Here is a 283,101-nt window from a genome sequence, read left to right on the forward strand (position 1 = left end):
CCTGCCCTGTCCCCGGTGAGAAGCGATGGGCAGCTGCAGGGAGCACATCGCACAGCCTGGCTGCTGGGTTTGTGCATGAATATTGAGGATGACGCTGGATGTCGAGGTTACAACGTCTGCGGTGGAGGCTGCAGCGGCTCTCGGGGCATTGATGCTCATCCCCGGGGGGAGCGGTGGGACGTGCAGGGTAAGAGGCTCTTTGCGTTGCTGTATGGACTGAAGCAGGGCTGGAAAATACGCCTGGGTTTTATATTGCTCACACTCAGGTCTCCACGTGTGGGTTTGTTGTTTTTTTTTTAAACTAAAATCGCAGCAGCTGCTGGCCACTGTGATTTTAGTTCAAAAAAAAGCAACCCCAGACCTGGGCACTGTCACCTAAAATGATAGAAGCTGGTTCCCTGCCAGCGCTGCTCAGAAAAATCCCACATCTTTCGCATCCCCACAGCTTGAAGGACAGGTTTTGCCTGGGGAGTACGCTCTTGTTTGAGGGATTCAGGATCCCTTTTTCCCACAGAGCCCTGGGTCCATTCTTCCCGGCACAATCAGCCCTCTCGCTGCTTTCCTTGCCTTTTCTTCCGCCGCTTTCCCACATTCTGTTCACACCTTCATGAATATTCAGAGGCCATTGGCCATATGAAGCTATTGAGAGCTCTTGTTAACACTCCTCCTAATGACATGCACCTTCAATAGAAAACAAAAACACAGATAAGAGCTTGTTAGCAGAGACCCTTGTTCCCCACCTAACAAGGTTTCCATTGACTCGGACACTTGTGGTGACACATTGCTTGCTCTCACTGTTGCCTCTTTTGATTTGCGACTGGCTTTTACGGAGGGTTTTTTTCTTTTTTCTTTTTTTCTTTCTCCTCACCCCCCCCCCTTTTTTTTTTTTTATTGTGCAGTTTTAAGCTAATTAAGAAAAAGGTCAGGTCTCCCTGAACAATGAGTTATGGTGCTACAATGAGCCCGGGGAGCAGCGCGCGCTGCAGCCCCGAATCGGTGGGCGACGGGCTCCGCCGCTGCGCGTGGGAAAGTTGTCCGGCGAGTGGCATCGCTCTGCCCGCGCCCCGCAGAAAGAGCCCTAGTTGGGTCAAGAGGTGATTAAAGCCCGACGAGAGGCTCTGAAAAGGGGCTGAGACCACCCGCCACGGTTCCCAAGGGCTCCCTGGGTCCCAGCCTGGCTGGACATCCCCATTGGCCAAAGCACCGGCCCCAAGGCCACGCTATGGGGTGACTCTTCCAAAACACAGAATCACAGAATCACAGAAACTTCAGAGTTGGAAGGGACCTCCAGAGATCATCTAGTCCAACTCCCCTACTAAAACAGGATTACCTAAACCACATCACTCAGGACTGCATCCAGGCAAGTCTTGAAAATCTCCAGAGAAGGGGACTCCACACCCTCCCTGGGCAGCCTGTTCCAGTGCTCTGTCACCCTCACTGTAAAGAAGTTTTTCCATGTATTTGAACGGAACTTCCTATGTTCTAGCTTGTGCCCATTGCCCCTCGTCCTGTCACTGGGAACCAATGAAAAGAGTCTGGCACCATCCTCCTTCAACCCACCCTTTAGATACTTGTATGCCATAATAAGGTCTCCCCTCAGCCTTCTCTTCTCCAGGCTAAAGAGTCCCAGCTCTCTCAGCCTTTCCTCATAAGGGAGGTGCTCCAGTCCCATAATCATCTTAGTTGCCCTACGCTGGACTCGCTCCAGTAGTTCCCTGTCCCTCTTGAACTGGGGAGCCCAAAACTGGACACAGTACTCCAGTTGTGGCCTCACCAGTGCAGAGTAGAGGGGAAGAATGACCTCCCTCGACCTACTGGCCACACTCTTCCTTATGCAGACCAGGCTCTTGTGCCAGCGTTGCCGCACTCCTGAGATGCTCCCGGTGATGTTGCTCCCGATTTATGGCTGTATGCAGAGAGCAGAGCCCCGTAGCCGCCACCTCAATAGCACCATCTGAGGTGGGGCTTTTCCCCAGGACAGAAAATCCCATCCAACTTCGGTGACTCTTTTTTTTTCTGTCATCTGGTTGTGCTTCACCTTCCTCCAGCCGTCACCGTTATCTGCTTTCATTAGGCTGGGCTCACCCACTCGATGCCGCGAGATGCCTCGCTTGTTGTTGTTGGGATTTTTGGCCACACCTCGTTATTTCTGCTGTTATTAGGCTCTCACAGCGTTGTTTGTCATCTTGTCAAGGCCCCTGAGTTTCTATGGATACTGCTCCCCTAAGTGGCCACGCTATCAATTAAGACAGCTTGGTGTCTGAACTCTTCCAGAGGACTTTGCGAAGATCCGGAGATAATTTCCCTGCAATGCTCCCTTCGTTACTGAGCTACCTTTTCCGTAACGGCTGCTCGGTCAGAGCTCAGGGTATTTGGGTTTTCTAAGTGTTACCAGCCTCAAAGGCAGGATCACCTGCTTGGCAAATAGGATTCGATAGCGGGTGATAGAGGTTAATAATAAAACATATATATAGTGGGCTGTAATATATAAGCAATGAGATAACCATCATAGTGATGGAAGTAAAAGGCGCCAGCAAAAACACCTGCCATGGAATAAAAGGACATTGGCTTTATTGTGCTCTTTTGTGACTCTCTGGGAGGAGGGAAAACGTCTTTTTGTCCTTTCTGTCCAGCTTGAGGACAGACTCACGTACAAAGCCAAGAGGATGATGAGTATTTCTTCTGAAAATGAGACTGCTTGAAAGTTTCCAAATGTAAAACTTGTTTTCCTTATGGAAAGCAGCACAAACAAGCACAATGAAAGGCGTATCGTCTTCAGTGGGAAAAGCAGGCAGGGGAAGGGTTTATTGGGACTTTGCTGGGAACAGGCCGAGCGCAAGGAGCGGTTTTGCCCATCGCCCGGCAGTTTCTCACTCTCTTCTCAACAATTCTTGCACACCCAATATGTTTCCACGGACAGATTTACTTCACCTACTGAATTTCTTTTGCAGCCGATTTGGCATCTAACGGTCCTGCGAGGGCCGGCGTCGTCCCAATGCCTGCACCAGTTAATTCTTGCCCTCCCTGCAGGGAGGAGCAGGACGGGGACACGGAGGGATGCCGGAGGGATGCGAACTGCTGCCCAGAGAGCACCCCGTCCTGCTCCCCAGCTCTCTGACAGCCGCTTCATTTTTCTGTGTGCTTCTGCAACCGTAAAATGTTGATATTTAATGATTTCTCGGAACTCTCAGGAGGCTTACAGCCTTCTGGCCGGACAGAGAGCCTGAGCGGTGTTTGCATTTACTCTCTGGTGAGAATCAGTATCTGGGGGCAGGAGACAGCAGAGAAAAAGGCTTTGATTGGGATTTGAGTTTTGCCTGATGATTACAATTCTTCATATGCTTTAAACCAGTTTATCTATCCCTAGGTGGATGTGTGCTGCCAGCAGTGCTATAACATCCATTGAGGGCCGCCCAGAGGTACAAGGAATAAACTCACATGTTATTAGCTAATACAGGAAAGTGATTCGATATGGGTCTCAGAAGCTGCAGCAGATAAATAGGATGATAAATGTTGGCATTAGCAGACGTGATTGACTCCTCTGTCTCTGTGATTTGGTAGTGCCCAGTAATTAAATAGTTGGGAGTCTAATGTATTTTAAACTAGAGCCGCAGCCTGTAAATCACGGAGATTATGCTCTTCCCCGCTGTGCGCTCTCCGGGTCAGGAGGAATTTCCACTCCCGTGCCGCAGCTGTCCGCGGGCCCGGCTGGGTATTGCATCAGTCAGGACTGGGAAAGGCAGCAGCGGCCCCACTGCTGGTCCCGGGCTGTAAACCCATTCCCGGAGTCTTGTCATCCCAGCAGGGCATCGTCTCCAGCCCCGGAAGGGTTCCAGCTCCGTGTCCTTTGCGTCTTGGGTTGTCTCCTCTCTTCTGGCTGGAGCGGCTTCGTGCCCACGTGCAAATGCACCTCGGATTGCTGCAGCCCCTAAACCTCAGGCTGCAAAGCATCCCCGGGGCGGGTTTGCTCCCCAAACCTGTGCTGTGTCGCCGTGAGAGCATCGGCCCCTCGGGCTGCCTTTGCTTCAGACATGATTTGAATGATTATGGTTTTTGATGATCCCAATTTCATCATTGTATTTGCACCGAGGTTTAGTTTTCTTTGCAGCCAGACTACTGCCTCGCACTAAATAAAAATGTTTTCTCTTTTGTTTTTTAATGTAAGTCTAAGAAGGAAACCCAGCCATTTCCAATGCAGCTTGAAGCTGCACTGACCTAAAAGTTACTTTTTCTCTTTGTACGAAACTAGTTTTCATTTCTAATCCTTTTATTGGCCAGACCTGATTCTTCTGCCGGAGGTTGGTTCTATTACGCAGAGTTTCTCCATTAACATTTAGCAAAGGACAGATTTAGACATTTCCGTGCCATGCAGCCATTTTACACCTTTTAACACTGTTCCTGGATTAGCTCAGGCTTTCATTTGAAAATTTCTCTGCGATAACTCGCCACACATTCAGCAGACGTCGCTTTACAAGAGACCTGCCATAATGACCCTGCCCACATGCAGAAATGCTGCCTGGAACCACAGCTGTGATAAAACCTATCCCCGCTCTTCCTGGATATAATTATTTTTAATAAAATCTATTTGTGCCTCAAATTCTTTCCTCTTCCAGCTCATGCATGTTTAAATAAAAGAAGTAATTCTGCCATACTGTTGCAAATGATGGTCGCTGAGGCTTGCCTGCTGTTCTGCACACAGCGTCCACGAGAAACTTTCCTCCGGTGGGAAGGATAAAGATGAGTTCTCCTGTTTTAGCTGAAAGAAATGTTCCTTCTACTCATTTTATTGGCAGAAGCTGGTGATCTTCAACCCACAGCCTGAAGCAACAACTAATATTGCTCGCAGCAAGATTAGCAGCAGATTAACGACTGGTGAGCAGGAATTATTGGAGAGGAGTTTGCGTTTTGGAAAGCGTAAGGTATAACCCTCCCCGCCGGGCTTTGCGGGGAGTTTGCTCATCTGTAAATCATCCTCTGGCTTATTTTTTCCAAACCCTGTTGCTGTTTTGCCTTCCAACTTATTTTTAGCCTGTTCCAGGTACCGCTGTGATATACAACCCGCACAAACCCGAGGGACTTCGCCCTGAGCACGGTCGTGCTGGGCTGCCCTTGGCCAACGGGAAGCCGATGGGCAGGGGGACCTTCGGACTTGCCTGGCTCCGTGGTGGGCTGTGGTAGAGTTAAGGATCAACCCCTTTTCCCAAGTCCCACAGTAGCCCCCTGCTTTCCACGCCGTCGTGCTGCTCTGTGCCCTGTCCTTTGAACGGAGGCTGCTCCGGGGCCGTGTGGGCGGGATACGCCGCAGGGTTGTGCACGGACCAAAGGGTTAAAGTTGTACAAGTCGCTGCTGAGGGTTTGAAGGAAGGAAGACGTGAGCTCAGAGCTACCTCTGGAGACACGCCGTTGGACCAGAGAGGTTTCAGTACAAGCAGGGGGCTGCTAAAAAAGACGTTGGTAAGTGGTGGTACGGAGCTGGCAGAGCTGTCGAACAGCAGTTGTACAAAGAAACCAGGGGAAGTTTTTCCCGTGATGAAGCATCTCTGGAAGGAATGAATTCCCAGCCCTGGATGACCTACAGTCCTGAGCTTTGAAGAGGAATGAAAATGCTCAAATCCTGTCCCCCTTGGAGCTGGAAGTTTGGGTTTCCTCCTCTCTGGTTCTCTCCTAACCAGAGTCCCCCCCTCCTTCAGCTAACGGTGCCTTTGATTCCTAAATGCTTTTCTTTTTTGGCATAAATATAAATAACTCAAATGAGAGTGGTATGTGGAAAGTGGTAGAAGCCACCTGATCTGATACAAAAGGGATCAGGCTGTTTTAGCCGAATGAGCTGGTAAATGGAAAACGCAGCTGAATGTAGATGAACGCAAAACGATAACTGGGGGCAGTGAAGGGAAAGAGGGTGTGTAATAGCGGGGGCACGTAGGAAGAGTAACAGCCACGGAAGGGAGGCAGGGGTTACTGCAAAAAATCCTTGGAGTGATCCACCTAACGCTGGGTGGAATGGAATAAAGCACCCCCAGACCCTGCTGTACACCAGCAAAGGGGGCGGTGGGGCTTGCAGGAGTTTCCCAGGGAAGCGTCCAGCCCACGGCTTCGCAGCGGGAATAGCAAATGAGGCCGTGGCCGATAAACTGCTCCTTCCAGCACCTTTCCTCTGGCACCGCCTTTAAAACAGCGAAGATGGGTCATTTCTCCAGGCATGTTACAAACGTCGCCGAGTTAATTCATTGGCTTTTGTGTGTGTGCAGTGGTGAATGGGAAAGCAAAGGGGTTCAGGTTTGCCTGCAGCCGCCTTTTATGGTCCAATCAGCCAATTTTTTGTGTAACTGTAATAAATCATGGCGACAGACACACAGGATGGCATTGTCTTTATGTAATTATTCCATAAATTGCCCCATTTTCTCCTCCAGAAAGCCCTCCCAGTTCCTTCCCTTTTCTTTGCCAGAGAAGGTTGTTATCCTGAACACAATAGGAGAAACGCGTTTGAAGAACTTATTTTGTAAGCAAAGGGTGAAGAGATGGAGCCTGCTCCTTTTTCCAACGCGCGGCTCTCGCGTGGCTGTTTGCTGCGAGGGGGGATTTGCAAAGCAAGGGAAACAATCTTACAGCTCGGGAAATCGAGCGTGAAGTCCAGGACTGAAGCAAAAGCATCTCGCTGAAAAGCCCGTCAACACAGAGCTGAGCTGCCAAGGGCGATGGTGGGGAGAGCAGCCGGAGGGCTGGGGGACGGGGAACGGTCGGGGCAAGCATGGCTCTCCCTCCTCCTTTCCATTCGCTCCGCATTTCCTTTCACCTGGGCTGTGGATTAGAGGCGTCTCCTGTACTCTGTAATTAGCTTCATCGTGGCATTTGGCTTCTCTGCAGAAACCCACTTTTTTTTAATATTTATTTTTTCTTTTCCCCCCTCTCCAATAAATTTTGAAACCCCACACCGCGGTGGCAAAGGGTAGCTTCTGCATCTTTAAGTTGTCCCCGTGCAAGCGACATTTTCGGGCGCTTGGGCTTTTCCAGCCGCTGCAGATGGCACCCATCGCTCAGCCCGACAAAGTCACCTTGCCGAGCAGCACGAAGCGCTTTCCAAACCCGCCCAGCCCCTTCCTGCAAACGGCACGCTCCGCTGCAGATTCACTTCTGAGAAGCTTTTAATTCTCTTATTCCTTTTCCATTCCCATCCCTTGGCTAACTGCTCTTTCAGACTGCTTAACAGTAGGCATGCAGACCAGGGCAGGTTCCGCCTGCAAGAAGCCAGATAAACTGTTCTCCTGTGGGCACTTGCAGTTATAAAACCCACACAATTTGTGTGCAGCAAGGCTTTGGGGACCTCTTGGCTTGGCTAGTGTTTTGATAACTGAGCTTGTGTTGTTTCTCCTTCCCCTGGCCTTGGAGAAGATACTTTTTAAAAATACAGCAAGTGGGAAGGGAAAAAAAAAAAACAACCAAAAAAGACCTTTTCCCAACAAGGATATAAAACTTCCATCAAATCGGCCACATCACTAGAGACCCAAAGCTAATAAGTTGATCTTACATCTGTATAATAAACTCATTTATTAGGTTTTTATTTTAAGAGTTGGTGATATTAATTAGATTGATATGGCCCATAAATCACTTGATTTGGCTGAGCCCTCAGATACTTGTAATTTAAATTAACACAAGTGCAGCTTAATTAATCTGATTAAAGCCTGGGACAAGCAATGTGCTGTTTGCAGCACCCAGGAGGGCATTACAGGGGAAAGGAGTATTTTAAGGTAACGCAGCTTCTTCCTCGGAGGGTCAGATCTGTTCAGGTGGTGAATCAAGCTGCAAGAGTGGAGCTGCAGCCCAAAAACCGGTACAATGCACAGGGTGAGAAGCTGGATGCGCAAAGCCAGGTGTCTCTCAAATATCATAAATACCGGCCACTTGCTGGGGCTCAGTGCCAGACGCAGCTTCTCTCCGGTTCTGCCCTGAGACCCGGCAGCCAGGCAAACTCATTGCAGCTTCAGGGCCAGGCAAGGGGCTGAACTTCACAAACTCCCAGCAACTGCTCTGGTTTTGAGGACTCCTGATCTTCTTTCATCCTTTGGCACCAACAAATGAATACTTCAGAAGGTGAGTTTAAGTCATTAGTGAGCATAAGCCACGGCCTGATCTCCTTTGCTGTCACTATCTTGATTTTTTTTTTTCTCCCTTCGGTGCTGCTGAGAGGAGATAACGTTTCTTTCCAGGAGTGAATAATCAGTTAATCGCTTCTTCCCTGCCCACGGGATTAGGTCCCTGCCAGGCACGAGCTGCCTTGTTCCCCAGGACGAGCAAACAGAGCGGGCTGATGCGGAGCTAGGTTGATGTGCCCCATTCGAGACATACCCGCTCCACGATTCCCTTCCCAGCAAGAGTATTTCTCCTCTGATGATGTTGCTGGATACTGGATGTGTTAGTGGGGATTTTACTGCGCTTGCCTGTGTAGAGGGCCGAATACACCCTCCTGTGGGATATACACTGCAGTGTTCTTGCAGGGATGCACCCTCCGCTTCTCGGAGTTGGAGGTTACTAAACCTTTACCAGACGAATAACACCAGATACTTGCCTGGTGTTTCCATCTAGTTTTTTCCAGAATGCTCTGAGCTGACAGCTCTCAAGATTGATGTTCCCTGTCTGTACAGCCCAGACAGCTGCCATGCAGCCTTCTCCCTGTGCTCCTGCTAATTTGCCTTAATCCCGAGTTTAAGCGAGCTCCCCCACGGAGAAGAGTGGAAGTCAGACCCCGTGGTCCACCCCAGCCTTGCTTTCTCTATTGTCCATGTGGGATGGTGGCACAAGTCTGGTATCTACACCAATTCCCCAGAATTCTCCAGATGAAAACCACTTCCAAGGAGACTGCAGCACGTTAGCAGCAGAGCACCAGCCCAGGGCTTGTGCAGCCACAGGTTGTTTCTGTTAGAGTACGGACGCCATAAAATATATTTTCTTTAAAAGCAGGATATAATGCTATTATAGCAGTTGGATTAATCTAATATCCTCCTTCATCGTCAAAAGCGAATTGCGTAAATAGCCAGAGAGAGACACGTTTTATGAGTCCTTCTTAAGGGCTATCAATCAAACCTTCCAAGAAAGGCATTGATGCCCTTTTTGCTCACGAGAGGGAAATCAGATTCCCCACGGCTTTGCTTTCAGCCTGCTGTAGCCTTGCAGTGTAATAGCTGCATCGCAAATGGTCTGCACAACCTTTTCTTCCACTGGTCCGGAGAAAAAAACCCACACGGAGGAAAGCTGTAAGAAAAGAGGGAAAACAGCCCAATTAGAGGCAATGATCTCTTAGCTCTCTGCCCTCTCTCCCCCCCCCCGGATAAAGCAGATGTAAAACAATAGCTTTATTTGTGAAAAATTTAATTGGGTAGTTCAAAGGAAGCAGCGGAGGCTCTTTTGATCTCTTGGCGTGTTTGAATGCCACGTTGCAACGGTGCCTGCTGGCCACGGCGCTGACCTCTTGTGTTAATTAGTGTTTATCTGAAATCGAATTAGCTCACAACTGGGAGAAAGCAGAGTGAAAATCAGAGGATAATCATAGATTTGTGTGATTCTCAATTAGAGGTAAAAGCAGGTCTTTGGCTGCAGAAGTTGACGTTAAAATAACTCTGAGAACATTACATTTTTGCTTTGTTTTTCTAATACTCTTCATCAGATGGTACTATTTCTCTTACTAATACCCCGTGCTGCCTTCATCTTTGCTGAGTCTGCTGGTCCGCGATGCTCATTGGAACTTAAACCATAAACCAACACCGAACAATGATGCATTATTTATAGCAGACCGAATGCTGTAAGGTTGACAATAGTGCAAAGCTTCTCTTTCTTGTGGTCAGTAATCCATAAATAAATACATCATCTATTTAGGTTTGCAGAACTGTCTGACGGATGGGAATAGCCTGCATTATACAACCAGGGCGCTGAGGACGCTGTGAAAGCCAGCACCTGCTTTTGGGGCAAACTGGCCATTTCTGAGTAGCAGCATTAAAACTCTTTATGTAGATGGGGGTGCGAGAGCTGCCCAGCCACCTTCCCAGTGCCCATCTGTGGGGCTGTCTGGAAGGTAAAGGACAACAAGGGCTCCTGATGCAGGAATAGACATGCATAAAAGCATCAGGTTCTCTGTCTCTGTGTGAAACATTAGCAAAGGACAGAATTTTATAGCTAAAACTATCTCAAGAGGCACGTATATGGTCACAGTTTCCGAGTAGAGACTAGCCAGGGACGTAGATGTCAAACATCTGTCCACCATGAACATCTGCAGACCTTCAGTGTGTTGGACTGGAACGGAAACCCATTTTTCAGATCAGCTCCAGATCTCAAAGTTTCCAAAGTGCAGGAATGGTTTTATTCCAGCCTTGCTTTTTGCTCCTAAGCCGGCTTCAACTTACACCAAGCTAAAAGGTGGACCTTGCTACTTGGACGCGCGCTGTGCTCATCAGTGTGGAACAAGGCACTCCGAAAATAAGCCGGTGGCATTTATGCCGTGTCCTTGGGCACACGCCACTATATTTTCTGGGGTTAGCCACAAGAGGGTGGCATGATGATGTGCACCAGGCAGCCTCCCTGCTTCAGCTGCTTCACTTCTAGCATGGCATTTTATAGCCAGCTCTAGAGATCTAATAAAACTTCGGAACAGATCCTTATTTTTGGCACATGAACACATTTCCCACTACAAAGGAGCTTGACGGGTGTTTCTGAAGGCAGCCCCAACTGTGCAGTGTTCCTTGATGTTACACGTGTTCTTTATGCCTAAAACCATCCTTAGTTAGTAGGTACCATAGCAGCATATAAAATTTAGACTATTTAGGGATCAAAACTTTTATTGGTACTCGGTAACTGCTGTAGGGAAAAGTCCACAGATGTTGTTTATGAGCAAATATTATTTTTCATAGTCAGGCATGTTTACAAGACAGTGATGTTCCATGCCACTGCTTATAACACATTGGGATGTTTCTAGCAGGTCTTTATTTGATTATAGCTGACAATGAGCAAGCTGGTTAACAAATATGCACAAAAAAGACTCGCATGACAGCAAGGGAGACTAACTTAAATGAAACAGGTTCGTTTCACCTAAAATCTACCGAATTTCAGGTTTTTCTAAAGCAGGCCATTAGTAACCCGAGGCACCCGTTGATGCCTTGCGCAGCCCATGTGTCTCTGTGTAAGGCAAGTTAGCGTTTGATTCTGTAAAGCCTCACGTGGGTGACAAGATCCAGTAAGAGAAAGGAACAGGGCACAGGGTGTGTCCAGGGAGCGATACAAATTGAAGAGCAAAAAAACCCCGAAACGCTCCAAGTTTTATGTGCTTTATAAATGCTAGAATTTTTTTACCCTACTTTAACATGATTGCTTCCCATGCGTAGACAGCCAGATGATGTTGATACCCAGAATACACCTTAGCCTCACTGCTGCTTCATCGCCTGGCACTCATCTAAATCGAAATTCCCCCATCCCGGGTCTGTGCAGGTTTCCGCAGGCTGCGGGAGTCTCCGCTCACTCGTGGCTCTGGCTGTAGGGCCAGGGCCCTTGTTTGCAGAAATCCCTTTTGCCGTGAACATATTTTAAATACAAGCTTCCGAACCTCATTTCTTGCTGTCTTTTCATCTTCCATTCATTTTTCTCCTAACAATGCACCTGCCAATATCTGCCCCTGAGCCCCGCTTTAAGTAGCATTTTCCATGGTTAATGTCACACTCTTGCTCCCTATCTATCTTTGGCAACTGCCGACCGCCTGCAGCAGGACCAGAGGAAGAGGGAAAGCCCTCCTTGGGTATAACAATAACACAACACCCATTCCTGGAAGAATGATGAGATAGGCTGTGTAATAAATATTTATAAGAGCAAGCGTAATGAAATGAATGCGTAGTATACCGAGGCTCCCTTAGGGTTTGGTCATCACATGTTTTTTTCCTCTTTTCTTTCTTCTCTGTTACACAGAATTGTCCTGATGTCCCTGGGTTGTCGAGCAAATTGCTTATTGTGTTGCTCACTTACACAATGCATGTTATTATGTGCAACCAGCTGCTCCTGTTTGGCATTGCTCGCACATACGGAACAGGAGGCTACCGTCACTTTTCTCATCTGGAAGTCAACGTTCCCTCTAGTGCCAAAGTTCCTGCCAGACCAGAAGAAGTCTGGCAACGACGCGAGTCCTGGTGGTAAAGGTCCCTGAGAGACTCCGCTTCTGGGAAGAGCGAGGTTGTGGTTTTGCAATGAGTTTGAGCTGATCCAGCTTTATGCTGCCATTGAAAGCTTCCTCGTTCCTCAGCCTGTATATTCCCATCGCTTTCCTTGTGCTGGCACTAACACTCGGCTGATTGCACAGCGATCTGGAGCGGGGGACTGATTTTGTTGTTATTGTTGTTGCCAATTAAGTTTTCAGCACCATCCTTTCCTCTGTCCAGCTCCGGGCCCATTCAAGCACTAATGCCGGCACAAAGGAAAGAGCGGCCAACTCGTCTGGTAATTAGAGCAGTTTACATCCACCAAAAACTGTCAGCCTCAGTGTCGCAGACCTGTCTGGAGTCAGAGGTGGTCAGAAACCAGAGCAAGGCTGTATTTGAGGCTGGGAGGTTTAATCCTGCTTGGGAGAGAAAGAACCTAAGGATGGTCCCAAACACGTCTCAGGCACTGACCCCTGCGAGATGGGGGCTGAGTAGCTGTGGGCAGCACTTCATACCTGCCAAACTGGAGGGCACTAACCCCGGGGGGGGTGCTTTCACTGAGAAGGAAAGCGCTTTTGAACCAGTGCACCACAATGGCTCAACGTGCTCTAAGTTCAGAGCTCTAGGGTTCGGCAACGTGGGGATTTGTGCCTGATCAGTGGTCGGGCTGGGGGGGCACGCTCAGTCTGCAAAGAAAGTGCCTGCTCCAAATTTAAACAGTCCATTTGGTGTGCAGTGGATTAAACTAAAAGAATATAAAGCAGCCTTCACCTGGAATAAGAACATCCTTATCGTGATTTTTAAAATAATAATAATACTGTGCTGCCTATTTAACACAAACATGCAGCGTGCTGTGAATCTTCCTGATGCTCAGTGCTTCCTCTGTGAAATGGATTTTCCCTGTTCTTTGGGTTTCTTTTGTTGATTTTTTTTTTTTGGGGGGGGGGGGAGCAGGAGTTGTTCTTTACCTGCACTTGTTTAGTATCTTGCACAGCTGGATCCTGGTAGTCTGAATCCTACAGCTGCCAGCTGGAAGTGGACATAGGCTGCTGAGCGTGGGTTTGGATTTGGAGCCTGGAGAAATTCTGATTCCGATACCTCTGGAACACGTGCTGCTGTGCTTCGAGGCCTCTTGCATCTCTACCAACCTTTCAGAAGCGTGGATCCTCTCTCAGCTACAGGCTGGCTGTATGGGAATAGCTCCTGTGAGCTAGATAAATTCATAGCAGCTTCTGCTGGATTTCCCTAACGAGCTCGTCTTTGCTGGGATCTTAAACAAACCAAGAGATGTGTATGATATACTGCCCATATATCCGACTCACTAAAGATTTTTCTCAGAGCACAGAAATAACGTCTCCTGAAGGGGGAACAAAAGGCTGAACTACAAACACTTGCCCCTTGCTGCTGCTCCTCTTTGCCATTCACACTTTCTCAGCTCAAAGTACCTGAGGTTTGTAGCTATTGAAGGGTATAAAGAAACTCCCCGATGACAGGGACGGGAACACTGGGGAGTCTGTAGCACATAAATGGGGGCTTTTGCTTGCCATAAGTATCGGGGCAGAAATGCCATTATTTAGGGAAGGAATGTCCCTTCTGTTGGCACAGGCCTGTCACTTTGTTCTTTATCGACTTACAGCCAGGGAGTTAACCGGTCCTTTCCCAACGTACAAAGTGGCGCTTTCTCCAGGTTCTCCTTCCTCTGTAAGCGCTGCAAGAAGTCGGTTCGGGCAGCGCAGGGCATCCCTGTGGGCGGCTGAAGCAGCTGATGCCCACCCGGGCGGTGTGACAGCAGGAAGGCCTCCCTGCAGCCACAGGACCAGCTCCTGCGAATGCGCGCGTCAACCAGCATTAGCTGAAGTTGTGAAGGAGTCACCCTGCAGAAACGCTGTTGTCACCAGTTTGGTTTGTCTGTGCCGATGCGGGCGAGAGAGGTGGGCAGCGGGAACTTGGTGTTGCTCTCGCAGAGTACGTGTGTTGTCAGTGTGAAAGGAGCTGGTGCTCTGGGTCACGTTACTGGTGCTTTCACAGTTCAGGGGCTGTTTGTTAAGTATTTTCTTTTTTCCTTTTCTTTTTTTTTTTTTTTTTTTCCCAGGGACAGATATTCAGGGAATATATGTGTTGAAAGCTTGGGTTTGTCAAAATGCTGGTTTAATTCCTGTTCCCGCTGACATGTAGGAAGACAGAGAGGTGCCACGGAGGAATCAAGTAACACTGTAAGGTCAGGCGGGGAGCAAAGACAAGACTTAGACCTGCGTCTTTTGGTTTCTAGGCCAGTGCCTGGTTCCAACCCTGACCTGTTGGCAGGGACCTGGGTCAGTGCCTTAACACAGGCAGGTGCCATTAGCCCGAGTGTGCAGTATTTTGCAGACCACTAGCAGTTTTCATTATTTATATTATGCCAGACTTTCCTGACTTTTAGGTAAAGGTTTCCTTGCTTCAAGGGAGGGAGAAATGTCTGGGATTTGAGGAAAAAAGGGCAGGAGGTGTGTCTAAAAGCAAACCACTGGCAGACACAATGAAGAGATGTTCTTCTCCAGCCTGGTTAAAGCAATTTGACAGCACCTTTAAAACCACCTGACGCAGAAAGGAGCAGGTGGGAAAGGCCCAGAGAGAAAGGAGAGTTTGCAGAGGTTGTTAATTTTTAGCTCCGTGCTGGAAAAAGGAGCGTGGCTGTTACCATCCCCTTTTCTTCCTGCAGAGAGGTAAGTGTATGGATGGTGCAGGAATAGGGTCGGTGGATTTGCTGTGGCCTTATTGCCCCCTCCCTGCCCGTCCCCACCCAGGGCAGGGGGCTGATGGATCCCAGGGCTTGTCTGTGCTAACAGTGTCAAGCGCTGACTTAAGATCGCACATCTCATACACATGGGAAACCTGTTTCCCACCACACTGCCCTTCTGGTATCATTTAAGCTTTTATAGTTCATTAAACAAGCTAATAAATAGGAGGGTCTGGATTAAAAAGGTTTCTTTCTTTTTTTTTTTTTTTTTTTTTTTTCCATATTCTGCATATTCTGGAGCCCTCTCTGCGTTCCACACTGCTGCGATAAAACATCCCGGTGTGCCGGGTAGCCTCTTCCCCTTTGGGAGGCCAGAGCAGACCCCTGCTCGGGATGGGCTTGCCTTCTGCTCGGTACCAGCCGCCACTGCCCAGAGAAGGGCTTGGTGTCATTTGTCCTTAGGACCAAACCTGCACCTGTGGCTTTATTGGCAGCTTTGTGACTTTGTGCCTGGGACCCAGCCAAGCCAGGGAGGCAGTGGCCTGGGTCTCCCATCGTTCAGCACCTTCATTGCCCTCCCTCATTCCCACCGCACGGCTTGGCCGGCCGATGGCTCCTGTGTCTCTCTGCAGTGACGGGGTGTGGACGGGCTGCGCCATGTATGTTATGTGCTTTATTTTTAAAGGCAGATGAGAACCATAGGCTGGACTCTGACGCCCGGAAAGCCCAATGAACGATATACACCTGAAGGAGTTGTGCTTCGAAACGGGCCCCGTGGCAGGCCGACGGCACCGTGGTCGCTGGCGCCGCTTTGTCGCCACAGCCCGGGTGGGCCGTGTGGGGCGGCAGCCTCACCTCCTCCCCACAGACACGGGCCTGAGGGAGGCTGGCCATCAGCCCTCGGGCGGTCGCCAGCCCTGGGAGGGCTATGGCTGTTGGACAGCCTTGTGGCTGTCCGCCGACAGCGGCCACGGGTGGACGCCGCAGCGGGCTCCCGCCGCCCTGAGGGGACCGCGGGGGCTGGCAGAGGGGTCCCCTCCCGGCAGCGCCGTGAGGGGGAAGCCGACGGCTGGTGGCAGCGCGGTGTCCTCCGCGCTCACCTGCGGCAATGTAAAAATTAAAAAAGCGCATTGAATGTTTCTACCCCCCCCGTTTGCCGGCCTGGGGAGCTGCCGTCCCGCCGGAGGAGCCCCGCACCTGCCGCGGCTGCCCGTCCCCGCTTCCCCCCCCTCAGGAAACGGGGCCGCTCCCCCCGCGGCGGGCTGGCGGCAACCTGTTGGTCCCGCCGCTGTGGAGGAGGGCGGGAGGAGCCCCCCTCGGCTCGGCGGCGAACCCGCTGACAAAGGCGGAGCAGCGGCAGGCCAGGGCCGCCCCCGGCAGCGGGGCCCGGCGGCGCCGGCGGGCAGCGGCGGGGCTGGGGCTGGGGCGCTCGCACAAGATGGCGGTGGGGCGGCGGGAGAGCGCGCTCCCCTCTTAGATGCCGCCGCGGCGGCCCCTGCTCCCGGCGCCCGGCGGGGCTTACATGGCGCTGGAGGACCTGCTTTGTCTCTGCTTCTCCGCCCTCGCCGTCCTCGCCGTGCAAGGTGGGTGAGGAAAGAAGGGGGGGTGGTGGTGGTGTCGGTGCCCCCCAGCCCACGGACGGTCGCGGTCACTCGTGGGGCCGCGGTGCCACCTGCCCTTACACCGCTCGGCCACGGGCAGCGACCGGCTCCCCACCCGGGACCCTCTCCCCCGCCGTTTCTCGCCCACCCGTAGCCACCTTTTTTCCCCCTTAGTGGTCGTTCCCCTCCTAGTCACTCTCTCCCTGCCTCAGTAGCCACCACCAGCCCCGTGGCCATTTTTCACACCCCTCTCTCCATCCCCTTCTCTCCCCCGGACACTTTGTCCATCTGAGTTAGGCGATGGCACACTCGTGGTCTTGCCCCCTGTCTGGACAGTGCCTCCTTTGGGGTCAACTTTTGGGGGTGACACAGGGCGTCCCCTGCAGGGAGCCCCCCTCAGGGGCCGGGCTGGGGGGGAGTGGGCCAGCAGCAGCGACTCTGGGGCCTGTGGCAAGTTTCCTGTGGAGGGATGGCCTCTGTGCCAGGCTGGCTGGCGGCCAAAGTGTTTGTCCAGCACAGGGCTGGCCTGGAGCAGGCCCAGGTGTCTGTCGGGGGGGGGACCCTCACCTCGCCCTGCTGGTGCAGGACGCTGGGGTGGGCAGACGTCCCGTTGGTCAAGGAGGCGACCCAGGAGTAGCCACGCTCCTCGTGCCCTCTGTTTTGCAACGGTTACGCAAACGGCTCTGTGCGCGGCTACACGTACGCCTGTCGCGCTGGCCGACAGGCTGCGTTTGCCGTCGAAGTTTGCACCAAGGGTCGTTGGAGCTGCGGACCGTGGGGCTGCCTGGTTCGTTCCCTGTGCGTGCACGGACCCGCAAAAGCTTTTGTCTGCATCCCCGAGAAGGGGTTGGAAAGGTGGAGGCTGGCAGAGCTGCACCGAAAAATGTGAGCTGTGTGTTTGCCCTGGAGTTGCCGTCGTTTAAAAGAGCCTCCTTAAACAGGGGATTGCGGTGGCAGAGCCATCCCTTTATCATTGTATGTTTTTATTCCTTTTTGTGATGCATTCAGGTTCGTCAGAACATAATAACAGCACAAAGGATATTTAGTCTTTATGGCTTCGAAAATAGCCTTTTTGGGGAGAAAACAGTGTGCTGGGTGGCTGCGGGGTTGTTTTTCATCTTTTTGTCAGAATGTTGTGAGCTCCCGTAAGGGGTGGTTAACATTTGCTATAGGTGCAGTGTGTAGAAATAAATAACGGTCCATGTAAATGGCCCATTGTCACCAGTGAGTGTGGGTTTTTCTAGATGGATGTCAGTCTGTGACCCCACCAGCAGATGAACGGGTGGGAGCTGCGTCTTCTGTGTGTTTGAGCAAACAACTAAGTGGGTCCCGAGGCTCGTAATGGAGAGCAATGATTTAAAAAAAGGAGAAGAAAAAAGGGGGATGGTGGAGTAGATGCTGTTTTTCAAACCCACTTCAACAAGAAAACTTCAAATGCTTTGCGGGAATTTGCAGATGTAGCTTCACTACTTTTTTTGCAAGCAATTAGGCAACTAGTGAAAATTGTTTGTTTTCTAACAATGGGCTGCGTATCGCGTAGAGGTAATGAGTGTGTCTGTGCAGTCTGTGGATGTGCCGCTCGGTACATGCAGATGTGCTTTCCGACAGGTGGGTTTGATTCTGAAAAGAAAAACATGGACTTGTTTCAATCTGAAATTAATTTGGCAGAGGGTTGAAATGGTTTTGGGAAAGTCTGCATTTGATCCTGAAGCCCATGTGTTTTGATCCAAAGTTCGAGCCTCGCTGGGTATGAAATACTTAGGAGAGAAGTAGGCTGGAAAACCTTCCCCCCTCTGTGGACTTGATGGAAGCCGTGCCAGTTTACACTAGCTGGGGATGTGATCCAGTGTTTTGAAAGCCTTCTGCCTGTCCTACTTTGAGACTATTTTCCCTGCAGTAGCAGTAAAGGGCTTAAGAAAAAAATAAAATCCAAAACAACCCCTCTTCAGTTGACTCTGGCAGGGGGGGTTGTGCTGGTTGCTTTCCTTGGGGCTCTCTATGGGGGATGTGTTGGTGGGAAGTGGGCTGAGCTTTCCATCCGAGGGACCGGCTGAAATCCATCTGGGTTTATGTCATTTGGATTTGTGGTCAAGTCCTCTTGCTGCAGAACAGATTTCCTTTTTCGACATCACCCAGCTTTGGTTCTGATTTGTTTTATCCTTCCTGTTGCATTCGTCTTGGCGGCGTAACCCTGCAGGCTGCTGTGTGCAGTTAGTGCCTTTGCCTGGGGAAGTCAGTGTTGCTATTGTTCGTGGCTCGCGTATCGCTGCTGCTGTGGTTGCCTGCGCTTCGCAGGACGTCACCTGCATGCGGATCCGCTTGCCCTGCTGGCTGTGGTGTTGCAGTGTTGCCCATCCCTGGACTGGGTTGTGAGGAGGCAGGGTGAGCGGCGCAGGGAAGGGGTATTTCTTACAGTCCCCAAGAAACGGGGGGTACCTACGGTGCCAAACACTCGTGCGCACCACGTCAGCGAGGTTTTGCCTGTATCATGTTTCCAGGGGCAGGTTTCTCGCATGGGAGCTTACTGCTGTTTTGCTCTGGCCGTCATGACAGCCAGTCTCCCAGCCCTGAGGCTGCTCGAGAGTGGGGAATGTTTCTTCTGGTGTTTCCCAGTTTCTCCGCTGCTGCGTGAGGCTGAAGGAGATACCGCTCAGGCTTGGTTGTGTTTTTGTTTTCCCTAGCTTTTTCCTTTTCTTTTTCTTTCTTTGTGCCCTCTCCCTTCACTACCTTGAAGTCCCAAGTGAAGCAGAACCCACTAATTTTCTGATGTCTCCCCGCTTTCTGCAGCGGACTTTCTCCTGGCAGCTGCAGCAAGTTTGATCTGCTGCAGGGGGCCCCACGCGGGGTGGGTGTATGGCTGATGGGACACAAGCCGTTTCAGAGTGGTGCGAGTCATAATTTAAAAAGAAAATGTTTGGCAATCTGCCGTTCCCTGAGGAAGAAGGGAGACGATCCTCCCCGCGTGTGTGCTCACAGCCTGGTTTGGAGCTGGGAGTAGCTTCTGTGGTACAGCACAGGTCTCTGTGCACCAGGGGCACCAGAGCCACCTGCGTTTGGGAGCTGCTGGGGTGGGCTGGGTGTTGCTGTGGCATATGGGACATCTCGCTTGAGTGCCTGCTGTGATCCTGGGCCAGTTGCGTCATCTGCTTTGGTATCCTCAGGGCCCATCTTTAGACAAAAGTAGAGATGCTGCATGCTTCTGTTGAACGCGTTGAGAGGATAAAATCCATCGATGAAGATGAAATCCATCAGTAAGCATTCAGCATGTATATGATTTTCGTCACTATAGTGTACACCTATCCCGAGGGCAGGGTGCTGCATTGTCACATGTTGGCTCATGAATTCCTGACTCCTGATACCGTATTGCTTGCTGGGTGATTTGAACTCTACCTCCCTTGGAGCTGGCTGTTCTCCCAGGCAAAAATCCAGGTGCTTGTGAACCAGTTTGGGCATTTGCAGCGTAAGAGATGCTGCCTGCAGGATTTACACGCTCCTCTCCTGTTTAAATGGCTGCCTGGCCATTAAACCTAGTCATGGTTATATAATTAAGATGGGAATTAATATTTAATCTGATTGTAATTTGTTGCTGGAATGCATCCCAAACTCTGTCTCTGCATGAGGTGAGTGAGTACCTGAGGGAAAATTGAGGCCAGTGTTACGCATAGGAGGTTTTCTGCTTGGACATTGAAAATTGTAGTCCTGCCTTGGGTGATGGCAGAAACCCTAACCTTTACAAACCTGGAGCGATCATACTCATTTTGTTATCTGTAGGAAGCAAACGTTTGCTTTATAGCCAGCTGTAATACTAGAGGGGATATGGTAAATCCTTGTTATCAGTATTTGCCAAGTGCATGTTGGGCCAAAATCGGCTCTGGTGCAATTTTGTTACTTTCTGGAGGAGAACTGGACCTGCTTGTCTACAGTATTTTTAGCCTGGTTTTCTAAGGAAAAGATACTTATATAGTCTTGTTGTCTCTCCATCTCCCTTTCCTTTTCCAAATAATTCATGGACCTGCTGGTCAGTCATAGCTAGGGTGGATATGGAGAATTCAGAGTTTTTGAAAATAAGCAATGAAGTAGAGAAGAGAGATGCAGTTTCTGCAAGGGCTGAAGGAGAGGCACTGGAAAACCCACCTGGGGAGGAACCTGAAGTGCCTGAATTGCAGGAAGAGCTTTGAACAGAGCTCGCACCTTGTTTGGGTAGGACAGGGGAATCAGTCACAATACACAAAGCTGCAGGAAATCACAATCTCAAGTCCTTGTATCCACTTGTTTTGGATTTTTATTTTTGAAGTCTTTTATGCTTTAAAGCATGCTGTTGTTTTATGGTTACGGCAGCATTCATGTCACAGGGCTTAGTAGCTGTTTTGCATCCCTCTGTTATTGAGAAGGCATTTTCTGGACACAGGACTTGGAGCTGCTGTGACATTAGCTCTTTCTGTTGTCTTTGTCTTGGTCACTTGCTGTCTCTGCCTCAGTTTCTCTGTTTGCTCCAGCTGGGCAGAAGATGCTGTTGCACACTGTAAACATATGAAGAACACCGTCACTCTAAGTATTCTTCTTGGATTTATTAAAATCCCATGACTAAGTGATCTCCAAGTGCTGCTTATGCTTTTCAGACTTAACAGCTTTTTGGTGAGAGGATCCAATGAATCTGCCGTCTTAATAAAAAATAGAATTGAGCAGAATTTTCATGAGCCCTTCTAAAGATGCTAAGCCCCACCCCAGTCGTGGAGGGAAGGACACAAGACCTTCTTCTAGTTTGTCTGACTTTCACTGATGTGTTGAAGTCATCCTTGAAACACCTCTGAATTTCCTAATTCTGAAGAGTAACAGAGCCTTCATAGGGAGGGGAAGAGCTGGTTAGTGTTTACTTCCAGGCAGGTAGATACCTGCTGGAGTTGACGCTGCTGAGAAGAGAAGTGCCCTGGGAGAACCTAAACACTTGTCATCAGCCTTGTTTGAGCATATCTAACACTTTTCTGCTTGCAGGTATCAAGACACTTTTCTCGTGTGTAGGTCATGGTGCTTCTCCCTTGGACGTGTTTTCTTTCATGTCGCTGATGCCTTTTGGTGTCTCTGTTTGAGTCAGATCCTGCTCTGCTCTTAATCCATGGAATCCTGCTGTTATGGTATGGGCCTGCTTTATCTGAGACATCCAGCAGGTGCAGTGTGTTATCTCTGTAGGCAATAAACATACTTTGTGGTGGTTATGATAAGCAATTACTGTATTCCACTGAAACTTTCATATCAGATGTTCTGAAATTATTTTAAAATCAGTATTTGCATTTTGAAGGCAATTGCCTATTACTGCTATCTTAAATTCAGCTAAGCTATTGAATATTATTATTATTATTTATTATTATTATGCTTTCTTGCTTTTTATTATGCTTTCTTGTTTTCTAAGTTTTTTTTTTTTTTCAAGATCTCTTGTGTGGATTTCTTGGGGACAGGTCGTTAATATTAAAGGTGTGTTAATGAAATGTGAGCATCCCCAGGGGTTGCTCTCAGCCCAAGCTGGTGGGAGAATTAAAATCTAGTGTGTGAAGCTATTGCACCTGTGCTCAATCTGCCCTTTCCCTTATTCTGACTGACTTCCCTGCTCTCATTTCCTGCTTGGGTCTTTGAACCGCATTCCCCTTGGCGTTGGGATGGCTTAGCACCTTGTTAAATGTAAGAAATTAAACGGTGAAAATGGAACTCCCAGGAAAGGTGCTAGCAGAACCTGGAGCAGAGGTGGAGCAAACCTGGGATGCAGAAGCAATGCTAGACTGGCAGTGGGTTGGGGGGATTTGATAAGGTCCTGCTTTATGTTTTACTGTCTGTACTGGGAAATGTGCATCCTTGATAATTTCTAAATTGACTGTCAATAGATGATCAAGTTAATTGGTGTGACCAAAAAGGTCATTATTTTATGGGATGGATTTCCTGTGCTGTGTTGTGTGAATACACTGAGGGTTTTGACAAAACCTGGCTGTTTGTGCACTCAGGGCTTTGATAAATCTTCTTTTTCAAAAGCATCAGCAGTGCTTACAGGTTCTAAAATTACTTGCAGTTTTGCACTTAATGCAAGACTGTCATCTCTGTGTCTCTTGGCTGGCTAGTTTGATCCCGTTTGCAGAACGGGTATTTTCTGTACAGAAGTGGAACTGTGCCTGATAGTAAAAGAAAACTAGTCTTTCAGGTGTTCAGTGATGGCTTTTTTTTCTGTTTGTTTGTTTGTTATTAGAACTGAGAAGGCTTTTGTGTTCTTTGGAAATCTTTGTCCCTTTATTGCCTCTTTCTTTGGAGATGGTCTAGTGAAAAACTCCAGTGTGCTCCTTGTAGTGCTGATGTGATGTGCTCTTGCCTTTCTGGAAATATCAGTGCTGCTTTAAAAGATGCATAGTCCTCTTAATCATGTCGACCCAGAGGACTGGTCCAGTTGCAGCCCATTTCTGTGCCATCCCAGTCCCGTTTGCCCGTTTCACTCCTGACGAAGCCTTGAGAGAGCTTGTAAGAAGGAGATGTGGGGATTTTTGTGACCAAACAAAAAAAGACAATGGCTGGGGAGGGCAGAGAATCAGCAGATGTTCAGGCTGATGTTCAGGGGGTTTAGCCCATGGTGTTGGGATGGGACCTGTCACTGTGTGGGAGATAAGGCTTGCGTAGAGATGCTGGGGCTTGTTATCTTCAGCAGTGGCTTAAGAAGTATGGCTGGGGGTGGAGGATCTGGGGCTGCCAGCTCGACTCCATTGTTTCCTGCTTGACAGGTATTTTCCCCTGCCATAGAGGCTCAAGCAGCCCTGCTGTTAGAGAATTCAGGTTGTCATAGGAGAGTGATCGTGTGCTCCACAGGTTGGTGTGTGCTTGCGAAGGCAAGTGTTTCTGCATAGCAAGGCATCTTGGCAAAATGCACGTAGAAGTTAAAAGGGGAAAAGAAACCCAGCATCTGATCCATTACCAGCTCCTTTGCTGGCTTGGCAAAAATTGTTTAGATCCTCCTTCCCAAGAATGATTTTGTGAACATAATACTGCCTATTAGCCATGTAAATTACTGTCATTGGTGGCAATTGTTGTGATGGAAAGACAAGTGTCTTGAAACTCTGGTTTGATTTACCCCTCCTGCCCCCCCAGGCTTGCTAACCAGTTGTTTATGTCAGCGCTGATTGCGTCTTTTGTCGGAGAAATCAAAATATTGATCAAAATTATTTAGCTCTGTTTTTCCTAGGTCACAGTAAATGCAACTTTTCTTTCTTTTCCTTTGTGCTCTTTTCTCTGCACTGAAAACAAAGCGGACCTTTCCTCGAGCAGATGAGCTGCCGTACGTTCCCAAAGTCAAATGTCATCCGCTTGAAGAGGGTCCTTGGGAGCAGACTTCATATCTGGAGGCTTTCCTCAAGAGTCTGTCAGTTGAAAATCTGGCTAGCAGCATTACCTCAAGTACTGTTGTGGGGTTTTCTTTACGTGCAAAGTGGGGAGAAAAGGAAGTTTCTCCCAGCTACTAGCAGACAATAGCTTCCCATTTACTTCACGCTTGTGGCTGCTGCCAGGATTTTCTGTTTAGCAGCAGAGGGAGTTAAGTGTGGGTGAAAGGCTTTATTAACATTTCAGCATCCGGGCACGAGGCTGAGCCATCAAATAATTCTTCTCGCTCTTTGTTTTTTATACTAGCCAAGGTGCTTGAGTAGTTTTGTAGGTTTAAGGCTAGCAAGGTTGTGCTGCCTTCACGTGTACTGTGGGAAGCTGAGAACATTTCTTGTTTCAGGTTTAATGGTTGTGCTTGAACAAGAGCATCTTTTAAAGAGCAACACCCACTTCTGACTTAAAAATGTCCTGTGGGTGCTTGTCTATCCCAGCCCCTAAGAGAGCTGGTTTGAAGTCCTTGCTCACTGACCTCATTGCCCTCTACAACTACCTGAAAGTAGGTTGTAGAGAGGTGGGTGTTGGCCTCTTCTCCCAAGTGAATAATGACAGGACCAGAGGAAATGGTCTGAAGTTGCGGCAGGGGAGGTTTAGATTAGATATTAGGAAGAATTACTTTACGAAAGAGTGGTCAGGCACTGGAGCAGCCTGCCCAGGGAGGGGCTTGAGTCACCATCCCTAGAGGTATTTAAGAAACGCCTGGATTTGGCACTTCAGGGTATGCTCTAGTGGCAGAGATCGTAGGTTGTTTGGTTGGACTCGATGATCTCAAAGGTCCTTTCCAACTATGAAGATTCTATGATTCTATGTGCACTTTCATTTAGTCTGAATTTACCTAGCTGTGGTTTGTAGGTGTACGTGAAGACAGGTACTTGTATGTGAAGCCTTCCTGTGAGTATGTGTACACTGATCGAATTTCCTGGTAACCCGCTCTTTACTAAGCTGAATATGTGCAAGTCCTTGAGTCTTTCACCTGTTTTCCATCCCTTAATCTCAACCTTCTGTAGCTAACAGTAGTGTAAGTGAAAGCTCTGCTTTTCTCATAGTTAGGTGTTTGCTCAGCTGTGGAAATTTCTTAGCTACTTTGACTCAGAGCCCAACTTTTTGGATCTGGAGCCTGCGAGTCCCTCGGGGCACCTGTTCCCCTGCAGCTCAGTGCAGAGCCGCCGTTCAGCTCGGACAGCCAGCACTGGATGCGGCTTTCCAGATGTGATGGGATCGGAGCCAAGCAGAGGGAAATGTAAAGAAACCTTCACCTCTGAGAGCACCTCTTCGGTGAGCAGCCGAGCTGTTGCCGAGGCAGATTTTGGGTTTTGCAGCGGGACACTCACACACAGGAAGGCAGAGGAAGAATCGGTATGGGGCACATATGTGCAGCTTCCATATAGCTTTTAAAGAGAAAGGCTGCTGTCTAAGCTGGAATCCCACCACATGGTTACACTTGGCATGGAAATACACTATCTTAGTCTTAGGCAGCTCTCACCAAGTAACACCTCTGCCACATCCTCCGTCAGCATTTCAGGTACAGGTGGAATGTATGGAGCTTTGCCTTCTCCCACTCATAAAGATGCCTCTACCCTTTTCCACGTCACCTACACAACACACTCTGTTTTCTTGTGTAAATGTCTCCAGCCTCTGCCCAGCTGTGTCCATGAAGCAGCAGTGAGCCTCTGGAAGTAGGAAACCAATACTAGGACTTCTCAGGCTTTAGCAAGGAGACATTTGGTTCCCTGCTGCGTGACACGCTTATGAATGGCTTCAGGCAAGCCTCTGTCAGCATCATAGTTTTTAATTTGTAAAATGAGGTATTAAAATTTTTCTCGGAGGGCCTGAGCATGAATATGTTCGGGGTGGAGGTGTCCAGATGCTGCAGGGCAGTGTGCTGCAGGCATGTGTTTCAGATGCGGAGGCGAGGGAATAGGTACTGTACAAAATATATCTGTGTATGTGGCTGAGCAGACGTGGTTGTGCCTACCTGTCTGTGGTGCGTCAACACCACGTGTGTGCAGGTGCGGTGTGATGGTAGAGATGTGTATGTGGTATGCGCCGGCTTGTAAATGAAAATTCCTGATGACTTGTTTATATATTTTAAAGTTTGTGGGTTTAAAAAAATGCTGCCCTTGTAGGGAATATTTTCTTCTCACCAGAAACTTGTTAGACTGGAAATTTCACAGTATTAATTTTTATGGCATTTCCTAAGCTGAACTAATTGGGTATTTTGGAAGGGGGAAGGCAAGGGTGTGGATGTGGGTTTTTATGTAGATTTCTTTAAAAATGTGACTTGGATTATCCTGCTAGCTATCTGAGCGATGTGAAGGTCTGTACTGGAAAATGCAAGTGATTATAGGCTGGTGACTAACAAATAATCCTTGGCTAATACAGGGTGGGCTCAATTAATGTTAATCCCTGCTCAGTAGTAGTAAAAGTTGGATAAAGTCAAGGAGATTTTGCAAGGCTGTTACTGACCTGAACATGAGAATGATCACACAGCATTTCCTAAAATAAAATGGTTCTTTGAAGAGGCATCATTCTCATAATTTCCTTCTTACAGTAGAGAAGGAGCTATTCAAAGTGGCCCAAAATTGCCTGGTTGTGAAGATGAGGATTTCTCCTGTGCTGATGTTATGTGAGGAGGCACACAGGACCTCATTAAAAGAGGAGCAACAGTAATTAATCTAGATTAATGGAAATAAATCTGTTTTTACTAACAAATGAGGTTGTGTTCCTCGGTCCAGAGCAGCCACCATCTCTAGTGCTCATCTAACAGTCTGATGCACAGAGGCAAAATCTCTCCTCACCGTGGAAAAAAATGTGTGATTTGGGTTTTTTTGCTGAAATTTCAGTATAACTCCAGGTGTTGTTTTTAGATGTGTTCTGGTGAAATAAGCAGAAGCCCAGAGACAGCAGGGAGAAGCATGACATCCGAGCCTGGACCCCATTGGTACAGGAGGGCCCAGAGTGGTATGATGGCCCCAAAGGCATTCTTCTCCTTGGATACTGTAGCGTTGAAAGCGTGTCCGTCACCATTTGGAAGCAGACCCAGTCCTTTTACTACTTTGTCCTCAAACTGTCAGGTTTCAGCTGGCTGGAGCTTTGGAAAAAGGAAAGATTTATGTGCTCTGAAGAGAAACTTGTGCTGACAGTGGGTAAATGCACTGTAGATGTTCGAAAGTTAAACAGCCAAGTAGGTGTGAGGGATTTTGGAACACAGGTTATGAAATATATTTTCCTCCTGTTGCTATGATAGAGATAAGTTTAAATTTGGAAATGGGAGAGCAATTTCCCACCCCTTCTGTCCTTTGGTTCTTACCGTCTTCAAAAGGTGGTACTGCTCCTTGTTTTCCATGGATGTGAGTATTATCTTGCTGTTTCTCCCAACGCAATCCCTGAGCTGTAAGGGCTCACTTTGCATTTTCAATGATCACTCAGTTTCCAGATCACAATCAAATCCAGTCTTTTAAAACTGGTCTAGGTGAGAAGTTATGCCAGGAGAACACAAAGTCCTGAGATGGTCTAATCCTTGGTAAGAACATTGCATTGTCCACCTGTGGGCAATCCTTTGACCTAACAGTTTAGTATCTCCTGTTTTGTTATTTTCAGTGTTTCATTCTCAAACCTACCATCTTACCTGCTATAGTCCAAGTAAGGCTGGTTGGCTAGCTGTACTGATAACATACCTTTGTGGGTTAAGTGATAACAAAAAGGAGCAGAGGGTGGCTAGATAAAGCCAAGGGTAGTCTACACCCATGGAGGGAGCCAGTGTCAGACACCGCACCGTATAGCGAGGCAGTGAAGCACAGAGGGGTTTTGTGACTTCTGGGGGCTGTGCGGTGGATGGTGACAAAGCTACGCCTGGACAGAGTCTGCCCATGCTCTCTGTTCTCTGCAGAATTAACTCCTGGTTGAAGCCCCTGTCACCTTTATCTTGTATTCCCCGTGCTGTGTGGGTGGTGGGTGCGCTCTGGAGTCCTTGTGTCCTCCCAGAGAAGTGAAACCTCTCAGGGAGCTATGCAGGCTTGCAGTGGCAGTTGTCTGCAGTCAGCTATTGAAACATACTTTCCCATTAGTTTTCTTTGTTGCTGTTCTGAATTGTCTTCTCTTCCCCTGTGTGCTGGCTCATTATTTCTCATTAATTCATGGTTTGTGCAATTACCTGGGAAATGCAGGAGAGCTGGCAGGAGTTTGATGAGCCTGACTTCTCCTCTCGGGGGTAGGTTCTTGGCTTCTTGGAGGGGCAGGTTGGGGCTTTATGGGACAAGTTCGCTGTTTTGGAGAGAGCTATAAAGCACAAGGAGCAGAGAGAGGGGCTACATATGCAGATTTCTTGGGTACTGGGTAGGACTGGAGGCAGAGCCATTCTTGACGTTTTGTATCTGCTGTGTATTACACCACTTTACACCCTGTCCAGAAGACACAGTCCAGATTTAAACTCCAGCCTATCAAGAAGATGTGAGCAAACAAGGGAGGCTCTTTGCTTAACTTTAAAAACCAAAAACATGCAATAAAAAGTTTGAAGTATATGCCAGAGGATTTTATTTGTTTGTTGTGAAAGCTTTCAGCTCAGTCTGAGGAGTGAACGTGTCTTGGGAGTTGTGTCAGACCAGTGTCACCCCTGCAAAAGGGTTCTTTGCCCTTTTTCTTTGCAGGCAGCATTTCAGGTAGGAATAGAGAAGTGATCTGGTCCCTTTTTGTGTGGAGAAAGCCGGCACACAGGAAGATAAAAGGACTGTCACTGATTAAAACATCACAGTTTCTCTTCTTGTAGCGTGTGTTTTACTGGCAAATGTCATGCCACTGGTTTCCCTGTATGGATGCTTCTCTTTTTTAAGGGTTGTATTCATACGTGGACTTGCCAGCTGCTAGGAAAGACCTCTTGGTGGAAGCTGGGCTAAGCCATTTGACAGATGGTTTCACAGTTAGAGTTCAGGCTGTTGGTGGAGAAGGGGCTTTACCTGCTCTCCTCCTTCCGTTTTTATTTTCAGGTGAACTGCAGAATCTCATTACCAACAGCAGTGGCAGGGCTTTGAAGATTTCTGCCTTAATTATCTCATTTGTGCTGTGAGTAGCAGTGAAATCCGTGTGCTGTCAGGGAGACTTAGCTATTGTGCCAGCTGTACAGGGGTGTGAGAAAAAGGCCTCATGGAAGGGCTTGTGCAGGCTGGCTTGGGCTGCTGGCACGTTCCCAGCTGTGCAGGTGCTGTGGGATTTCCTGCAAGACCTGGATGAGGTGAGCGAGGTGCAAGTGAGATGGTACCATGTTCTGGACTCCATCCGTGGCCCTGCAAATGCCTCTTTTGGGTAATGCTCACAAAGGTCCAGCTTGCAAGGTTGAGTTCTTTCTTTGTCAGGACTGTAAAAGCAGATGAACATCATGTAGAATCTGCCATTTGGCTAAACATCATCTACTGTCCCTGGGGAAGGTTCAGGCCCATTTTCTGTGTATGTGACTTCCTAATGGCTTCCTCTACAGGAAGTTTTAGGTACCTTCAGGTAACTACTGACAGTCCTATGTATGAAGGGTTTTGGCAAACTGGATTTTTCCCTCTTTTCTATTCAGCTCACTTCTAACAGGAGAGACATGCAGATCAAGACTGTAAACTTGAGGAAAAGTAGTGGCAGAAGGAGCTGTGTTGGCAGCAATGGTCTGTGGCAGCACATCAAGGGCTTACGAACTCTCTTAACCTAGCCAGAGGCTGTCTCTGGAAGTAACAACTGGACAGGGTACAGCTGATGGGTTGTGACAGGAGATGGCCAAAGATACCTGGGAAGAGGTAGCGTTTGCTGAGGCCGCATGAAGCAGTTTCACAAGCTAACATAAGGAGCCAAACCAAGATGGATGTTCCCAAAAGAATGCAGCTGTAACCCTCTTTTGGGGAGCTGAGGCAGGATCCTGGAGCCACGGAGGTGGGCAGCTCCGACCTTGCTTCAGAGGTAGATGTGTCTCTTCTGTGTCAAGGTGGGCCAAAGTGAGGTGGCAGCAGGGACTGAGCTGTGTCTTGCCTGGGGGCTTTCCCTCTGACTTGGGTAGAAAATACTGTGTGCTTCACTGGGGTCTTCCATGAACACGGGTGCCTAGCTGCTGCTATGGAGATGTGTCGCATTATCCCTCTCTCTATGGAGGGGCTGTTTTGTTGTCGCACAGTTTTGCGTGCTGTGACATATAATTAAAAAGGTGGTGGGTCAAATGTAGCAAGTTTGTGGTGTGTGTGTAAGGGCTGTGATAGAGTACATCATTTCCAAAATGCTGATAGAGCCACATCTCTGTATTTGTGCTTGGATACAAGGAATCTTCTGCTATTTCAGTGAAACAGGTCAATGTATTGTTAACGCTAGCTATTCCCATGCTGAAGTTTTAGCAAAGTGTTGCCACATCTCTTGTGTAGGCAAGGAACTTCTGAGGGAGATATGGTAAGCTCAATGTAGCAAGAAGGTAAGGAAAAGGAGTGCAGGAATATTTGATGCCTTGATCATCAGTTGAAGGCAGAGGGATGAGAAAGATCTTTGATGGTTAAGATCTTTGATCATTAACACGATGAAAAATTCAGAAACATTAGAATGTACTCCATCTTGGCATAATTTCTTGGATCTTCTTTGGGGTCAGTATCTCTGTGAAAGGGACGACCGTGGCCAAAAAGAATTGAGGGCAGCAGTTTCTTTTCAGATGCTACCAGTGACTTCTGGTCTGACTGACCAGTGTTTTCTCTGACCTTCTATCTTAGCTGTTGTGCAGGTTCAGGGTCATCGTCCAAATATACGTACAATTGTGGATGGGTGGAAGGCAATGGATCGGGTCCTGTGGCAAGCTGACTTGTCATAAAAGCTCGGCAAAATGCTTGTCCCACTTACATGGCTTAAGGGGTCCGAGTGAACCCTCCCCGTGCTGCTTTGTAGGTGAAGCCAACCAGTCTCTACAAGGCTCTTACTCCTAATAATGCTCCCTGTGGCTTTCATATCCAGAACACTGATTGCTGAGTAAAATAAGTGTGCAAAGTCAAGTAATCCTTGCACATCTTGACTATTGCTTTCCCTTTCTGTGGTTCCAGATAGCATCTGGGAGAAAGTTGGTTTGGAAAACAAAGCTGTTAGGAACTGTTTGTTTAGGCACAAGGCAAAATGAAAGTGGAAAACATAATCTGTCTGTTCCCCTCAGCCTCCCACCTTCTTTTTGTTTAAAATGTCCACATGCCATTTACTTTCAATAAACAAAAGATGTTTCTTATAAGCTGGTGTTTACTAGTAGGGGAATGTGATTTATTAGAGAACAGAAATGCCTGCTCGTGCCTATGTTTTCAAACTGGAGCAAGAGTTCATAATTTTATAGACCTTTCAAGAACGGATTTCCTAAAGCAAACAGTGAGGAACTGTTAAATTATAGCCATGTAAAACAACAGTGTAATAGCGTGATTGCTCAGTACTAATGGCTTTATTATTCGGTAACAAATAGGAGTGGTTTGGACTGTGGGAGATAACATGCCTTTCCTGAGATAGCTTTGGAGCTGATTCCGAGGAAAAGCAAATTTTAGATTCTTGGGCAACTTTTTTTCCTCGTAATGAGGGCGGTAAGGATTGTATGGGTGTTCTCTTACTCCAGCTTTCTTCCAGAATCACGGTCGAGGGAGGGAGCAGCTTCCAGAAAAGCAATGTACAGTTTGTCTCAACAGTGTGAGAGCCACCGAAGTCTCAGCTGCCTCTCTGAGTTAGACATGGTCTCAGCTTCCCCAGCGTTTGCTTGGGGTGTCTCTGTGACCTGTTTGCCCTTTAGAGGGAATAGGAGAGCGATGCAGGTCCCCCCAGAATGATGGGTGGTGGGGGCTGCGTCGGTGCCTCTCCTCAGCCCTGCAGGACTCCCAGGCAGTAGGAGCGCAGTGTTCAAGCCAGCGGCTTTGGGGCTGAGCTGCTCTGGGGCTTGCTGAATTCTTCAAATCCCTGGGCATGAGCAGAAATGACCTCGGAGTGCCTGGCACTGACATCTCTGGATCCCGTTGAGACCCAGGTTTGTACTCCCTGGGCTTTTCTTTCCACAGCTGCTCACATGGAGGTTAAGCAAGTTGAGGTGCCAGATGCCTGGTCTTGCCTCTGTCTCCCATGTGTCTGTCACCTCCAGGTGTTGGTGGCTCAGTGTTGTCCCGACCTGACTGTGAATGAAGCTCTGAAAATAGCGTCAGTTTGAGGAGGGTCTGTGCTCCCTTGTGCACCTCTGCCAGCTGTTACCTCCTTGGCTGTGCCAGGCAGTTTGTGGATGCAGGTAGAGAGCAGCCCAAGAGTATGGGTGGTCTCAGCTTGAGCTCCTGCTTCCTCTGGTCTTGCAGTTAGCATGTGTCTGAGGATGCCTGCCTGGAGCCTGGGTGGGATCTCTAACAGATGCGTGCATGGTGCCCTGGCCCTCCTCCAGCTCGAAGTCATTGCAGTGACCTCTGCTGAGACATGTGTGTTGAAGGGGACCGGTCTCCTGTGTTTCTTGGTTTCTTTCTCCTGGTTCTCAACTTTTACATGATATATTCGTCTCGCTTCCGGCTGCCCTACACATATGCATGCTGGAAAACCTTGTACCAGCTTAGTTGGGCTCTTGGAAGAAACTGTCGTTGCAAAGGGAGCTGTGGCTTGCAATGAAATAGCTTTGCAGTGACATCGTTTCTGTGCTGCAGTATCTCTGTGCTGGCTTTCAGGTGTTCCTAGGCTGAAAATATGGCCTATTAAGACTTCTGGAACAGGGTGTAACAATATTTTAAAGATACTTTATTCCTGATGCGTTATTGCTAAGTGATTTAACTGATACCGCATTTGAAGACCTACTTTGCAAGATCGCTTTGTCTGAAGTGGAAGCTGAGAAAGGAATCAAGTGTGTGTGTGTTTCTGGTGGTGAGGATGTGGTGCTGCCTTGGAGGGCAGGGAGCTGGGAGCCACACTGGTGCCTGGCGCTGACTGATCAGGGCCACTGGACCAGCTATTTCCATTTCTGATCTTCCCTGCCCCCAGATGACAAGAGATTCAGAATTGCATGGAAAAGATTAGCATTAGGAGTTTTACCACCTACTTCATTTGAAACTGGATGCGCTTGAGATATGTTGAACAAATGGACAGTGGCCTTTCTTCTCCCTGGGGACAGCTTTTACATGGATGGGAAGCTACAGATGGGGCCCAAGGCAGAAATGCAAATAGGCAGGGCTGTGATACGAAGCATTTGGCAGCATCACAGGCTTAAAAGCTCCCTCCCCATGGCTGCTTGATCCTGCTTTCTCGGTTGTGCTGACACAGCTGGTTGTGGGCTGCACTGTGAACTGTGCGAATGGAGCTTTGGCCTCAAAACTGTGGGATCAGGGTCTGTGCTGCTGGCACCGTCAAGCTGGCCAAGCCCAGTCCATCCCGGTGCTACTTGTAAGAAGCTCTCAGAGGTGTACTCACTTCAAAATGACCGCTGTGATTACAGCTTTGCAGAGAAGCGCGTTGGTGAGCACGAAGAGCTAATTAGTTTTTATAACCCTCTTTTGTTTGCTTTTGAAGACACGGGTCCCTTGCTTGCTTGCCTGGCTCCTGTTCGGTGTCGTGACAATGTCAGTGCGAGTGTGTGGAGCTCGTGTTACGCAGGGAGAGTTCAGACAGGTTTGGTTTCAGGTTTGGTTTCCCAGAGCTGTTCCAGCACTTTCCTGACAGGAGGCAGTCGGTGTCAGAACAGGTTTGGCCCCGAGACCGAGCAAAACAGTTCTGAGGGACAGATCTTCCACAGTAATGAGTTTAGTTGCGGGTTATACTGTTGGTTGGGTTTTTGGTTTGTTTTTTTTTTTTTTTTTTTTTTTTTTTTTTTTTTTTTTTAGATGAAAAGGTCATATCTGTTGCCTGGGTTATGTAGAAAGGTTTTGTTCTGGAACAGTCTGCTCCTGATCAGCTCCTGTCTCTGCTGAGCTAACAGGCAGTAGTCTAAACAGTGTTTTTCTTACATTTTCCTCATCAGTGAGTGTTGGAGAGTTTGCTTTTTAGGTATGTTCATTTAGGGCTGGGAAGTTTTGAGTTCAGATCAGCAACTTGAGCAGATTTAAAATGCCTGTGGTTTTGAGCCTGCCCTACTTGGAGTTTGATTTTAATCACAAGTTTTAACAAATTGAGTCTATTGAAAACATTCTCAGTGAAACACCCTCTTTTTTTTCCCTAGAAGCCGTTAGCTGTCTTCAAGAAACAATATTTTAATTGAAGCCATGATAAAAGAAGAGTGGCAGTGGTTGTTGTAAAGCTTAATTTATTAAACAGCCTTGTTTTTAATGCAAAAAAAAATCTGTAAAGAAAAAGAAAGCTATGTGCTTTAAAACTGTCAAAATAAAACCTACAACTTTGAAGTCTTAAAATACTTTGGGAAATGCTGAATGTTTTTGACTGGTTATATGGAACAGCTGAACTGACTTAACTGGAACAAAATTAGAGGGACAAAGAGGTTTTGTTTTCAGAGTGTATTCCTTGCCCTTTGACAGCGCTGTCTGGCTCACACTCCAAGTTAGATACCCGGAGCAGGTCACTGTCAGCTTCCCCCCTTTGGTTAGACTTTCCACATAACCAGTCCTCTGGAACAACAATAAGATGCTTACAAATGAGTAAAAATCACAGGAAGATTCAGGGGCAAGCGCAGAACTCGAACCCCTTGTAACTGTTGTGTTGTTTTTTTGAAGGAGTCCGAGTCTCATATTGATGGTTCCTCTTCCCCAGTGCCACATGTTAGTGCTGAGTTTGAGGATACCGCAGGGCTTTTCCTGGCTGGTGGTTGATATTGCATCCTGCACAGTTGGACCTTCTCAACATGGTCTTAAAGTAAGAGACTTGCCTCCCGTGGAAGGAACTCTGAAAGTCTCGCAGTGAACACTTACCATGTAGACAGCAGCTTCCATCAGGAAAATGGTGAGATGGTTTCTGTGCGCATGGGGTATCCTTAGCATGGTGGCTGGCACATGGGCTCTGGGAGGTGCTCACCTGGTCTCTTCTTCTGGAGCTGTCATTCAGGGCTATTTGCATAAAAACAGGCTCTCTGTAAAGTCTGTCTTCTGTTGGGGAAGGATAGACAGCAGGAGGAGATGAGCAGCTGAGAAACGGAGCTCTTGTTTCCATGCAAATATCCTATAAAGAACAAAAGAGGATGAGAAGCATGCCCAGGGATGGGATCTGCAAGGAGAAAGGCTTTGGAGTTGTTTTCCGTGAAGCAGCATCAGGTCCGTGTGAATGTAATTTTTACACTGTTGTCCGCTGTGGGTCTCATGGGTGAGTCACAGATGCTGCTTTTGTTTTGGGCTTCTCTAGGGCTAAATCCTCCGCTCCATCTGTGGGAATTTTGCTGCTGACTTCACTACACTAGAATTAGGGCTTTTAGGGTCTGCCACTGAAATGATGCAAGTTATCTGTTCTTCCCAAGTCCCAGCTTGTAGAGGAGGTAGGATGCAAAATAACACAAAAGTTGCCTCATCTGCCTCAGTGTGGCTGTCTCTGAGGATCCTGGGGCATATTTCACTGTCTTTAGGGACTGCCCTGTGATTTCTTTCCCAGTGCATTGGAAAGAATTTATTTCTCTTTCCTTATCACCTGATGGGAAGGTGTCAGAGGAGGGGAAGACCACTAGCAAAACAGTGTTGTGAACGGCAGCCTCACTGGAGTTGCCTTGGGCTTGCAGCACTGCCAAGCTTGAAGGTCTTTGAGAGGAGGGGGGACCGGAGATAGGGACAGCCTCACAGTGCACTTGAATTGATGTGGCAAAGAGCTCTTGGGGACTGATTGGCATTTACTGCAGCAGACAGCTGGGGTGGTTTGAGACTTGGCTGCTCAGAGCTGGCTGTCCCTGTGGTAGAGGGTACCAGCTTGATAATGCAGGTAGCAGGAGCAAATGCGTGTGTCTCTCTTCCATCACTGCCTCAAGCAAGGCACAAACCTCTGTTCATCAGCATTCACGTCCTTTTGACCTACAGGTATTGAGATAGTTGCAAGCCAGTGCACTGCCTGAGCACATGGATGCTGAATTTTGCAGCTTGCTTAGAAGTACGTATCAGCAAGATGTCAGAGAGGTTAGGCTCATTACTAGGTCTCATTAATTCTGTGGAATACCCTGTAGAGAATATATTAGTATTCTTATTCTGTTGACATATATTAACATATGTAATAGTTGTATAATTGTGACTAATAATTATGATAATAATAAGCTGCTTCTCATAGACAATAGTCAAAATGGATATTCAGAAGTCCCCGTAGGTACTCTTAAATCACAGCTGATGGACAGGAAGGTGCTGGTGTGCGTATACAACGTGTTGAGAAGTGCCAGTTTTCTGCCTGCTTCTGCCTGGGAGTAGTGTGAGCCTGGAGGCCAGATTTCACAGGTACAGCTGAGCGTGTTTATCTGTGCTACTTGGTTGGGTCAGGCGGTTTGGGTCAGGCAGTTCCTGTGCTTTTAGCTGGAAATTACTGTTCCCTACCCTGGCATTTGCTGCCATTCAGCAGAAGCACAGTAAATTGATGTGTGCATGCTCCTATTCTGTTGCAGTGATGCAAAAGTAAAAGACATTGCTTAAGTCACCTTCAGCCTAAAATGTCAGTTTGGAGAAATCCATTCTGCTTTGCCTTGCAAAAAGACCACTGTCAGTGATAGTCTTCTCTTAAAGCACTCTAACTCCAGGTTTTACAGGTCACTACCCTAGATGAGATAAAGCTCTTGGTTGTGTATGTTATGTTTGCCTAGATAATTACTACCCTACTAGGCCAAATCTTGCCATTAGATATAACAGAAAACCAGAGGGTGCCCTGATTTTTGGATCATCTAAAGAACTCTAAGACATGTGGAGCTTGAAAGGTTCTGGAATAAAATATGTTCTTTGGCTTTCTTAAATATAAACACGGCTAACGATCATGCGGAGACCCACAGCAATTCCAATACAAGGCTTGGCTCAAAGGGTTACAGCTCTTCTTGGATTATTGGAAAATAATAACCTGTGGTGTATCTGAAAGCCAGATACAGGGTGACAAACCAGCATGATGACGGCAAAGTAGTAATATTCAGGATTGCCCAAAGAAAGATTAACTTTTCAAGCCAGCTTTTACTGATGCAAATTGTCAACTGCTGTGTTGCAATAAAGAGTAGAATTAACTAAATATGAAATGCTGACTCGTAAAGGGGAGTCAGCTGAAGTGCTTTGTGTTGCAAGATTTCATGAAAATGGTTTTGAAATGTTCTGCTGCATTTACCTTACAGAGAGGCCGGTTCTGCCAGCTGGCAGGTGCTCTTGCAAGTGCATCATCCTGGAGATGTTTGGGGTGGAGCGTGTGCGCTAGAACATCCCGTCTGCCTCATAGGGGTCAAAACAGGGTTGTTCCCAGTGGTGCTTTAAATAAATAAATTTTAAAAAGGCTTTGTCCAGTGCAGGTGTAAAGGTCTCCAGCTTGGTTTTCAGGCTCTTTTTTCTGGGCAGCAGTTCCAAATCATTACCTTCCCTGGCAGGGGGATGGCTCTCAAAATATATCCTACGGTTCGTGGTCTGTAAGATCAATGTAAGTTGCATTCAGTGAATGTCTAAGTTCTTATTATACAATATAAAGGACATTTTTCTTCCTTCCTAGAGTGACCCCATATCTCTGGTTGTAGTTCCCTTGCACCTGGTGTCCAGTGTTACAGCTCCTGTTTCTTTTATGAATTGCTCTTTCTGCTGCTGCCATTATTATCCTTACCTGGTTTGGGTTTTTGTTGGTTTTTTTGTTTGGTTGGTTTTTTTGTTGTTGGTTTGGTTTTTTTTTTTAATAGCCTACATTAAAGTTGCACACTCTTTGCAGCAAGCATTTTGGGCTTCATTTTTATTTTGTGTTTGTGAAGCATCTAGTTTTCCCTTGATCTTTGAGCAAGACCACCCCAAGCAAAATAATGCAGCCTGCAGTCCTTATCCTGCTGAAGCTCAGAGGTTCTGATTTCCCTGGTTTTTGCCAAGACCCTGCTGGGCCAGGTCCAAAAGGTGAATTCAGACACCACCCAGCTTTTCCAGAACTTTGTTCCCAGCTTCAATCCTTGCATCCTTTTCCCTTAGTCTAATTAAAACCCGCTGTAACAAATGCTGCGAAGCCAGCTGCCGTGCTTTGGCAGGTAGCAAACGCAGGGTAGTGAAACCTTCAGCTAATCCATCCCTGCTATGAAGTCATAAGAATCTTGTTAATTTTTAAAAAGCCCTTGATGCCCACTAATCCAAATCAATTTTCATTTCTTTCGTAAAGTCGTGCTTCCATTTAGGCTTCAGCTAAGAATTACGGCTAATTTGTTCGATTTTATAACAGTGTAATTGAAAAAGTGATTTTAATGTCCTGGCAACCATATTCCCTTTCTTTGGTTGTTAATGAAAGAATCTATTAAAGTTAAATGATTTGGGCACAGATTCAAGTTGAATCGCCTGAATATTCTAGGGGAGTGTTTCTGACCATCTGCTGCTCTGTCATTGGCATTTGTGTTGTAAACGGGACCGAGAGAAGGACTTCACAGGTCTTGTTCGAACCATTAAGCGTAAAATATCATTTTAATTTTCTGATCTCAGTGTAAATAGTGGAAATACTCAGGAGAGTTGGGACCGTTCTGGTCTGCGGTATCCTGCGCTCATAAATATCACTGCTGAGCTGTACTTCCACATCCTTTTCAGGGGCTCTCATGGCTATTTGTATTGATTACAGTACATCATTCAGCGGCGTGTTGTAAGTTCCTTTTAATGACAGGCAAGACAACTGGAAGCGGAGCCTGTGAAGGGGAAAGTACACATGACGGAGAAGTTTCTCCCGCTGCCTCTGGTCACACTCGTCGTTTCTGTCTGGTTGCAAATGGAGCAGTGCGTCCTAGTGCAGGCTTGGTGAGCGCGAACAGAGATAACTAATAAATTAGAGCAGCTGCTGTCATCGCCTTCCTTCTTTGCATATTGCCAGGGTGGGTGATTTAGGGCTGTTGGGCCAAGCTGACACTTGGAAGCACAGGCTTTGTACGCCCAAGCAAGGGCAGAGTCAAAGGGCTCGTATCCTCCTTTCCCTGTTAACGTGGTCTTCCTCTTTCCTTTGCCAAGCTTTCTCCCTGTCCTTGGTGACACACGACATCGCTGACCTGCTGGGAAGCAGAATGGACAACAAACCAGGCCATGAAATCCCCTGGGGATAGCTGTGGCTCTCACTGGGATTGAGCCCCCTGCCTCGGAGGTGGAGGAGTCTTTGGGTCCTCCCTTAAAGCTGGAAGGCTGTCCTTCTTGTTAAGGACAGCTCAAGCAGCCGTCCCCGCCGTTCAGCCTCAGCCTGCTTATCACAGGGTTAATATTTACCCACTTGTTCAGGGTGGCTCTCCATCCCTATTTCAACGGCCTTGCAATGTAAAAAAAATAAGATAAAATTACGGGTGGTGTCTGTCTGTGGAAATGACAAAGTGTAGCCCATGTTTCTGGAGGCCTCTGAAATGAGAGGGATGTGCTCCGTCAGTTTGCTCCAGCGCTTTACGCTGTATTTTGTATGAAAAGTTTGAGTGGCAGAGAGTAAAGAATTGTCTGGTAGAGAGGATGGGATTGAATTGCTGGGAAGTTTGGCTGCCAGCTTCAGACCTGCAGTGGGGACACTGTTTGGTTCCTCTGTGCATTGACTTTTCCCAAGGTTTGAAATTGGGTATGATGCTTTTTTTGTTTTGTTTCTTTCTCTGTAAGGTGGTAAGAAATTGACAGATGAAATAGTCACTGTTGGAACTCAACATTTTTCAATGTAATGTGTTTATATTTGTATCTTTGGAATATACAGAGCCACTAACCAAGGGGAAAAGAGCTACAAAATAGAGTTTTTACTGTAGCCTAGAGGTGAAGGTTCTTTGTGTGTTTTATTTGGTAATATTAGTTTCTGGTTAAGTGACTATTCTCAAGAGGCACAATACTGAAGCTTGTATCATATTGCATACTTTTAGCTTTCTCAGGCATGGAGAGATGAAAGTATATCCTAAAAATATGCTAAACTTAAATAGTTCAAGTGCAAAAATAGGTAACATTGTAACAGGACATCTTGTTTCAGACTCCCCTGTGTTGTTTGCAGATCAAACATGTGTATATGATGCATGAAATAAAATCAGAAACTTCTGCATCTAACAAAAGCAAAATGGCTGGGTTTCCTTTTCAACAGCAGGGAAAAATGCAGGAAGTAGTTATGTGTTTAAATGTTGTCTGTGAAATCATGCAAATCTAAGCCAGTCATTTTAGCATGATGTGGTCCTGTGAAATGGCAAATATCAGGCTTATTCAGCTTGGACCGCTGCTCAGCAGCAAAATTATAGTCACCGCGGCAAATGGGCCTTCTAATGTTAACACCAGCAGATAACAAAAATAGCATTTAATAACTTTCATTAGAGTTACTGTTTCTAGGGCTTTGGGGCTTTGCTCTTTCAAATCATTTACATAATTTGCAGGTACAAGCTGCTGTGCCAGACTGTCCATCTGATTCTCTGTCTGATCAGAGCATATTAATGCACTTGTTTGATGGTCTGTTACCAATAATTACCTTGGATTGCATTAGGAGCATTTCCAACATTGCAGCTGGTCTGTATTTTTCACTAAGTGTATTTCAGGGCCCAATTACAGGACTCTGATGTGTTATTGTTCCAGTGCGCTTGTTGAGGCTTGTAATTTTAATATGCCTCTACACTGTAAATTTATGAATGCAAACCCAAGGCTCTGTCCTCAGTTCCCCATGCATCCCACTTCTGCAGAGATCGTCTCCGCTGTTCCTCATCTGCTTTTTAAGAAGGGAAAGATGACAGCTAGGAGGTGGAGGCTTCCTCAGAGACGTTTATAGAGCAGAGCCTGAAGTCCGGTGCGCTGTGTGTTTGGTGTGGAGCGGTGGGAAAGCGACAGAAAGAGCTCAGCCTTCCCTGGGTTGGGCAGCGTGGGGGATTGTGAAGGGGTTTTCAGCAATGTTTAGTATTCAACTCACTTTGGCACTGTAAATAAGCATCCTTCAATGCAAGGGGGGCTAGTGCTGATATTGCTGTACCCAGGGACAGCTCTCCCTGTTCTGCTGTCAGTAGTGTGAGACGCGCTGGGGAGAGGAGCTGAAAAAGGCAGAGTTTAACGAGCCTGGGTTTTGGCCTGCTCCAGACTTCAGCTGCTGTTTCAGAAGCCTTTCTGAGGTCAGAGAGGAGAAAATACAAAGGCTTAACCTTCGTGAAAGAGTCAAGCACTTTACCGTTATGATTGCCGTTGACAATTCAACACAATGAATAAATTATTACTGCTATTGATTTGTCTCATCGTTCTGGCCTATTTGTTTGCAGGGGGTACATCAGAATAACACACATCTCAATGAAACTGAACTCAATCTTGAGAGCTGGTTTTGTGTTTATCCCTATCTGCTCGGCATCCTCTGGAGATGCAGATAAGATGTTTGGGCAAACCTGATGCTGCTACAGAAGCATGAGAGCATTTAGTCCTTACTGGAAGTCAGTTGATACTTTACTGGGTTGGGGTCTCCAGGGTTACAGGAGCCTTGGGTTGGTGGCTCTGATGGTCTTGGGTGGCTGAAATGAACAGTTTCAGTTGGCTTCAGCATTAGGAGCAGCAGAAGTATCTCTAAAAATACTTAAAGGAGACCTTTTTGGCTGTTTTATTTCCTTGATGCCTGGTATGTTGTATTTATACACAAAGATATTAATTTACCTAGGGCTTTGGCAGCCTTTGCTTTTATCTAAGTGAGTCTAGTCATTAACCTATTTACTTTAATTACAGCTTTAGATAATATCAAGCTTTTCAGGTATGGCCTATAAACAGTGATGTGGCACTGCAAGTGCTTTAAATAACGTTTCTTTCATGCCATCCCTGCTGCTCTCTTGTTTTTAACTGAGGGTTTGAACAGAACAAAGGCAAGAGGCTCTTGCCCAGCATCATTCTTCAGGGAGAGCTGAACTTGGAGCATGCTACAACAAATCGATAAATTATGATTAATTTAACTCTTAAATGGAAGGGCTTTGTGTACATGTGAAAATATAATAATGGACCGCTATGAAGTGAATGGTTTGGATCGATGTCCCAAAGCCACAAAGCCTCGTAAAGATTTGTTAGATGCAAAGATCTTTATATAATTAAGTGAAGTAGAGCTGTAGGAAGAGGGTATTTTTGTGTTGGCAGCATACTCCTCCACTGGTTTTGTTGCAATAACTGGGCTCCCTTTTAACCTTTCCAGGGACGCCCAGCTCACCTGCTTGCACAGATGCAGTTGGGAGGGCTCAACTGTATTTGCTCCCGTGTGATGCTTTGCTCAAAGGGTGTTTGGAGTGTGACCCTCCTAAAGCTTTAGAGCAATGCGCATCATCCTGAGAGCAAAGTATTTCTGTCTAAAATGCAGTTCTAGAGCTGTCTGTAGCTGTAGAGACAGGCCTAGGTTATGGGATGGCCAAGCCTGTGCTCAGCAGCCAGCTCCGGGGCATTTCCAGTGGTCTATATGTGGCAAGAGCTGAGCTTGCCCTGCCAGTGCTCATCTTGTTGCCAATGCGTACTGGGACATGAGGGACACTACTGCGCTCCTGAGCCCAAGCTGGGTGACCATGACACTGCACACTCCTCCCCTCTATGCAGGGTGTGAGGGGATCGCCCCTGGCATGGCCTCGTACCCTACCCCTTGATGTGGGGATGGTGTGACAGTCTCTGAGTGCAGTCCTTTGCCACATGCGGTGCCGGTCTGGCACCCAGCTGCTCATGAAAGGCTGTGATCTGCTTAGTGACAGGGGATGATCTGAGAGTCCCTTGCTGCCAGCTGGATAAATATTCCTGCAGCAGTGGGAGATGCTGCATTATTAAATAAACCATCTAGCTTGCTTATATGCAGAATTAGGATAAGGCCTGCTTCCCACTGGCGAGCACTGCTCAGTACTGAAACAGCTCTGCTGTGCGTGGATATCAAGTGTTAATAAAATAGTCTTTCTGGCAGCCCCAGAGATAGTTTTAGGAGCCTTCTGTTCCAGAGAGGCTTAATGGAAGCTGAAGGTGTAACTTCCTTATTCTTAGCTTGTATGTATTACTGTTACAAGGTGGAAATTTCCAGTAACATCTGGTAAGTGGACGGGAATGTAGGGATATTGACCCCTCCATCTCACAGGCCTCATTACGGTTGAGTGGAAGAATGTCTTCTGTTTTATTGTCCTGTGGGGAGGCTCAAGACCTGATGCACAAGGGGGTTTAGGTGCCCAGCTCCTCTTTCAGCCTCCTGTTCTGTAGAGATCATGGGAGTCGAGTGCTCCAACCTCCAGTTCTGCTTTCAGTGCTGATGTTGCTGAGCACCCAGAATGCAGACCTCGTCAGAGACCTCCATCCAGATTTCTTTCTGGGTCACCACTTGCCAAGTGCAGTTGCCCTAAAAACAAGCTGAGACCAAGCTATTGACTTTTAATTGTCAACGCATAAAGTTTCCAAGAAGAAAGAGGGCTTTGTGTTGTTTTAATGGGGACACAGAAGTATAGTCGCTCTTTGAATTAGACAATGAGAATGTAAGGATTTTCTACAGCACTAAGAGTGTCTGAAGAGCATCGGCAGAAGGTTACATTGAGCAGAACAATGGCACAGTAGTTGGCTTGCTGAGAGGTAGGAAAACCCTTTGGAAGAACTAACTCCACTTTTCTTCAGTGCTGTTCACTCCCGATTAAATGAGATTAATTGTGCTGTTGAGTTCCACGAGTTCAGCATCCAAAATAAATACATAAATTAAGACAGGCGACAGTGCAGAGGCTCAACTGCAGTTTGAATTCCTGCCACCTCCTGTGGGATGTGGAGGGGAGAGAGGAGCCCTTTCCTCTTACCGTCTGATATCCCGCAGAACACACACGACGACCGAGCGCTCTGCGCTCCTCGCCTGAGCCGCTTTCCTTGCTCCCGGGAAGGTTTTCTTTGGCAGGAGTTCTGCAAGGTGCACAAGCCAGTTCCAAAGTGCCAGATGTGTGTGGAATAGGAAACGCGCTGGCCGGGCTCCAGGCTGTGGGACCTGCAGCACAACAGCGGCTCCCCAGGAAAATCTCCGGCTGCCAAGAACTAGAAGTGATGTCAGCTCTGGAAGTGTGTCAGATTAGAAACCCTTGTACTTTGCTCTCTGTGAAGTATTAATCTCCCAAGGCCTGTGCTGTAATGGGTCCTGTCTAGCTCGGCGCAACTTTATTTGTTTTGGGCTGGAAGTGTTAGAGGGTTTTTGCGTGAAGGCACTGGAAGCTGTCAGTGGTTTAGCGGCTTTGGGTTGGGTCCCGTCCTTGAGCTGATCCTGGGGCCTCACTCAGTTGTGCTAAAGATGGGCCTCCCCTGCCTTGAAGTGAAGGTCTAAGCCTTGTAATTGCTGGGCTGGGTGTTTGTAGGAATCATTGTGCCTTGGGATCTCGTATGTGCATAAATCTCTTTGACTTCCCCCAGCTGAATCAGTTTGTCGAAGAGAAAATAGTACATCTCCCCCAAATACTGCTTTTCTGTCTGTCTTTGGGACAGCCCCTTTGGGTGACGGCTTGCTTGGTGACAAGGTTGTGGCCATGATGGGGTGCTGTTGGTGTTGTCCTCACGCTAGCCACAGCGTGCTGGGCTGTACTGTGTAGCTGGGGTGGGTTTATCTGCTGAGTTTATGGCAGTGCTGCATTTGGAGCTGGGGCATAGGCTGGCTGGCTGAACCAGCATGACAGTACTGTGTGTCCTTGTGGTGACGTGCCATTCGGGAGCTGGCACTGAGCTTACTCATGGACCTCACTCAGGGGCTGTGGATCAGCTGATTCCAGCTGTGCTAGGTGCTGCGCAAAAAAAAGCAGCATAGGTACGCCAGTGCACAGAAATGCATGCCTTTTGGTTTATGCCTGTATGTTTTGTTTTTAAAGTAATTACTAAACCACAGCTCATCCTCCTCTGAACAAAGCCATTTGTCTCCTGTTGAACAGTAACCTTTTATTTGCTCGTGCTGTGTAACAGAGCTCAAGGACGTGTTTACTGTTGATAGCCAAAATTTCACCAACAACCATCTCTCTTGTCTAGGTCTTTCCTCCTCGATTTAGGTAGTTAAATCCCAGGGAAGGGAAATAACCCTATGTACAAGGAGACAAGTGGGGTTTTGTGGTGTTCTCAGCCATGGAGTGCAAGCTCCCAACAGATCTATGGGCTTGGAGTATTGCGTGGCTTGGATGTGAAAACACTGCTCTGAGGGTCTTGCCTCTGACCAAGTAATTGCGTTGTCAGCAATCTGCCAAACCTCGCTGTGTTGCTAGCTCACACTTCACCCGGTTATTTATAGTTTTGAAATTAGAAAAACTAGAGAATTGAGGCGTTTTCCCCTTTGCTCAGTGGTAAGTTGTGCTGTTCCTGCCTCCATTTGATGTAGGGGAGTGGAGATCATAGGAGTGGGTTTTGGCTGTATGTGGACATGTGCCATTTGGGAAGGGAGACGTTGGCTGGTTTAAAGTGGATTTTCAGATGCCTGCTTTGGATCTGGAATCAAGCCTGATGCCGGCAGGGGCTGTGCTCCTGTGGAGGGCAGAGGACAGCTCTGTGCCTTGAAGATTTTACAGTCTTTGTTCACCCTAAATGCCTTGGGTTTTATGCCACTCAACAGGAGACTTTTTCATTTACTTCACCGGGCCTGGACACTGGAGGTGGATAGCTGGCTGATGGAAGTGAGGAAATAGATGGGAGAAAAAGAACATTTTTCTCCTGGGCTGCTTTTGTGCGTTACATAGCCTAGCGGTTAGCAACACGGGAGAGAGTAAAGATCACCTGCAGAGCCTGGGTCAGAAAATGTAATTTTCATGGAAACAAAGTGCTTTTAACTTGCTGCATCAAAGACCTTCCATTTCGGGCCATGCTGTATGTTTCAATACCTCTGTGTTTCACCATATCGCTGTGTGTGCATGTACATATATGTGGTATGTATCTATATGTAAGGATGTATTTGCACATACATTTATAATCTTGAATCTACCATCTGTCTTGGGATAGCGCAGCAGTTTGCTGGGCTTAGTGGAGTTTAGTATGAAGCCTGCTGGTTACCTGGGACTGGGTGGGCACAGACTGCTCTGTTCTTTCCTCACAACCCACCGCTCTGCTTTTGGACCCTTTTCCCTCAGAGAAGTATTTTGAGATGTTCTCAGTTGCGTTGGGTTGTTTCTGGGTAATTGGTAGACAAGCAGGTTTGTGTGCTGTGATGTAAAAGACTGCATTGCATATACATGTGATGTTGCCCGCCATAGGGCAATGTTGTACAGTGTTCCCTGGCCTCAATTCGGAGATCCATGAGCTGAAAACCTCCAGTTCCACCAGGCTTTGACGCTTGAAGCTATATCCAGGAGGAGCCAAAGGCAAAAAGCTCTCCAGGTCCCAAGCACAGATCTATAGCTGCAACACCTGCCTTGAACTGCTATGTGGAAAGACCTTCTGGCTTCTGACTTGGAAGCTCATCTCTGTGTTATTATCGATATCCGTGGGAGTAGCTGTATTTGCTGTGTGAGGCAAGTGGCTGTTCTGGGTAGGCTTCACTGCATTCACTACAGCTTTACCTCCAGCAGGTAAGAGGGTGAAGGTGAGCAGAAGGCTGCGCGAATGTGTGCCTCTATGTTTAAACAGGATCGTATCCATTTCTGTCACTATATGATGAAGAATGGAGGTTGGAAAGAGTCAGCAGCTTCTGTAAGCACTTAACATTCCTGATTTCATTTGTCTTTGATCTCACTTGGAGTAATTTTACTCTCTTCTGATCCTTTCCCTTGAAGGGGCTTTTATCTCATTGTCAGGCTTGCTAATTTAGTGCGGTGTTTTGAACCAGACCTCCTCCTACGTTTCCAGAGCCTGGAAGGTATTTTTTCCTTATTCAGGGAGTCTTTATACAGTTCTTTGAACATCTTAGGACGAGAGTCAATTGTGGGGCTTTTTGCAATGCTAATAGGTCCTGGTCCCTGCTGCCCCAACCTCTGTATGTGCAAAGGGCCTGTCCCCCAGAATTTGCAATATTTTGGGGCCAAAGGGGCAGGAAAGAGGGCTGAGTGATTCGGGGTAGGTCTGTGCTTACCTACGAGAGCAGCTTGGTATCAGTCGAGGGGTGTGTATGCCCAGCTGGAAGCCTCCCCGGGCTGCTTTAAGTGACAGACAGCGAAGGGTTGTCACATGTATTTGACCTTGTCACGGTCTTCTACCAGGTGCTTAGTTTGAGCCCTGAGGATTGTGAGTACCTCTGGGTTTTTATTTGGCTTTTTGGTCTAGAAATATTTTTGGAGCTCCTGGAATAAAGGGCAGCGGTTGGAGTATGGTCACGAGCTCTCAGCATCGCGTGGAGCCTGCATTGCTTGATGACGCAGTAGATGCTTGCAAGTAGAAACATATTGATACCCTGGAGGTCGGTTGCGTATAAATGGTTTCTGCTGTTACTGGGTGGATTATGTGGTAGGAACAGGTTTCTGGGAAAGAAGCGACTATTGCTTTTTAAAGGTATTGTGCAATCATGTGTTTATTGGTGTGAAGGCATGAAAGAAAGCACTTCCTCCTGTCAATAGCCAGTGAGGTGGTATTGTCATGACCAGCACAGCAAGTGCACAGAATATTAATGACAGAAACAGACCACTCTGAGTGCTTGTGAAGGATCCTCTGCTCCTGGTGTTAGTATGTTCCATGGTGACTGTGCTCCTGGGCTGTGGCAGAACAGTCACCTCTGAAGTTCAGTTTCAAATGCATTTTCCTCCAGTGGTCATTTCTCCTCTCTTGGTATGGCAGAGAGAGATCTGAACCGGGCCATCAGGCTTGGCATGGGTGAGCTCTGCAGTCTGGCGCTGAGTTTTGTAACTGGCCCTTTTTTCTGTAACATACCAACCAGAAGCTTGGATCCAGGTAGTCTTTGACTTTGGGAAGAAGAGCTGGGCGATATTTCAGAATATAGAAACATCATCGTATGTTTTTAAAAAGCAAATAAATCTTCTACTGTGGGTGCAAAGTATGGAGCTGTCTGTTCATACTCTGCTGCAGACAGGTTTGATTTTTAAGAAATTGAAGGTTGAGAGGCAGATAATTGCTTCTTACCGACCTGTGCTGGCGTGGGAAGCTGCACTGCAGATCTCTGCTCTATTCCTGGCTGCCTGAGCCAGCCAGCTGTCCCCTCGCGCTTCACCTTTCGAAGAGGAGGAGTATTTTCAGCAAAGTACCATTTTAATTGCTGTCAGAAGAAAATAGAAAATAGGACAGATATACGGGCTGTTTCCCCAAATGATGAACAAGAGCGTCTGGCATGGAGCAGGAGCCCGAGGAGAATCTGGAGGCAGGAGGACAGCCCATGTGTGCGGTGGCAGGGGCCATGTGGGGTGCCCGGCACACAGAGCCAGCTGATTCCAAGTGGCTATGCCCACCCAGGCCCTGCTGCGTTACAGGAGGGTCGGTGTTGAAGGAAGGTAAGAGTAGGCACGGGCAGTGATGGTGCCCATAATGCTGATGCTGCACAAGAACTGTCCGAGATGCGTTGATGTGTTGTTGCTGGCAGTGATGTGTAAAGGAGGAGTCAAGGGGAAAGATGTGAAGAGAAAGCTGGAGACATCGGTTAAGGGGACTGACTTGTGACCTGAGTTAATTCCTTGTTTCCTCAGTCTCTACTTGTGCTTCTAAAGACAACAAATTTAAGGAAAGGCGGAGGATTAAGACTTTAGCCAACAAAGTTTCAATATCTTTTGAAATAAGCTCCACATCACATGCCTCAGCCTTTGCCTTAGGAGCCCTACCTCCGTGGAGGTGGTGTATACAGGCTGACTAAGCCCCATGTGACATGGTGCCAGGAGCAGCTGCTATGGAGAGATCCCTTCAGAGAAGTGTGGGATGCTGCTCCTCCATGGATGGGGGTTCTCACAGCAGCGACACTGATGTGGCTCCAAGTGTGCCTCCTGTCCTTAGCTCAGCTGAGTTTTCCCCAGTCTCAGACTGTTAAGTCTCTCCTGTGTTTGGTCATGTCACCTTCTGCATATGTGTTTGCTGGTAACTTGCTCTGTGCTTTATTTCTCCCAGTTTCATACAGTTTGGGGTTTTTTTTTGTACTGGCTGTCTTGGATGGAAGGTTTCCAGTGGCAGTGTCTTTCCAGAGCATTTGGGGCAGCTTTTCAGCTTCATGTTTCCCTACTTTTAGTCTCTTGTGGAGCCAGTGAGTGAGTTTTGTAGCTTGCTGTGATCCTCAAAGAACTAGTCTTTCCTAGGAGACACAAATGGGCAGAATTGCTCTTACAGGAGGGCATTTGGTGACAGAGTGGCATTTCTCAGCTTTCTCCCCGGCCTGAGGGGGCCAGGCAGCAAGGAACCTACCAAGGCTGTGCTGGCTGACAAATCCATCAATTACATTGCGGTGGGTTCACATTGGGAGCAAAATGGCATCTGCTGCTCCTCGCTGTGTCCCTTCCTGTAGACTGTGAGTTTGCAGCACAGTGGAAGCATCTGTGCAGGGAAACTTCAAATCCAGGGACTTGCAGGTGGCTCTGCGTCGGCTGTAGCTGCCCCTTTGTCATGGCTGTGTAGCATGGTGTGAAATGGGCATCTCTGTGTCCTGCTGGGGTTTGGCTTTGGGGACTGGGAGATGTCCTCTGGATGTCCTAGTGAAGATGAAGGTGCTCAGGGCAGGATTTGTTTGGTCCTGTAACGATGGCAATCAACAGGCAGCAGATGGGTAGGATTCTCGTGTAGCCTCCTCGTTACTGAAGGGACATAGGTGGCCAAAATCAAGTTCCTGGCGGTCGTTCTGCAAACCAGCAATGAGGGCAAACCTGACAAGTTCCCATTGCCATGGGCTTGGTGGGCACCGAATCACCTCCGCGCAGGGGCAGGGTTAGGCCCTTCCTTTCAGGGGCACCTGCGGTTTCCGGCACACGCCTTGAAATAATTCCATTTCCCTGCGTGTGTAATTTTGTGTGTCATTGCCCCTAATTGCATACTTAACACACACTCTTAAAATGCAGCCCTTTTATCAGCAGTAGGTAGTAGCAGGTTTAATAGAGTGTTTGAATTCCTATAAAATTAATCTGTAGCCTTCTGCGATAGGAGATGGGCAGGGAGCCATGTGGTTCATATCCAGTGTTGATAAACTTGTTATAGAGGCAGGAAACATTTCTGATTGGAGCAGTGACAAAATAATTTGGAGCGGAGCCATAAAAAGAGTGGATGGTGATGGTTTGAGCGCAGCAGAGATTGAAATTGCTGGTGTGTGGAAGCAGCGCTGCCAGCTAACATTGACTTAGTGTCTCTGGAGAACTCTAACGGCAAATGCATTTTATTAATGGCAATATTCTTTTAGGAAATGCTGAGCCTTGTTTCAGAGGTGGAGCTCTCCTACAAGTACGTGGGTTTGGAAATCAGCCAGACCAAGACCTGTTCAGCTTAGCTTGCTGCTGGTCACTGCTCTGGCCTCCGGCTGCAGCAGGCAGGTTGCCTTACGGGCATATTCTGGGTACTGTCCACTTGCAGCTGGAATATCCTTTTTTAGTGGGGAGAATGCATCCATGCATTCTCATTCTGGATTCACCTATATGGGATGAAATGCTCGGAGACAGCAGGTCACACTTTTGGCCTTTTTTTTGTTGTCTTTCCTTTGAAATGAGTTTCCCACTATATGAACATCAGTGGGAGACGCTGTCTTTCTAGATTCCCGGCTGGGTTTGAGCTTTTACTGCCAGATCCCCCTGAGGGGGAACTGCTCCAACTAAGTTGCGGTCATTGGCATTGGGGTACCAAGCTGGGCTTGAATACCTGTGCTCGCACTTAGTTGTCTTGTGGGGGTTGATCAGCCTTGGAGGAGGCTCCGGAATGCAGGCAGGGGAGGGGGAGCCCTCCCCTGTCACGGGCAGCAGTTGCAGGTTGGGGCCCTTGCTGGATCTTCTGTGTTTGCTCTTGCTGTTGCCATCACTTCATCTTCTTCCAGTTGTTCTCTGCTTGAATTCATCATGGAAAAAGCAAGTGTGGGCAGAAGGGGTGGCTGCTGGGCGCAGCGTGGGGTGGCAGAAATGATGCAGGTGGTGTGGCCCTAGGGATGTGTGGTGGAGAATGCAGTGCACAAGTGTCATGGGAGGTGCTGGTCATCTAACAGGGCTTAATTTCACCCATTATCTCCAACCACACTCATGGATAACCGTGCTTCCATTGCTGTGTAAAACTGGGTTGTGATTAAGCAAGGAAAGCAACTCCCACTGCAACGCTGTCTTTTCTTTGCAGGGAGGCTGCTGGAAGGGGATTCTCTGGAGCTGAGCTGTAGTGCTGGTCCTGCGAAGGTGATATTGGAGCCAAACCAAGGTGTGGTTTTGGACTGTAACCTGGCCCCTGCTGAGCAGGTGATCAATATCACGTGGAAGAAGAATGGATTTCCATTAGTGGAGCAGGAACATCTCCACATGCTTCCAAATGGATCGCTCTTCATCTCATCCCAGGCTGTGGTAAAGGACAGTAAATATCCTGAGAAGGCTGGCGCTGAGGGTAATTACTCCTGCGTGTCTCACAGCTCCCTAGGGGCTGTCACCAGTCAAACGGCTGCAGTCAGATTTTCAAGTAAGTGTTGAGAGTCTTTTGTTAACTTTCTTTTTTTCCCCTCCTGGTGTTTATACAGACCATCTGCCTCCCAGAGAGTTTGAGATAATGTGTATATGAAGTGAAATTCTATTAATGATGTGTAGGTGGGATCTGGGATTTAGTCCACAAATAAGCACGGGTCTCTTCCTGTTATCCCACTGTTAACATCCTGTTTAACTCTCCCAGGTAAGTGCCATCAGCCATGAATTAAAAACAGGACTCTCCTAGCTATCCAAAAGACAGTGCTTGTTTTTGCAGAGAGCTCGACGCTTCACAGCCCTGTGCCTGGGGAGGTGGCTGTGGGGGTCTGGCTATGACAGCACTGGCTCTCCTAGCCAAGCTTATGATGGGCTTGTTGTCCCAGTGACATAGATAAGGAGCACTGCGCTAAATCTGTGAGCCTCGGCTCAAGCTGAAGGGCTGGGTGATGGGGAAGTGGTTGGGAGAAAGCACACACTTCCTTTCTACTGCGTGAGTCACCTCTGGATGGCACGTGCAAGAATGCACCTGCATTACTTGCGTGGGGACAGCTGGAAGAACTGGCTGTGTTTGGGACAGGGCTGCTTGGATTGGTGTGCTGTGTGCTCCCAGCTCAACTGTGCTGAGCTCTTTATCCCATCCACACTCCAGAGGTGGCAGTGGGTGGCCTGCAGTTCCGTCCAGATCAGGATCTGCCCTGAGTGAAGAGTTACACTGATAAAAAGAGTCAATTACTGAGAGACCGCCAGGTGGATGTGGGTGACCACTGGAGGGGCAAAAAGCACTGGAAACAAGCCAGGCTGTTCTGAGGTGGTCCAAGTTCCCTTTTGTCCCTGCTCTCAGTAGCTGGCTTAGATCATAACAGGCTTCTAGGGGCACCTACTGTTCTCCTCATTTGGAATGTCTGGTGACTTTGACGGCTTCAGTGTATCTGAATATGGCCTTATGAAAATGATACAGGCTGTGAATATAGCTGGGAACTGGTGCATCAAGGGATGTCTTGGGATCTTTCATCTTCTGTGCTGTGAGGTCCTGAGGGACAGGATGTTGGACATCTCCCCTTCTGATGGCTTTTGTTTGTGAAGGCTTGGCTCTGCCTTTAGCGCAGTGAGTAGCGGAAGAGCAGGAGCCTAATCTTTGGCAAAGCCAAGCTCTCTGATGGCAGCCCAGGCTGGTGACTGTAGTGAGCAGGAGTGTTAAGGCTCTGTGTGTGTCTGGTGAAGCCGAGGGGAGTATCAGGGTCCCAGTGGGGACAGATGCCCTGAATTTCAGTTCCCAAACATGCTCTCTTAAAGCACAGTGTTGCTAATTTCAGGTATGGGAGGAAAGCAGGTAAGCCGAAACAGTTTTACAATGCTTTGGTGCTAGTGAGCATGTCCCAGCATGGAAGGATGTGTCCAGCACCCTGCTCTTCAACTGCATTGTGCTGTGGGAGAAAGCAGTGTGCTCGGGGCTTCCGGATAAGGAAATCTTTGTGCATCAGCATGGTCTGAAATGCCTGTAATGAGATCCTCCCCTCCCACAGAGACCAAACTGTACTGTGGTGTTGAACTTGTGCTTCCAGGCAGCCTTCTACCATCATCTCTCTCTGTTCCTGACAAATCTTGCCAGACGCCATGGCTGGGCAAGACCCAGAGCTCCTGACCCCATGGCTGCCTCTCCTCTCCTCTCTGACGCAGGTTACTGGGCTCTTCTTGTCCTTGAGTTTCTAATGGTGTGTTTGAGTGGTGTTGGCAATGCCAGAACTGCAAAAGGAGGAGCTTGAACTGAAATGGGCAGGCAGGGCAGGGTAACCTTTTCTGACACCTTTATACTAATCTGAATGTTCCCCTCCTGCAGTCCCAGTTCTTGGTGCTGGGCGCAATGCAAATGAGGAGGTCAGCAAATACTTTCCAGCCTGTCCTGCTGTGACAGGGTGGTCTGGTCCTGTAAGGACTTGGAAAAGCTCTTCTGTAAGGAACTGTGAGCAAGTTCAACTGGAGAGCTGCAGGGAGGAGGTCATAGCCCTGAGCAGGGAGGATGTCAGCACTGGGAATATGCTCTGGGTTTCACACACTGGATTTGGCTATGCACGTTGGCTCAGCTGCCTCCAGGTCACTGTTGGTCTCTTCTGGGTTCCCTGGTGAACAGTCAACACAGTTTTGGGAGGAGCGTGGATGGGGCTTGTGGAGTTTGATGCTGAGCAAGGAATGTTGACGCCAGGGCAGAGCCAGGCAGCTGTAGCTCCCTCAGGAGCTGGAGAATGCAGCAGTAGGTGCCACTGGTTTTGCTCAGATGTTCCCAACAGGCAGAATTTACCCCATCTCAGCATGGTGCAAATCTCAACTCCAGGGGAAACTTCAGACAATGAAGAGCAGTGTGGAGGTGGTCTACATGACAAAGTCTGTGGCTCCGCTTGGTGTCGGGACTGTTTTGTGGGGTGAATATCTCTTTATAATGGAAAAGATGAAAGAAAGGGCTCTGCAGGCTGTTTTTCATTTCGACCTCTGAGAACAACATTCCAAGATCTGAACCACTGAATCTTTGTGCAGCATTCAAGAATAAAATTCTTTTGTATTCAGAAATGGCTCCTGGAAATATTTTAAGTGTGAGAGTTCCAATAAACGATGCCTTGACCTCCAAACAGGTGAGGTTAGAAATTAATGCAAATACAGTAACACTTCTGTCTTGGAAGACACAGAGAAGGCAGAGTTACTGAATGCCTTCTTTTCCTCGGTCTTCACTGATAAAGCCGTCCCTCACACATCCCATACCCTGGAGGCAAGGGGGAAGGTCTGGAGAGAGGAAGATTTTCCCTTAGTTGAGTAGGACCGGGTCAGAGACCACTTGGCCAAGCTGGACATTCATAAATCCATGGGCCCTGATGGGATGCACCCGCGAGTGCTGAGAGAGCTGGCAGATGTTATCGCTAGACCACTCTCCATCGTCTTTGAGAAGTCATGGGGAACAGGAGAGGTGCCTGAGGACTGGAGGAAGGCTAACGTCACTCCAATCTTCAAAAAAGGCAAGAAGGAGGACCCAGGGAACTACAGGCCGGTTAGTCTCACCTCTGTCCCTGGGAAGGTAATGGAGCGACTCATTCTGGATGTCGTCTCCAAACACATAGAGGAACAGGAAGTTATTGGAAGTGGTCAGCATGGATTTACCAAGGGCAAATCATGCCTGACCAATCTGATAGCTTTCTATGATGTTATAACGGGTTGGCTGGATGAGGGGAGAGCCGTAGATGTCATCTACCTTGACCTTAGCAAGGCTTTTGACACTGTCTCCCATAACATCCTCATTAGGAAGCTGAGGAAGTATGGGCTAGACGAGGTGACAGTGAGGTGGATCGAGAGCTGGCTGAGTGACAGAACCCAGAGGGTTGTGATCAGCGGCACAGAGTCCAGTTGGAGGCCTGTAACGAGTGGTGTCCCTCAGGGGTCAATACTTGGACCAATTTTGTTCAATATATTCATTAATGACCTAGGTGAGGGGACAGAGTGTATCCTCAGCAAGTTTGCTGATGATACCAAGCTGGGAGGGGTGGCCGACACTCCAGAGGGCCGTGCTGCCATCCAGCGTGACCTGGACAGGCTGGAGAGCTGGGCAGAGAAGAACCTAATGAGGTTCAACAAAAGCAAGTGTAGGGTCCTGCACCTGGGAAGGAAGAATGCCAAACACCAGTATATGTTAGGGGCGGACATGCTGGGAAGCAGCTCTGAGGAGAAGGACCTGGGGTTCCTGGTAGACAGCAAATTATCCATGAGCCAGCAGTGTGCCCTTGTCGCCAAGAAGGCCAATGGCATCCTGGGCTGCGTAGGGAAGACTGTGGCCAGTAGGTCGAGGGAGGTCATTCTCCCCCTCTACTCTGCACTGGTGAGGCCACAACTGGAGTACTGTGTCCAGTTTTGGGCTCCCCAGTTCAAGAGGGACAGGGAACTACTGGAGCGAGTCCAGCGAAGGGCAACCAAGATGATTATGGGACTGGAGCACCTCCCTTATGAGGAAAGGCTGAAAGAGCTGGGACTCTTTAGCCTGGAGAAGAGAAGGTTGAGGGGGGACCTGATTAATGTTTACAAGTATCTAAAGGGTGGGTTGAAGGAGGACGGAGCCAGGCTCTTTTCAATGGTTCCCAGCGACAGGACAAGGGGCAATGGGCACAAGCTAGAACATAGGAAGTTCCGTTCAAATACACGGAAAAACTTCTTTACAGTGAGGGTGACAGAGCACTGGAACAGGCTGCCCAGGGAGGTTGTGGAGTCCCCTTCTCTGGAGATTTTCAAGACTCGCCTGGATGCGGCCCTGAGGGATGTGGTTTAGGCAATCCTGTTTTAGTAGGGGAGTTGGACTAGATGATCTCTAGAGGTCCCTTCCAACTCTGAAGATTCCATGATTCCATGATTCCATGATTCTCTCTAATACAGTGACTTATGTAAATATGGATGAATGAGCTGCATAGCGCACCACCGGGGCCGAGGTGCTTTGGCACTTGCTCAGAGCTGTGGTAGATGAAGATGCAGAGTGGATGTCCTAACACCCACTTTACACTGGGATGTATTTAGCCTCTGGTACCCCAGGCAGGGCGGTCCAGGTTTTGCCAAGTGTGTGTTTCAATCTGTGAGCGTTGTGCTGTGGAAACCAGCACTCCTGATGGCTTTTGTCAGATCAGGGGAAAATCTTTGACCTTTGCAACATGTCCTTTTCTGCTCAGAAAACGTTTAGCATGCAGCACCCACAGATTGCTGGTCACCCATCCCTCCTCGTCGCTCCTTTCAGTGATTTGTAGTGCCAGACAAATAGCTGGTTCCGGTATTTCATTAAGTGAAGGAATCCCTGAAGGCTGTGAAGATGGAGTCGGGGATCCCGCACGCAGATGCTGTCTGGGGAGATGGGAGACCTGGAGCAGAAGAGGTGTCATTAATCCAGGAGGATTTATTCAACTGCTCCTGCCCCCATCCCAGCCACCCTGAATTAGGATATATTCCGTTTTAGAGGTGACTCATGTTGAAGTTTGCACCACGCCTCTTGCCCAGTAGCAATGGCTTGTGCCTCTGTTACGGACCTGGGTTTATTGTTTGGTGTCTCATGAGCGAAAATAGCGGAGATATCTCAAAACCAGGAGACTGACTTAAACTGCCCTTCGTTCCCCCCGGGTTTTTCCAGAGGAGCAACATAGGTGACACATCTCTCCATCCCATTCTGGGTTTCTCCAAGAAAAAGGGAATTTCAGGTGAACTCTCTCCTTGTGTGTACTCATATGTCTCCTTTTATTACCATCTGCATGGACATTCATAAATCCTCCTGTGGCACACACACGCACCTAACATAACGTATTCATTTCTGAATGGAGAGCAGTGAGGGAATTGATTAATGAAATGCATCTCTCCCTTCCATTTGTTTTGTGGGTTGGGCAGAAGCGCTTGCTACATTAGCATTCAGCTGGTGCAAAGGAGGATTGTAAAGGCCTTTTTTTGTAATCCCTGCTGCTGAATACAGTAGTCTATCTAAGGCTGTTTACGTGTAGATGGAGTTACTCTTTGTGCCGATTGCCCTGGGCACTGCTCGTCAGTATGGGGCAGTAGAAGAAAACCTGTTCAGCAGGCGGGATGTATTAACTCTGCCATCAGCCTGGGCTTCTAACCAGCAGTTTCCTTCCCTGAGCTGGGGATGAGTCTGCAGTCAGTCCCCCATGCTCACCTCGTGGTGGTGGTGGCTGTGGCAAATGAGAAGGAGCGAGTCTGTGACAGCTCTTGGTGTGAGGGTTTCTGTGAATCGAACAGCTTCTCAGGCTGATGAATTATGTTTGCAGGGTTCTCCAAGCCCTGTGTGCTCCCACATGGAAATACCGGGGGCGTTATTTTAGTTGTGGGAAGGTGTAGCTTTCTACCTGTTAATAACTACATTTGTGAAGATTTGTTAAAGCTGTTAATTTAGCTTAAACATTTTGTGCGAGGGAGGTTCTAGAAAATTACAGTAATTGTGACTGTCAGATGAAGACGTTTGCTGTGCCCGGAGGGAATGGCCCTGCGTTGCGTGGCTGCTGACAGCGAGTGCAGGAGAGGTTTGGTGCACCTGGAGGGACAGGCCACAGCAGGAATCAGCGCACACAGGCTCCCGTGATCCGCTCTCTACAAGGGCGGCGTCTCTTCTCTGTGATGCATGGTGCGTCTGGGATTTGAGGAATGGCAGACTGAGATTTACTCTTATTTTAAGGATATATTTTACGCTATTTATTTTGTGCATTCGGTGCCTAGGTGAGTGAAGGCCAGTGGCTGTAGGCAGAGCCAGGCTGGGCAGGGAAACCTCTAGCAGATGAATGCCCAGGCTCTGGATGATCCGCAAATGTGACTTTCAGATGCAGTTTCGAGTAGGTGGGGAACTGGCATCTGTGAAGACGCAGGAGCCAGCCCCGTACGCGTTAGCTGGGCAGCACAGGTCCTGTGCCGCCATATGGCCCTGCAGACCCAGCGCTCTTCTGGCTCTGCTTCCACCGCCCTGTGGGGCCGTGGCAAATTGCTCTCATGACTTTCTCTGCGTGTTTCCCTTCCACCCCCCCAGCCCGTTCAGAGGTGAACTGTTCAGAGATGGGTCGTCTGGGCGGTGTACGTGATCTCAGTGGGGGCCGTAGTTGCCCCCATCTTAGAAAAACCTACTAATAATTGTAAAAGATACAAAGGGGACGAGCATGTGGAGAGTCTGGGGGCAAAGCGCTGTGGGAGAGAGCAGCAAGCCCGTTTCAGAAGGCTGAATTCCTCGCATAGACTGCATTTTCTGCCTGGGGTGTAGTGTTGCTGGCTGGCAATCTTTCCAAGCTCGCAGCCTCCTGCACCGACCAGGCTGCTGGGAGAGGGGGAGGGTGCTGGGTTTCACCATACTGCCATCACCCCTGGGCTTGGGGCTAAAAGCCTTGGCACACACGGCTTTTCTCCAGCTGGGTTTAACATGTCAGCGGGGAGGGAGCTGCTTGCTCCATTCCTGAAGGCGCAGAGCCTGGTGCTTTGGCATGTCGCTGAGGGCAATTTGCTGTAATGTTCTTCACCTTCTCACCTGCAGTGGGTAATTTTTACTGAGTGGGCTATTAAAGCGTTCAGTGTAATCAGTGCAATGGGTCTGGGAGGTGTTTTGTGGCTCGGGATGGCTTTGCAAAGCTAAACCCTAGCTGAGGAGTTGAAAATAATGTCAAGTATGTACCTGTCGTCTTTGTTTCCCTTTTGCCCTCAAGCATCTTCTTTCCCTGCCTCCCTATGTGAAAACCTCTCACTTTGCAGTAGTCCCTTCCATCAGAACGTGCTTCTTGGAAGAAGAACAGCCCCCCCTAAGGATTCCTAGGGCGAGCAGTGTGTTAGAGCCTGTCTTGCGCTCACTGTGACCAGCACGCACATCTGTTCAGTGCATCAGAGTGTCAGGACCTGCTTTCTAGTCCTCTCCTTCCACAGTAGGCTTGCCTTGCTCTGTCTGATTCTCTTCTTTCCTCCCAGCACCAGCTGCTTGCAGCACAGCTCTGAGCCCAGGTTGGGTTGTGCTGTAGGTGCTGAACAAGTTGTTCTTCCTCTGTTCCACCCTGATACCCCTTGGGATGAGAGGGGAGGAACACAAGGGATGGCAGTATGCTGTGGTCTTGACCCCAAGTTTGTGCAGAGGATGCTTCTGGAGCAGGGATGAGCCTGGCCAGCAAGTCTGTCTTGGAGCCTTGCCCGTGCTGAGATCCAGGGTTCTTGTTTGGTCCTGCATCAAAGAAACCTTTTGACCGTTCTTGTCTCATTTTGGTGTTGCTTTCTGTGCGCAAAAGATCCCTGTTCGTGTTCCCTGTCCTCTCCTTGACTGCTGAGGCTGCAGGCTGCTTTCAGAGCTTGCGGAGGTGACTGTCCTCAGCGATTCCCACTATTCCTATCCTGATCCTCTAAAAGGAAGATGACTGAGCTGCTCAGCCTCTGAATCCCACCCCAAGAGTTATCATGAGAAAGCATGAACAGACAAAACAAGGTTTGGTCTGCATTGCCAGAGTTGAACCTTCGGCACCCAGTGAGCCTCTGCTCAGCTGTGACTGAGTCCCAGGGAGCTGTGACTCTGCTTTGGAAGCCTGGCTGTTCCTGCATGCCACTCGGAGCAGGAGGGACGCTGAGCTTCCTAATCAGGGTCGCTGTTTAGTCACGCTTCTCCACATCCTAATGAGAAATCTGTCACGGGTGCATTTCTTAGCTCTTTGCTTTTGAAGAGCCGTTCTGGAGCCCGGCGCAGCAGGTAGATGGGTCTGGGTGGAGGTGAAGGGCAGGATCCAGTTCTCAGCAGGGAATTCCAAGCTTGCAGATGCAGGTGTGTCAGGCGATGGGGAGGAATAGCTGGCAGCCCCTTGCTTTGGAACAGGTTATTGTCTGGTTAACCCTGGGGAGCCCAGGAGGCACTGTCACCTTTTGTACTGCTTTGAGTTTCATGTGAAAATGTGCAGAGGTAAGCCTGCCTCACTAAACGTCCTGCATCTCTTGCCAAACTGTACAAAATATACAGGCATGCAGCCGTAAGGGAAAGCAAAGAGAGTGGGGAGCTGCCTGCTGGGGTTTATGGAGCCTTTTCACCACTATTGGTGACAGTGGCAGTGCTGTTCACGTACACCATGTGGTACTTAAGTTCTCCAGTCTCTGCAGACTGGTCTAAAGCTGCTGTAAACTTCGGGACCTCATCGTATCAGCTTAGATGATGCCACTTCATAATGAACAGAAGAGAGACAGGTGACCTGACGTGAAGCAGAGATACCCATGGACTTTTGTCTTTTTAGAAGGATTCCTGCCTCCTATCATGGCCTTTCCGGGTACATGGCCCTTCGGAGCCTGCCAAAGTATTCTCATTTACACTTATAGGATGAAAAGGGAATAACGCGAAAAAGCATTAAGGATATCTGCTGCCAGGAGAAGGTTGTTTTGATGGTGCCATCCTGAACGTGCGCTGGCATATGATAGATTTTCTTTTAAACTCTTGGGTTCAGCAAGTTTTACTAACATGAGCTTAAAAGATCTTGTATTCCATAGAAATTGTGTTAAAGTGGTCTGCAGTGTATATTTGAAAATACTAAAGCAGTTGACTGAATTGGGGTCTTACATATTAATGTCTTTGTCAAATTTTTCCAGGAAAACATTTTTCATTGCCATTTGTATTGAATTGAAAAACCAGACTTGGCGGACAGCTGGTGGGAGAATTCAGTCTGTAGCTGCTGTGGTGAGCAATGAGTTGCTTTAAACATGTGATAACTATTTAAATTAAAGAAAAACACTAATGACAGCTGAGAATACGCTGAGGTTGAAATGGGTCATGTAAAAGCATTTGGTTTTTCAAAACTGCACATACTTTCTCAAGCTAACAGTGCAATAAGGTATGTTTGTGTGTGCGATGCGATGCAAAGAAAACTTCAGTTTTGGAATCCTATAAAATTGAAAGCATTGATGGATGTTCTTGGGAAGAGGTGGTGGGACAAGCATGTGATTGTGTTGGAGGACCAGGAGGTCACTTGGGGTCCTTATAAGCACAGCGCTGTGCTTGGCCCAGCAGTCAAGCCTGTTTTCTGGCTTAAATTTATGTTTATTGTGCCATGTTCAGGATTTCTGGCACTTGTGTTGTAGCATTGCTGGATGAATTTGTACAGCAGGGTGGGTTTAACAGCAAAGGCGGTTTAACAGAGACTTATTGAAAACAGGAGCCAGTTCTTCTGGTAGAGAAGAATACAAGCTTTCTGCCCCCATCCAGGAGGCTGCATGCATATTCAAAACTCCACTGTGTGACTGAGATGCCTTCGGGTTATGGTGTTGATAGGGCAGATGCTGACAGCCCCAGGGGGAGGGTTTCTGCTCCGCTGAAGTCAGCGGGGTTTTGCTGCTTGCGTGGAAGGGGAGGAAGATCAGGCAGCTGTGTATGAATGATGGGAAGGGTGCGGTCCAAGAGTAATCACAAAAGTTAGTGCTTTGTCTCCGAAGCGAGTTCAGCTTCTCTAGTATAGAAAGAAGCATATAGACAGGGGTGAGCCTTGGAGAGCAAACAAGTGTCCTGGCATGGATGAAATCTGCCCTCCTCCTCTTAGCAAGGCTGTGTCTGTATCCCCTTGGTTGCATCTCACCTGTTTCAGTAGGATGAAGTTGGTTTCTGCAGGCAAAGCTGGTCACTATGGAGAAGGAGGATCATAACTCTTACAGTCTCTCGCCCTAGTCTCCAGCATTGCCAGCCTGCGGGCAGCTGTTTTGTGTAAGTAACTTGACATCTGGCTTTGTTCTTCCTCTTGCCTTGTTTTAATTTCCTGTGGCTGCGGGAATGCCACAAGGCAAGGGGAAACTCTCGTTTCTCAGGGTTGTGGCATTTCCCCTCTCTTTCTCATTCTACATGTCCTTCCCAAATGGAGCAAGTGAATTTAGGAGGGCAGCTGCTGAAACCAGCTAATTGCCTCTCTTTTCTCTTGCACTGTTGCCTTAAAGGAGAAAATGAGGCAAGAAGCTAATTTGCACACTGAAACCTTTCACTTCCTGTTGTTAGGACTGCTGAGGATCTGTAGGCATGGGAAAGTGAGAAATTACATTTCTGACTAAGTTTAGGAGAGGAAAGCCTTCCTCTTAACTCATGCATCATAACAGGTTTGCATTTCTTGGCAGAAACACAGAGTTATTAACTTCCCTTACCTTCTTCTTTCCCCAGCCTTGTCACGCTTTTTCCAACAGCCAGAGTCACAGACAGTGGAAGAAAATGGTATGGCCCGGTTCGAGTGTCGGATTGAAGGACTGCCCTCCCCTGTCATCACGTGGGAGAAGGACCATGAAGCTGTTCCAGCAGAACCCAGGTGATTCCCTGATTGCTTTCCTGGCTTAGCTTGACAAAAACCAAAACAAACCCTGAACATTTATGATGTGGAAATGCTCCATAAAAAGGTAGAATGAAGAGAGAGATCATAGAAACAGCTAAATAAAATTATCCTTTCCCCAAACATCATTCAACCCACCAAAAAAAAAAAAAAAAAGACAAACCGAGCTCTTTTTAGTACTGTTCTCTTGTTATGGAATCTTTGCCGCGATGGACCAATGGCTCAGGACTAATGATTCTTCTGGGGTGCTGTGTGTGCTCAGTGACCTGGGTGGTCTTTCCATTTGTTTTATTCCTGTGTTTAGAGATCACCTAGTAGAAGACCCTGGATTTTCTTTTTTTTTTTTTTTTTGGAAAAGATGGGAATCTTGCAGCATGATACCTTTTCCTTAATGAAAGTCAGTTGCAGGCATGAGAAGAGGATAAACCCTTAGTTGGCTCTTAGTTGGTCTGTAGATGTCACTGATCCCCTGCAGGAGTGACTGCATTGTCCTTTAGTTCTTAAAAACTAATTTTGTGTTCTGCAGAAGGAGCCGTTTCCTCGCAGGGAAGTTAAGCTAAGAGGCAGGAGGAGAGGAAGGAAGAAGGTGTGGGGTAAGGTTTAGGTATAATTTTGCAGCAATGACTGTTTCTGTAAGAATAACCTCTTATATTGTTGAGTCTGAAGTGTGGCATCTACAGGTTTATAGGAGGCTGTTGCTTTGTAATGTGAAGAAAATTAATTAATAAAAAAAGAAAGAAAAAAAAAAACCAAAACAAAAAAGAAGGGATTGCAGAGGAAAGCGTGCCATAGATAAGGCAATAGCTTTTTAATGAGACAGCTCGATGGATGTTGTGAAATTACTTGCTCGGAGATTGCTTTCAACATGGGCAGCCTGAAAATTGTCTCCCTTGTAAAAGGCAGACCATAATCTCTAGCTGCAGATCTTGCTTTTTAAATCATGTTTTAGCTAATATGCTTTTTCAGAAGGATTTGCTTTTTCGTTCTTGTCTAGTTGTTGTTGTTGGACTTAATATAACCAACTTTCGAAGGAATTAAGTGAATTCCAGGAAACATTGGCTGCCAACCAGAGCTCTGTTATCCTTACCCCATCATCCTTAAGGACCAGATCTCAGGCCAGCCTCTGATTGCTGTGGACTCCCTCCTGTGCACACATCTGATGAGCCTGTGAAAATGCAATCATTTGGATAGGTAGGCGTCAGGATGATGATTTCATATTCCAGAATAGCATGATTAGGTGTATGTACAAAATCAGACTCTGGGGCTGTAGATACAGCAGTTGAGGTACCGCTACTACATCAGTATTTATGATTTCTTTTAAGAGGGATAGAGTAATCATGGCGAATTGATGTTGCTTTTTTTTTGCTTTTTTTTTTTTGCTTTTTTGTGTTGATCTTGCCTTTGGGCACTCTCTTTGGCTTTTGCCCTTGGGTGCAGGTTCTAGCGTGGTGCCACCTCAAAGGTGTTGAAGTTTGAGCTTAAAAAATACGTAGGCAACCCAAAGGGTAGACAATGGCTTAATGATGTTTTCAGAATACCTTTCGGGCCTTGCTGAAGGTCAGGACAAAATCTAACTTTCATATGTGACTAAGGCACAGAAGTATTTTGCAGTTCTGGCTCTGAAGTACTTAAAAAAAAAAAAAAAAACCATGGTCTTAAATCTGTAGCAGCTGCTGAGAGGTGGCTTGCAGGATTTCTCTAGATTGCAGTTTCTTTGGGGTGTGTGCAACATCTCTTGGTGTAATTTCTTCTGTGTTTCAGGTGCTGGCTGGGTTTCACACCAGGCTCCAAACTGCTGTTTATTTTCTCTAGAGCCAAGATGAGAACTTCTTAAGAACTGCAGGTCTTTGGAGGTCTGCACACAAATGCATACCCTGCAGATCATGTGGTCTGCAATCACAATATCTTTTTCCACGTTTTGGCTAAGTGAGGGTTTTATCTGTGCGGAAAGTTTACTTCTGTCATGTGTCAGGAGTGCCTTGATATGGCTCAGGCTCATGTACAGGGCTCTTGAGCTGTGAGGGCTTGCAGACTTTGAGTCCACAGCAAAGCTGTGGGTTCCTAACTTGTCCTGAGGACTGGTGCTTCAGTCTGTTTTGTATACCTTCAAAGGCTGCCAGGAAGGATGTGCCAGCAGTTTGTCAGAGAGAATGTAAGAAAGGGAATAAGACTGTTAAAGCTGGAATGTTCTCCGCTATGCACACAGTGTAGCACACTGAGCTGTAGAGTTGCAGGGTTTGGGCACAAGGCAGCGGTGCTTGATTTCAGTTCTTGAGTTCTTGATGATTACTGTCTTTGTAATCGTCACTGAAGAGGTGAGCAGCCGTCGGCCCCCCAGTGCTCTCTTCTCTGCCCCTGCTCCCCTGTACAAGTCTGCGCGGGGAGGAACAGAGAGGGGAACAGCTATGCGTTTGTGCCCTGTTGCTCTTGCAGTTTGCTGCCTTCTGTGCCCGTGGGAGCTGGGCCCTGGTCCGAGTGCGCTGTTCTTTAACCAGCGACCTGCTGCAAGGGTGGGGGCCTTGTATTTTGCCCCCATTCAAACAGCCTCCTGTAAGATCCTGGCACTGTAGCTGTCAACGGCAAAACTCCTGAGACTGCTGAGGTGCCCGTATTTCTGTTTCTCCCAGGGCCTTTGTCTGTCTCTTTGTCTTTTGTTTTCTGCTTAATCCATAGGGAAGGTGAGCAGACAAAAAGACCTTCCCTTTGTGTGGAAGAAAAGCTGGTGCCAACTGTCTGCTCTGAGTTACCAGGCAAACTCAGCTTCCTCACAGAGAGCCTGGGGATGGAGCAAAATGCTCTTGCAGGCTGCTTGGAGTCTTCCAGTTCAGGGCAGCCAGGAGCCTGAAGAGCTGGAGGCTTTGTGAACAGCTGGGAGAAATTGTGGATAGAGAAAGAAATCCTGCCTTTCTTCCCTCCTTGCTTCCCTGGGAGAGCAATACTCACCTCTCTGCTTTCCCAACAGTACATACTGCATTTAGTAGAGCTCTCTGCTGCTGGCCTCACCAGAGGGGACCATCTGAGCTATATGTTGATTGAGTCTCCCCACTCACTCCCCCTTGCCTCCAGCTCCTGCTCTCTTTAGAAGCACAGTGGCTTGTTTTCTACCCTCAAGAGAAACTGGGCGTGTTGGATGAACGCGACACGATCCTGAACAACCTGGTGTAGCTGACCCTGCTCTGAGAGGGGAAAAATCATAGAGAATTTTCAGAGATCCTTCCCAGACTCAAGGAATCCATGATACATAATTGGAGTGTTCTTTTTGTGGCTGGGAGATGCCTTGCCTGGTGTTTGAAATATGTTGATATTAATTACAGACTCAAATAGCAGATGCACGACAAAAATAAATATTATCGCAGTGGGAGGCTTTCCCTCCGCAGAGCTGAGAGGATGCAAATATTTGTCGTCTTTCTCCTGAGTCCTGACGAGGCATCCTGATGAGAGCTTTCTGGGTACCACCACTTCTGAGGTCTCTGGAGCTTGATCTGAGGAAAGTGTCTTTGTAAGTAGTGGGAGCATGGCTTTAGGGATGCGGGGCAGTTGCCCTTGTGTACATGGGAAGCTTCAGTAAGTCTCTGTCCGTGAATCAGGCTGTAGGATTGTGCCACTAGAGACAGTATGGTCACTGGAGGAGCTCTCTTAGCTCTTCTGTTTCTTCATCAGCTGTGAAGAGGACAAGAAGTGATGAGCTCAGATTGCAGCAACTGAGGTCCAGGATAGATGCTAGACTTGCAGCAGGGATATTTGTCTCTGAAACAGACTGCTTAGGGCAACGGAGGTGTTTCCATGGCGGGAGATTTAGGATAAATGTTTGCTACAGCAGGTGTGCTGTTGGTGCCCATGGCTTGAACACAGGATGGGTATCTCTTAAGGTCCTCCTGGTTCCATGGCACTTAACTCATGGCACTCTATCTGTCTCAGCACCTGGAAAACCACAGTTTTACTTACCAGATTTACTTACTGGGATCTTTGTGGATGGAAGGACTGGCACTCATGTTTATAACTTGTCTTTGTGCTGTTCCTGTGGAATAGCAGCTATCCCTCCCCTTAGCAATTGCCTTTGAATGTGTCCTCTTCATAATGAAGACTGATAACCCAGAGCTGCCTGTCAAAGCTCAGCAGCTCTGTTTATAGAGGCTTGCAATTAAAAATGGATCTCATATATAATTAAAAAGGATCACGTAGGCTTTGCGCCTTGCATTCAAGAATAAAGAGGCTGCCATCTAGGAATCCAGGCAGAAAATGGAGATGCTGACAGCCAGCTCCCACTTTTATGCTAATTGCTAATCATCTGCTTTGTTCAGTATAATGCAGCAAGGATTGTGTTCATGTTGTGAGCCGTGTAGCCATTTCACTCCACAGAAGTGTTGCCCAGTAGCACCCCACGGGCAAATGGGGGGATGCTGAATTGCCCGACTGTAAGTTTGTCAGCTTATGAAAGCCAGAAACTCTTGGAAGAACAAGAGCAATCAACACAACCCCGGAATGGTGCAGCTTCAGGTGACCATGTCCCGGCTGCTTTGGACCATGAAGGTGCATCTGTGTGTCAGTTGGTCCCTTCATGTACTTGAGATGCAGCAGGAAAAAGATGATGTTCAGACTTGCTTGTGATGTTTTTTTTTCCTCTGACTACCAAACCTTTGTGAAAAGCAAGTGGGGAAACTGGCCATAGTGTGTGCAAAGGCACTTGTATGCTTGGAGACGTCTACAAATCTGTATGTAGAAATGTGCATGTGTGCGTGTGCAGGGCGATGGATAGGCCTGTACCTGCTGCATTTTAAGAACCACCAGTTGGGTTGCTCTAAGGTTTCTCGGTCCCATTCTGCTGTCATTACCAGGACCTGCATGTGATACATTTGCAGGAGAAAAGGAAGGGATAAAAGGGCTTGGAGTTGGTGAATAGCTCAGGTAAGGCGTAGCCTGTCTCACACTCTTCCTTTTGGTCACTCAGGTTTATAACTCTTCCAAATGGTGTCCTCCAAATTGTGGATGTGCAGGAGAGTGATGCTGGGGCTTACCACTGCGTGGCAACCAACGCCGCCCGAAAACGCTACAGCAATGATGCCATCCTCAGTGTCTTAAAAGGTAAGGTGCAGGCAGGAGTGTGTTGGCCTGGGCACGTCTGCCTCATAGCCGTTGCGTGTGTTGGCAAGCTGGGCTGCAATGTTGGTGATGATCTCTCCTGCTGGTATGGCTCTGCACGTGGCAGGGTTTGGCCCAAACTTGTAGAGAAAGCATTTTAATAAAAATTTCTCTTAATTTTATAAGCAGGATAAGCAAGCTGGGTTGGGAGGTATTGCCACCTGGGGGTCACAGCTGGCTGCTCTGCCAAGCCCTAGGACTAGGCAGCCAACAATAATAATGGGGTTGTTTCTCTCTGCACCAAGGGATTTTCTTTTGCAGGTGGATTGTAACAGCAGGTGGATTTTAGTAGCCCTAGACTGCTTTATGGTGTGGGGCTCTTAGAAGGGGTCTGGGACCCTGCTTGCACCTTGGGGAAGTGCAGTGTTGTTGTGATCTTATCTCCAGTGGCCTTAGATGGCAAGATGAACGAAGGCTGGCATGGACAGAGGAAGATGCTTGCCTAAGCTAGCAAGAGAAATAGTTGGAGGCTGGAGCAGTTGGCAGGGCTGTGTCTCCCCCGGGTTGCCTAGCAGAGTCTAGAGGAGGTTAAGCACAGTGACATCTGACTTGTATTCTGCGTCCATATTGCTGGCCCTTTGCTGAGCTGTTGGGTGGGCTTCAGAGATCTTTTTTGTGGTATTTGGGAACAGCCTCAGCTGGGATTTCTTCTGGTGACACAGAGTGTTGGAGCAAGGCTTTGGGTGTGAGCTGTCCTTCGCCTCCCGATCTGGGCCTCAGTCTCCGAGTGCATTTTTCTCTGTAAACCAAGAGTGCAGTGGGCAAGTCTGAACATGAGAAGGTAGCCGAGAGCACGAGTGCCACGGGGGTCTCCAGACTCCAGCATCTTCCCAGCATGCCTGGCTGCCTCCCCAGTATTGTATAATCCCCATCCTGCAAGTGGGCAAATTCACCAGGGCTGGGAGTCTGGCTGAGCTGTCCCTTCTCTCAGGACAGTGCCCCCTGCCATGTCTGTCTCCTGTTCTTGCTGACCCCAGTGTATTTTATAGGCAGCTTTAACCTTGAAAGCTCTGAAATCCTTCCCAGCCCCTTTTGTCTTTGTTTAGGATTGCGTTGCTTGGCATTCTGCTACCAGTGTATTTTCACAGAGATGGCTTTGCTGTTCATCCATCAGCAGGGAGTGTAATTAACTGTGGAGCCTGAGAATACACCTCTGATCAATGGATTGTGTCGTGGAGGTAATCTGTGTGGAATCTGCAGAGAATTTGTGAGGGGTTTTGAATGCTTTGTATCTAATTGCCAGCTCCTGCCAGATCCTCTGTGTGCTTAATGAAGCATGGAGGCGAGGGTAGCACTTGCTATGGGCAGTTCCACGCTCCAGAGACAGCTCCCGTGTTGGGTCTGGTTCGCTATTGATAAGTAATATTGATCAAGCTACAAAGGTGAATATGCTGTCCTTGGCATCATAACTCGTTCTGCATAACTGTATCTTGTAACTCTGCAATGTTTAATCTGCTTTGCAAATGGAGGCAATGGAAGAGGTTAAATGGGAAGCGTTCCTTCTGGAGCACCAGCCGGCCTGAGCAGATTTCTGCCTGGAGTTCTCACCCAAGTCTCGCTTCTGCAGCACCACACCACCCGCTGGCTGCAAAAACAAATATGTGAGGTTGAGTTTTTCACCAGATTGAGCTGATAGTGATGAAAAACATGCCTGTTTAAATCTCTGGGATTTTTATAATTGGGGAGAAGTATCTCTGAGACAGATGGGAAACTGCAGTGACCTGTGCAGGCTGCAGACTCCTCCATGAGTGACTGGCATGGTGTTGATCCTTTTTTTTGTTTCAGCACTTCACCATCAGAAGCACATTTTTGGATGCCTGGGCTGACTTGAGGAGTTTTGCCTCCCTGTTCAGAAGCAGCTGACGGTAGTTGGAGTGACCTGATCAGGCAGAAATCCTTCGCTAGTTGTAAAAAAATGAAACTAAAACAAAAGAAAGAAAAAATCTCAGGAAAAAACAAAACAGCAACAAAAGAACAATAGCCTGAAATACAGCTATTGAGTTGCTTGTTTGGAAATTTTAGGGACCAAACTCTTATGTGTCTGCAGGCAGGAGCAACTAAACTAAGTCTTCCCTCCCTGCTGATGGCTAGTGAGTCGTTTGTGGTGGGGTAAGATGGGAATCCAGCCTTTGAGTCCCACTGCTCTGCCAAGGCCCCTGGGAACGGTTTGTGCAGTGGTACCTAGTTCTCATTTACCAGCTGTGCCTGCAGCTTTGGTGTCCCAGTGACAGCACTGGGCAGTGCCAGGTGATGATGACCGAGTCTGTGTGCTTGTCATGGATTTTTGGGGCCATGCTGGTTATAATGCAAACACTTTCATTTGCACTGGGTTGCTGGCCCTCAGGCCTGGGATTGTCTGCTGTTCATGCCTCTGGCCCTGCCAGACAGCGCTGGATGTGAACTAGCTGTGCATAGCAAAAGAATCTGTTTCCCTGTAGCCCTTCTGCCCAGTTGTCCGTTTCCTCCTCCCTCTCCCCCTTGTTCCCAAAATGATGGCTGGGAATTGTTCCATCTCCCTTATTAAAGGCCTTTTCCCAGTAGAGGCAGCAATTAGCACGACCCCCTTCTGTCATATTTGCATGGCCTAAAAACCCTAAAAGTGTCGCTTCTCTTGACAGTGTGACTTCCCCATCACACAGGGAAGGCTGTATTGTGTGTCAGTGGCTAAACACATGCTGGCCTTGCAGAGGCAGGGCAGAGAGCGACGGTGCATGGTGGTGCTGTAAGTGCTGCAGATGTTTCAGCTGTGCAGACTTCATGGTGCAAATTTCCAGACGTTCCCTGGGGAAGCAGTGTTTTGAGCTGGAAGGGAAGAGAGCAGACAGAGAGCGGGATACAGTCATGCATCCCTGAAACAGAGCCTGCTGTCCAAATAGAGATAACGTGGATTTTCCCCTTGGATCTCCACTGCTCCCCAGCGGACGGAGCGCCAAACACATGTGGCAGCTCTGTCCCTTCACCCCTCACCTGGACAGATGATGAATGAACACTGCAGCCCTGCTGCGCTCTCTGCCAAAAAGAGCATTAGGAGCTGGCTGCTGGATGCTTTTCCCAGGCGCTTCATCTGTGCGTGCTGGCTCTGCTTGGGGTCAGGTCTCCCCGGGGCTGTGTCTTCTTTCTTGTAGCTCCTTTTTCTGGAAGCAGGCTCTGGAGCTCCACTCTGAGCTTGTACATAAAGCGTTAATTCTCAGTGTGTCCTGGTTGTGTTCCCAGGTCCTTGGCATACACAAGAAAGTGCTGCCATGCTTCGTAAAGCAGCTCTCAAAGAAGAGTAGCGGAAGGGCTTGAGGAACATGATGTTGTGTGGTCTCAGCAGGTCACTTTGCACATCACTTCACTTTTCCCCTCCATGTCATGCACATGCTTGCTCTTATGTATTTTCTTGGGGATAGGGACTATCTCTTGCTCTGTGTTTGCCCCACATCTGGTACTTGGTGACTTGCATTCCCAAGTAACCATCAGAGTCAACAAAGCGTGGTCCTGGGAGCTAGGACTCTTGGGTTTTCCTTTCCTCTCTGTTATCCAGGCTACAGAGGAAAATTACTTCTTCAACGCATAATTTCTGCCTCTGTAAGTGGGGATAATGTAATAGGCTTGGAGTTGCCCTCTTAGAAGCGATGGGTCAGTCTGCAGAGTGGTTATGGGCATTTCATGCTGGAGGTCTGTCTGGTCAGGTGAGCTGGGCATCAAGGTGCACTTGCAGAGGAAAAGGGGTTTTTCTTCCTTGTGTCCTCTGCACCTGACTCCTGGTCTGTGCGTGCAGAGTAGCTGTGATTACTGTGACACGTCACTCTGGTATATGGGTAAAAAGCTTTGCCTCAGACCAGGATGGAAAGAATCAGAATGTGCAACAGCCTTCCCCCAGCACCAACAAAGCACCTATGCAGCGATGTTCGCACAGTGGTCTCAGCAGTCGTGTTCCACGTGATCCTGTGCTGCAATAAATGCAGGAGTGGGAAGAACAGACCGGGGCGATGGGCGTAGGTACAGCAGGGCTGAGGTCTGGGCCGAGCACGCCACTGAAGAGTCTTCCAGCAGATGAGCGCATCCCCTGTGAGTTGGGATTTAGTAGCGTGTTATTAGAGATGACACTGTGAGATTGCCGTTGGCAGAACATCATTTACGTTGACAGTTGTAGCAGCTTGCTGCAGCAGTGTCCCAGGAAATGTATTTTTCAGCCAAATATTTGTATGAAATATGATAACAGGGACAGAGCTTGGAGGCAGCCGAAACACCTTCACGGTTTTTGTTCTTTTGGGGTTTGTATTGCAGTGACTTGCAGGTACCAAGGAAGAGCCTGGCTCTGGGTGCTGGGACCTGGGTGGTTCCTTCTCCAAAGGGCTGTAGGAGAATACAGCTATTGAATGGGATGAGCTTTGGGGATAGAAGGGAAGGTGGTGATGAAGTGAGCAGCACTCGCAGTTGGCCACCACCTCACAGAAACAGACGTGCTGTTACCACAAGTGGATTTTCAGTCCCTGCATGTGCGAATGACGTGCTGGATGCTGGGTTGGCTCTCAGCCTGAGCCCTGACGACACGTACTGTGCTCCCTTTGCAGCTTTGAACATGGGTACCATGCAATCTAGGGACAGGGAAGTTGGGATTCGGGTTAGTGGTGCTCTGGTGTGACCTCCCTGACCGCAGCCTGGTGTTGATCCCATTGTGGCTGCTGCCATTGGTGGCAAAGAGCAGCATTAACTAAAGTGGGGTGATGGTCCCACCTGGTCAGGGGTGGTCTACCTCCAGTAGGAACCCATGTGGCAGAGGCAGCAGGGCCCTGCTGTGTTGTGGGGGAGAGTTTCCACAGCTGTGTTTGTGGACAGAAGAGGCTGCTAAAGGCTGTGCTTCCAGGAGGCGAGAGAGTCACGGAAATGCATAGAGAGAGAAAACATGGGGTGGGTAAAGGCAGCTGTATTTTTCCTGTGAGTTGTTGATTTAACCAGCAAATGATGCTTCACCTCTGGAGAAGGGGACATCCCAGTTCCAGCCTGCAACTGCTGTGTACCTCTTCTGCTGGGCACGGACCTCTGTTGCTTTTCCCTTTCTTCTTTTAGCATCGTGTTTTTCTTTGTCCTCTACTCTCTTGCTTTACTAGCAGTTAGGCAGGGAACTGCTCTCCACTTGACATCGCAAAAGCTCAGCCATGAGGACTCTGTTTATGTGTTTTGAAGCTCTGGTTTCCTGGGCGGCAGGTATCTGAACCTGTTTGCATAATGCATCTGCTGGATTCTGTAAAATGCTCTTGATCCTTATTTATGGCAGAGGGTGCTAAGTGTGAATTCAGAGGATGGCAAGATCAAGGAGGAGATACACAGCATTTCTAGCTTAATAAATAGATCTTTAAAGCTAGAAGTGACCTTCTGCGTAACACGAGCTGTAAACTTTCACTCTGTCTCCCTTTTACTGAGCCTAGCAATGCTAGTGATTTCAAGCACGCATGGAACAGGACTGAGACCACAGATATTGGCTGAAACTTGTGAAGGGTTGGTGCAGACATGCATCAGGCACCCACCCAAATACACAGCTCTCTCCTTGGCTGGAGTTCGTACGGGGCCAGCATGCATCACACCACTCGTATCACCAAGGGAAAGCTTCTCGTAGCTCAAGTGTCAGCAGCCTGTTCCCAGGAGCCGGAGGGGGAGTTTCAGCTCAGCTGCCTGTGAAGTTCGGTGGGGCTATGATATGCCATGCTCCTGACAGCTCTAGCAGCCTGTGGTGACAGAGGGTTTGATACAAAATTCAGAGCCCTCACTTCCCATTAAGCAGAACAGCTAAGCCCGGGATTGGCACCGAAGTGAGAGGCAGCAGAGGTGTCAAGGATAATAGAGCAGAACAAGGGATGTACAGCTGGGAATAGGTGAGCTGTTTCCAGGTCCTGAGGGGGAACTGGTCTCTTCCACACGCAGCGTTGGCTATGCATGATGTTTGGAGCTGTCAGATACGGCCAGGCTTGCGTGTTACAGGCAGCTCTGTCTCTGACTCCTGAAGACTAGGGATGGCGGGATTCAGGGATGGTTTGCAATCCTCCAGTGTTCTCCATGCGCATCTCTTATTAATCCAGATCTGCTGTGCTTTTGAGCCTTCCTGAAATAAAAGCTTGTGTTTGGTAAGGCTCGGACTGAAGCAGGGTTTAAGCAGTAGGATCCATTCAGCCCTTCCCTAAGAGTCTTTTGGTGGTGGTGTAACCCTGTGGTGCATCAGCACATCTGCACTGCAGGGATCACACCTGGCCTCTCCTGGAGGCTATAGAAGAGGCTGTGCCTGCACTGTGAGCCTGGAAGGGAGCTAAGAATAGAGATCCTAATTAGGTCAGCAGCTTGCAGTGGGCTGTGGGACGGGAAGGTTGATGTTGTTGGGTTCCTGATGGCACTTGTTAATTATTAATCGTCCGTGTTACAGCAGAGCCTCAGTAGCTCTCTGAGGTCGAGGGCTAGCCATGCCCTATGGCAACTTACAGCATCCTAACAGCTGGAGTGAAGATGTTGCAAGTGTCCAGAGACATAGCAAAGCTCACGGTCCTGTTGCTTTAGCTGGGAGACAGACATATGGAGAAGGCTTTTCCTGGTCCCTGAGACCCACTATGTCAAGAGGCCCGGTGGTGCTAAGGGAAAAAAAAATGGGGTGAGTCGGCCCAGATCACAAGGGAGGCTGAATCAGGAGCTGAGCCGTGCTGCTCTGAGCCCACGCTTGGATATCTCGGATGCCAGGGATTGCTCAGGACACAGCTGGGAGTTTGCCTTCAGTAACTGAGAGATGCTCTTGCCCAGCTCTGTTCCCAGTGCAGCCGAGGGGCAATGCCACATGGATTGTGGATGAGAGCGAGAAGCAGGAAAAGAGAAGGGGGATGGGATAAGGAAGGGCGGGTGGTGTTACCAAACACCATGTCTTCAGGCACAGTCTTAGACAGATCAGGGCTCTCTGCAGCACTCAGCAAGCATCCAACCAAAGGGCTTTGACAGAATCTGTGGATATCACTAATGATCCTTCCCTGTGGAAAGCCAGCTTTCCTTCCAGACTTTTCCTAGAAAAACAGATTTGCATTGTCCTCAGTTAATGCAGATGCATCCATCTGCTTTTAGTTCTTCCTTCCAAGTTGGCAGTCTTTGTTTGCTGCCAGACTGTGTTACTGTAGGCGCTCAGCATGTTGTGTGTTTGAAGTGTAGCTTGGAGGAAGCGTTCTGCATACCTGGCATCAGGGAGGCCACGCTACGAGGTGGCTTCCCATAATGTTTCACTTTTCAAAGCTGTGCATGACAGTGCTGTGACCGGCCATTGCTGGCAGATGGAATGGGGCAGAGCACGAGCCCAGGTCTAAAAGAAGGGTTGTATCCTTCTGCACAGCCCAGGGCCTCCAGCCTGTTCCCTCTCTGCTGTCGTGAATTGCAAATAGGTCTGATGTTGCAAATAAATCTGAATTGCAAATAAATGTGATGAAATAGGTGTCAGCCCCTGGGAAATGAAACATCAGCTTCTGAGCACTAGGAGGAAGTCACTGGAGTGGAATGGCTCCAGTCACTAAGACGAGGTGAGGTGACTGAGTAGGGAGGGGTTTCAGGGCTTGTCACCTGTGAGCCAGAAAGGTCTTCTGTTGACCATATCGCTGTCGCAAGAGGTAAAGACTATCTCTGCTTGTCTTGCAGCTTTTTTTCTTGGTGACTTCTCCTGCCTCATCCTGGGAGGTGATGCACTATCCTAGGAAAATGACAAAGAGAGCTGGTATAATGGTGGTTAAAGAAGTGTGGGAATGCTTCCTCTGAATCCGGAGACTGGCAAGCTCAGGTCTGCAGGGCCATTTGGTGTTTACTGATTTGGAGGGATGTCTATATTTAAATCTCTGATACGGTGACTCTTGTTAAGGGTCTTCTGATGCTTTCTGGCTATTACTTTTGCACCTTCGCTTCTGTGAATTAGCAATGTTGTGAACTGTGAGCCGATGGAGTCACAGAGATGCTGAGAGATGTGCCCACAGCAGCACAGTAAGTTAGTGACAGAGACCAGGGGAGACTCTTTCTCTTGAACCACTGGACCAGAGCCTGGCCCTGCTGGGAAGCTGAGAGATCGTCTGGGCTGGTCAGAGCTGAGGCACTGTGCTGGCGCTGTGTGGAGGATTGGTGCCCACAGCAGCCAGGCAGGTTGAGGGACTGGACTGGAGCAGCACAGGCCACATCAAGGATGGGGTCTGGCTCTGCCCTCTGTGCTGCTGAGAATGGCGTGTTGCAGCAGCATCAGTGTTGTCAGCCATGGGACTTGCCTGGTGTAGCATGGTGGTTCCTGTTGTGGTGATAACTTTGCAAAGCATCCTCTTGCAGCCTCCGTCACTCTTGTCTGTGTTCCTGGCAGCTGCTGGGGAATGGCTGGGGCTTGCAGTGCTTTAAGGGCTCAGCGCGAGTAACGTAAGCTCTCTGGGTCTTAGGGTTAGGGCAGGGAGACTGCTCTGCCATTCCCCACACTGCTTCAGAGACACCAAGGTACCTCTGCTTCTTTCTTCACTTCTTTTTTTTGTTGGCTTCTCATCTGATCTAGAGGCTTAAATCCCACTGTACACTGAGCGACTTTCCTTCAAGGAGTTTGTTTGCGCTAAGATCTGTGAAAATGTGCTAAGAATGGTGAAAAGCTTATTAATGAATAGTTATTATCTAAAATGGTGACATTATCAATGATGCTCTAACATGGTGGTTCTGATAGGTCTCACCGTCCACTATTTGGGTTTCCTATTGCCTCTGCCAGATTCCAGCTTGTGGTCTGTTGCTTTTGCCTCCCAAAAACTCTGTGACGTGTCTTCAGGCTTCTTGAGGATTCAGCTGCAGGGCTTGAGGTCTCCAACCCTTTGGCTAGCTTGAGCCTGTGGCAGAAAACCAGAAGACCCCTAATTCTCATAAGAAGCAGCAGCTCTGTCTGTAGTGGGGCTACAGGGCTGCCTGGCTGCGGCTGTCGGCACGGCACCTCCTGTTTATTTTGCCTAGTTCCCGCTCGGAGCGGTACAAATGTAGGCGCTTCCAAGCGCTTGTTGGGGAAGCGAGCAGGAATTCCTCGTGCAGTCTGGCTGGCTCCCGTCCCTTTTGGCGTGATGAAGAGCAGTTCCAAATGCGTGTACACAAACAGAGAGCCAATGTTGACAGCTTTACAGGAGGTGGAGTGGTGGGCAAAGCATGCTCTGACTGCTTTGCAGCAGAACTAAACGTTCCCTGGACATGTAAAACTCCGTACCCTGAAGGATCAAGGGTTTGGGGTGGGGGAAGAGACCCCTAAAAATCCAAGGCAGTTCCTGGAAACCTGCCACTGCTCAGCCTCTTTCTGGGCTTCTAGTTACATATAGTTCAGGGTGTCAGCTTGTGGCTGAGCTCGTACATTAAAGGATTTCATTTCTGAGCTGAAATCTGTCAGCTGTATAAAGAAGTGAAGGGAAATGAAAGAGGACTGCCTGATGGCCCCCTCTGCCTGTCTGGACTGGGATCCGTGTGCTCTCCAGGCTTCCAGACACAGGATACAGAGCTGGGGAAAGTTTAACAGGCTGTTTCTTAAGCCAAGTGAAAAGCAGTTCCTAGAGCAGCTCCTCCTGCCACGCTCGACGTGTGACGTGCTCCGTGGAGAGACCCCAGAAGCTGTGGCAGATGTTGGTCTGAGGACTGTGTCCAGGTAGTAAATGAACACTCCTCATCCAAAGTCATTAATCTCTCTCCTTTTTTTAAAAAATTATTTTTATTTTTAAAATCACAGAAGTGCATTTCATCTATTAAATTCTCCATTTTGCACGTACGTACGTGCAGACATTAAAGGAGCTAGTTTTGTGCCTGCTAGTAGAAGTGTAAGTTGCACTGTGTATCTTGGCATCTGTTTGCCGACTTCTTTGTTGGGGATTTTGCTATAGTAGTTTGAGATACAAGTGGTGTATGTGGAGGTCTCTTAATAGCGCTAAGAAAGTGATCGAAATTCTGTGTTTTCATTGTTTATACATGTTTGTTTGTATGCTGCTTTAAAGATGACAAAGGATGTGTAGCTGCTTTGCTGCAGCACTAATTTACTAAGTGGGAAGAGAGACTCTGTCCCCATTCCAAAACGTGGGGATCAATTCTTCCCTGTTCAGCTTTTCAGTTAAACGTTTGCATTGACAAACGCATGGCTACTTACAAAATGTTTTGAGGATGTGAAGTAAAAAGACGATACAAAGCTGATTTACTGAGCCCATTTATATTACTGGGCAGAAAAAAAAGTGCTACGCCAATACAGTGTCACTTTTGCAATAAAAGCTGGGTTCGCTTTCAGCCTCCCTTCCAAGAAGACTCATGTGCTGACCCAGGCATGCTGCAGCTGCCTGAAAAGGGAAAGAAAGGAACATTTCTAATGACGGAGGCTATGGGCAATCTGGTGCTGCCAGATTGTACTGGGACAACTTTAGCAGTCCCAGTACGCGAGGGTTGTCAGTGCTGGAGTTTCTGCTGAGGTACACATCTGAATGCTGCTGCAAGGCTTGTGAACCAAAGCCTGATCCTCTGCAGAGGAGGAGTTTTCAGCACTGAGAACCATCAAAGCACTACCAAATGTTCGGTGAATTGAGCCCATAATCTTGTAACCAAAAGTCATCCCTCTCCAGCTTCAGTGATGGAGGAAAACAGAACTTGAATCCAAACTGCCACAGGGACTGGTATAGCAAAGGTGGAAGAAAAAACAAAAAAAATCAAATGGTAATTTTTGGAAAGGATGCGTGGTTGCAAGAGCTGTGTTTGGGGAGGAGGCACCACTTGGCTTGTGATACTTTGGGAGGCTGAATTGTAGGGTGTCAGAAGGGCAGCACGCAACATCTTATTCCGCCACTTCTGAAAATCACTGGTGCCCATCCTTTCTTGGCTGCTTTGCTTTCCTGTTTGCAAAGCTGTGCATTGCTGTGTTCAGATGGGAACTGTTACAAAAGAAGAAATGCTTGTTGCTCTAAGCATGCTCAGGTTTGAGATCTGACGTTGTTTATATTGCCCCCAAAGCAGATGTCACAAAGTGTTAGGATACAGTTAGGCAAGTGTCCTGCCTAGAGATTTTACATGCTAGTTATCTGCTGTCCTGGGTCTAGCCCAGAAGTAGAAATAAATTGTAGATAAATTTCCAGGAAAGCGTAAAGGGAGGAGGAAGGCAGGCGTGGAGGATGTTTTTTGTCCTCTGTGGTTGCTGTCAGCTTTCTCCCTGAACAGTCCAGGAGGTCTGTGAGTTGTCTGAGGAAAGGGTGAGAGCTGGGGAGTAAGAGCAGGACATGCTCTGCAAACACAGCGCCTGCATTTTTGAAGGTGTGTGCTTTTGCAATGGGTAATTTGCTCTTTTATTGTCTGCAGAATAACAGCAGTGACAGCATTGACTTTCTCTAATGAACAGCTGCTCAGTGCTAGAATCTATTCCCGGAGGAGGCTTGCAGGGATGAATAAGGTTTCATGCTCCTGCTCCAGAGAGGGTGAGAAAGTTCGCAGAACAGAAGATTGTTGCTGGGTTGTTGGATATCTCCAAATCTTGAACTGCTGAGAGCTGAATGTGTCACCATGCAAGTCATGTTTAACCTTCCAGCGCTTTGGCCGAGGCAGGGTGTTTATGGAGTCAGGAGAAAGATGTTAGTTCCTGTCCAAGTAGTCATCTTCTTGTCACTGCAAACGACCGTCACAAATTGGCTGAAAAAAAAACCATTTTCCTCCTGTTGCGCTGCCTGAAGCCTTTGCTGATACTCAGCACTAACAAGAGCAGGGAGAGGATAGCTGATGAATTTTGGATACATTAGAGGCAGACTCAAGTTGTAAACTCTTGGAGTTTGAAATAGCTCATTTATGCTGTAACTCAAGCTATAACTTCAAATAAACATACTGAGCTTTGTTCCAAGCAGCTCCCCGTGGTGCCTCCCTTCACATCCCTGCTTACAGTTCCCCTTCGCTTTGAAATGATACAGATTGGATTTTCAGAGGTTAGGCAGCCTGTGTGCTGAGATCTGGCGTGCCCACTTGCCGTCACGAGGTTCCCTGTGCTCCCCTCCCCACCTCTGTTTGATGTTTATACTGCACTTGATCGTACGTAATTTGTTGTATTTCCTCTGTGCCTGTCCACCACCTGGCTCCGAACCCAGCTCCAGACGCTGAGAGATGCCCGGGAGAGCAATGGTACAAAAAAAGTGGAGCACCCAAATTTGGCCTGACTTTCCTGTCTCATGAAAGTGGGAAAGCTCATAAGCTGAGAAGTCTGCTGTAGTGAGTCATTCATCAACAATAAAAGCTGGGGGGAATATTTTGAAATATTTCTGCAGATTATCAGCAAGTCTTGTCCCTTGCTCTGTGATGGCACCCTTACTGCCTCCCTGTGCAAACACAAGCACGTGCACAGGTTGATGAACTGCGTGGGAAAAGAGCCTTCATCTCTAGCTCTTTTTAGTGCCCAGAGGATTTCTCTCAGTCCCCGTGTGCTACTTCGAGTCACCCCAGAGCCATGTTTGGCACCCTACAGGTGTTTTTTTTCAGTAAAAGAGGGTAAAATCGATCTATCTGATTCAGAAGGGCAGAAAGTCGTCAAAGGCCGTCAGTGACAGTGAGTTTTGCTATGAATCCGCAGGTTGTGCCTTGGGTTGTGCAAAGCTTTTGCCTAGAGCAGCTTTGCTACTTGGCGAGACAAAACAAAGCTGGGGAGGGGGGAAGAAATCTCAGTTTTAAATAGTAGCACTGTGAAAGCTTTTAGTACCACAGAATGGACAGCATGGTGCAGGTGCATTCAGTGACCTGTTTTGTTCAGGCAGAGAAAGATGTCTTGGAAACTGCAGCTCTTTTTTTTTCTTTTGATTTTAACAATATTCCCTCTTGACCTGAAATTATTTTAATGGCAGTGGAGACAAAAAACTCTCGCTGGTTTTACTCTTTGATGTTTGTTGGAATCCCCTGTGTGGAGGTTTTCCTGGTTAGCTTAGAATTGTTCTTGGGAACTCTTCAAACCAAACAAAACCTTGGTTTCGTAGCAGTTCACCTGTGATCCATCCTATCCAACCAGCCTATTGAGATAGCAGGTGAAAAATGTACTCTAAAGGGGGCTCATTTTAAAGAGGAGCTTGAGTTGTAGACTTGCTCTGACAGTCCCACAGTGAAATACAAAGCTGGAGAGAAATGCGTTTATGTGTGCAAGAGGTGTATGGGGCATTCATCCATGCACACGCCCAGGAATGTACTGGGAAAGCAAGCAGAGCCGTTTGGTTTTGTAATATAATTGCAGTAAGAATCAGCGACAAACAGACATGGTGTCTGGGCTAATATGTTTTCACAATAGTTTTTCAAGGCTGACACCAGAGTTTTGGCCAAGGGAGAAGGAAGCAGAAATGGATGTTTCAGCTGCAGATCCCTGTGGCTGTTACTGCTTTGGTTGTCAGAGAGACCTTGAGTTGGACTGTCAGGAAGCCCTGATGCCAGCTCTCTTTCTACCTTCTGCAGAGTAAGTATGGAGCTGATAAGTGGCTAGTTGTCAGCCCTTTGGGTCACCAGGCCCAGTTCCTGCTGTCTGGTTACCTGGCCACCAGTGAACTCCTTGCTCTTTCCCTTCCGGAGCAGCCAGGGAGCAGGATGGGCAGTGCCAGAGGGAAGGGCGGCATGTGGCGCTGCTGCGGGACTGTTCAGGGTGAGGGTGATGAAGCCTTTTGTCGGTCCTTCCCCAGCCAGGAGAAGTGCAAGGCCCCAAGGAGAGGTGAAGCTCTAGGCTGTGCCTTTACAGCAGCGCTTCACGGCGGCTCTGCTAAACCGTGAGATAGCAGAGCTGGGCTGATGGCTCCTGGGGACGTAAAATCATAAAATCCCTTTCCTAGTGACTGGCAGCCCTACAAGGCAGCTGTTGAGGGACCAAGTGATGCGGGACAAGTGCCTTCACATGAATTTTTTATAACCTGTAAGGTGCTTTTGCCAGCCAGCACCTGGGGCTGTGCACCTGAATGCAACAGATGGGTGTTTAAGTCAGGTTTGAGGAGGTTTCTGTCTTCCTCTGCCCTGAGTTTAGTGGAGAAAGCTGCTTAGAAATCTGTCGAGGAATATATTGCCATCTGGCTAGCATTATTTTTTTACTTTAGATTTATTTTTTTTCCCCCCAGCACTGCAGAAGAGGACAGCTTTATGCACACAGACATATTTCAGCCATGTCCTGCTCAGCAGGTACTTGGGCAGATGGTGGTGTTGGGTAAAGAAGCTCACTCCCGTGGCACGCTGCAAGTCTGTTCCCATATACTCCTGCTCCCGGGACCCAGGGTGTAGGCTGCTGCCCTGTTCATTTTAATTTTCAAGCTGCTGTGGCCCCATGATGTGTAATGGGTCTTCAGGGTGGGCAGTTGAGGCTTGCTGAGCCCTGCACAGGGTGAGCGGGGCCTGAGCCTATGGTCTGTGGAGAGGTGTGACCACATCCAGCCCTGCTGCCAGCCCCTCAGCAGAGAGCAGCTCCTCACCTGGCTCTTTCGCACCTCTTTCCCCAGCTCACTCTTAAAACCAACCTCATCACAACTCGCTGGGTTCTCCAATGTCTTCCCAGTGCTGTGGCCGTCCCTGTAATGGCTGCTATAGAACCAGAGGCAAAGGAAAAGGCTTTTTTCTCATGTATTTCCTTCCAAATCCTGGCTGGAAAGCTCCTTCTCCTTGTTCTTTCTCCAGTGTTGTCTCCTCACTGCCTGCCATATCAGAGAGAGAAAGGGTAGAGGCCTCGCATTAGCGATGTGCTGAGCGGCCTCACCCATCCAGCTGTGTCTTGCTGGAGTCCCTGCACTCTGTTGTTTTGCAGGACTAATGATTACTTGTGGATTTTAGTGCTTTGCTGAACTGGAGCTGGACTTAAAAGAAAGCTGCTATTCCAAAGAGCCTTGCGTTTCTCTGATCCTTCAGCTTACCTGCCTTTTGTGGAAGCTCCTGTGTCTGTTTTTATGTTAAGCCCATTTTCTGTCTCAGTAGCTCTCAAGCCCAGTCTTGGTGCTGCAGTTAAGAGCAACCAGGACTTTGATCTGTTTGTCAATGAGGCCTCTGAATCCATAGTCTGATATGGTTTCTTCTTGTCCCAGTTCTGTCCCCCAACTTGTCCTGGACATGATGGCTGTGAGGCTGAAAGTGTCTGTAGGCATGAGTGATGTGAACACCTAATGTACGTGAATGGAGCAAAACTCTGGCCAGGCCACATCATGCTGTAAGTACAAAGGAGATTGTATGTCCCTGTACGCACCAGGCTCTCTGAGTAGCATACTTGTTCCGCTGGAAGGAGGGCGGCTGGCTTGGCTTCTCCTTCGTGCCCCATGGCAGCTCTTATTGCTGGTGGTTTGCCCAGGACTGGGGTTGCAGTTTAGTGTGCTCCAGCCGTTGCCCCAGGTAGGGGACTGCGGGTGCTCCTTGGTCTCTGCTTCCATCTGCTGGACAAGAACTGGCTCCTGCTCTCTCCCATTTTCCCTTGGTGCCTCGGGGATTTTGATAGCTCCTTTTAAACTGTGCTCACATGATACTACAGATGGAAGTCCCTTTCACGCAAGTATGGACTGCAAGAAAATTTCAAGTGTTGAACGAACTCTCTTTGGTAAGACTTCTGTGCTAGAGTAAATGGCAATGAGCCTGGAGATGGGCTGAGCGCAGTGCGTTCGGTGCAGCAGTGTGTAGCCTCCTGCCATGCAGACAGGCCAGTGTGCCGAGGCCAAAGCTTCTCTGGTTTATGTTCACAAGAAAGTCAAGTATGAATGAGTGTTGCTTGAATGCCATGTGAATGGCCGGTATGTGTCAGGCCAGAGGTCCAGCCATTGCAGTGCCATCTCCAGAAGTGACCACAGCAGATGCTAGAGGAAAGCATGTAAAAAAACTGGGCAGGGAGGACATGGTGCTTTCCTTGGACATCTCCCTCAGCATGTGACAGTCAGGGATGTGGGAACAGCAGTGAGACCTTTGTATATAACAGTCCTGGTAAATGTGTCCTTTGTGAGCTTGTCTGAACCTTTTGGTTTTGAACTCTGCAGCATCTTGAGACAGTGAGTTTAACCGCATGCTGTGCAGAAAGCTCCTGCTTTTATTTGTTTGAGACTTGCTGCCGCCAACTTTCTCTACTAGATCATGAGAGCACTTGGAGCAGGCCTAAGAATTACTTGTGCTATGTGACTCCTCTGCAGTTATTTCTTCCTTCATGAAGACAACAACAAAAGTGTACCTCAGAGTTAGACGTATTTGAGAGAGCTGGAAGAAGAGGGTTGCTACTGTTGAGGGTCGTGAACAGTCTGGTCTGCTCAAGAATGCTCAGGTGGTTTTCATCTGACAACAGAAATTCGGCCGCTGCAAAGGCGTTTCCTTAACCTTCCCTTAACCTCTGCTCAGCAGTGGGCAGATACAGGCAGAAGGTTCATTTCAAGCAAAAAATCCCCATCCTGTTGTCAAGACGTTGTGCAGTGCAGCCTATAGATCTTCCTGTAAACGTTGCTTGATTTACGTGTTGGCTGTTTGGCTGTGCACGGATAAGCTAAAGAGCGCTCACTCCTACAAATGTGTAATGACTGATTTAGTCTTTGTGCCGTCAGGTGAAGGCCTGGACGCAGAGGCTTGACCTCTCTGTTGCAGTTTACAGTAGTGTCTGGGTGTTAGAATTTCTTTAACCAAGTTACTAGATTCCTTGTGAGCCGTTACAATTCCTTGGCAAAGGGTATATTCTGTGGCTGTTGCTCTGTTTGAAGATAGCAGTGTCTTGTTTCATCTAATTAACAAACATCCATTTAGCAGTAGTCGATGAAGGTTCTGGGTTGAAACTGCTTATTTTCCATTTAAAAATCCTGATATTAATTTTTACTAGGGCCAGCGCGTTTAGAGTAAATCTGCAGGGCACCCCTTTGTTCATTTCTTTCACAAAAATATCGTAGTCATGTAAAAGCAAGACCTGCTTTTCTCCTCCAGCAAGGCATGGGCCATTACCACATGTGAGACTACACAGGGCAGCATGGCCAGGGTGTCTGGGCTCTGCGTTCTGTGTTTTTCTAGGGACTTTGCTATTTGGAAGGACAGACTTTTCTTTTTCTTTTTGTCATTAGGTTCCCAGCCAGCAGGAAGAGATGTCACCATCGTCGCCGCTCCGGAGAACACCACGGTGGTGGCTGGGGAGAGTGTGGTGATGGAGTGCATGGCGTCTGCCGATCCCACCCCCTTCGTCTCCTGGATACGACAGGGTGAGTGTGAGGGACAGAATTAAGCTTTTGTTGTCAAGAGGAACCTGTGGACACTTAATTTTTAAAATCTATTAAAAGATGGAAAAATCTGTGGGACAAAAAGGGTGCTTGTTACGTCGGTACCTAATGACACAGGTGGTGTCACAGTGTAGGGTATCCTTGCTAAACTAATTACTAATTAAATGTAGAAGCTTACAAAGCACTCAGCTCGCTTTATAGCTATTTGACCTGTGAAATATATGAAGTTCCAGTGCCTGGGTGCCTTTTGATCTAAATTAGTCATCCCCATTGTATGAGGATGAGCAGTGAAGGTCAGGAGATAGGGTCAGGTCTATGCCACTCCTCCCCGGGACTCAGAGGTTAGTGGGGATTCTGTGGAATCTGCCACTGTGCTGGAGAAATAACTTGTATTATCTTGCAGGATTGCAAAACCTGATAAGATCTGTTAGTCATTGGGGTGGCTGGGAGTGTTGCTGGGAGGTTTTTATTCAAAAATCTCACTGTGGTCAGATTGGTAATGAAAGGATCAAGAAGATGCTTAAGTCTCGTCAGAGGTGTACAAATGAACCAGACTGGCATAAGTTACCCAGGGCTGATCGCCTAACTCACGAGTAGGATGCTAGTGTCACTTCACTGAGCGTCACATCCGTCAGATGTGTTTCAGAGGCTCTGACTGAAGACGTTCTCAGCTCAGGAGTCAAATCTCTGCCAGAAAAGGCTCTCAGTCATTTTCATAAATCCAGGTCACGATTTAAGGCTCCTCTCCCCTGTAACCATTTATTGTGGTTGGTCTTCAGCCCAGACTTGTCCACAGGCAGTGATTTTAGTGTATATAAATATTTCGTCTTCCCCACTAAAAAGGAGCAAAATAAAATCTCAAGAGGATACAACTTTGGAAATCAAATCAGCAAGGATTAAATGTTCTGGCAGAAATGTTTCTGGTTTATCCTATGCACTTCACAATTGCAAATACTCAGCTTTCCCATGCTAGATCACTTACTCATTGCTTTACTGAGAGCTACTAATGCCTATAGTAGAGTAGGTATTATTTGAGTTAATTACCACTATGAAAGTTTTTTGGATGGGGGCAAGAGGAGGAGGAAGGGGGGAAAGGTTGGGGAAACAGTTCCTTGCATGCTTTACTTTCAAGTGTTTGCTTGGTCCCCCTCTGCTTCCCGGTGTGGTCTCTTCAGCTAGAAAAGATGGTTTAAAAGTGCTAGTAATTCTGTGTTATACAAGCATGTTTCTTTCCAAGACTTCATTAAGGAGCAGGCTGGGTTATTGGATGATTAGTCATGTAGGTAACACAGAGGATTGTAGCTCCAGGTTGCCAGTTTGGCTCTTGCCAGCCTTGGTGGTGTCAGCTAATTGCTACCATCTGGAGTCGGGTTTTCAAACCGCTGCCGTGCAAGTGGGGTGCACAGATTTTCTCCTCCTCTGAGTGTGCAGCCACTGAACTGTGAGGCCACCTGAAGACCCCCAAAATGGATGGAGGGGGCAGAGGATCTGCTCTCAGCTGCGTTCCCTGCTGATGGTGCTAAGTAGGTGCAGCTGCTCACAGTGGAGGTGGAGAGCTTGCTCCTGTCTTGGGATACAGGCTCAGCTGAATCTGAGAGAGGCAAAGGCAGGCGAGAGCTGAGGTTTTGCTGACTGAAGGACATCTGTGCTTCTGCAGGTGGAGAGCGATATGGTCTAGTGTTGCACAGGTAGTGCGTAAATTGGCTGGCTCTCCCAGTCTGCTAACTTGTGCCAGAGCTGGCCATGGGTTCCTGACCTCCCATCAGAGCCTTTCCTCAGCCAGACTCTGCTTGCTAATGCTCTGTCCCCAGCTCTTGGCTTTGCTGCCCCACACTCATTTGGAGGTGCCAACATCATGGTCCCCATGTTTCTCACATCAGAGCAATGCTGAGAATAAACAGTGCCCAGCAGCAGCCTACTGCCTTGTCCATGACATGCTGAGGAGCACAGAGCTATTTGAAGTTGTAGAAGGATGGCCAGAGAGCCAGAGCCACCCTTTCCTCCTGCCCTACTCAGCAGTACTGACCATGTGGCCAGGAGAGCGGAGAGAGGGTAGCTCATGGCCCCTGTCTCTGACCCAAGCACCAGAGCCCCAAGGAGAACCAGATGCCATCCTGATACCTTACAGATCAGGAGCTAAGCTGGGGGCAAAGAACCAATCAAGAAGCTCAGTAAATTTGGGTTCACATCTGGGACCCAGAAGAGGGAAGAACCCCTGAGTTGTTAGTGATTCAGCGCTCTTGCTGATATTTGCATTACCGAGTGAGGGGAGGAGGCGTGTGTGTTCGTGCATGGGGGTCAGCAGGCAGATCCAGCAGCTTTTCCAAGATGTGTGTTAGCATAGCATTCCCTTAAATCTGCTATTCCTAGGGGCTCTCGTTGCAGGCACACCCTACGCATCAGAGACTATTTTGATCCAAACCAGAACTTTTCCAGTTATTAGAGGCTAAACTAAACCTTTGGCCAATGTTGGCTTGAGCTGCCTGAGGCTCGGTCAAGCACTGAGGAGCGTCCCAGCAGGAATCCTCCTCTGGGCTGGGGGGTGGGATTTGGGGGTCTCTCTGCTCCCCAGCTGTAATCCTGGCTCTAGTAGACATGTTGTTTACAGGCCCTCCTAAAGGGCACCTTGGGGCTCCCTCTCACATTTGTGCATGTTTCTTCCTGCAGATGGAAAGCCCGTTTCCACAGATGTGATTGTGCTGGGCCGGACAAATCTCCTCATTCCTTCCAGCCAGCCCCATCACTCAGGGGTGTATGTCTGCCGTGCTAACAAACCCCAGACCAGGCAGTTCGTTACAGCCGCAGCTGAGCTCCGGGTCCTTGGTGAGTAGAGAGGGTAAACGCTCCAGTAGAAACACTGGCCAGGTAGCTGTGGATTACCTGGACCAACACCCAGGAGATCCCCAAGAAGTTGTTTTTGTGGCCTGTGCTGGGTAAGATGGGAGCCAGGTTAGAGCCAGGAGGCCCTGCGTTGGGATAGCTCTCGGTGGGAGCGTCACCTCTTTAATTTGGGGTTTAGTTCCTTGTGTTTACTGAACCGTTTTATGCCTTATTCTTGGTCTCCAGGGTTCCCCCATGGAAATCTCTATCAGCAATTAACTTTCAGGATCTTGGAAGCCAGCAGGGAGAACAGCCTAGGATCAGGGAACGCAGCACATGATTGATACAGAATTTATTTTTCCTTTTGGACAGAGTCTAAATTAAGCCTCTAGAGTCTGCCTGGCAAATCCTATCTTGTAAGCAAAGCTGCTACTGAATAAAACATAGCACTGCGTGGGGAGGAGAAGGGATTTGCTTTGCTATCTTTTCCTCCTCCTTCCTGCATTAATTTGTCCTCTCTGCTTCCAGCTACACCCAGCATCTCCCAGGCTCCTGAAACCATCTCTCGCACCCGAGCCAGCACGGCTCGGTTTGTCTGCAAGGCGGAGGGCGAGCCAGCCCCAACCATTCACTGGCTGAAGAACGGCGAGGCCATCCTCTCCAACGGGCGGGTGAAGGTGCAGAGCAGCGGCAGCCTTGTGATCAATCAGATCGGGTTGGAGGATGCTGGCTACTATCAGTGTGTGGCTGAGAACAGCTTGGGCATGGCTTGTGCCACTGCCAAGCTCTCGGTGATCGTGCGGGAGGGTTTGCCCAGCGCTCCCAAGAAGGTGTCAGCCGTGTCCCTCTCCAGCACCACAGTCCTTGTGTCCTGGGAACGGCCAGAGTACAACAGCGAGCAGATCATTGGCTTCTCATTACATTACCAGCGGGCTGTGGGTAGGTGTTATCTGCCTGTGCCACACAGCTGTATTGCAGGTTCAAGACACAAGGCACGGGTTGACTTTCTTTCCCAGCTAGTGACAAACATAAGGCAATTCCAGTTAGTTTAGTCCTTTTCATTGCAGGTAAAGGAATTTTCTCTTGGAGTCAGCACTAGCCTGTGACAGTGCCTGTGGATTAGCTGACATATACTAACTTGTTGACCATCAGTAGCGGATCCACGTAGCTGAGTGTTCTGGATTCTAGTGGGACCAGGCACATCTAGAAATTTATTTCTGTTCTTTACTTTTTCCTCCCACGCATTGATTTTATATGCAAAGAATGTGATTATTAGTGGAGGTATTAAACAGCCACATGTGTACAGGGGTAATCACTAAATTATTCACACCCAGAACCTGAAGTGAGGCACTCGTGTCTCTTGGGGTCTGTCTTCCCAAACAGCCAGCAAGTCAATACTCTTGCTGAACTGTTGCCAGAGCTCCTCTGAAAATTAAGCTGATGACTTCAGCTGCTTTAGCATGGATTAAGGAGCTTGAGTCAAAATGGAGATGTTAACATTGAGGCATTGAATGTTTCTGCCCAAAGAATTCACATAAGAGATGGGTTTTCTGCAGGTGCTGGGAAAATGGGAGAAAACATAGTGATTTTTAAGATGGATTTACACTGTGGACCTTGTGAGTTAAGTGATTTTTCGAGGAGTGTCTTGGCAGTTCACTGACCTGCTGATCAGTGTTTCCTTGGCTCTAGGAACAGATAACGTGGAATACCAGTTTGCTGTCAATAATGATACCACTGAGCTGCAAGTCAAGGACCTAGAACCCAATACCAACTATGTCTTCTACGTGGTCGCGTATTCTCAGCTCGGAGCCAGCCGGACATCCTCTTCCATTATTGTTCAGACCCTGGAGGACGGTGCGTTGAATTAGATGGGTACTGGTGCCTAAAAAATGTTCTTGGCCTGTTTCATGGTGAGCGTTGGTATTCATGGAGAATACCATCAGCTCCTAGAAACCTAAACGTACTGCTCCTATAGCTTCTTGCCAGAAGCCCATCTGAAAAAAATAAACAACAAACCAAGCACCCTGGTCTGACCGTCATCTTGGGTGATGAAGATCGTGAAAAATGATCTCACTGACACTGGGGCCCAGGAGAACACTGCAGGAACTGCAGTCATCTCCTCTGAGCTTTCATCTAGTTAATGTGACATTGCTCCAAACTTGACTCTGGGCCAAACCTAATTTCAACTCCAAACACAATTGCAATTTGTAGGGTTGAGAGCAGCCTTGAGGCTGGATCCCTTAAGAGTCAATAGTTTGTGTTGATTTTACCATTTATCACGTAGCATTTTGCAAGCAGTAAAGGCAGAGTTCCAGAAAGACAGCTACCCAACAGGGAAGGACATGTACAGCTTTCATCAGGCTGCAGGACAGAGGCAGGAAGCAATGGTTTTGGCAGACCTTGTGCAAGCCCCTGCTACGCTGCAGGGTGCATTCTGTGCTTTTAATACTCCTGACATAGTGAACCGCGTGGTCCCACGTGTATGTGTCTGAAGCCTGAAAAGCTGTGTTGAAAGCATGAAAGCTGCCTGCAGCACAGAACAGTGATTCTCGAGGGAATGGGGATTCCTGGACTGAAGTCTCTTGATCCATGAGCCATTTCCTTCAGTGTCTCCTTTGTGCTTCACAGTACGGTGTAGGCTGTTAGCTGCTCTGTGCCAACCTGCCCAGTTTGCAGTGGACGTGGGTTCCCTGGGGAGCAATGTGGTGTGGCCGGCAGGCTCTGATCAGGCTGTTCAAGCTGCGCAGCCCACCACCTCCCCTCCCCAGACACCCCACTGATGCTCTGAGCTGTTGAAAAGCTGTGGGACATTGGTTCCCCCCAGGACAGACAGCATGTCACCAGTGTCTGGCCAAGGCAAAGACCAAGTAGTGGCCTCCAGCCGACTCAGAGAGCTGGCAGAGATGTGCTGAGGTCTTGCCCCAGTCTTTGCTGACTTCTTGTTGTTGCTTCTGCCCAGTTCCTAGTGCTGCCCCTCAGCTGTCCCTGTCGAGCATGACTCCTGGTGACATCCGTGTGACATGGCTGCCGCCTCCTCCAGAGCTCAGTAACGGCAAGATAACGAAGTACAAGATCGACTACTGCACCCTCAAGGAAGGTGAGGGAACTGTGTGTTTTGGGGGAAGAACTTTATGCTGGTTGGGGAAGAAGGATGAATACATTTGATTCCTTTAAAATGGAGTCTAATCAAAGTGATCCATGCAGAAAAAAAGCAAGTATCCTGGCCAGGCTGTGTTGCTCTGTTGCTGAGTTTTATCTGGTTTTATTTATATTGTCAGACTAAGAAGTCTTCAGCAGGGACAGTAACATTTACCTATGCTGGATGCGGCTGTTTCAATTCCATGTGTGCTTGCTTTGCAAATCCTTCTGGGTATTTGCTCTTAAAACCGTCAAAGCTCTGCAGCTTCTCACTTCCCAGGGTCATGGTTCTTACTAAGAGAAGGATGAGGAGTGTGATGAAGTGCTGGACATGTTCCCATGTGTTTGATCTGGGTTAGTAGTCTGTGCTGTGACTCCTGGCTCTTGGGTTTTTGCCCTGAGCTTGCACGTGGCTGTCTGGCATCGTAAAACCTTGGAAACGCTTGCGGTCCAGGGATCACACTCAGCAATATGCTGTTGCATAGCAGGGACAGCACTCCCAGCTGAGTTTACACCAGGTGAAGCTGAAAAGCAAGACCTCTGCATTCACCAAACAGGCAATATGAATCTTCAGCAAGACCAATTAGTTGTTACAGTGAAAATCCCAGGCCCTTCTCAGTTTAAATTTCCTGTTATCTCCCTTATGAACTTGGGTGGGCTGAAGAGGGAGTGATAAAACCTCAGTCTGCTTGGGTGAAGGTGTGAATTTTGCAGAAAGTAGCGCTGGTGGACAGTTCTGGTTCAAATTAAAGTGAGGATTTAAATACAGCAGGGAGAAGCACTGGAACATACCATCAGCTACCATTGGCTGTGCTCACGTTCTGCCGTCACATCAGCGGCAACAAGGTTTCTGACAGCTCCCCTCCGGGCAGGCTCAGCGGTGCTGAAGGCAACCTGCAGTTTTGAATGTGATGAAGGGGGTTGTCAGTCCAGGATATCAGCTCTGCCCAGTCTTTAGTTCTGGTTTTTCCTGGCGGCAAAGCCAAGCCAGCCCAATGCAGACCACGTGGGGGTAGCTGAGCTTTGTGGCTGCGCAGTTGTGTTTCCCTTCGACGTGGGGAAGCCACGTTTTCAGTGGTGTCTCCTTCGTTCCAGCAGATCAGGTTACCTCCATTGAAGTGGGTGGAAATGAGACACAAATCACTCTTTACTCGCTCCATCCCAACAAAGTATACAAAGTTCGCATCGCAGCCAGCACCAGTGTGGGCTACGGGGCCCCTTCTGAGTGGACTCAGCATCGGACTCCTGACAGAGACAACCAGACACATGGTAAGAGGCTGGGTGACGCCTGTGATTCGGGGTGGGGTGTGCAGGATATTGGGGAACTTAAGGCATGATTGGAGATGTTTGCTTTCATTAGGGAATTATAACCGTTGGTTTTGGTACCCAGCTTTATCTTTCTGTTGAGCAGCCCCTCTATGTCTTGCAGCTTACCTGGTCCTCCCTCCATGTGCAACTGTGAAAATTCTTAAAAAAGAAAGAAAGAAACAAGCAAACAAAACTCCCAAACCCCAGTGTTGACATTTGGGAGTGGACAGACAATTCTGCCAAACAGAGCTGAGCCCAAGCTAGACTCCAGCAGCAGTTAAAGATGGTGTTTTCTCAGAATACCTTGAGAATTTCCCATACTGGCTTTGTGACATTGTTTTTTCCTGTGTCACTTGGCTGGTAAAGTCAACAGTAGTGCGTAAGTGTACCACCATGTCAAACAGGGGAGACATCCCACTCACAGGACAGCATTTCCTCACACACCTCCCTCAACGCCAAGGACAAGGAGGATTCAGTAGAGCAGGGAAATGGAGACAAGTGGCTGAATGGTTTTCTCTTGTCTTTTCTTCTAGTTCCATTTGCCCCAACAGAATTAAAAGTGCGAGCGAAGATGGAGTCTCTCCTGATAACATGGCAGCCCCCAGCCAACCATGCCCAGATATCTGGCTACAAACTCTACTACCGACAAGTGGGCCCAGAGGAGTCCAGCGATGAAAGCCCTTTGGATGGTGCTGAAGATGAGAGCTGGGATGTAGGCCCCATAAAACTAAAGAAGAAAGTGAAGCAGTACGAGCTGACTCGACTAGGTTAGCTGGTTACATCTTAGCAGTTGGTGTGGAAAGCCAGGGTCTGTCTCTTGCACTCTGTAGCAGTCCCGGGATGCTTCCAAGAGGCTCAGTTATCTGCCTGACTGCAGATACATAGAACCGGGACCATGTCAGCTTTTTTTTAAGAGCACCCAAAGCCATTTCTGGAGTGGGGCTCTTGGTGTTTGTTCTAAGCAGAGTTTAAAACACAGAAATTTTGGATGCCAGTGTAGCAGGGGATTGTATTTTTAATGAAGAACTACTAATACACTTAGTATACGCTAATAAGTGGACCTGAATCAATTAGGGTTTTTTTTATTGTGTCAGTATAATGAGTGCCTAGATTAAAATGTCCAGTCAGGACAATGATCTCTCTTGCCCTGTGTATTTCTAGAAGCTCCATAATTGAATGCTATTTGAGATCTCTCTCTATTAAAATGCAGAGATGGGTTAATTCACAGCGTGCTAGTTTTGGGTCAGTATTCTCCTCCACCTTTTCCTAAGGGAAAAGTGGTAGAAGACTGAGTGTCCACGGCAGGAGAACAAGTCTGCACCACAGTCAGATCTCCCTGCCTGCCTAACTGCGCTTGGTGTTTTCCATAAGGGGTTATGTTTCTAACATCTGATCGTACTAATTAGTTGACTTACCCATTGATACAGGATGGAGAGAGAGGAGAGAGTCATGGCAGATGCATCCTTGAAACGGGATTCTGCTTCTTAGAGTTCTTCCGTCCCCTGCTTCATGCTTCATCCCTGTTACTGCCCAGTGAGCTGAGACTGCGGGGCGAGTGTTTCTCATGCTGGTTCATCTTACACGTCTGGCATATATATTATGTATGGTGTAAAGGTCAGGCTGCAGCACCTGGAAAGACAGTATGTGTCATCGCTAAGTAGGTTTCCAGCCATGTTGCAGCCATCCTGCCACTGAGAGGGTGTTAACAGTTATGAGTTTCTCTGAAGAATTTAGGTCTGTAATTATTGTGCTGTGGAAACCACATGTGAACATCATCACGCGCTGCACTAACCACTGGCAAGTCAGTTAGCACAGGGACTTGGGATTGGGCTGAATTGGTTCCAAATGCTCTGGCATGATGATGCTGAGAAGGCTGCTTGTTCTTCTATAATTACTTCCTTAAATTTGGGCATCCGTCAAGCCCTAATGATTTCCTTATGATGTGGTGGTTGTGTATTGGCCATCTTTGTGTCAGGAAGAGAGTCTCGGGTTTCTTCCAGCCGTGGATGTTCTCTTTTCTCCCCCTTTCGCTGTTGAATGACATGCTCCTGCACGCGTACAGTAAAGGAGGAGGTCAGGAATCTGGCTGTGTGGAGAAAGGCAGGGGGTCTGGACATAAAACAAGGAGGAGGAGTGACTGGGATTTAGAAGGGTTTAGCTTTAAGGCAGGGAGCTACCCTGCGCAGGTACTTACGTCTGCATTGGGGGTCTTGTAGGCAGAGTGGGTAGCAGTCTTGGGAAGGGTTGGCAGCCCTAATGTGATCTGCAATGCTGCACGTTGGCCGATGGGGAATCAGCTGGGGGGAATTCCCAGCTCACGGATGTCTGCCTGGGAAGTGCAGCAGTGGAAATCCTATGATCCCTCTGCAAAAACAAGCAACCAAAATACCCAACACTGTCTCTTGAGAGCATCTCTTGATGTCAGGGTAAGGGGGCTGAATGTTGGTGAATGGTACTGTCTGGGGGGAGAGTGAAATTTGCCCAGGCTGGCCCACAGGAGGTGGGCTGTTGAAGAGGTGTCACAGCTGAAACTACAAGTTGGGTCAAGAGCTTGCAGAGATAAGAATAGAACAGAATATTCTTTGTTTACATAGAATAGAATATAATATTTCAGTTGGAAGGGACCTACAACAATCATCTAGTCCAACTGCCTGACCAGATTATTAAGGGCATTGTCCAAAATGCCTCTTAAACAGTGACAGTCATGGGGCATCGACCACCACTCTAGGAAGCCTGTTCCAGTGTTTGAAATGGTGTCGGGAAATCCCAGGATTAGGCACTGGGAATACAAGGCTGTAGCTCAGACATGGTTGCATACCCTGTCAGTGCAAACAAGGTCCAGCTTCCCCGTTGGAGGCTACGTCCTGCTGCAGCAGTCACTAAATGCCCCTTGGCTCCACGTCTCTGCAGTGTCACTGAAGCCAAGGCTCTGCCTCCTGTCCCTTGTCTTGGCTTGGGGTGTGGCCTGAGAGACAAAACTCCTGTCCCACTGCTTGTTCCTGCATAGCTCGATACTTGATTTCCTGATTTTCCCTGTGTTTTTTTTTTCCAGGAGCACAGCAGGGCAAGAGGGGAAGCACTTTGTGGGGAGACAGCTGCTTTCGAGGCAAGCCTCAGACCGAGGTGGATGGGTGCGCAGAAAGCAGCTTTGGGCAGAGCTCCTGGAGCACAGTTACTCTTTATTCACAGTGATAGCGCAACTATTACACCCGCAGAGAGCCCTGCCCGTGTTTCCTGTAACATCAGCCTATGTTTTACACTGCAGTAAGGGTCTTTGTGCTGGTCTGGTGCAAGATTCTTGTTTTATTTTCTCTTGCACTGGCTGGTCCTGCTACTGAAATGGTGCCAACTTTGTCCACCACCTCTTCAGGCTTCCTCATCCTTTGCCTTTCTACCAACATCCAGCTTCTTGATTTTGCCTTTAGTCAGTCATGTCCCAACTATCTCCATTTGAGCTGTCTGAAATAAAAGAAGACTTTTCTCCCATGCTCGTGCTATCCTCTGGAGCAAGCCATGTCTCCTTAGAGCGATATTGCTAATGACATGCCTTGTATCTTGTCTGAGAGTTATGTGCTGAAATCCTGTGAGGGAGGTGGGCAGCTGTTCAAAGGCACATAAGAAATAGAGCGATTTCATGAGCCCACAAAATCAAAAAGAAGCTCTCCTGAACCACCAGGAGGGCTTTTCCCTGAGAAATTCTTTTCATTTCCATCTACATTCTAGCAGTTTCTCTGTAATGGTGTGCAACTACCAGGGCCGTAATCTACATGAAAAATAAATAGTAAGGATCTGATCCTGTCTTCCACATTCCCATGAAGGAAGAGCGCATACCTCTGGGAGTGACTCCCTGGAGATAGGGTATTTTCCCACTTAGAGGAAAGTATGGCACCTGGCCAACATGAACACCTTGAAAAACTGAATGAAACAACATATTTAGTGTATTGGATATATTACACAGTCATCCAGATTAGTGATTTGAAACGATCTGGACTAGATTATTCTGCTTATATTTAATGTATGATGGAATGCAGTGAAATACATCTGTTTTCATGCTGCCTACTAGCTTCTTGACAGCTTGATGGAGCTTTATGTCTGCATGTTCTAAGACCTTGAACATCTGGGCTTGTGTATAAAAATTGAAGCCAAGCCTCTGACTGAGAAATCCAAAATAACCCTCTTTTCAGAATGTGAATTGCTTGATCTTGTAGTAGAGCTTCTCTGGCTTCACATGTAAGTGGCTGCTGTATTGATCCTACCCAGGGAAGGAGATGGAGGACTTGTCCTTTCCTTCACTTCATTCTCCAACAGGAGCTGCCCACAGCTGTGTCACATCTGTGAGCTCTTCCCCATCGTTTTGGATCACACCATCTGCGATGAGCTCGTGTGCCAGTGAAGCCCAGCCAAACGCTCAGCCAGGAGACGGAGTGTGTGTGCTGGCGAGAGACAGGCTGTGGGCTTCTTTGTTCCACCAGGCCCGTGGTCTCAGCCGTTTGGAAGTTGAGCACCCTTTGGCCTCTTCCCCCTTGTGTGGATTTGAAGCACTTTCCTGCGGCTGGAGAGTGTGGAAATGCAGATCAGGCTGCCTTGGAGGCAGACAAAACTCTGTTTGCTTTTGGGATTCTTTCAGGGAGAAAAATGTGGCTGAACTGTTTTTATATTCTGAGCGCGAACATGTGTTGTGGAGCAGAGAAAGCCTTTGGTAATTGGTACCATTAGCCTCTGGGAGCGTAATCAGTGCAGTAATAATAAAATTGGCATCAATAAGAAAGGTTTTATTCTGCTTACGTTGTCTGGCAAAGAGAGCAGTGATCTATCAGGGCAGGGAATGAACAGGCACGTCCCAAATTAACAAACTTCATCAATGCACTGCAGCCAAGGCAACCACAGGCAGTCTGGACTGCTCTCGCTGAGCTTCTGAATGGGCTGGCTGCTGAAGGGAGAAGCTGGCGAGTGTCTTATTTGAGAACTTTGTTTCTCACAAGTTGTTTCCTTGATTAAACATCTCCATGAAAATAAATCCTCAGATGTTACTTAACACAGCAGAGGAGTGTTTCAGCTGATGAAAGGCTGGAGGAAAGAGGAAGGTGAATTTTGGAGCAGGGCAGCAGAGCTTAGAGTCAGAGCATTGTGTCCTGCAGCCTAGTGTGAATCAAAGTGGGATGTTCCCCATAGAGTTCATAGCTGCCTGATGGGAAGGGTGTGTAAGGAGGACCCCCAGGTTTCTGGTGTGGGTTTTGTGTGTGCTGTTGCCTTTCAAATTGCAAATCAAGAAACTCTGCTGTGGAGGCAAAATAGTTGCTGTACAACAAAGGCTGACAGTGACTTAACAGGGCATGTGAGGACTTGCTGGAAGGAAGATCCTTATGGCAGTGAATAAATCAGAAAGGACTTTAGAAATGGGAGGTGCGTTTTGGAGAGGAGAGGGTGTCCACGCTCCTCGGGAATAAACAATGCAGTGGGGGAGAGAGAGGAGTCATTGTGCATATGTTTCTTTAGTAGTTTGCAAGGGAGAAAGATGAGGAGATACCGAGATGATGTGCTACAGGCCATGACACTGGTTAACCCTTGGTGTCTGGGGCAAGTCCGTTTGCTGCTGCTAATTTCTGTAAAAAGCAAGGGGAGAACTAGAGAGTAGCTGTGGCAATACGTGCACCAGTTGAGACAGTATTTGAATGTGAAAAGCCTGTAAGAGGAAGGGGGGCTCCCTGATGTATTTTAGTAAATACAACTCAGTTCAAGTTACTTTCTTGCATGGTGAGAAAAGCTGGTCAGATGGAAGAAAACCTGTCTAACTGGGGAGGGTTGGTAACAAAAATAACCCCAGACAAACCCTGATTGATTTTTCCAGCTCCTGGGAAACTCTATGAGGTGAAGCTGGTGGCATTCAATAAGCACGAAGATGGTTATGCAGCGGTTTGGAAGGGCAAAACAGAAAAGGCACCTGCAACAGCAGTAGGTGAGGAATGCCCTTCATTTGTTGTCTGTCTCTTCTGCTTGGCATGTGCCTTCAAAGGGAGGGTAGAGGTAAAGTTATGGAAGATGAACTTGAAGGACAATATGAAAATGGAGAAGGTCCCAATATAAGGAAACTCCCTTTGACAGTCATTGCAAATTGTATTGGAGGAATTATCTCGGGAAGGAGAGAAAGGAGTGGAATATCCCCCTTCTCGTTAGAGTTGTTCTTGTACTGAGGGTGGATGGCCTTCACTGTGTTCTCTCTGTCCCCAGTAGCAGCTCAGGGATGGTCTTGGAAATGCCAAATCACTTGGGTTTATTATCTAACGTTATAAAGATTTGAGAACATGAATTAGCAGCATGCCAGGCTTTTTGCAGTGTTATAAAGAAAGTAAAAGCTCTGAAGACCTGGGCTCCATTCCCAGCTCCGCCAGTCTGTTGTGGGATGGTGAACGGTCTGAGCTCCTCCTTACACTGGTGTGGGCCTGTCGGGTGGGTAACTTTGCAGCTGGCCTCCTGCGCTCCACAGTAGTACACCACCACCTTGGTGTGTGGATCCTCATTGTGATCTTTCCCACCCGTGAGGAAAAGCATGAATCGCTGCATGCGCAGCCGGGCATCTAGGCTTGTGCTGGAAGCCACCATATCGGTACAGGCTTCACAACCTAGGCCTTTTTTATTCCATGTTTTCTGTTTCCATGGTGGCTGTCTCTTACCTTACTGTCACATACGTCTCCACATCTCTTTTCTCTTTTTGTCTTGCACTGTAGATCCCCCTGTGCAGAAGGGTCCTCCATTGCCTCCAGTCCAAGTCTATGCAGAGTCCAACAGCTCAACTTCCATATGGCTCAGGTGGAAGAAACCTGACTTCACTACAGTCAAGATTGTCAACTACACTGTGCGCTTCAGCCCTTGGGGCCTGAAAAATGCCTCTCTCGTTACATACTACACAAGGTAAAGCGGGATGCTATGGGTTCATCTGCCGTGTATTGCTCCTGTCAGGAATTAACACAAGGCAGGAGGAACCTTCATGGAAGTTCTGGTGCTGAGCAAAATCCTGGGTGTTTCAAATGCTGGAAAGGTCTGCCTTGGTCACAGATACGTTCAGAGCTGGTGAAATGTGGCACTGAGACTTGTCCATGACTTAAATAGCAGGGGATCATTTACTGGCTGCTCATTGCATCTTCTCTGCTCTGATCGGACCTTACATGCTTGTTTCCCTGTTAATAATAAAGCCAGGTGCAATTATGGCCATTCTCAAAGCGTTCATGACTTGTGAGATGTTCCTCACAAGTTTGGGTTAAAAATTGCTAGAGTTTTAGCTGTTATAATAATTTGGGGATGTATTTTAGATCTGGATTCCTGTGCAGGTTTTCAGCCTATAACCAGGCTGTGTTTTCAAGTTTTTCTCTGCAAGTACCTCAAAAATGGTCCTGGGGGTTGGGAACTGTGCTTTGTAACTGGGACCTGAGTGCTCTTCCATTCACATGACTGCAGGTGATGAAGCTCTAGATGAAAAATCAAATACTGTAGGACTTAGGATAATCTCTTACAGTGCTCCTGGTCGGGTACCGAGGTGGCAGTCAGTAGGAGAACCATCTAGCGTTCATGGCCTTGTGAATGTGTCCTCTTTCGGCAGCTCGGATGAAGACATTCTCATTAGTGGGTTGAAGCCCTACACTAGGTATGAGTTTGCCGTGCAATCCAATGGCGTTGGCATCGATGGACCCTTCGGCAGTGTGGTGGAACGGTTCACGCTTCCTGACCGTGAGTATTTATGGGAATTGAATGCTGATATCTCATGGCTTTTCTTGAATCTCTATCAAATCCCTCCTAATGTGCCCCTGAGAGATGTGATGAGCTCAGATCACCTCCAAGCTCTGCCCTTCATCTTCAATGCTGCTCTTCTTATTTCTGTTGTTCATGCTGGGTCTTTTACATGTCTTTTCCAGGTCCCTCAACTCCTCCATCTGACCTGCGGCTGCACCCGCTCAACCCCTATGCTGTCCAGGTGCACTGGTGCCCCCCTGCTGAGCCCAACGGCATCATTGTGGAGTACCTCATCCTGTACAACGCCAACAACACGCAGCCTGATGACATGTGGACCTTGCTGACGCGAGAAGGTGAGCCTCCTCGAGGTACTGTAATACCCCACCGGATCCTCCTCCTCCTGCCGCCTTCCTTGCCTATGGAGCCCTGGTCATTCAGTCCTGCTGCCCTGATTTTTGCCTCACTTTGAGCACATAAACATTCAAGAGCTTATGCTGCCAGCTTTCTTAGAGTGTGTGCTAGGCCTTGCTCCTGGTCATTTAGGAGCATCCGGGGACACGGCTAGTGAAAGACATGAAATCATGTGTGTCTGGGGCTGAAGTAGCCATTATTATCCAGCAAAAATCCTGCAGATAAAGGCTGTCAGGCAGTAATTCCTAGGAGAATGTATGCCAGCAACACCATGTGCACTCTGTGTCATCAGCTCTTTAAGCAGCAAGTTTGTTAAATCCGAAGAGGTGTATGAATTACCTCTTAAAGCCCATGACACAAAATCCCTCATTTCTGAGGGTCCAACAGAATTTTGCTGCAGCTTTGCTTCAGCCTCTGAATACTCTTGAAACTGCGCATTTTAAACCTGTTTTGACTTGCCTTTGATTAGGAAATATCTTCAGCACTGAAGTGCATGGCCTGGAAAGCGATACCAGATACTTCTTCAAGATGGGAGCAAAGACGGTCGTGGGATCTGGTCCCTATTCAAACGTTAAGGATGTGCACACCCTCCGGGAGAAGTTGTCTGGTATGAATTTCCCCTTTGTCCTGGTGCAGGAAGTGAGTTGTGTTTCTGAGGACCACAATTTGTCAGCAGCAGCGTTTCTGTTTGCCAAGCAATTGCCTGATGTCACCGCGCAGGCTGAGAGATGTGACTGTGTGTAGGCCAGTGCAGAGGATCACGCCAGAATCCTCAGATGTGCAGCTCCACAGGCCCCGGGCAGCTCCAGAACCCATCCCACAGAGCTTCATCTCTCTTCCCATCCCAGCTCCTGTGGAAGGGCACGTGCAACCTGCATCTTGCTGCTTTCTGTTAGCCCTGTGTAGCGTGAAATTAATGAATATGCATAGATGTCAGTTTGCTTTAAGCTGCTCTAAATTCTCACGGCCAAGTAATGTTCTTCCTTTATGCGTATAGAGGCATCGCCTATTGGTTTCAGTGAAGCTTGTGCTTCTCTGAACGTAAGATAATTTGTACCTTCTTCCTGCTAGCAGCTGAAATAACGTATATGTCCTTCCCCTGCTAGATGTTCTGGATATCCACTCTGTCACGGGAATCATCGTGGGAGTCTGCCTGGGGCTGCTCTGCATCCTCTTCTGCATGTGTGCCAGCTTCCGCAACAGCAAGCAGAGGTAGGTGTCACCTCGCCTTTGCGGGAGGGAAAGGAGGCTGATGCGGAAGGAGACAAAAAAACACCGTGAGCTTCTTCCCCGTGTTCAGCTGGGCTGTTTGGGATGCAGTATAAGACATCAGTTAATACAAAGATTGAGTCTTGGGAGTGCGAGCTAGCTAAGGAACATATTTAGTATGATCTTTTCACTGATTTGTTTTCTCAGTAGTTTGTATTCGGTTTGCATTGTTAGACTAATAGGTTTTTTTACAGAGAAAAAAAAATCAAGAAAAGGGAAAAAAATACTATTTGCCAGATTATTACCTGTGTCTGTGAGTGTGGGCAATATTTTGCTTCTGAGGCTGGACATCCGTAAGGATGTTTGGAAAGGATTGGACTGAGCCCAAAGCCCTCGGCTCTCCCAGGGGTCTCAATCCAGCCACAAGCATTTGGAAAGACCATGATCAGAAAAGAGCTTATTAGTTGTTGAGAAGAGCTTTGAGCTGGCAGCAGATCTCAGGACTAGTAACAAGAAACTTCTGAAGTCTTGTCCTAATTTGGCCACCAAACCTTTATGTCCTGGTGCATCTCTGACCTGTAAAGCAGAGATGACAGGACTGACACAGCTCCCCACGATCAGGGGTTAGAGAGCGCTTGCTGGACCTCTGTTGTCTGCTGCCCAAGTGATCCACTGGCAACGGGAGGGCTTGGCATCCAGCACTGTGCTTTGTATGAGCTTTAGGGTTAGTGAAGGTGGTGAAGAGACGCATCTGGGGAGAGGCTACTGCAGCAGAAGTTGTAACTGTAGATGTGGATAGAGTATCCCCTTCCACAGGAGCAGCAGGGCAGGGGCTTGGGCCGGGTCGCTTCCACAAAGACAGGCTGAGGACCCCCCGGAGTGGGTCACTTTCTCTGGCAGTTCATGGCTATTGGGGGACAGAGGAAAGTGAGGCTCACAAGAGATGTCAGCTCTTGCTTGTTTTCCCTCAGGGAGGCTTTGCCAGGCCTGGATTCCCAGGCAGCTGGCAACCACACTTACTACCACCGGAGCAGGCAAGGGGTGGCAGCTCCCCGTGCCACCTCGGATTCGCATGAGCTAGAGTCCCTCATGTCCCCGCTCCCGGAGGATGCACCCGTGCCCCTGGGGGACGTCGCAGAACTGACGGAAGTGCACAGCCTCATCCACACAAGCCTCCCCGAGGACATCGTCCATGGGAAGAGGAAGGTAAGGACCCATGCGTGTGATGGCTGGGCTCCCGCCCTAGGCAAGAGCCTTTGCTCGGTCTGTCGCTGCTGGAAAGCCAGGGTCTGATCTTGTCCTGGCTCTGTGAGGTGCTGTTAGTCCTGGCTGCAGGCTGGTGCCGGGCAGCCATGCATTTCCCTCTGTAAAACCAACTGGCTCGGTCTTGGCTGTCAGATCTAGGTTTGGGATCCCTGTGCCATCTACCACCCCTTTTCACCTCCTGGGACAGTGACCCTTCATCCCCAGAGACGCAGTTACCAGACTTCCTGCTGCGGAAAGGTGCCCTGTTCCTGTTGCTCTGGCATATAGATGGTGTAAGAAAGTGTGATGTTCAGAGTAGATGCTCTGCTTTCCAGGATACTCTTTTGCTTAGAGTAAAAGGAGCTTTGTCCATAAATGATGTGTTCACTGGAGTACCCTTGAAAATACAGAAGAGGTGAAATTGTGTTTTATTTGTGAGCCTTATTTTTTGAAGTAGTCTTTTCCTGCCTTGCTTGGTTTGCCTGACATTGCATTGTCTTTCACTCCTCCCTGTCCATTTCCTCTCTCAAGCTTGCCTGAAACATTTCATTCCATTAGGGAACCTTTAATTGGCCTAATTTAGTTAATCTGTTTATGTCTCTCTTTGTAGCCCAGGGAGAGCATGTAAAGTAATTAGGAGGTTCAGTAAAACAAATGTATTGTGAGCGCATGGGATTTCATGTTTGCATCGATGATGCGCTCATGTGTCGCTGGGGGAAGGTGAGTTCAGGATACCTGGCTCACCACGAGACCTGTCCTTGCTGCTAGTGGTGGTGTAGGTATGATCTTCTGGAAGTGCAACATCTTCTGCTGGCTTTAATAGTCCTGTGAGCTGAAGCCGTGCTCTTGGCCATCCCGAAGTGCCGTGGCAGATGAGCACTCAGCTGAAGGAGCAACAGTTTGCAGCCAAGCCACATCTATGGATTTCGGTGGAATGTATCTGCCTGTCTGGACCCAAGCCGAAGACTGTGAGGAATTTCCTACAGCTCTTTCTGTTAAATAAGGAACAAATGTTTTCAGTGATGTTGACCTACCCTGAGAACAGGTTGCGGTGGAGGGAAGTTCCCTCCCTTGGGAGGCCTTTCTGGGAGCAGCATAATCCAGATTTTGCTTCCAAAGCGGCAATCCTATCTGCAAAGGTTTATACAAAGATTTTCATGTGTGCAGAGCCGGGACTGGAGAGGGCAGTGTCAAGGCCTGACTGCTCGGGGCTTAGCCTGGGAGTTTGGGGCACCCAGCGTCTGCAGCAGAGGCTGGCAGCGTCTGGCGGCAGAGTTATGCTCAGAGATCAGAGCTTCGGGGAGAAGGGCGATTTTGGCTGTAGTGTCTCTGCCTCTCTAATTGGATGGGAAAAAGCCACCGAGAGTTAAATTCACTGAGGATTTTTGCCAGCAGAATAAAGAGCTTGTTTTTTTGATGGATGTGGATAGGGAAGCAAGGATCACCGAGGAGCAGCTGCATGCAGCCACCCGGAGAGCAGTGTTGTCACCTGTGCTGCCTGGTGAGGATGACCTGGCAGGTGAAGGAGAGCTCAAGTGGTGGCCGGGAGCAACAGGCTGTTGTTGCTGGGAGTAGGCACTGGAGGGAGATGTGCTCCCACGCAGGAGGCCCTGCTCCCTCCACTGCCCAGTTCCTGCTGGAAGTGCCACCTGAGCCAGCCCCGAGTACCGCTGCATCCTGCCTCTACTCTGACATGTATAATCAAGGGTGAAAAGACTCAGGCTAAAAACATCTTTATGCTGCAGTTGCCAAGAGGCCACGTGTCCGGCTGGCAATGGGATTTTTACCTGGCTGGGTGGGCAGGGAGTTGGGCAGGTCTCACAAGCATGGCTGGAGTGGTGCACGCGTGCCTGGGCTCCTTAACAGATGTAAATCAGAGCTAGGGGTGTGTGCATCTCCCTCCATGTAGACAAAAAGCCAAGGCACAAGAGTGCGTTGTAGGTTCCTTGGGTTGTTCTGTGCGCTGCAAATAGCTTCTTCCAGTGGCCATTTCAGCTAGGCTGCCAGAAACCCTCGGAGACCCTGCCTGGAATGGTGTGTTGCTGGGAGCTTTGTACCCACCGCGACTAGCTGGTTTGTTGCCTTCTCTTTTCTTCTCTCATGCTGTGTGTGGCTGGGGCTGTGAAAACCCACAGCAAGGAATGTGGTGGAGCCACAGGAAAGAGAGAATCCTTGTGGGAGGAAATTTCTGGTCCGGCCTGGCAAGAGGAAGCTCCCCAGGGTGCTCCAGGTCAGGTACTATCACTTGTAGTCCTAGTCAGTAAAGAGAGAGAGTGAGAAACGTCTGAAGATCCCTTTTATTTAACAGCATATCATGTCACCACAAAGCTCAGGATGTTGGCTGGGACAGACTGCTAGTCGGATGCTGCTGCCGCTGTTGGGCAGGTTTGTATAGCTGTGATGCCAAGGAACTGGCAGCTCCAGGCCTGCGTGACCTTCTCCAGTTGCCTGCTAGGCTCTCCGTCCTCAAGTTACGCTCCTGAAACTTGTTTTGTGTTGGCTGGGTAGCACTTGCCATTAGCAGTGGCAGTGATAGCTGCTCCCATGCTTGTAGGCTCTTCACGTGCTGGCTCGTTACTTTCATGGATTATTCTTTATTGTTTTTATTCTTATGGCAGCCGGAGGCTCCAGTGGAGACTGGAGGTTCCGTGTTAGGAGATGTACAAGCACAAAGAAGGGACTGTCCCTGTGCCATAAGCAGTCAGAAGTGAGTGACTGTCATATTGCAGGTGTGGAGAATGGTGAGACCGAGGGCAAGAAGTCTTTAACAACGCTGAGACGTGAATCAACTCCTGCAAAGAATCTCAGGCGAGGGTTTTGAGTCCCCTTGCATGTTTTCAAGTCAAGATCACCAGTTCCTTCGAATGTAGGGCTGTGATTCCTCTTGAGCCGTTACAAGAAATGCTGGGGGTACAGGATGGTGCACGTGGAAGGCAGGACATTCTTTGTGCTGCTGGACAGCCCGCAGGAGCCCTCTGGCCACCCTGCCCCTGCTTGCAGGACAGCAAGGTGCTGCTGCGGCCGAGCTGTCGGGATGAGGCCCCTCTGGACAGCTGACAGCTCCATTAGGCAGGAGTACGCTCGGCCGTTTAGTGGGCCCTTTTCCTTCCTTTCTGTGTGTTTCCCAGTGGTCACACATGAGGATTTGTAAATACACTGACAAGTGATTTTCCTCTCTTACTATTCCCCTTTCAAGTGACCCCCAAGCTGATGCCCTCAGTAGCCCACATTATAAATGACACTGTAATGCACGGGCTGTGGTGATGCAGCTCTGCTTCCCGTGACAGATGGACTGAGGATGATAAAATGGCTCTGCTCCAGACATCTCTGTCACTGCTGCTTTTGGGCCAAGCAATTTAGGGGGTGGGGGAGAACGTTAAAAAGCATCTGCTTTCCATGGAAGACTTCAGCTTTTCATTGAATGAAGCCAAACCCAAGCATTTTGGATGTCGTCTCCAAACACATAGAGGAACAGGAAGTTATTGGAAGTGGTCAGCATGGATTTACCAAGGGCAAATCATGCCTGACCAATCTCATAGCTTTCTATGATGTTATAACGGGTTGGCTGGATGAGGGGAGAGCCGTAGATGTCATCTACCTTGACCTTAGCAAGGCTTTTGACACTGTCTCCCATAACATCCTCATTAGGAAGCTGAGGAAGTATGGGCTAGACGAGGTGACAGTGAGGTGGATCGAGAGCTGGCTGAGTGACAGAACCCAGAGGGTTGTGATCAGCGGCACAGAGTCCAGTTGGAGGCCTGTAACGAGTGGTGTCCCTCAGGGGTCAATACTTGGACCAATTTTGTTCAATATATTCATTAATGACCTAGATGAGGGGACAGAGTGTATCCTCAGCAAGTTTGCTGATGATACCAAGCTGGGAGGGGTGGCCGACACTCCAGAGGGCCGTGCTGCCATCCAGCGTGACCTGGACAGGCTGGAGAGCTGGGCAGAGAAGAACCTAATGAGGTTCAAAAAAAGCAAGTGTAGGGTCCTGCGCCTGGGAAGGAAGAATGCCAAACACCAGTATATGTTAGGGGCGGACATGCTGGGAAGCAGCTCTGAGGAGAAGGACCTGGGGGTCCTGGTAGACAGCAAATTATCCATGAGCCAGCAGTGTGCCCTTGTCGCCAAGAAGGCCAATGGCATCCTGGGCTGCATAGGGAAGAGTGTGGCCAGTAGGTTGAGGGAGGTCATTCTCCCCCTCTACTCTGCACTGGTGAGGCCACAACTGGAGTACTGTGTCCAGTTTTGGGCTCCCCAGTTCAAGAGGGACAGGGAACTACTGGAGCGAGTCCAGCGAAGGGCAACCAAGATGATTACGGGACTGGAGCACCTCCCTTATGAGGAAAGGCTGAAAGAGCTGGGACTCTTTAGCCTGGAGAAGAGAAGGTTGAGGGGGGACCTGATTAATGTTTACAAGTATCTAAAGGGTGGGTTTAAGGAGGACGGAGCCAGGCTCTTTTCAATGGTTCCCAGCGACAGGACAAGGGGCAATGGGCACAAGCTAGAACATAGGAAGTTCCGTTCAAATACACGGAAAAACTTCTTTACAGTGAGGGTGACAGAGCACTGGAACAGGCTGCCCAGGGAGGGTGTGGAGTCCCCTTCTCTGGAGATTTTCAAGACCCGCCTGGATGCAGCCCTGAGGGATGTGGTTTAGGCAATCCTGTTTTAGTAGGGGAGTTGGACTAGATGATCTCTAGAGGTCCCTTCCAACTCTGAAGATTCCATGATTCCGTGATTTTGGCTTGGAAATGTTTGCCTTTATGCTTCTTGCAAGCTGGATCCTTCCTTGCTTGCTACCCCTGTTCTTCCCTGTGGGCCTCCTCCCCACTAGGACTGCGATTCCTGTGAAGCATCCCCATGACACAGCAGGCAAAAGCTGTAACGCATCAGGGAACTTGGATCTACCCGGGTTGTTTGTCATTTTCGTGTTGAAATTTTTCTGAATGGAAAAAAAAAAAGTCCCAATGTTTTCTGAAAAGTTTTAGATGAGAGCTGCGCTCCCGTGGACAGCTAGCAGAGATTCTCCTTTTTCTGGTGGGGGAGAGGTCTGTGTTGTGTTCCATCTTGTTTAGAGGCACCGCGGTGGGCAGGGATGCCTGGATGTTGGCGTGGCATGGAGCTTTCCCACTCCCGGCGGCTGTGGTGCTGTTCAGCAGTGACTCCTTTCTCTCTGAAGTGACACCCTTAAAAGCTAGGCACATCTGAAACGTCCCCAGTCTTGTTCCGCACAGGATTTCAAGCTAATTTAAATAACCATCCTCATAAAACAGGGAAGGTTTCAAGATCAACATTTCCTACACGTTCATTCTCAGCTCATTTATTCGCATGAAATCACTACTTGTCACTGAGAAGGTAACATGATCTAGGCACATTTTTACTAGTCGGAGTTTCTATAAAAAGGCTAAAATGAAAAGACTTGTTTGCTTTGATAAGGATTTAGCTGTAATGGAAACACCTTTTGCTGGAAGATGTTTTTATTAGTTTTCATTCTTGTGTTTGCAGTGAATTGACAAAGGGATTTTTCCCCTCTCTAAATTAGTATTAGACTGACACTCCTTGCCCTCGTTCCTCTATTGTAAAAACCAAAAGAACATGTCCTTGTCTTCCTTCAGCCATTCACTAGCCCACCTCGAGTAGAAAGGAACAGTATCATTTATTAGAGCAAAAGATACTGCTTAAAAAAGCAGAGAAGCTATCAGGCACACGAGACCTTCTTCAGGTCTGTGATGAAAACAGACCTAGAGTTAATTGCCGCTGCCCAACCTTGGAGACTAAGCCCCAAGAGGGATTTATTTTATTTTTTTTTTTTCCCCTCTCAAACATAATGTGCCTGAACAACATGTGGGATATAGGCCATGTTGTATGGCTCATGGTTTTTTCTGTTTGTTGAAAGTTGCAAACTGGTACAAAACAAGTTTGTTCTTCGTTGCAGCCAATTTCAGCCAGAGCTGAACAGGCTGTTCCCAGAGTCATCAAAACCTATGTAAACATGGCAGATTGACATTTCCGCTAACAGATGGTCCTTTGGGGATTGCAGTAGAGCTGCCTGTTTCTTTCCACATTTTTTGGTATTCACAAGATGCCTGCAAGAAGGTTTTCAAGTTTGCTGTGTGTGTATGCGTATGATGCTCAGATCATTCTGATGGCAAATATGCATGTAAGCATCTATAACAGGACACACATTTGTGTGCATGTGTGCATATTTGTGTAGGTTCGACGCTGAAATTTCCAGGCAGTATTTGCTCAGTAACGTATGTTCCTTGGAAAAGGCACAGAAGCCATCAGTCAGCGATGTAGCTGCAGAAAGCCTTTCAGATGGCAGCAGAAGCAAATTGAACACGTTCCTCGAGTACTCGCATGTAGTGATATTCCTTATTGTGAGCTGTGTGTGATCGCTTGGTTGGTTTCTTGCTATTAAAGTGTAGTTTAATGATTGTCCACTTAGAAAGGGAGCAATTAGGGAATGCTCTTGGCTCAGAGTATATTGTTGAGGATTGCAGAGAGAGGAATGGCAAAGGTGCTGCCTCCAGCATCCACTTCTAAATTAGCGAATGCTTGATATCCACAGCGCTGGGTTTGGACATCGCTGTTCTGCAGGGTGCTGTCATATAAATGAGGCCCTTTACTACTTGTTGTCTCAAGGTTTGATCCTGCGGCAGCAGCAAAGCTCCTACGGCTCGGCGTTCACACTGGGATGTAACCATGCTCTGCCTCCCGCCAGGTGCTGAGCCCCTTTGGCACTGAAGTCAGGGTGGACAGAGTGCTCGGGAAAGGCTCAGGCAGCTCTTGAGCGCATACATGAGCGCTTTAATGTGCCTTCTGCCAGCACCGACAGCATGAGGTAGCATTTGCTTCTTGCTAAATAGCTGACTTAGGAATGCCTGGCTCACATACAACATCTGGTCATGTATTTCTACCTAATTTCCAGCCAGATGGACCGAGGCACAAGGAGGTCAAATGACTCACGCAAGGTCAGGCTGATGTCAGAAATCTCCTTGCCATCTCGGCTGGACTCGTGCTACGTTGGCTGTTGTTGGAGTAGATCTGGCCTGTGTAAGTAGCGTCCACATGTGCAGCGCAGAAACCTGTGTTTCTCCTGCCTGACAGTGAGCAATAGGTGGTTAGTGGGTTTGAGTAGATGTGCCGTATATCGTCACCCTGCACAGCCGTCATGCTCACACCACCGGTATTCTGTGTGCACAACCACAGTGGTGGCAGGTCAGGATTTTCTCTTCACTTCAGCATTGCGTCATCCTCTCATTTCTGTCCAGGCAATGTGTAGCATCTGTGGAGTGATCCCAGGGATAACTGGCTCACGTATTCCTTAAATCTGAGCGCACATGGGTGTGTGTATATATGTGTGTGTGCAAGTCAGTAGCAAGGCTGAGCTCAGGTATACGCAGGACAGCCCAATAAAATCAAAACCTGGAAAGAAAATACTTTTCTGCCTGTGAACTAATAGTCTGAGCTGTTAAATAACTTCAGCTCTTAAAGGCACACATTTCCCATACACAGAGGTGTGCATTCAACAGTTTATTGCAAGGGGAAGCTGAGAGAACCCAGAACAAATTGCGTTCAGCCCATATAATTTAATTAGATCTACAAACAAGGTAACACTGGTTGCCCAGGGGACTTAAAGCTGAGCTAAGAATTGCTTGGTGGTCTGTTGCAAAAAAAGAAAAAATTAAAAAAAATAAGGCCCCCAGTTTTGTGCCTCTGTGTTGGTGGGGAATGGCAGAGTGTTTACCCAAGCCCTAGTTTAGAGCAGGAAATCTGTCTGCTCTGCAGAGCGAGCAGTTTCACGTTGTCTTCAGCTCTTAGCGGAGCACACGTGCCAGCGGAAATAGGTGAGGGTCCTTCTCCACACCGCAGAGCATTGCTTATGCCAAAGCAAATACTGTAATCATTCTGCTCTAGATTCCCACCATCCCAGCTCCTTTCAGCTTTGCATTATTTTTCAGTAGGCTCGTGCTGCTCTGGGTTGTTTGCAGCTTTGCGGGGAGTTGATTTCAGTGGACCTTTAAGTGATGGCTTGTGTCATGATGTACCTGTTGGCCTAAGACTTTGAGAATCAGTGGAAAGCCCACTTCGGTTGTGAACCATCTGGCAGCTTTTATCCACTTGCTCTGCACCAGACCGTGTAACAGAGCAATAAAGCCTGTTGTAATGGGGTGACTGTGCCAGTCCGTTGCAGCGAGCATCTTTATTTCGATGCCATCAGAAGTGAGCTCCGCATTTAACTTACATCTTCTAACACCATAGTATTTTCCCCAACTCGAAACTCCCTTTTTCAAGCTGCTTCTTGTTTCAGGTGTATGAGGATAAGAATCTCTTATCTGTGATAATTGGATCTTTTCTCCTCCCAATTTTCTTCTGCAGTCTTCATGGAATAAATCAGCTAACCAGCCCTGGACAAACAGCATAGCCAGATACGGGGACGCTATCACAAAAGAGCCTCTCTCTGCTGTGAACGGATCACTGAAGCTCCCTTCCAGCGCCGGACAGAAGCTTTTGTTACAAGCTCTGGTTTACGATGCCGTGATGGTGGGTGTCTTCAGTCATTTATTGACTTGTGTATTCTTATGTGTTTTTTTCCATTTATGCTCCCCATCTCCCTTTCTCCTTTCTTCCAGCACAGGAGAAAATGTTTTCTTCTCCGAGCTAGCTTTAGTTGGCTGATCATGGGCTTTATTTTTTTTCCTGGATACAGGAGTGTATGCCAGCGAGACTGATGGGATTTTACTAAAAGCTGTTTTGTTTTTGCCAAGCATTGCCTAAAGCCTCAACTCTCCCCTGATTGTCTGTCTTGACTCCAGCCAGCCCTTGAGGGCCTGTGCCATGGGCTTGTTCTTTTAGTGGTGGTCAAGTGGGCTCAGATAGTTCGGTTGTTGTCGGGGTTGTGGCAGTCCCGGTTCCTGAGGACCCGGAACCAGGCACCAGGAGTCTGCTTCGGCTCTTTGCAGCAAGCAGCCTGCTGACTGAGTTAGGAGCTGCAATGCTCAGCACAGTCATTAAGGTCTACAGTGTGCTCGCCTGAAGGAGGTATTGCATTTTCGCCTGTAAAAGGAGTCAAAGATCAAGGGTTGATTTAAGCTTCTTCTCCTGATAGGGTAGAGCAATTTCCACTGCACTTGTCTTCTTTATGGGGGTGCACAGATTGGGAGGAAATCCTGTTTCTGATATTGCTTCATTGGAATAAATACGCACTCCCGTGTTTGGGAGAGTTTGTACAAGGATCGTCTCTGTGTCACAGTCTCAGCAAAGCAAGCTGACATCTGCTCAGATTCACTCTCTACCAGAAGATTTCTTTGGTTATTGTTTTAAAAAGTTCACCCCCCCCCTTCCCCCCCCAGCAAATACTTCTGCATAACCTACCTATATTTCCTTTCCAGATAGTAGTGTGAAAATCAATTATACACAGGATGTAATTAACGTTGTGGATAGAGTTAAGACAATGTTTTACAATCCAATTACAGGGCACTGTTTACAGCACAGCTTACCCATCAGAGTTTGTCAACAAAAGGAGAAAAGTGTTAAAATATGTAAATGATGCACAAAGTTGTCTTCAACAGAAAGTGCAAATTACACGTGGGATATCTGGCTTCCATACTTTGAATTGTCATCTTGCTACTAAATCACACTCAGCCCAGAATCTGAGCACTGATTGCCTAGAGAGCTTTTTGTGAGCTCCCAAAGTAATTTGCCTGTTAAATTATTGAATGATAATCTAGCAGAATGACCTGCTTGTTAGCCAGGCTTGTGGAGACCTGTACCCCGAACTGCACTTAAGCACTGCAGAGGAGAATCAGTTGGTTTCTTTTTGAATTAAAGTGCTTGAATTTACACCAGCTTTTGCAAGCTGTGACCAGGGCTCTAATGAACAAACATTTTGTAAGACGTAGCCAAAATTAAAGCAGGAAGGCGAAGGGAGCCCTGGTATGTACTGTGGCTCTGTATCATGAGCTGTCTCAGAAGCCAGTTTTCTAGACCGCTGACCACTCGCCCTCCAGAAATCTTGTGCTTAGCATGGAAACAGACTGGGGGGTTGGTGGGTGTTGAAAGTTGTGGTCTTTGGCAGAGGCTTGGAGGAATGGTTCCTCCAGCCTGCCAAGAAACCGCCGCCAAATCACTTCACTCCCTTGGGACTTGCTTTCCCAAATGTAAAATAGGAACAATGATCCTGAGGTGATCTGAGATGCTTCTTAAGGCTTCAGCTCTGAGAAGCGTGTCAAGATAATGCTCAATAGAGCACACGTACATCCCATCATTGCACTCTGTGGGATTGAAAAGGAATACATTTCAGTGCTTGGTTGGGTCACAGCCTCAATTATCTGAATTTCATTCACTTTAATTTTTTTTTCTTTTTTTTTTTAATTCCCCCCCCCCCGTTTGATAACAGAATGAAGCAAAGAAAAGCCATCCACCAGCCAGCCTCCACCAAGTGGAAGCAGAGGTCATCGTCCATTCTGATTTTTCAGCCTCTGACAGAGACTACGACTCCCAGCTGCACACTCTGGAGAGTGAAGAGACAGAAACTGAGGACCAGGAGCCTGAAGAGCTCCCCTCCGGAGAGCTGGCTCTTCCCGGCTCTCCCAGCACCCAGCAGGACGCTACCCAAGTGTTGGTGGGCTGCACGGGCGATTCTGAGGTTCAGACCCAGAACGAGCTGTTGTGTACCGACAGAAAGACTAACAAAACAGAGGCCATTTGCATCCGTGGGCTCACCAATGGCTTCCACAGGCACGGGGAAAGTCTGGATTCAGTGGAGAGCGGAGATTCGGACTCCATCCAGGAAGCCAGGGGGGATGTGCAGCCAGGCAAGTGCCAATCGCTTTCCCCGGCCCAGGAGGAGGCCACCCTCTGTAGTAACTCTTGTTTAACCAGTTCATCCTCAGCATCTGAGAACATGGCATGTGTCCACAATCATTAAAGAGTGAACTAATCTGATTTTGATCATGGGAGAGCTAGAAGCACTAGTAAGGGCCTGTCCCTGTGAGGTACTGCATGCCCTCAACTCACTGAGCCCAGCAGGAGCTAAGAAGGTGCAGCATCTCACCAGAACAGGATTTGGACCCGTCAGCTGTACATATTGCCTTCAAGAAGTCAACAGGTAGATTGGTAAGGGCCCATCTTCTTCCCGCTGAAGCTGGTGAGTAACTTGTTTTTTGTGGGAGCAGGATTGAGCCATCTGCCAAAGTCTGACGTGAAACCACGGCTGGAACAGAGCCTTCTGCGTTAGACTGGGGCTGTCACTTCGCTGTAGTCCTCGAGGTGACTGGCAAGACGTCTTTTAATGCTGGGAAGAGGCAGGGTACACCGAGCGATTCTTCTCAACTCTCTCTTCACCGGGGAGCGCCTTGGCACTACCTACTGCCTGCAGCGTTGGGATGAATTTTGTCACAGGAGTCCCACAAAGGGGTGGAAGCCAACCCAAAAAAATTCAGTGAGCTGTAACCACCAACCTTTTCTGCCCTCCCGTGGTTAAAAGGATTATAAGGCTCTCTTTGTACGCTACCGCAGTAACTATTACTAGCAGGCTGATGTAGTGGCCTTTTATTACACACTCTACGAGTGCCTCTAACAACTTGTACTATATAGAACCTTCTTCAGTGTCTGGGTCATTTCACCAACCTGGACTTTGTTTTACGTAGGTTCTTGTACCTAATATTTTAGGTACACATCTGTCCTTTTAATGTACAACATGTATTTTTATTTCCTTGGAACATCTTTATATTATTTAATTTTATAAAGTGGAGTAGTGTGTGGTATAGAGTAGCATTTTTACTACTTCTCTCTCTCTTTATTTTTTTCCTCCCTAACAACACAACTACCTCATGTCTGTTAGAGAAAAAAATAGCAGTGGATCTACTCTTTTGTTATAGTCCATTATAGGTTTTAACTTATTCTTATACTGCCTTTTTCTAAAGAATATGTTTGCACTGGTTGTTGACTCTTTTCTAATGCATAGTGCTGCAGATCTGATGTCTCTCTTGCTTTATTTCTAAGTATTGCTGTAGGACACCTTCCCTACAGCTGGAGAATTGGGTTGTGTTTCTCCGTAGGACTGTGTTTTGCAGGAGCTGGCCAAAGGAGGCTGCCTCAGCTGGAGGGATGTTGATCCATCCTTCCTTAAGAAGCTCATACTAGCGAAGAGAAAAAAGAACCAAAAATTGCAAAAGTAACTTCTGATCTTGGGGACATCTATTTCGTTTTTTTGTGCCCAAGTGGAGACATCTCACATGATTTTGATTTCCAGAGAGCAGCTCTCGGCTTTCTCTAAGCAGTGGACTTGCTGAAGGCTTTGGATGAACAAGTGAAATTTTCCAGTCACTTCCAGTCCTGGCCAAATTGCTTTGGGTTTGTTTTTTTTTTAAAGACCAGAGCACCACCAGAGCTTAAAAATTAAAATCAAATATTCACTCTTGTACCAGTCAGTCTGGGTTTATTACAGATAACGTTTGAAGATCATCCGGTGACTCTTGCTTGCTGACACTGCTTACTGCTGACATGTCTCTCAGCCTGGCCTGCTGGTGTGGGGTGAATTTTTTTCTGCCTTGTCTTTAGCCTGTCTCTGCCCTGTTCCGGGCTTGCAGAGTGCCAGGTTGTCAGAGTGCCTGTTCCGGGCTTGCAGGTTACCATTCCATGCTCTGAAGTGCTGTGACTCTGAAGGCCGTGGCACAGAGACTGGAAATCGGTGCCAGTGAGCAGGCTAGGCAGGAGTTAGTGAGCGTGCACTGCCAGAGCGAGGAGCTAGAACAACAAGAAATCATAACTGGGCAGAGGAAGTGCATAATTAACCTCCAGAACTCACTGCTACAAGACTTTGAAACTAGTGACTTAGCATGGTTACAGATAAGGCAGTGAAGTGTTATTGCAGGCAATAAGGGCAATTCACAGTTATATGGGAGCGGATGCAATTGCAGAGGTATAAACCCTCCAGCTGTGGGGTGTCGGGCACCAGCTGAGGGGGGGGGAGATTTCTGCAGCTGGACCTCAGTTTGTAGTTAGTTTCATGGAAGAGTCCTTGCCCTTCCTCAGTGACAGAACAGATCCTGTACAAGCCACATTCCCGCTGCTGTTGTGCAGAAGGGGAGAGGGACACTTCTCCAAAAACCTCACTCCAGAGGAACCCCCGGTGACTTCCTTTCAGCTCCTAAACCACCTGCCAGCATGACAGTATGCCAAAGGACCGCTTTCACTGGGCATCTCGGCTGCTGGAGGCCATGCCAGGAGGAGTTTGACCGGCAGCAGACACAACTGGGGCACTGGAGTTCTCCTCCTGGCTGCCTGTTGTGACACAACCTGGGGCAGGTCATGTACTATCCCTGAGCTTTCCATCCAGGGGCCTGTGGGGATGGAGCTTAGTCCAGTGGCTGATTTAGGAGCGTGCCACAGTTTCTGGGGCGCTCTTTTGTTATATGCACGCACTGCTTTGTCCGTACTGACTTTAGCAGTCGCATAGCTATGGGGTGAGCATTGCTGATCTGCCTAAAAGCTGTCCCTGCCTGTCACTGAAGCCAACACAAGCAGGCACAATGTGGCATGGTTGGGTCACCAACCCTGGATCACCTTGGGCCAATCACTAAATCACCAAAGTAGTTATGTGCTCCAAGAGCTTTGGGGGAGATGCAACGGAGTGCAAACAATTCTACTTACGCATCACAAAAATACTTTGTCTCCTCAACGCTGAGGCTTACTCTGATCTCGTTACACCCCACCGAATTGTACCAGCATGTGAAACGGGCAGCATTTGGATGTCCAAGTACTGCGGTGGCCGTGGAGTGGTATGCCAGACCTCAGCTAGAGCAATCCAGGCAGTTCCCTCGGAGCCAAGAGGTCTCCACCGACCGGCAGCAGCCAAGCTGTTCCCTGTACAAAGGAGGCGCGTCCAGGCAGGGGGCTGGCTGTCCTTGGCTGACTCGGCTGTACCCCAGGTCCCTCCTGTCCTCAACACACGTGGGACCTTTCTAGTCTCAGCTAGAAATGATTGGAAGAAGACAGATAACACACATTTTATGTGTAAAGCTGAAACAACCAGTGCATATATTTTTTTATCATGAAATAAGCTTTCTTGCAGGTTTCTCACAGACACACAAACTATCGGTACCTTTAATTACCCATCATACTTAATGTTCCTACACATCGGGCTCCTTTCTCCCTTTTCTTCCTTTTGGTAACACTAAAGATTATTGCTGTTCAACTTTTTGCTGGTGTATATTGTTTTACATTGTTAAAATGTCAGGTTTGTCTCACTGGCATAATTTTGTAGTACTAATGTTACCGTTCGGCTACACAACTGTATATTCCCCATGCTGCTGCGAGAGTCACAGTTCTCATCCTTTTATTTCTTTTAATTCCTTGTTACATGAAACACGTGACTCGGATGAAAATCTCTTTCAACTTTTTGTTGATTTGATTTCTTACTTAACAGACAGCACAGTTCTGGTTTAAATAGCTCAAATGAGTTAATTTATAATCTAGGTTTTGAGATTTTTTTATTTTTTTTACATTACTAGCTAACAATCCTGAGGTCAGCCCATGAAATAAGCTGTGTAAGAAAGCAACCGTTTTAATAGAGTGCTATATATGTTTTTGATCTCATTAGAAATAGATGTTTTGAAGGGATCATCGTGTCTTTTCTAATCAATACTTTTGTTAGAAAAGAGGTGTTTAGTCCAGCAGAAATCTACCATCTAGTTCTGTTATTGTATTCCCTTGCTTGTATTTTAAAATTAAATTTTGTTTAATTTTCTACACAGTGCATAAGGATGTGTAACCAGAACTTGATCTCGTTTGAAGATTGTGTCTGTGTTTGGTTCCATGCTGTACTTAATTATAAATTTCTTTCTTCAGAGACTGTTCTTACTCCACAAATACTCTTTAGTGTTAAAGTGTAAGAAGACATTGTCCTTATATTCCTTAACTAATGGGTTATTAATAAAATATTTTAAAAAAAGAGTAGAATTTGTCTCATGATTCAGTCTGTTACAGTTCTTACTCCGAGAGAAAGTTGTCGTGGAAGGCTGGTCCTGCAGCTGTGCTGGGAGTGGCTGGATGCTGGGAAATTCGCTGGTAGGTGCTGGGCCGTACCCTGCCCCTCCAAACGCAGCGAGGGTGGCCGGAGAGCTCTCTGCCGGCCTGGGTTTGCTAGAGCCGGACCTGCAGGGTGTCCCTGCCGGCAGTGGCAGCCCGGCTGGAGCTGTGCCTCCTGCTGCGGGGCAACCTGGGTGTGCGTTTCCCAGCAGCTCAAATCCAGCCTCGTGCTTACCTGAGCGACTCCCCTCTGATGGGCCTGGACAAGACCCTGCAGCTGGAGCACCTTCCGCAGCAAGGTTGTACGTCACTGGTGGGAAGCAGGGCGGGAGCAGGAGCTGGGATTCACCCTCGTGCCAGTTCAGCACCTGAGCTCATAACCATGGAGGCTGGGAATGTGGGATGGTGGTGGGTGCCTGGTTCCTTCGACATCTCTTCAGGGATCTCAGGTGTGGGCTTGGGTTCATTAGGCATTTCTTGATGCTTGCTTATTTCCCAGTTTTGAACGGATTCCTATAAGAAAAGAAATTAATAAAAAATGTGTCCAATTTCATGCTTTATCTTACTGGGGGAACTTTTGATGTCAAAACCAAGCAGAAGCATCTAGCAAATGAATGGTGAGGCTTCTCTCGGGTGGCATGCAGGGCTGAACACTCGGTGGCTCGTGTCCAGCGAGATCGGCGAGAGGATATCTGGCAGTGCCCGAGGACACACTATTAACCTCCCATGCATCTCCCTTTCTTCCTAGGATGCATTCCCTACTTGAGTAGATAGTTTCCATTATTGCTTTATGCTGCCAGGACTCCAGAGCCATAAAATCTCACTTTATCTGCGTTACAGAGGTAATAAATCTGCACTTAGCATAGTGTTTTCTGATGGTGGTTAAAGGGAACTGCGTAACTCGGATGAGTCTTTCTCCTAACGACAGGTAACCCCACAAATGAGCAAGGAGGGACCTGGGGGAGGGTCATGGGTGACTGCAAATCCCACTTCCAGCTCTCAGTTCGCAGCATGAGATGGTGGTGGGAGGCTGCCGAGAGGGGACAGAGTGGGGTTGCTGCAAACAGGGCAGCGCGTGGGTGAGCAGAGCAGAGGGATGGACGCAGCAGTTCTAGGGGAGCTGGGACCATGGAGAAGTGAAGATAAAAGCGAGGTGTTTGTTCGCGTTTCTTTCTCTTCCCAGCCTTTATCGCCCCAGTTCGCTATGCTGTGATGCAGCTGCCAATATTACTACAGTGGATTTGGGTCTCGTGTGGTCTTGGGTAACTCAGTAAGGTACAAGTGCCCGGTGCAGGACATTGCCCAGCTCAACCCTCTGGGAAACAACGAGGCGTGATGCAGCGAGGCGGCCAGGGACGCTCCACGGGTGCTCAGTGGACACCAGTGGTGCAAACTGCATCGCAGGGGGGACGACTCCAACCTCCTCCCCTCCAGCAAAGCACCGGAGCAGCGGTTACACCAGTACCGTCAGACATCTGTGACTTGCATGGCAGGTACAATCGTGGGTTTCATCACCCTTGCTGTGGTGACAAGTGCTGGCCCCTGCCACCACAACACCTGTGTCCTTATACAGCCAAAATAGGAAGGAAAAGGGTTTCTGCTGGGGAAAGCAGCTTCCAGGAGCACGTCCTGAGGCTGTCCCACCACTGCTGGGTGGCTCTCAAGTGCCTCGAGATGGGTACCACGATTTTGGCTCCCCTCCCTGTTGCTCACTGGCCATGAAACAGATGCTAAAACCCCCGTGTGTATGTACGGAAGTGAAAAGCTCCCAGGCTGTTAGCAGACAGGGAAACCACGATTACACATAGAATAATAAATGGAGTGAATTCAGACAAGTTAATCTCCCACTTCATCTGCTGAAACTGCTAATGGTGTCTTGGGGACCTCAGTTTGCAGTTAATTGGTGTAAATCAGGAGCACCATTGGAGCTGGTGGAAATTCACTGTGCAAAGGGTGAGGAGTGAGTGACACCCTCCGAGGCCGGTGCTCGTGGAGGATCATCTTGCGGAGAGGGAGGACAGGCGGACCCCCTGCCCCTCTGCGGAAGGGAGGATGGAGGGTTGGAGCCCAGGAGCACTCTGCGGGGAAAGGGTTTGGAGCCTCAGCTCGGGCTGGGCACTGCCGCTCCTGTAACCCCGCTGCTTTCCAAAAGGCTCCAATTTCTGCTCACAGTGTGATAAGCAAATTCCTCCCTCCACTACAAAGCAACTTTTTTTAAACCTTCGTGGTTTCAGAGGAGCACAGAAAAACACGAGTTTTTCTCAGGTGGCTCTAAGAGCCCAAAACCTGCCTTTTTTTTCTTTAAAAATCTCATGGCTTTTCATGAGTCCCAATGTTTGGTAGGACCACCCGCACTTGTGATTTTTGAAGGTGACACCAGCAATGTCACCAGTGTCACCTGCAAGATGTGGGGCTGAACTCGGTGATGTCCTGAACAGCTACGTCCCCAGGCTCTTGCTACTGCCACTCTGGCCATTGCCTGGGAACGGGAGCAAAAGCACCCAAAGTCTGTGCTTTCTGGGGAAAATGAGCCCTGTAAAACACACTGCGCTTCGTTTCCCTTGGAATAATTAATTCCCACAAGCCATCCTCGGTGCTGGCGGCATCCCGGGAGTTGCCACAAGCCCGTGACGGCTGTGAGCGTTACAGAAACGCTGGCGGGGCCCCATGGCAGGAGCCAGGGAGGCGGCTGGGGAACAGGAGCAGGGCTGGTGCCAAAAGGTCAGGGACAGCGCCGAAATTCAGATGTTACTGAGAGGCTGGCGGAGCCAGAGCAAATTCTTCCCTGGCTGAGAGCAGCCTCGTCCAGCTCAGCCCTCCGCGAAATGAGGGAAGCTTTAATGTGGAGCAGATGTAGTGACGTCTTCTTTCCTCGTTCGCCGACTCCGATGCGCTCAGGGTGCACCATCCAGGGGAGCTTGTCTTTACAAAGGGTTTTTCATCAGGTTTCTGGGCACTGTTACAGGGTTCAGTAACCCAGTCCGTCAAGCTTTGGGTCTTTTTCTGAAAAAATCAATTTTTTAGTTGTTTTTTCCCCCAAACAAACACAACAAAAGACTTTGAGCTGTCATTGAAGAGATGAGTTTCACTGCTGCTGATGATGATAAGGAGCTGTGTTTGTGGAGAACACAGGCCAAGGGACCGGGCAGGATCAGATATAAGGGCTACTTTGAGGGTGAGCTGGTTGGTCCAACATCTGTGTGACTGCCCTGGGTAAGTCAGCTTACAATGGGATTTAAAATAAAGAGCATTGGGACAAGCCGAGGTCTTTGCTCCTGTCTTCTGGGACTTCCCAGAGGTGGGATCCCCTCATGGCCATCGCTCTGTGATCCCACTGCCCTGCTTCCTGGGGACACCAGTCACCTCTAGGCACTGCCAACCACCTCAGCGGGGAGTTCTGTTCTTCAAGACAAAGCCCCAAAATGAAATGCTTGGTGGAATCAGTTGGAAGTTGTGCTGTTTCATCAGCATTTTTCCTTGTTTTAATGCCAGATTTTTGCGATTAAGTGCAGACAAGAGGCAGGTCCATGGCCCAGGGCACAGCTGCAGGGGCTCAGGGATGGGACCCTGCCCTTGCCCACTGCGGCAGACCCGGACACCATTGCCAAGACCTGGTCCCTTTGAGCAGTGACAGGTGGGAGAGAGGCCCTCGGGCACAGAGCAAGGAAACTTCTCCCCGTATCATTACCACAAGCTCAGGAAGGAAGGCCTGGCGCTGGCTGCCATCTCCTGGGCACTGCACGGCCGGGCAGTCTAGGCTGGACCCCTGCAGGGGCTTTCCTGCCCTGGGGGTCCACAGCACCCTGTGGGGCCGGGCCTGAGGGAAGCCATGAGGGGGCATCAGGGAGGGGAGAATCGTGAGGAGGCTTTGGTCAGGGGAAAGCCGTGAGCGGGCGCTGGTGAGGGGAGCCCCGTAAAGTGGAACCAGTGAGGAGACACCCGTGATGGGAGACCAAGGAGGTGGCTCTGGTGGGAGAGCTCCAGTGAGGGAAGCCGCAGTGAGGGGGAGCCCTGAGAAGGGAGCCCCGTGAACTGGAACTGGTGAGGGGAGACCTGTGATGGGAGACACCCGAGGGGGGTCTGGTGAGAGGGCTCTGTTGAGGGGAGCCCCGTGAGGGGACTCTGGTCAGGGGAGCCCTGTGATGGGAGCCCCGTGAAGTGGAACCGGTGAGGGGGCTCTGGTGAGAGGGCTCCGGTGAGGGGAGACCCCTGAGGCTGCCCTGGTGAGGGGAGCCCCGTGAGGCGGCTCTGGTCAGGGGAGCCCCGTAAGCAGGCACCGGTGAGCGGAGCCCTGTGAAGGGAGACCCGTGATGGGAGACTCCTGAGAGAGCTCTGGTGACAGGGCTCCAGTGAAGGGAGCCCCGGTGAGGGTCCCGCCACAGTCCCCGCGGATGCCGGTCGCTGACCAGCCCCTCACGGGGACCGCCTCTCCCCCCGGCCGGCGCTGCCGGCGGCCTGGCGGATGCGCAAGATGGCGCAAGGCGCTGCCCGCCTGCCCCCGCCCGCCGCCGGCCCCGCTCCCTCAGCGCCGCCCCCCCGCCCGCCCGGCGCGGCGGCGTGCTCGCGCGGAGGGGAGCAGCGCTGAAATCCGCTTTTTGGCTTTTTTTTTTCTTTCCCTTCCTCCCCCCGCATCTCCGCCCTCCCCTCAGCTGGGGGGGTGGTTCTCGCCTCGCCTCCCTCCTTCCCTCCCTCCGGCGCGGGCTGCTCCCTCCCCGTGGGGCGCAGGGAGGCGAGCCCGCCCGCCCGGGATGCCATGGCTCCGCCGGGCTCCGCGCTGCCCGCCTGCCTGCTGGGGCTGCTGCTGCTCGGCTGCCGCGGAGGTAAGAGCCGAGCCGGGCTTGGGGAGCGGGCGGGGGGATGGACCTGCCGCCGCCGCGCCCCGGCGCCGGCGCTGCCCCCCGCCGCCCTCGCCCCTCGGTCCGTCGGTCCTTCCTGCACTTCGCATCCCCCCATCACCCCCGTGGTGGCCGCAGCCGTGCTCGTCGCCGCTCCCCCGCGTCCCTCCCCAGCTCCGCGGCGGGTGCCGGTCCCCTCTTGCTCGTCCCCAGCCGGTCCCAACCCCGCGCGCCTCCCCGGTCGCTGCCAGCCCCGCGCTCAGCCCGTCCCCGTGGGCGCTGAAGGGGACCGAGGAGCTGCGGGGGCTGGAGGGACCGACCGCGGCTGCGGGTCCCTCACGCCTGTGTCCGCCCGCGCTGCGCGGCGGTGCGCGGCCGCGGGAGCATCCCTCTGCGGGAGCGGGGGCTCGTCCCTTCGGGAAGGCACGCTGGGGCCCTGCCTCTCGGCTGCAGGCTCCTACATCAGTCGCGGTGATGCCTAAGTGTTCCCCGAAAGCTGTGTTTTCAGTTGGAAACCTCGCTGCGCGGGGGGCTCCGGGGAAGGGACCGTGGTGTCTGTGGGGCTCTCGCCGCCACAGCCGGCCCTGGGGAAGGATGGGGTGGCCGCCGTGGCAGTGGCGTGGTTGGGCATCCCTGCCCAGGGAGCAGACCCGGAATCCTCACCGGCGATGGGAGCGGGAGGCAGCGCCCGCCGAACGAGTCGTGTTTGTCCGCCAAGGTGGCAGCTACGGAGAAGAGATGCTGGGCTGCAAGTTGCGGGGATGACGGCGAGCTACTTTAAACCCACAAGTATTGTGCTCCCCTGTAATGCCTGGCTCGGTTCACACAGCCGCAACCGGTAACACCACCCACCGGACCAGGGCCGAACTACAAAAACATCAAAGGGATTTTTCCCTGGACCTACTGTGCACATGCCCTGATGATAAATTGCAATATTTTCCTTCTGCTGGTGATGTTGCTTAAGCCTGGGTCTAATCTGAGAAAGAAATGGAGAAAGATGCTGTTCTGCAGCAAAATACCCGTGTGCGTCATGCCCCCGCCTCACTTAGCAGCCTTAAAGATAAGGAAAAGTAGTAATTGTTTAAAAAACGTGCAAGCAGCCCAGCGTGGTCAGAGGGGAAAAAAGCGTGTGTTAGATTAATCAGAGATTAGCTGCTGTGATGTTTAGGAAACCAGGCTGTGGGCTATTCCCATAATAAATCTCGCCACGTGGTTTGTAGCAGCCACGGCGAGGAGGAGAAGCCCGTGTAACTCGCAGAAAATAGAAGTTATCCATGAAGTGGATGTAACGAGGCAGGTCTCGTTACTCTGTTAAGATGCCAGGGTAAGCAGCAGTGCAATAAGGATGGCTGAAAAAAAGTACTTCTTTTGTGGGGTGAGGAAAGGAAAAGTAGTGAATTTTTGAAAGCAAAACTTCAGCGAGTTGAGTTTGTGTCGTTTATCGCCTGCTGCTGTCCAAATTGCCCTGTGTGTTTATTTGTGCTGCATCTTGGCAGGTCAGTGGCTCCTGACTTTGGGGTGTGTTTTGTTGGTCCCATTAAAGAGTACTTGGCCGCACTTTAAAAATTTTTCTGTTCTGAGGATTCCCCCGCCTTGGTGGGTTTCTATGCTCTAGACGTGGTTAACGGCAAGGTAACGAGTTTCTGTGCTCTGCTGAATTTAATAAACCCTCCTGTGTCGATGTCAATTGGCACCGGAGCGGAAAGCCTCGCCACGGGGATGGATGCTTGTCGGGAGGGGTGCTGCGCTGTGTGGGACGGGATGCTCCGCTCCCACCCCTGAGGTTTTCAAACTCCCCAAAATGCTGGCCTGGCGACTGTGAACCAGGCGTTGGGGGCTGTTGGTCAGCGTGCTGGAGTGGGCTCAGCAGCGAGACAGTATTTTCTTTCTTTTCTTTTTCTTTTTTTTTTTTTTTTTAATTTCCTGGAGCTCTTTGTTCTGGGTGGTGGACAGCTTTTGTCTGTTATTGCTGAGCCAGGCATAGGATACGAGAGGCTCCCCGGCTCTGCTCAGTAACAGCCTTGGAATTAAACATCGTCATTTATATTTAAGTAGGCTTAACTTCTAAATTATTGAAGCTATAAGCTTTCGCTAATTCCTACTCTGTGTGGCTTTGTTGGTTTTTTTAGGTGCAAAAAAAAGGATTGCTTTCTGCTAAATTGGTGTAATACCCTGGTTTTTTTTCCTCTTAATATACATAGAGAGTATCAGGTATCATTTCCCCAGTAACGCTCAGAGACGCTATATGAAATTCAAGCCCACGTTTGGGCTTTGTCTCTCTTGGGGAGTTCAACAGGAGAATCTCAGGACGTGGTTTTCCCACGTGGTGGATGCGGCAGGCGGCCCATGAAGTGGGCTGGTTGTCTCACAACTGCCCACTTGTGCTCCACGTCTGGGACCTGTGCTGGGTGTGAAGCTCACGCAAGGGTGTGAGCGTGCAGCCACCCGTGCCGGTGGCATGCAAATGTCCTCTGGGGCCACCACAGTGCCAAAACCAAACTTCTCATTGGAAGTATTTAAAAGCCAGCAGATAGAGAGGGGAATAGGGCAGGTTGGTCCCCTCTTGATCTACCTTGCCACCCCCTGCACAGGAACTTAGAAATCCTAAACTACTCTAATTGCTCCTGTTATTGTTACCTCTCAGGCTCTGGACCTTGCACAGCGCAAGCTTCTGCGCTCGCTTAGGAGCTGGCAAAGGTTTTCCAGGGAGAGAAGCTGGGCAAAGGCTTCCAGATCCAAGATTAGAGCCCAATTCCCTGCTCTCTCTTTCCTGCTCAGTCCCAGTTTTGGCCCACGTACTCTGGTGCAATGAGCCCAGCATGGGCCAGTGTGGAGCATCTCAGCAGCAGAGCTGCAAAACTGCTCTCATTTTATGTCTGCAGATGAGAAAGCCTCTCTCCCTCTTTTCTGTCTGTCTCAACTTTTCTTTCTCCGATTTCCTTGTTTCTGGAGAGTCCCACATCGCAGTGTGTGAAGTCCCAAGCAGTGACCGCATGCAACGCCAACCCCTCGTTTCACAAACCTCTGGGACACTGCTGCCCCCGCACCTCCCTGTCCCACTGCCTTAAAACATCTTTCTCCGCCTTGCTGGGATGGCCGGACCCGGCTTGCTTGCCGCAGCGTTAGGATCCAGCGCTGGCTCCGTTGTGAGCAGGATGGGTCCCTGATGCGGGGCTGCAGCACGGGGAACAGCGTGCAGTGGGGCTTTCCCTGCCAAAGCAGCGACCGTTCCAGCAAACCATGCGCTTCATTTTGCAGCCTGCAACAGATCTGGGACAGAAGATGCTTTTCTCTTTGCCCCCTTCCCCCTCCCCCTTTATTTCATGCTTTGCGCTCCTGAGCTTCTGACCCCGGATATTGTCCCTTTATTTGATCTAACAAAACAATGCAGGAGCCCCCCTCTGCAGGTTAAGAATTCCCATTTAAATCAACTGAATAACGTTGGGCAGGAACAGGAATAGTCCATTCAAAATTACTTTGAAATCACAAACTTATTTGAACTTTACTGGAGCTTTTAGTTTTACAGAGTTTAGAAACTAATAAATTATGCAGCAGGGCTCATGAAAATCTACCCGGGTCCGTTTATCCAAAAGAATATGCAACATTTTGGTTTTGCAAGAAAATAAAAATAATTGTTTGCACATGTTCAGGAGTCATTGGCAAGCATATAAAACTGATGGTTAAGGAGGCGAACATGTCAATAATTGCACTTTAAGAGAAGAGAGAGGGAAATAGGCGAGCGCACCGAGAAAAGCACACAGCATACTGATCTGGCCTTGCTGTTATATCAAATGTCACTGTTGTATCGCACCCTCCACTCGAGAGGAGCCCAGTCACTTAACAACCCAGACCCGCTCCTGCGCTGGTAATTTAAAACCAGAGTTTCAGAGCCGAGTCAAGGATTTGCTGCCTTTTTTTTTTTTTCTTTTTTTTGGTTCTTGCGCATGTAATTGTGTTGATGAAGCTAATGGCAAGTCAGGAGGATGCGGGTTGTGGTGCGTGATTCTGCTGAGTTGTGAAGATGCTTTTGCAAAAGGATCTTTGCTACTGAAACCTGAGAGTATGTGAAAAGGGAGAGGAGTGCTAGTGTTTTGTTAAAACGGCTCTGGTTTTGGAGGGAGCAGGGGTCGGTGTGGTGCTTGGCAGTGCCGGAGAGGAGCAACGCGATGCTTTCCTGCATCCTGAATTTTAGGGTGGGAGGTGGTAAGGCAGAGGGGACGGCAGGGAGGAGAGAGTGCTGTGCTTCTTTTGAATCCCCTGGGTGCGATTAAGAGTTTCAAAGGTTTTAAAGTGCACAGAAACTTCTTTTCTTCCAGAAGGAGCTTGCCTTTCCTTTCCTTGCACACCATCCAGTCCTGCCTGCCAGTGCTCAAGCTGAATTTCAAGGGCTGGGTGACAGGGCTGTGTTGGCTGGTGGCTTTGGCACCGTGATGCCAGGGTGCCTGTGGCTCTCTGGGCAGCCTCGTGCCATCCCGCTCCTCCCAGCTGATGTGCCTGTGATCCACGAGCGTCGTCACCCACTGCGTGGCCAGTCTGTTCCCAGCTGTGTCTGTGCAAGGGACTGGACATGGGGACAGCCACCCCTCTGATGCTTTCTTGCAGAGTTGGGGGCCGAAACCTGCTATTACCCCATTCTGCATTAGAGCAGCCTCGGGGGCCGAAGCCTGTGGGGACCCTGGCTCTGGCCACAGCGTTTGCCATCTTGGCCGCTGCCTTTGCCGTCCTCTCGTGCGCGGTTGTTTCCTGCTCCGTATTTGTATTGCTGATGCCCTCTGCAGTGAGACTGTGATCTGGTCAGGGCTGCGAAACACATGGGGAATGCAAATAACAACACATCCTACGCTCGGCTTGCTGCCGTGCTCTCTGGAAGCCTCACTGTGAATGGAACTTCTGTGGGCAATTATGTCAGAAAAGGTTTTTGCCCTTTCCAGCTATACCAACAGGTTTTACCCTGCTTTCTTCAGAGACAGGGGAGCCCACAAGGATTTGGAGCTTGTCCTGGAAAGGGTCTTTGTGCTGTGAACGGTTCCAGCTTCCACACTGTTTAACAAGCGACCTCCTGGGATTTGCCCAGTCTAGTCTCGAACATCTGAAAATTATTTGGGGCAACTTCTCCAGCTCTTTGGGCTGTGTTTGCTTTCCTCGGCTAAAATCTGTCTCCCTGCCAAGGGCAGCAATCCCGGGCATGTCCCTGGGCTCTGCATCAGGTGGCCGAGAGGTCGCATTATCCTCAACAGAGACCTCCTGCAATCGCTTAATGAGTGGATGTGGTTTATGCGCCCTGATGGAAAAATCGCTTTATATAACCTCTTGTCTGAAAGGGAAGGGAATAAAAAATTCTGAGCTAGTAAACTTTATGGCCAGCAAGATGTTGGGCCTGTTACAGCCTATTCTCTTCTTCTTTAAATGTAAATTTTTCTGGATGCCCTTAAGAACCAATTTGCACTTTACTGCAGTGTAGTGCTTTTCTCCTTAGGGTCTGGGTCAGCCTCAAGGAGATTTAAGGGGGCACCAGCTGGATTTTTAGGTTGCCAATTTCATCAGCCTGAAACCTGTTATAATCTGCTGGAGAACATCTTTCAGGTCCAGATATCTCTTCCTTCCATATCCTCCCATTTGCAGAAGGGACAAACAACAAACTTCCACTGAAAAAACAGGAGCCCTTTTTTGTAGGGCTGTCCCAACCTACACCCATATTTTTGGTCCTAATACTCACCTGTAGTCCACTATAAAAACCTCTGGTCCTGGGCTGGCAGGAGCCCAGGGACATTTTCTTTTGACTTTATCAAAGCAGGACTGGAGGGGCTAACCTTGGTGGTGGTAAGGCTCACCAGTGGGTCGCTGCTGATTTATGTTGTGTTATGCTGGGAACAAACATGGTAAATCAGGAGAAAGTGAATTTCTGCTCGTGAGAGGCAGTTTGCAGGTGGATGTTGTGCTATGGATGTGATGGGAGAGGAGCTGGGGCTGCCGCAGTCTCCCCGCCGGTGCTCCTGATGATGCTGCTCCAGGAAGAGCAAGGTGGACCTGGGTGCTCCTGCAATATCTCGCCTTGCCACGAGCTCAGACCAGGCCCTTGGCAGGCCATTTCATCTCCCTGTGATTAATGTTCCCTGTCTAGAACGGGAGTAATAATACGGGCTTCATCTGCTGGGACTGTGAGCTCCCAGGGCAGGGATGGCCCTGCTGGCTGTGGGTCTGGACAGGGTCCAGGAGGATGAGCCATGGTGTGACTGAGGTCCTTTGCAATGGATGTCACCGCTGATTAGAGCTGTGAGATCAGCTGCTGTATTTTTCAGAAGCACAGGAGGGAAAGCCAAAATCGTGTTTCCCAAATGGAAAAAGACAATGCTAGGGTATAAGCAAGTTCTTTTGAAGCTTTGAACATGAATCACAGTGTCAAGTAAAAAATAATTAAACTTATTTTTTTTTTAAATGTACTTCAAAGTGTCTTTTAAGCTTCACATTAATTCGAAGTTCTTTCTCTCAGCACTAAATAAATCTCTTGGTTCAAAAGCACAAGTGCTAATTGGTTTCTCTGAGTATGCCTATCTGCTTGATCAATAGGGAAAATAGTTTTTGTTAAATATTTGCACATATAGTCACAGATTGTATTGCTCAGGGAGATGGTAAATGTTTCTCAAAAGGAGACTTGTAGAATGAGGATTCCAATAATTTTCTTGTGGCCTTTATGTCAGAGCTAATAATGCTTCCTTCTCCCTCCTTTCGCAGAAAGCAAAGCAATTTTCCCTTGTGCGTTCCCCGGCACAGCCTGCCGGCGCCGAGAGGAGCGGTCTGCTCAGCTGCCTGCCTAACACCCCTGCCTCTAACTACAAACTCAAGCTGCCGTCAGCCGGGTTTTACGGTTTCTGCCTCGAGCAGAGAGTGGCTGCGAGCCACGCTGCCTCACAGTCCGTTTCGGGAGGTACCTGGGACGTTGTGTGGGATGAGTTGGGTTTGGATACGCAGACAGCCATTGGAGAAACGTGAGGCTTTCAGACTCCCCAAGTGAATGTGTACCGCTCGGCAATTTCCTCTCCGTCTCTCTCAATTAATTGCACTTTTACTGTTTCCCTGTGCCTTCGGAGTGTCATTTACTTCCAAGTTTGCAGCATCATTTCTGTGCCTCACTGCTAACTACGATCAGTTATTTATGGTAACGGAGTTGGCTCCCCCTCTTCCCTCGTTACCGCCTTGCTTTGATGTGCTCTCCCTCTTGCCCATCTGAGTTGACCTCTAGAGCAAACACCAGGAGCCTTCTTGTCCCGCCATGGAAATTCCTCTGCAAGCGTCCCTCTTCCTTTGCCTCATCCTGAGCATCCCAGGGAGGCAGGGCTCTGCATTCAGAGTCTGCCTTTGAGACCTAGAGCCCCACAGTGCCAGTCTTGGAAGGTCAAATCCCAATGGCCCTGTTTGAAGCCCGATCCTTGAAAACCATTTTTAATGCGAATAATCCCAGGGTTATAGCCAAATGGATGAAGGGAGTTATTTAAGACGGGACGAAGAAGGTCTAAGGCACCTAGTTTCTACCATGCCTTGCACACTGTTCTCTCCAGAGCAGCTGTATGGATCTCAGGTTGGGCTCTTTGTGGACCAGTTTCTCATACGTGATGGTGTGCAGCATCCCAGGGCCTTGTTCTTTTTTGAGAAAACCCCCAGGAACATGATGCCCTGTAGAAGCATGGCATTGAGAAGGATATCCTTCTTACCAAGCCCACTCTCTGCCCCCAGATTAGGCCACAAGGCTGAGGGCCATAGGGAATGGGGCTGGCTTAATGGAGACCTTTGGCTGGAAAAGAACCCATGGCCGCTTCCTCAGAGCTTTCTGTGTGCCAGAAAACTGCTGGGCTCAGCTTTCCCTGCGTCAGCGGTGTCACAGTGGTGCAGACATGCTCAGGTCAGCTTGCTAGCTTGGGTCTCGCCAACCATGCCACCAATGATTTACCTATTTGCGAGACTCAGAATTCGCCCCACAAAAGTCAGAACCTGTGGATTTTGCAGACTGGGATACTGAGGCCCTTGAGAACCAAAACTCAGTTTTTTAAGGCAATTTCAGATCTATCTACTTGATGATCCAGATAGACAGCTTTAGGATGTCTAATGTGCCCATGGTGCCAGGGAAGGGCTTAGGGACTTTTGAAGAGCAGCAGATGCCTCTCTGCATCTGTCAGCATCCAAGTAACTGCGGAGAAGAGAGGCTTTTGGCTGGGTTTGCATGGAAAACCCATGTCGGGGTGAAAGATAGAGCTTGGCTTCTCCCAAATCCCCAGATGGGGTGGGCTTGCTTCTCTGGTTAGTTGGTCACCTGGTCCTGAAGGGCCAGGAAAGAGGCAGTGGGATTTCTTCAAGGTCAGAAAAGCATCCCATAAGAAAAACATCCATTGAGGAGGAATTTGGGTGCTTCTGGACACTATGAGGTGTCTGCAGGTTACAAATCAGTCGCTCACTGTCCGTTGTACAGCGTGACACCTTGAGGCACAGTCCGGCTCTTGCCTACAGCGTGAGGAGACCCCAGGACCAGGCAGTGTCCGTCCCCACCCCAGCCTGTGTCTGAGGGCACCAATCCTAATTATCAGTGTCATCACTTCTGCTGCTTGAGCAGCCTGGAGTTAGGATGCAGACCGAATGTTTATGGAGGTAAACATGATTATCTCCAATCACAGGCCTTAATGATGGTTATTATAATGACAGCTATTGTGGGAAGGGCATGTAATTATGTTGATTCTTCCCTTTATTGTACATATAATAATAAGCTGTTTTATCTAAGAGTACAGGGGGACTGGGGGAAGATGGGGCATTTATTTCATTAGGGATTTTTTCTGATTGCCTGTTAGGCTAAATCTTGAAACCTTGTTCAGTCTTTCTGGAGTCAGAAGTCCCCCTTGGTTCAGTGATGGGATGCGAGGGTCCTTATCCTACCTGACTCCCAGGAGCACCCACGCAGGGAATGGGGCCCCAGCGTGGTAGGCGCTGTTGAGACTCTGGCCACTTTGCAGAAAAATGCGGAGCATTCATCTAATTCCTTAATTTTCACAAAAAAAGAGTAATTGATGGGTTTGTGCTGGCTGGAGTCTAACTTGCTGAGAGGACCCCAGGGCTATGTCATAAAAAAGAAGTCACAGTGAGCGATAGATCACTGAGATGGCTGGAGCTAGCCTGACATTTTAAGACTTAATGGGTTAATAAAGAGTGTGTTTTAGGTGTCTCTCACTAAGTAGAGTTTGTCCATTCCCTGCACACACTCATACCTTGACAGCAGTACCTTTGACCTGCCATGCACTACCCCTGCCTTCTTTGTCTGCTCCGTCCATCTGCCTTGGCTCAGGTTGCACTCAATGTTTATCCCCCATAATCCAATTTAAGTTGCCGTAGAAAGCAATGGGGATTTACAGAAAGAAAGAAAAAAATCTTGCTGGGTTTGCAGAGCAGAAAAGACAGACCTTTTTTTTTTTTCTTTTCTTCTTTTTCTTTGGGATAACTGCCTCTTCTCATCTCTTATTTTTACCATGCATTAACAATCTGCCCTCCACTCTGCTTTTGAGATTAGTGCGGTGGGATCCTGTCCTTGGTGGGGTCTGTATTAGGGACAGGCATTACAAAGACTGTGCTGTGGCTGATGTTTGCCAAGAGAACTTGCCTGTGTGTGTCCCAATTCTGTGGGCAGCTGTGGAGCTGGTCCCCCTGAGCCCATGAAAGTGGGGAGAAGATGTATTGCAGGTTTGAGCAGCTGGAAACCTCCACCCATCAAGGGGCCATTGCACAGGAGAGCTGTTAGAAAGGCTGTCCCCATGTTCGGATGAAACTGTAGTTTTCTTACTCTGCCAGAATTTCTTCTCCATTGCTCTTCTTTTAAAAAAAAAAAAAAAGTTCCCCTCCATCCCTGCATTTACACCCTTCAGATATTTATATGACTCCTGTTTCTTGGTTGCTTTTTGTCTTTCATGTCAGTGTGTATTTTGGGCTAATCTTTAAACAGTAGCTCTGTTTCTGTCATCTTCTGTAGTGCCTAATCGTGACTGTATGGCAAATTATACCCTAAAAAGGTGTGCTGGACCAAGTGAAGCGTAGCATGCCAAAGACATAGTATTTAAATGTCCTGTTGGCAAAAGAAGTAGATTAGGATGTATCTGTATGATGGGAAGCGAGGGTTTGCCTATTGTTGGTACAAATTCTGCAACAACTTATCTCTCGTGGACTTCATTTAGCGTAATTGCTTTGCAAGAAACCTTTTGTGTCGCTGAGCCACAACATTGTGCATTTGTATTTTGGTGCTTAACTTGCTCTTCATTAAGGAGTGAATAGCACCATCCTTTGCCTGTTACAGCATGAGAGAGACCAAAGCGACCGAAGGGCATGGTGTTACGTGCGAGAGGCAAACAGCCTCCTGCTCTGCCAAGCAGAAGTGTCGGAAAGATGCCGGTGGCAATATGGTCTGAATCGGGAGCTGCCGATGCCCCTCTTCACCCCCGCCGGCTGTGCTGCAGACGGGTCTGGGGCATGGTGCAGCCCCCTCTCTGCCTGGTTATATGGGGGAGAGGAGCAGATTTCTTCAATTTATGTAAACTTCTGCTGCTGGGATGGGAACGGCTGATGCCCCATGCTTGTGCAAGTTTTTATTGCCTGTTGCTGCACCCCTGCATGGGGAGGTGAGGAGGCAATCTGCAGGGGGATATGAATTGGAGCTGGGGTTTGGCAAGCCACCAGAGGGTGTGCCTGCCCATCCCCTTCGCTGGACTCTCCAAAGGCGGCCTTGAGGGTCTGTGTCTGTGGTTGTGCCTTTGGAAATTGCACCCTGAGATTTTGATAGCAAAGCCTTGGGAGGCAAAGCGTGCCCAAAGGCTTCGTGTTTCTCCAAAACACTTGCACCCTGTAGCCTTATTGTAGCCCACTCTATCTGAAAGGTTTTATCATCCCCTGTAAACTGCTGTTAGCGGTTGGCTCTTGCTGCTTCTTGTGGACATGCTGCTGACTCTCCTTTTCTCTTCGTTTTAGATTTTGGCCATTCCTCTGAGCTGGCGTTCGTTGTGGAGCCTAGCGATGACATAGCTGTGCAGGAGCAGCCCTTGATCCTCTACTGTCAGGTGGAGGGTATCCAGCCCATCACCATCACATGGCGGAAGAATGGTGTGATGATCGTGGACAGCGAGAATGCCTTCATGTTGGCCAACGGGTCGCTCTACGTCTCCCGTTTCCAGAGGGTCCGGGGAGATGGATCCTCAGATGAAGGCGAGTACGATTGCATGGCGCAAAACCACTATGGGCTGGTGGTGAGCCGGAAGGCGAAGATTCAGGCAGCAAGTAAGTACGGGCATCGTCCCACCTGCACCTCGTGGGGCAATCCTGCAAGGGGCCCTGGCTTTGCTGGGAAGCAGGAGGGAAGCGTGGTGGGTTTGGATGTTCAGGGAGAGAGAATTAAAGAGGGGGAAGAGAAAAAAGAACCTGGAGCTGGTGTGGGGATCTGGCTGGCATCTAAGATGTGTAGCTGTCCAGGTGTAAAAGAAGAGCTAATCAGCCTTCTGGGGAGAAAATTAAATGCCACCTTCTAGCTGTAAATTCCCTGTCTCAGAGGGGTAAATTACATTAAAGTCATGCGGTGAAGTAGTCTGTGGTTCATGTATCTCCTGCGGTGGGTTTGGAAGCCCCTTTGCTGTGCAGCATGGCTGGGGTCTGGTTGGCAGGCAGCGCTTTCCAAACCATAGGCAAAGACCTTCTGAAGGTCACAGTTTCTTTCATTTTGTTATATAAGGCAGGCAGTGTGGAGGCAGCAAGGTCTTATTTACTACCTGGCGTGGCAATGTCTTTGGGGGCAAGGCTAACAACACCAGACAGATTGTCTGGTGGGGGAGCCTGGAAGAGGAGAGATGAAAATGTCAGCGAGGAAATGAAATTTAAAGGTGGGGGAGGAAGAATTACAGGGCCGGCTGTGACTCCAGCCCTGCGCAGTACCTGGCTTAGGCCGTTGCATCGCCATAGCCAGAGCGGTTGGTCCTGTTGGGTCTCCTGCCCTGCAGGCGGACGGGTAACCCCTTGCTGGCTCTGGTTGCTGGTTTTGTGTATGTCCCGGGCCTGATGGCAGAACTGAGGTGTCGTGGTCGTTTCTGTCCCTGTTGTGTTGGCGGACAGCTTTGCCCACAGACTGTCTGTGGCCTCTGGGGGTGCAGCTACTAATCCTTCTTGCGTTCAATCAGAAGTTTCTGCTGGGCATAATTTATATATGGGTGTGAGGACAGGTGTCTGGAATGGCCCCGAGACCTGGCCAAATGCTGGTTTATTAAATAAGTTCTACTGAAGGGTTCTCCAACTTGTTTGAGTGATGGCTACCACTCTTCTTTCTGTGCAAGCCACTTACTATTGCTTCTGTTGTGTTTGCAAATGGCACTGTGATTTTTTTTTTTTTCGTGCAAAGAAGGAAATGTCTACAGCAAAGTCTGGGGCTGACGTCCCCGGGCTGTGCTCCCCAAACTGGGGGGCTTTTCGGAGCACTGCTGCCCGCTCCCCGCAGCGCTGGGGCCAGCTGGCAGCCCACCAAGGGAACACTCCAGCCCTTGTGTATAACAATCCCCGAGTGCCTGAAGTGGCCATCTGCAAACCTAGCTTTTCAGTAGTGTAAGAACTGACATTGTCCAGGAGCCAAGGGCTTTGGGTCCGTGCCAGATTAGCAGCTGGATCTCAAACTTGTCAGTCTTGCGGTGCTAAACCTTGGAGCACTTTTGGTGAACGGCTCTGGCATTTATGAGCTGGGAGCTGGCTGATGCACAAGCAGAACGTCAAACTTTTCGGACCTGTAAACAGGAGACATGAGAGCCAGAGGAATTACCTTTGGGATAGTGGATTGTCAATAAACACTGTTATCTCAGCTCCTGCATCAATATGTATGTGATGTGCTATGTGTCCCTGAATAGCATTTCTATTTATAGCCGTAGATTCACGTGAATCAAAATGAAAAAGGGATCGTGTTGAGAATGCTCTGGACCCTGTTCTTGCTTCAGGCTTGGTTTCCTGCCAGCCCTGAGAAAAGGTCTGAGTGAAGCCAGCACAAAACAGGGGGCACCTGGCCTTCGATGCCACAGGTGCCTGTGGATAATGGGAATAAAACGGATGTTGTGGGCAAACGTAACCTGCTGCTCAGGGCAAGCTCCCCAGCTGTGCCTGAGCCACGGGAGCCCATGCTTGCCCTTAGAACTCAGCTTAAACATAGATGAAATCTCCTAAGAATGAATCGCAGTTGTACCCTCAAGCCCCCACGTCTCAGGGTGGTTACACACAAGTAATAACGATTTTCTTTGCCCCAAGTCCCAATAAGCAAGTCAAACAAAGGAAAGGTGATTTTTCCCTACTTTAGAGGTGACGGGACCATTGCATCGAAGAAATGGGTGCTGGCTGCCTGGAAGGGGAAAAAAAACCCAAGCGCTAAGCAGACCTTTGCGGCACAGAGTAAATACTGCCGGTGGGTAAAACCTCATCCCAGTGCTGATCTCTTCTTCCCTCTGAGCCTGACATCTGAACACAAAAGCAAAGGAGAAATAAAAACCTTTCACAAACAAAAATCTTGAAAGTTGATCAAGGCCGTGCTACTGAGGAATAAAAGGGATCTGACAGACCGGAGCCCCTCGAGAGCTCTGCTGCACTTTTCGCTGTCTTCAAAGGCAGGCTGTTAGTCTCATATCACCGTTACAGACCCTGGCTTTGCATTATTGCTTGGAATATAATCTTCTTGGCTCGGAGGAATGTACATATTTGCATTCAGGAAATGTGGGCTGGATATCATATTTTTATGTTTCAAATTTACTTCAACACTTGGCATTGAGTAAAATTTAACTGGAAGAATATGCTGCTCTCAGGCGCTGTGCGTGCGGCCCCGATGAGCTCGAGGTGCCTGCAATTTCCCCATGGAGCGGCCACTTAAAACCTTCTTCCTAGACATGAAATTTCTTTAACGAAAATTCAGGGGAATTTCTGTATGTTGTTATTAACTGAAGATGCTCAGCAGAGGGAAGTGGATTGTGGCTGGTTTGTGGATTGGCAGGTCAGGTGTTAAACGCATTGGCAATATTTTTGTAGTGTAACCTTCTTTTGAACAAGTACAAGTGTGCAAGAAGCCCATGCGTGAAGCAGTTGAGCAAAGACCCTCGGCATTTCCACCCTCTGCCTAACACATCGGTTGGAATTTTTTCGCTTGCCGTTTCTGTGTCTGTTCAAACCCTGGTGTGTTAGTTTAAAAGGTTGTGGAATGCCACATGTTTTTATAATCTGATCAGGTTATTGAATACAGATCTTTTCTTTTTCCTAATGACAGTTTCATAATTTCGCATGACTTCGAGCGGTCTTAATTAAAATCAGTTTTGTAGGCAGAGTGCTCTCTGGAGGCGCTGCTTGGCTGTGTCTTTGCGGGTCTCTTTGAGGAGCTGTATTTCCCTTGTGCGTGGCAGAAGCTGATGCACACCTTTGCTCTCTGTGGATGAAGATACCCTCTGAGCAACAGTAATGGCTAGAGTCCACTCCTTTGGAAGGTGAGCTCCCCAAAACGCAGCCGCCTTTCTCCTCATCACCAACCTTTACTTAACTTGGCCTTAGTTGACTCTGATCGTGTTCTCATGGCATTTCCAGCCCCTTTTGCCGATGCTGTAATTTGATGGAGCTGGCTCCACATTGTCATAAATCACAGCCCGGCCGGTGGAGTAAGACCCATTGATTATATCACTCAATAACAAGCAGTTACCACTAATTGGAAATCACCATCAAACTGGGTATCGGATCAGGCTCTGCACGCATCCGGCCTGAGAGTAGCAATTTTCCCTGTTTGATCTGGTGCTATAAAAAAAAGGAAAGAGGGAAAGTAAATCAATTGTGCAACTTAGAGCCAAAGAGGTTTCTTGAAGTTTGGTGAAACGGAGCTGCCCAATATTTGAAGTACTGCGGGACCCGAGAATAGCTCTGGAGAGATCTGGGCTTGTAAAGATGCTTTTGTTGGCATGTCTTGCTGCAGGGGGACTGTTTTGTAGCCAAGGATAGCACCTTACCCCCATCCCTTCTGCATCCTACCCCAAATCCCGCTGGTCCATCTCACTGTGCGTGGCTGTCCGTGGCACGCACGGTGCTGGCAGGAGGGCAGGTTTGATAGCCTGGGCAAGGCAGATGTTACGTCTCTTTTCTGCATTGGTCCCTGCGGGCAGCAGCAGCAGCTCCTCTCACCCAGCCTGGGGCCAGCCACGCTCTCCCCGCAAACACGCGGGCCACCGCGACCTCCAGGCCAAGGGTCTCAAGGTCATCTGCAAAATATAAAAAGGGAGGAGCTCTGGTGCATATGCATGCTTGCAAGTTGTTTTCCCTGCCAAGCCGTGTGGCTAGAGGAGGAGGTTGGGAATTGCGGTGTTTTTAAAGCAGCAAAGATCTTCCCATCGTTTCAGCTCCTCTGCACAGAATATATTCAGGGTTTAACCTGCAGCCCCCTTTCCAGGCTCTGGGGTGGTGGGAAGAGCTGCTGAGCCCAAATAATGGCAGCATTTATAAGAGTGTAGAGACAAGAAGGAAGTCTAAAAGGATTAGGGAGAGACAAAGGGGGCTGATTATTTTATGGGTCACAATACAAGGCATTAGAGTGAGATCACAAAGGGATGTAATTACAAAAGAAGGCCATACTGGGGGGATCAAACCAGGATTAGAGTGGGAAATGTTTTTACACAGTTTTGTTCCACTCATTATGAAGTTAGCATTTTAAATTAAGGTTTAAATAAGGTGGCACCAAAGTTGTCACCAAGGTATTTCCTGGGCAATGCCACTGTTTGGATGCAGATTGCAAGTCTCAGCTCAAAACATCAAGGCAGACCTTAAACACATAAGTTTGCTTTTAGTTTTTTTCTTGTGTGCGTACAGTATCCATAGTGTCAGCAGAGCCCTACCTATAGCATGTGCTTAGATGAAGTGAACCTATTTCTGCAGTTGGAAGCGGGATACTTTTCTGATGACACGTTTTAGTGGTGCGAAACACGTGCTGGAGGTAAAGGTATGCTTTTAAAGCAAGTGCCCTGGGTGTCGGTTTGCGGCTCTGGAGACATGGTGTTATTACTCCCAGGAACTTTTGGCTAATAGTCGCTTGCATTGTATTGCAGTTTAACCCGTGGTATTGCTTGCCAAGTTTCTTCCATCCACAAACAAGATTTTTTGGTTTGTTTTTTCCCAGTTGTGGGCCTGCTTGTATTCAGTGCCCTTTCTGCCCAAATGCTGAGTGTAGGGGCTCAGTCCTGATGCCGGTGATGTTTCTTTATTGTCTGTACTTGGAGTGCTCCTGGTTCTTGGTATGCCCAGAGCAAGTTCTGCACTTGTAGCAGTGGGTCTGAGAGGGGAAAGATACCCGTGAGGAATTACTAAAAAAAGGAAAGAAAAAGAAATTAAGTAAAGCAAAAAGACTGTGAGAGGTTCCCAGGGGATGGGTGTGATGGGTGAGTGGGATATTTCTCTCCATCAGCTCTTTTGGCTGCCTCTAGGACATGCTGGCTCACGTGATGCTGCCTCTCACATCTGCACTGTTGCAGTATTTGGCCCTGTGTGTCCTGCAAAACAAATGTACAAATATAGGAGTCACTGGAGGGAGATCGGAGAGATTTGACTGGGAATTTCAGTAGATTTGCGGGATTAAAAGAGTTTGTCACTTACCACCCACTGCATTTCAGTGTCTGCATGTAGCAGCCAGGATTCGTCCTGAGACTTGAGAACATTATAAGACCATATTTCTTTGGCTGCTCATTTCTTAGCAGTGTGATAGTTATTTAAATATCATCTTCCACTTCTTCACGAGGCTTCTAATGTGGATGCACCAACCTTAGCTCTGGCAATGTTATCTCTCATATTAGGGGGGTTTGCACTGCAGGCAGTAATGTCACTTAGTCATTTACAGAAAGCTCAGGGGAAATATATCAGAAGAATTTCATTAATGGTAGCACTGTTGAGTTATTTGTCTCAATTAACTCTTGGAGCACAGCTGAGGAAGTTCTGGCATCTCTGCAGCCCGTGCCTGCAGCATGAGGCTACTCCCGAGTTCGCTGCCTGCTTTTTTAACATGGGTGATGCTTTGCCGGTACCCGTGCGGGCAGCTCTGTGGAGGCAGCACAGTGGCCAGCCGCGTGTGCTTTTACACTGCTTGTCTCCCTGCCTGCTGCTTTGCTCCAACCTCTCCTTGAAGCGTGGGGCCACCCTCCTCCGTTATTTTATTCGGGAGAGTAGGTCTCTGCTGCCTTGGTCTTCTGCTTGCAGTCATCACCCCATGATCTCTTCGGTGCAATCACCTAGAGCACCCAGAGCAGCTCTTTATCTACTTGTTCTCAGCTTAAGGATTTGTATTGCCACTAGTTATACAGTTGTTTTTCCAGCGGGCTGGTGATGGTGTGGTGGTTATATGTGGCTTTCACTCTCATTCTGCCCTACAAGGCCCCAGTAGGTCATGGTGTGGCCAGTAACATCCACGCACCAGTTCTGCCTCAGTTTCCCCTCTCTGAACCCGGGGTGGGTTTACCATCAATGCCATTGTTTGCACACCCCTGTGAGCACCTTGTGGGGCAGTAAGTTGCTATTTTGTTCTTACTGGGGACCTGTGTTATCTAGGGATGGCTTTTCATCTGCGCCGTCGCTTCCCTGCCAGCCTGCCAAGAGGCGAAGGGCATGCAGTGTCAGGGAAAGGCTGGTGTCCAGGTGAGAGGGGGGCTGCTTGTCTGCTGCTGTGCATTGGCAAAGCTGTGAGTAGGAATCGATTTTTGGGGGCATTTGACCAGAGCAATCAATGCTCTTGATCTAGGGGGTAACCAGCGAGTTAAAGAAAAGTATCGCTGTGTCTGCCTCCAAGCTCTGGTTATGGCTGTAACTCACAGTTACCGAAAACAGCAAAATATGTAAATAAATAAAAGGGCACAGAAGCTGTAGAGAAAGATACCTGATTTTGTCAGGGCCTTGTCTTCTGTGCTGATCCCTGCCCAGAGCAGCCTGCCTGCTATGAGATTGGGATTTGGGGACGCTGCTTTGAATGTTTGGAGCCTTTGGGTGCAGTAATGATATAAGCAAGGCCAGACCTCACAAATCCAGGGCCCAAAGCTACTTTCCCAGTGATGGTGGAATGAGACCTGGGAGAGCCGTCAGCCAGAGCTCCCTGACACCGAGGGATGCTGAATCCCAGCTCCATGCACCACCACTTCCACTCCGGTTTTGGCTCTACCCGCCGTTGCAGCCCTGTTGCTGGGAAGGGAGTCTGCTCCCACTCCTCCTAGGCACGGCATATGGTTTTCAGAGAGGTTCTTGCTTTAAACCCAATTTTACAGTTGGGTTGACTAAGGCAAAAGGAGGTCAAACGATTCGCCTGAGGTCACTCAATAAGTGGCTCAGATTAAATCTCAACCCACGATGCTGCCCGTTCCCAGCGCTGGCTGTGCCGGCCGGACCAGATGGCCTTCTGAATGCGGCGTCAAGATCCTCAGCTTTTTCTCTACCTCATTGTTCTCCATTGTGGGCTTCTGAATGCAGGACCTTGAAAGTGAGAGTCATTTGGATTTGCCGAGTCCAAGTTATTCTATTTAATGACATGGATTTGCAGGAGAGGGTTTAAACACACTTTTGCTTTGCTATGGACGCTTGAATTTTGTAGATTTACCTCTTTGCTTTGGTTTTCTGGTGTTAAAACTCTCTCTGCTCTGACCAGCTAGAATTGGTCCCTTACCTTTTCACCTGCTCCACTGTGGTCTCACCAGCTGAGCGGGGCTGCCCTGGCTTTGTACCTGTGCAGGTTTGTCCACAGGGGTCTCAGGCCCCGATCCCTGGGATAATTCCCTGGATGGTTTTGCTGCAGCATCCACACCCCTCTGGTCTGTCTGTGCAGTTTGTGCTTTACCCTTTAGCTTGGTCCTGGGATCGGACAAGGGGGTCAGTGCAGGGTGCTGCTGGATGACGCTGTTGTGTGTTTGGCTCTAGGAGCCTGCAGGCTCTTGGGTTAGCTCTGGAAACACAGATGGAGATGCTGACATCTCCCTCCTCATCTGGTGTGGTGGCCCGTACATCATTTCTGACATGGATGCAGTTAAAGCAGTGCATTGGCTATCACGCGACAAGCTCCATTCCCATTCTCTAAACGAAGGAGCTGCCTGGAAAAGCACGGCTCCATAACCTCTTTCGGAAAGCAGGTGGACAAATCTTCAGGACATGCAGAGCAGAGGCCATCTGCCCAGGGAGCAGCAATGCTGGGGCAGCCGTTCCTCCCTGCGTGCGCCTGCCAGCCTGGGGCAGGCTGCGGTCCTCAGGGCGGTGGGGACCTCTCCTGCGCCCGCACATCCGTCTGCATCCAGCCTCCCGCGGGAGGGCCCGCACTCGGGACCAGCACCACTCACATGCCTCAGTAAGTTGGCACCTCTTGAGCATGCCTTGATTAATGGTGTTTTTTTGTCTGTCCTAAGAGGCCCCCATTATGTCCCTTTGATGCTGCATTTTGCACTTACCACTGTCACTGAGCTCAATGACTAATTTTCACAGGTCACGGGAGAGGGACAATGGATCAGGCCACGTTTGGAAGAAACAAAACGAAATTTTGCTGCAACTGAGAGCACTAATTAAGAGTGAGGATCAATTTGGGTGTACAAAAGAGATAGTTTTAGACTGCTGGTGTGTAAATGAGTGGCGGTGTTGCGGTAGCAGAAAAGGCTCAGTGTGTGCATACTTCAGCTGCAGCATTGTACTCCGCTGCATTTGATCAATACTTCTGTGCTTATTCATCGAGGAAAAACCAAGTGTTTTCCCGCCTGAGGTGCCCAGGAGGGGTGGGGACAGCAAACTTGCTGGATCAAGTCATGGTTGATTGCTGCAAGATGTTTTTTGGCCAGGAGCTTGTGTTTCTTCAGGTGCATTGCTCATCTTAGAGCATGGCACTGCAAATTGGCCAGTGGCTTTTGAGTGCGCAGTGCATTGCATTCCCTGCCCATCTCTCTGGGCAGGGTGCTGCCCTGCATCATTTCAGGCCATAGCTCGCCCTACCAGGGATTGCTTTGCTGAGACTGTAGAGGAACGCTGATTTGGAGGAGGTGTCAAAGAGGGAAGGGGGACGGTGACATCAATGAAGATGTCATGATGCAGCAGGAGGAATAAGGAAAAGCCAAGGGTGTGCAAGCTGGGATCATGGCTTCACTGAGTGTTGAAGAAACATGATTCAGGTTTGACCAAGTCTTCACGTCCAACAAAAAGTCAGAGCTAATGTGTATTTCGGATGAGCTGGTTGTGAATGTCCAGGTCTCCAAGCTATGCCCATTAAATCACTTTGCAAATTGTTTCGGTAGTAGAAATGTGTCATGTCTATTTATGGTTTGATTTGCCTTGGGCAGAAAGGTAGGAGCATCGACTGGAGCATCCTTTTGCCAAAGAGGATTCTCCAGGGCCTGTGGGGTTCCTGTGAAGCAAAGGCTAAATAGGTTTGAACCCAAACTGGTTTATGGTACTGAGCTAACCTCCAAAATGATCAGGTGGAAGCAGCAGTCCCCTGTTTCCCTTCGTTCCTTGGTGTGGTTTGCCCAATACCAGCTTTTCCCCCTGCAGCTCAGCGTCTTCCTCAGAGGGCAGTGGAATGTTCAGCCTTGGTCCAGGGGTTTGCTCTCGTCCTGAGCTCTCTGCGGTGACATTGCCCTGAATGGCCAAGCAATGTGGCCGTAGACCTTTGGTCTCCAGCGTGGCAGCTCCTCCTGAGGTAAGGGTACTGGTTGAGGCCCTTTGTTTGCTTGGAGCAGCATCCATGTCCAGCTTACCATGGTTTCCCACAGCAATGTGTAAAGGGGTGGGAGGGAAAATCCTGTCTGTGTCTTTCATTAGTGATTCTAATGCGCCGGGGGAGAGGAGAGGCAGGGCCCCAAGGGGGTCAGCTCGAACTCTCTCTCAAAAAAAGGGAGGGGAGAGGGATGAAAAAGTCTTTGCATGCTGGACTGGCCCTTTGAAGGATGACAACAAACCCAATCTTTTTTGGTTTTATGTTAGCCAAAGAGAAAACAGCCTCCTTGTCCCTTGGGAGAGCCATGGGTGCTCTAGACCTTTGTGAGGTCCCAGGCTCTGCAGGCACCCAGCCCCTCTAAATGACAAGGACTGATCAACATCTGGCTGCTAGTTTTAAGGATCCAGACTTGACCATTGTAGCTGAAGCAGCATGGTGGTTGATGCCTTGGGAAGCCTGGCTCCGCTCCTGCTGTCCCGTGTGACCTTGGGCAACTCTTCTGATGCTTTTTTGTCTCCAGGATGTGGGGACAGAGGCATTGGTGCTCCTCAGCTCCTCCCAGCCCCTTTGGGTTTGGGGGCTCACTGCCTGCAGGCCATCTGTGCTGAGCTGGTGTGGGGGGGCCCTGACCCCGCTTGAAGCTGTCAGAGGTCGTTATCAGCACCAGCAGCTCGTTCCCACCGCAGTGGGTCTGGGGAGGCCGGTTCCCTCTGCGCGCGCTGCTCAGCACTGATTGCCCTGTGGCTAATCGGGGTTGAGGAGTTGGGGCACCGTGTGGACCTCGTGTTGCTGCCAGCTGTCGATTTTCATGAGGTTTGTGGGTCTGGCTTTTCTGAGACCTTTGAGGTTGTATCCCGCCATTCAGGAGCCAGCCAGAGGGTTCAGAAGTTCTTTTAAGGGGAGGACAGAGGTCCCCGCATCATATACTTGTAAGCAAAAAGTCTCTTAGACAACGAATTTTAAAAGCTAGCATGGGTATAGGTACACAGGAGGTGTTTGTGTTTCTGTGCTGGGGAACACAAACAAGCCTTTCTGTTTTAAAGCATAGTTTGCATACGTTTGAAGCACCTCTGCGATTCACGCTGCCGCGTCCCATGGGGGAAACGGGATTTGTTCTTGTACAGCTCCCTGCCCAAGGGAAGCCTGCTTAATTTTTCTTTTGCTAACTAGGTTCCCCCAAGAATGAGAGATTACCTGATCTTCCAAAAGCATTGCCAATGTGCGGAGAAGTCTGGATGACTCACAACTTTTAATTAGCTCTCCTGACCGAGGCAAGGATCCCTCCCTCCCTCCCTCCCTCCCTTACAGAGAGGTGGTGATTAGAATTACAATGAAGATAATCCAAACTGTATGTGTAGGGTTTTCTGTAAGCGGAGAACAAAGCAGGACATCCATCTGGTGAGTGTGAGCCCATAATACCTTTCTGCTCATTTTTCCAGTGCAACAGGAGCTGCTTGGGACGGAAGCTGGCTCATTATTTTGGAAAGGCTTGCTGACACGCAGAGCAGGGCTGGCTTGTAATCTCTGAGGCACTGAAACCGCTGCTCAGGAAGGAGCATTGCTTTTATTTTTAAGTCTACCTTTGTATTTCTCCTTGTTAAAATCTGCAGCGATGAGGGATACCAACCTCTTCTGAGCCTGCCATTAATTAGTGTATGAATGAGAGATGCCCTTAGTTTTAGCAAGGCTAATCAAAGCAGTAAGGGAGTTTTAAAAGGCACCACTACCCAGCAGCCCAGCTAAGCCTGTCCTGTGACAAACATCCCAGCAGCAAAGAGGAAATACATTAGCTGGAGACAACCTCCTTTAAGAGTGATGTTATTTCTCTTCACTTAAAGTTTCCGTCTCTATATTGAACAGAGCTCCTGCCTCAAAACTTTAGCATCTCCTTATGTCCTTTCTTTGCAGCAAGAGGCTCGTCTTGTGCCACAGGGTCTGCTTTCCCATGCTGTGCCCTGCAGCAGGCAGGAAAGAGGCAGAGTTTGCAGCAGAGAAATGTGATGTTGGGCTCTGCGCCGCGGTGCTGCTGTGTTTTACGGTCAGCTGGATCTTGCCAGGCCGCTCCAGTGCGGCGAGAGGATGGGCGCATTGTGGCGGGGCCGCCTTGGTGAGAAAAGAACAACAAAAAGCCGTTGTGGAGGAGCAGGCGGTGCTCCGCACTGCCGCTTGCCGCCATGCCGACAGTGCAACGCATGCTTCGACTCCTGCCATGGCAACAAGTTCATCCTTAGGACAGTACAACGGTTGGCTGCAATGTGGCAAGGTGGCCAGGAGCTGGTCCAGCCTTGTGGCATCCCCAGAAGGACCCAAGGAGGCAGGAGGGATGGGGTTAGGTTTTGTGCCTGCAAGATGCTCTGTGAGCTGCAAAATTCAGGCTGCTGGTTTCCTACCCAAAAAAGACAGGCGAAACACTTGGTGATCCGTTTGGGATCCTGAGCTGAGCAGCACTGGTGTGCAGAGTCGTGATACCTCTTGCTCTCCAATGCAAAGAGCTCAGGAAAGAAGATGGAGAGCCCAGATCCAAGGAACCTTTGGTCAAACACAGGGAATCCATTCCTCTTATTAGTGCTTCAAGCACTAAAAAAGACCCTTCTGCATATCAGAACTAGGTGCGGCATTTGCTTTGAAGGAAATGCCTCTTCAAGCCGGGATCCCGGTTGCCGAACTTGCCACCGGCCCCTCCAGGCAGCCCGGCGTGAGCCAAACTTGCTGGTGAAGTGCAGCTGGTGCAGCTCAAAGGAAAAATATGATCAGCTGTTGAATGGTGAAGATTTGAGACGTCACGCCAAGGCTTCACGTTTCAGTTTTTCGATGCATGCTGTGAAATTCATGGTGGAATATTTCTAGGGACCTGCTTTGCTTCCTATAGGAAAAAGGGGGGAAAAGTGGAAAATAAATAATGTGCTATATTGACAGCTTGCAGCATTAAAAACCTGATTTAAGCTGGTTTTCCCCTCCCAAAATCATAACACTTGTTCTGAATTCTTGATACTAAAAACCTACCAATTATTAGTTCCTTTAGGTCGTCTATTTACTTTTAGCTGTTATGATATGCTTAAGTCATGTTTCTAGCATTTGTGATTCACGGAGGGGAAAAAAAGCTTGAAAACATCTCGCTTTTAACATAACGAGAGCTAAGGTTGACAGAACTGCGAAACGCTGAAAGTTGGGGCTTCCCGGCATTGCCAGACATCACAAGGTCCTTGATGACATGATGAGAGCTGGGAAAGCTGAATAAACTGATGAGCTTCTTCCATTCCGGTCCCTTGTCATGTAAATAGGCTCCAATCTGCATGTCAGATCCCTTGGGTAAGGGAGTGTAATAACATTTAAAAAAAAGGCAGCAAAAACCCCAAGGTATGTGTGTGTTAGCAGTCTTTAAACAGGCAAAAAATATGCTTGGAGGAGTTCGGATCGGGTGAGAGGGCTCCTCGTTACTGCTCTGTTTCTAATGCAAAAAGGTAACTGCCGCAGCTTTAAAGAAAGTACTTTGATGCTACATAAATATAATTGCTTCGATGAAATGTCTTTAGCCTCCTGAGGGAAGTTGTAGTCTGGTAAAGCCTTTAGATATGAATGGACGACTCTGTAATTGCTATTGTTTCTGAGACACATTAGGAAGGCCTAATGCTGATCACTTCTGGCATGTTATGGAAGCAGCGTAATGGCAGTCCCACGCAGCGTGCAGGGGAGAGGGTATTAGTATGCATTTTGCAGGATGAAAAACTGACAAACGCTTCAGGACTGGAAGTTTTTTTCCTAATTAGATTGTGGGCTTGTGAATTTTATTTGATCCCCCTCCCTTCCCCTTCCCCTTCCCCCCCCCCCCGCCCTTTTCCGGCTGGTATGCAGAGTGAAGGTATCTAATTCTTTGCAGTTTAGGCTTTGGATAATGAGCGTGAAGGCAACATCTCAGAGGAGTGCGGAATTGATGGGTTAGTACATCAGCTCTGGTTAATGCGGTCTCCTGACTCTGGCAGGGTCCAGAACAGCTGGTTCAGAGAGAAGGGCAAGACATGGGTATTGAGAATAAGTATTTTTAATAATTTTTTTTTTCATACTGATTAGTAAAACATGGGATATTCTGGTACATGGGATGTGCTTCCATCTCTGGATTGGGAGCAGCTATGTTTAAAAACCAGAATCTGGGCTCAGAGATCATTCCTAAGACATATCTTGGGTTGTCTCCTAGTTTTAGAGAATGTTAGCATCCTGTTTTCCAGCTTTTCTTCACGGCATAGGTCCCAGAAAGGCTAGCAAACCGCTCTGGCAAGGTAAGCAACTAGGCAGGAGCTGGAACACCATACCCCATCCTAGCAATTCTGGCTTTGGTGTGTTTTTCCTGACAGCAAGTGAACCTTGCTGTCCTGAGAGGCAGCAATGTAGCTGGAAGGACTGGCACAACCTTTGGGATGTCAATGTAATTCTCGTGCTATCGGTGTGCCTTATTTCCAGGGTTCTCCTCCTAGCGGTAACATCATTCAGACTAAGTGAGACACACTCCCTGTTTCCAGAGACTGGCCCGCTGATCCCTGGGGTGAGAACCTGGACGAGAAAAGCCGTGGGATTGCCCATTTTATCTCCTGCCTCCATGTGCTGACTTGGACCTGGTCCATGCCATCGGGTGCGCGAGCAGCCTGGCTGCTGGACATTTCTTCCTCCCATCAGCAGCTCCTATACTTTGTCATTGGTGCTCAGAGCTGTGGGTCCGTTTTCCAGCTTTGTTAGCACTGACTTCTATTTAGGAGTGGTATCACTTTGTGGTTGGTTTTTTTTGTTTTTTTTTTTTTTTTTGCTTGATCCTGCAAGAATATCTACCAGGTAGTAGCCAAAAAGGAGATGAATTTCTGCCCTTGGGTTGTGTGGGTGTCTCCTCTAAAACGCTCCTCTCCTCTCACTGTCCTGTGTGCTGCAGCTCCAGCCTCTCTTCCCAAGAGAAAGCCAGTCCCAAAATGTTTGGGAGCCGCTCCCCAAAAAGCCTGGAGAGAGCACCTGGAAAGAGGTCTTTTGGGGAGAAACAGAAAAAGATGGGGTTAGGTCCTTTTATCATTGCCCTGTCCTTGTGTAGGGGCTGATGTAAACGTAGTCCTCATCTGCACTGTACCATTAGCATCCTCTTACGAAATGAAAAGTAATAACTTACTGATGCTTTCCCTTGCATGTTTAGCCTCAAGTGGTAAATCTTGGTCTTACTTGGTATTTATTTTCATTCTGGAGATTTTTACTGCCTTCAGAAACTTCACTTAGAAGAGTGGGATTTTATGTCTCTAAACTGTTTGGTTTTAAAGACTGTTTTTTTTTCCTGTGGGCTTTTTTTTTTTTTTTTTTTTTTAAAGGAAAACGAGAGGAGTCATGTAATCCTTGACATACAATAGATTGTCTCAGATTAATAACACACTATTTTTCACACTGAACACAGTCCTGGCCCGCTGTAATTTACTCTCCATTCTGGCACGCTGTTAATTAGGATGAACGCTTATGTGAAAACTCCACATATGGCCAGTGCCAGCTTTCATAATAAGTTGCCCCAAAAACGTGAGGAACGAGGGGTAGCGAGTCAATGAAAATCCCGACATAAATTGACTTTTTGTGTCCTGGCAGTGCTTGGCTGAAAGCCAATGACAATAAGAGCCCAGCGTGCCAGAATTCACAGGCAAATAACACTTTTCCACTACAGCATCCTTACGAGACACCCTCCCAGCAGCCGTTCCTTCCTTCCTGCCACTCATTCCCTTGTGTCCAAGGAGGCTGTCGAGGCGGGGGGGGGGAAACGTCTCAGTGTTGTGACGGAGTGCAATGAAAACATGAGTGACAGAGTGACATTTTGACAGCTTGACTTCAGGTTCCTACTGCAAATGTAAATACGTTCATTTGAATCCAATTTACACAACCAGGAGTTTTTAATGGGGAATAAACGGAGGATTGCTTAAAGGTGACTTTTGGGAATTTTAATTTTTAATCCAGGGGATTTGTGGACTTTTTTAATGGGTTCAGCCACAAATTTCCGTGATATTGTGGAGGTCGAAGTGGTCTCTGTCCCAGTTTGCTCCAGTCGTGTTTTTTCCATCAAATTGCTTTGTTTTCTCCCGGTTTAATGCTAATCCCCATCTGAGTCTAGAGACCGCCAGCAATGTAGTTCATTAAATGTACCTATTGAGCAGCTGATAAAATTGAACCACAATCCCATCCTCCTCAAATCAAGGACTCTTAATCAGCCAATAGTCCATTTTATCTTTTTCCTGAGGGGTCTAATCTGTTGCTGTTCCTCACTTGGAGACTTGCTCTATTTTCACTGGAGAAAAGTTGCTGAGTGTCTTGTCAGGTAGGAACAAGAATGGTTGTGTGATTTATTTAGACAATCTTGGCACCTTGGGGATTTCTTATTCCTCGTTAGTGCTCCTTGTAGTAACTCCTGCCTGAGATTTGGGTGACTAGTGCTGGAAGATGCAAACTCTTGGTTCGCATTCCCGTCACAGGAGCAATATAGCTCCTGTGGTTCAGTAGAAGGTGGTTGGAGATGACCCCCTGCACGACAGCATGGGGATCCACCTTGGACGCGGACCTCTTGTCCTTCTGGAGTCTGGTTGCAGCGCTGCTCTGGTGCCTTTCTTCCAGGGTCCCTTTCCTCCTGGCTTTCTCGAAGAGATACTTTTGGGTCTTCCTACCTTCCTTGGAAAAGCTGGGTAGCTCTTGACGGCTGCAGCATTTTGGGTAAAGCAACTTGACCAAAGAGACTATGGAGATGTGGTGGACCATGGCGAGATACAACAGAAGCACAGGGAAGTGAAGCTGACTTGAGGCCAAACCCTTATCCTGATGTCTGGCACACCCAAGCAGGATGTGATGCCTGCTGACCCGCACAAATGTGGGTCCAAATGGCCAAACAGGCTGGGCTTGGCACCAGTTCCCAAAGGGACCATTTACTAAAGAGGGTTTAAATGATATTAGGAAAAATTTCTTCACTGAAAGGGCTGTCAAGCGTTGGGACAGGCTGCCCAGGGAAGTGGTTGAGTTGCTATCCCTGGAGGTGTTTAAAAGACGTGCAGGTGTGGCACTTAGGGATATGGTTTAGTGGTGGACTTGGCAGTGTTAGGTGGACAGTTGGAGTCAAATGATTTTAAAGGTCTTTTCCAGCCTAAACGATTCTGTGATTTCCCTGGATGCTGCAAAGTGTTAGGAAGGCGCAAGGGCTGCGAACAGAGCTTAGAGCAGACTGGCTTTTCATGTAGTTGAGTCCTTGAACCCAGCTAGCATAAGTGGAAACTGCTTCCCTCTGGTTGCCTCCTAGCTGAGAATCTGTGTCCCTCCTACAGGGAGAAGGACCAGGGAAGCTCAGGGTTGTGTTAAATCCAACTTGTCCTTGTGGAGCTAAAAAGAGACTGGGACTTTCCATTAGTTGTATACGCATCGTTTGTTGTTTGGGTCCTTTAGGTTGTGTCAGAGTCTCCTTGTAGCTGCTGGTCCTCAAGGAGTAGCTTAAACCCTGGCTATTTAAAAAAAACATTAAAACAGATTTGGGTTTTTTTCTTCTTTTTTTTCCTCCTGAAACCTTTCAGTGCTCCTTGTTTCGGAAGTTTTGCAGTCCGTGGTAGGAAAGTCTCCAGCAATAACAAAGCAAGCGCTCTGAAATGCAGCCAGTTTAGCTCATTCAATCCAGCCTTGGCACAGCTAAGGGGAGTTTATGCACGTCTAATAGCGTATGGGATTTTTGACTGTACAATACTCCATTCCTGGGTCTGTAACTGGAGTGGATAAGTTTTCTTGGCTAAGAGCTAGAAAATCTTAAAGCTTAACCAAAGACAGAGATCATACAGACCTTGTAGCTGTAGGTGTTTGACTTGGGCCTCTGGCTGCCTTGAGATGTGAAGGTTAGAGATGAGCTTCCAGCAAAGCCCTAGTTTCACACCTGGAGTTTTCTCTCTCTGTCCCCTGCAGCGATACCCAGACATCCCTCCAGGGACCTCAGCAGCATGCGTCGCTGCAGGTGGATGGAAGATATCACCCAGGACTTCTAAGAAGTAGCAGATTGCATACTCCTTACACGGAGACCTGTGAACACCCATGATAGATGCTAATTAAGCATCTGCTTCCTTCTCAGCTGTAAGTGAAAGGGTGGCAAGGTAAAGTGACAGTCAGACCTCATTTATCTTAATGAGAAGGGTCAGGAGTTTAATGGAGTTTTGCTTGGTGAGGGTGTTTCAGCCTGCCCTGTGTTTGTTTGGGAGACATCTCTACATTTTGGGTCCAAAGGGCTTTTTAGCTTGGGTGGTGTGGCTACCCAGGATTTAATGCTGATGCCCTCTGAGAGGCTTTAGAAGAAATCCAGGAGACTTTCTGGTATGTCTGCTGGGACTTGGTAAACATTTTGGATAATGATCTAGTGAATTTTGCAGGCAGCTTTTCCCTGGCTAGCATGGGGCGTCAGGCTGTGTGGCATACATCTCTGAGACGTGGGCTGTGCTAAGCAATGGTCACTTTGCAGCTCTTCCCTATAACAGTTTAGACATTTAGCCAATGTACTTAGCAGATACCGGCAAAAAAATGTGATTGTTTTTACATTCCAGACTCTCACCTTGTACTTACCACTTCTGAGGTTTGTTTGACATGATGCTGACATATTTACAGTGTAGCCTTACTGTATATAGATGGAGTAATCAGCCAGTCACTCAGGGCTGCATCAACTAAGCAGAAGTAAAGCTCTTTTTACTAGTTCACGTGCAGCACCATGCTGTGTGCATAACCTCATTTCTCAAGCCTGTTTCCTAGGTATTGAACATAGACCCCAGCAACACCTACCCCTTAATGGGACAGACCTCCAGCTGGCTTGTATCAGCACAGCTCCAGCTGAGAACAGCCTTCTATCTACAAAGGGCCGTGCCAAGATTAGCAAGGGAATTCTTGCAGGGCCGGTGAAGCAGGTGAATGCTATCACTGTCATTTTTTAGAGGGGACCTGAAGGAATAGAAAGAGTAGAATGATGCTGAGACAGTCCAGAGCTCTGTTGCAGAGACGACGTGGAGCGTGAAAGCCTTTAGTCCCTCGTTGGGGCTGCATGCCCTGCCCGGAGAGGAATTCAGACCTGCTCTGCTGGAGTAATTCGTGCTCGTTCGGAGCCAACATCAAAAGGTCCCATTCTAATTCAATACTTTTTAACACACAAATGGCAGTAAGGTCATTAATTATCGCACTTAACCAGCTTCAGCAATTAAATGCTCTGTGTTTGTGAGTGTCAAGAGCTGGTGAAATCTTTCTGGCGCTGTAAGTGAAGAGCAGGGATTCTGCCTGCTGGTGAGGCTGGATGGTGCCGCAAGCAGGCAAGAGCTGCCTGCTCTCCAAAGAGGAACACCTGTGCTGGTGTATAAACCCCGTTTGGCCCAGACTGTTTTCATGTCATGCTTGATTTCCTGCTAGTGCTCTCTGGTCCTGCCTTGCTGCCCAGGTAGGATCATGCCTTTTGGAAGAGGGAAGAAGCAGTGTGAGTATTTCATGCTGTGGAAGCATGGAGCACTTTGTCTGGTTCAGACAAATGTCTCTGAGGTCTCCTGCAGATAAACCTCTCTTGACTTCTTGGTTCAGCGGCTCTAACAGTGTTACTTTTTCTCCACCAAGCTCAATGCGATGGGACTGGAGTAAGGACACAGGACCTAGGGAGGTCCCCCTCCACCTTGGGAGATGTTGGCTTGGGGCAGAGATGCCTTGGCCTGAGCTTTTCCCAAGCTGAGGAATTCTGCAGGCAGCTTGTAGCTATTTTTGCAGGACATGGACGGTGGGCAGCTGGAGAGCCAGGCAGTTATCTTCTGTCCAGCCAGGTTTTGTCACCTACGGCTACCCACAGGGAAAGAATTTTTCCCCTTCCTCCAGAGTGTGGAGACCTCATTGTTCCCAGCACCTGAGGCATGCAAAATCCGTCTTGCCGTCCTGGAGGAAGGGTCCAAGGGTAACCATGGCTGATTAGTGAGCCCTGAGAAAACATGGGCCAAAAAATCTCATGCATGTTACTGTGCAGGGAGAGAAAGTGGACCCTCCGGAGAGGGTGCAGCTCCTGCCCTGGATCTAAGTGACTGCAACCGCCTCGCTCCTATGGGCTGTGACCACCCTGTGGGGCTGCAGCATTTGTCCCCGAGGGAGCCTGTGTTCTGGAGAACAATTCAGATGTTCGCATTGGACCTGGGATAATCACACTCTCCAGCTTGGTTTGCATTCGGCACGGTGGGAGGGACATGTCGCTTGCTGGACTAATGAGACGAGGCCTATGTGACATTTTTATGACTCCTTCCCAAGCTATTTCCTCCAAGTTTTTAGTGTTAAATTGGATTCCTCCCCCCAACCCCGCCGGTATTGTTGGGAAAGCCATCTGCAGACAGAAGACTGATGCAGAGATAACGCTCCTGGGGGTGGGTCTGTCTTGACTTCATGGCTCTTACATCTTTCCTTTAAGGTTTCTCTGACGTTTTGCCAGGCGTGGATGCATCTCTCTGGGCATCTCCCGTGGCCCTACGTTAAGGGCTGCCCAGCCCGGTATGTCGTGCACCCTGCTTACCCTGCAGTCCTCCCAAGGCTTTGTTGCAAGAAGTATTTTGGAGCAGATGTCCCAAATGAGCATTTCCCAAGTTCTCACCCCACTAGAGATATTCTCAAGAGAAACATGCTTCAGTTTTATAATGTAGATGAGCCTCTTCCCTCCCCTCCTCAACACCCCCCCCCCTTTTTTTTCTTTCCTCTCCAGTTTCCAGCCCCAAAAGTAGGCGGTGAATTCTAAGGCTTGAGGGAAGCAACCGCACAAAAGCCTATTACAATCCAGTTGCATTGTGCAAGGTGGGGATTTGCAATTTTAAGCGGAGGGAGAGGGAATCGTCATGATAATTACATATAACACCTAAAGTACCTATAAATACAGATGTATATTTATATAAAGCCTCTCCCAGCACACGAGTTCCTTGTCTGGCCGGGGTTGCGAGACCACCCTGTCCTGCACAAACAAATGAGTTAGAAAGTCCGAAATTCCATCTCTGCCTTTCGGGGCTTGTCTGGGGAATTCCTGAGTAATGGAGGTTGAATTGGGTCACAAGGGCAGCGGGGAATAAATCTTCAAAGGTTAGCTCTGGCATGAAGTCTCCTTTTTTAGGCATGTCAGGGATTCTTTTGTTTTGCTTTGTTTTCCAAAGCCCCCCCAGCCGGAGAACAATACCTCGCTGGGGCCAAGCCTGGCCGGGCACAGCCCCACAGCATTGTCCGGGGGGCCTGGGAGGGGGCTGGCGGGAGAAATGACATCTTAAAGAATAGCGCTTCTTCTTATGGACACTTAGTAGATCAGTGTGCATTCAATTAACCCTATAAACCGTGCAAGGTCCAGGGAAAGAGCCTTTCAGGCATTATGGATTGAAAGTATTAAGGGGGGTGGGGGAGAGCGGTTGGCGAGTCCTGTTTAAATAAAGCCCGTTAGGCAGGAGGAGTGTGGTGGGGGTGGAAAAAGGGGATGTTTTTTTTGTGAAAATTAAATTCAAGCGCAGTCTCATGTGCTGGTACAGATTTTCTTTATTAAATAGAGTTAGAAATCATTGCACAGCTCAGGCTGGGAGTCTTGGTTAGATGTTTGGTCCAACTATTTTTGTAGCAAAGAGATCCTGTAGACTGTCTTGGGTGGAAAAAACATTTTATGTGAGTATTCTCTTCCCCATCAAATTTCTGCTCAACCCTGAATTGTGTCCTAAGGCCTTGGCTGTAATAGCCTGTGGGACATCCCTGACCTTCCTGAGTGCATGCTTTGATGGTCCCCTGGGTACGGAAACATCTAAATGCTTCTGTGAAGGAGCAAAACACCTTGATTTTTCCAGTTGTGTGTCAGACATCTTGCAGGGACACTACGAGACACTGCCATGTTTTGAAAATACAGTGTTCATTCCTATTAATATTTGGAGGACAGTCAAATTTGGAAACTTCTGTGTGCTGGCAACTCCACCCCCACCATCCACCCCAAGCCCCCAGTGCCAGTCAGGGCTAAGTAGCCCCTCCAGGACGGGAGCGATATTGTGAGCAGAGAGATGGAAACAGCCAAATTTCTTTCATTGCACATGGCTAATATTCACCTGGAGGAATCCAACCCATTTGTAGATATTAAACTAGACGCAGTAATAAGTTCAGTATGTATTTCAATTTACTTTGCTGCAAATAGATTTAATTTACCAACTGCAGAGTTTTAGATGGAACTGCCTGTATGCCTGCCATTTTGTGCTACGTTCTGAATATATTATACATAAAGTTGTAAATTAATAGGCCTGTTTCTGATTTGTTGCACATACGACATGGACGTGCAACTAAATTAACAATGAAGTCTTAGTGTTGCAGAGTTTAATTATATTTGCAGATGAGTTAGCATCTAATTCCTCTATCCCTTCCTTATTGTGAAATATACTGGAAATGTTTTTTCCCTGAAGACATTGGTATTTTGTATTGTTTTGGGAGGAGATCTGTGAGATCTGCTGCATTTCCAGCTTACCTTGGAGCTGCCGTTTGAATTCACGGTGCAACCGCTCTACATACAGCTACGTTTATTGATTATTGAGTGATAAGTGGCATTTCTGGCGATGCTATTGCTTTCTGGACGTGATATCACAAAGACTCTCATATGCTAGAAAAAACGTGTGTCCCTGGGACCTTGCAGTCCAGGTTGGTTCCTGTGGTCATGGAGACCTGGTGGACTTCACATGGGCTGCAAGAGCAGGCTCATGGCAATGGGTTGGAGGTGGCTAAAGCAGAGAAATGGCCTCAGCCTCGGGGAGGAAGGAAAAGAGGTAGCTGGGAGTTGTGCGAGTGGTTTGAGCTGTCTTCAGTTGGGAGAGTCCCACAGCAAAACGTTGGTGACAGTGCAAGATGACATTTTTCCTGTGATGATAATTCTTGGAAAGCATCCCTAGTCAGGACAGCACCAAGGTGTGGGCTGAAGGCCCTGTAAAACCAGGCTGAGCCTCTTACTCGGCTGTTCTTAGGTGGGATGATTCCCGAATTGGGCCCATGTCAGGCAGTGCCAGCTGTGTTAATTCAGTCTTGTGAGCTAACTCCTAGTTGCTGGAGGCACCAGCAGAGGCACCTCTGGAGCTGCTCTGCTAATAGTTGGTAAAGTAAAATGTGCTCTGATTTTGAAGAGAACACAGTAAAACAACAGCAAAATGAAAGCAGCTGTGGTTTTGGCTGCTAGTGAATTTTGGTGGTGCCTATCTCTGTGCCAAGTTAGGAGGGCATCCTCCCTTTCTCCTTCTTGCTCTGTATTGGTCTCCTAAGGAAACAGCACCTTTGTAGCTACTTTATCTTGGGATGTGCTCCAGAGCTTGGTGGTAACAGCTTTGTCCCCTGTGCTCCTGAAGACCTGCAAAACTGTTGGGCTTCCTGGAGGAAAAGAGCTAATGACGCTGGAGCTCAAAGTCCTGCCCCAAATTATTCCCTGAAATGCCACGTTCCCTCAGAGAACAGGTACATACGAGGCTGGAAACTCATTGAGAAGATGTGACTGGGGAGAGTGGCGTCTGCATGGGTCCCTGCCAGCACCGTGGAGCCACGGTGTGCCAGGGTTCCCCTCCCTGGCACTGCTCCTCCACGTCTGCAGAGGACCTCCATAGCATCAAGGTTTCGTTAATGTGATCTGTTACTGAAAAAAGAAACCCAGCAGCTCTTTTCTCTTCTATCCTTTATAGGTTCCAATCCAACCTCCTTGGAGGAACATGCACAGCTTGGCTTTTCAGAGGGCTTGTAATACCCATCTGTGGTCTCCAGAAGCGTTAGCTTTTCTAGGATTTGGGCCACAAAGTCAACACTTGGTGGCATTACTCTCAGCTGTAAATTGCGTAGGTGCTTTACTGCTCTGCTGGATTGAGGACTCCTTGCACAACACCTTTGAAAGCTGCCTCCACCTTGGCGTGTTAGTAGCATCTGTTGACCTTTCTTGAGCAGCAGGGATGAGAGAATGGTGTCTTGCTTTATTATCTCTTTTAATAATTATTCTGACAAAACTAATGGTTTGCTTTCTCCCAGCATTACGCTGATTAGCCTTTTACATAGCACTGCACCCTTCCCTTAATTCAAAAGTAGCTTCTAAGTCAATTGCAGTGCAGATCGCATCCTAGGAATAAATACTTCTTTCCTGAGCAAATACAGGAAGAGTCAGCAAATATGAAGCATCTTTTTTTCCAATTGTCACAAAACTGTGGCGTTCCTGAGATTGATTTGCACTTGCTCGAGGGCGTGCTTTAACAGGAACACATTTGGGATATAAGTGGGAAGGGATCTCAACAGCTTTTAATTGGAGTTGCTTTTGATGGGGCTGCACTAATTTCCAGTGGCTTCAAAGCTGGCGGGGAGCAAGGAAGGCTGGTGAAAGCCTGGCTCCATCCACGGGCAGTGCAGGTTTGCCATCACGGGATGTGATGTGACGTTGCTGTACTTTGGGAAAAACAAAAATTAAATCCAAATTACACCAATCCATGCACTGATTTAAATGCACAAATTTAAATTTGTATCTGTCATTGCCTAAAAAAGAAATCTGGGCCACGATGAGAGTTTGTAAGGGGAAACTGAGCTATTCCCCCCAGAGCCGCTTTCCTAAGCCATGCCTGGTTGCCAGTAGCTTCCTGTCTGTTGTTAGTTTTTCTTTTTGAATACAATTTAGTTTCTGCAGGCCAGTGGCTTTTAATGATTTCCTTTGAGTCCATGCATCCTCTGGAGCAGCCCTCTTCTCCCTTGACATTTGATGTGGGAATGTGTACATCAGTATTGTTACTTAAACAATACCCTTCAGGCACCGATGCTGGGCCCTCAGATAAATCACAGATTAAAATGAAGCAGAATTGCTTGATAAAAAGTCTACAGTGTTCTGGCATGCAGGGAACAAACTGCACGGAGTCCAGGTAATGGGAAATTGTGTGTGTTATCTGAAGACCCATGTAATTAATGAACAAGAAACCTGTTTACTCTGAAAATAAATGGCAGAGTTACTATAATGCCTTTCTACTTTGAATGCCGAATGAGTATCTCTGGAGGAATAAAAGCCCCAGCAGCTCAAAGTCACATCTCAACCAGAAAGGCGGTTTGGAGACAGTGCTGAGAATCAGAGCTGTTTTGCTTTTATGAAGAATATGGAACCAGCCTTCCTTCTAATAAACACCTCATTTATTTTCTCTTGGCTCCTAAGCCATCTAGTTTGCAAATCGTGGTGCGGATGGAACAATTAGCGGATTCGATTCAGTGCACATGCCATTGCCGAGCAGGAAACAAGCACGCTGGGCATGAATAGCATCAATCTTATTTTCAGGCATGTGCAAGTATCTGGCACTTCAGAGAGCTTTGCAAACAGGCTGTATTTCTGTTTTGCCCCTTGCTTTCCATCCTCATCGTGCTGCTGCTGTATTCATGTGTATTATCCTGGGCTCCCTGCTTCCCCGTTAACAGCTGCTGGAGAGCGGATGGCTTGGTAGGCTTTTATCATGCTGGTTTTTTAATCCCAGCTATTTTCCACGCGTGGAAAAACACTCACACGCAGGAGGCAACGTTGCGGCGGGCGCTGGGAAAGGCAGAGCTGCCCCTTTAACCGTGCAGAGCATGTGGCTGTTTTTAGTTAGAGCTCTTTTAGCGAGTTGTCTCAGCACATCAGGGCCCCGCTTTCATCATGCCTGGCTTCTCTTTTTTTTTTTTTCTTCCCCCCCGCTTTGAGTCCTAGAAGTCAGAGGCCACAGGGGGGGTGACAGAAAGCAGTGACCTCTGCATAAGCTGGGGGACCAGATGGCCACTCCTCTTCCTCTGAGCCTTTCTCCCCTGGCCCCAGGGCACAGATCTGTGACCTTCACTTTAACTGAATGCCCAGACTGTGTGACTGGGGCTTTGACATGCTCTTTAATAGGCATACATTATCCCTCTGTTGCTAAAAGCCCAGAAAACTGGGTTCATTTAGATGGAATTTAAGTAAAACTGTTTGGATTGGTCTTGCTATCCCCTAGCTACCTCCTGCTAAATTGTTGATCTTAGTGCTAATGAAGGGAAATGCGCTCACGGATGGGCTGGGAAGCAATTTATTTTCAAAGCTTTGCAAAACCCAGTGTTTTCTGATGGATGAGGTGTGCACTCACGGTGTGAGCCCGCTTATGTGCCCACCCATGGCACAAGCGATGCTCTGGTACTCGGACCATGTTGAGCCCTTGCCCTCTGCCGCTGGATTGGGCTCAGTTTTGCTTTAAGGTCTGTCTCTCCTAGTTAAAGAAAACTTCTGATGTTAAACAGTGGCAGGAGTTGGGCTTGTAGCCTCTCGCAGAGTTTGTAGGCACAAGGGGGAGATGTAATCGCTAATACTTCAATAGTTCCGAGTTCCAACCGTAGGCGTTGGTCTGATTTCTGAGTGTGAGCCAAACTAAAGGGTTGCAGTGCGGTACCGAGCACAGGACCAGTGAGAATGGGTAAAAATTCCCTGTGAAGAGGAGGGATAGCACTAGAGCAACTGAAAATGGAGAAAATAGTTTATTCTCCGTGAATTAGAAGTTATTGCAGTTTTCTGTAGTACCCCAGTAACTGAGAAGTTCGTCTGATATTTCTGCCTGGTCCCGTTGCTGTTATTAGAGGAGGACGGGCTCTCATAAAAGCAATTTGCGTAATGGTGGCTGTGTTTTTCAGAAATGTCCTCGGGAGAGACTGAAAATACACACTTTTTCAGCAGAATGGAAATGTGGAGGTGCGTTTTCCTGCTAACGACCGGCAAACATCTCTGCCGATCAGACGCCGATGGCCTCCAACCTCTGCCAGGCAAGCGGATGCTGAGGAGGGGCTTTATTAATGCCTACCATTTCCGAAGGGTTAAGCACATGAAAGTTATTCAAGGAATTTCCTTTCCAGGGCAGACCTAGGGAGGTAGGTATAAGCAAAGGCCAATTCAGCCCTGCTGAAAGTGATGGATGCAATTCTCTTTGAAGTTCCTGGGAGCTGCGCTTCCTCGCTGCGTGGCTGAATTGAATCCAGAGATCTTCAACTGTGAATCCGTAGCCACAAAACACGGTTTTGTGACATCTGCCTTAGTTCACCAGCTACTGAAGGTGGGAAGGGGAGAGCAAAAAAAACTGCCAGGAATGCTGGTGCGGATGATACCGGAGGTCTTGACTGCTCGCAGCTTGTGTTCCTGTTTTCAATTAAATTAGAAAGTATTTGTGGATGAAGTGACCCATTAGGTGGGTAATAACACTACCTTATCACGCCTGCTTATCAGTATTAGTTATGCACTATAAAACCCATACCAAAGCCCTTGGGGGAATCAATTAAATTGAAGCGGGCAGCTTTGTGTATGTGCGCGATGGAGCTGTCGTGAGATGCGTGGCACGTTTGTACACCAAACTGTTGCAGGTTTCGCGCAGACGGTATTTCTGAGCTTGCACACCGGCCCTGCCTGTAAGCTGTCAGCCTCACACATCTTTGTTGCCTCTACCAATTCCTCACTGAACAGAAGAAACAGGCCATAAATTTGCTGATTATGTGCATTTAGGCAGACTAGCTCCCTTAATGGCCTTTACGATGGTTGCAGCCGCCAGTGATGGAGTTTTGCATCCCCAGCTTCTAATAGTAGCCGGTTGCTTGTTCATGCTGTACATCCCATTAAATAAATCTGAGCCTATGGTAACTGATTGCTGATATTAAACTGCAGAGGGAGAGATTAAAAATATTTTCCCTGTCTGCTTGGAAAGCTTGGGAGGGCTTTGTCCAAGTCTTGTGGGTTTTTTTTAAAGTGGAGATAGGAAACACTTGAAGAAATGGTCTTGTCTGTCTTCACCGGTGTCAGAGCTGAGAAGCAGGTAAAGGGAACCTGATTTAATGACATATCAAATAGAGAGCCAGGTCTCATCCGATCCCTCTTTGAAACACTGCCGATGAGTGATCACTGCCCCGTCTGCATCAATAATTAGACCTTATAAAGTATTTAGACTCTGGTAGCGCAGGGAGCTGTGGTGGCTGATTGCCTGGAAAGGGCTTTATTTCCAGGTGAAAACTGCCAGTGTAGTGATTGAATCTGCTAACAGCTGGCAAAAAGGAGCCAGAGAAAAGCAACATTGTCCTGAGTCTGTCAGGGCTGCAGTGCAAGGAAAAACATGGTGGTTTGCAATGTCCATTAGAGCTGTTGCCCCTGGGGCTGCAAAATGGCCGGTTTCCTCTCGGCCAGGCGGCGAGGAGAGGTCGGAGGGGAGAGCTGGAACGTGGGGTGTCCCTTCACCCTCCTGCCAGCTCCCCCACCGAAGGCAGCACTGCCGTCGCCGGCTGGGGCTCAGCTCCGAGCATCCTCTCTCTGCTTTGAACCGGAGGAGCCATCACACCTTAAGGTCAGGCGAGGGGCCCCCCGTTAGCGGGCAGGGGAAGGCGGAGAGAGCAGGATGTCATTTTGTCATTAGCTGGGCTTCAAAGGCAGGCAGGCATCGGGAAGGAGGGGAGAGGAGCTGTGGGGTCACAGGGGGCTGTGAGCCCCTTGCCCAGCCTCCCCGCGGGCTGGCTCACCTGGTGCACAGCTGCTCCGGGAGGAAGGAGCCCTGGGAAAGCAGAGGGATGGAGGAGGTGGTGTGGGGAAAGCCACGCTGCTGATGCTTTTCACCCCGCAGCCTGCCAAATTCGGTGTGCCGGGGGCATGATCGTCAGTGGTGCCAGGATGGTGGTGCGAAGCACTGCCTGTGGGTTAGAGCAGCTGTTAAAAGCATCGTCCCCTTGGAGCAGTGCTGCCTAAAATGATATAATGGGGTCCTGCACGTCTCTTGGAGACTCTGGAGCATGTTTGTGGCTTGCTGGGGGTGCTCATGTTGGAGGCTGGTCACAAGGCTCCTTGTGTTCATACATCCTGCTCTGGATAGCCTTAAGCTTTTCTGAATCAGATCCAACCCCCCAAAATCAAGAGAATGTGTTAGAAATGACAAGATTGCCAAAGGGGGAAAAAAATCCCCCTCGTTTTGGGGTTCTGTGACTTTGCACTCTGGGCCTTGAGGATGTTTTGGCATCCCCCAGCAAGGCTTTTCTCTGCAGCCACCGTGGCTGGGTTTGTTTATTCCAATCTAAGCCGAGACCCTCCTGCAGATCCCCGCAAGCGGGGTCAGGGAGGAACGCTGGCCGCTGTGAGGCTGGAGATCAAAGCACATGTGTTGGCAATACTGGGAGGCTTCTGGGATCAGATGCTCTTTGACCTGCCCCTACGAAAGCCGAGGGCCCCAATGGATGGCGCACGTCGGGAGGCGATGGAGCTGAGATGAGGGGCAGCATTCGTGGAACGCAGCCAGAGCCAGCGGAAACGTGGCACAGCTCCGCTTCACGAGCTCCTTCCATCCTGCAGCCTGATCAGGCTTGTGCGCTGGTAATTAGGATGTTTGCTGTCACTTCTATGGGTACGACAATGCATATTCATCAAATATGTAAATTAACACATTAAGCTATTTGCATAAATCTTCTGGATGCAAGAGGATGATGGAGATGAATTACTGCGAGAGCAGCTCTGTAAATGATTCCCTGGTACACAAGTCACACTCGGGTCCTGCACGCTCTCTGTGGGTGCTCCGGTGATGCAGAGCAGGAACTCGTTTGGGTTAATTAGTGCAAGCAGTCCAGGCATCATTACCTCTGGAGCAGGATTACAGCTGCCTTTGCACAGACAGCTCTCAGGTGGCCTTTCCTGCTGGGGGAGGACGGGTCGGAGGGGTGGGCGCGCAGGTGAAGATTTATCCATGGAAAAAGCAAAGCTGCCCACGTGCTAAATGTGCCGGAGGTCTCCGGTGCACAGTAACGCACAGAAGTTTGCTTGGGCTGGCTCCGAGCAGTGAGCTTCCCAACAAGCCCCCGGCACAGCCATCGCCTCCGACACATCTGGTACTACCAAAAGGAAAATGCATAAGACCTGTAACCCTTGCCTGCAGTAGCTTAACAATACCTCTGAGTATTGCTTCAAATACATATAATAAGTCTGAACTAATAAAGTAACGAGTTTATGAGCTTTTTAAAGATTTTACTAGATAAATGGAGGGCCTAATAACATGATTCGATTTCTTAATATAAACAACGTATTTGCTGGGGCCTCTTAAAATATTCCTAACTTTAACTGCAGAAAATCCAGCATATGATTTATATTTCTGGCTGCTGGAAGCTCTGGCTTTCATTATCTGTATATGCCGCAAATCCAATTATGTAATATCATTGAGATAAGGCATGTAATGTTTCACGTCTAATTGTTCTAACATGCAAATTTTTTCCAAAGCTGGCATGCGTTAGGTTAAAAGGAAGGCAGGGGCTGCCTTTCACAGGTGTAGGTTATGTGGGTGGAATCAGGCACTCTGCAGGCACTTGGATGTGTCGACCTGCTTCTGGCTGGGTGCGTTGTGCTGCAAGGTCTCTGAGAAGCAAGATGCTGGTTTTTGGGTGAATAAAGCATCAGTTAAATGCAACCGAACAGCAGCCCTTGCCTGGATGGGGAAACCTCTGTATGGCTGCAGAATATTTCACTGATCCAAGCATTGTGACTCATATTTTTCCCTACGAGGCCCCTACCGTGGGGCTTGTTAATCCCGGTGCTTTGGTGTGAACAGGACAGCTTGAGCGTACAGCCTCCTTCCCCTTCCCAGCAAACGGCTGTGAAACCAGTGTGCGTGCTGAATGTACCCCCAGCAGACAGACCGTGCCTTGCCTGGCTGCCACTTCAGAGCACCTGTGGATTCACTGTATTGGATCCAAATTGCACACTTGTTTTCTAGGTGGTTTTCATCCAAAGGTAGGAAAGAGACCACGGACCTGTGGGAGTTCTGGTACATCTTCTTAAACAGTAGCTAATGTGCTTTGCCCCTTGTTTCTGACCTTAGTTATTATTATCACTGTCTCTGAACATCTTTGGACACGTGTGTGTCCATCCCAGACTGTGTAGGCTTACCTTTTGAGCTGTGCCCTTGCCCCTTCCCATGATGGGGTCCCATCTGGCATGTGCACCAAGGTTTCACAGCCAGAGCAGGTGAGAAGGCGGGCAGGGCTGGAAGACACTCAGATCTCCCCTATTGCATCTTCAGAATGCAATCAAGGAGCACATCCTGACATGGGAAGAGGATCTTGTAAATGGATGTCACCTGGGAGACCCCCAATCTTCATCCTTGGGACCAGCACAGACAATTACATTAAGACTTACCCCCATGAAGCAGAAGGGCTGGTAGCAGCATGCGGTAAATCGGATGGTTTCATGCAGTCTGCTGACCTTTGGCTTGTGCTTGAGGGGTGCTTAGTCTCTCTGGAAGGGAGCAGAGAGGGGATCTATATGGGTTGGTGGCTTTTGATGGCCTTGCTTGTTGACTGCAGCACAAGGGCACTTGGAGATGTGTCAAAATATAGCTCTTCTGGTAAGATTTCTATTAGAGCTGGTTGGGGGAATTTAAAACAATCGATTTAACAAAATGCTGGGGGTTTTTTGGCCCGATCCACTTGCGTACGTGAACTCGTCCTACACATTGGATGGAAAATGCAGGCAGATCTTGCTTCTTCCCTATCAAATTCTCAGCCCTTGCTTTTCCTTCTGGCCATGCACACCGTCCCTGCCAGGTTTCGGTGCTGCTGTGGTGTCGGTGACACCGTCCAGCCAGTGGTTCTGGTCCCGGTATTTGGCTCTTTTGAGGGAGGTTCCCACTAGCTATCTTACAGCTACTGGGCATTGTGCTCTGGATGTGAATAGGTCCCATTCAACTTTGTTTTATTCATCATCAGCAAAGCATGAAATTACGGTGGAAATGCTAATAGATTTCCTAAGAACTTAGTATCTACTTGGGTGAAACAGTTATTTGTTGACTAATTAGCAAGTTAATTGTTTTATGCTTTATTGAGGTCGGGTTGCTATTTTAATGTAGAGGGAGGTGGTGTGTGCTCTTCTAAACAAGACTCTACTTTAACGAGCGCTTATTATCATCGGTTGGGCTAAAGAAGTGTAGGGAAAGGTTAACGGTATCTCCAAAAGGAGCTTTTCCCTATCTGTTTGCCGTGTGCTAAGCCAGGATCTGAGCAAACTTGTGGTCCAGGCCAAGTGTGTCTGGGTGTCACATGCGTACCCTGCAAATGGCTCGGACCTTTCGGCAGGTGAGGTGTGCCCAGTTGGACCTGCAATCGGGTGTTTGCTTTTGGAGCTCTTGGCAATGTTCGGGCACATGTGGTGTGCTCTAACCTGAAGCAGTGCTGCCTGAAGTGCCTGTTAGAGGTTTTTGCGCTGACCTCTGCAAACCTTTCAGAAGCAGGGAGGAAAGGGCTGGTGTTGCTCAGAGCCATACCTGGAGTTCGCTGTAGAGCATGAGTCTCCCAAGAAATGATTTTCTAAACCTGGTCATCTCTCATGACGTGGACACCTACGCCGTGCTTTGTTTTCCTGCCTGCTCTCTGATTTGGAGCCAGATGGATGAGCTGTTCCCGGGAGCCAGGATGAATCCTGCTGGGGTGCTCAGCTTTCTCCGAGACCATTAATGGGGTAGGTTTCCCAGCTCCCAGAGCTGCTCACAAGCTTCGGGCACGCTAATTAAAACCATTCCTGACATAAAAAAAGCATTTTGCAGAAAGAAAGGAAAGACCTCTCCTTCCTGTAGTTTATGATTGAATGTATGAGTAACCTGGCCTTGGGTTTCTGGGGCATGAAGTCTTTTCCTTGGCTTGATTTATGTGATTTTAAAAAAAAAAAAAAGTTTCCTGCCCTCCTCCTCAGTAGCTTTCTTCCCCCTTTCTTCCCCCTCCTGACCCTGTGCTTGTGGCCAGGAGAGGTTTCCTGGATTTACAAACAGCCTTAAAAGTTATCCATGTGTGGATGGAGGCAGTAGGGGACCATGGAGGAAGGCTCCTCCAGGGTGGTTAAGCCATATTGCTTTGGATATTTTTTTGCTCTTCCGCGTTCTTCCTCTCCATCTTCCTAATTAGGGCTTTGTGGTAATTACCTGCCTTGGCCAACCGTGTCCTTTCTCAGTTAGCGCAGCCCCGGAGCTGTGATGTGAGTCAGTGGGTTTGTGCCTCTTCTCGCTCATCCTGCTGGGCTTGTCTCCCGTGTGGGGAGGGAGCATTTATAAAGTATTACTCCGTGCTGGGCAGCATCACAGGGAAGACCACGAGAAAGGTTATTGCTTGCAGCCAGCCAGCCAGTTTTGTGCTGATTCTTCCTCCTTCCAGCTGGAAATATAGTGTAGAAATTACTGATACCTATTGGGTTTATGTGTTGCACTGATGACCCTATGCTTTTTGGAAAAATTGCTGTCATCATCTGCCTCCGAGGATCTACAAGGCTGCTCTGCAGTCTCAACGGTTTGGCCCATACACCTATACCAGTTTGGCAATCCTGGAAACGCAGAGGTATGGGTCAGAAGAGCTCTGTTCCTGCTCTCCCGCAGTCTGTCCGGTAACCAGAGCAGTTTGTCCTGGCACCTGCAGTCTGTGCCGAAACCAGCGGTCGTACAGAGGGATGTGCACGTAGACCTGTCCATCCCATGGCCAAATTTGACTGGTTTTCAACTCTTCCCCTAGTGTAAAATGAAGCTGCAAATGGCAGGATGGCTGCCAGGAAATACAATACCAGACCATTGTGAAAAAAAAAAAAAAAAAAATCAAACAAAATAGGACTCAAACCAGCCAATAAACCCCATCTTAGTTGCCTTTATTGTATTAGTTGCCTTTATTTTTTTCCTGGAGTGGCCAGATAGCTTTTAAATCTTGGCAGTGGGACTTTTGCTGTTCTGTGTCCAATTGTGTCCTTCTGCTTGCATTGACTGGCGAGAACAATCCCTGGGCAGCGGGCGAAGGGGAATATTTTTGCAGCCTGCATCCAAGTGTGACTCCAACGTTTCACGCCGCCACCTGAGCTAGGACAGGCTGTGAATACAGATCGCGCCGCTCCTTTACCTGCTTATCCCAGGCGTCTCATTGGGAAAAGGGACCCGCCTGCTCAGGGGCTGTCAGGGAATTGGGTTATAAAAGTTTTATTAGTGAAGCAGAAAGATATTTCCAGCCTTACTGTTCCTTGGGAAATAAGAGAAGAAAAGACCGGTCATGTTTTGTCTCTTTATTAGATTGGGAAATCATCTATAAAGCAGAAGTGTATTTGAAACCGAGCCCCCATGTCTCTCATTAATGCTGAGTCAGCAGCATCTAGCCGGTTGGTTGGAGGGTTTGCATGATGAGGGGCTGCGAAGGGGTCCTGTTATAGCGGGACAGGTACTGGAGAGCCCCAAAGGAGCCAGATGTGAGGCAAGAGGACCAGAGCCGCCAGCCCAGGCGGTCCTGTGCTCAGCCCCTTGCAATTCCTTGCACCAACGCAGCCAATATTCAACTGTGGCAATCTGCAGACGGGGAAAACTCGGCCTTGGGGGAAAATACCTGCCTGGCGGGTAGAGGGGGGCTTGTGCGTGCTCAGTGGTTGTTGGTAAGACACTGAGGGATACCAGCGAACCATAAAATGTCCTTAAAAGTAGCAAGTCCAAGTAAAGCTATGCGGCTTAAAATGTTTTATCATGTCGTACGCCAGGGCTATTAGTCCCCTTCTGTGCTTCCGTCAGGCAGCGTGGCAACCAGCAGTGAAGTTTTATCAGATATTAAAACCTTCTTTTGAAATTTCTCCTGAAGCAGAATGCTAAATCAACCTCTTTGTGTTGTTTTGGTTTTTTTTTCCCTTGTGCTGTTTCCTGCCTGGCAGCGTTACCTTTGCTTCCATTTCTCTCTCTCATTTTCCATCAGCTCTATCTGTAACCATTTTGTGTTTTATTGAGCATGAATGAATGGTGATGCCTTTTAGATGAGTGATATTTTCATCTGAAGATGCTTGTTTAATATAAGCCTCTGCTCAGCTGTGTATCCCAATGGTGTTTTGTGTTTACCAACAGATTATTTCAACTAGCTTGAATTTGGAGGCAAATTAATTGCATGGAGAGGTTTTCTCCCATTCTCCCACCCCAGCAAAAATTCTGCTTCTCTTCTGGTGGGATGTTGCAGACCTGGAACATGATTCGGAGGCAGCATGAGCTATGTAAAAGCCCATTGCTCCTGGGGCTCAGTGTAACCTATGCTTACCATATGCTACCACCCTCCCCTTTAGGTAAAATGGGGGTGTTTCTGCCTCCCTGCAAATGATAGCAGCTCTACAGAGCAGAGACCGTAATCACTCAAGCTGCTGCCGCGTAGGTCTCTGTGCATTTGGGAATAAAATTTTCCATCTGTGGGAATAGGTTGTGAATCCGAAGTCATTAGAAAGGGTCTGGGTTTACCCTTGGTGCCGTAAGCAGGAGCTCAGCTGTCAGCGACAGTGATGGATCTCCGAATACCTGCTTGGTGCGAGGCATTGCTGCCACCCCAAGAGGTTCTCTGGGCTGTGCAACAGCAGCTGTTACCTAAGGATGCTGAAATGTGCCTGAGTTGCAAAAAGTTGGTTTTTCTTTGGCCCGAGGTTTGGCACAACAATTCTCTGGAGGTCTCTGCTGGTTGAGTTCACCCTTGGGGAGATACATGGCTGTTTTTTGGCACTGGCGATAAGCAGTGCTGCTTACATGCTGCTGCTTACATGCAAAAAGCCAGCGAGGGCATCATTTGCCTCTGTCGTGCCGGGGTGCAAGGCAGTGTGCGTGGGGCTGGCTGCAGGCAGGCAGTGCTGCTCTCTGTGTGGCACATGCCTTAGTGAAACCACAGCAGTGAGATGCTCCTTTGATCCTCCCAGGCTCTTCTTTGCCTGCCTCTGAATTAACCCCGCTGCCTCTGATCCCCAGCTCGGGCCGCTGCGGAGCTAGATTCCTGTCAGTTCTCTGAAGCTGGCGATGGAGGGGAGAAGCAAAATCCCTTCCTGAAGGTTGACTTTTCTGTTTGTGACTAAATAGAGAGGGCAGATCTTTTTGCATGCTCCAGCCAGAGCTGAGTTCCTTCAGAGAGCTCCAACCTGGGTCCAGTCCTGTTCAATATATTCATCAATGACCTGGATGAAGGGATGGAGTGCATCCTCAGCAAGTTTGCTGATGACACAAAGCTGGGAGGGGTGGTTGACACACCAGAAGGCTGTGCTGCCATACAGAGAGACCTGGACAGGCTGGAGAGTTGGGCGGAGAGGAATCTTATAAAATTCAATAAGGGCAAGTGTAGGGTGCTGCACCTGGGGAAGAATAACCCCCTGCGCCAGGACAGGTTGGGGCTGACCTGCTGGAGAGCAGCGCTGTGGAAAGAGACCTGGGAGTTCTGGGGGACAACAGGATGACCCTGAGCCAGCAATGTGCCCTTGTGGCCAAAAAAGCCAATGGCATCCTGGGGTGCACCAAGAAGAGTGTGGCCAGCAGGCCGAGGGAGGTCATCCTCCCCCTCTGCTCTGCCCTGGGGAGGCTGTATCTGGAGTGCTGTGTCCAGTTCTGGGCTCCCCGGGTCAAGAAGGACAGGGAACTGCTGGAGAGGGGACAGCAAAGGGCTACCAAGGTGATGAGGGGACTGGAACATCTCTCTTATGAAGGAAGGCTGAAGGATTTGGCCCTATTCAGTCTGGAAAAAAGATGACTGAGGGGGGATCTCATCAACGCTTATAAATACTTAAAGGGTGGGTGTCAGGAGGATGGGGCCAGGCTCTTCTCAGTGGTGCCCGGGGACAGGACAAGAAGTAACAGGCACAAACTTGAGCATAGGAAGTTCCATCTCAACAGGAGGAGGAACTTCTTTGCTGTGAGGGTGGCAGAGCCCTGGCACAGGCTGCCCAGAGAGGTGGTGACGTCTCTGTCTCTGGAGACATTCCAAACCTGCCTGGAGGCGTTCCTGTGCCACCTGCTGTGGGTGACCCTGCTCTGGCAGGGGGTTGGACTGGGTGATCTCCAGCGGTCCCTTCCAGCCCTATGATTCTGTGATTGTGACCTGCATCTTGTGCCACAGAAACATCATTAGATACCAATCAGCATACCCAGATGTCCCCAGGGTAGCACCCCGAGAGCTTTCGGAGGCACAGGTCTCTGCATTGGCCTCAAAGCCCACTGCCATGTTAGAAGCAGGGGAGGAGGTGGGATCTCATGTCCCCCACGGGCTGAAGGTTGGCTCTCCAATATGCTTTTCCATGCCTGAGAAGTGTTGTGTATCCTTAATTCCCTGTGGCTTGTTCTCTTCTTGCTCCTCATGCAGGGCAGGGGCTGGAGCTGGACATCGTGTCCTCGACAAGGTGCTCAGCCAACCCTTTGCTACCCCAGGACAGCACTGAATTTTCCCTTGTGATTCCAGGCTCTGGCACCCTTATTCAGTACCATAGTGCTTAGGGAAATCAGATATTCATGGCAGTAAATGGTCCTTTGGGGCGATGAGTTCTCTGGGGTCCACCCTGCTGAAATCAGCGCGGTTGCTCTCGGGGAGAGGTAACTGCTGTCGAACCTGGCCCTGAGCACTCATATCAACATCTTCATCCCCTTCCCTGCGTATACCCCATGCACAGTAATTTCCTAGCTGATCTGCTCCAATGGGGCATTACAGGAACATTAGTTAATGAGGCTGGTTTTGAGCGCGACGTATCGGGCAGGCGGTGTTCATCGGGGCTGTCCCTGCTGCTGCAGAATTTGCATCTGGCCAGCGTTGTGCATCTCGCAGTCGAACTGCGAGCGCGTGGTGAAAAGGGCTGCGCTTCCAGATCCCCTCGCCGACAATTCGTCTTGCAAATGAGGAGAGGCAGCTCGCGTCCGCCCCGGTCCCGCTTAATACGATGGCTGGGCTGTAACTCCGGGCTGGCATGGGCTTCGTGACACGCTGCAGCCGGCTCACGCCGCTCTCTCTGCCACCGTTCACCAGCCAAATTTCCAGTGAGCAGGCCACGCATCTGCATTAATTTAGATGGTTTAATGTGGGGAGATCGTCAGCTTGATTTCCCCCGTGGCTCTGGGAGTCAGCTGGGGTGCCGGGGCCTCCCATTAGCGGTCCAGCCCGGTGCCAGATGGTGGGTGATGGCTTGCGAAGGCTCCGGAGCTGACGTGCCCCATTGTGCGAGAACACAAAAGCAAGCTGGGCTGGATTTTTCCGCCCTCCCCCGCCCCGACTTCTGCTTTTATTTTCTTTTGGTGCTGTCACCCTCACAGCTAATTCCTGGAGCTCTCTTTATTTATTTATTTCATTTCATGGTGGGAAGGGCTGTGAAGCTGCTGGTGATGTTTTCCATGCGGATGCCTTTGCCTTGGCCCACGCGAGTATGTTACAGACTTTGCTATTTCCCATTTTTTATTCTCTGCCTGAATGTGCACGTGGGGTGTGTGGTCCCGTGTGCATGCACATCCCCACAAAATCTCTTCCTGGACAATTTGGTCACATAAACAAGTTCTTCGGGGTACCGTAGTGGGTCACCTGGGGAACCATTATGTGCCACAGGGGTTTGTTAAGACAGATTGAGTCGCCATCCTGGATATTTCAGGTGTCCCAGCAGTTTTTCAGCTCTCTAGCAGTTTACAATTACACGTTTGTTACTGAGTTTTCATCTTTTTTGTTAATACCAGAGGGGTGCCTGTTTTGAGGTGCAAGTGTTTTTTCTGATGAAGATGCGCATTTCGGGAGAGAGAGGACTGATTCCTCAGGCTCGGTGCAGCAGGGGCTGAACATCCCTGCGGGGGCCCCCTGAAGATCAGGCTTACGGGGCTTTGGCTCTGATTTCCCCAGTGTGCTGCAAACACTGGGGCAAAGCTCAAGTCTGGAGCTCAAAATCAGGAAAAGTGCCCCCCTGCAGCCCCACCGTTCAGGCACAGCATTTGACCTCTGCCTGCTCTCTAAAACCCACATCACTTTTGCAGTACTGCTGTTCCTTGATGTTTAGCATCGCTCCAGCCCAGGCAGGTTTCCACACTCAAGTGCACATCCCAAACCCTTAACAAACTTTAATTAAAATGAAATCTCATGATGACAGGGGGCTTAAGTAGCTGAATGTTGTTAACCCTGGCCTCTGGACGGGGAATGTGGGACAGCAAGTGCATGGGTGGGGATGGGGACGGAGGAGTCCCAGGTGAGAACGCCCTCTCCCGCAGGTGCACCCAGCCAGCAAAGCCAGGGAGACTTTGCAGAAGAGACACGGTCGCATCCCTCCTCTGTATTGTAGCTGGGTAGTGGCAGGTTTGTATGGCTCTCCCATCGCTGACAGCTTCTGAAGGCAAATAGTGATACTTAAATTTGGATTGCATGGCTGCTTAAGTGCCCAGCCTTTCTTCTAGCTCTCCTTCCTTTGGCAGGAGCTGCGGGCGCTGAGCCCTTCTCCAGGCTGAGCGTCAGGTGCTGGGTTTCTTATCAAGTTCTCCTCTTGTCTTTTGTTCATCACACTGAGTTTTGCTGCCAGGGGGGTGTTTGGAACCGCATGTGCGGAGCGATGGAGGGTGTAGGGACTTGGTGCATCTGCAGAGTGTTTATCTGATGGTTGCCACAAGCCTGCAGGGGAATCTGTGTCCCCTAGTCAGGGGACCACTGCTGGGGGAGTCTGGGAGCCTGCCCACCTTGACCTGCCGCGTTTGTGCTTCTTCATGTGTTTGTGCAGCCTGAAACTCATTTGGCTAACATATTTGCAAATTCCACAGCAGGAAATAACACAAGCTGTTCCCATCTTTTCTCCCAGCAAATCGATAGAGCCCCTCCTTGTAGCCGTGTGAGCTAGTAGTTATCCCGTCTGGGAGCATCCCTTGGGAATTGCGCTCTTCAAAGGCTTCTGGAGCCTCACTACCCTCACCTCATGGTACCCAGGGCTTCTCGTCGTATCCTGTTCTCATAAAGGGTACCAGAGGTCTTTGAGAAGAGAGGAGGGATGCTACCTGAGGTTACCGCTGTTTGTCTAATCTATGACAAAAAAGCAAAAGAATATAAATATCTGAAGTATATATCTGGATGTATAGATCTGAAGTATGTATCTGGATGCCTTAGCAAAGTGTTGAAAGCTGAAATTTTATTTTGCTTGGCTCGTTTTAAAAATTCCCAATAAAAAGGACTTGGTTATTTCTCCTTGCCAGTAGATGCATAGGCAAAATACTGTATTTGGTTGTGACACAGTATGGAGATTGGATGATGGCAGATCACCGATACATCACTCTCCTGTAGGCACGGTGACTGACATATATTTCTAACATATAGAAACCTGCTGTTGTAAACCATCATATATGCAGACAACACACCCAGCGAGCGCGGCCTTACCTGGTGTGGCTGTACGTACAACAAACTGCAGAGCCGTGTGATGGCTTTGCAGTAAATCGGTGCATCAACTCTTTCTGTTGGTTTTCTTCCTTGATGTGACACTCTGGGACATTTTAGTGCCGGTGGTGGTCTCACAGGCAGTGTTGTCCCACCAGCCACCACCGCTGCTCGGCATGTGCCGGTAAGGATGCTCTGAGCCAGGAGCAACACAGCAGGGCAGCGGGAGCATTGCCTCCCTGACCTGACTCTTCTCCTGCCACCTCTTTTCAATGTGTCCTCAAAGGTAATGAGTGTAATTTGATATACCGGGCCAAGGGTGAGGTGTCGCTGTGAGTTTGGGAGATAAGCCTCCCCGCTTCTTATCAACAAGAAGCCAGTCCTCCCTGGAGAGCTGTGTTTTCTGGAATGCATCCATGCTCCTCGGGTTTGGTGATTGTCTGGTGATAGCGAGGAAGATAAAGATGGTGAGATTTGTGGTTTGTAACTCTGACATCACTTCCTTCCTCTGTGTGACCGGCCTCCCCCTCCTTCTTAACTGTTCTCCTGTGTCCTCACTTTTGTTTGTCTGTTCGCGTGCTTGGGGACGGGGATGTGTCTCCCAGTCATATTTAGGACCCTGTGCAGTACGTGGGGAGGAGAGGGGGCTTGCTGCGGGTGCAGAGGTGCTTTCAGATGGAGTGGCTGCTTCCTGTGGACCTGGTGTGAAATGTAAGCTCTTACTTTGTTGTGGGAACGGGTCTCTGGAGGGACCCCGGCTTATGGAGGCCAGCCCACGTTACTGCCTGTGCTGTGTCATACATGCACATGCACGCACATATGTGCACGTGTACGCACTCTACTGTGTATATGCTGACAAGCGATGCTGGGGTACAACCCCAAGTACAACCATCCCAGCAGAGGCGCAGGAAAGGACTTAATACTCGCTGGCTCATGCACAGAAATACAATCCCTGTCTCCTCCGAGCTCCCGGAGAGAAATCGGTGAAAACATCAAACCATACGTCCTGTACAGTGGGGCTGATACGCCGGAGCTATGAACTTTCTCTTTGAGGCGGTAATAGTTTGGCTAGCAGCCAGGAGTGTCAGCCGCGAACGGAAAGGGGGACCTCCAGAGATAAGCTATTTTCAGCCAACGGGGCTTCTCGCCGCGAAATAAATAGAAGAAGGACGAGCTCTACGTTTGCGGTCATGTGTCCTGCTTTCGTGGATTTGGCCTATTTTCTGAAGAATGGCTGTAATTCAGCTTGAATTTCCCCTGGATCGCAGCCAGCGAAATAGGAAGCTGTTGCTATTGCCAAGGAGCGAACAGGAATTTCTATATGTAACTCAGCCACAGGGATGAGATGACAGCTAACGGCTTAGCCGCTGCTAGGAGGAAAAGCAGACCTTGGAGGAAGCTGGATTTTCTCAGTATGAGAGTGGCTCAGTCCTCTCTACATCTTCTTTGATATTATCACCTTCAATCTGGATTGGGCAACATCGTAACACCGTATCTGTGTGCACCACCAAAGGATGGGAGTAGACGAGCCCTCAGCATTTTGGAAAATCACCTGCATTTGAGTGAAATTCAGAGTTAAAATGGACAGAAAGGAGCTTTAGAGCAGTTCTTTGTAATGCTAACTCCGTGCCTGACTTGCTCTATGTCTGTGCTTGGGACCTTTGGCCTCTCCTCTCTCCTCCCCATGTGCACAGGGTGTGCTGAATACTTCCCTTGCAATGGTGTGAGGTGGCTCCTCTGCATCAAGTGATGGAAAATCCAGCCTTTCGTGATTTTTTTTCTATTTTAATAGCTTCTTTAGTCAATGTGCGAACCATTTCCACCTCTATTTCATTCCTTAATAAAGAAGAGGGGGCAGTTTATCCTGCTCGGCAGAAAGTATGGAGGTGGTGAAAGCCATACTGTTCTGAAGGATTTAAACTTAATTTCTGTTGGACAGAGAGACCGTTGTTCAGGTTCCTCCCTCTCGCAGGCAGGGCAGCCGCCTTTCTCCCGCGCTCTGGCTGCCTCGGGTCTACAGGGAACCTTTACCTTGTGTCTTCGCGCAGCTCTTCCCCTGGCCAGACCCTGTGCTGCTGGGAGGTTTGCAAGTCTGTAATGGTTTGGAGTCTGAGGGGCTCAGCTGAGACTCACGCCTGCCGTCCAGCCCGTGCTGTGTAATGGGACACGGCAGAGAGGCGCGTCTAGGTACCACGGAGTCCGTCGTGTCTGACTGCCCGCTCCTTAACGTAAGCCTGAATCTCTCTTGTGCTGTCCTCCGGCTTTTGCCGAGGGCTGAGATGCTTCGTTTTATGCACCGCAACACCTTGGACCACCAGGTTTGATAAAAAGATGCAGGGCATCACCTTGGAGGCAGTCCCACCTCCTCCAGTCACTCCTCCAGCCGCTGCCCGAGGGGGTGTATCAATTTGGACAGTGGGTACCACAGCACACAGGCAGAATGGGCTGTAGCTCAGTTTTCTATGGACTCGGTGGTCCCAGCCGTGCAGGAGCAGCCTGAGGGCCGTGGCTCGGCAGCACTGAACGCTTGCTGAGCTCCTTTGCCCAGGCAAAACTCCCACCACGGCGGGGCTGACCCCGCTGCAGCAGAAGGGAAAATGAAGAGTGAATACCAGCACTGGTGCTGTTCACTGTCCGCCCGATAAAAATGGCACCTTGCCCAAGTCTTCTATAAATCACAGGTTCCATTCGGAAAGGAGTTTTCTGTGGTAATTAATGAGCCAGTATAAAGACATTAAATGGGGAATGTGTGGTGATAGAAAGGCTTGTCATTCACTGAGCCATCTTCCCCCATGTGAATAACCACGAGGGAACAAAGGCCAAACTCCTTATAGACTGAAGTGCACTATCTCTGATAGCTGGGAATGAAGTAATTCTCTGAAAATAACAAAGGCACAGTGAAATACATTAGTAAACTAATTACAAGAGAGCTGGTAAAAACAGATGCTGAAAATTTAAAGCTATTATTGGAATGATTGCTAGCAGAAAAATGGGGGCTGACAACAAAAAATTAAAAAATGCATCTCATTTAAAATTCATTAGCCTGTAAATCAGGACAGCTCCCTGTCTGAAAGCGGGGCTGATGGCATTTCCGTGGGCAGCCGTGATGAAAAGCTTCCTTTCCTTCACCTTTCTGGATTCCACCATCGCGTCTGGAGATGCCGAAACGAAGCGTGCCCTCATTGGCAAGCACAAAAAACCAGGGATGGCTGCTGGCTTTGCAGACCGGGAGGTCTGAGCAGGAATGTTTCTACCTAGAGCTGTTGCAAGGGCTGCAGCGGGACGGGATAAGGCCTCTTGCTCGGACGGCTTGCTGCCTCTCCGAGCTGATAAAAAGCAGGAATATTTATCCGCGTTCGGTGTCGGAAGCAGTTGGCTGTGAATAAAGTGGTCCAGGGCCAAAACCGGCTGCGCGGCGGCTTCCTCTTGTACCATCTCCATCAATATTTGGGAGAGGGATGGAAAACATTGTTATTGTGCAACAAATCAAAATGGTAACTATGTAATTTGTCTTAATTGTGTGTGTTGGAGTAGGAGCTCCGGATGGAAATCTGGCAGGAGAGACCTGCCTGCTGCCAGCGCGCTGCACGCTTTGCTTTGCCCTCACCGAGCCAGCCTCTGCCAGAGACTTGCTGGACAGCTTGCCCTTCAGTTTCTCATGATTTCAGGGGTCTGCAGGAGCACTTGAGTATGGCAATTCATAGGTATTTTGCAAAGACCAAAGGCGTGCGTCAGAAGAAAGCCTGGGAGGTGGCGAGGTCCTGAAGAAGCTGTTGCCTGAAGCGGAGTGAACTGTGGATGCAACAGGAGGGAGCATCCTGTGATGCTGGAGGGGAGCCCTGCTTTGGGTTGATGGAACCTTGTGTGATGCTGGGGTTTCATAAGAAGTCACCCCGCAGAAGCACAGGAGCCCTTCGTGGTGACTTGCGCCACTGGGCAGGTGTGACAGCGGCCAGTGTTGCCGGGCCAGGATCACCCTTGGTAGGGAAGCACTGTAATGATGACAGATGACCTCCTCTTGCACTGCAGAATCGCTGGCCCCCATGTGCAGTTCGCCCAAGCAAATTAAGAGTTGTTTATGACATTTAATACTCTCCCTTCCCTCCGGCAGCAGGGCGGCAGGACCACGGGTTTGGCTTCACAAATGGTCGCCTCAGGATACACTAAACGCTGTCATAAGCCAGAGAGCAATTTCGTCTTGAAAAATTACTGCAATAGCGCTCCCTGATAAAGGTCTCTCCTAGCGATGCCTCCCTCTTCGCCAGAAACTTCTTCTCTCCCTGAAACCAATTTGAAAGCGCTAAAGGGGCTGTTTATTAGTCTATTCCCCTGCAAAACAAGAGGGTGCTGGAAGACGAATAATCCCCTTGGGCTGTCTGCTGTGCTGCTCTGCGTAGCAGGTAACGTGATGGGGTGCTGCCGTGTGCTCTGAACACGGAGGGAAGTGAGAAATTTGGTCTGTGGGATTGCTGAGATGTGTCTTTTGAAGTGATTTATAAGGAGCAGCATTGCCTTGCGGGTAGAGTGTGCCATTGGTACTCAAGGGATGATGTTGAATTGTGACCATGGGTGTCACTTTGCGTCCTCTGTGCCTGTCTCCCCTTCTCTGTAAAGTGACCGATATGTTTATAGGAAAGGTTTGAGGATGCTCAGACAGTCCTGATTGCTTGCTGGGCTTTGGAGAGGGCATTTATGCTGATGCACTGGGACTCGCTGCTCCTTATTTCCAGGCTGGGATGATTTCTGGCTGCAGCTGCGTTGCAGGAGGTCGTGGGTCTGAGCAGGCAGCATTTGGGCAGTGCTGTTGCACAGTGAAAGACCAGCTGCTTTTGGGGGTTTCTCCGGGCACAGGCAGCTCCCCTGGTCCTCTCTATCCTCCCAAGTCAAGACAGCGAGGGTGGTGGGGTGTCGGATGTTGGGGATGCTCCCTGGCACGCTGTACCGGGACAGTGCGGGCACAGTCTCTCTCTGGAGCGATAGCACTTTGTGAGCTTTATAGAAATTGTGAGGTACTTCAGTATAAAATAGCCCTTGGGGTGTATGGCCCCTGTTTATTTCCATGCATGGTGCAGAGACTGCATTTAGCCAGACAAAATTCTTTCACACTCATGGGAGAGTACCCCTGCATCAACAACTGATGGTGTTGTAGTTATTTTTCCAATAACCAAGCTATAATCGATACCGTAAATCTCCTAAACATTCTTTAGGACTGGGAGATGGGCTTGGAGGCACGTGTAATTGTGCGGGAGAGGTTGGGGTGTGCTGGTGACGGGGAGTGTGTTCAAGGGAGCCTCAGGAAGAGGAGCGGAGCTGCAGCACAAGTGTTTGAAGGTTTTCCAGGTGCCACAATGAAGTCCTTGCAGGGACAACCCATCCTCCTCCTCCCAGCCCTGGTCCTTTGCTCGTGCAGGGAGGGCAGAGCAACCAGGGACCCCTGAGCACGTTCCCCCTGCCCCCTGGTCTGTGAGCAGTGGAGATGTGTTCATTATCTTCGGAGGATATTTATCATCCCTACGCAGAAGCAGCCCCCGTAGGGCTCTGTGCTTTTTTTTCACTTGCTTCTCAAAGCACCACAACAAACAGTAAATCACGAGTCCACCGGTGCTGCTCGTTGCGGTGCGGCGGGGAGGTGACCTGAGCTGGGTTTGGCCCACAGTCATTTCGTGTGTTATGCAAAAAATTGAGAAGCCGCAGTGCCAGGTCAGGCAGCAATTTGCCTCCTGGTGGACTTAAGTCACAAAGCGGTAGGGGTTTTTCGCCCCCTCCCCTTGTAAAATATCTGTTGCATGTTCCCTCCCGTGGGCAGCTGCTATGTCCCACTGCGAGGCATTAGCTCGGTTGTCTCCCTTTCATCCCCATCCCAGGGGCTTAGGGCAGGGGGAAGAAAAAACAGGCCAGGTGGAGACTTTGTTCCTCAACTAGAGAAGTCCGTCTGAGGGGGCGTCTTCTCAACCTCGTTTAAATTATTTCACTCAGCTTTGATTGAGTGTGATACCAACGGAGACATGAGGATGCAAAATACAGAGGGTGGAGAGCCTGGACCATCGTCCCTCCCTGCTCTGAGCAGTCGTACCAGCTCCAGGGGGAGAAACTACAGCCAAAGCAAAAGAGAAATAGGCGTTTGTTTGCAAATATTGCAAATAAAGTGTGCAGGACTGACCCTCTTTCCCTCTATGCCTGCCCAGCACAGAGCAAAACGGGGCTTCCTCCCTCTCTCATCTCGCCACGGATTTTGGTTCCTCTTCAATGAGCTGCATTCCTCCAAAATGTCTTCTTGCTTCAAACTCTCCTGACTCTCGCAGACCATTTTCTTTTGAGATCTGAGGCTCAACGCGGACAATAGAGATTTGGGATTTTCACCCCTCTGATTAGTAGGCAGAGGCAGAGGGGATTTTCCTCTGTGCTGGGAGAGACACGGCTGGTCTTTAATATTTCCCTCCCTTTCCAAAGGCGAGAGAAAGGCGATTTTTCTTCCCTTTAGATGTGAGCGAAGGCCCCCGCTCCTGCTACTCCTGGAGAATTAAATAGATAAATGGGCGGCGCTGTTGTTCACGCTTCACTATGCACAAAGCAACTTGCATTCAAAATTGGGCTCATGGCAGTTCAGCAACAACCTCGCACAATAGCATCATTAGACACGCAGGGCCGGCTCGCAGGCGCGGAGGCTGCTCTGCAGCTGGAGTAGCCACCGGGCTGTTGTGATGTGGGCTTTTTTTTATCTTTATAAAAATGCATCTTAAAAAAAAAGTATATATAGGGAAAGAAGATGCAGTGTCTTTTTCTTAAAGACTTGGGAAAGCGTCCCTGTTTGAAAGCAGGGGGAAGAGAGGAGAGGATGGAATTTGTGGTGTCTGTACGCCCCCCATCTTTTGTGCTGGCTCTTCCTTGCAGGGAAATCCTCCATTTCCAGAGTATGGAGGGAAACAAACAGGACACCTGTATCTGCTAAGCCTTCACCTGATTCCTTCATGAAAATATTCCCCAACACGTTGATGACTTAATGGTGAAGGTCATAGAATCATAGAATTGTCAGGGTTGGAAGGGACCTTAAAGATCATCTAGTTCCAACCCCCCTGCCATGGGCAGGGACAACTCCCACTAGATCAGGTTGCTCAGAGCCCCGTCCAACCTGGCCTTGAAAACTTCCAGGAATGGGGCTTCCACCACCTCTCTGGGCAACCTGTTCCAGTGTCTCACCACCCTCATGGTGGAGAACTTCTTCCTAACATCCAGTCTGAATCGACCCATCTCTAGTTTTAATCCATTCCCTCTAGTCCTACCATCACCCGACATCCTAAAAAGTCCCTCACCAGCTTTCTCGTAGGCCCCCTTAAGATACTGGTAGGCCACTATAAGGTCTCCTCGGAGCCTTCTTTTCTCCAGACTGAACAACCCCAACTCCCTAAGTCTGTCTTCATAGGAGAGGTACTCCAGCCCTCTGATCATCCTCATGGCCCCTCTCTGGACACGTTCCAGCACATCCGTATCTTTCTTGTAGTAGGTCGCTTAAGCCAGGAGGGAATGGAAAAGGATGTAATCCCTCTGCTTGCTGTGGGGTAGGGAAAGTGTTTGGGAAGGAGTTGCGGTGCCAAGGAAGATGGGGGCTTAATAAATCTCACGGATACTGAGGGCTGGTTCTGCTGGAGCTGTCAGCCTGATTTGAGAGTGGTTTAGCTTGGGTCTTAATTTGCATGGTGGCTGTTGTGTTTTAAAAATGACCCTGACTTCTGCTGACCTGAGGGGAAATTCAATTTTATTAGTAAGTTGAAAAATTCAGTATGAAAATGAGCAGCTGTTGCCAGCATCAGGATGGAGCCACTCTTGGAAGGGATCGGCTCTGCCCATGGCTTGTTCTTTCACACTGGGTGAATCTTTTGCCTCCCAGGCTTCACCTTCATCAGTTGTAATGGAGCTAACGAAGCTTGCCCTCCTTGGCAGGAGTGTCTGGGAGCCCAGGTACTGGAGGCATGTCCCATTAAACTCTTGTTCCTTGTACTTTGTTAACTTTGAGGCATTTTAACCGCATACCTGCATTGGAAGAGGTCTGAATTTAAGAGGTGGGTGGCAGCAATGTGGAGAAAGGGTCTTTGCTTACAGGCTGTTGTTTGTGAACTGCCTGGTGTCAGTGGTGGTGAGGATGCTCAGCTCCTCCCCAGCATCCTCTTGTGTCAGAGCCAACCTGGGTATCTCTTTCCCCATAAGTAATTTAAAAGCAAAAAGCCACGTGATTGCAGAACTAGCTTGGCTTTCCAAATGCTCTCCTAACACCAGGCTCGGCACAAAACCTTTCAAGTCTTCTCCCTCCCCTTGTGTCTACAGTTGATAATAATGTTTGCGTTTTAATGATTCTAACAGGCCTGGGATTTGCTTTGACATAACAAGTTAATGTTTTCTTTTTCTATATCAAATCTAGGTCAATCTCCAGCTTAGCACTAATGCTGTACTGAGCAAAAAAGGATTGGCCACTAATGGTTTCAATTTAGTTTTTCATGGAGTAAAGAAAATTTCACTCGATACCTATTTTCATTTTTATTCCATTGGCCTTTCCACAGGGCCTGTTAGGATGGAGAGAGTGTTTGCACTTCGATTAGGGGAGACACGACAGACTCGTTTGATAGAACAAATCCTCTGTGAATATGGATGAGGATAAGAGCTGCTGCTCACCTGTGGTGTGTCTGTAGGACATGCCTTCAGGGACTGCATCCCAGAGAGGGTTAGGTGGTGGGGATCCCAAGCACAGGTTTCTCTTTAAGGAAGAGCCTCAGCTGTCGTCTAACCTCATCTTAGTTGAGGTCCTCTGTGATACAACATGGGGGAAGAAGAGATAAAGAGTAACTCCTCTTATGTGTCAGTGTGGCTGTAGACAACTCAATCTGAATCTAGACTTGACCAACATCTTTGAGAGAAGGCGCACCCATGCCTGAGGTATGGGAGGGCTGCTCGGACCATTCCCCGTCTGCTATTAGCCCATTTTATTTTGTTTTTCCCTGCCCTGTGCTGGTCTATGTGTACCATGGCCAAAATCCAGGTGTGATGATAGTAGAAGCTCTGAGACACCGTGGCTTGGAGCATTAATATGGAGCAATGAGTGTGTGTGCGTGATTTGGGTCTGATTTTGTGGCTTGATGACTACCCTGTGCTCACTGCGTGTGTGTGGACGGTACTGTGCTACACATGGAGATGGCAGAGGGAAGTTAAATGGGAACAGGATGACACTCACCCTCTCTGGTGACAGTACAAAGGGGCCTGGAGCAGGACCAGTCCCTCCGTTGGCACGTGGATGCCGCACTGCTGGACGACAGAGACCGCAGGCAGAAGGATTAGAGGGTGCCTTCCCTCTTAGGAGCTGGCGGGTGAATATTGTGATTGCATGTATTTATTTTTAAAATGATTATGGCCATTAGCATAGAAATGAGATGCAGCTCCCTGGCTGCTGGCCAACCCCACTGGGGCTGGTGCGCAGCTCTTCTCCGTGGCGGCTGAAACAATAGCACCCGGCTGATAACGGGGGTCCTGGGGTTTGCTGCTGAAAGACAAGTAACAAATAGGAGCAAGCGCTCCTCTGTGTGAGTTTCTTACAGTCAGTTGGGACGTACATACAAATCCCATGTGGGTCAGCAGAGGTTTAGCCCCTCCGAGCAACGCCCTGTAAAGCAGTTGCGCTCCTGTCCCTCTCCTCTCCTTACACCCAGTGATTTATTTCCAGGCTGGAAACAACATCCCAGGTAATCACTCGCATTCAAGTTTTGTTGCGGTTTTACAGGAGATGCTACAAAAGCTTTCGTCTCTGCAACTGTAAATAAACTCGTAAACCTGTGTTAAAAATAGCATTTTGTAGCTCAGTGCATGAATTTTTAATGCATCTTCTGCAAACCAGCTGGTCTTGGCAAGGGTCACAGTGTTTCCTAGGCATTTAACATAAAACTGTGCTTCAAAGCCACATTATAGGGTCATTGAAGAGTAATATTTTACTTAACATCCTCATAACTGAATTATTTATAACTTCCCATGTTTTATTCATGATAAATATTAATACTAGTGTCTTTAAGAGTAGAGGTTATTGCTGCAGTTTTACCTATAAGAGGTGATATTATTGAAATAAAGGAACGGCAATGAATTCTGTAGCCAGCAGAGTGAAATCTGTGCCGGGGCTGTTCTCATTCACACCTCCCTCTTCTTATCAACCCTGTCAGCCACCGAAAAACCTCAGCGCTGAGCATCTGTACGTCTGAAAGGAACTTTCCTGCAGGCATATGAATCTGCTGGTTTTTTTCTTTTTTTCTTTTCTTTTTTTTTTTTTCCTTTATTAACAAGCTTTGTATCGTTCTCATTAATTCTTGGATTCATTTCTTGGTGAGAGTTCATGAGCTTTGGTTGCAAGATGCTCACCCTGGCCTGGACCTCCAAATGGCTGCCTTGAAATATTCTGCAGGCTCCTTCGAGCTCTCCTGCTGCGGGCACCCCCGGGCCTCCCATTTTTTGAAGAAACCCCTGCCACCTTGGAATGGGGATTGTCTGGTGTCGGAGACTTCCCCCCAGCAGCCTTTGGGCGCCTTCCCACATGGCTGAGTGCTCTGGGCCATCAGCAGTCTCATTTCATGGCTAAATGTGTATGAATTGGGTAAATTGCCATTCTGCCATTGCGCTCCATCTCTTACCAGAGAGGATATTTGCATTCCCTTTTTCATCTTGGGAAAAGGAAGTATATTTTTGCATCATCTTTCACCTTGTGCTGGTGTGCTCCCCTCTGGCTGGAGCATTGCACAGCCGCCTCCTGGTCCTGCTCCCCATCGGTGCATCCCGACGTGGCACTGGCCGCCCATCCCACCCTCGCGGCTGCAAAACCTTCCCAACCCTACGGACGTGCGGAGCCCGGGCTTTGCTCCCTGTTACTCCGTCGGCTTAACAAATCTGCAGTCAGCGGGTTGAGAGCGGTGGTTGCGGGAGCAGTGCGGGTTAATGCAACACATATTTAATGTATGATTGCTAATGGCCATCTCCCATCTGCCTGAGCCCAACTGGAGTTTGCAGATGAATGATTAAGCTGCCCTGACACATAGGCAGCTTGTTCCTTAGCAGAGGTACATTCATTACACTTGGCGCATGTAAAAGGGGATGAGGCTTTCTCGCTGGGGAGAGGGGGATTATGGGGCTGGGGTGGCAGAGCAGGGGGCTCTCTTGGAGTTTATTTTGTATGATAATGTGAGAGATCTTCCTGCGGATGCGGCACTATAAATGAATCATGAGCTAAATAACCACTGGGATGTTTATTAGCTTCGAATATGTTTATTGCAGAGTCAACAGGCAGCACCTTCCAATTAATTAATAGTAATAATTACTGTATTATTTATGTAGCTCTAACAGCATGCCAGAGTCTTTCCGCACAATGGTTACAGCTGTGGCTGTGCTGAAACAGGCTGGTCTGTATCCATCCTGCGTGGGCACGCTGAGGTTTGTCCTTCGCTGTCGGGTGGTCCCAACCCCAAAGGCCTGGGTTTGCCGAGCTGCTGAGCTCTTGGCAGCTGCTCGTTCTGTCGACCAAAGCCTGTTGCTCCACAGCACGAGGATGTGACCGTTCCTTCTGTGGTGCTGGAAGGCAGAGTATGCAATGAGCTGGAGCGTGTGCCAGGCAGACATGGAAATCAAAGGCTGTAAGTTTTACTATGGTATCTGGGAGCTCTTTTGGTCAAAGTATTTAAGCAAAATAGTCAAGCCATGCACATCAGAAGATATTTACAGCAGATAGGACATTAGCAGCAACAGCCAAGATAGATATCTCTTTTCTGGTGTAAGCTTGGATCCAAAGCCTGCTGAAGCTGTTAAGAATGACCTTCGATAAGTGCCAGTGCAGCATCTGTGCATCTCGCTGCCCCAGTAGACCTTGCTGTGGAGCATGTGGGTCATGGAGCACCATCTCCTGTCCTGGTTGAGTCAAGCACTTCAAAGTGCAGAGGCAGACGTATAGCAAGAACTTGCCGCTAGTCTTGTTTCTCCATGCAGGAGGTTGGGCTGCAAACCAGCCTTCTGTTCTTGCATTGCAATCGCATTTGCTGTCTCTGGGAAATAGGGGTGTTTCCAAGTCATGTGAAGTTGTTGGCAGTGGATCTCTTTTCACCTGTGAATATTTTTGTCTTTCTTTGTGTCTTCCAGCGATGTCTGACTTCCACATCCACCCTCAGAATGCAGTGGTGGAGGAAGGTGGTGTAGCCAGATTCCAGTGCCAGATCCATGGCTTGCCTGAGCCGGTCATCCTCTGGCAAAAGAACCGCATGCCAGTCAACACAGACAATGAAAGGTAGGACATGTCCAAACCATGCACTGCTCTCATTTCTCCAGGTGGAAGAAGGTGGCCAGGCTTGCTCTTGCTCTTGCAGTTGTGCTAGGACACAGCTGATCAGGGCTGAGGGTCTTGGCCAGCGTTTCTGCCATGGAAGACTCTTTCAGTTAATGTTGCAGGTTCTCTGGGCTCCTTCTGGCAAAACACTGTGTAGAAATACTGCATCTCCCAGGAGATAAAGCCTGTTAGTTGATTTTGGAGGGGGTAAGGGCTTGCATTGACCTTCCCTGATCAGCCCTCCTCCAGGTTTACTTTCCAGCATGAAGAGCCCACCCAGCAGTCCTGGCAGAGCTGGAGTAGCTTTGGCATCCCTCATCCCTCCGTGGCTCCATTTTGTGCAACTCTTCTGGAGCCAGATCCATGACTTAGCATCTTGCATGTGGGTCCTGGACTCTTGCAAGCACTGAATTGCAACGTGGCTGCTCAACTTTCCTTCCCAGGTTGACTCCCTCGTGATGGTTTGTGTGTGGCAGCAGGGAAGCTCTGCAGAGAGCATCCCGCGGCACCCTGGGCTGCCGTTTCCCATGCAGCCCTCCTAAAGAGAAACCCCAGCTGCCCCCCTTCTCCAGCCTAGACGTGGGACGGCACGTCCTCGCTTCCTGTGTTTGACAGGCTGCTCCCTTCATGTCGGAAACGTCCCTCATCACGGTTTGATCCTCCGAGCGGCGGTGGGGCCCGGCGGAGGACAGGTGGCAGGAAACGTGTGCTCCGTGCCGGCAGCCTCTGGCGGTCCCAGCTGCAGCTCGGGAGCTGCACGACCGATGGTGGGAGACAATCGGTCACAGCACACCTCGATCGCGAATTGACGTCTGCGCATTGGGAATAGGCGAAAGCAGGAAGCTGTAAATATTTTCCTGAAAGCCCCTATTCTTAAAAATGTCAGTTCTGAAGCAGAATGCAGTTGGGTGCTTTGGAGGCAGGAGAAAACATGAGGGCTGGAACAATGCCTGACCTTTTCAGTGTTGTGGTGAACTTACAGTAGAAGGACCCAAGAGGCCCAACCCTGCTGTGGAAAACTGCAACTGTCAGGTTTTGTTTTTCCTTGAGTTTTTCATCTGAGCTTTTTTTAGCCCGGCACAAGGTTGATTTGTTACACTTGATCTCCTCTGAAGGCTCCTTACTCACACAAATGCTGAACTGGGATGTGGCAGAGCAAGGCAAGTGGTCCGAGGTGCTATCAGCGGAAAGAAGGGGTGCAGAACTGGGCCTGATGCCTTGTGTGCATCCCGATGAGATGTTGCAGGACGGGTGAAGTTCCCTTGAAGTCCTTTCCACTTGAGCTCAGGGTCACAGCTCTGGAGATGGTCAGAGCTGTGGCAAGGATTTGAGTGTGACCAGGAATTCTGTTCCCCGAGACTGAGGAGCTCCAAAGCTGAGGAGACTGAGGATCTCCAAGGTCCCTCCAACCCAGAGAGCCCCAAGCTGCTTCTCCTCTGGGGCAGGGAGCTTGCCCAAGCCCTGGAGGACGTGCGCTAGGAGCAGTTTCCCTACGATCAGGTCCTGATTTTGAACAGATTTGGCTTTTTGTAGCAGTAAAGTTACTGGGAAAGGTTTTTATTGTCAGCTCAGTAGATTAATCTCTGACACCAACAGGCTTGGGTGATGAGGGTTGCTTCTCTAACTGAATTGGATTTCTGCATTAATCATGCTTGATGCATTTCTGCGTATAAAGTGTATATAAATTTGTATGCTGAGTCTTGCACTTGGAGGCTTTGAAGGCAGAATAATAGCTTTGGAATTGAATCTTCTAATGCTGTGGGCAGATTGTTAACAAAAATGAAGGCTTCTTGTGGTATAATTCATCCAAAACAATGGGCATTTTAAAGTCCCAGAGAGATTGCAATCAACTTTGGGACGTGTAAAACTGATTGCTCTCACGCTGCCACCGACACCGAGCCGCGCGTTTGGAACCCAGCGCAGGGAGCAGGTTATAGGCACTTAACCATATGCTGATATGGAAAAAGATATTCTTCATCTTCCAGACGGAAATGGATTATTAACTCATCACAGTGTAATGACTTACTACCAGCCAATTTAAACACATGGTTGCCAAGCAACCTGTAATGTATGTATACATATATGTGTGTATGCAGGCATGATTTAAATGTACCTATGTTTTAAATATATAAAATATTTATTGGTATTTATGTATGCCCGCTCAATATGTATTTTAAACATGCCTTCCTACGCATTCGAGGTTTTAAGGTCATGTGGGTTTGAGTCCTGGACCTGGAGCCGGGGATGTGGCGCACACGCTTCCCCTGTTGCTTGTCCATAGTCACTGTGCTTCAGGTGGTGAGCGATAACTCCCACATCGGCTGTGTTCACAGGCAAATGCACTGCCAAAGCTTTTCCACTGGTCAAAAGAGGAAGCATCAGTCAGCCTTTCTTAAGGATGCCTCAGAAGATAAAGAAAGGGAACATAACCCCCTGTAAAAGAAGGCGAGAGGCTCAAATATAAAAAAAAAATCTTAATAACTGATGCAGTGATAAGCACGGACTCAGCCTGCCAGGGGCTGCGTCACTTGGGTGGTACTGGTGCCTCCGCACCAGATGTGGGGAGCCAGCCTGCCCCACGGCATGGGTGTGCAGCCTGCTTTCACATCATGCCCTGCTTTGCAAGTTTTTGTTTCTGCTTTTCTCTTCCCACAGGTACACGCTGCTTCCCAAGGGGGTCCTCCAGATCACGGGACTGAGGGCAGAAGACAGTGGGATTTTTCACTGCGTTGCTACCAATATTGCTAACGTGAAGTTCAGCCGGGAGGCCAGACTCACCGTGTCAGGTTAGTACCAGTAAACACCGTCCTGACTGTCTTTCCATCTTTTTATTCCCACTACTGGTCTGGACCAGGACAGTTAAAGAGAGCTTCGGGCTAACGGCACTGAGAAGCATCCCTCTGTCCAGCCATAGCACCTTCCTTGTTCTGGATTGTTCCTGCCAGATCAGTCCATTTGATTGATAGCAGATAAATCCGTCTCTCTGCCTTTAAATTAGTGCCAGTTTCTGGGCAGAGGAAGGATGGTGAGAAAATGAGTTACAGTAGCTTTGCATTAAATAAATTCTTTTGGAAATGTGGAAGATTCATCATTTCCTTATGAGACCTGCCCACTCTGGAAGTAATTGCAGCATGCAGGGTGATCAATTATTTATCTGATGGGGGAATTATGTTCTGTAGGCTGTTAGCATTGCATTGTGACCGAAGCAGGCTAACCTTGCTTTGGAAGACGAGAAGGAGAAGCCCTGAGCGCCCCGGGATGAATTTTGACTTGGTTCTCCATCCACATTTGAAGTCAGTGACAGAAACAGGCTTTCATCTCTGAAAGCTCCAGCTGAAGAAATGACGACGGTGCCTTATGGTCTCCTCTCCAAAAAAAAGGCCAAAATCCCATACTTGCTGTTTGGTTTCCTGCTGCCGGAGGTAGGATGTGATGAAGCTGTAAGGGCAAACCAAAGCAACCCACATCCACGATTTGCCTGTGCACAAGTTTGGCCTGTTTGGGAAAGCACACTAAATGACATGTGGAAGTGACCTTGGGCACAGGGAAGGAAGGATTAGGGTGCAAATACACCACCATATTATCATGTGCTGCCCTGTGCCACCCTGCCCATGGCCCATCCGCTGTGGGACCCGGAGCCCCTTTGAGCAGTAACTCACCAGCCAATTTCTAAACCTGATGTTAGATTGTCACTTTCTAGTTAGGCTTCCTTCCTTTGTCAGTCTTTTTAATTTAAAACACTTTTAGCTTCAGAAGTCTCTCTTGATGTTTCAGTAGCTGCTCCTAATATGAAGGAAGTGGGAAGTGTTAAGTGGAATCATACAACCCAGCCTGACCAAGCAGCCAGGAGTGAATTACACCTCTGTGCTCTCTTCTTAGAAATGCCTTTGATATGCTCAACCTCCTTGTATGAAAACAGGACACCTTGCTTCTCTTGGACTTTAGAACATTTGTGGGTTACCTTCAGAGAAGATGGGAATGCCAAAGAAGTAGTCACCTGCAAATTATGGCTATGCCCTGCTGGCAGGGTGGCCTCCGAGATACAGGACTCTGTGCAGGTCAGAACTGCCCTGAGATGCTGGGTCCTCACTGTGGTCTCCTGTGGTAGCAGTGGTGATGCATCTGTGTCTCTCTGATGGGGGACCATCCCAGATTCCCTGTGGAAATGGAGATTACAGTTTTGGAGATAAGAGGCAAGGGAGGTCTGCACAGGGCTGGTGGGGTGTGTGTTTCTCTGTGAGCTTTTTTTATTTGCAGCAAAGAGTCTTCCCCCCTGTGAGCTGTGATCCTCCTGTCCGTCAGATGCACATAATTGTCGGTAGCCAGTGGCTGGAGGCTTGCCAGCCTACGCTCCGATCTGACAGCCTGCCTTCACCCTCTGAAACAGCTGCCTGGCCAGTGGTTCTGGAGTAGGAGACTTAATGCCTGTACCAAGTGTCAGATTAGCCTCTACCGACTGTAAAAAAGCAGCATGTGTGAAATGGGGTGAAGCTAAGGAAAGAGTGATGCTGTGTATGTCAACTCTGATGGGAAAGCAAGCAGGTTAACTGGTTCTGAAAGACCCGGGAGCTTTTGATGCCTGTTACTTATCTGTTTTCTTGATCTGTGTGAACAGTAGCCACATGGAGGGAAAAAAGAACAGTAAATTATCAACGTGGTGAAGTTCTTTGTGTCAATTTACCGGTGTGAGTTATTATTTCTCGCAGGACAGAAAGTGCTAGCTGTTTTCATCTGACTATCCCTCATTTCAGATGGATATTTTCCAGGTTTCCTGTCTGTAAAACATTTGTGGTTTTTCTCTTCCTTAAAGCAGTCGGATGATGAATACGGGCACCGTGTGTAAGTGTCTGTTGAAGGGCTTGAACCATGCTTCAGGGACTGCATGTCAGCAGAGCTGCCGTAACGGGACGTTTGCATGCTCTCAGCCCATGGAAAACCCGTTGCACTGGGTTAAACCTCAGTGAAAAAAAGGTTTATGCTCCGTGGTGTTTGCTAAGAGCACCCAAATATCTGTTAGACTGGGACAGCAGGTATGTGCTAGCATGTTGCAGGTATGTGCTGGCATGCTAACCCCAGGCTTTGGCACACCGGCGGAGGCTATGGTGTGCCGCAGGGGCAGCACAGGGACGTTGCTTCACTGGTGTGGGTGTTGTGGCAGTAAATACCGAATTAACGCGAGTGCTGTCGTGCACGTGCCTTTCGGCATGATGGGGTGAGCAGTGATCTTGCAAGTCTTTCCATCTCCTCCCTCTTGTGCAGAGGGGTAAGAGGAAGGGTGCTCTCCGCTCTTCGTCATGGCAGGAGGGTTTCCTCTCCACTTAACAGGGCAGCAGCTGCAGCCATTGCTTCATCCACAGAAAAGCACCGGTTCTGCCTCACCGGGGTTTCCAAACTGAGCCCTGGCTGGGGACAGAGGGGACTGAGATGGGCTTTGGGAGCCACTGCCCTGCAGGGCACTGCCACAGCCTGGCTGGAGAGGAGGAGGAGGGTGGCTGCCTGCTCATCGCAGTCTCCTTCCTCTCGCCGGCAGCGGTGGCGGGGCTGCCAGCAGCCAGCAGCACAGATATGTCTTCCAGCCCTGCTGATTGATTATTTTCAAGTGCCTGCTTAGCGGAGATGCTCCCGAGGGGCTGCCTGCCTCTCTGCGCTGACACCTTTTCAGCGCGATCTGCGGCTCTCTCTGCTGCTGTCCTTTTGATCAAGATCTAACAGCCCATGCTGGCGACGCTCCCGTCCCTGCTAGAGTGCCTGTCACTCCTGGCGATGCTGGGGACCTCCCCATCCTCCCAGAGATTGCTGCTGGCAGAGTCCCTGGGGACCACGTGCATCATTAGAGCCTTTTTCCCTTTCAAAACCAATCCCCCCCACGTTGCCCTGAACCCTGTTGTGTTCCAGCAGCACTTGCTTGCCACAAGTCCCTCGTTTTGTCACTCCTTCCTTCCTGACCCTGCATCAAAGAGCTTTTATGGTTGGAGAAGGAAACCTCCTCCCTGATGGTTGGGCATGGTGGTGGTGTCTGATCACCGCGTTCCTGCTGGGTCACCGGCCCTTCTGGCCCTGGAGCTGGCACTGCCGTGGCGTTGGGCTCGGCAGCAAAGCTACGGAACCATTACATGGCTTTTGCAGGAGAAGGTGAGCAGCATTGGAAATGCCACTTCCAGAGCTGGGCAGGGTTTGGCCAGACTCAGGGAGTTTGAGCCCCCACCCAAAAACCCAAATGCCTATTTAAGACTCAGAGTATAAATCAGAGAGTGTGATTATTTTTTTTTTTTATGTGTTATTGTCAAAATAGAGCTGCTTTTGTCTCAGCTCCCATTTACTGATATTCTTGGGTGACCTTGGACAATTCATTTCATTTCTTTGTGTTTTGAAATATTGAAATCACTCTATAATACGATGATAATATCGTATTATTCTAAGCGTGAACATTTAGTATTGTGATTTAGAACAATAAATCTACATGGGTTTTAAAGGCACTCCAAGGTACTGAGAGGGAAGGTATTGTTTTTCAGATCTCTTGGGGTTAACCAGCCGGTCATATGAATTTATTGTGCATTCTGGTTCTCATCAAAAAATCTGCATTTTATGGCTTGCAGTGAAATGCATTTAGTGAGAAAGTCAGCTCTTAAGTCACACTGACACGGTGATTTTTCTTGGATTTTGCCCATTTAGACACAACCTCTGAGTCACTTTATCGCTCCTCGTTTAGCCCCTGTAGGAACGATTAACAAAGAGCCGCTCTGATCTGTGCGTGCCCTTGGACCGCTGCGAAATCCCTCTGCTAACACCCCGACTTCAGCCCCTGAGCTGCTGTGACAGGGTAATGCTAGGAAGTGCAGGAAGAAAAGAAATTTTGGCTTGGAGAAAAGCTCTTGCAGATAGTTTTTGGTGGATCACTTCTCTTTAACAAGCCTTTTGGACATCGGAAAGTCCATGTACAGGAGCCAGCATGGGATGATCCCTACAGCAAAGCCCGGCCCGTGGCAGAGCTCAGCTCCCCAGCCCTCCCTGTGCCCCTCTCCTGCCCGGGGGCAGACAACCAGCCCAGGTATTTCTCTCCGCAGGTGTACAGAACATTTTTGCCAGCAGCAACTGTCAGATTATTGAAATTCCTTAAACACTGCTTGGCCTCAGCATTTCTGGAGTATAACCCAGCTCTCGTTGGAAAAGGAGAGAAGACTAATGCAGAGATTGTCAGTGTTCCTGTTCACTGATGGAGATCTGAGAATATCTCCTTTTTTTTTTCCTCCTCTCCTGCTCCCCACAAAAGGGAATGAAGGCTGAAAGGAGCTTTTGCCCAGGGATAAGGCACTTTTAAGGGACTCGGGAGATGCAGTTTCAGCTGTGGTGTACCTGACACAGGATCATATTTATGTCCCGCAGCCTCCTCCCGTCTGGTGAAATGTAGTTTCTTTTGCTTCTCCTGTGCCTGTCTGGTTTCCAGACTCCTTGTGCCAGGGCTTTATTTTATTATGGGTCTGTGCATCATCTTGTACGATGGGTTTCCTTCTTGGTTGCTGCCACTTGGTGCTAACTGTAGTGCAAATAAACGATTAGTGATTGCATCGTGAACGAGTCACGATTGTATCAGAGCAATGTGATGCATCCTCTCCCTGCACCCAGTTACACCGACGTGGGCCAGGACAGGGAGAAATGACCACCCCGTGGGCTGCAGTCATCAGAGGAGTTTCCTTGAGTTTCCTCTCAAAAAGATCCTCAGCAGGAGACGGGGACTGGCACCTCCATCACTCTCTCTGTCCTAGGACAGGGCTTTTGGAGCAAGTGACACCAGCAGCAAGAGAAGATGCTCGTAGAGAGGCAGATTTAAGTGTTGGGGACTGCATGGATTACTTTATGGCTTGAGATGCTGAAAGATAAAGCAACTCCTTCATTTGTTTGCATTCCTGTCTGCACTGGCTGGCCTGTAGCTTGTGTCCTCCCTCTATACCGTGTTTTTGCTGCGCATCTGCTCACTGCAGTTCACAGCGCGGTTCCTTCTTTTGCTGCCCGTATCTGGGTGTCAACAGGGCTGCTTGTGGCTGGGATGGTTGGCCGAGGGGTTTTCCCCTGGAATATCAGCGCAAACTTGAAACGCGGTCAGACAACGTGACTGTCATGCAAACATTGTGCTCCTTTTGTTTCATGTACATCTCAGATTTATTGAGGATTACCCCAGCCACATCATTTGTACTTAGAGGATGCATGAAGCCCTCTGTGTTTCCATTAACCAAGAGAGAATCAGATGCCTTTTAACGATGATGCTGTCCTTGCAGGCTCCCACTCCACCGTTTACAAGGACCCCATGATTCTCGTCGGTCCAGAGAACCTCACGCTGACGGTGCACCAGACCGCTGTGCTGGAGTGCATCGCAACGGGCAATCCCCGGCCCATCGTCTCCTGGAGCCGCCTAGGTAAGCCGCGGGGGTGACTGGGATTTCCTCCTCCTCCTCTCCGTTGCCATCTCATGGGAAATAGGTAGGTGCCACCAACTATTTTATGCGACAAGTGATTCACCCCTTCCCTTCCCACTGGAGGTAATTGTAGGCTTGAGGTGCTTTTTTATCCTCATGTCTACACTTTGTTTTTTCTCACTGCCAAGATTCTGTTTTTACCTGTTAGTGAAGTGGGTTGGCTAAACCTGTAGATGTTTCGTGAAAGGTGATAATTTTATCTTTTCTCGAGTGACAGCATCTTCTTCAGCTGCATCAAAAACATCACCACTGTTGGCCTAGAGAAGCAAAATCATACACAAACACATCTTTCACGTAAAACAGACTTGAAAGAAACTTCCTGCCTGTTCAGGGAGTTTTAAAAAAAATTTTGAGGGGAAGAGAGTGTTTAAAGTTGTGTGTCTGAAGCTCTGAAAAAGCAAATGCTTGCTGCTGGTGTCCGTGATATTTTTTTTTAATCAGCATGGAAACGAAAGGCGGTGTCTGATGGCATCATACAAATGAGGAAGAGCAAAGTGCTGTGTTTCTCTCAGACTGAAAGCAAGGGTTATTTTAAGCTCTAACTTTGTGACAGTAGCTCGGAAACTATTTTGCTCAGACTGACACCTCCATTGCCCTACAGAAATCTGTGCTGAGCAAAGAGCTGATGGCATTTGTTTTATCTTCTGGAGCTTGTAACTCCGCCTGTGCACACTGTGGGGTTGGGTTCAGTTAGTATTTCCCAAGCCCTTGTGCTCTGTGAGGTCACATCATTTTGGGATGCTCATCTTCCCGAGTCCCCCAAGGTGGCTGTGAAGCAAAACCAGGGATAATCCCGTCTCATGCTGCTGTGCTGGATGTGGGACTTTATCCCTGTGGCTCCCCGAGGGTCAGGGTCCAGCTCACGGGAAGGGTGACTTCCCACTCCAGAGCTGTCTGCCAGGGGATGAGGACACGTATCCAGCATCAATCAAGCAATTTCTCCATGCTTGCCCTCCTGCTTCCATCTCTGGTGGCTTGTAAAATCAGCCGGTGTCTGCCACTAGCTGCTTTTTTTTCCTCCAGAGCCATAACCGTCAGATTGATGCTGTTTTAAAAATCCCCCAGATAGGCTGTATCGCTGTTTTGGTTCTCTTGGACACAAGGCGGCTCTACGTTAGCACTCAACTATAATAAACTACTTTATAATTGCCTTAATTATAAGTGCTTATTACCTTCTTCAAAACACTTGTCTCTATAGAGCAGTGCAATAATGAAGATGTAATAGCCTCGTGCAATGTTTGTCTGGATGGTCTGAGCTCAGCGTTACCTTCCACCAAAAAATAAATACCCTCTCCATGCTGCTTTGCAGCACAGCAGAATTAGAGCTACTGGATGGGAAAGAAATGCCGTTATTTTCCCTCCCTTTCAGCAGGAATGTTTCCCATCCCAATACTAAACAATCCCTGTGTAGTATTACACCGGTCTCGACAGCGGTGTGGCGTACAGGCTCTCTGATGAGTTGGTGGGTTTGCCATCTCTTTGTAGCCATTTCAGAAGTGCTTTCATGTCTCCGTATCTCTGTGATCAGGAGGAGGCAGAGGGGTTTACGCCGGACGGGGAGGTCCTCCGAGCATCTGTCATCTGTACGTGTGGCTTCCTCCCGAGAAGGGTCTCCTTCCTGAAGTTCCTCCTACACAGCTGCTTCAGCTTAAATAACCAGTTCATCTACTCAATTTAGCAAAAAACCCGCTTTTAATCCACTCCCAGAAATAAAAAAACGCATAGCCACAAAGTCTTAGAGAGATGCAGCTGATTTAGCAATAGGCCTGACTTAATTTAAACAAAAAAGGTCAATAATATGTAAACATCTTTCTTGTCATGTCATTGCCGTAACGCCGGGGCTTTGCGCAGGGCATGCTGCCGTTTCGGAGTGTCTCTCTCAACCCCTTGGCTCACAGTTTTGATGTTGTGGCTTTTCATCTATCAGAAAGGAGCAAAAGAACAATTTTGCTTTTACAGCTTTCTGGTGCAGGGGAAGGCAAGCCGTAACAACATTTGCACTTTTTCCTTTGGCTTTGCTAGAAGCTGGCTGGTTTTTAGTAGGAAAGGCAGCTATATTTTGCTTGAAGGAAATCATTCAAATTCTGGGCCAGTTTTTGAGTGTCACACAATCAATTTTGAATTTAATTTCCTTGGGAATATGTTGTAGCCCCTGACCACAAACAGAATTCCTGTGTCTCGCTGTGCATGAAATGTCAACATTCATTAGAGAGCAGGCTCTGAGAGAAATGTAAAATCATTAAGGGTTTGTTCAGGGAAGATAGGGTTTTTCCTTTCAGAGCTACGCACTTCAGGCTTGGACCTGTATGTGTGCACAAATGAATATCCTGGGCCCTTACTGCAAAGCCTTTTGAATGAATGACGATTTTAATGTATCCTTACCCTTTAACTGACAGGCCGCTGAGCTGGCCTCCATAAAAGGTACCAAGGCAGAATAATAAACTATTTAGAGAGATACAGAAAAGTGAGGCGAGAGAGAAAAGACAGTGATTATCTGATAGCATTATACAGAAGTTGTCAGAAAGGGTCGCACAATGGGAAGGAAATTACTAAAGAGGGAGCCATTCAAGAAGTAAACTATACAACAATTGTAGGAGCCAATTAATTGGTAACTTATTGGACACAGAAGCTTGCAATAGATGGCTGACTGGTTGACAGGAGCACCGTTCCCGTAAGTGTTTAGAAATAATAGAGTAAATTTCACCACTTCACATACTGAATAGTCAACTGTTGCAATGTACTCTAAATATGCTAATCCACGGTGCCCAGTGTCCGCCCGAGCAGGAGACCCATGCGTCTAAAAAGTGGAAGGCTACTATGGCACAATACAAAGAATTCACAAAAGACCTAAATGATCAACATTAGAAAGTTGTTACTTTCTTTCTACTTGCTACTTATAAAAGAAAGGCGTCCATGTTGTTGCATATTCATATCGCCTGGCACGTTTTAACGGGTCTCCATAATTGGTGCCGGTGTGCCAATCACTTGGTTAGCAGGCAGAGAATGGACTCCAGAAAGCATCAAGTACACCTTGGAAAAATAAATAATGCAGCTCCCAAACCGCAGGCATCTTTCATCTCGACTTCACCCCAGTGGGGAACCTGGAAGCCTCTACTCGTCTATAGTCAAGGCATCTTTTGGGAGCATCTCCCATTTGGAGAATGGTCTCCTTTATGAATCAGTTCCCTGGCTGTTCTTCACAACCAGATGAACCTCCCCCTTCTGCCTTCATCAGTTGAGGATCAACAGGGAGAATCTATCAGACATTTCCACCATTGTTTTCAGCCCTCAAAATTTTCTGCTTTTGACTTCATAAAAAGAAGTAGAAGGTCACGTTAAATGAGCAGCAGTTTCAAGCCTGTGTGGGTCCTGGGAGCTTGGGAAACTGAGAAATGGTGTCAGCTTTGGCAGTCTTTTGCATCTCCTCCATGGAGAGATGACCTGGTGATGGAAAGCGATGCCAGGAAGGTGCGTTTTCAAGGTTTGGATCCCTTGATCCAAGCCAGTCTTCAGGTTTCTGTGTAAGTGAAACAGAGTTAAAATAGATAGCAACCTTTGCAAAACAGGAGTGAGTATCAGTCCCTCTGCACAGCGCTTCCGTGAAGGGCTGAGCTTTCTGGACGCAAGGGATTTCTTGTGTAAATACTCTGTATTATTTATATGTGTTGTCAGTGTTACTAAGTTGGACTTGGTATTAGCTGAAGAGTTTCTAATCGATCACAGGATGGCTCAGGTTGAGTGAGGCGCAGTAGAGTAAGAAGGATGGAGCAGGCTGGGAAAGCAGAGATATTTCTGTAGAAGCCCTTTTCAGTGCTCTGTGGAAGGGAGGAGTTGAGTAAGAGGCATATGGGATGATCTTTGCTGGCTGTGAGAGGTGGCCACGCTCCCTGAATCAAATGGCAGATCCCCGGAGGTTTCTGAGAGAGCTTGGAGAGCTTTGTTCTTCAGGGGAACTTAAGACGCGTGGTTGACAGGAGCCATTTCTTCAGACCACCACACCTCTAATTAATAGTTGGAGCTGGAGAGGCGACTGACGACGTATCGATGGTATTTGCGCTGTGCGGAGTACCTGCTGCAGGCTGGGTCTTTGCATGCTTAAATTATGTAGCATGTTATAAATAATACAGTAAAACTACTGACATTCAAGTCACATTTCTGTGGTATTTCTTAAGGCAATGATGTGATGAAGCACCCAGGTATGGCCATTTCGCATCTTTCTCTGGTCCTGCCCCTCCCTCGAGAGAGAGGTTTGATTTTTACGCCTGTTGTAAATATGGATTTCCAAAAAGTCTGGTTTAAAAGATGAAATCAAGTTCAATTTGAATTTAATTCAGACCTTTTTACACTTCAGTTCAAATGATGTTTAAAGGGAATGGTTCCTTCTTATTGCTCATTAAATGTGGGACAGGTCATGTTTTACTGTCCTTTTTATGACTGAGCCATTTACTGCTGCAGTGGCTTGGCCAGCTATGTGATCATTTAATCATTTAATGACATTGTTTTTCTCTCACTAAAAGACCTGAGCATTTTGCTTTGCAATGCAAATAATGAAGTGGTCTGGCATTGCCTGCCTAATGAAGCAAGGAAACCTTTAAGTTAAAAAAGTTCCCGAAAAACGATATATAAAGAGCGTGGCAGGAGATACGTTTGTGAAGTGCTTTGTGGCTTTCAGTCCATGTTTTTCCGGTGTTTCCTAGAGGATCTGCCATAATCTGACAGGGGATGCTGACATGGGACATCTGGACTTGTATGGTCCAGGCTTGTGAGCTGATGAACGTGTGCTGCTCTCACTGACGCTGCCAGAGACACTTGCTGTCCATCCCATCACGTACCTTTCCATGGGAATCCCAGCACTTGCTGGGCAGCAGGTTGCAAAGTGGCATTTCTGGGTTGATGGTTAATCTGTCCCTCTCCTTGAGTGCTGCTTTGCCTTCATGTTTTCCCAATCTATTCCAGAACCTATTGGTTATGGATGGCCCAAATCCTCGTAATATTCTTTATTATGCAAGGCATGATATTACATCTAAAGCATATGATCGCGAGATGACTTTTAACTAGCCCTACATGTCTGTCTGCGTTGAAGCATGAAGCCTGTCTGAGATCAGGTATGAGCCAGGTCTCGGTCAAGGACCATGTTGTTGTACAGCAGAGGCTATGAAAGAAATCCTTGGGGATAACTGGATGTCTCGGAGTGACTGCAGCAACCCCGTGGCAACTTGTCTTTCCATCTGTGTTTGCCATGAAGGTTTCCCGTTGCTGCGGGATGCAGCCACTGGAGTGGTTGTGTGCTGTGAATATTGGCACCAGTCTGAGTCTGAGGTCCTTCAACGCTAAGCGTCCCTGGAAACTGTTTTGCCCACTGGATGATGATAAATTTTAAAGCATGTAGAACAGCCATTACCTAGCATCTCTCAGGAGGTGGCCCACAGGAGTGGAAACCAGCTAGAGCATCTCAGGTCTTCTCCCATGACCCATTGCTTCCTACGGAGCAGTTCTAGTTTTATTTGGCTTCTTCCATTTCCTTAGCAAGGTTACGGCACAGGCCAACAGAACTTCCAGGAGGCAGTTTTCAGATGAATTTTTCTTTTTACTAGCCACAGTTTTGAAGCACAAGACAGGCTGTTCTGCTAGTGCGGAGCACACGTGTATGGAGGGCTCATGGGATGGTCAGGTGGGGAGATCACCAGGGATGGTTTTTGCTTCTCCCATTTCTGTAGGTTCTTTAGACTCCTCCATGAGCAAGAGAGGAACTGGGTTCCTGTTTCCCATCTGATGAAACTGCTTCTCCAGTAAAACCACTCCCCCACCTTGCCTCTCTGCTCCGACACCCTGACACATGCTACGACTGATTTAGGGCTGCCTTTGTCAGACAGTGTCTTAAAACACAAACCAATGAAACAATAAAAAGCAATAGCCTGATACTAATGAAACACATTGTAATTAGAGCTGGCTGGGAATTTTCCAGTGAAAACAGGCTTTGTTGGAAAAAGGTGAATTCCCTGATACTGAACTATTTCACGTCAAGCGCTTCAATTTTGAAGACTTTGTGCTGGAGCCCAGGCATGTTTTTTTGGAAATATCGCTGCTCTCCTGCCAGCCTCCCTCATACCCAGCACTCAGGATGGAGGCAGCCCTTTCCAGTTGCCCTTTCAAACCAGAGCAGCTGAGCAGATCTAACCACCAGCTCAGAGTTTGGCTCCTTGGCCCGGTGTGCTCAAGAGCTCAGGAATTGAAAATCCAGTGTTCACGTAGTTTCTGAAGCCACAAAAATCCATCAAGGGTTAGCAGGCAAAAAGACATAACTTCTGGCTCAGGAAATCCCCAAGTCATAAGTTGCTGGTGGCTGGAGAAGTGCATCAGGGAAGCACTGCTGTACGTTTTCTGGTCGTCTTCCCAGAGTGTCTCTGTTGGAAACAGGCTGTTGAGCTGGTTGGATCCTTGGTCAGTCTAATGTAAGAACCCAGGCAGTGGCTCACAGAAGGTGGTATGATTTAACTTGGTTTAACTACTTTATTGAAGTGTTCCAGGTGCTTCATCTTAATCTGAATGTATGGTTGAAAGCTTTCACATTTCCTGTGATGGTACCTTGGTTTTTCAAGCAGCATGAAGTATGGTTTTGGGCAAACACATAAGCTAGGATCCTGGTTTTCTCCAGAAGGCAGTTCTGCTAAGAGCATCAGCTAAAACCCACTGACTTTACTTGGCAAGCAAATCCCAGTAACAGCATGGCAGCACTCCATAAGTATTTGGACTGGACCTCACCAAGGACTGTGCCTGGACAACCTCACTCAAAGGTCCAGCATGTGACTCTTAACGTTTTCCCCTTCTTTCAGATGGCCGCCCGATTGGCGTGGAGGGGATCCAGGTGCTGGGGACAGGAAATCTCATGATCTCAGACCTCACCGTGCAGCATTCTGGCATCTATGTGTGCGCCGCGAACAAACCCGGCACTCGGGTGCGAAGAACTGCCCAGGGCAGGCTCGTTGTACAAGGTGAGCAAACCTGGGGCTTGGGGAGCGGTGATGCCCCTTCGCTGTGCCCTCTGCACAAGCTCGACACGTTGCCTGGGCACCGTGGTGGGTTGGGTTGAACAGATGCTGACTTTGCGTCTCTGAGGGTATCAGACAAAGGACTTCTTTTCTAGACACATGGTTTTCTGTGTGGGTGTATGTCTCTCTGTCTCACACAGGTAAGTAGCAACCAGGTATCGTTCAACTGAGGCCTCAGCTGCATGGGTTGCAATGGTTTCCCACCCCATCACAGGCATTTATGTCGCTTAATAGGCACAGGTTGATACTTGTTATCACGCTAGTACATCTCAGCAGAAAGCCTGGGCTGAATTAATCAGCCAAATTCGTCTCTCACCCCTGCACGGTCTTTAGCGATGTGGGGACATGAGCACTGTTCTCATACTGGACCCCTCTGCATGATAGATGTCACTCCTGCAGCGATATCCAGGAGTGGATATCACTCAGAGTGTTGCTGTCCAACTGAAATGGCCCTTGTAAGTCTAAAATCATTTCCAAAAAGTCAGTGAGACTCTTTTCTTTAGCAGTCAACACTGCATCTGAGCCCCTTGCCACAACGTGAGTAAAGCACCCTTTGGGGGAGATGCCCAGGAGATGCAGGTTGCTCCCCTTCCGCACAGCAACTGTCCTGAAATGCCACTTTTAACGGGTGAGCCAGCCCAGACTAGAGATCAGCACTCAAGAAACCAAACAAATCCCTTCCACATGCTCCGTGCAACCAGTCTCCATGGTGAGGGGAGCCAGGCAAGTATTTCAGAAGGCAAACCCAGCTGGCAGCGTGCTCTGAATGGCAGTAATCCACCCCTGATTACAGGCACTCACCTCCTCTTCAAGCTAGTCCACTTAAAGCATCTCGCGCTCTCATCAGTTCACTCATTAACTATTGACTGATGATATCCTGAATCTAAAATTATACACCTCCTGCCGGAGTGAGCTAATTGAACCTTTCATGCTGGTGATGGGGAAAGTGCCCTGCTCCAGCCCTGATGCTCACCTGACAGGTCCCGGGAGTCGCTGGCAGTGATCCGGCACCGCACCGCTTGTGCAGCAGCCATGCTCCCTGGGCGCTGCCATCCCTTTTCCCTGTTGCCTTGGGAGCAGCAAAGAACAATGTAGAAATGCTTATACACATGCTTGTGCCTCCTGAGTCCCATGTGCTGATCAGACACAACAGGAGGTGGAAACTCGCCATTTCTTTTGCTGTTGGATTTCTGGGTGAGCAAAGCAACGAGGCGGCCTCCCGGCTGGCACACAAAATATCAAACATCAGCCAGCTGACAATGTGGCACACCTATAAGTCCTCTTATTTAGAAAAACAAGCCCGGGCATTAAGAAGAACCGCACTGTACTGATACAAACCCTTTAGAGCTGAGGTCTACTAAAGCCAAAGACGAAGCTGACGTACAGGAAGCAGGCAGGCAGAGCCAAAAGAAATTACTTGGGAAATCTATGAAGTTGTAAAAAATACAGCTGTTGAATACTGTTGGCTGTTCCTGTTAGCAATTGGATGGGAGGGGGAAGGGTAGCACAACTTCTCATTGCTACAGACGGGCAGTTTTCAGTCTCTTTGGAGATTTGAACATCAGCTCCTGAACAGCTGGTCTAGTGCTGGAGTTCATCTGGGATTGATTTACTGTGGATTTTCACCTAGGGAACCAAGATGAGAATTTGTCCCTAAAATGGTAATCACAGGGCCCTCGGAGCCCAGCCTTGCTGTGGGAGGGGGATGCTCCCGCGTTCAGCATTAGCAGAGAAGTTGGCAGTGGTATGGAGACGCATGGCCAGCGCCTCCTTGGTGTAGCCCTTAGACATGAGGTGCAGCATCCAGGACCCCAACCTGTGTTGGCCATCCATAAAACGCTTTGTGTTTCTCGGGGGACCATCATTCCCCAGGGAAGCTAATGGCAGACCCTGGCCAGGCAGCTGGACTCATCCCAGGTTTTCTCACCCTCCCTCTGGAAGCAGCTTTTCCTTCCTCCTTCCTCTGAATCTCATTTTGCCTGAATTTTCCAGCTGAGAGGTACAAATGATTGCTGTTCAGGTTTGCCTGGGAAGAAAACACCGATAATGACTGACATGGGAGACTGTGGGTTTTATCTTTGTCAAGATGTCAGTGATGCAAATTACATCCGTAAAGAGAATAAAAGCAACGAGCGGGCTATCAAAAGCCTGGTTGGAGAGGAAGTTAGCACAGGGAGAGGACAATACAGCGTCCTCAAAGCACGCCAGGCCAGGTACTTGCTGCCTTTATGCAGGGGCCCTTGAAGTGCCCGGAGGCACAAATTAACTTGCCCCTCGTCTTTTGAAGGAGGCACGGTTTTTATAGGTGGGAAGCTGGGGGAGAAAGGACCGTGTTTCCTGTTGTAAGGCAAGGAGTTATCGGGAGGCTGGGATTGAGACCACATCCACCCTCCTGCTGCCAGCGGTGGTCCTCGTCCCCATCGTGGCAGTCGCACGGGCAGAGGTGTCCTGGTGCAGGGCTCCGCTCTTGCTCCGGCAGTAATGTCCTTTTGCATTGCAGGCTTTCCTTCAGATCATCTAACGCCGTCTTATTATCTTCCTGGGAATTCCTCCTCCCTTCAGAGGAGAAGGCGTCAATCCCCCGCTCCCTCCCTCCCTGCCCTCCCCTGGCCATTTAGGCTCCTTTGATCTCTTTTGTAAGGTTCTCACACAAGAAAGTTTCCATTTTCTCTTCAGATCCCGGCACAGCCATTTGAATATTGCTTTGTGCCGGGCTGCGAATGAAAGTCTCACGGGGGGAGTTGTCGAAGGGCCGAATGCGTCGCCGGCTGAAGCGGAGGGTGTGCGTGCGTGTGGTGCAAGGGAAGAGCAGGCTTCGGTGGCAAGGAAAAAAAAGAAATATCTCAAAGCGCTTTCTCTCTACCTCCTGTGCAATCTTTTGTGCTTTATTATGTGTTTGGTGTCATAACAAACTGATGGGCTGTGAATGGCCAGATGGTCACCAGTGTTCTCCACTCCACGCTTCATTTCCTCCTGAAAGCTATGCAGAAAAATGAGATCCCATCTCATAAATGAGTGCCCATCTTAAGGACACATTTTTGAAGGCTCTGCTGACAATGACTGCCTTGTTCGCTTTGCTTTCTGCTGGCAGAACCGGGCAGCGCTCCTTGGTCCAGCAGATCCAGCCACTGCTGCGTTTCCTGATGTTTCTTCCATCGTTCTTGCTTGCTGGCATTGCAAGCCTTGGCTGCAGTGTTGAATTCATCAGCAGATGTATTGCGGTTGCTGTGTTTTAGGCTTGGCTCTGTGGCATTCGGTTTGTCCTGGAGTTTAGCCCTAAATTCATGCTGCAAAACCAGCATCAGTATATGCTGCATGGGCCAATGTGCCCCAAGTAGCATTCCCCTTCCTGCCCATGTTTTCCTTCTCAAGAAAAGGCACCATGCAGGGACAGAAGGGCACTCGGATCTCATCCGTTGGGATGTTGGAGTGAGCTGGGGTACCTGAGCCCTCCGGAGCATCCTCCCAGGAGCACGCCAGTAGGTGACGTGGGGACATGTCCCACTGCTGTGGAGCTCCTGCCCTGCACTTTGCCAGGACAAGAAGTTCATGATACCCGCTGAGGGCTGATGGAAAGACTCCATGACAGCCTCCTTGTGTAGTCTCTGCCTGTTTCCCAGGGGTGACAGTCATGGGTTCCATCTTTGGCCCTAGCAATCCCACCAGCTCTACAATTTAACTAGTTAAGTTACCTTTTAACTAGTTAAGTTACCTACGTAAGCATCTGGGCATCCATGACTACAGAGTCAGTAGAGAGAAGCCAAGTGGGCAGCAGTTCTTTGTCTTAAATCTCCCCTCATTTGATGCTGTGCTTGACTGACTGACCCATTGACCGGTCTTCTCCTTTATACTGTTATTGCAGGTTCCGGTAGCCTAATTTATGAGGTTTTGTTGTTTCCATGTTATTCTTCCTTCTCTTTGCCCCAGCCTCCCTCCCTCACCCTGCCACTCTGGCTACTTGAGAATTAATGATGGCTTCATACTGAGGTGCAAGGGGCAAGGATTCATCTGGCACCGGAGCATCAGCTTTCGGTGCTCCCCAGTCCTTAGGCCAGCCTTTCTCAGCGAGCTGTTGGGTGCTACCACAAGCACCACACCGCAAACTCACAGCAAGGGCAGCCAGGCTCCCTGTTGTCTTGGGGGACACACTGGTGGCTGGTCACTGCTGAGATGAGATGTCCCTAAAGATGTGGAGCCCATCCAGATCTCCCGTTACAACCTGCAGTTTTGGTGCATCTTCATGCTATCAGAGTTTGTTGAGCACAGTAAGAGCTGTTGAAGCACTTTGCTAACGATTCCAGGGGTGGTATTAACTGTTATTGCTTTTTGATACCAATGTCACGCCTTTAAATATTCATTAAAACTGCATGATCCCCTCCCTCCCATTAAGTCCTGAATAATCAACACTTCACAAGCCAGGGCCGGTTCCTGCCCGCTCCTCCTTGCCAGGTTTAAATCCTCTTCTCTTAACAGTGATCTTCATTAATATCTTTGTCAAGATCTTCATGGAGGCCTGAGAGACGCTTCCTCTCACGGCCTGCCATAGCCTTTTGGCACGTAGGGTGGAAGGGGGAAGGCGTTCAGGCTGCGCCTCCGTGCAGGGCGAGATGAGCGCTGACAAGATGCTCTATTAATTATGAATGACGGGGGTGGGGGGGTGGAGGGCTGGCAGCAGGCAGGGCTTGGCTGAAGACAGGGCTTTGCTTCTGCTCCTTTCCCGCTAAACCAGGGGCAAGGGTGGCAAACTCTGTTGAAATCATTTGAAAGGGCAGCGAGAGGACCCAGGGGCAGGAGAGCAGATGATGTTCTGTCCAGGAAAGGAGCCGTTTGCCCCAGATCACGTACCAGCAGCCATCTCAGGCACCCTGCCTGGTACGAACACCAGGTTGGGTGTGCCCTGGTCTGGGATAGCAGAGGTGTATCTCCTTGCAGCAATGTCTATCCCCAAATTAAGATCCTGGTGGCTCCTGGACCATGTCCTTTCTCTGAATCTGTTGGAAGCCGGTGATGGGGACAAGGAGCCTTTAACTCCATGGGTTTCTGCTGCAGCCTGGGCCCTTTTGCCGCTACAGCTTCACACGGCTGCTCCTTCTGCACCCAAAGGGGGAAGGTGAGACCTGAGCAGGATGCAGTGATGCCTGGAGAAAGCCAGGAGGAGCAGGAGCAGCGGAAGGGCATCCCGTGTCTTGCAGCGAGGGGTGCCACCGAGCAGGGACAACTCGGCACTGTGGAGGTGGGAGCTGTTTGAAGGAGTGGCCGCCTGCTCCCCGGAGAGTTTAAGCAAGTTAAACAGCGGCCGGGGTTTTCGTCTGGTTGTATTTAGCGAGACAGCGAAGAGGAGGGTCGGCAGAGGGGAGCAGGGACCTGAGGAACCCGAGGGGCCGCGGTCCTGAATAGCATCGCTGGCGCCGAGCCAGCGGCCGCAGCTGCACGTTCGTTACCCCCGAGTCACACGCGACACCGCTCCAATTACTCCCTCTTGACACGGGCTAATAAGGGAGGATAAGGAGAGCCGGCGATTCCAGAAGGGTTGCGCCGGCTGCCTCTTACCATATTTAAACTTTGTTTCTGCTGGAACAAATGGAGGGTTTAGAGGTTTGGTGAAGGCGAGGAGGAGGCGGAGGCAAAGAGCCAGGCGGCGGGATCTTTAATGAAGCATCAGCCAGGAGCTGGAAGATGGCTGTGCCCTTCCTTGGCATCGGGGTTGTGCACCTGCGAGTATTGCGGGTGCGACTCTTGAACCCAGATGAAAGCAGGGAGGTGCACAGCCACTCGCTAAATAATTGCTCCTGCAAAACCGCGCCAGCACAAAGCGGGGGGCGGGAGGTTAAGGAAGTCTTGAAAATCAAGTCTCTAATGCTCTCGCTGTACTCCACAAAGGGACCATTCACTGCAGGGAAGAGGGGTTTTTTCCCCCTGTTTATCCATGCTTCCAACTTTTATTGAACCCATCCTGAATTTAATTTATAAGTCTAGAGGGAGGAAAAAATGTAGGAGGGAAAAAGAAGGACAAGGGATCGATTGGCACCTGGGGAAGTTTAGCAGGAGGTTCTGGAAATATGTGTCCATTACATTGCTGAGATCAGGTTCATTAGTAGACCCGAGCGCCGGCAGAAGTGACCTGACAGTAAACTCTGCCGGTGGTACCCCCTACTGCTAACATCAGTCGGACCTGCCGTGCTCCGCTTCCCTTTGATTATTAAAAATGAAAGAGGGGGCTCCTTCGAGGTAGACGGGCTCTTCGGTGAGTTTCTGTGTCTTTTCTGCTTGCAGGACTTACAACATGCGTGACTTTGCTCTTACACATAAGCACCTTTGCCTGCGGTTTGGCTTTGTTGCAGCAGTAGCGATGCTCTTCCCTGGCGTGCACGCGGCTGGGGAAGAGCTTTATCACCCCGTGCTGCTGCAGCAAACCCTGAGGGTATTTTTTGGCCATGAACCACAAAGCTCTGCTCTTATACAGCTGCTCCCGCCTGCAGCCTGGCCACCGCTCAACACATTTTGCTGGACCAGTTTGCTCCCTTCTCCCATCCCCGAATTTCTGCTGGTGGCAGAGCCTGCCAGCCCCGTGCTTGGAAAATGCCAGCGAGTGGCACTGAGCGTGTGTCCCTGGATAATCTTGCTTTTCTTGGAAAAATTTAGCGCCAGCCATCCATTATGTGACACTGGTCAGTACATTCATTACAGGCCCGTGCCTTTCATCTGTTTATCTTCATTGCGGCTGCTGCCAGTTCCACCTGATTTTAGGTCTCAGCAGCAACCTGGAGTATATTTATCACCTTGCCCTTTGAAGCGTAACTGCTTGAATAAACTCACCTCTTTGGCAGTGTCTTTCAGGCTGTGCTTTCTGTAGGCTGGTACGCTGTTTTATTCTGATAAATGATTTTAAATCTATTTTGAGGTGCTAGAAGGGGTGAAATCACTTTCCGTTTAAAAATGTTATTGTTAAAGGTGAAAACGTTTGGTTACGAGGTGAGCAACAGTTACAGGCATGGTGGAGTCTTCTGCCGGGCTTGGCAGGACCCCAAGAGTCCCAGGCTACTGATCTGGGGTAAAAAAGGCTCCCCAGTCTGTTGCTACCAGGAGAGTCAGCAGCAAATCTGACTGGGGAAAGAACAACCGGCCGGATCGCTGTATGCGCATCCGTACATTTCTTTCCATTTGCAAGCAGTTTGCTACTGCCATATGGGTCCTTTGTGCGAAGCCACGAGACGTCGCTCTGCCATTGCTCTGCCATTGCTGAAACAGCAGATCTTCCCAGACGCAAATGCAATAATTACTGCATGTACTTGCAGCCTTCCTTCCTTCACCGCTCTTCATACTGTCGATATACGCTGATTTTTGAAAGCCTCCATAGCCGAGGGCTCATTTCTGGCAGGGTCGTGGCCCTGCGTGGTGCCATGCGCGATGAAGGGTTACGCACGCTTTCCATTTTATGTGTGTGCAAACGACCGGAGACTGCTGACCTTCCAGCCTGCTCCCCTAACAGGCAGGATGCATTTTTAAACAACCTTTGTCGGAAACGGATTATTTTGCAGCATTGGGGTTGCTTTCAGTGGGAGACTGGGGGGTGGTGAAGGGGCTTAGACCTTGATGCTGGTTGCCTCAACCTTGCAGGACTCACCTCGGCTCTCCCTGCAGCACCGAGCTGACCTTTGGGTGCCTGCTATGAAGCTGTGACTGCTAGGACGGGCAACCAAATTGCAGCATTGCATTGATTACAGACACACCATCCAAACCATAGTTATCTGCTGTCTGTGCTGTGGGTTGGCCAAGTATCCCATGTTCCCAGGCAGATGAGGCTTTCTGAAGCCCAGGCTATGAGGTTGCTCTTTTCATCAGGATGAAGTGGGATCATTATGACTTTTCTCACTCCGCTTCTCCTTCCTCCTTGCAGCCCCTGCCGAGTTTGTGCAGCATCCCCAGTCCATTTCCAGGCCCGTGGGGACTACTGCCATCTTCACGTGCGTGGCCCAAGGGGAACCGCCCCCGCAGATCACTTGGCTGAGGAACGGGCAGATCCTGGAGACCAGCGACCACATTAAGCTGAAGAACAACAACAGGTAAGCCCTTGTTCACTGGCCACTGGCACCGCAGCGTCGAGGGCAGTGTGAGACGCACAGCTGGGTTGTGCCCTTCCCCAGGGTCAATCTGCACACGTGGAGGACTGACATCACCTACCTGATGCTCCAGGATTAGCTGCCCCCGAAGGTGTCGTTCATGGGCAAAGAACAAGTTGGCTCACACAGGCTTCAGCTTTTGCGCAGGCGGTGGATTTGAGGCAGGTGTGTGCAGTAGTTCTTTTTGGGCGGATCGGCGAAGGCTGGCAGAGAGCAGTGGGGTCTGCAGCACGTCCTGGTGAGCCGGGCAAGCCCTGCTTTCGCCGTAGCCCTGTTGCACTGGGCAGTGGCTAATGTGCTGGAGGCCGAGATGGGCATGAGCGGTCCAGAGCGACTGCAGCCCTGCTGCTGAGCACCTTGAAAAGGGAGTGCCTTAGAGCCGGCTCGACTTCGGCAGGGGAGGTGGGTTGCTGTCACACAATGCTTCCTGACCCTGCTCTTGAGGGGGCTGAATTAAAAGCCGTTCTTTTGAACTATCTGGACTCCAGTGGAAAGGGAAGTGGGAGAGATGTTGGCTTGCTTTCTGCATTGGCAAAGAGCTAATGTGAAGGTGGCGATGTTCAGAAGGAGGTCTGTGGATTTAACTTGGGCTTTAATGCACTAAACCACTGCTCCAGTCCTACTAGCTGCTCTTTGTAGGCTTACATTTTAGTGTTTTGTCCTTTATTGTACCAGGACATCAGCATTAGACTTTGCCTGATGATGCAGGAACGCAACAAAAGTTTGTTTTCAGTCCTGGTCATCATCTGGGTATTTCTGGAAGGACCAAATGTTACCCCTGGAATTGGCAGGGGCCACATTCACAGTGGAGGAACCACACTTTAACCCCTGAATATTGACCTGCCTGGGTGTGCAAACGCAAATACACTTTTCCCTGAAAATATTTGAAATAATATTTGCGTGTAAGCTGACTTACACTGAATTTCAGCCTTTTATCTCACCAGGGAAGAGTGTTTTCTCTGAGTACTAAATAACTGCATTGTTGTGCGAGGGGATGGGGATGTTTGTATGGAGGAAATGATACGGTGGGATGCACTTAGTGTGAAAATTACAAGTTGACAACATAGTTTCTATGGAAATAGCACGGAACGGTATACTGAAAAATAATAGTACCTGTGTTGTAAACCTAAATTATTGGTAGAGATTCGTACCCTATGCTGTCATATAGCTGTTGTCTGTATTAACAAATGCGTCTCATGAATACAACTATCCGACCTCGCTGGAGGGTCCAGACCTTCAGTTTAGACTGTTGGAAAGGGCTGTGTGGGCACCATGACTTCTTCATCATGAGAGAACAGCGGGTTTATTTTTCTAAGTGTCTCTATAATATGGCATTTTGTTTTGAGGTTTGAGGCTTTTTTAAAGCTTTGTTCTATGGAAGAGGGAAGGATGTGAGTTGCAAGAAGGGTAAGGTGTGAGTTCTGATAAAATCTTCTCAGTCAGTGGAGGTTTTCTCTGAGCTGGAAGTTTTTAGTGCTGCAGGGAACTTTGTGTGTGCACAGACAGATGCCACTCAGTCCAGCCTCGTGGGCGTCCAGTTCCTTGCATGGATTTCTGAAGCATGTCTGCCCTTATGGTATGAACAGAGCAGAAATGGGAGAAGGGAAATTAGTGCATCCCCTTTTATTGACCAGGAAGCGAACTCAGAAATAACCAAAGACTTTACAAGCGGTCATTAAACCCATGACAAAACTCATGCTGAATCCAGCTCTGCATCTCACCTAGATATCTTGCCTGTGAAGCCGTTCCTCTTCACTGTTTGGGGAAAGTAAAAGTAGGGTCTTTGGTCATGGTCATGTCTCCTGGCAAGGTCGCTGTGCCTGGAGCTGTGCCACATGTGCATGTGAACTGCGACTTGGTGAGCATCGCTGTAATCATTTTCTTATGGCAATCATTTAATGCAATTTAGCGTCAGTCTTTTCCAGTGCGAGCTGAATGATCGTATTACATTGCATCTGGCACAGGCTGAGGGAGCTCAGCCAGTGACTGGGGCTCAGCTGACACGTGGCATCTTCTCAAGCTATAGTAACGCGATTGTAAAGCTGAGCCCTAAGGCCATCGTACTTGACGATGTTGAACTTTTGGCTTCTTTCGCACTAGTCTTGGTCTACTCTGACCCCCCCCAACTTCAGGCAAGCGGCCATGCCTGGTGGTTTCCAAAGCTGTCAGCTGAAAAATGCCCCCGCTGGTACAGCAGGGCCGGGTGCTCCATGAATTGGAGGAAACAGATCAACGGCTGGGTTTTCTTCTGAGCTTTTTCAAGTTGTCCTTTGTTTCGTTTTCATGGGCATGACTAAGTGCTGTAACCCACTTAGTTCCAGGCAGAATCAGTTTGCGATTATGCCTTGGATTTATCAGTCTATTGCACTTGGAAAATATTTGGCCGTGTAAAGATGGATCTCGAATCTAGTAGTAATGAAGCTACTAAACTGCACTATGAGCTTTTTAATTAGATTACATGGTTTCCTAGAAAATTCATTTGGATTAAAACTCTGCTTAATATGGCAATAAAGGTCTGAATGCCCCCAAAGGGATTTTTAGAAAAAGAAGAGTAAATCATCCCAAATCATATCATGTGCTAATTGATTGCAAAATGTATTGTGAGGAGCAGCTTTATTCTTGTAAACAAACACAGCTAGAAGTGAGGTCCGGACCTGCAGAACACGCTGCGTTCCAGATGCCGCTCTGCTCCTGCAAGCTTGAGGCATCGCTCCTGTGGGCAGTAGCGTGTCTGCACAAACCCACAGCCGATGGGAAGATCCGTCCATCAAACTGTTGCTTCACAGAGTCGTGAAGGGCCCTTTGGCATCTACGTCACCCCACGCTGTCTCTCATATGCAGTAACTGCAAACCCAAGGAGAGCAAACCCTCAAGGTCAGGGGGCTTTGGAAGCCCCATCGTCATTGGGGTGGGATGGCAGCTTCAGGACTGGATTCACTGCAGATCAGATGTGGCTGCTGGTACGACGTCAAACGGTCTCTCGCTAAGCAACTTCCAGTCTTTCAGCACGGTAAAATAAGCCTCACAGGCTGCATCCGATAAATACGTCTTCCCTTGTGGTCCCTCAGATGTGAATTCTCATCACCTGATGTGTTGACGGTTTCTGGGCACATTAGCATTAAAGATCAGCCTTCTGCTGTGCCCTCTCCAGAGGTGGTTGTTATGTTTTGAAAATGCCAGCTGTGTGGGAACAAAATATCCAATCGATGATTAGCAAAAATCAAAAGCAGTTCTGGGATAGCAGATAATTGTTAATGAAAAATGCATGAAGGCTCAGGCATAGGGAATTGTGGGGTTTTCCATTAAAAGCTGTGAATAAAAATGACTGAAGGAGCTGATGATGGGGCTGTCTTGCCATGCAGTCCCCGGGTTGGGGATGGAGCTGATAGTTGTCGGGGTGATGCTGCACTGGACCACGCTCTCGGATGGAGAAGCTGACGGATCCTTTTTGACTTTGGTGGAGCCGTCCCCGTGTCCAGCAGCTGCAGGGTCTGTCCCTCTCTGTTGATCAGAGATGCCGTTTTGCCTATGTTGTTCCTGGGGCGATTCAGATTAATTATGATCCAAATGCCTGAGAGTTGTAATGGGCATTTCCAGCAAAATTCCCACCCGGCATCACCATCCCGTCCCGAAAGCAGGCTGCAGAAGGAAGGGGCAGTTACTGGCCAAGTTAATTGTGGGCTTGTGTAAAATCATGCTTTCTTGGTTATTACTTCAAAATTTACAAGGAAGCGTGAAATAGTACCCGAATTACAGCTCTGAAAGGTTTATTGCTTTTCTTCCTTTGACCCAATCAGGTTCAGGGGGGTAATTTTCAGCCTAGAAGTACATCACACCATAGGGTTTATATTGCCTAATAGCAAGGAACAAAGGCCAACATCTTCAGAGAAGGCAGGCTCTAAATATTGATTTTCCAAGAAGATTTTATTTACAAAATGGTAATTAAGGGACTTCATTTGTTCCACCGGAAAAAGGCTTCGTTAGAACCTGGGCTCAGGTGGCATTTGCTCTCCTTGGTGACCTTCGCTTATGAACTGTCTCCTTTTTAAATTCTTCCTCACTGATTTGCACTTGTTTCAGTGCTCTGGGAACGACCCACTTCAAGGGCCACAAATGCTCAGTGTTCATCAGAGGAAATATTCCTCGGTAAATGAACTTCAGGACAACTTTGCTTTTCTTGCACTTGTCGTGTTGCTTAATCCTAGCACAAGCACTTGGGACGGGACAACCCTTTTGGTACCAAACCCAGGGAAACCACAGCCTGTCATTCACAAGGTGGCTGTTTTCTATAAGACCCATGTTAGCGGAGAGATGCAGATAGGTTTGTACATCCCTTCATGGTGCACGTACCCAACAAACCCTTGAATTTGTACGGATTTGGACACCTTAAGGGAGGACAGGCAAGCCTGGAGGTTATTTATGCAATGAGTTTGAAGACCATTGGTGACTATGGGAAGCACCGTATAGCAAATCATGTTTCAGTTCCCAGAAGCATGACAAATAAGTATACGGAGGACAGGGATGTGAACCAGCTGCTCCTGATTTAAGAATAATTTATGGGTTTGACTTTGTTGGGAAGACACGTGGAAATGGCCTTCGCAAGGAGAGTCTCTGCACGAGCGCCCAAAGCCACACTAAGCAGTGGGGCATCAGCGTGATCCCGCCTTCCGTGCACTAAGCAGGGATCCCATGGTGGGATCACGCAGCTGGATCCCATGAAAGGGATCTGCAGCAGCCCCGGAGCAGCTGATGGCGGCAGGCATCAGTCTCTCCTCCTCTTGTGGCTGCGATTATTTTGCTACCAAGTTGCCCGTGTAATTTTTCTCTGTGCGCTGCTCCAGTGAGCTGCTCTTGAAGTGCATCAACAATTCGGGGTTTTAAGTGTTTCTTCAAACTGTTGCAAGCAGCAAAATACATCTGCAGGGACTGGTTCTTACACAGGAGCTTTTGAGGCAGGTCTGAACCCATTGTGGGGCAGCCCAAACTCAGCCTCCCCTGGATTTGGCTGGGCATTTTTCCTCTCCAACGTCTGTGCTCCTTGCTGGGAAAAAGGTTTGGGGGACTTTCCGTTTAGCAGCAGATAGCTCTCCCAGCCGTCTGCATTAGCTACCAACGTAGGCATCTGCCCTCCCTTCAGTAGCTTTTCCTGAGATGTTTTGTGCTTCCCTGTGATCCTGCAGATGTAAAGACTTTTCTGCTCCCTCCCTGGGACAGGATTCAGTTGAATCTGCGATTGCTCTCTCTGACTTGTGATAACAGGTTGGGTGGCAGCCAAGGTGTTCCCCAGCTAACCACCAAGTCTTGTAATGTGGAGCAGCCGGCTCTGGCTGCTGTCTCCTGGAAGTGCACTTCCCAGCTCTGCAGGGATGGGAGGACACAACTGCCCCACCATCAGTGCAGATGGACCCTCGTGCCTTGAATGTGGGGGAAAAGTCCTTTAATTATACATGGGAAACTGAAGGCTCTCACTTGCTGAAGGTCACCTTCGTGGAGCTCGGAGCTCGGTGTTCTAGGAGGTGCTCTGAGGCATGGATGAGTTGCAGCACCAGTTGGACCTGTTCTTCCCACCTGAAAAGGCTCAGACCGCCTCTGATGTGCACCAGGGCTGAACCAAGGGACTGAGAGCCTCCAACACTAGAGACTTTTAGTGTCCGGTTGGATTGTGGAACTGGGCCAGCACCTGCTTGTCCCCAGCGTGGTGCCTGAGCAGTGGCAAGTTCCCAGAAGGGCTCAGCACGTGTGCTCAGTGTCGTGTCAAGACAGTGCAAACCCAGGCATCGTGAAGCCAGCAAAGAAGGGTCAGCATTTCAGGATGAAGTGGTGCCACTGCTGTGCCTCCTGTAGCAAATACGAAGCCGTTTACAACGTCCCATTTGTAGAAAACACACTGTACCGACGGACTCCGTCCTCTCCCAGGGCTGTGAGAAGGAGCAGCATCTCTAACGTGCCTTTCATCCAGCCCTTTCATCCAGCATTGGCGGGGAGGGTGGGCTGGTTCCCCACAGTGCCGTGCACCCCGCTGGGACCAGCAGCATCCCTCCAGAAACTGCGCTTGGGTGAGTCTTTAATTGCGGAATCAGGCTGGGATCCCGGCCAGCTAAATATAAACCAGTTTGTGCCGAAAGGGATCCTTCTCCTGCATAACACAACCCAATTTCACCTGGGAAGCCCTGCATGATATTTAATTTCTGGAGGCGTAAGAACACAGAGGGCTGGGGACGGTCTGCAGTGTCCCTCTGGGCTGGCGACTGTCACTCTTCAAGCTTTGCACCTTATTCTCAGCCTGTACGAGGCAGCCTTTGAAATACAGGGCATTTCTGCAAAGCTGCCAACAACCAGCACTGGAGGGGAAAAAGCTCCTTTCCAGCACGGCGCCGGCCGGCAGTCCAGGAGCGGTTCGTTTGGCACAGCACGACGTGGTTTGGCACAGCGTGGCACAGTGTGACCCGTGACAAATGGAGGCAGAGCACAGAGGGCACAGAGATGGGGCATCTGAATGTGGTGCCGGTGGCTTTCTGTAGCTGCTAGCACTTAAAATGCTCTCCCCGCTAGCCACAGCCTGCGCTCTGCATTAATTTCATCACACTCCTTCTTTTGTGCGCCTGTGCGCGCGCGCATGCCGGTATCCTTCCAGATGGGCCCCTCTTCTTTGTGCTGCTGAATCGATGAAGAGGCTTCCTTCAGTTCTCAGACTTTTTCAGAGGAGCCTTTGGAAAGCCGATCTCCGGTCACCGGCCCGGACCCCTGACCCAAGCCAGATCAGTCATCCTGATTGCCTATGAACTGGGAAGACAGCTTGGGAATACGGCGGCTTTCGAGCGGCGGAGGCCTCTCGTTTCAGCTCAGCCGGGTGTGAATCTGCAGCGGCTCCTCTCCCCACTTCCATCAATGCCTGTCAGGGCATTGTGCGGAGATGTGATGGAGCCCTCAGCTCGCCGAGCGGCTTTGGTGACCAGCAGAAAGCCTTCTGGCATCTCGCCTCATCTGACGTGCTCGTGGCGCTGCCAGTCTGGCACTCGCGGGAAAGTTTTCCAACAGCAGATGTCCCAAAGTGACAGATTTTTTTTCCTGTTGACAGGAAGAAATAAAAGGACGCTGCATATTTCAGATGGCTGACGCACAGAGACTCTCTGCGCCTCCTCACACGGCAACTACATATTTTCCTTTTGTTTGAACTTCCCTGAAAAAAAAAAAAAGAAAAAGACAAAAAGCAGCGAAACCTGGGAAAGTGGGGTCTGCGGCTGGACCGAACCCTGACCCTGCCGTGCTGCATCCTCCGCATCCCAGGGGTGACGTGGTGGGCAAAGGCGGGAAGGATGTGTCAATAGCTAAGATGAAAACGGAGGCAGAGCAGAGGTGTGAGCTGGGACGATGCTGAGGGGTTCACGTAACTCACTGCCAGCTCCTGCCCTCCTCGTCGCAGCTCCCAGCGTGCGTCAGCTCATGCCGGGGCTTGCAGGGAGCTCGGCAGCCTCCTTTAGAGATCTGCCTGCGGGCGTTAGAGGGACCGACAGAGAGAGAGAAAACCCTCTTCTTGTGAAGCTGGTGTTTAGATGCTGGGCATTCTGTTCACCAACATCTCCACGCTGGGTTTCTGCTCCTTACCCAGGTTTATAGGCATAGCTGAAAATCCAGGGGTTTTGTTGACCCCCTTGCCTGCGCATCGTTCCAGGTGACGTGGGCCCTGGGTAATGGATGGCCGAGGCTCTCACTGCATGGTACGGCAAACATAGCCTTGTAAATCTCAATGAAAATGAACTTTGCAAAGCCTGAAGCAAGTTTCCAGCTACCTGCCATGTCTGCTTTGCAGAAATGTATTTTATTTATTTCTTCTGACTGTGCGTGACAGTGTTACTGGCCACCCTGGGACATCTGCAGAGAGGCAACTGGGATGACTAAGGTTCTGCCCGGCTCTGGGTCCCAGTGGCAAGTGCTGTCCTGCTCCAGGACCACTGGCATCCAGCAACCTGTGTTGCACAAGACAAGCTTTGCTCAGCCCCTAATCCTCCCAGGGGAGAGATGTTTTTGGCCCCAGCATCATGCTGTTGCCATCAGGCTCCTTGCACCCTTTCACTGCTTTCCACCCAGGCTCCCCTCTTCCCTCCTCCACATCTTTTCCTCTCTCCGTGTAAAGTGAATAAATACACTTGGAAGCAGCGGAGCCTAAATGCTCCTCGTAGTTCCTGGGCTGCTTTGTGTTTGGGAAGCTTAACGCTGTTCCCGACTTAGGCGCCAGCCCGGCCTGGCTGCTCCTGGGTGCCCAGATGCACGGCGCCCGCGTGGAAATAATCCCTGCATTGATGGGGCAGAAGGAAGCGCTGCTGCTCCTTCCACACATCTGCTTTGTGCGGAGCTGCAAGTACAGCTTTCGGACGGCGTAATCCTGCCTTCTGCCATCTGTCCTCGCAGGAGTCAGCCCTTGTTGACACAGTTGAGCCACACATCGGGGTCCTTCCTCCCTGCGCCCCCCCCACCCCAGCCCTGCCTTTCTCCTTCCATTTAATCAGATACGTTGAGCCCGTGGCTATGAGGGGAGCTTAGGGCTGATTCTCTAAAATCACCGTATCAGCTGAAACCATCACATTTGATATTCCATTTACAATGTTTCCAAGGAAACAAAGGCGCAGGACATAAATAGATGACGGTTAAACATTTGCTCACTCACCATGGCCCCGATAATTTGCAAGGCAGAAATATGAATGTTAAATCAACAGCAATAATAAATTTTAATATAGGAAGACCAATATTTTGCTGCAATTAGAAGAAGCATTTGTTCTGACATACAGGCAGGCAGTGGCAGGTTATTTATCATTTTCACTTTCTGTGTTCAATTTTTCATTTATGTATAAGGCAGCTTTGATTGTGACTCCCCAAAAGCCATCAAGTGCCCCTCACATCAGCAGGGGTGCTTGGGATTTACTCACGTGCAGTCAAGTCCCAAGTCCACCTGGAATTCACCACAGGAGAAGAAAATAATTTATTTCTCCCTAGGAGCAAGCAGTGGATGTAGATTTAGTTAGGTTTGGGTAATTTCGTACAGAAAAATAGCAATGAAAAAGCTCATGCAAGCTTTGGCGTAAGCCATTGAGATGATGCTGAAGCTCGAATGTTTGGGAGACTGCGATGCCTCCATGCCAAGGCAGAAGCAAAGTCCGGTTCACACGAACTGGACAGGACTGGAAGTAGAGATGCACAAATAGGGATTAATCTGGAGTGGTGCACATATGGGTGATGCTCTGAAATGGAAGTCGGGGAGGGGGCAGCGGTGAGTGGTGTTTTATTCAGTGCTGTGGGGATATATCATACAGCCTGTCTATAGGACTAGTCAATCCCCGCAGTTTGCAGTAACAAATACAATTCACAGTGGTGTAAAAGCTGTCCGCCAGGTTTAGGTGGTCCGGTCTGGGAGCCTACTGGACCTTTATTTCTGAAATTTTCTCTGAGATGCCCTGTTTGTGGGAACATCCTACCAGGACCCAGGGCATTGTGAGCATATTTTATCATAACCTGAGCTGCTGCCTCAGGGTTGGTAAAAACATCTCCAGCGTCAAAGGCTGCCTTTCCATTTCCAGCTCGGAGCTGGACACAGTGTGATGAGGTTTCCGACCCCATGTCTTGGAAGCGCGACACACCGGGTATTTATTTATGTGGCCTTGTGTCTGCTGGATAATCACAAATTGAATCGCGTTGTTCCTGGCTTGGTTTCTGAGGAACGGCGCAAGCCCTGGCGAGAGCAAAGTTTTCATCGATGGGTCACTGTTTATGAACAAACGTTATTAAGAAAAGCTGTTTTGCACGCTGAATGGCAAGGCAGAGCTAATTATTGCACAATTATGCACAATTATTTCTGAGTCAATATTTGCTGGCGTTGTTTTAAAGATATTGGGCAGTACGACCCTTGGTCTGGCCCTGAACTTGCTGCGGTTGTACACAACCATTGCTGGAAGGTCATGCAGAGCAGAAAGGGCTTCGGTCCATGTGGCCACACGTGCAAGGACTCTGCTTGTCCCTGTGCCCGTCAAGCCACTAAACACCCCTCCTGGAGGTGGTGCGGAGATGGGCACCATGCTCAGAACGCACTCATTTGGGAAGCTGGTACATCGGTGGCTTTTCCCCCTCCTTCAGGGATGTTTTCCACCAGGGTAGCCAGTGCCTGTCTTTATCTTGGAGGCTGAAAACAGCATCTAAGCCTGTTGTGGAGGCTGCTGAGAGCAGGCTGGAAGAACCATTTCTGGTTGCTGCCCTGGGAGAGCAAGCTTTGATGTGCCAGCATCAAAAACGCACTCAAAGGTTTTGCAGACAAAACCTGCGACTTGCTCCTAAGCTTTGGCTTTTGGCTCGTGGTGATCATGTTCCTGAAAATGCAGAAGCGGGAGCTGAGGCTGCAGCCCTGCTGGATAACTCCGCTAATCCCAGTGTTACCCTAAGACTGCTCTAATGGGCTATAATGCAATTAGAGCTATCACCAGGGGGCTTTCTGGCTGCACTTGATTAGACTTGGCTTAGCAACCGTGTGCGGTGCCTGGATGGGTCTCACTGGTGTGTACTGGAGCTAAGCCAGTTAGAGCTGGTTTGGGCGTATGGATGCGCTTGCCACAGGGCTACCTCTGTAGCGTGGCTGGGATCTTCCTGAATTCAGGGCTTCAGATCCTGCCATTCCCCATCCCACTCTGTGTCCCCATCTGGCCATACTTGAACCACAGCCTCTGCAAGTCGAGACGGAGATAGTCTGCCCAGTCATGGGATCCGGGGAATGATGTATCCGCCTCCTGGGCTTTTCCTTCCGCAAAAGCACCAGCCCACATGTTCCTGGAAGCTTTCAGTGGAACTGGAGGCATGCGGGATGCCATCAGAGCCAGCACGGGGGCCATGGCATGGCTGGAGGGGAGGGACAGCCACTGCAGAGCGCTCGGTGAGATGCTTGTCCCTCTCGTGTCCCCACGCAGCACTCTCTCCATCTATGGGATCAACCAGGCGGATGAAGCCATCTACCAGTGCATCGCCGAGAACAGCGCCGGCTCCACGCAAGCCAGTGCTCGCCTGACAGTCCTGTGGGCAGATGGGCTGCCCGGTCCTCCGCAGAGCGTGAAGGCTGAGACGGTCTCTGCAACCACCATCCAGGTGTCTTGGAAAGAGCCTCTGCAGAACACCAAGGAGATCATCGGCTATGTGCTGCACATTCGGAAAGCTGCAGGTACGGTGCTCTTCCCACTGCCCAGAGCATCCTCAGCCTTCCCGTAATTTAGTAACGTGACCCACTACTGCAGTAGACAGTGCTGCCACCCATGTTTTCCATTGTATCCATGTTTCTGAAGGACAGAGATGAGGCAGTAACACTGATGTAAATACCAAAAGGATGGGGAGGGTGAAGCTGCGTGGTCAGATCTTGCTGCCAGTTTAGGTCTCTGGCAAAGCGCACAGACATGTCAGCAGAAAATTACGCGGGCAGATACATATCCACCTCAGGGACCAAAATTACCACCTGCAAAACCTCTTTAGTCTCTCTACCTCCTGCAAAGCCTAACACTGCTCTGTTCTCTCTTTCTTTGCACTTCAGATCCCGTAGAGATGGAGTATCAGGAGGCTGTTAGCAAGAGCACCTTCCAGCAGCTAGTGACTGATTTAGAGCCCTCGACCAGCTATAGTTTTTATATAAAGGCTTACACCTCCCGGGGTGCCAGCAAAGCCTCCGAAGTCACAGTGGTGAGCACGCTGGGAGAAGGTAAGGAACGCTTTGCGCTTGGACCATCAGATGCTGAAACCCGCTGTGCGTAGCAGAGCGCCCATCACCCCGATACCCACTCCGGAGCGCTTTGGCACATAGCCTGCGGTGTTGGTGCTCCTTGTTCCCGCTCCTCCTCGTACTCTGGGATATTGTGTAAAATTCACTACTGTCGTTACACGGGGGTTGACTGATTGCCTTAAATGCAGCGTTGCCTCTCACAGCTGGTGCTGTAGCCAGGGGTGAGCGCAGGTCTGGCTGGTCTCGTGCACTGCGGCTGCTCTGGGCTTTTCCTAAACTGCTTGCTAAATGCAGATTTCCTGTTCAAGCAGCGTCTCAGCATCCTCCAGCAGCTCTGGTACTCACAGCTCTTACTTGATAGGTACCACATTTTTCTGATTTTGAATTTTTTCTGCTCTACCCTGGAGAAATCACACTAGACCTCAGCTCTCCTGACCTACAAGTCCCTGCCTTGGAGCAGCCTTCCCTTTCAGTGGGAAGTTAGGGTGATCTCCAAGGCTTTTTCCCTGACTCGGCCTCCCAGATGTGGCCACCAGTTAGCTTCCCCAGTAAGAAAGCGGGTGCTTTAATGCGGGACCCTTGCACACAGACACCAGCGTGAAACCACAGCCCCAGTGTGATCTGTCAGCTGGCGTTTTAGGAACATTTTCCTAGAGACTCACGTACCTCTCCAGCACCTCTGGATCCTGGCTCATCTCACATTCTGAGGCTGACGTCTTAGCATTGCATCGTTCTCATGAACACTCGGCAACTAGGAATTTGCAGCAGAGAGGGCCTTGGGTGTGAGGATGTTATTTAGGATCAAATGAAAGTGCGCGCTGACTTCTAGGTGGGGGATCCATTCCTCACTCCGTCTTCAGCCCTTGCGGATGTTTACTACAGCATTTAAGCAACAACACCAATAAATCCTCGCCCTGCTGGGTTGTTACCCTGCAAGTTTATTTTCCTTGGTACTCTGCAGGGAATCGGTCACCCTTAGAGTTTGTTTTTCCTTCCAATTTAGAGACAGAAGGAAGGACTAAGGCAAAACTTGAAACTCCTTGACCCAATGCTCTAAGTTCAGCTACAGGAGCTAAAAGCCAGCCATGCTTCATAGAGCTTGGTGTTTCTGCAGAAGCCTGGGTCAAGCCAGAGAGGACTTTTTGTCATTATTACCTTCAATCACGCCAGGAATAGTTAGGTATCTGGTAACGGGATCATAAATTTCCTGGGTCTCTGAAGTTTCAAGGCATCACTGTCCTGCTCTGCTACCCTTTAAAAAAGGCTTGTGCTGTGTAACGAAGCTTCAGCAATTAGCTGCATGTTCAGGATGGACAAGCTGGCCTGGTTAAGATCACTCAATCCCAGCTTGCGTTTGCCTAGTAGGAAGATAAAAAGAGATTTAAAAGCCCCAGTTCTGGCTTGATTTGTTTGCTTTGCTCCACTCGGGTGCCTGTTGCCTTCTGCTCTCAGAGGTGAGAGCGGGTCAGGGAGCCAGGATCCAGTGGCTTTTGTCACCAGATTAAGGTTTTGCTGCAGATTCGCCTCTTCTCACACCCAAGCCGTTTTACCCCGTGCCTTCCCGAGGTGCTCCAGAGAGCTGTGACTCCCCTGGGCTCGGGCAGCCCCTGGATCTGTGCTGACAGCCTTGGAAAGGGACGGGATTTCCCTGACACGCCGTGTCGTGGCTTTGCCATCCTGGCTTAGCGCGACGTGCGTGAGATGTGTGCAGAGACGGGTGTGAAGCCCTGTGGTGGCCGGACTCCCCGTGTCACCACGCTGCCGTGTCCTGCCTTGCGTGGGGAGGGCACAGCGGGTGAATCTGCCAGCGGGGATGGCTCGGCACAGCCAGGGCGGTGCTTGTCGGAGTGGCCAGCAGAGATGCTGCCAGTTGGAGACTGTTATACTGGTTATACCGTGTTACACTGGTTTTGTCTGGAGTAGGAATATGGTGAAGGTACTGAGGAGCAGGGCTGCTTTTGGCCTGGGGAGCTCAGCTTTTCAGGGCTAAGCATGTGCTGAGAGTACGCTCCAACACTTTGTAGAAGCGCGGTTCTCCTTCTTCTGTGCCAGTGATAATTTTGTATAAACAGCAGAAGGGAAGAAGCCGTAGAGAAACTGCCCAAGTGAGCCTTGCCCTCCACAAACCTCTCTCACTAGGAAGGTCCTCCTGTCTCCTCCCTGTCATTCTCCTCTACGCCGTTTCACAAATGCTGTGGTATTTTAAATCTCAAACTCTCTCCACTTCATTAAGCAGCACACGCTCCTTGTTCTTGTCTTTTAATGCTTTTTAGGGTTTTCTCCAGGACTTTTTGACATTTCTCTAGGATGAAGACCGTTCCTTTAGTCATCTTCGGCTAAAGACGCCTTCAAGAAGAAAGTTGAAATGACCTGGGGAAAATTCCAAACAGCACGGAAGAGGAAAACAAGTATCCCAGCCCTTAGCATGAGGGAGATGCCTCACTTATAGTAGATCCATATTATGTCTTATATATACTTCTGTGAAGCACATATACACTGCTGTGTGGACATATATTTATACACACAGGCAGATATACTCCATCTGTATACACTTATTTGTGTAATGACATTATAAACAGCACATGCATTCTGCGAGTGCATACATATAATCAATATTATACATATATATATATATATACTCTCAAAGTTTGAATAAATACTATATATTCCATACTTTGAAGGAGAGGTATTCTTGTGGTTTTTCTTAAATGTAAGGCTCTGCAACCATAAAATAAAGCCAACTCTTCGCAAATCAGGATGGCCCACATCAGTGTTTCTTTGTCCATGGGATAATGCGATTTCCCTTTCCGTGGCGTTTTCACCCGTCATTTGGAAAATGATGCTTTAAGCAAGAGTCCAACTTCTCAGAGGGGGGATCCCGACAATTCCTAATTTTGCCCTAAAGGGAATTGGGAGACTTAGAAAAAAAAAGAGTATTTAATTGGATCGCAAAAATACGCAGCCATGAGAAGAATGGCACTTGCTGGTATAAATAGAATTTGCTCTGTGTTTTGCACCCAGAAATTGCTAAGCACAGCCTTCCCATCAATGAAATCAGAATAAATCCTAGCAGGAAGAAGTACTTCAACCCATTTTTTCCCATTGGCAGCACTCGGGCAGGATGGGATCTCATTAACCTGAGCCAGGACAGCTGCTCTCTGAGTTTTTCCTCCTGAATCCACATGGAGATGCTCATCAGTCAGCAGGGACTCGTTCCTCTCCCCATGCTTATTTGGAGGGCAGCGGGTAAAGCCCCTGCAGCCTGAGGGGAGCATCGCTTTGGGAAGAGACAGGATTGCCCAGACCCTCCTGCTCACCAGGAGAGATCTCTTTCCTTCCCCTAAATCTCCTCCTGGGAAAGCTTCAGCTCTTGGTGCCTGGGAAAAGGCAAACTGTTGTGCTGTGCGGTTTTGCCTTTACTATTAAATGGAGGAAATGCCCTTTTTAGCTGTCATCCGTCTTAGATCGACACGGCCACATTTCATCCGCTTTTCACCATCGCTCACTGAATGGTTGTGCTGAACTCACTCTGCCAAAGGCCGGGTTGGCACTGCTTATCCTTCAGATACCCTTTGGGGAAAAAAACAAGACAAAAAAGCAGAATCGGTCCAATGCAAACCCAGCAGTCCTTCTATTTGGGAACTTCTGTAGCTTGTAATCACGGGGAATTGGAAAAATAGTTCTACCTCCAAGCCTGGAGGCTGCTGGAGAAGCAGGGCTGATGTTCTGCTGGATAATGGGGTTGGAACTAGATGATCTTTAAGGTCCCTTCCAACCCGAACCATTCGATGATTCTATGATAATTTTACGGCAGGGTGTAGCTGAGCTTGCTGCCCGGTACAGCAGTGCCCGAAAACCCTTCTCCCTCCCGGAGCCGGAGCAGAGCCCTGGGCAGGGCAGAGCCTGCAGCGCCTGCTGCTTTTGGTGCCAGAAGCTGGGGAACCGATGGGAGCATTTGGCTTGGGGGTGTTTAGTGGAAATAAGGTGAAAAAAAAAAAAAAAAAAAAAATCATCAGTGAAACGTCCTCCTGAGACACATCTTTGCATTGCTGTGATCGGTGTGTGAGAAAGGGAGGGAGAGGGGAAGGAGGAGGCATGGGGAAAATGTGGTCCTGTGTGACCCAGCACTGCACAGAGCGCCGGGGCAGGGTTTGTGCAGAACCAACTTTGTAAAACCTAGATATTTACATCACAAGAAAATTGGCTTTGGTTTGCAAATCTTTGCCTCTCAGCCCAGGGCAGGATGGGGCTGGGCAGCTTTTTGGGGACCTGGGGATGAAATGACCGTGTCCCCCTGCTGCAGCACACCCCGAGAATGAGGGTCTGGGGGCATTGACTGGAGCAAAAGGCGTCCCGGTGGACTTTGAATGAGGGTCGGTGACACCGGGCAGCAGCAGGGACATCTTCCCAGCTAAACCCCCGTGTGCCCCTAGGGCCAGGTAAGTGCCTGCCTGTCAAAAGGAGCCAGCCACAGCTGTGCAGGGATCTCAGGCTGCTCCGGTATTTAGGGCTGTTAATGAAGATGCCCCAGTTCTCTCCTCGGTCCCCAGCACAGAAATCACAAACCTCCCTCCTAAAGCCAACGGGGAGAACGAGCTCCCGTGCGCCCTGCAAGCCAGTGCAGGTACCTAGCACGCTTTTAAGACGGATGTCTCCGACTCCATCCCTTCTGGTTCCTTCCTCCCTGGGGGATTAATCACTCTGAAAGGTCCTCAGTGCCCTCAGGGCAAGGGCAGAAAAGTGGAATTTGGGAATGCATTGCCAAAGTCGCTGCATTCCTGCCCTGACCCAAGGCGGGGTGAGCGTCAGATTGCAACCGGAGTGTAAAAGTAGCCTCTTTGCATGCTGAACCGAGGAGAGGAAACCCTTGGAAACCCCTACAGCTCCCTGAAGAAGTTCAAAGCTGTTAAACCAGGATCTGGTCTGACCTGAATTTTTCTCAATCTCATCTAGCACGTTCTTCGGTGCAGTGACCACAGGGAAAGGCTGCTGGGGAATTTCTCATCGTGCAGATTAAAAAAAAAGCAAGCACATGCAACCCACTGTCTTTCTCTCTCTGTTTCAGTCCCGGCCATGCCATCCCTCTTTATTAAAGTCATTAACAGCACCGCCGTCCAGGCTACGTGGGAGCCCTCCATCAAACTGGGCCAGCACGAAGGCTTCAAGCTGTATTACCGCAAGGTCCACCTCTCCCAGTACACAGGTCCGGTGCTACTGCCCAGCAACGTAACAGCCTACAACATTACCCACCTGGGTGAGTACGGTGACAGCTTGGTCCATGTCTCCTCCTGGCCCTGGGAGAGTCTGTCGTGATGGGAGAGCTCAGCTGTGTTGCACAGCCATTAAACGGGAGATGCTGCAGCTCTCCCCCAGGTTTTTGGGGTGCTTTCCCAGTAGAAGGTACTGGTGTGCAGCATCTTGTGGGTATTTGGTAAGATGCGCGTTTCCTAAATAAGCGTCACTCGAGGAGGCAGTGCTAATGATTAAACCTGAAACGTCCTTCTTGTGTCTCCATCGAAACAGATGCGTCGGTGGTGTATGAAGTCAAGCTCCTCGCCTATAACCAGCACGGGGATGGAAATTCAACTGTCCGCTTCGTGTCCTTGAGGGAGACTGTGGAGAGGACAGGTGAGATGGGACATCGGTCTCGGGGGTGGTTTGTGAAAACCCCTTTGCAGAAAGGTGGTGAGGCCTCACCCAGGCACATCCCCCAGGCACCCGGGGCTCTACCCCCATCTCACTTTCAACGACTCATTTATTTTCAGCACCACAAATAATGATGAAGCAAAACTCTGCAGGGCTGGGACCAGCTGGTGCTAGTAGGGGTAGCTTCCCTGCCACGTGGCTTGCACCATCCCTTTTGGCTCTCGTTAGCATTAATGAGCCAACACCTCTTTGCAGTTCAGATCAACCTGGTGACTTTTTCACCACGGTGGAGAAGACAAACCAGATGTTCCTGTAATTGTCGGTTTTGTTCCCTAAGCTTGAGCCAGAGGTGAGGCCACGAACATGAACAAAACCTCCATGCAGAAATTAAGAGCTGCCGTCGTCGAGTGAGGTGTGCTGCACCGAGCATCTCTGGAGCTCTCCTGGATATTTTAACCTTCACTGGTGCTGGGAAGGAAGGACACGTGGCTTTGGAAAGAGGGGCTGCAGAGCATGAGCACTGCATTACGTGGCAGAAAAGGGGAAATCTCTAGAGGGACTCTCTAACTGATCACACCTTTCATATTCATCTACGTGTAAAAAATATCGCGCGGCTCTTGGCAGGCTTTTAAGCCTTCCGGTGGGAATATCTTCAAGAGACAGTTATTACTCCTCTGTCTGTGTTGGAGTAAATACTAATCTCGTCGGCATCTGCCTACTCGGTGCTTTTCATCAGGTATCAGCATGCTCTGGCACGGTGGCTGCCTCTCACCTCCCACCTCGGACACAGGGTTTTGCAAAAATTACCATCGGAGTCTTTTTTGTTCATTAGTTGTGTCTAATAACAGCAGCCCAGGTAATGGGGCTGGCTCTTGACGGACCTAGTAGAGGTCCTGTGCTTGCTGTGACTGCCTTCCTACGGTACCAGGGGCAGTGACCACCCCGAACCCCACCCCACTCTCTTCTTCCCCATACACAGCTCCCAGTGCGGCCCAGGCTCCAGCTTTGGCTCTGGGCTCCCCAAAAACTGAAGGAGCAATGGGCAAACAGCACCACTGACCCCCCCCCTCCCCCTGTTTTCTGGCAGTGCTGAATCCCCCTTGCGACTGCATGAAGGACGAGCAGAACAACAAAACCTCCACGACCGGCATCATCATTGGGATCCACATCGGCGTCACGTGCATCATCTTCTGCGTCCTCTTCCTCATGTTTGGGTACAGGGGACGGTAGGTGCTGCTTGTGCCGCTGCTCATGAAGGGCAATGGTCCCCTAATGCCACGTGGGTATCCCGGGGGGGGGGGTCTCGCACCCCCAGTTGAAGACGGGCTGTCTTCCGTGCACATCTCAGGACGTGCATCCCGCGGCCTGCGACTGCGCAGCCCAGCTCCCACGAATGCCGGGTGCTGTCTCCCCCCCAGGCACCCCGACCCAGCGGGCTTCTCTGAATACACCCCATCAGCCCTGGTCCCCAGCGAGGAACCTGGTACTTCCCAGGAGCATCACTATTTCTGCTCTGGCAGATCCTCCCTGTAAACCAAAAGCCCTTCCATGGTGAGGGGAAGAGACGTGATGTCACAGGAGGGATTTGAGGAGTGAAGGAATGTAGCACAAGGATAAGGCAGACTCAGGCTCGGGGGAAGGAAGCCTGGGGAGGCTCCGGCTTTGCTCACTCTCAGTCTCCGTCTCTTTATTTTTCAGGCTGCTGATGTGCAAGAATGTGCAGGAGCAGCTGTCGACCCCGCAGATCCCCAGGAGCCAGAGGAGTGCCACGGGCCTCGTCCTGAACGGGGCCGCTCGCAGGGACAGGGACGACCGGGACTTGAATGGAAAGCAGCTGGATATGAACGAGCTGGAGAGGTTATTCCCAGCATCCCCCTCCCAGGAGCAGCAGGATAAGGGAAGAACGGTAAGTCCAGCGGGATGGGAGCATGCCTGGGAAATGCAGCCGCAGCCGCATGTCTAAGAGCATCGCTGACCTGCCACCGTCATTGCATTGTCCCCTTCTCTCTCTCCAGGCGGCTCACAGCCCGCCGGCCGCCCACGACGACACCCAGATATCCACACTCCCTCTGGATGAGTTCAGCATCATCGAGGAGCAGCCAGACCCCCTCCCGAAAAGCCCCCACGGTGGCAGCCCCGCAGCTCCGGCTCCCGACGCTAATGAAGGATAAAACTGCCAAGACTCGAACCCTCTTGTAGGAGTTACCAGAAACCAAACCCGCGGCTGGTGATGTCTTTACAACGAGTCGTCAATCTCAGGTCAATTGAAGATTTCTACAGTCTGATTGTTATTTTTTTGTTTTGCTTTATTTTTATATATATATATAAATATATATATATGTATACAGCCTTTTGGAAACTCTGTGAAGTTTATCTTTCTGACCTCTCTCGGGCCTCTCGGTGTGGTTCTTCCGATGACGGCTTTATCGAGGCTGGTCATGATGAATTTTCCCCGCAGCTGCTAAGTAAAAGACTCCTTGGCAGAGTTTGGCAAACTCTCCCGTCTCTGACAGACTGGGGATACAGTGGAGCCTCCTTCTCTTGGCATCCCAGACTTTTCCCTCATCAGCAGCTTTAGGACTACTTTTTGGATCTATTTTTTATTTCCAGAAGACTGGATTCGGAGAAATCCTTTTAACTTGACTCCAAAAATTGAGGCCCAGGAAGGCCGTCTCTCTCCATGGATTTGATGATTTTGTACACTTTTGCTATTTCTCAGGATACTTTTTTTGCTGATTGACTCAAAATAATATGGGAAAAAAAAAAAAAGAAGGAAAAAAAAAAAAAAAGAGTGTGTGTGTCAAAGGATGCCTGCCTGAGGGCTACTGAAAGACTTGGACAGACAACCCGAGTGAACTCAGAACCTACCTCAACCGGAATGAATGTCTTCTGGGAAGCAGAAATACCTGCGTCTTCCTTCGTGTTCAAAAAACGAGTAGCGTAGCACTTGGTCAGTACAAGCTTGGTCCTACCTCAGCAGTCACGCTCTGTACCTGCCGCCTTGGTGGTTTTGATGTTGTCGTTCCCATGTAAAGCACTTCCAAACCTTGAAAGCAATGTTCTACCTCAAGCGTGATAGGAACTCGTCTTCGTGTGTGTGTGTGTGTGTCTCTCCGTGTGTGTGTGTCCTCTCCTCTCCCCCAATTCCTGCCTCTCCCCCCGAGCCCCGCATGAAGCAAGATGCTTCACTAGTGTTATGAGCTTTACTTTTAGGCACGTAGCGGGGCTCCGGTGTGATTTTTTGCGTGGCGGAGATTTGTATCATGGTTTTTTTGTTTTTTTTTACTTTAAAGACTGTTGGGGCCATCACAGGCACGTGGCTCAATGCCACGTGCCTCGCTGGCATCATTGCTCTTGCAGGGCCAAATTTGGCGCTGGTGGTGGCTGCCTTGGTCCGTCCCCGGTGTATTCAGGATATGGGTCCCCAAGGCTGAGTCCCCGCAGGATCATTTATGGCATGAGCAGCATAATGCACCCCTGGGAGGTGGGAACCTGGTCATCACCGTCTTGTCCCTTCAAAGCCCACCCTGCCATCAGTAGCACCTACGAGGAAACCCCGATATAGCACTTCCCAAACCCCTTGAGATGCTACTGAGCTGCTCCCAGCTCCTCGAGTGTATATCCAGCTGGCCGGGGCTCATCCCGGGGTGGGCAGGCATGGCCAAAGGGTGAGCTGAGCTGAAAAGGGCTCGCTTCCCTGGGAGGGATGAGGCGAGGAGGGCTCCCGGACGGCGATGCGGAGCCGGGCCCTGTGCCGGAGGATGCTGCGGGCTGCGAGCAGCCATCCCTTCCCCATCCCCGGGGTGGGCAGAGCCGCTCCCAACACCAAAGAGAGGTTTTGTGCGTGACTTTCCCCCTCCAGGGACCAACCGCCAACGCGCCGCCAGCATTTTTGGGTTGTCCTGGCACGGTCAGACTCATGAGTTGGTGTGTGACCAGTGTTGTCCGTGGGGTGAGATGGGGGCACGCATGGGGGACAGGGACGTTGGCCAGCTGGTGCCGGAGGGCATCCCTTTCCCCACCACGTGCGTTGGTTAAAACCGGGAGAATGTGAAGGTTTTGTATAGATGGTGGTAAATCAAACGTCACCAGATTTGCAAGGAAAAGTGAAAGGAATCAGGAAAGGAAATTAGTTTAAGTTTAAAAGAAATAAGAAGTGTATTTTTTTAAATGGTACCAGTGGGAGAGTCCCTTGGGTCAGAAACATCCCCCCGTCACCTTTCCATTTGGCCATGGGATGCTACCGATAATTGTGTAGAGAATACAATAGACAGGATGATAAGGCAAACATCTCTTCCCCGGTGCTGTGTCCTGGTGCTGGGCTGGGTTAGCTGGGAGCAGGACTCTGTCCTTCCAAATCAAATCATCCAGCTCGGCCCACGCAGATGTAACGGCATTGACCTGGAGAGCAAGGAGCTCTTGAGGCTCCGTGTTCATAGCCCTCTTCCATTAAAATTCCTCCTGTAGACATCTTGCAGGACAGAAAAAAACATGAAGGGTTAAACTTATGTATTTAACCCCCAAATAGCCTCTCTCCACCCCACCACGGAGGCTAAATGGGCCATCAGACCGATTTCTGCTCACACCTACCTTGGGGGGATGCTCCTTCCCGCGTGATGCTGGACCCGGAGCCAGCCTGGGAAGGGATCGCGGGGGGACAGCGCTGGTGGCACCACGTGAGACCGGTAGCACAGCCCAGCTCACCGTGGGAGCCAGAGGATGGAAAGGGCAGGAGGGAGGAGGAGATGCCAAACGGTTGAGTTATAACCTCATATCAAAGAAATCCCAATCTCCTCCTGCCATCCCGCTCCAGCCCAGCTTTTCTTTTTATTGCTTTTGGGTTTTTTGTGTGTGTGTAACGCCGACGTTCACATTGAATAAGTACTGTTGCCAAAGTGAACACAGAATTTAGACTAGCTTTCAGCTCAGGCTTCTTCGAGCTGTGAACATGCTATTAATTTAATATCATATTATTGTGATATTGTAATAGTAACAAGTATTTGTCACTACTTCCTTTTATTAAAGGGAAATGCTGTGCCATTTGACTAGTTGAAATACGATAGTATGTCAAGAATAGAGCTTTTTCTTTTCTTTAAATAATTATGCAGAAATGTAATGGCTTAAACCAATGCAGATTATGTGTCGGTTTGAGACAGTTGAAGATGGATGTGAATCTTTAAAGACTATTTTTTAGATGTTTAGCTTTTCCTCTTTTTTGGGGTTTCTTTTCTGCTCTTGTCAATCTCTACCATTGGGACCTAACATAGACAGTTGTGGCAAGTCAACCCCTGGAGGTCCGAGGCTGAAGTCCAGAGATCCAGCAGGAGGACATGGTCTTCCCTGAATTATCCATGCCTCCCAAGTCCACAAAACTGGGCAAAAAACCTCTCGTACTGGCACATTCTGGCTTTGTGCTGTGGAGCACATCTAGCTGCCAGTTAGCTGGAGAAGCAACATATAACAGCCCCTCTCATCGGTCATCGATGCCTGAGCTGGGCTGGAGGCAAAGCTGTGCCAACCAAAAACTTGGGAAAACATCACCTGGAATGTGTCTGGACTTTAATCTGTAAAGCAAGAAGGCAAAAAGAAGAAAAAAAAGAGCTTGTGTTTGATTTTGGCGTGGGGCACAGCTTCAAGCCTGTCCTTCATTCGTAGAATCATAGAATCACAGAATGGTTTGGGTTGGAAGGGACATTAAAGACCATCCAGTCCCATCCCAGCCCTGGGCAGGGACACCTCACACCAGCCCAGGCTGCTCCAAGCCCCGTCCAACCTGGCCTTGAACCCCTCCAGGGATGGGGCAGCCACAGCTTCTCTGGGCAACCTGGGCCAGGGGCTCACCGCCCTCAGAGTGAAAAATTTCTTCCTAATAACTAATCTAAATCTCCCCTCTTCCAGTTTGAAGCCATTACCCCTCGCCCTATCACTACATGCCCTTGTAAAAAGTCTCTCTCCAGCTTTCTTATAGTCACCCTTCAGATACTGGAAAGCTGCTATAAGGTCTCCCTGGAGTCTTCTCCAGGCTGAACAACCCCAACTCGCTCAGCCTGTCCTCATAGGAGAGGTGCTCCAACCCGCTGATCATCTTTGTGGCCTCCTCTGGACCTGCTCCAACAGGTCCATGTCCTTGTTATGTTGGGAGCTCTGGAGCTGGATGCAGTACTCCAGATCGGGATCTCACGAGAGCAGAGTAGAGGGGAAGAACCACCTCCCTTGACCTGTTGGCCACACTTCTGACGCAGCCCAGGATATGGTTGGTTTTCTGGGCTGCGAGCGAACATTCATCCAAACTGCTGCCCTGTGGTGGAGGGAGCCCGCCGGATTTTTATTCTGTGCTTGGGGCACAGTTGAACTTGGGTAGACATGTTGTACCTGGGTAGCCATGTTGTATTTGGGTAGATATGTTGTACTCGGGTAGATGTGTTGTACTCGGGTAGACACGGTGTACTCGAGTAGACACGTTGTACTTGGGGACACGTCGTACTTGGGTAGACACATTGTACTTGGGTAGACAAGGAGGACTGCAGGTCCCCATGTGCTGTGGGTGATTTGGACGCAGTTTTACAGGTGTGAAAAACACTTCTCCCAGGTCTTTTCGTGAGCATGTACCCATCTTCATGGAATCAGAGGCTTCTGCAAAGGAATCACCTTCAGGCTTGGGCCAGGCTGTTGGTTGGACAGGAGCATTTCTGCTCTGGGAGCGTGTCCCCACGCCACTGGCAGCCGCTGTGGCAGCATCCCAGGAGGGGTGAGTCCTCCCAAGCCTTGGGGCAAAGATCCGCTGCATCCACGGTGCAAACCCACCGGCCACCAAACCCACCACCACCCGGGGCCAGAAACGGGGTGGGGTGTGCGGGCTCGGGGCTGTGCCATAGCAAAGGGGTCTGGGCATCGGTTTACGTACCCGGACCAGAGGGCTGAGCCAGGTGGACTGTGCCAGGGGTCGTTCCTGGTGCCTTGCACCCGTCCTCGCCCACCTGCCAGAGATCAGCTAACGGCAGCCATTCCCTTCGCCCCGAGAATTCATTTATACACCTCAAACATCTGAGCAACAGCTTGCCAGATTTCTTATTTCTTCCCCCCCGACACTTTTCTTGATGGGAGGAATCAGAGAGTTTTATCCAGAGATAAAACCACTGGATAACGGGCAGGTGTTGGATCCGGTGCAAGCCGCTGGCAACCCCCCATGTTTGGGGTAGGAATCTCATCCTCTAGGATTTTTTCCAAGCAAATAATTCCACAAATTCAACTTGCCGCCTTTTCTGGGCGGATGAAAAAAAAAACCAACCAAACAAAACCCCTCTTACTTTTCTGGCTGTGGTGAGATGAAATTACAGCAAGGAATAAAGTATCCAAAAGCTGATTTTTACTTTTTTTTTTTTTTTTTAATTTTATTTTCTTTTTCGTAACCCATAATGGGCACAACCTATTCTTGGAGCTCTCAAGTTTACCAGAGATGGCTGCTACCTCAGGGATAGTATCCACATTGTCTTTAGTTGAACAGGGAATAGTTTTATGCTGTGACAGGGTATTTTCACACTGTTGGATTCAGGTATTTATTTGTCTACCGTATCTTTCTTCTTCCTTGTTTTGTAAAGATGCTGAAATATTTAAGTGCTGGACCAGTTTGGGAATTTTCAAGCTTTCACCCAAAATTATACCAAGGGACTGTACATTTTAAGTTGGCAATAAAGGAGGAGAGAAGCTCCAAAGCGTTGGTGCTTCTGGATGGTGAAGGGAAGGGTTTTGCTGCCCGCGGGGGGTGTTTCTCCGGGATAACCACCCCACGGCATTGCGGGGGGAATCGGTGCCGTGGCTGAGCCCTCTCTGAACTGACTGACAGCACTTCGGTCTGGGAAGATCGGTTTTAAAAAAAAAGGAAATTAAAAGCTTATGAAAATAAACGGCAGCAGCGCGGGGGGAGCTACTTACTTACTTCATCTGTGCAAACAGTATTTGGAAATCCATCCCTCCCCGTGCTGCGCCGGTGAAGGCAGAGTAAAGATCCTATCTAGCAACTTGACGCCTGCTCATTTATTTCCCTCGCTTGCCAAATTAAAAAAAAAAATAAAAGGGAAAGGAAAGGTGCCGGGGCTGGAGCAGCGGGCAGGGAGATGTTCGTCCGTGAAGGAGCAGCATCCCCAGCCGAACGCGCTGCTGGTGTGGGGCCACGGCACCAAAACCCACCGTTAATGCTGGAAATCAGTGAAACGGCCCCGGGTTTCCTCCGAGAGCAGAATCTGAGCCGCAGCGTCGGGTAACACGAAGGGACGGGGCCGGTGCAAAGCCCAGCGAGTCGGGGGAAAAGCCCGATTTCACGGGGCTTTGGATCAGGGTCCTACTTACAAAGCAAAGAGGGATTTTACTTTGATCATATTTCCATCATGTAAACTTGCAATATCTTTACGTTTGTAATGAAGTAATAATAAAGACGATGCTAAACCTTTGTCCCAGTCCTCTTCGGGAATCAACCGTTAAGCGTAATACTAAAAACCCAAATTGCAAAGCACTTTGCTACTGTTTATTTTCTACCTTTCTTACTTTGAACTGTCCTGATCTTTGAAATCCCACTGATCCTACGATTGTTAGCTCTGTATAAAAAAAAAAATAATAATAAAATAAAACCCAGTTTTTTTGTAGTTTGCGCTGTTTAGATTTTAGCCTGTGGCTACTTGTACAAGAAAAAATAAAGCTAGAATAAACGAGCTCGAGCGGTTCAGCCTGAGTTGGTGCTTTCTTCACGCGCAGGGCTGGAAAGAGCAGCTTCCAAAATGCACTTTTTAAGGGCTGGGGAAGTTTGGGGTATTTTTTTGCTGCTTTGCTCAGAAACCTTGGGCCAAGCCGCCAGCGGAGGCGGGCTGGAGCGGCGGGGGCTGCTGGCAGCTCTTTGGCAGCCGGGGAGGTGGCGGAGACGAAGACCTCCCGGGTCACGGTACGACACCTCGTGCTTGGAGGTGCAAATTAATTTCCAATTAATCTTGGCTCTTGCTCAGCTGTTGCTGCTCTCTGCTTTTCCCGCTGCCTCGGGCGCTAACGGGGTATCGCTCTACCTGGTGGCTCTTTGCAGAATCCCTGGATCAAAGCCATGCTCCGGCCGTTTCCAGCCCAGCTGCAAACTGGTCTGTGATGGGTTAGGAGGGATGAGCATCCCTGGGAGTGGGCACTGCCAACTGGGACGGCGCAAACCTCGGCATCTCGGGCGGAGGGGTTAAACCCAACATTCCCATCTCCGCAAGGTACCGGTGAGCCAGGTATGAAGCCCAAACCCTAGTGCCACAGTGGCAGCCGTGGGGCTGATGGTGTCAGAAGGCCTATCCCTGCCCCGAAACGGGGGCTGTGAACAGTGGGCCACCCTCTTGCAACTGTCCCACGTGCTGCAGAGCTGCACGGAGAAAGGAGGGCTCTTTATCCCACCTGAACAGACAGCTGGTACGGGGCTAAGAGTGATTTTTTTGGGGCTCAGCTGATCCCAGTGGGGACACAGCCAGAACCCCGCAGGGACTGAAGGAGCCTGGCCAACCCACACCAGCCAGAAAACCGATCTGGTCACGATGTCCTGTATTTTTGGACTGTTTCAGCCGCGGTTTCAGGCGCCACCCGTGCAAAGGCAGGGAAGGGAGCTGGAGACGGTGCCCCTCCGTGCAGCTCGAGCTGCAGGACCTGGCCGTCCAGCTGACCGCGAGCAGCAATTCACCGCCACGTTTGAAATATCGCAACGCCTTTGGCCTCCTCCAGGTCCTTTTGTTGTTTTTTTTCTCGCTTCGTTTGCACCGTCCTCAGCCAGAAAGTCCCTCCCAGGACAAGGGCGGCTGCGGCCACCGGCCGCTTCAGAAGCGACACGAGCTGCAGATGAGCCCTTCTTTCACCAGGCAATGAGTTTGCCAGGTCTCTGCCCACACTGTTGGCATCGCTGAGCCACGAGGCAAGTGCCGGGTGCGCTCGTGGCCACGGGCTTTTAATGAGAGCCAGCGGGTACCCCCCTAGTGAAACATAAACACCCGACGCTCCAGCTAACGGTGCATCCCAAGGGATGCTGGAAGCTGATGCAGTCGATGCTTTGAGCATCTTAACGGCAACAGAAATGGTTTCGGTCCCCCCTAAAAGCTCGCCTGAGCACACGGAGGGCTTGGTTCCGGGTGGGGGATGTAGAAGATATCAGCTGCTGCTGAAAGTAATTAACTGCTTTGCAAGCAAGGACTGGTGCGTGGCGCTCGTCCGGAGGAGTTGGCAAAGCCGAGCCCATCCTCAGCAGCCCCGGGATGGGCTGCTTTGGGAAAACACCATTTATCGATGAGTTGGCCAGAGGAAGGGCCCCATCCTCGCCTCCTGCGGCTGCTCTCGATGCCAAAGCGCAGGGAAAGCGAAGGGCTGCGGGGGATAAATGAGCGAGCCCGAGCCCAGCCGCGCTCTCTAAAGAGGGTTTCAGCAAGCAGGGGAGTGAAGAGTCGCTTCAAACAACCCCCCCCGAAGCTCTCGAAACTGCTAAATTGCAGCACGGATTGTCTAAATATGTACTTCATAATAAATACCAGCATAAAAACTGATTCTGTTTCCCAGTGGCAACGCAAGAGGTGAAGAAAAGATCAGAGCTGGCTTACTCGGGGGGATTTTCCTGTAAGTTCAGTGGAATACGGCGCTTCAAATAGCAGCTGCAGAGCCAAGGTATCGTATAAAGCTCATGGCTTTCATTAAAAAAGGACTTTCCCCGCCTTCACAGCAATAAAAAAGAGGCTTGACAATATTAATCTGAAGTCTTACAAACTAAGGAAATAAAAAAACCCCAAGAAATACGTTTAAATCTCTTTGATTTTTGGCTGTTGGAAATACTAGTAGCCTCAAAAAACAAAACAAAACAAAACAACCCTACCTGAGTGTTCAAAACTCATCTTTAATAGAAGAAATCTCCTTGTGACCACGCATGTCCCAATTTCTGCTGGCAACATCTCATAGCAGGCCCTCAGCTCCTGAAATACAAAAAAAAACCCCAAAACCCCGTGTGCTGGGTAGTTTTGGCTCCGAATGCCAGGTTCCTGCCTCGGGTATCGCTGGAGAAGACGTTACTGCTAATGTCCTAGTTATAACCCTGCCAACACAGGGAGAATTTATAACACCCCGTAAAGCCCTAACTATCCGAAAGGTCATTTTAGCACTCACACCGCCCGGGCATTCCTGTTTCATTTGCTGACACTTTTACGAAGCCACGTTTAATTCCGGCGCAGCTGCTGTAAAACCGTTACGGCGACGGTCTCTGCCTCGAAAAATAATCTTGAAAAAAAAAAAAAAAAAAATCGAGAGCTGGAACATCTTCATCGGAGGGTGCGGGCCGCCCCGAAAGGCCCCAAAACCCAGGGCTGGGCACCCTGACCCGCTGCAGACCTGCTCCGGGGTGGGGGGTTTGATCCTGAATCTGGGTCTCCAGCCCAGCACCCCCGTCGGAGCCTGCCAACGCTCGCTGCCTCCGCTAAATTAAAGGGCTCCTAATTTCATCCCAAACTATCAAACCCTCGTCTTGCCCAGAAAGCCATTTCCTCAGTGCTAAAATAGCTAAATGAGTCTTGCTCGGCGTCATAAAGGAGCTTGTCTTGTTTATCGAGCGATAAATATAAAGGTACAGTAACTAAATTCATCAGTCCCTAAACACAGCCGCTGGGAACGGCCATTCCCACCATCCAATCTCCGACCGCATGAATATTTCAAAGTCCTCTTTCCCTTGGGTGCTCGCCTTATCTCTGGAGCCTGGATATCATTTTCTGCTTTTCAGCTTTTTGGATGTATTGGAGGAAATGTCATTATTTGGACCTGGGTGGATTACAGTTGACTTTCCTAAGCCAATTTATATTGGCAAGCTGCTGTTTTTAAAAACCCCTATAAATCACTCCCATGAATTTTAATAATATAATGTGGTTTCAAACATGCTCCCTTAATACGTGACACACTATTACAGCCGGCAATATCTCCTCGGGTCGCGAACTCCGTTTTTACCATCACCTTCGGCGAGCGCTGGGCGAGACGAGCGAGGCTTCGGCCTCAATTATGGAAATCCCCGGCTCCTGCCCCAAACCGCTCGTTGCGGGGATGGCGATTTAACGGTGCGCAAAAGGCCCACCCCCGCTCACGCCGCCCCGCTGCGCTTGATGTTATCTGCCTACCCAACGCGTAAAAGGCAGAATTAAATCTTAATTGCGTGAAAATACTCGTTCAGGGGTTTTCCCGGAGCGTTGGAAGCGCTGGAGGAAGGGGATGGGGGCGCTGGGATTCAGCCCCGGTCCCCTCGCCGGGGCTGAGCACTTGCAAACTCGTCACAGCTGCCCACCCGTCACAGAGGGGGGACCCTTTGAAGAGGGGTCTGAAAGCACCGTGCTGTGGGGGGTGCACTGACGTGGCTCCCCCCGAGGGTCCCCTCCAGCCCCCCCCGTCCGCCCCCAGGGACCAGGGGTGCCGTCCCGGCCCCGCATCACCCCCCTGAGCCCCAAACGCGCCCCGAGACAGCCCTCGAGACAGCCCCCGGCCCTCTGCGGGGTGGTGGGTACCGTCACCACCGGCAATAATACGTTTGAGGCCGTTTAATTAATTTCTTTATCTGAAACCTTGTTGGGGAGATCGGGAATTTCCTCCCTCCCTGCCAACAGCCCGTTCCCAAGGCAAGAGACGGGGATCCTGCGCTTGGGGTGAGACCTTAAAGGACGCTGGTGCAGAAATCGCTGGGGTTAGGACTGTTTTCTGATATTTCCCTTAATAAAGACGTAAGACGCGTGTCTGGAGTGCAACCCCAAGCTGGGATTCATGGATCTAAGCGGTCCAGAAACTCCCCCACGCCGGGAGACGAGGCCAGACCTCCTAATCACCTATTGACTTATTTTGATGAGCGCTGCCCTCGTCTTGTGCAAATCATATTAATTTTCTTCCCAGCCCCGTCGCAACGACCGCACGGCGTCGGCCGGCTGTCCTGGGGTGCCCGCGCGGCGGGGAGTCGTCTCCTGGTCAGAGGAAAAAGGGCTGAGAGGGATGGGGAGTAAAAGCCAGGGCAGAGAGGAGCCCTGAGGAGACCTTCTTCAAGGAACCAGGTCATGGAGCATCTCCCGCCGTCCTTCTGGAGGAGCTGATGATGGGCTTTGATGCCCCAGTTGCAGTGGCACCGGTGACGTCCCCACCGGAGGGGTGACTTGTCCATGTTGCCTGGTTTTAGTCGCATGGGACAGAATACAACACGCACATCTGCAAGAACGAGGATCATGAAGGAGAAAAAAAATAATGAGCCAGACTTTGCTTTTTGGCTTCTGAAGGCAGCCAGGGCTCCCCAGCCCGGGATGCCCCAGGGTGGGGGCACGGGGGTGCCGGGACCCCCCCCGGACCTCGCTGCAGCCGGCAGCCCCAAAGCCACCTCTGCTTTCACGTGCTCGGGAGGGAAAAAAATATAAAATCTGCCTTTTGTGCAGGGAGCGCACGAGCTTCTCAAAGGCTTTGGCTGCGACGATTTACCCGGTGATGTTGTCACGTTCATCATTAATCTATTTTTTCCCCTTTTCTGTGACTTAACCTGCGACAAGCCGACACTGTAAATGCTTGATTTTCCAAGAATAAATTACAGTTTCATAAATGGTATTTTGCTCCGCTGCTCAATTTGCAAGTGAAATGATGCCAATTGCTTTGTTCGCGGGATCTTTATCCAGCGTGAAAAATACCATCCTCGAGACTGGGGGTGGGGGGGTGTTTTTTTGGTTTTGTTTTTTTTTTTTTTTAACCCTCAAGTTATTTTCGTACCCCACCTAACGGGAACACACGGAAAAGCGGACGACAGCCCATACTTTTTTGCATTATCGACTAACCGCGGGCAGACACAAGGGCACACGCGCCTGTAAAACCCCGCGCACGTCGACGCAGAAAGGAGATAAGTCACACGCGGCGCGACCCGCTTCCCAAAGAGAAAATAATCCTTTAGATGAGAAATAGTTACCGTCGCCGCATGCTGGTTTAGAGGGTGCCCCGGGTGACTCTTTACATGTGATTTACGAGTGGGGTTTGGGAAACAACCCCCCTCCGCCCCCGGCTTCTCCCAGGAACCCCCCCGAGTTGCCCCATGGACCATCACAGCCCCCACGGGGTCTCCAGCCTATGGGTCCCTCAGCCCAAATATTGCGCTTTTCATGGCAGCTTAATTTACTTTTTTTTTTTTCCCTATCCTTATAAAATGGCGAGAAAAAGGAAAAAAAAGCATCTTCCCAGATATTTCATTTTTTAAAGTGCAGAGGGAGCCTCCTTGCTGCGGACACCGGGCTCAGCCCAGGGACAGTCACCGAGGACACCCTGGACATGGGGCCACGCAGGTCGGGATGTGCCGCCGTTAAACCCGGTAAATCCTTTCATGGGAGGAAGGAAAAGAGGAAAAAAGTGCCTGCGTGTGAGATGCTGGATATTACCAGGTTTGGTTAACGCTCTCGAGCTTCTCCCATGAGTTTCTAACCATTCCAAACCAGCCTGGACGCGTTCCTGTGCAACCTGCTCTGGGTGGCAGGGGGGTTGGACTGGATGGTCTCCAGAGGTCCCTTCCAACCCCTACCATTCGGTGATTCTGTAACATTTCGGATGTTATTCGCTGTCCTGTTTCAGTATAAGAGAAAGAGTGAATTCCAATGCTTATATTTAGATTTAAACCTTCCTATTTGAGGTGCTTGTGCTCACCGGTACATCAAGACGACTTCATGGAGAGCCTGGAGCTTCACCTCCAGCCTTTACCCGCAGCCACCCCACCGGAGCTGGCGGCCTCCCAGTTGTCCTGCAGTTGATAAACCACTATAACCCGCACCACCGAGCTCCGAAGCCGCGTGACTCAGAGCACTGCGGGTTACACGGGCAGGTAGGGGCAATGTTTACATTTCCAGCAGAGAAACTGAGGCACAGAGAAAATATTTGCCTTCCCTCATGGCTTCAGGTATGAAAATGCATTTATCTGCCTCTTCCACTTCCCACCCCGATTCCCTTGTCCCCCTGGATGAGACCCCAGGAAAGGTTTTTGCTTTTCCCTCTGGAAATGGATGTTTCAAGACCATCCCAGGCCCTTGTGGGCTTTGGGTTTCTACCAGCGCTGAACAAGGACAAATTTCCGACCCGATGGCCTGTCACGAAGCAGAATTGTCACCTTTTGGCCAACCCCGAGAGGCGATGCCGAAATCCCGGAGAAAGGAAACGTTCGTGGCCAGACAAAGCACAAATCGAAAAGAAAGGAAAAAAAGCAGGTTTGTTCCATCCCGGCGCAAATCCGTCCTGCCCGCCTTCGCGCTCCTTCGTGGGGAGAGACTGATTTTATCGGCCATCAGAGAATCCACACCGAAGCCTTCCACCCCGGACCTGCGCGAGTTTTACTGATGTGCAACGAGGAAAACCAGACTAAAGTTGAAATTTAAAACAAGTGAGGGGGCTGCCCGCGGCAGGTAGCAGGAGGATGGGTCCCTCCGGATGGTCTTTCGCCATCCGCAGGGCTGCTGGCCACGGGCTACTGGCCAAGGGCTACAGGCTATACAGGCCCGGGCTGCTAATGGCTTTAAGCGGCTGCTAATTGATCTGTGCAGTCACTGTAATTACGGACCCGCATTGGGTGGTATAACACGGGCAGAGCATTAACTGCTGCGGGAGGAGAAATCCAAACCACGGGTTAATTGATCTTCGGGCAGCGGCACTGAACACCCCACACGGCCCCGTCCCCCCAGGGCTGAGGATTTTCCATCGTGCATGGAAAAAAAGCCGAGATTTTCTGCCGAAACCTGCTGACTTCAGGAACATCTGATGGGACGGAGGGTGGCTGCTCTGCTCTTTTTTATCTGTTTCTTTGCATTTTACCCTCAAACCCAGGCGGCGCCGTCGCGCGGCTCCCTGACTTTGCCCTCCCTGCACTGGACCGCCACAGCAGCCCCTCCTAAAAAGGTGCCCAATGGAAAGTGCTGGGTATCTTTGCAATTAATTAGACTTAATGACAACCCGCAGCAGCATCAGTGCCTGCAGGGTGTCGTACCAGCCACCACGACGAGCTGCGCCGTGCGTGCAACAGGGACCCACTCCAGTCCTTCTTCCTAGCGCAACTCATCTAATTATCCTAATCAAAATACGCGTCGGTAGGTATTTCTCCTGGTGAGGGGGTTCGTGGGGCCGAGGGGGAGCAGGCTCAGCCCCCAGCTCCTGCCCAGCAAGAGCCGGAGAGGGGATGGAGCGGGGAGGGAGCAGGGGAAGGAGAGGGAGCTTGGATCGGGGACGGCATTCCCAATGACAGGGTGTCGGAAGACGCCGCTGTTTCTCAATAACCTCCTAACCTTCGTTAATACCGCCGTCGCGGCGCAGATGTGCGGCGTTAATTAAAAGGAATGGCACATGACAGAGCGGGGAGGAGAGGTGCGATAATTCCATTATTTTTCCCCAGGCTACATCCTTGAGGAGCAGGGCAGGGGGTGCAGGGGAGCGGGGTGCTGGCACCCGTCCTGCACCGGGGGGCTCCCGGCAGCTGAAGGTGCCCCGACCTGCTGCCTCCCGTCAGGGACCCGCTGCCCAAAGCAAGAAGGATGCTGGGGGCTCCGCGGCTGCTGATCCCCTCTGCACCCCGCGCCACTGCTCCGGCAAAGCCTCGGTGGCCATGAGGGTCCAAGTGACACATCCACGCAGGGACACGCCGAGGGCAAGGAGAGCCCTGGGGCCGGGAAAGGCATCCAGCAAAGAGAGGAACCCTTCTCTCCCTCCATCAGCAGCCGCGAGCAACAGACAGGTACCGACCGATGGCGGATCAAGGGTTTTGCTAAAAATGCCTCATCTGCAGAGGCTGTTCCTCCCCCTCCCACACCTCTCCCCGCCTCCGTCCAACAGCATTCCCAAAAGACTAAACACCTTTGGTTTCCATGGCAGCCTGATTTTCAATGAGCATCCTTCAAGTCCTAACCGGAAAGAAAGTGTTTCATTAATGCATACAGGACACGCTGGCATCTCCCCGGGGCGACAGCATCCTTCCCCCCCAAAACCAGCACCTTCTGCCCATGGTTTTTTTTATTTTAGCGGATTGATGGGAGCCAGCAGCCTTCACTCCCGCCGGAGCCGTGGGAAGGGGCTGGCCGGACGCTGCCGCTCGCTCCTGGGGATGGAGTTTGCTTGTGGCCAGGAGAGGGAATTGGGCTGCTTTTCCTTGGAGAAAACTAAATAAATCAAGCGCTGTTGAGCATCAGGAGGAGGCACATGGAGGATTCCCTCCGGAGCGGGTCCCTCCCCTCCAAGGCCATGGTGCAGGGGACAGTGACACCCCCCCGGCTGTCCCCTCCCGAGCTGTCTGGGATACAAATCACCTGGTTTGATTTTCACAGAATGGCAGAACGGTGGGGGTTGGAAGGGGCCTTTTGCCTGTTACCATCCAGGCTCTGCTTCTCGTCTCCCATTTTACACAAGCCCGGCGGTTTGCACATTCATGGGTTGCCATTTCTTTCCTGTTTTAACCCCATTTAGTGGCTCCGCTGGGCCGAGCGTGCCCGGAGCTGGGAAATGGGAAACTAATGAACCCACAATTTTGAAGCACGGCGCTTCAATCCTGCGGGATTTCATCAGACAGCGCCCAACTAAGAGCCAAGGGATGTCCCCTGCCAGCCTAGGGGTGCTACGGGATGTCCAAATGAAGTAACCATTAAGCAGAAACAGGGGAATTTTTTCGCAGAGGATGCCCGGGGGAAGGATGCGAAGGCCACGCCGCTGCAGAGCAGCCCGGCGCTTCGCTAGCCTGGGACCCTTCAAAGATATTTTTTTTAAAAGACTCCAGGTCACGGAGCGGCCCTGGCCCTGGCTTTTCCCAGCCCGGGGGATAATTGCCGTCCAGCCGTGACGTACCCTTTTGCTGACCTCGCCAAAGTCCCAGCCGCCCTCCAGGATTCGGCAAGGACAGATATATGGCTGGAACTCAGGGGGCTCCTAAAAGCAGGTCATGCCGAAACAATAAAGCTTTGTCGGAGGCAAAGAGGGAGCGAAACCGCGGTCAGCCCCCGCCGCCGCCGCGGGATTTACTGCCCGCAGATGGGCTGGGGGTTGCGGAGGAGGCACCGAGCATCGCCCTGGGGCAGCCCGGGGATGGGGGAGCCGGGAAAGTCTCCCCACAGCCGGGACACTCGGTTTGGTTTTCTGTTTGCATGTGCAGCGACATCTTTAGCTGTGGCGGAGGCTCCTCTCCGGAGAACAGGATCTGGGAGGTCTCAGGTGGGGAAGGAATGGGTCCAAGACTTGGATGAGGGTCATTCCCAGTCCCGCTGGGATGCCTAAATCTGGAGCTACCAGACAGGAGCTGAGGCCCAGAGCAGGGTTTGGTCCCCAGGGAGGTTTGCTCTCCCTCGGCACGTCACCAAGTGTCTCAAAGGGACCTGGACCTCAGTTCTTCGTCACTGAAAGCAAAGAGGGATGCTGCCATGCCCGAAGCATGAATTTATCAGAGGTATTTATCCCAGAGGTTAGGAAGGAGCCACAGGGGCATGACAAAGAGCTTGTCCACGCACCAAGGGGTGGATCAAAGAGTATCGAGGGTAAATGCAGATAAAGATGCTGCATAGGATACAGTTGAGATAAAAGGCATTGTTTTTTAGAAGATCACCTAATGCAATTTTGGCTTATAATGACTGTCCGCCTTAGCAGCTCCTGCTCCACTTTTCTGCTTTTGAGAGGACACACAATTCTTCATTAAGCCTCAAAAGCTTCAAGCACCAAAAAACCCCACAAACCCAACACGTTTTCACTTGCCCAGGGGCAATAATGCCGTCTACCCTGCATGTGCCCTGTTAAGAGAGAAAAGCATATTTTCCTAATCCTTCTGCAAAACCAGTGCAGTTTTCATAGCTGAATTTCAGACCAGCCTTCCTCCCCCGGCCCGGCCACCTTCCTACAGCACAGAGTAGCCCACGAGCCCTTGCAGCGAAGCCTCCAGCCCTCGCCCAAGGCAGATCTCGGCCGGGATAGAAAAACCATTAGAGCTCCCGAGAGCAGAAACACATGGGAAGCCGGTAACATCATTAAATGAATATTCGTAAATTATTTCGCTACATAAACAATATTAATATCACACCTTCCACCTTCAAAAGCTCATCGCGGGCACGGATTCATTAAGACCCCCAGACTTCCAGCAAAGACCGCTCGCAGACGTTCGGTTACACTGAAACACAGCAACTTTATTAAACACTAGCAATATATTTATTTTAATAGAGTACAAAGCCTGGATTTGGCCACCCTAAAACACCACTCGGAACGCCGAATCTCCGAACAAGCCGATCAAACAAAGCTAATGTGTGCAATATATCTTGGGTGAGTAATATACAGCCACATTTCCTGCTCCATTTACCCGGTTTTAACTACACCTGACCTACTCTTATCCTAATAGAAAACGGCTGCTCTTCTCATGGCCCCGTCCTCCACACATGTTTTTCTGATAATGGCCAAACCTAAATCACTTCCCTTTCTCCTAAGCGCTGGGCACCAGCTGTCTTGCGACACTTAACTACAACAAGTCCTTTTGCAGGACCTTCAGGTTAGTTCCTGGGGCTCTGGACCTCCGTCCCCGTGTCCGGTCTTCATCCTGCATCCAGACATCGGATCCACAGCATTAGGCTCAGTGCTGGGTCCTGCACTTGGGTCACAACATGCTACAGGCTTGGGGAAGAGGGGCTGGAGAGCTGTCTGGTGGAAAAGGACCTGTGGGTGTTGGTCAACAGCCGGCTGAATACGAGCCAGCAGTGTGCCCAGGTGGCCAAGAAGGCCAACAGCATCACAAATAGTGTGTCCAGCGGGACTGGGGCAGTGATCGTCCCCCTGTACTCAGCACTGGTGAGGCCCCACCTCCAATACCGTGTTCAGTTTTGGGCCCCTCACTACAAGAGGGACAATGAGGTGCTGGAGCGTGTCCAGTGAAGGGCAATGGGGCTGGTGAGGGGTCTGGAGCACAAGTCTGGTGAGGAGCGGCTGAGGGAGCTGGGGGTGTTCAGCCTGGAGAAAAGGGGGCTGAGGGGAGACCTTCTCGCTCTCTACAGCTCCCTGAAAGGACGGGGTAGCCAGGGGGGGTCGGGCTCTTCTCCCAAGGAACAGGCGATGGGACAAGCGGAAACGGCCTCGAGTTGCACCAGGGGAGGTTTAGGATGGATATTAGGAAAAATGTCTTCACTGAAAGGGTTGTCAAGCCTTGGAACAGGCTGCCCAGGGAAGCGGTTGAGTCACCATCCCTGGAGGTATTTGAAAGACGTGTAGGTGCGGTGCTGAGGGACATGGTTTAGCGGTGGACTTGGTGGTGTTAGGTTAATAGTTGGACTCGGTGATCTTAAGGGTTTTTTTCAACCTAAATGATTCCATGATCCCAGCCCTGTGGGATTTCCCTGCTCAGCCTCATCTAGGAGGTACACGGAGGAAAAACAGGGAAGTGCCCCAGTTCTTGCTGCCGCTGGCTTTGCGACCATCGTCTTGCTGCACTGGCCAGGATGATGCTCGCGACCATGCACGGTGTACCAGCTCGTGCCGGGGCGAGAGGTTCCCTCGAGCCTGTGCGCATCACCTCGCAGAGCGGGTTCAGTTTTGGCAGTGGAAAAAATAAGGAAAAAAAAAAAAATCTGCTTCCAACAGTGTTTTTCCCCCCGTGGAGCGTCGCTCCCAGTGATCCATGGAGGCGGAGGTAAGGCTTCCCGAGCAGCACGCTTAAATGGCCAATTTGACCAGAAAATGTGCTTGATTCACAAGCGCTGGCTCCGTTTCTCCAGCGCTGAGAAATCACAGCTATATTTCATTATCGTTACTAATTGCTATAAAGTATTATGGGGAGGCAACGGCACAGGCGGAAAGAAATATATACCATTTGCAGTATATTGACCCTGGAGAAAATTTCCCAAGCTTGCTTAAGGGTGCAGAAATTGGTGCTTGGTGCAAATAAATGAGCAAAAGCATTTTCTGAAGGAATTAGCGCATGGCACAAGCAAATTGCAGCAATTGTCTCTCTCCTTTCTAAGTGCTGAATTGCCTCTATAATTCCCCATCATTTAGCTGCATAAATCTTGCACAAATAAACCGGCAATTTGCATATGCACAGAAAAGAAATTATAGAAACACGAGGAAAGAAGTTATATTTTTCCTTCTCGAGCTGGAAATAAATATGCATTGCTTACTGCCTAAGCTGTGTTTGGCCCAGCTCAGAAACAAAAATTTAGGAAACCCTTTAATTTTCAATAATAAATACATATCAGGAGGTGAAAAAAAAAAATTAAAATAATAATTTGTGGCATGTGGAGGCCCATAGTCTCTGGGTTGGTGCATCGCGAAGCGCGATGGCTGCGGCAGGGGAGTCGCGCGGGCACGCGGAGGACGCAGCGTTACGGGAGATGCTGATGCCCTTCGCGGCTGCGGCCAAGGGACACTTCGCGGCTGTGGCCAAGGGATGCAGCTCGCCAGCGGGGTAGCCCAGCCCCACGGCCGGTGGGACGAGCGATGCCGCTGGCGTGAGCGCGGCCCCCTCTGGTGTGGTTTGCTCCAGCCCTTACTGAAATAAATGGAGAGGCTTTTGGGGAAGGAAACGTCTCTTGAAGGCAACAGACCTTTACGCATCGTCTCGATTTTCAGTCCGTGAAACGCCTATTCGTTGCGATTTCTACGGAGGACTCCGAGGTCTTCACTACCACAAAAAGCCCAGAGACAAGCCCAGAAATAATTAAATTATATCTCTAAATTATTGAGCCATAACGCACCAGCTGGCCTTATACCCCATGGGTGGAAGGAGGCACCAGCGGGCAGGGAGCGACTGCAGCCGTCTGACTGTTCGTCATGGTGGTGGAGGCTTCCCAGAGGAGCAAAATAGCTGTTTCCGATTAACTCCCCGTGTGACTGATCTCATTCTGGAATAAGAGGGTGTTATTCCAAAACACCATAATCCTCTTCCAAATTACTTAATCGCATTTGGAATAATGTGCTTTTCTTCCAAAACATTCATATAGGGGGAAGAAAATCGGGGGTGAAAAAAATCAATCAGAAGCAGCCCTTTGGAACGGCATCTCATGCAGAAGAGCTCTCAGCGGGGACACGCGATACTGTGTGGGTTTACAAAGATTTAATAAATCGCTATTTGCAGGAATTCCTGCAGGCTGGGAGAGCGGGCGCGACCGAGAGGCACGTGGCGTCTTCTCCTTCCTCGCTTTGTCTCCGAAGCTTTGGACCTCCAAAGCTATCTTGCTACAGATATTTTTTAGTGTTGGTGCTTCAAGCACCCACCCGTGTCCCTGGTGGTCCCTATGGACCATATAACGTGACACCTCTCCGTGCCACGTGGCTGGAGCGTTGCTGCAAACCCGCTGCTCAGGGATGCGTCAGTCAGGCCGAGTTGGAAAGCTGAAAGAAGGTGACATTTTAACCTTGGAGGTGAAATGAGTTATGCTTCTTTAAAGTAAAAGATCTTTGGAGAGTGGGAGAGAGGGAAAATTCAATTTAAACCAGCAGATCTTTACCAAAGCTGCTTGTTAGCAGCTTTGGTTGCTATAATAACACTAATTGCTTGCGGAATAAACACCACTGATTTGTAAATCTATCTGTTTTGGAAGAGCCCTGTTGGACCAACGTTCATTGCCCTGGTCAGACTGTGGTGGTGACAGGTTCGGCTGGAGCTGGAGTCTGTGTTGCAGATAAAAGGGCCATCTAAGCTCCATGGCACTGGTGGAAAACTGGGGAAAGACATTATTTCACCAAGGGGTCCTCCTGTGTCATCTGCTGCACGGGATCCTCTTGGTTTCACCGCCATGGACCGAAGCAGCTTTTCATTTAACCTTCCCTCTCCCCAGAATCCAACAGCCAACTGTGGCGGTGCCACCTGGGAAGACCCAGGCTGTGTCCCCAGGAGAAGGTGTCACCAGTGCTCATTGGCTCCTGTCTCGCAGCCGGTGTCTCACTCTCCTTTGCATCTCGCACACCACCGGTCAGGAAGAACTTCACGTCAGGGAGGAGGAACAACCAGTGACCCGGGATGAAAGCACGAGCTCTCACATCTTTCATCCATTAACTAATCACTCCTCCTGCGCGACACATGTGTCGATTCATCATATGTGATCAATACCTTCCTTGAGGCCCCAGGATGATGAACATCTCTGCTGATATTCAAAAGACCTTGAGAGAATGGGGGCAGCTCCCCCAGGCACAGGTCAAAGAGCCAAGACTGAAGTGCTGTGTAAGATGATACATGGTCCCAAGATCTCTCCATAAAGCAGAGAGAAATATTTTTGGCTAGAAAGCTTCTCCAGCAACGTGAGGGAAGATCTGAGATCATGCAGAGGCTGGAAGCTGACACTGGACCAAGAGGACCTGGATTTTGTGTGACAGCCTGGAACAAAAGGCTGTGACACCTGCCTGCAAAAGGGCAACGTGGTTTCTCATCCCGTGCTCCTGCTCGGGGCTTAGGGTCATCTCACAGCATCACTTTGGGTGCAGAAAGAGGTGGAGTCAGAGACTCCGATCTCTGCTTTCGTGCGTTTGTGTAGACTATGAGCCTCATGTGCTCCTTTGCGGCTCCTTTGGGGCGCAGTCCCTCGCTCAATCCCACGCCTGGCCTAACTCATGCAATGAGTCTGTGGCAGGGTAAGGACCAACCCTCGGCCTCTGCAAATCACCGTGCTAACGTCCGCCACATCAGGACCCAGGGGCTGCCCTGCTCCTGCGTGAGGAATTTCCATCTTCAGCCACGGCTCTCTCCTTTGCCAGTTTCCAGCAAGGTCAGCAGGAAAATAGAATCATAGAATCATAGAATCTTCATGGTTGGAAAGGACCTTTGAGATCATCGAGTCCAACCATACACACACAAAAAACCCCCTACAATCTCTGCCACTAGACCATGCTCTGAAGTGCCAAATCTAGACCTTTCTTAAATACCTCTAGGGATGGTGACTCCCCTGCTGCAGCTTCAGACCATTTCCTCTGGTCCTGTCATTATTCACCTGGGAGAAGAGCCCAACACCCACCTCTCTACACCCTCCTTTCAGGTAGCTGTAGAGGGCAATGAGGTCTCCCCTCAGCCTCCTCTTCTCCAAGCTAAACATGCCCAGCTCCCTCAGCCTCTCCTCATATGCCCTGGTCTCCAGACCCCTCACCAGCCTGGTCGCTCTCCTCTGGACACACTCCAGCACTTCGATGTCCCTCTTGTACAGAGGGGCCCCCGTCCCCCTCCATATGAGATGCAAACAAGGCTCAGCACCACGGGCTGCCCATGGACTACGACGCATAGGGTTTACTCTTCTCAGAAGGGGAGCAAAAAAGATAACTAAAGCAGCATCCCCACCTTCAGGCTCTGGAGAAGGTGAAAACCAGCCCTTTAAGGTGGCTGTTTGTCCTGCAAAGCTCCACATTTTGCCCCCAAAATGATAATCCAAAGAAATGCTGAGAATCAGGAAAGCACCTACAGTCATTGTTTGCGTGATTTAGGTTAAAAATAATTGCTGTCCAGACCTATCTGCCTGACATAAGTAATTAGATAACAGAGTACTTATAAGCTGTCATTTCCTATGAGCATATTTTAACATGGCCTTTACAGTTTGACCTTTATATCTGCAGCGGCTTCATCCGCTCCCTGCTCCTGTGATGGATTTATTTTTGAAGATCGGACGCAGGCTTGCCAGTCCTCAGGCGAGGACGTCGCGCAGGGGACATGTTACAGATCCAGTGGTTTCAACAGCGAGGAGGAGAGACCCTTCTCCCATCTCCTCAGGGCTCTGCTGGTGGCAGACGTGCCAGACCTGGACCCTGCTGCACCTCCACCAAAATTAACATACAGGGTTACATTTACTGTTTGCGCCGAGGGAAATTACTGATGGGCACTAGAAAAGGTTGGGGAGTGTAGGACTGGTGGGACATGGGAACGTACCACTGGAAGGGAACAGACGTTATTATATGAGATATATTCATGTATCTCGGATATTCATACTTTCCAAGAAAAGTATTCATACTTTTCTCCCCAAAACGAGAGGAGCCTGAAGATCCCTCCTTGTACACCTCAAAGCGCAGGAGATGTCTTTCCCGACTTGTGGGCGAAGCACCTCCCTGCCTCCCAACGCCCGGAGGAGGCCAAAACCACAATGCCGAGAAGGAAAAGGACCCAGGAGATTTAGACCACCGTCAGTATTTTCAGACATGGAAACAGCTACAGGGAGACACCGATGCCCGTGCACAAGAAACCCTACGGACGCACAGCAGGGGCTGGAGTCCTTCACGGCTGAACGGCTCTGAGCAAGTAAAAAAAAGCAAAAATCTAAGACAACCTAGACTACTTTCTTTCCTTTTTTATGAATCCCTCTTCCCGTTGACATCCTTTGAGAAGCCATTTCACTTTGCCGGAGTTGTCAGATTTCTAAAACAAGAGACTTCATTTCTTACACCTCACGCAATATTTTTTATCAGATCTACCTACTTTTTAAAAAAAAAACAAACCGCTTTCGAACTCCCCTCAAGACTGATGGATTTGCTTTTCTTTTATTGTCATAACTTTCCTTTAACGACACAAAGACCCTAAATTTGAAGAGTAAGCAGGGATTGCTAAAAAGATATAGTTTGTACTTATTGCAGTGGTGTCTGGGAGGATGCTGCTAAGAGGGTATTTCCCTGCATCTTAAAAATCTACCTGTTGACCGAGAGCCATGAACCTGCCATGGGAAACCAGCCAAGACATTGCCATTTTCAGATTCGGTACTCAAAAATAAATTCTCTGTTTATTTGTTGTGCCTCTAAGAAGAGGCGCCAAAAGGTTAAAACAAGCCCCCCAGGACTAAAGAGCAAACCACAGGAGAAACCCGGGCTAAAACCCACCACCACCATGCAAAGGGCTCCAGGGCTTTCATGCCTGAGGAAGGTGTAGTAATGCAAAATATCATTATTAATAATAAACTCCTGACTTAAGCAGGGTACAAAACTGTGCTTCAAGGAAATGTGGCTCCTAATAACCTTCTCTGGTTCCCTGGAGCCTGACCTCCATCGTGTATTATTAAGTTTCCTCTCTGTAAGTCTCCTCTTTAATCCCAGGCATAGGAAGACCTGGGTATCGTTAAAGCGGAGGTGGTTTTTATCCGAGTTAGGGATGTTTGTTACTGATTTTATTTATTCATGGGAAATCGGCAGCGCTGTGTTACCACATTTTTCCATGGGGGGAAAAAAAGGCAACGTGTTATCAACTCAAGAGCAAGAAGGCCACCAAGCACCCATCAATGCCACCATCCTTTTCCCTCGCAAAGCAAGAAGTCAAGCAAAACCAACGTTTGCACACCCAGTTTTTGACAGCCAATGCTGCTGCACCCGGGTATGTGACAGGCACCAACGGCCTTGTCCTGGCCACGCTCAGCATCTCCGCACAGTCACGGCTAAATGCGCTTTGCATCGGGCTCCTCTGATAGGAGTCAGAGCACCTGCTCGACTCCCACCGAGGTTCACCTCCCAGTTTGGCCACCGAGATGCTTTTCACAGGGTTTGCTGCGGCACCTCTGGGTCCCTCTCTTGCTCTGCACCCAACAAGGCACAGGGAAGGATTTCACTGTTGGGTGTGGATGGTGCAGGGGCACGTGGGCGCAGGACGGCTGCCCTGGTGCATGGAGCTGGGAGGGAAGGAGAGGAGAGGGGACATGGACCAGACACGAGCTGTTGAGGGCTCAGCGCTGGCCAGGTTGCTGGTTTTCACGCTTCCTCAGCCATAATAAGCAGCAAATATTCCCTCTACGGCCCCTTTGCCAAAGCGGAACTTCCCAGGGTGGTTTAAAGGGCCCGAAACGTTAGGTCTTACAGTGGCTTTAATGTTTGCAGAGCCATTATGCATCTCCAAGGACAGAAGTCTCTATTTTATGAAACCTGAAAGCTTTAGAGAGCTCTGTCCCTCTCTTCATGCAGATAATGTCAGACACTGAGGTCAGAGTTCCTTTGGGAGAAGGACACACAGACTAAGAGGTCTTCTTCTGTAGGGGACCAGGTTGAACATCCTGGAAGCTGCCAGCCAGATACTCTTCCTGCTGGAATTCCCTAAATTACGAAGCAGAACAATAAGGCTGAATCTTGGGTCCGGTTAGCAATGGTGGGAGCTCTCCTGTCCAGCTCCTCTGGCACACCACACCTTTGGGACATGTGGAAAACCCAATTTTTTGGGTTTTCATCCCTCGACACAGACAGAACATGCCTTTGATTGAAAAGATGCTGTATCACCCACCCAACCAACTTTTCCACCACCACCTCTCCAGCAAGCCCCCAGTATATTGGCCATGGTTGCCTGCTGGTAGCTCGAGGTGGATTTGACGAGCTGAGAAGGACCATCAGTCCCATATAAAAGCCGGGGCTGTGTTAGATCTTCAATCGCTTTCAGAAGTGGTACAGCTGGAAACAGCTGCTGCGACACAGAGCTGTTTCCCATCAGGTGGACAAAGCTAAGGGTCTCTTCCGAGTTCTTCCAGGAGTTTGTTTCATCTGTGAGTTTGTCTCTTTTCGGGGGGCGGGGGGAGCAAAATTGCTCTTCATAGGATTTCAGGACGGGTTTATCTACCAAGGACAAAATCCCATCCTGAGACAATATCACGGAGAGATTATCCCGCGTTCTCTGAAGGAGAGATCACAAGATTTTCCTGAAGCGAGGCTTGTTTATGTTGAGCTAATGAGAGATAATTGGTAACCCCCTTCTGCATCGCCGGGTGACCCAGCGAGCGCTCGCAAAGTAGAAAAGCAGCAGCATTTCCAGAGGAAAGGAATCCAAGGCCTGACGTGGACTCAAGCTGAAAGAAAAACTTCTGGAAAGGATCAGGGCAAGGCCATGAATTTATGAAGTAGTTGTTTGGCTGACTCTAATTTTTAAAGCATTATTATCCTTTTAGCGGGGCTGTCGGGTAGATGGAAGCCAGAGCTGGCGTGATGAAGAGCAGCTGAAGAGTGATTTGCAGCAATTCCTGCCTTCCACACTCTTTTTTTTTTTTTTTTTTTTTGCAGAATGGCGAACCAAATTGCTTGTAAACAGCTTACCACAGCCCAAAACACCGTGAGAAGGGGAAATTTCAGGACTTGCAAGGAATGAAGAGGGAGAATGAAAAGGGAAGAGAAACAACAATAGCAAGAACTGGGATCCACCGGCTTTCGAAAGCCCAAAGCCAGAGGGAAGGTGATGGGAACATTTGCTTTGGATCCTTGGAACAAACCTGGCCCTTCCTTCCAGACTGACCCAAAAGGGGCAAACCAAAGAGCCATTTCTGTAGATTTAAATGCATTCCGTGTGCCCTTGCAGCAAATCCTCCCCTCGCTCACCACGGTGTCATCTGCATTTCTCCTGCATTGCCTACGTGCCAAAGCAGCTTCGGCGGATGCTGCGTCTCTCTAACCTTCCAGGCACCCAGATGCCACCTTCCAAGTAATGCAATCAAAACAATCCAGCTAAAAGCATTTCATCTGGCCTAGACTGACACGAATTGTTTCTAATAAAACTAAAGCTCTGTGGGACAACTAATGGGTGCTTATTAGTACAGGCGACGGACTATTCAATCAACCATACAGGGAAACTAATAGGGATTGATGGCCAAAATACAAGATGAGGATTTACCTCTTTAAATAAATAGCTGATGGGCTGGTGATCGGATTAATCTTAGGTTTCTATGGGGAAAGTTTCTACCTAGCTAATAAAGAGAAAAACAAAACATGTGGAAAATAGCATCACTGGGTCCCTGGAGGTTTTAATGTTATTGCTTTTGCAGCCGTGGCAGCAGGTGGGTTTCCAGAGACACCCATCTTCCCAAACAGCACTGGTCTGGGAGAGGGTTAGCAGGTGGTGTAACCCAGAGGATGGAAGAAAGCAGCTGGAAAACCTCCCCCAGCTTTTTTAGGTCTCTGACTGTTCTTTTCATCCTCGATTCCGACGGCCCCGGGAGTCACTCCCGCAGCCTTTGCACGGGAACGGTGAGCAGCAGGCTGCGGAGACGCGCTGGCAGGCGGCGAGCCGCCAGGGCAGCCTGGGGAAGGCAAGCTTCAACCTGGCTTCGGTTCAGAAGCCAAAGCCTGATGTGTGTGGCCTGGGAGCGGGGCAACAGCCCTGTCCTGGCAGCACTTTTAATTTGCTTTTTGTGCCGCAGCGGCGTGCACCAGCCCTCAGAGCCTGGTTGATTTTCTTCAACTCAGATGTCCCACATCTAAACCTGGAAAGTCCCCGAGCACCACAGAGGCTGCAGAGCGCACCAGAAACACCCTGCGTGTCTCTCTCCTGCTTTATTCTTCTCCGAGCATCTCCCTCACCTTCCGCTGGGGAGAGGGTTCAGGTCTGGGTGAACCTTTGCACTCACCCAATATGGCCCTTTTTTTTAACCACTTTGCAGACAACCCTAACTCTCCCCGCTTCATCTCCTCCCTTCACCAAAGGTTCCCCAAGATTTTTCCAAAACCCAAGATTTTTCTCCCTTTGTCCTCAAGCTGATGGAGGCATGGAGCGATTTGCAGAGCTGAAGGAAGGGCACGTGCACCTCCGGAGCCTGCAAGTCACTCTTTCCCTGCAGCAAACTATTCCTTGATCTCCACCCTCCTGTTTCCTTCCCTTTGAAAGGCCTCCGGCGGGATCACAGATGGCAATTCCTATGTGACAGATCCTAATGTCATTATTGACGATAGGCCAGATATCCAGGGAGGCATATTGCTCCTTTTAATCCAAAATTCATCAAGAGCTTCACCTTTGTAGTTTAGGTTGAGTGTAAAGGTATCTTCATGGGAAGGAGGGGGGAAAACACACTTTCTTCCCCCTCTTGCCTCATTTTTCCTTCTCCTCTGAGGAGGGAAGAGCTTTGCACAGCGCGGCTGGGAGTGGCTGAACCCGACCCCAAAGGGGTCCTGCTCTGAATAGGAGGGTCATTAAAATGCTACAAAAATCTCTCTTGAACTTTACAAGGACACGGGAAGGGATACGGTTAGTGTGATAGGGTATGTGCGAGCCTCGAGCCGTTATAGCATGCTGCCCCGCTCCTCGCTGCCTCTTTGGTACCTAATTCCTAGTCGAGAGAAAGAAATAATTCCTATTTTGGGTGACAGAGCAATCCTGACTCCTAATGTATCAGTTTTTCTCCCAGTACTCGACAATACCTGACCGCTCTCCGTTGGATGTAAATCAGACCTAATACTCCCCGGCAGATGCTGATTATGCCAGTGCAACACTGCTCAGAGAGAGACTCGATCTACGCGGTCCCCCGGTGTGTTTTTGCCTTCTTGACACCACACAAATGCAGTAGTTGTTGTGAAGGTGCGAACTACCGACCTGCCTCGCTTTGTCTTTGCCTGTCAGCTAAATATGGCATATTTTTCCTCTTTAATCTAGAGGTAGTTCCCCTGCTATAGGAGAATATCTCCTGCCGGATAGTTGTCCTGCTATAGGGCACGGCAGCGTGATAAATAGGAAGCTACACGGGATCAGCCGTACGGGGCAGATGGGCTGCGGACGGCAGCTAGTTAGCGCCAGGTAAAAAAAACCACAGGTGACTTGTTTCCACTAATATTTTAAAGCGAGAGCTCTCCTGCTCGTTATCTCTCTTGGAGACGGGGAGGGGGGGAATCCCAACAGCCTTTGTGGCAGCGAAGACAAAGCTTTGCGCGGTGGGAGATGTCCTATACGGCATAATGTATGCCGGGAGCAATCCTGTTGTTTTATGGGCCCGGTTAGTGTGAAGTGCAAAGCAGGCTTGGGGCTGAAGCTGCATTAATCACGGGGGAGCTTCAATATTCCGGTGTGAGGCTGAGGTAGGGAACAACATAACAATAGCGTTATTGTCCTCTTTCTTCCCCTAAAATCCTTGTTTAAGAAGGCAAGCGGGGAATATCCTTTTCCTCTAAACGTAATGCTTACTGACTCATCCCAGGGAAAAGCAGGATAACAGTGGGGCAAACGCCACAGCCCCTCCGAGGGAGAGGGAGGGGCTCATCGCCCCCCCATCGCCTCCCGGCTCCCAAGGAAATTTCCATCCCGTCTTTAGAGGAGGAAAAACTCAGCGCCTGGCGTTTATTTTTGGAGATGATTCATCAGTTCTGCTGTGCTGGAAGGGGAGGAATCAGCAGGTGGGTGTACAGACGAGGAAAGTTTCTTGCAGTTTTTCCCCTCCGAAGCAGCAGTCATTTCCCTGCCGCCCTCCCGCAACCCTCCGGGGCACGACTGAACGCGATCAGAGCCAAAGGCTGGTTCGCACCAGGGTGACGAGAAGCTGCGTTATAACCCAAAGTTGCAATATCTGGGGCGATGTGGTGAGAGCAGCCAAGGGAAGAGGCAGGTGAGCGGGCAGAGCTGCCTGCTCCAGCCCTGCCTGCTCCAGCCTTGCCTGCTCCAGCCCTGCCTGCTCGCTCCCTGCCTGCTCAGCCCTGCCCGCCCCAGCCCTGCCTACTCCAGCCTTGCCTGCTCAGCCCTGCCTGCCCCAGCCCTGCCTGCTCCAGCCCTCCCTGCCTGCCCCAGCCCTGCCTACTCCAGCCTTGCCTGCTCCAGCCCTGCCTGCCCCAGCCCTGCCTGCTCATCCCTGCCTGCTCCAGCCCTGCCTGTCCCAGCCCTGCCTGCTCAGCCCTGCCTGCCCCAGCCTTGCCTGCTCCAGCCCTGCCTGCTCAGCCCTGCCTACTCCAGCCCTGCCTGCCCCAGCCCTGCTTGCCCCAGCCCTGCCTGCTCAGCCCTGCCTGCTCCAGCCCTCCCTGCCTGCCCCAGCCCTGCCTGCCCCAGCCCTGCCTGCTCCAGCCCTCCCTGCCTGCCCCAGCCCTGCCTACTCCAGCCCTCCCTGCCTGCCCCAGCTCTGCCTGCCCCAGCCCTGCCTGCTCAGCCCTGCCTCCTCGCTCCCTCCATGCAGATGCACTGCTGCCATCAGCCGGCAAATGGAAACCAGCACAGGGCACCATCCCCTCCCTGGTACCAGGAGAGCTGAAGCAGGCACAAGGCACACCACTTAACACGCCAGACCTTCCTTTTTGCTGTTTTCACTCCGAAGAGGCATCCTTCGGTGTAAAAAAAAAAAAAAAAAAAAAGAGCAACGAGGCAGATGGGATGCTCAGACGCAGGGGAAGGCTGGACCACTCCAAGCAAAACTCGCCGCTTCATCCTCTCCAACGCCATGGAGCCGGGAATCGCAGAAGCTTAAGGGTGGAGTGAGGGTGTGGACAGGCCTCTCTGGGTCCCGGGTTGGGTATTTTGGAGCTGAGCAGAAGCGGGATTGTTCGGGCAGCTGCCTACATACTGTTCACGCAGTGCTGGAGTTGCACCAGAGTTATACGCCCCATTCAATACAGAGAATAAACAGTCCTTGGAAGCAAGCAGGTTCGGTTCATGGATCTTTCATTTACATTTTATTTTTACGTGTTATGGTTTGAGAAACCCACAACAATTTATTGTCGTTTAGACAATTATTCTATCACCCGATGATCCCTCCCCACCCGGGAAGGGAACTGGGGACAAACAAGGAAACACAAGGGTTGAAATATAAATAGATTTAATAGGATAAGACTAAATAATTAACATTAATAATACTAAAGAACCAGTATTGATCCTGATACCAATATAAAATAGACAAGGATCATACTCAGCCCATTCCGTGTGCAGGAAGCTGTGCGCTCCCAGGAGGGGACAGCAAACGTGGGACACTGCGAGCGCCACAGCTTTGGGAGGAAGGGAAGAACTCGGGGCTCCAGCACTGGGGTGAGAAGTTCTCTGGAGTGCCACCATCAAGGGAGAGAGAGCACTACGCAACAAACTTTCTAACTTATATAGAATGTGACATTCATGATATGAATAATCCTGTTGGGCAGCTTGGGTCAAGTGCCCAGGTCTCACGCCTTTTCATCCCCACAGCAGACAAGGCTCAAAACTGCTGAGACCTCGAATGTCACATAGCATAGCTGGCTATAAAGTAAATATTTTCACAAATTCAGTCACTAGAATCTTCCAAAAGTGCATTTTTCCCAAGCATTTGAAGATAAATTAGTCCTGCGACACTCAAACCAGGACTTTACATCATTCACTTTCTAATTTCCAGTTCCCCTCCCCTGCCACCTCCTGCCGAGGCCCCCAGGACCCCGCTGTCCCCAGGAGCTGGTGGCACGGAGCTGCCCCTCGCGCAGGCTTTTGCCACGGGACATTGTGCCTACGCTGGGGTTCCCTGACCTCCTGCTGGGCAGATTGCTGCCGATCCCACAGCTCATCGCCTGCCCTCACCGCTAAAGCAAAAGGCTTCATGGCCTTCCTGCAATACACATCTGTCGTATGCGGCTTTGAATCATGAAAAAAAAATATATAAAAGATTACAAGTTTCTAAAAAGGAAGCGAAAACTGATTGCAAATATGCTACCAGCAGGGGCTTAATGTTTCCCAAGCTAGAGCCCAGCCACGGCCAGGCAGTGGTCTGCGACCCGCTCCATCTCCACATCCCACCCCATGCCTGAGGTGGGCTCTGGGCACGCTGGGGCAGGAGGCGCAGAGGGGACACTGGGGGCTTGAGGCCACCTGCTCACCATGCCACCACTGCCCAGCGCGGGCTGGCACCACCAGTGCTCCCCGTGCTGACCGGCCACCAAAAGGGCACTCCTTCCACTGCTGACCCACTGAGACCTCCAGCTCCAAACAGAGCCAGTCCAGACTGCTCTCCTGGGCTCAGAAACCCATTTTTAAGGTACGCGGTCCTCTAGCAGACAGCCTGGATCTTGCTATTTATCCCTACAGCTCCAGTCTGGCATTGAGAGTCTCGTGCAGAGCAGGGTTTGGTCAAACCTCAGATAACCAGTTATTTCAGATAACATGATTTTGGCCAGAGCTACGTGAGATTCCAGACCTTTCTCACTTCTGTTTCCCTTTCTGCAAAACACTCTGCAAAGATAAATCTTGGCAGCTCTCTCTTGTACGAGATAAAACAGAACCACCTCCCCAGTCTGACACAGCTGAAGTGCAATAAAATCCCTGTTTCTGCCCTTTTTGGAACCATCAGACAGAAACTCAAGCGACTTCCCCAACAGCAATAAACCCCAAGCTTTCCAGTTCTCACATTTAATTTCTGTTTTTCTCCCAAGTTCCTCCTCAGCTCAGATCGAGGTTCATAGCCAGAAATTCAGATTTCATAGCCAGAAAACCTTACGATAGTCCACTGTCCGTGCTTGCTGTGAGCTCAGTTCATTTGTGAGCTGGTACATGTGCTGGGCCTCCTACGTGGAGTCATTTGCATTCAGGCACTTGCAAAACAAAGCTGCACAACTTTCCCTTTGGAATCAGCCCTCCAAAGGTGGGGAGACATAGGGCCTCAAATATTTCTGAGATAATGGCCCTTTCTGATTTGTGCCGGTGTCACAGAAAAGCAATACTTCAAACAAATACCCTGGGGTTGTACACAACACACTTCGTTTGGCAGTGTCACATGTGGAGGACAGGCAGGGTGGTCATGAGCCCCCTTTGCAACCCCCAGCCCCGGCGCTGCAAAGCTGCGCTTCCCATACGGGCATCTACAGCATCCAGGGGCTCCTGGGCATAGACAAGTCCTTGCCACGTCTCTTTGCCTCAGCTGCAGTGGGAGCAGGTGATGGAACAGCATTTATGGCTATCCCCATGCTGCCAAGAACAGGCTGGAGGGGTGAGTTAGGCAAGCTTCAAAGCAGCTTTCACAGAATCACAGAACGGTGGGGGTTGGAAGGGACCTCTGGAGATCATCTCGTCCAAGCCCCTGCCAGAGCAGGGTCACCCAGTGCAGGCTGGACAGGAACGCATCCAGGCGGGCTTTGAATATCTCCAGAGAAGGAGACTCCATCACCTCTCTGGGCAGCCTGTTCCAGCGCTCCGGCACCCTCGCAGTATAGAAGTTTTTCCTCATGTTGAGATGGCATTTCCAGCTCTGTGCCACTGTACACTGCAAGCCATTTTTATCGGACAAACACTGTCACCTCGTGCCGTAGTGTGGCAATACTAGACTAAAGTGTGATGCATGGAGCTGCCCGTCTTTTGTCGACGAAGCAGTCAGAACAGCACTTTGCCAGGAGACGTTGCTGCCTCCAGGACAACTGTTGCACGATCCCACAGGTCTCCTCTCGCAGCACTGATACGACTACTTTGAAGACATCTCTTTTGTTTAGATGACCTGATAAGTAACAGGCACAGCTCACGTTGCCTTTCTAAGAAGCTGGAGGAGAACACAGAGATTGCAGCAAAGGGCTGGGCATGACCCACGTGTCCCATAGCGGGAGCACTCAGCTCCCTCCAGCAGGAGCATTCCTGAGAGCCAAATCCTGATGCAGCCCCCGTGCTGCCCTGGGAATGCCCACGTTGGCTGGCCAGGTGCAGGATCCCATCATTTATCTCCTTGGAAAAGCTGCAGAGCTCTCATTTGGGAATAGGGGATGAAGCACCAGGTCCCTCTCCGTTGCAGGGGTTTGGGGGTGGGTGCCACCATCCGGGCCGCCCCGTGGACCTGCACTCTCCCTCCGCTCTCCACACAGGTGCAGCGCAGGCGTCAGGGGTGCTGCCGTCCCCCAGAGCCCACCCGGAGGCTCGCTCCTGACCTGGCTTGGATGGGAACCCGTGACCTAGAGGTGAACTGCTCTATATCCCACATCCAGTCTCCCACTGAGTTTATTTTCTAGTGTGGCAGATCAAAGACTGCTGTAAGGAGCAAATCTAACAAAGGCCCAGCACCCTAAGATAGATCCAGCTCGCTTTAGTGTTTACTTTTAACAAGCGTACTCTTCCTATTGTTTAGAAATTGCTTTAAAAAGGATAATTATCAGATTTCCCTATTAATGGGAAAAATTAGGCAAATATAAATCTTAAAACGTGCTACTCTGCACACTGAATGTATCACATTAGGGAAAAAACAATCTCTGGAGCAAAGCTATTACCGAGCGACCATGTCTCGGCTCAGCAGCTGGTTTTAATTTCAGCAAAAGAACCCCTCTGCTTCCCCGCAATGCCACCGGCCCCGCTCTTCCCACCGCTCCTCTGCGAGCGCTGCAAAACTCCAGTGTCGGCCTCACACATCACACGCTACCGCAATTCAAATGGGGAGAACCTGTGCATCCGAGCTAATGAACGCCAGCTCATTACCGCATCTGCCTCACCTTTCTATACGCTGTCAATCCAGCTCTCGTCACACACTATTTTTCAGTCAAGACTAGACTCACTTTCATGTAGTTGTTCCGGAATTTCACCCAAAAAACTGGAAAGAGCTTCTCTGATAGTAGACATAAGCCATCAGAAGCCCCTGGAAAACTGCCATCTAGTAGGAATTAACTGACAGCACTTTGTATCCTCTGGTATGTCTGGAAGAAGTGAAAACTTCCTTTATTTACCCTACGTAGTGACCTACACAAAGCTGAACAAGGACTCAAATGACTGGTGGAGGTGCCACCTTTCAAGTCCTGATATCTTCCCTCTTGCCCAAAGAGCCAAAGAATAAGGGAACGTGGGCCAAAAGATAAGAGACCGTCTTGTGGTTAAAGCAGTCAGGAAATTCGAGGTGAGATTCTGGTCTTCTCCCCAAAAAAAGCTGGAATCAACTTGAGGACCAATCTGAGTTTTTCCTACAGATTACAAATGGCTTTGGGTAAATTAATCAACCTGATTTCCCACTCCCCGTGCTCGCTAGGATACTCGTGCCCGTTCTGCTGGGATGTTGCGTGTATTATCTGGTATTTGGGAAGCTCTTAAATCCATGTAACTCACATGTAACTATTAAATGTGGTCTTGCTTTTGGATTACAACTACAATAATTCAGAGCTGAGCACATTTTGGTTTTATTTTCTTATGACTATGTGAATTCACTGAGACAAAGTGACAGAGAAACATGATTCATCACATTCATATGACTATTTCCAAAACAGTTCTTACTTTTATCTGAGTAATTGGAAAATGTTAAAGGCAAGACTATTTTACCCAGCTGACTTAAGAAGGTTTTTTATTCCACATTTCTGTTTTCAATAAATCTCTCAGGACAAAAACATCCCCTGCAGCACATATACGCAAAGGACAAAAAGGCGTTAAATCCTAAGGGGGAGGTGGGGGGAAAGAGATAAATAGTTTACTTCTATTATCTTTACCATATGTTCTATTCCAACTGGATACACATAAACAGCATGTAATCTTCAAGCTCAGCTTTAGACTCTTTGAAGTGACCTGACCATACTACTGATTTATTTCAAACTAACCTTTCTCTTTGAACCCCGGGTCAAGGTTAATTCTATAATAAAACATACCTTATACAGCTGGCTTTTCCAGTGGTGCTAGCGAGTAACGAACCCCTCAGTCATAAGCATTTGTTTCACTGAGTGCGGTATTGTATTTCTATTTTCCCTTCCTGATATTAATTTCCTTCACAGACCCTAGTTAAGGGGGAAAAAAATCTCTTTTCCGGTCCATGAGATCAATTTTAAATACACTGGAATTAAATGAAGACATTTAAGCCACATTTCTCTGCTGAAATGCATCCGCCAACACCAGAAACTATTTTTATTACAGTCTATGTTAAATAATCAGATCTTCAATTTCACAAGAAGCCGTACAGCTACGGTATTCAAACTCCTCCACTGGCACTGACCCTTTCGGAATCTTTTACAAAACCGTCTTTGCGCTGAATCACAGCAAACCACCGAGGATAGCTCTTCTATCTAGGAAAATAAAATTGGAAAAGGGAAACACATTTGAAGGGCACTTCTCTAAAAAAAAGAAGAGAGCTTTCACGTGCCCCCAGCCAGTTTTGCCTGCCTGTAGGTATCAAAGGGCAGAAGCACTCCAAGCAGGGGTGCACAGGGAGCGAGCTCGCTTGGCGGGGTGGGATGCAGCAGTTAAGAGATGCTAGGTGCACACCATATTGTTCAAAGGCTGGTGGTTGTTTTTAAGAGGACTGGAAAGCTGCTTTTGAATCTCAGCCTCCAGCCCACGGCACGTACTCGCAGCACTTAATTAAAAAGCAGCAACGCGCAAGCTAAAACAGCAGCTGTTATGTATTTCTTCTGACTCCAAAGCCTTGCCAAGATGGTGCCTGCTAGAGCTGTCGGGAGACGGATGAGATGAGATGATCTTCTGGGTTTGGAACTTCTGTGAGGCACAGGCTGGACGACCTTATCTGCCGCAGCTAAGAGCAGGGGGCAGTTGTGCTTCCCCTCCAAATGAATGATGACGTTATCCTGGCTTATCCTCACACATTTTGCAGACCCGAGTCTACAGCGGGTTGATGTTCAGCATCACCAGCACACAGAGGTGCACCTCCCTTAAAAACGGCACCAAAAGCTTCCAGGACTTCATCTCTGGCTTAGGGGCCGCTTCGTAAAACAGGGTTTTAGTCCGGTGTTAGATGAATTTGACCAGACAGCACTCTCAGTCAGCATCGATACAGCAAACTTGTTATCTCATCAATATCTGTCATTGCCTAACTCAGCTGAGCTCGCCGTAATGGAAGCGCCATCCATTTGAAATCCCAAAGGTAGGCATCAGTTTTGGATCAATGCTCTCAGAATCTCCATTAACTCTTATGATGCCAGTGATGTTTCAGATCTATTCTGGGTTAATTTCTTCATCCCAGGATAAGTCCACAAAAGGCCTTCACTTCACTTTGAGAGACTCTCTTATGGTACTACAAGAGTGGTGGCAGGATGGGCCCAGCATCTCCAGAAGCGACGTGGTTCCAAGGAAACCCTCTGTCCTACAGCTCTCCCATCCCATTTCACCATTCTGTCCTTCTCTTCTAGCTTCTCCTCGGGGACTACCGTCCATCCCCACTCCTTAATCTCAAGCCAGGATGCTCCCCCACAGCAGAGCCCCAGCTAGCAATGCCGTATGCGTCCTGTCCACTGCCTCAAAATCAGAGCCCGGGCAGGCTCTGAGATAAAAGGCACGGCATGTTGCCTGTCACCCAGTCCTGAACAGGAGACCAACACACCTTTTGCTACATGAAACGTCTCTGCCCGTCCCAGGGGTATCAGAAGTACTCTTCCTCTCTTCTCTTCCGCAGCAAGCGGTATTTTAAACGAGGCCACTAGAACTACATCAATTCAAGAGTTCAAAATAGCAACGTAAAATTCCACCCAAAGATGCTAAAAGAGACATCTCTACCATTTCCTAATACTGTTCTTTAACAGGCGCCGTAAAGAAAATTATTACATCTAATGATTTATTAGTGAATGAAATCAGCCAATTAGTCAGCCAACGACTGATTTTCAAAGGGATCGCACACAGAACAATTTAATATAATGCGAGATAATAGACACGTCCCGAGCCGAATCACTGAATGATGTCGCTAACCGCCTGTCAGAGATATCAGATATTTACAGCAGAATAAGGCTCCACATCAGATAAAGTCAAATACATCCTCTATATCTAAGGATATAGAAATATGGAAAGGAATCTCTCCAGCTACATTTCAAGTCCAGGCAATTTACATAACTCCGGAGAAAAGGCTTTGCGTGGTGCCAGACCTCTTCTCAAAAGCCGCCCACCCATGCTGCTGGCGTGTGGGAGACCCTCTGGACCAAGCACAGGGTGGCTGCTACCCAGCCTGAGAAAGCCAAAATATAGTGGGGAACTGTCAATGTGCTGGTGGTGACACTCCGACAAACCTCCATCGGTGTGAGAAGCTCCGCAAAGAGCAGCAAAATATATAGATTTCAAGGTTTCATCCCAAACCTGCACAATAATAATCCATTACCAATATGTCAAGAAGGAAAATATGGCACGGATCCCACAGGCCGGATAATGTTTTAAAGACAAAACCACCTATAGATATCCAGTAAATCGGGTAACCTAAACTAAAGGTACCTTTAAAATCCTTTTGTCTGCATGTTGCCATTAAATATGTCAGACCCACACAAGTATTTGTGCTGTCCTAGAATTGATGGCTTCATGTTGCAGGCTCCTTCATGCAGCTGGTATCGAAAGATGCATTTTTGATAAAACGGTAAAAAGCAAATAAACAAACCTACAACTCAATTCAATTTATATCTGTCTTTGTGAAATCATTTTCAATTTAATGTAACTGTGCACAGTTATGATCTATGATCTATGCAGTTCTACCCAAAATTACAAAAGCTCCTTATATTCCCAAGCCATTCAAGTGAGTATGAGCTCTGCACTAAGGAATGAAGCTCACGTTTTGTTTGCTTTGATATCAGTTTGCCCTTAGACGGTATTTAATACAGCTGGTGTTCCTGTTCCTTATGAGTAAGGCTGCAAACTACAGCTCAGAAACGGAGCGAGACAGGCTTTGGAGATCCAGTTGCAGGATGAGAGCCCAATAATGGGCATCCACAAGCGACCTTAGCATTTTTCTGAGCATCTGCAATAGTCTACATGTGCGGCGCCTGTATCAGTTACTCCATGGATATATACAATACCCCTCCCGAATGAAGAAACCAAGAAGGGTGTTAGAAGACATCTAATATGGCTATACTTTTCCAAAATTGGTCAAATTAATGTGCACTCAGGAGACCAACAGTGTTTGGGTTGAGGAGACCTCCATCCTGCTGACAGTGACCTCTAATACATCTTGGAACTGGCGAGATGCTTCAGAACACTAACACTGTGCGGGGATTTCAGAGAGGAAGAGAGAGGATTTAAGATCCAGTTGACTGGGCCCCAATCTCAAGCAACGTAGCGACTGCAACCCGGTGAAACCACTGTAAAGAGGTTCAATCAAAAAGTAAACTCCTCTCCCGTAATTCTGCAGCGCCAGCCTGCGGGAGATGACTCAAACAAATCCGGATTCATTCTTTGAGGCTACAAGCTTGGATGATAAAGGCAACTGCTAAGGAGTAATGGCATCTATGTGCTTCTGGTTTACTATCACAGTATAGTCTGTTAAAATCAGAGCTACGTAACACTAAACTGTACGCAAAAAGCAGTCTCCCTGGGTTAGCCGTTCTGGCTAATCAGCATTGCTGTTTCGCACGAATGCAAAGCCCAGGCTGGGACTCTGCATTTGCCGTGTCCCAGCAGGGACACAACCGGGGACGAGGGCTTGGGACCCTCCCGACGCCATGCAGGGGACGGGGCACAAGCCATCAGACAGGGCCGGGGTGCAACTCACATCCCAGCACACTGCCGCCATCCCCGCCAGCCACTGTCTGGTGCCAGCCGGGCTCCTGCTCCATGTTCTCCCTGCCCCACGGGCCACAGTCCTGTCCAGTCTCCTGCTGAGGGCAGGGCGCCATTTCCCCCCTGTACCCTTCTCCTTTCTTCCTGAAAGGAAGGTGTCACTGCCTCCCTGTACACCCCTCCTGCTCTCTACCTGAGGGGAAGGCGCCATCTCCCTGCACTCTCTCCTGCTCTCTACCTGAGCGTACATTTCCCTGTACCCTCTCCCTGTCTCTATCTGAGGGGAACACACCATTTCCCTGTAACCCCTCCCGGTTTCTACCTGAGAGGAAGGCACCATTTCCCCACTCCGTACCCCTTTCCCAGCCTCCACACGAGGGGAAGGCACCATTTCCCCCCACCTCCCGTACCCTCTCCAGGTCTCTACCCGAGGGGAAGGCGCCATTCCCCCAGGCCTCCCTCCTCCCCGTCCCACGGGCACAGCCGCGGCCCCAGAGGCCCTGCCGCCGGCCGTTCGGGACAGGAGAGCTCCGGGCGCGGCGCGGGGAGGGCGGACCGAGGCGCCGGAGCGGCGCGGGGCGGGCCGAGGCGGAGCGGCGGATCCAGGCCGCGCTCCCGGCGGCGAGGCGGAAGGGGGCGAGCGCCGGCCCGGACGGGAGCTGTCGCCTCCTTGGGAGCGGCCGCCGCTCGGCAAGCCCCCGCCGGGCATGCCACCGCCCGGCCCCGGCGAGGCGGCCGCCCGCGTCAGGGAGGCGGCGGGGAGGGACCCGCTGGCCGCCGACCTGCGGTGCAGCCTCTTCGCCGCCGCGCTGCAGAGCTACAAGCGCGACTCGGCGCTGAGGCCCTTCCCGGGCCGCTACGCCGGCGGCGACAGCAAGGACTTCGAGGGGCTGGTGAGTGCCAGCGGCCCCGGCCCGGCGGGTTGTATCCGGACCGGGAGCACGGCGTTCTGCCCCCGGAGGGAGAAAACAGCCTCGCGAAAGGGCTGGGTGGAGGGAGGAGCCCCGGCCGAACCTGGCTGGGCCGCTGGGGGAGAAGCGGGCGAGGGGGCCCTCGGGGTGAGGGCGGCGGCGGCTCGGGGTGAGGGATAAAGCGGGATAAATTGTTTATGCGCTCGGGGAATCCAGGTTTTCAAAGTACGTTTGGGATTCCGGCCGATAAACCCGCCCTTGGAAACGTCCGAATGCAGTAGTGAGGTACGAAGACTTCGAAGAGCTTGCCCTGTGTGAAATCCAAATTAATTTTGAAGGGTTTGTATAAACACCCCCTGTGTTTATGCCACTGCAGATGCCGCATTGTGACGGCTTGTTTTCTTTCAGGAGCTTGTTTGATTATTCTTGCGTGCACCTTACAGATATTGCTGGTAAATATAAATATTTTATAACTTGCCTGTTGTTTGTTTTTAGGACAAGTGACAAACTTTCCCACAAACTGGATTACAAATGTTTATATCTCAGAACAGAAACTGCCTTTCAGTTTACAGCCTATTAGGGTGAAATATTGTTTTGTTTTCACTAGAGGTCTCTGTTTAATCGTAATGAGAAGAAGGAGCTTGCACTAAACGCCTGTTTTGTTAGCTTGCAGACACCAACGCTCTACCAAGCCTGAAAGAACTTCTGGAGTCTGTTCCAAACACAGAGAAAAGGACCTGGGATTTGTTCAGTTGGATTTTATCATCTAAGGTCTTCATGATACAAAGTACTAAGAAACATGAGGTAAGTTTTGAGTTCTGAAAGCCTTGGTTAGAATTTGTTTTTTAAGGCAACCTTGCACCTCAGAGTGTATTTCCTCCTGCCAGAAGTTAGCTGGTTATTGCAAGAGCTTGGCATTTCAATGTGAATGCACTTTTTTCTGTATATAGAGAGGGGTTTTTTTTAAACAAAATTTTCAGGAACTGCTTTGCAGTGTACAACCTATCAGGGTGGAATATTGTTTTGCTTTCACTTGGAAGAAATAGTTATCACTGTCACTAGTTGACGATGGGCAGTGATTGGGGTTGGTTACTCCCATTAACGTAGCATCTGCCTGCGTGTCCTAGACCAAGGTAGTCCAACTCAGGTGTACTGGAGCTAGGTCTTGCTTCTCACTGAGAAAGACATACTGTGTACTACCCCAAAAATGGAGAGACTGAGAGCCATTGAGGAACTTCTGTAACAGGGATCAAAATAGTTGTAGAGATTAGTAGCAAGATGAAAACGACTTCTCTTTTCGCATTTTTTCCTCTTCCAACATCAGCTGATGAATATGTCGTCTTAGCCGAAGTGGCACGGTAGAATTGTGATATTGCCCTTATATCATCAATTAATTCATAATCACAATTCAAGTTTTTTGGTTTTGTTTTTTTTTTTCTGGAAAGAAGAATTAGGATTTAGCTTTGCTAGCAAGAAACTGTCAGAATTCTCACTGTACATTTACTCCTGAACTGTGACAGTGTTGAATTCTAACGCAAAAAGCTTAATCAAAATACATAAAGCAATGTGAAAGACTAAGGGACAGTAAGCAAAATTTCCAGTGAGTAATCTAACTCCATAAACCAACACTTATATTCCTTCCTGTTTTTAAGTACGAGAAGATCCAAGAACTCACAGGGATGTCTGGGGCTGCTGTTCCTGCTCCGGACTACCTCTTTGAGATCGTGTACTCCGATCAAATGAATACCAAGTTTGCTGAGACCAAGGGAGAGCGGGACCTCATCTACGCCTTCCACGGGAGCCGCCTGGAGAACTTCCATTCCATACTGCACAGCGGCCTGCACTGCCACTTGAACAGGGTGAGGCTCCTGCTATTGGCACCGTCTTCTGTTGGTCGTTTGCAACTAGTGACGCTTTTTAAAAATAGGCCCAAACTCCTTTAGGGGTATGAAATGTGCTGATGACCTTACACTGCTGTTTTCACTTCAGCGTAGGCCTTTGTGGAGGGTGGTGTTGGATTTTCTAGTGCAGCCTGAGGGTAAAAACTGGAAGGAGCACAAAACCCTTTTCTCCAATGTGGCGAATGACGGCTATCCTTTGCTTCTTTGTAAGGAAGTGTAATGCCTCCGAAAGTACCAGCCTGTCTGACAGCTTACAGCTGCAAAGTACCAGTGCACAGAGGAGGAGGATAGTGACCCAGGCAATGTAGAGATTGTCTCTTTCTGCCTGGACTCAACTTTAGATGAACTAAATTGTAGGTAGTACTTGCAAATGGAGCCTTCTTTAAGTGGCCTGGCTGAGGGAGACATCATATAGGATTTGCATCTCTCTCGATTTCAACAGAAAGGCAGTTGGGACTGAGGGCTTGTTGTGCCATCTGTAAAGCAGCTTTGCCACAACAGCTGCTTAACCTCCCAGTCAACCTGGACCATGTTTTTCTCCCGCATTCTTTATGAGTAATGGCTTATCAGATAGAATGGACTCACTGGATTAATAGTTTTAGCCAGTGTGACAAATCCTCTGATTCAAAGTTATTAAAACAGTTATATTTGAAAGGAATTCAGGGTTGAAAAGTACTTCCCTCTTTTCTAGTGAAGCATGGATGCGAGTAAAGCCTTGTCTTGTTTGTGGAGGTTGGATTATTTGAATGATGGCAGTCTCAATAAATCAGTGAAATGCCTCTAACAGCGGTGCAGTCATGTTGATACAAAATACTTTTGCTGGCAAACTAAATCGAAATCCGGTAAAGCATGAATCTGTCCACACCAAGGGCTGTGCCAAGCAGCTAATGTGAGGGATGGGAGAGGGCCACTGCCCCACCCTGAGGAAGTCGTGCCAGGACAAAAACAGTGCATGGACCAGGCCCAGCACAGGTCAGAAAAGCCTTTTTTAATTTACTTCCAGAAGCAGAACGGCCAGTCTGAAAGTAAAGAACACTCGTGTGTTGTTTATAGTTTGCACTAGAGGATTTTAGGATATGTTTCTGCTCCGTTTCAGACGTCTCTGTTTGGTGAAGGTACCTATCTTACCAGTGACCTGAGCCTGGCTCTCCTTTACAGCCCTCACGGTCTTGGTTGGCAGCGAAGTACGCTGGGCTCTATCCTTAGCTGCGTAGCTGTTTGCGAGATCATTGACCACCCAGATGTAAAGTATCAGGTGAAAAAGAAAGGTGAGTCTATTGCAGTAATAACTACGTGTGGTTCATCTCTTAGCACGTCTCATATTGCAGCTTTGTGCATGCATGCTATTGTGTAAATAGATCAGTATATGGAGTATGGATACCCTTCAGCAGAAACTGGCTGCAGACTCCTCTTCCAATTGACTCCTTTTACGATTGACTGCTCAACAAATGCATAACAGCCTCATTGTCTGTGAAGCTTCTCTTAAAGTAGTATATTTAAGGGGTAGAAAATATTTCGGTGGCATCATTTGTTTTTCCTTGTTTCAGTAGTATGATAAAGTGATGTTCCATAGTGCCTGATCGTTTCACCTGCGATGGTGGAACAGAAGCATCATGAATCCATCAATAATGAGCTTTATTAAATGTCTGGGAAGCCTCTGCTCAGATTGTCCTTCTCCTTTGACTGCTTCCTGCTTGCAGGGCTCAGTCAGTCCTTCGATGTTGTTTTGCTTTCCCTGTTAACATTAGCAGCTCCTCAAGCTCTATGTGGGAGACCTGCCCCCTTATCACCCTGGTCTGGGCCATAATGCCATCCATACCAAGCATGACTAGGAGTGGTATAGCCTCAAGCAAACTTTTCGGTCTATTCTTGGATGCTAAGGGATTCGGGGGACTTCCAAGACTAGGTCTTCGGTTATCTCATTCCCGCTTTTGTGGGTGTGTTTGTGTGTGGGTTGTTTGTTTGCTTTTTTTACAGTCACTTGAAGTTGTGCATCTTTTTCTGCTTTTCTATTCCCCCAAAGACCTCTTCTGTCCTCTTCCCATTCAGATTCAGAAGAAATAGACAGAAAAAGAGCAAGAGTGAAAAACAGCGAAGGGGGTGATGTACCACAGAAATACTTCGTTGTCACAAACAATCAGCTTTTACGAGTTAAATACTTGCTGGTATATTCACAGAAACAGCATAGGAGGTAAGAGTTCAGCTGTCTAGAGCGATGAGTGTGCTCTAGCAGCCAGATAACACACATCTCATTTTTGAAAAACAACAGAAAACAAGCAAGATATGCTGCACTGCCAGAATTTGGTTTTAGCCTGTTTCCTGTGGAAATAGCTTACACCATCATGTTGCCTCTGTCTCACTCTTTGACACTCCCAGGCTCAGCGAAATTTGCTTTTTCACCAGACCTGTAAGCACTTAGTGTGTTTGAGAGCTCTAATAATCTGTTTGTGGCAGGAAACAGAGAGTGAAACTTTGATGAGCGCAGCTCTTAAAACGAGAGTGGTTTTAACTCTGCCCTTATCTATCCTAAGTGGCAGCATTCACCCAGCTGATCAACATGTGGGTACAGGCCAGGCAGTTACAGCTCCAAACCACAGAGAAAGGCGTGAACATGGGGAGAAAAAACAGGATTGTGCACGAGGCTTAGGGAAAAGGGATGGGGAATCGGGCTCTGTTAGTTACAGGGAACAGCTCTCTGGTGGTATTGCATTAGCTTAACCATTTAAAATAACAAAACCTAAGATGCTCTCTGCCAATGTGTTTGTGCATATCTGACAGACTTCATACGCTTTTCCCTTTTCAGGCCTTCTAGGCAATCTTCCTGGTTTTACACGCACCGTTTTGCCGTAATGATGCTGCTGTACCTACTGCTGCTAATCATGATAGGGGCCAGCAAATCGCCAACCTTCGTCTACTACTGGCACAGAATGTTTGACTCGAAGAGATGAATTGCCTGAGATGATAAACTTATTTTCACCACGTGCCTTAATAATAGCCAATCTGTAATGCACTGCATCTGTTCCAGAGTGCTGGAAGTAAAGGTGCCTGGAGCTTTCCAGTTCTGTCTCCAATATATTATCCTCATGGCGTCTTTCCATTTATTCTTATTTCTGTGTTTCTGTGATTCATGAGGATGCCCAGTACAGCTGAAAAGGATCACAATGGTGCAGCTTAGCATGAATCACTTGTTAAGGGTCCATGGGAAAAAGTTATTTATAGTTAATGAAAACTAAGCGTGGAAACGTTCACGTGTAACTGTTTTCTGCCAAACTGAGGTGGTAATATTTGCACAAGCTGGGAAGGAGGATTTTTCCTTATGTCAGCAGAGCAACCTGAAGGGAGCCTTACCAGTTTGTTTGCAGAAACTGAATTTAGCGATGTTTAGCATGCATCAGTGCAGATGGGGTCACCGTTAAAACTAACTTTGGGCAGGAATTTTTATATTTGAGCATAACGATTGTAAGAAAACAACAAGAAATAAAACAATAACCAAAATGGAAGAAGTTAAATGGTTTCTAGTATGTTTCCCCCCCGCCCCGGCCCCGTAAAACACCTACAAGGTTTGTGCTCCCAGGCACGAGTGTGCAGATCAGAGTCAGGCCCTCCAGCATCAATACTGCACGAGGATTATTCCTATCAAACTGCCTTCCACTTGTATTTCCTGCGCCAAGAGGAGGGAGGGTGAAGGGTTCCGCTTGTGCTGCCACCTGACAGACTTTTCGGGGTTGGGGCTGCCTGGGGTTTGGGGTCTGGTTCAACATTTCTGCCTGTGTTGAATTGTTTTCAGCCTCCCTTACTGAACAAATGGACTAACCAGCAGTAACGTGCTGACCGTTTCCCGAAACACTCGTTTGAAATGGTAGGGGTTGAACCTGGCAGGGTTGTGTTTTACGTCTGTGAACATTTGTAGCACAGTTAACTTCATGTAGACTTCACCGAGGCCTCCAGGTGACAACTTGTGCGCGGTACTACGTATTGGTGAGACGGACCGTCCACACTAACTCCTCACAAAGGGGTTGAGTGTTCTGTGGTCAGAATTATGCCAGTTACGCCATTTGTGAAGTGCTTTGGCTTCATGCCGGCGTGTAAAACCTCGGTATCTCTCAGATTCATCCTTTTTTAACCCTGAAGAAGGGCATTTTGGGGCTTTGTTTGAAAACGCACACATATAGGTATGCGCAGGTCAGTCGTGCAACAGAAGCAGGGCAATGCTCTCCCCCTCCTGGCCAAGTCCTTTGCTGTTGGTACAAAGCAACCCACAACTACCCGAAACTGAAAAAGGAGCAAAGGACCGTCCTCTGGTTAGTGACCGGGTGTGGGATACGCTGGAAGAAGAGCCCGGGGATTTGAGGCAAAGAAAAGCCAGATACGTGCCACCGCTCAAGCTTGCGGCCCGGCTTTTAGTAGTAGACTTGATAAACGCAGGTTTTCATTGCACGGTGAACCCTAAGCGCGCACACACCCCCAAAAAATCTCATCATCATATTTCCAGCAAATGAGTCTATAATTACTACTTTACTCATTAAATATTTCAAAGAAAATCTCTTCTTTCTCTGGTGTTGTTCTGGCACCTAATTGCCAGAAGTAATGACCTGGTAATCAGGGTTTTCGAACTCAAAGCTGAGAATAAGTTCGTTTACAGCATCCCTTCTTGGGGGATGGAGCTAGAAGCGTTTATTCCAGTTAATTTTGCTGCCAGAACAAATTTATTTATTCACCATACAGCTTGCAAAACAAGAACATTATAATCCAATTCCCCGTTGCCTTTTACAGTCCATTAATAATGCTCACGTCGCGTCGCCTCAGCCCAAGAAATGTACGTGCTAATTATAGCGCTGATTTGCAATTAAAACATACATAAACTAACAATTTACCGCACAACAGATACGACTACTTTATAGTAGCTTACTCCTTGATATTCCAACCGCAGAAACTTGGGGGTTGAGGCATGCATGGGGTTCCTGGGAATATTTGCCCATTTTTGGTCTGCCTCAGCGTGTTATATATAAAATTGTGCCCTATAGATGTCCGTTTAGGGGAGGTAAAGTGCCAGCCAGAAAATTAAGAGGTATTTGATACTACCTAAAGGGTGTTGCATTGTTAAAAGGCTTTTACTTCTGCAAACGAAACATCTTTAGGAACAGATGGGCTGTGGGGGCCCTTTGGAAGAGGAGGATGGGCAGCATTTGGGGGATGGATGGTGTTTGCGTCGCGGGGAAAGGCACAAACCCGGGCGCCCGCGAGTCAGATGAAAGGAGCAGATGGGGCGGGTTTTGAGGCTCTTCTGGGGGTTTCTCTTTGCATAGGAAAGTTTCCAAGGAGGAAGGAAAAGGAATGAACGCGTAGCGGCTATTCAGCACTATCTCCTAATGTCTGCCTGGGTTTTTGTTTGGCTTTAAGCCCCTGGGCTGAGCTTTCTTCCCAAGCGTGGGGCAACAGCATCCATGCAGGGAGCACGTTCCCAAGCTGACCTCCTGCACCAGGTGCTCCAGGCTGCATCCCCAGAGAGAAAAGTGCTGCGGGGGCGCTCAGGGCGGACACACCATCCAGCACTGCAACTCAATCAGCAGGTATCAAAGGGAAAAAAAAAAAAAAAAAAAAAAAAAAAAAAGGCTTTTTCTGCTTTGAGCGGTTTAAATAGACCTGCACGAAGAGGTGGCTGCAGGCAGGAGCTGAGTCCTCACGGACTCCTCTCGAGTGCCCCTTCCCTCGCGCTCCCGGGCCTGCAGGGATGCTGGGCACAGCCTCCTCGGCACTTCAGCTCCACGGCTCCGGAGCCGGGTAATGCCGCCCTCAAAGGCAACGGGAAAAATAAATACATTTAAGGTGCTCTGATTCCGCCTTAGCGGGCCAGCAAAATACTTAATATCCTACTCCCAGGCTTGTTTTCTTGTGCTCCCTGCGGATTTCGGCATGTGTTTCCCAACGTGGCGAGATGCAGTCAGCTGAATTAATGCGAGCATTGTGCCGAGCCACTAACGGTATTATGAATTAACCCAAGGTTGGCGTTAACCCCTTAAGCCACTTGCGTGGCTCTTTGAACACGCACAGGACTATAAAAAATGCTAATGGGGAATGAATCAGAATTTCCTCCCGAACAAAGGGCCGCTGTGCCTGCAGCGGGCAGCCCGGGGCAAGGTCGGGGAGTTGTAAACTATAGAGCTACCTGTGCTTATTAATATGGTCGTTACATTACTGCGGGGAACATTGAGGAACTGTTACGAGTCAGACAAATGTGAACCTGCGGTAAGTGTAAGGAGAAGTGTGGCAGCTGGTGTTTTTCAGGGGGAACAGGCAGATTTTGGGGAAGTGGGAGAATTTTCCTCCCATAAGGGGAAATAGATACTGTAGAAGTATTTTTTTTTAATCTCTCTATATAAATACGTATATACAGAGAGATCTCAGGAGCCAGCTGAGGAGCAGGGCAGGTGCTGTTGGAGACCAGGGCTTTGAGGCAACGTGGGGAGACGGAACCATGGCAGAAAGCGGGATCATCCCCGGGGCAGGGAGGAGCGCGATGCAAAAATCTTCTGCTCTCTAAAGCATGAACGGATTTAAGAAATGCAGAACCAGAAATGCAGGGACGTTCCAACCAGGGCTGGGCTTTGGTCCACCTCATCCCCAGCGACTTGGGAAAGGGCTGTCCCATCTCCCCCAGGGAGGTACTGCCCGCCCGCCCGCTCCCCCTTCCTGCCTCCGCCGGGCACAGGGCTTGGCAGCACCTTCTTCTGGTGACATTCTCCTTCTATCATGAAAGCTGTCGCTTTGGGCACCTTGCCCACACGCTGGGCTTCCCAAAACGCCGGCCTCGAGCACCAGGAACGGGAGGGAAAGCATCAAGAAGCGTGCAGAAGGAGCGGCGCTGGAGGGTCTGCAAGCATCCCGAGGGATGGGCTGTGCTTCCCCCAGGGACCAAGGTGCGCATCTTTGCCAGCATCCCAATTGTCCTACTCTTCGCCTAAAGCCAAACCTGCCTCTGGCCTCTCACCGTAACCACGGGCTGTAAAGGTGGTGGGTCCCTCCTACAAGGGGAAAAAGTGCTTCTTGCTCCTCAGAGGAGGTCTCCGAGCTCTCCTGCCCCTGTGCAAGAGGGGACAAGTGGCCTGAAATATGTGAGCTACACTGGACCTGTTCTCTCCCACTCAGCAGAAAGCAGATGAAGAATGTTTTTAGGAGATTAAAGACACTTTCCTGCCTACTTGAGGTTTGCCAGAAAACCAACACACCTTCGAGGTCTGCCTCCCATTAGCGATCATCAGTAATATAAACAGAGAGACCAAACGAGTGTCTGATGAATAAATTAGCCTTCCCTACCGCAAGTCATTCCCAGCACCTTACAAGAAACTCTTTTTCGCACCGGCCGAGCCGAGCCAGCCTGGCAGCCGCGAGCCCCGCTCCCGTTAGCGTTGCGTAATTAACCTCCAGCGGAACGAGCCCAGGAAAGCCAAACAGTGATTACGCATCTCATTGGAGTTTGGATGCTTCCTAAAGGGCTCACACTAATCCACACCAGCCGGTCCGGGCTCCTGCAGCTCTAATTGAATTTTTTTTCTCCCCGGGCAGCATGTTTAGCATAAACGATACTTAGCGTGGGGAAAGGCAAATGCTCGACACCCATCTGCAGCTTGGCATCACCCTGAGCACTGTGGCTTCACGTATCCTCACTGCCCAGCCTCAGCCAACACACAAACACCACTCGCCACCTCTCCAATTTTAATAATTTGTTAGCTGGGGCACTAGGAGACCAGTCCAGATCCTTCCAACCGATGGGAATCCACCCCCTCTTAGAGACAGGGTCGAGAAACACCCTCAGTGCCCAAAGGAAATCTGATTTCTTGGGGGTGGACATCTCCCAGCTTCTCTACACATGCAACCACAGCAAGTCAGGAATTGTTTTTAAAACAAAGCTCTTCCATCCTGATAAAGCCCAGATGCTCATGCAAAACTGCAGTCACCACAGAAACGTCCAGGGAACGGCCTTCTGCCAAGTCCAGAGATCCTGAGCTGCCCAAAGATTTCACAAAACCAAAAAAACAACCCCACCTGGCTCAGAGCTAAATTTCTCTTCAAAAGCAAAAAATGCATTTGATAACAATCAGCAGAGAATGAACAAAGAAGTAATCCACTGTTTTCAATTCCACAGAAAGGAACAACACAGCTGAATAAAGCCGCCTCTTCAACCCCCCACCCAGAGAAGAGACATCCACCTTCACAAGCAGCTTATGGCATGTTGGTGAAAAGCTAAAAATCCATTTTACTCACCACAGCTCAGGCGATGTCCTCCAGCAGCCTGCCTTGCCCTCCCAGTGCAGCCAAGGGACCATCAGCACCCAGCTGGTACCTGTGGATGCTGATGGGCCCCTCCCCCCACAGGTGGTTCCCATCACCTTCCTCGTTGGGACAGCCCAGGCACCACCTGCGGGGTGGCTGCGCCCACCCTGCTCGGGGCAGAGACGAGGTGCTGGTGTTGGGTCAAGCCGTTAAGGTAAAGAAAATGTGTATAAAGGAGAAAACAGAGAGGGCAAAATGTGGGGCTTACTCCCGTCAGCCTGTGCCGGCTGCTGGGGACGGGTCTGAGACCTGTCAGCTCGTACCCTGGAGAGGGGCTGGGGACAGAGACAGTCAAGAGGGGCTGGGCTGCGTCACCCTCTGGTTACCCCAAAAATTCTCTCACCTGCTCAGTCCTGTGTCCCAGAGAGCTGCTACGTAAGGATGTGTTCCTACCACCCCCTGCCTGCCAGAACAAGGCAGCAGGGGCTGTTTTCCTTTCTGGTTGTGCCCGAAAGGGAGAAGAAACCCTGTCCCATCCCATCCTATCCCATCCTACAGTAGTTCTTCATACTCCTGTTGCCCAAGTCCCTCCATCCCCACAGCACCTTCTCCCTCCTCGCCACGGAGGCAGCCCGGGGGGACTAATGCCCCTGCATTAGTCATTCCCCAAGGGTTTACATCCTTCCCAGGGTTTCACACATGGCCGTGGGAGAACCAGGTAGGTTCTGAGCCAGGAGAGCCAAAATTTCCAGAGAGCCCTTCCTACAGAGGGTGGAGAAAATGGAGTAAAAGCCTGTGATTGCACCTTTGCCGCCTGTCAGGGTGACACCACACAGCGCTGTGCATCTGTGCAGCTCCGGACTTCAGTGTAGGTGCAGAAGGGCACTTACAGGTTGGCCACCCTGGGACGTGTGGCCCTGGGCCATGGAGGAGCCAGCGTGTCTCCTCCCAGGGGCTGATGCTGGAAGCGTGGCAGATGCTTGATCCCAGAATCAGGGCTAAGGCATGCATAGGGTACAAAAAGGATGGTTTTCTAGCTGTCACAGGGCTGCCAGAATATGCAAGAATAACCATTAACACCCCCAAATGTTTTTCACCCTGAGTACAGGCAGGAGACATGCTCCCAGTTTCTGGCCAAAGACCCTCACCCATCAAAGCTGGGTGGCAAAACTCCTTATGCCAGTCTCCAGAACGATCCTATGGGACAAAGCAGCCCCCAAAGCTGTTCCTCCCATCTTCTTGTGGGTACGTCTCTTCAGCAGACCGTGTTGACAGTTGTCCCGTTGGAGCCCCCTGATCCCACCCCACCAGTTACACCACCATCCTTGATGTTCTTCTCCGAGACTGAGATGGGTTTGTGTCTCTCATGCCTGGTAAAGGCTGTTTCAATGCCCCTGAGACACAACTGCACATCCTCCCGAAAGGAGGGGGTGTACAGTCCATAAATGACAGGGTCGGTGCAGGTGTGCAGCAAGCCAAAGAGAAAGAAGCTGTGGTTGACATACTCTGGCATCTTCTGGATCATGGCTGGCTGGAACCAGTACCACAAGCCCAGGAGGTAGTATGGGGTCCAGCAGATGATGAAGGTGGCAACAATCACTATGGTCATCTTGAGAGTCTTCATGCGTGCCTTGGAGATGTGGTCGTTTTGATTTCTTATCAAACCTGCCAGGGAGAATCAAAAGGATAGCTGGAGATGGGAGAAAACCAGGAGAACATAACCATCTGTGACTGTGCTTCTGCCAGAGAGGGGAGACCATCTTATGGTCCGTGGCCCACAGGAAGCAGAAGACAGCAAGGAGGGGGGGGGGTGTCAAGAAGTTTGTGTAATATCCCTTACTTGGGTTACCCTTCAAAGGGTGTTGGGACAGACCCAACAGCCCTCCAGGCTGGAGCAGGTTCAGTCATAGAGTCATGGTGGACACAGAAGGGCTGGGACCTGCTTACCTTTATTGATCTTTAGCTGCTTGGTGATCTCCCAAATGATGCGGGTGTAGCAAACGATCATGACGCTCAGGGGGGTGATGTAGAGGGTGGTGAAGGTGAACATGTTGTAGACAGTTTCCTCCCAGTGCGCTCGGAAGCTCCCGTGAGTAACGCACTGGGTGAAGTTCCCTCCCGGGACCGTGTGCAGGTGGAAGAGGAAAAGCTGAAATGGAGAACCAAATAATAACTCAGAGAGGCTTTGGAAGAGGGCACCATGTCCTGCAGATGCTCCTGGTTGTGCATGGAGAGCACGTCCCTGCCGCTGTTGGACTGGGAAAGGCGCTCTGGGCACCTAACTCATGGCTACGGCCAGGGTGGATGGGATCTGATGGCTGTGAAATCCCATTTTCTGGCCACAGCAAATGTTGTTTTGGTCAGGAACTGCTCAGGTTTGTCTTGGGCTGCTCCAACATGTTTTGCAGTGGTGCAGGGATGCATTTTTAGGAGAAGATAACCGCGTGCATGAAGAATGAAAAATAGTGGACGGAATTTTTCCCCAGCCCTCAGCGTAACACTCTGATGGTGAGCAATGAATGGGTGCTATAAAGAAGGTGCAAAGCAGTGCTGAGCACCCAACACAACCACCACACCGCTTCGCTCAGCAAAGCCAATCGTGGTGGTGGAGTTTGTGGATTGGGGTGAACTTGGGGCTGCTGGGATGGGGAAGCCCTTCTCCAAAACCAACCCCAGCCTGGGCAAACCACGTGGGGAGGGCACCGAGCCCTACCTGGGGCGAAGCCAGGAGGACACTGCTGGCCCAGGCGGCGCGGAGCAGCAGCCCGTTGCGGCGGCGAGCACGGGAGAAGGGATGGAGGATGGCCGCGTGCCGGTCCAGGCTGATGACCACCAGCACCAGGGCAGCCGCGTACATGGCGAAGAGCTTGAGGAAGTTGAGGAGCTTGCAGGAGACGTCCCCTCCATACCACTGCACCGTCACATTCCACGCTGCGTCCAGGGGCATCACCGCCACCGTCACCAGCAGGTCGGCCAGTGCCAGGCTGAGGATCAGTGGCCGCACGTGGGATTTCCTCCTCTTCCTCAGCAGGCTGCCGAGCACTGCTGCGTTGCTGCCCGCCGCCAGCAAGAAGAAGATGGCCGTGATGATCACGCGGACCCTCGCCGCTTGCGTGAACCGGGGCTCGACCCAGTGCTCAGGGCAGCCGGAGGCCGAGACGTTGGCGTCTCCCTCGGTGGCGGGGCAGTGGGGAGATGCGGGGAGCTGCTCGTCACTCATCCCCTGCCGAAACGCAAGCGGCAGAGTGAACCCCCTCTTAGGGCCTGGGTAGCGTGCGGCCGCTTCAATATCAGGAGAAATGGGGAGATGATGGGATCTGCACCGGAGGCACCAGCAGCAACCTGCCAGTCCCGGCCTGTCCCTGCCTGTCCCCGCCTGTCCCCTCCATCTTGCCCGTTTTGCCGAGCTGCCGCGCCTCCCGCTCACAGTGACACTGCCCGGCTGCCCTTTTTGGCTAACCCCTGCTATAGCTAGGGTGATTGCTCACACAGACATATATTTTTAGCTCTTTGCAAGGCAGTTGAGCATCTGGGAAGCGGGAGTGATGGCCAGGACCACGGGACAAGCCACTGCCCGCCAGTGCCCGGTCGGGAATGAGTCACACCGGAGCTGGCTGAGCCTGTGCTGGGGCAGCCGTCCTCAGTTCAAGGATTTGACCTTCCAAAGGGGCTTTGCAAGCAGGGCTCAGCTTTTTAGAAATCCCATGGCTTTTTCCATTAATGTGTTAAACCTTAATGGTCCACCTCCATCTCCAGCGCCAGATCTGCAGCCGTGGGTGGAAGCACCTGGAGGCAGCCAGGAGGGGAGAAGGGGGATCCCACGCTGTCTGGGGACAGACAGCGGCTCTTGGGAGAGGATCACAGTGACATTTAGGAGCCTGGATCACCCCAGGACCTGGGCAGCGCCAGCTCAACACCTCTGTCCCTTTGCCTTTGGGGAGCAGGAGGAGGATGTGAAGGTAGAGAAACACCCACACGGGGGGTGGCTAGGGGGTGATGAGCAGCGTGGTGGTCCCCCATGGCTTGATATAATTGCCCTTTTTTCCCAAGCACAACCAGCTTGGGGACAACTTACATTTCAAGGGCAAATAGTTCCAGCGCTCGGGGACACTGTCAACAGCCCCAGCCGCAGGTCAGGTGTGTCCCTGACCCTTTCGAGCACCTTCTGCTTTGCCGGTACCAAAATAAGACATTCCCCACCTTTGCATGAATAACACGAGCAGCGGAGATCAATCCTGGCTCCCCAGCTCTGCGGGATGGAAGTCCCGACACCTTGCAGCAAAGCCCCCTCCTCCAGCCCCACCACCCGCACCTCGAGCCCCTTTGCCGCCTTCGCCCCCCCTCCGTCCCCAAAGACCAACCCAACAAGCAAGCAGCGGAAAGAAAAAGCACTTTAAAAGTACTGAGCTTCTTGCTGTCTGCGAGAAAACCAGGGGAAACCCATGTCGAGATCTGGATTTGCCCCAGCTGATGGGAACGTACCTGGCATACGCATGCCCCGATGCCACGAGAAGATGCTCCTTGTTTT

At 49.3% G+C, this 283,101-nt stretch overlaps 4 protein-coding genes across 7 annotated transcripts; 3 read left to right on the forward strand and 1 right to left on the reverse strand.

The window, feature by feature from the left end:
- The first annotated feature begins 16,275 nt into the window (after positions 1-16,275).
- IGDCC4 (immunoglobulin superfamily DCC subclass member 4) lies at positions 16,276-117,335 on the forward strand. 4 transcript variants are annotated; one of them, XM_054214368.1, is made up of 20 exons: positions 16,277-16,466; positions 51,059-51,388; positions 62,042-62,183; positions 67,153-67,286; positions 84,365-84,499; positions 87,185-87,340; positions 87,866-88,276; positions 89,027-89,191; positions 90,297-90,434; positions 91,571-91,744; positions 92,317-92,550; positions 97,632-97,739; positions 98,509-98,692; positions 99,378-99,505; positions 99,691-99,861; positions 100,389-100,526; positions 101,026-101,131; positions 102,100-102,334; positions 110,762-110,926; positions 112,782-117,335. In XM_054214368.1, exons 1-20 carry the CDS (start codon positions 16,361-16,363, stop codon positions 113,310-113,312), a joined length of 3,891 nt encoding a protein of 1,296 aa, XP_054070343.1. In that variant the 5' UTR covers positions 16,277-16,360; the 3' UTR covers positions 113,313-117,335. The 4 variants fall into 4 exon arrangements, with proteins under 4 accessions (XP_054070345.1, XP_054070343.1, XP_054070344.1 ...); XM_054214369.1 differs by having other exon boundaries at positions 91,574-91,744; XM_054214370.1 differs by lacking the exon at positions 97,632-97,739 and having other exon boundaries at positions 16,276-16,466.
- Positions 117,336-122,168: 4,833 nt separating this feature from the next.
- On the forward strand, positions 122,169-228,644 carry IGDCC3 (immunoglobulin superfamily DCC subclass member 3). The gene is made up of 14 exons (XM_054214629.1): positions 122,169-122,235; positions 133,243-133,548; positions 185,261-185,405; positions 188,100-188,230; positions 193,718-193,855; positions 200,749-200,907; positions 208,862-209,027; positions 220,031-220,278; positions 220,642-220,806; positions 225,893-226,081; positions 226,351-226,455; positions 227,561-227,699; positions 228,172-228,379; positions 228,489-228,644. The coding sequence occupies exons 1-14, from the start codon at positions 122,169-122,171 to the stop codon at positions 228,642-228,644; spliced, it is 2,322 nt and encodes a 773-aa protein (XP_054070604.1).
- Positions 228,645-268,107: 39,463 nt separating this feature from the next.
- On the forward strand, positions 268,108-273,797 carry PARP16 (poly(ADP-ribose) polymerase family member 16). The gene is made up of 6 exons (XM_054215314.1): positions 268,108-268,383; positions 269,068-269,205; positions 270,054-270,260; positions 271,399-271,570; positions 272,352-272,493; positions 273,106-273,797. The coding sequence occupies exons 1-6, from the start codon at positions 268,198-268,200 to the stop codon at positions 273,248-273,250; spliced, it is 990 nt and encodes a 329-aa protein (XP_054071289.1). The 5' UTR covers positions 268,108-268,197; the 3' UTR covers positions 273,251-273,797.
- A 6,031-nt stretch (positions 273,798-279,828) lies between these two features.
- On the reverse strand, positions 279,829-281,793 carry LOC128915060 (gonadotropin-releasing hormone II receptor-like). The gene is made up of 3 exons (XM_054214856.1): positions 281,287-281,793; positions 280,521-280,722; positions 279,829-280,238 (listed from the first exon to the last, which is right to left on the reverse strand). The coding sequence occupies exons 1-3, from the start codon at positions 281,791-281,793 to the stop codon at positions 279,829-279,831; spliced, it is 1,119 nt and encodes a 372-aa protein (XP_054070831.1).
- Between the last annotated feature and the right edge of the window lie 1,308 nt (positions 281,794-283,101).

Source organism: Rissa tridactyla, chromosome 9, assembly GCF_028500815.1.
Source record: "Rissa tridactyla isolate bRisTri1 chromosome 9, bRisTri1.patW.cur.20221130, whole genome shotgun sequence".
In the NCBI taxonomy this organism is placed as follows: Eukaryota; Metazoa; Chordata; class Aves; order Charadriiformes; family Laridae; genus Rissa; species Rissa tridactyla.

Coding starts and splice junctions, on each gene's coding strand:
- IGDCC4 (XM_054214368.1), top strand. CDS start 16,361: ATGCCGCCGCGGCGGCCCCTGCTCCCGGCGCCCGGCGGGGCTTACATG. Junction 67,287..84,364: donor CATCCTCAGTGTCTTAAAAG/GTAAGGTGCAGG, acceptor TTTTGTCATTAG/GTTCCCAGCCAGCAGGAAGA. Junction 99,862..100,388: donor GACCTTGCTGACGCGAGAAG/GTGAGCCTCCTC, acceptor GCCTTTGATTAG/GAAATATCTTCAGCACTGAA.
- PARP16 (XM_054215314.1), top strand. CDS start 268,198: ATGCCACCGCCCGGCCCCGGCGAGGCGGCCGCCCGCGTCAGGGAGGCG. Junction 269,206..270,053: donor AAAGTACTAAGAAACATGAG/GTAAGTTTTGAG, acceptor CCTGTTTTTAAG/TACGAGAAGATCCAAGAACT. Junction 270,261..271,398: donor TGCACTGCCACTTGAACAGG/GTGAGGCTCCTG, acceptor GCTCCGTTTCAG/ACGTCTCTGTTTGGTGAAGG.
- LOC128915060 (XM_054214856.1), bottom strand. CDS start 281,793: ATGAGTGACGAGCAGCTCCCCGCATCTCCCCACTGCCCCGCCACCGAG. Junction 280,723..281,286: donor TCCTCCTGGCTTCGCCCCAG/GTAGGGCTCGGT, acceptor TCTCCATTTCAG/CTTTTCCTCTTCCACCTGCA. Junction 280,239..280,520: donor GCAGCTAAAGATCAATAAAG/GTAAGCAGGTCC, acceptor TCTCCCTGGCAG/GTTTGATAAGAAATCAAAAC.
- IGDCC3 (XM_054214629.1), top strand. CDS start 122,169: ATGGCTCCGCCGGGCTCCGCGCTGCCCGCCTGCCTGCTGGGGCTGCTG. Junction 185,406..188,099: donor GTCAACACAGACAATGAAAG/GTAGGACATGTC, acceptor CTCTTCCCACAG/GTACACGCTGCTTCCCAAGG. Junction 200,908..208,861: donor GGGCAGGCTCGTTGTACAAG/GTGAGCAAACCT, acceptor TCCTCCTTGCAG/CCCCTGCCGAGTTTGTGCAG.